We start from the raw sequence: 210504 nt of genomic DNA on the forward strand, positions 1-210504 counted from the left end.
CTCAGTTTAATCAGGTAAGAAGCTCAGCATTCATATAGATGTAAACATGATTTTGTGTTCCTTTAATTAACAGAATAAAAGTGGGCAAATCATGCCTGAAATATGTATCTAGATACCTATAAGAATACTGTGGATCCTGAAAGTAACAAAAGTATATTCTACATATAGCTGACTCACTAAATATTGTTCTTGATAGAATTATACAATTCTTGGTACAATTATACAATTCTTTTCATTTTCTCAGTTCTCAGGAAACACCTGCTCATATGTGAGAGACATTCAGAGCAAGTAAACATCCTGAAGTTCATTTTCAGAGAAGAAGATGGCATCTTCCTAGCAAAAAAAACATAAACTAATATGACGCTAGAACACGTGGGGAAAATATATGTAATTTATTTAGTTACACTTACCAAACCAGAGGGGCAATTCCTCATTCTGGCTCATATAAGATTTTGAAGGGAAAAAACAACAACAGAAAAAAATTGATAAACCAGTTCTTTGTCCACTTAAATTTTTAGATATTGCCTTTCTACAGGTATGAGCCCTGGAGGTGCAGTGGTTAAAGTGCAGTATTGCAGACAAATTCTGCCCACAGCCTGGAGTTCGAACCTGATAGGGTTCAAGGTTAACTCAAACTTCCATCCTTCCGAGGTTGGTAAAAAGAGCCGCCATATTGTTAGGGGCAATATCAAATAATGCTTCTACATTGAAAACCATGCAGAGAGTGTTGTAAAGTGCTGTGGGGCAGTATATAAGACTAAATGCTATTGCTATGTTCCCTCTAGTAAAAGACTATTGATTCTCATTACATTCCTCTCATCTATTTTAAAGTCAGCTACTGTGAAAAGGAGCCATGTTCTTTAAGACATGTTCTAGGTTGTCTTCAGATTAAATTGCAGTTAAGGAGAGGCCTTTATCCAAAATTTGTAATCACACATTACAGCACGCCATACATTAGCGCTGCAGGCTTTGCTTGTCAACCAACTATAGAGGAGTTTCTATATTATTCTGTAAGAGAAAACTCCTGACTGATGCTATTTAGAAATACAAAGAGATGCACTAAAATGATGGCTGGCTGGCTAGCTACCTTCCTAAGCCTATTACATTATAGGTAGTCCTGGACTTGCCATCACAATTAGAGCCAGAATTTCAGTTGCTAACAATGCGGTTGTTAAGCAAGTCATCACATGTCTGGACCCAAATTGATTACCCTTTTTACCATGGTCATTAGGTGAATCCCCATGGTTGTTAAGCAAATCGTATGGTAATTAAGCAAATCATATAGTTGTTAAGCAAATCTTTGCTTGTCAGATGCTGGATTGGAAGGTGACAAATCATGATCACATGACTGCAAAACCTTGCAACAATCATAAATGTGAGCTGGTTACCAAGCCTCCAAATTGCAATCACATGATTGTGGAGTGGTATGTCAGCCATAACTTTGAGGATGAGTTGTAAGTCACCTTTTCCAAAGCCACTATAACTTGGAACCAGTGGTGGGATTCAATTTTTTTTACTACCGGTTCTGTGGGCGTGGCTTGGTGGGCATGGCATGGCATGACTTGGTGGGTGTGACCTGGAGGGCAGGGGAAGGAACTGTAAAATCTCCTTTCCCACCCCACTCCAAGGGAAGGATACTGTAAAATCTCCATTCCCTCCCCAATCCAGGGGAAGGTTACTGCAAAATCCCCATGTCTTCCCGATCAGCTGGGACTCAGGAAGCAGAGAATAGATGAGGGCAGGGCCAGTCAGAGGTGGTATTTACTGGTTCTCTGAACTACTCAAAATTTCCACTACTGGTTCTCCAGAACTGGTCAGAACCTGCTGAATACCACCTCTGCTTGGAACCATCATTGGTCATAAGTCAAGGACTACCTGTGCATGAGCTTAGGGAGACAAACAAAAACAAATAAGGCAAAAAATTAGGAGCACCAGAATGCAAAAGCCTACTTTTTCTCTCTTGTTCTTGTCATAAGGAACAGTTTTCCAGCTACAACTTCATAACTGTTCATGGTTTAATCTCTGAGGCACATAGTACATAACATTTCACTATAATGTTTATATACAAGGAAAGTAAATAAAATAAATCAAAGCTGTATGGTCCCAGAGCAGTGTTTCTCAATCTCAGCAAATATGTGGACTTCAACTCCCAGAATTCCAGTTGGATAGGGAATTCTGGGAGTTGAAATCTACACATTTGAAAATTGCTGAAGTTGGGAAACACTGTCCCAGAAATTTGATCATATTGTCTGTGACCTAACTTAAAAGACAGGAATAATTAGAGTTCACACAGTCCACAGATAGGAACCCATATTTGTCATTCTGCAGCATACATATGGGAGTGAATGTTATTTAAAAGTATAGTGTGGTATTAATACTGAAGCGTGAAACTATATCTGGGCCCTGCCCAGGTAAAATTAAATTGCAGCAGTGTCCCACTGAAAAAAATGCAACAGGACTTAGTCACTCATGAGAATGAAGGATGTGTTAATGCAAAAACAGGTTACAGCAAAGTCTCCAGCTGTTTGGCCTTGCAACTAAGATGAAAAATGTGCATAAAAGGGAACTGAACTATGGCTCAGCTGACAATCTTATCCTACCTGTCAGACTCAGGTAGACTGGTTGTTTTTTTGTTGGTAATGATATTGCAACTTTGTAATGCTGTTGCTTTTACCCATTCACTGTTTTTAAAACATAAATCTTTATTTTCTTATTTTTGAAAGTTATTAACACAATTCAAAAGTCACATTTTCTGCATATTAAGAGCTTCACTTCTCATAATTATCAGATCCTTAAGACCTTACAAATAGTTTTTTAAAATGAGTTTTTATTCTGTTTTAGTACCAAACTAGTATACATTTGATGAGAGAAACTATGGAATCCTGCTATTAACTAGGAAAACCCTTAATCATCCTACACATAGCAAAATGCCTCTTTTGATTATAATCGACCGACTAAACTACAATATGTATTTTTCTCTCCTTCAGATCTGATGAGCAGCCTGGCATCTAACTCCAGATGTTGGCTTAGCACCCATCCAAAAAAACCCTAAAAGCCCTTTACCCTGTAAGTGAAGTCTAACTTTGTCAGTGTGAATATTTTATGTGATCATTTAGTGACCCAGGGGACAAAAACAGAAACTTTACTATGAGTTATTCTTACTCTAGTCTTTCTAATCTAATATATAAATCAAGAAATGTAGAAAATCATGAATAAATGTGGATTTTGGCAATCCCCCGTTTCTGAACTTTGGTTTCTAGTGTGCCTCAATTTGAATTTGTCATAGGTTCGCCATCATAGCCCCAGGAAGTAAAACATCTAGCAATATGCAAAAACCTACCAATTTCAAATAGATCTCAATTTTCAGAGTGTTAATTATTATAAAGTATGTCCCATTCATAATAGAGAAATGTATTAACTTAATGGCTATACAGAAAAGTTGGATATTATTTGATGAATATGGCCTTAGTCCCCTGGAATGAGACTAAATGTAGAAATGTTCAAGTTTTTTTGTTTTTTCTACCATTGAAAAATAACCAGTGCTGTCAATTCAAAATTATAATTCTAATCTCTTACTTCTACACCTAAACATGACATTTTTTAAAAAGTCAACTTTTCAGAAAGGGGAAAGATAGGTAATTAAAATAAGTTCCTGGCCAACAAAAAAAAAAAAACTATTAAGGGACCACTATTTTTGGTTTATGTTGTGTTAAACAGTAAAAAACTGCAAATCTTTCTCTTTTTTCTATTTAATTCTAATTTTCATTATCTAATTACTATTTTTCTTTATTTTCTTTACTTCTCCGAAATTTGTATTGTTTTTATCTTGTTGAAATTCTTTTAATAAAGAATCAAAACTTATAAGGTTAGACTCCCACTGGGGAACAGAAGGACGTGTCTTCAAGCTGAGCTCAATTGTTTGTGACTTATTGACATATGCTCAGCTGCAAATACTTAGTTGCAAGGTCCACCATCTTGTTCCTATCTGTCAGCCCAATTTCTCTCACAGGGTGTAGCGGCAGTTAAACTAAGCTCTAGGCTAGGAGGACAAAAAGAAAAAAAATCCCAGAAGAAAACAAACCACTTGTGTACTGCCATTAAAAAACAACATGGATATTTTCAAAAGTCATATGCTATAGTGGTGATTTGACCATGATTGTAATCTGTATCAAAGTTTATTTAAAAACATTATGATGGGCTTAAGTAATTTCTAACATTTTCTCAGGTAACAAAAAAACCTAAAATACCAAGCTTAGTGAGGTTATCAAAAGATTGTGAATTGCCCTATCTTCGTCCTCTATTTCTCCTGTAGCCTCATGCTGCTGCTTCAGCGACTGTAGGAAAGTAAAGGCCATTGTCACTGCTGGCATCTCTGCCACGAAGAGCTACTCTGTGCTCTAGTGACTGTAATTGCTCCAGCAAATATAATGTTGAGCTCCACTGATTTCAGCATTTCAGGTCAAACGCTATATTAAAAAAAAGAACTTTACTGCATGATAGTTATTTATAGATGTTCTCTTGATCTGATGTTTTTTTAAAAATGAAATTGCGTAAAAGAGTCTATAATATGAGAATAAATGTTGGCCTGATTCTGGATAGTATTGCTGCATCTGCAGAATAAAATGCTGTATTCTGATCTATGGGGGTGAAATGAATTCAGGAGAGGCAAAGCAACCTGAGGTTAGAGGATCACCCCCCAAAAAGAGCAGAACCCAGGCCCAAAGAAGCAGATGGTTGGAATCAATAATGGCAACACTCCACAAACCACAAACCCAAGATGTTTTCCAATTGCAACAGGGGTGATTTATTACATATAAAAGAAAGGAAGGTAACAGGGGTGAAATCCAGCAGGTTCTGACAGGTTCTGGAGAACTGGTAGCGGAAATTTTGAATAGTTCGGAGAACCGGCAAATACCACCTCTGGCTGGCCCCAGAGTGGGGTGGGAATGGAGATTTTACAATATCCTTCCCCCGGGGGGAGGGAATGGAGATTTTGCGGTATCCTTCCCCTGGAGTGGGGTGGAAATAGAGATTTTGCAATATCTTTCCCCTGCCGTGCCCACCAAGCCACGCCCACAGAACTGGTAGGGAAAAAATTTGGATTTCACCCCTGGAAGCAGGGGTGGGTTCTAAATTTTTTTACTACCGGTTCTGTGGGTGTGGCTTATTTTGTGGGTGTGGCTTGGAGGTCATGTGACTAGGTGAGCGTGGCTAGCTGGTCAGAGTCATTTCTGGAAGGTCATCGCAGTTACGACCAGTCCTCGCACTTACGACCCGACTCATTTGTTTGCTTTTAACACTGATCAGCTGTACGACGGCCCTTTGAAGCTCTGCGGCAAGAGTTTAAACAGTTTTTTTCCCTCTAGTCATCAGCTGGGACTCAGGAGGCAGCAATAGATTGGGGGTGGGACCAAATAAAAGATAAGAATAACGTGGGGGGGGGAGGGCAGGGGGGAGAACTGGTTCGGTGATGTCATATCGTCACCACTACTGGCTTGGCCGAACCGGACCGAACTGGGAGGAACCCACCACTGCCTGGAAGGTAATATATTTTGCATTCTAAAAGCCAGGGTTATAAGAGCATTAAGCGTATAAAAGAAAGTCAGGTATGGTAAAAGCAGAATGAGACCTCTGGGCCACCGAAGGAACTCTAAATTAAGTAGTGCCAATGAGTCCGGCATCTACATATGCCACCTCCAGTTAAACTGCTGAGAACATAGTGTCCCTGCAACACTCACTGTGAACATTTGTCCAGATGTCAAGAGTCCTCTGCATTAAAAATATTCCCAGTGCTCTGATCAGCACAAAGCAATGGGATCTGGGAATTGCCCCCTTCAAATTTCCACAGTGCCTCCAATACCATTCTGTTATAATAAAGGCAGCCCTCCTTCATTGCACATTATGTTTGTTTGTTATCTATGCTTTATGTCATTATGCTTTAATAGTTCTTGTAATAGATGAGTTATTAGAAGGTTGAATTGGATTAAATCAATTATTTATGTAGGATAATCACTAACATAAACTATTTAAATATCATAAACAGGCTGTTTGGATCATTAGAATACAGACAATACTATTAAATGAGAAGAAGAGAGTAGAATTAAATCAGAGGTGAATGGCCTGTAAATCCAAAGCACCGCCAAGCATTCCCTATCACAAGGGCTTCAAGTATTATTTAATGTTTTTTTCTGAGCTTTAAAAAAAACCCTCAGCAACAACAGTAATGTTTCCTTCCTAAATCTCTGAAAGAGGGAAATGTATTATGTCAGCTCCAGCTAGTAAAATCCTTCCCCGAAACCTAAGAGATATTGGATGAAATGCAGATCCTTCTATTGATAGATTTTGGCCCAATTACTGTGAACTTTTATACCATTATGGCAAGTAATTTTCCAAAGAGAAATCTTCTCTTTGGCCCACATATAAAATTTGTAAAATTCCATGATTCCTGGTACATTGTAGTCTTTTGAAACTTTTAATAGATTGATATTTAATAGATTAAAATAAAATAGAACAAAGGATAATTCTTAGAAATACTGTTTTTGCTGCCATTAGATAAGATTTGCTGTCAAGATTTGCTGGCCCGTATATGAGGAATCCACTCATGTTCAAAGTTGCTATTAAAAGAGATTTTGTTATGGCTTCTTCAAACCTGAAACAATGCTTGGACTCCAAATGTAAGATTCCATTAAGAGACTGAGCCCTGGCATGGTTTAACCATCCATTTTACAAACCATTCCACTTCTTCTCCACATTGTCCCCACTCACTGCAAATCGAACAGGTTATTGTGGCAGGCTCATGCGGAGGAGAATGTCAGAGGATTTTAAACTGATTTCCTCCCATTTATCCTCAGGCTGCATGGCATGGGCAGAACAGATGTCAAAACTCCCAAGAAAACCAATACCGAGAGGAAAGAAATCATACAGTTCTGAAGATGGAGTTTAAAAGAATTTCAAAATTCTAATTTTGAACAATCCTGAAAGCAGCAATTAGTCTTGCAAAATACAATCTTATAATGCTCTGTGCTTCTTTTGGTTCACTTAATTTAGATGATGTACATGCCTAATACCTAGGAGAGAGGGGGAGAGGGATTAGGATATCAAGTATATCCTTTTCAAACAATATATAAAGTTTTTCAGCAGAATTAAAAAGTACTAGTAGACCTGTAAAAAACTCATAAACTATGTTTCACATTAAGCTGTTTAATCAATATGTGGATTATTTAATAGAAACGAAGAATGCCTTACAGGTATTTCTCAGCGTATGACCACAATTGTCTGCCTGTCACACCCAATTTTATGACCTCTTTGTTGCAGTCGTTAAGTGAATCACACAGTGTTAAGCAAATCCAGCTTCCCCCTCTGACTTTGTTTTTCGGAAGCCAGTTAGGAAGGTTTCAGATGGTGATCATGTGAATCCAGGATGCTGTAACCATCATAAATACTTGCCAGTTTCCATGCCCCTGAATCTTGATCAGCAAGGATGCTACGATAGTTGTACAGACCAGTCGTAAATTACGTTTTTCAGTGCTGTTGTAACAGCTGCTAAACAAATAGTTATACATAAGTCAAGGAGTACCTGTATAAGCGGCAGCAACATACACTCTGGAAAATGACCAAATCATTTCATACAAAATCTATTTTAATCATAATGTTTCTGAACACTGAAGTTGCATCTCTTACTTCAGCCAGTCAAAGGAACTCTGTCGATAATGTATAAGGTTATCTTTGATTTGAAGGTCAAAAAGCCTCTGAAGCATTCCAGACAGGCTTATAAAGTATGCTGTATCAAAAATAGCATTTTCTTCTTTGGCACCATCATTTATTAATTTGGAGCGGGCAGGTGGGGGACAAATCTATGCTTTATATCCATCTTTGCCTGGTGCTCTTCAGAAGAACTGGATTAAGTCTGGAAGTTCTGAACCAACATATCTGCAGAATAATAATAATAATAATAATAATAATAATAATAATAATAATAATAATAATAATAATAATAATAATAATAATAATAATAATAATAGTAATAGTAATTTATTTCTATACCGCCCTTCTCCTGAAGGACTCAGGGCAGTGTACAGCCTATTAAAACACAAAAATATACGGATATCAATTAAAAAATAATTAAAATTATTAAATAATTTCGGCCTAAATTAAAACCCAAAAATTTAAAACACCCAGTTTAAAATCATTTACTTTGATAGCCCGGTCTGGTGGAACAGCAGGGTCTTAAGGGCACAGTGAAATACATGGAGGTTGGAGATCTTCCGCAATTCCGGGGGCAGTTCATTCCATAGGGCAGGAGCTCCCACAGAGAAGGCCCTCTCCCTGGGTGTCACCAGCTGACATACCTTGGCCGATGGCACCCTGAGGAGCCCCTCTCTGTGGGAGTGGACTGGCCGGTGGGAGGCTACTGGTGGCAGAAGTCAGTCTCGAAGGTACCCAGGTCCTACGCCATGGAGCGCTTTAAAGGTGGTAACCAACACCTTGAATCGCACCCGGAAGACCACTGGGAGCCAGTGCAGCTCGCACAGGAGAGGTGTCACGTGGGCACAGCGAGTCGCGCACATAACCACCCGCGCGGCCGCATTCTGGACCAGTTGGAGACTCTGAGTGCTCTTCAAGGGGAGCCCCATGTAGAGCGCATTACAATAGTCCAGCCGGGAGGTGACCAGGGCGTGAGTGACCATGCGCAAGGCGTCCCAGTCCAGAAAGGGCCGCAACTGGTGAATCAGGCGAACCTGATAAAAAGCCCCCCTGGCCACGGCCGTCATATGCTCTTCTAAAGACAGCCGTGCGTCCAGGAGGACACCCAGATTACGAGCCCTCTCTGTGGGGGCAGAAGGCAGTTTTATTTTCTTAAACATGTGAGTATTGGGATCATGGCAATTCCTACACCATCACCCCCAATTATTTGTTTCAGCCTATGTAACAGTTGGGGATTTATATATGGGGAGACTATTATATACAGTTAAATGAGCATATGACACTAAACTAGAGGGCTGTTGTAGGATAGCTTATTTATTTATTTTATTTATTTTATTTTTTAAATTTATATACCGCCCTTCTCCCTGAGGACTCAGGGCGGTGTACAGCCAGAATTAAAAAACATGGAATACAAATATTAAAAACAATTAAAATATATATAAATTTGGCCCAAAATTAAAAATACAAACCAATTAAAACATTTAAAATTACTGTAAATCAACAAATCCCTTTTACTTGTTAACAAATACAGAATAAGTTTGCTGGCATTCACAAAACAATTTTCTTCGAAATTTAAAAAAACGCAGAAGGAGTAAAGCAAGCTTACAGTACATGTGTCTCCTCAGGGGTAACTTTTATTGATTCCAGCAGACTTATAAATTAGAGAAGATAAAATTGTAGTGTTGTTACATATAAACAGGAGTAGTCTTTTAGTCTTCTTGTAAATCTAACAAAAAAATGGTATGCCTTTGAGTCAATTTTGACTCCTAGCAACTGCCTTCTCTGTCATTACCATTGCCTCCTTCCTAAGGGTGAGAGAGACTGGCTGGCTCAAGATCATCCAAGTGGCTTTATACCTAAGATGGGACTATATCTCACCCTCCCAGTTTCTGCTTTGGCACTTTAACCATTATACCTAACTGTATCTTTGTAAATGTTCTAAGATGACTTACATCTGTGTGTGCCTGTGCTTCAAATTTAAAAACATTGATTCTTAAGAGGACAATACTGTGCACATTATATAAGATAAGACTAGTTATGCAGGGAGTCCTCAACTTACAACAATTCATTTAGTGACCACACTGAAAAATGTGACTTATGACCGTTTTTCACAATTATGACCTTTGCAGCATCCCCATGGTCATGTGATCAAAATTCAGGTGCTTGGCAACTGGTTCATATTTATGACCGTTGCTGTGTCCCAAGGTCATGGGATCAAGTTTTGTGACCTTCTGACAAACAAAGTCAATGGGGAAGCCAGATTTACTTAACTTACTAATGACAGTGATTACTCACTTACCAACTCCAGCAGTGGTGAAATCCAAATTTTTTTACTACCGGTTCTGTGGGCGTGGCTTGGTGGGCATGGTGTGGTGTGGCTTGGTGGGCGTGGAAGAGGAAGGATACTGTAAAATCTCCATTCCCTCCCCACTCCTGGGGGAAGGATATTGTAAAATCTGCATTCCCACCCCACTCTGGGGCCAGCCAGAGGTGATATTTGCCAGTTCTCTGAACTGCTCAAAATTTCTGTTCTCTAGAAGCTGCCAGAACCTGCTGGATTTCACCCCTGAACTACAGGGATTCACTTAACAAATGCAGCAAGAAAGGTTGTAAAATGGGGCAAAACTCACTTAACAAATGTCTCACTTAATGACAGAAAGTTACATGGTGAAATGCTAAGAAAACATTTTTATGCCACCAAATATATCCTCTAATTAAAATGGGTCATCATAGCTTTCCAGGGCATGGTAAATGAAATGATACATTTTAATTACAGGCAATTGGAATTCAATCTAGGTACATGAATGAAATTGCTATATAACCAAAAATTCACTCTAATTAATTTGGTTGATTTTTAACATTTGGAGGATCCTGCCTTTATCAAACAGGTTTCATTACATGTAATAAGGAAACAAAATGATATGTAACTGTAACATGGAGGATAATGAACTTTGTTAAGGACATGTGTAGCAAGATTTTTTGAATTACCACAAGCTGAATAAGGGACAATTCTGTAATATGGTTTCTAATAAGGCAAATGCACTTTTAGACTGCATCAGTAGAAAATTCAAATCATACAAAGTAAGACCTCAACTATATTCCTAACTGGTCAGACACAATTTAGTTCTATCTAGATATTACTAGATGTTACAGAGAAACAAAAGGACAATGAGGATGATTGGGGGATTGGGAACGCAATGTTTGTGTTTCAGTGTTTATGTTCAAGGTTTATGTGAATTAGAAATTTTTGACCTTAAAAAATATTACTGAGACATTATGCCATTTTTCAAGTACTGAAGGAATGTCAGATAGAAGATTCCTATTTTTTTTTTAACTTCTCAGAGTGCAGAACCAGAAATAATTAATAGGAAGCCAGATTCCAGTTGGATGATATGAAAACCTGTATAACTCTATGTATACAGAGATTGGGCAACCATTCTCCACTGAGCAGGGTGTTGGACTCTGTGATCTTGTCCTGTGATTGACTTGCATTTTTCAATTAACACCTGAAAGAGAGGCTGTTTAGACAAGCTAACTCTTTCTGTTTATTCTTGTGTGCTGTGAGATAACAAACTTTCTGCTCTAACCTCAATTAGATATTATTTCCCCTTTTTGTTGTAGCAAGTGCCTTTTGCTTGCTAGATTCTTAATCCTGATTAAGATGTAAGCTTCCTTTACTGGTACCTAAACTTGAGCAACTCAAGAGTGGGGGTGGGGAAAGAGGGATTAAAACTCGCCCAGCGAAAACAACCCCAGTGCTCTAAATAATTAATGGGAACAAGTTAAATAAACGTGAAGCTGTTTGTCAATACTCATCCTGCAAATTCTAAAATAGGCAGCAACACAAAAATTTCTGAAAACAGGCCTGGACAGCCCCCTCCAACTCTTTTAATTCACTAATTCATATCCATATTCATTTAGAAGAATACCTTTATCCAGTGGTGAAATCCTCCGCGGTTTGCCACCGGTTCGCTGCCCGCACATGCACAGTGCATGCCAAATGCACAGTGTGTGCCAAATGCATGTTGTGTTCGCATGCACAGTGTGCACCAAATGCACGCTGCATATGCATGCATGCACAGTGCACACCAAATGCACACTTTGCGCGGGAAAAGGAGGCTTAAGATAAGTAGAACAGTGAGGGGGAGAACAACTGTGCCACGCGATTTAGATTTGCTAGAAAGCAGGATTTCCTGCTTTCTAGCGAATTTAAATCGCGCGGCACAGCTGATCGTCGGAAATACCGGTTTGGAAGAATCGGTAGCATTTTTTACTACTGGTTCACCCGAACCGGTAGCTCTGATTACTACCGGTTCTCCCAAACTGGTAGCTTTTATTACTACCAGTTCACCCGAACCGGTGCAAACCAGTAGCATTTTACCTCTGCCTTTATCCAGTGAACTAAGGGTTTACCCAAACAGTGCATCAACTTTTAAGGTTCCAATAAAGTTGCTCAGGACAAGGTGACAATAAACCCACCCAAGAGAAAAAAATTAAACAACAGTCATGGAATAATTTTAAGTAGGTGCAGTGAAGCATGAGTACCACAGAAATGTAAAAGCAATATGGGTCTTCAGAACAGATTATATAGTTGCAAAAAAAAATCCTTGCTTACAAAAATTCTTCCCAGCTACAAAACCAATTTCAACATCTTTCTCTCTAAAGATAACATTTATATCTCCTATGGGATGCCTTGCTATATAAGTGAACATATATCTGGGCTGAGTCACTACAATCTATCAAATCACCTGTGTAGCTTAGCTTCATCTAATTATGTTGTACGATACAGAAAATTGTCTATTCAAAGGGAAGTGGGGATTGGTCATGGCCTTTAGTATTATATATAAATATATTGACACAGAGAAGTTTGGCCTACTAGTTTGGCCTACTAGTTATTAAAACTGGGGGAAGGATGGGAGAATTTTCCTTATTCTAAAGGAAGCTTGGGGGCAGTACAAATATTACCTTTATTTAGTAAGAAGAAACTCAAGGGGAAATTTCTTTTTCTAATAAAGTTACATTGCTCAACAGTATAATAAACCATTAAGAACTTCAAGAGGAGGGAAGAAACAATGAGACTGGATAATATCTTGATCAGTTTATTACTAACAGAGACTCCAAGGACTCCCAATGTTACTGAATTATAACTTCCAATATAACTTATCTCTAAGATTGGCCACGCTAAGTGGATATGCCAGAGATTGCAATTCTAAAACACTGAGAGGGCCACAAGCTTTCTGTATCATATAAATAAATGCATTATTATAAAACAATAATATTAAATATTAATAACTGATATTTAATTTATCCTGGTTGGTTGCGCAGTCAAATCCAGTTAGACTGGATTTGGCATTTATTATCTATCTATCAAGTCTTTCCCAAGGACAAGGGATAGGGAGATAGTATTGTTTAATAATATTAAAGGTATCGTCGCAGGACATAAACAGTTCCAGGAAAAGCTGCCTTGTGCAAATCACTGATGGGTATCTTTGTCAATGGCAATGAGTGTTCAAGCAAGTGCTCCACACAACTTAGTATTTTGTGATTTTCTCTAGTTCTTTCTCTTCTCTTCTGCTGTCTCTAAGAACCACCATTTCTACTACCAATAGCCAGACTATTTTTGTCTTTATTATTGACAGTTTTTAAGTCTGAGTATTATGTGGCAGGTGCTTGTCTGTTTGAATTCTAAAGTCCCAGAGCAGCTTCTTCATTTTCTATCATTTTGTCCATGTTATGATCCCACCAGATTTTGCTTGCCGGCAAATGGTATTTCTTGCAGCTATTCCAATGCACCATTGTTGCAATTTTGTCATGCTATTGTTTGTAGTCAGTCTGTGTGGTTTTCTTGCAAGAGCTAAGTGCAAGAGTTCCAATGTTTGAAACCACCCACATTCTCCATGATGCCTAATGTATCTCAGCACTTTCAGTGATAAAGATAGGAAGGAGAATTATGAGTAAGGATTTCTGTATTTAATCTTGAGAGTTACAATTCCTGCTCTTCCTACTAACATGTGTCATTTAGTAAATCTCTGCATCAGTGGTGGGTTGCTCCCGGTTCTGTCCGGTTCTTTAGAACTGGTAGTAAAAGCGGTGGGAGGCTCTGCCCACCTGCCTGGGCGTCAGAATTGACTATCTGCGCATGCGCAGAAGCAAGCACATGCAAGCAAGCATATGCAAGCAAGCAAAGCAAGCGCGCATGCACGCTCCCATTGCAAACCAATAGTAAAGGTAAGTAGAACCCACCCCTGCTCTGCATCACACTGAAAGCTCCCAAACAGGAATTAAAGCATAGTTCTATCAATAGAGGAGAATATTTGTAGCTCAAGTTTGAAATGAGGGATTAGCACTCTCTTGAGTTTAGTTGTTTTCTTGCAGATGTTTCATTACCAAACTAGGTAACATCATCCGTGAAGTTAGTGTTGCTGCATTCTCCACTTTCACATAATTCAACCGTTTCCACAACTGGCAGGTAATTATAACAGTTGCAGCATCCCATGATCATGTGATTGCCATTCACACACTTCACAGCTTCTGATGATTTTATTTAGTTTGGTAGTGAAACATCTGCAAGAAAACAACTAAGGTCAGAGAACCCCAAGGGCCCCTCGTAACTCTCTGCTGCAGATATCTGAAAGACCACCAGATGGCAATAAACCTGCTCCTCTTTATTTGTTGCTATCAAGTAATCATTTGTATTTTTGCAACCCAGATATGATGTGACTATTCTCTCTCCCCTTGTTCTTTCATACTTAGGAAGGCGTCATGGTGGATTTGATGAGATCAGTCAGAAGCTGCCAACATCTTACTTGGACTAGCAGTAGAAGAAGTGGTGACAGCAGCAGTAGCATATAGTTTTACATGTATAAAGGCATAAAGGGTTAAATCCTGATTATTTTTTCCTTCCTTCCTCTACACTGGAAACCCACATTACCATCTTTTTCTGCATAACATTTTTATAATGTTCTCTGCCCCCAGCTTTCTCTCTTTCCACCCTGCTAACCTCAATCCTGACAGATGCATAGTCCTCTACAGCCAACAAATGCATATGAATATGATGAATCACAATTGCACCTCAGGATATGACCATAACCTCATATCAGCATAATCAAAAACCTCAACTTATCAATTTATCGACTAGTGCCAGGAAGAATGCCCCATACATAGCGTATGGTAGGTTTTACTGCACATTAGAATCTATTTACACCTTTATGTAATCAATCTATGGGTTTAAGGATGTAAGAAGAATGCAGGCATGGCCATTCAGTGTTATGTTGACCATTAACACGCAATAGAGAAATTGAGATAATTATTCTGCATAGTACAATAGGGTTGGTTATGACATGTGAATTTTATATACCTATTAATCAATCTTCATGACAGAGGATTAACCACTCAACTAACTTTGAATGACCAATAACTTTTTTTTTACATATCAACCACAGACTTTCACCCAGGAAATTAAATCCAATAAATAAATTAGGATGCACATTTTTTACAAAATGGTCCATTTTTCTCTCATGCCATTTACATGGTTAAAACTGTATCTGCATATATAGATCTTTCTTTTGGGTATTATTTCAGAAGAAGAAGAAGAAGAAGAAGAAGAAGAAGAAGAAGAAGAAGAAGAAGAAGAAGAAGAAGAAGAAGAAGAAGAAGAAGAAGAAGAAGAAGAAGAAGAAGAAGAAGAAGAAGAAGAAGAAGAAGAAGAAGAAGAAGAAGAAGAAGAAGAAGAAGAAGAAGAAGAAGAAGAAGAAGAAGAAAGAAAGAAAGAAAGAAAGAAAGAAAGAAATGTAAGAGACTGCTTTGGGCAATGCAATGCTATCTCCATTGGAAGCATTATTTCCCTACCTTCCCCCGCTTCCCATCTATTCTCCTTCCTTAGCAGCTGGCCCGAAGGAACTAAACTTAGCAAGGCTGAGGTGTAGGAAACTAGATAGCACATTCTAGCGCCTGAAAGGAAATGCAAGGCTCAATGTGTTTGAGGTTAAGATTAATACCCAACTTCCTCTAGAGCTATTTTAAACAGTGGTAAAGGATGGCTTGCTTTCTTATAACAAAATGACAGATGATCAAAAGGTTGACTATGATCTGTATGTTAGGCATCCGTGCTCCTATTGTAGCCCTTTAGCTGACAGGAGCATTTGAACTCGGTGACTTCTACTTCCGCTCTTCTTCGTTTCTGCAAAACATTCCAGGAACTGGTCATAGCAAAGCATCAGCAAGGAATGAGTAGATGATTTTGCACAGGAGGAGAGAGAGGGAGGGAGGGAGGGAGGGAGAAAGAGAGAGAGACAGACAGACAGACAGACAGACAGAGAGAAACAGCTGTCTTTGTTTTAGATGAAGTGTGACATTGTGAGAGGCTAGAAATGTGGCTGTTTCACTACCGACAATTATTGCAAGGATATATTCCTCAGCAACAACCCAGGAAGTTAAACAGTTTGAAACCTAACCTCCCACACTGAACAGCAGGAAGGATGTGTCCAAGGCAGGTCATTGCCTTCTCCTATCCTGGAGGAACTAATAAGTCTGTTGACACATTGATGTTAAGGCTGGGCTCTCTCATTCTGCTAGTGGGTCAAATCCAGGAGGCAAACCATGATATATGCTGGTAGCATTTTCTTTTAAAGTACGTAGCCAGTTTCTAGACCATGAGACATGGAAACCGGCATAGACCAAGAAGGAAGCAGGAAGCTTTTCCTATTATATTAGCAAAGTACATGTTTGTGAAGAAGGTGGGAGAGATAAGATAGCATGCCAATTAAATTATAGGCTGCATTTGCCTTGCTTGCACTTTCTTTCTGCATAATGTTTTCATTAAAAATCTGGACCTGTTGGTACTTTCAGTACAACATACTAACTTGATCAATGGGAAAACATGTGGATAAACGGATTGAAATTTACAATATGCTATCATCTCAAAGAGAACATTTACAAAATGATGAATAGATGGTGTTTATCCCCAGTCAAACTAGCTAAAATGTATAAAGACTCTCCAAATATTTTCTGGAAGTGTAAAACTTAACAGGACTTTTTACTATCTGTGGTGGACTTTCAAAAAAGCTAGGCAATATTGGGTTGAAATTTATAATTTAATTTTTAAAAAATGAAAATTAATATACAATTCAGACCAGAGATTTTTATGTTAGGGATATGGCTAGTGCTGGAAAAATCATATGGTATTTTATTTTTATATATGATAATAGTGCTGCTATTTCTGTATGTTCAACCCTGGATGGACTCTGTGATACCTACAATAAATCTAGTAAAGGGACAGAAATGACAACTGTAGCTAAATTAATAGGTTTTGTGAGAGAAAAGTCACTGAGGAAACTCATCTTTAATTGGAAAGCTTTTCTGGAGGGTTTTTTTTTCAGAAAATGGAAAAATATCAAATTATTACATATGGATATGATAATTATTAAAACTTATTAATGTGAGGACAAAATATTATAGTGTTAAACCAAAAGTTGAATTTAAATGCTTCTTATCTTTTTTGAAGAAGAAATCAGAAGTCATTCTGTCTGAGTGTGTGTGTGTGTGTGTGTGTGTGTGTGTGTGTGTGTGTGTGATATATATATTAATATATCTTTCTGCTCTTTTATTTCTTTTTCTATCTCTCCTCTTTATCTTTCTAGTTGTTAGTTTCTGTTAGTTTTTATTTGTATGTTCTGTAAATAACATTAATTTAAAAATGCTGGATCTGTTGGTGAAATTATCTGAAGTGAGAAAGTAAACAAAGCCAACTTCATTTTATATGTCTCAGGGACAGGGGTGGGTTCTAAAATTTTTTACTACCGGTTCGGTGGGTGTGGCTAGGTGGGGGGGCATGACTGATTGTGCGTAGCCAATGTGACATCACTCACGCACTCAGTCACATGACCCCCCCCAAGCCACGCCCACCAAAAAGGTGGCTAAAATTTTTGGGACTTTTTGAAACTTTTTTTTGACACTCCAGGTCGGGACACATGGGGTGGCGGTGTTCGTCTCAGCTTTCCCTCCGTTGCCCTTCCTGGCCGAAAAGCGCCCCTTCTCGCCTCTGACGGGCCTTCCTTGTGGTTGCAGCCGAAGCAACCCACTCCACCAGCTCAGGGCAGCGGACTCAGCTGTAGCCCAGACGAGCCAAGGAACTGCAGGGAGCCTCCCGCATATTGCACCCCCTCCCAGCCTTCCCCCCCCCCGCACCTCCACACCATTTTTGGGCACCCAGCTTACTGGGCTGCCCCCATCCCTGTCGCGGCTCCAATGGTGGTGGGCTCCAGGAGACGCTGGCGGCACAGAGGCGCAGGTGAAGGCTGGGAGGGGGATGCAACATGCGGAGGGCCAAGTCCGCTCCCTTCGCCTCCCCACACTTGTTTACCTGTTCCAGAGAGCTTGGGCTACGCCTCCCTCCGACCCAGCTGCCTTTCTTGCTGGTGACGCTCCTGAGCGAACTCTTCTGTCCTTGGCTGTTGTGAAGAAGTGGCAGCTCTGGGTGCGCCACGCCTGCTTTGTTCTCTTTGAGAGCCGCTTTGCACCTTGTTTGCAAAACAGCTCTCAAAGAGAAAGAAGCAGGCATAGCGCAACCAGAGCTGCCGCTTCTTCGCAACAGCCAAGGACTTCTTCTGCTTGGAGCTCCAAGCTGCAGGGAGGGGGGGTGGCTGCAACGCCGGCAGCTTCAGTGAGGTCCTTCCCTCAGTGGTTTGTTTTCTTTTACCTTGTCTAGGCGACTTTGTAATTAAAGACTGCTCTGCGTCTTTTGATTTTTCTCGGGCGCGGAGAAAAGTGAGCCTGTGCAAAGGGACTGAGCCTGCTGCTGAACTTGGAAGCCGAGAGGCTTCTTTTCCACCCAGCCACTGGCGCACCGCGCCGGAAAGACCTCCGGTCGCTGTTGCCATCTTCGCGCATGCGCAGCTTTCTTCTCACTGGCTGAAGGACTTTTCAGCACCCTGTGGCCAAGCGCCTGAGAGGCTTCTTTGCTCCGGTCAGCTTCAGGTGGCGAGCAAGCAGCGACTGGGGAACCAGTTCAGGGGCGTGGCCTGGCTGCCGTTACTACCGCCTTCGGAGAACTACTTCCTAAAGTTACTACCTATTCGGTAGAGTAGGGCCGAACCAGGAGCAACCCACCACTGCTCAGGGACTGTTTCAAAGCTGCTTCAAGACATTTTATTCCTTGAGACAAATTGCAGGTGGCTTCCTGCTCCAATTTTCCATGTACATGGATGATAGAGACAGGACTGAACCAGACTGGGAAATTCTGTGTTAAGGATTGAGATGTACCCTGCACTATGGTGATATCCTATATCAGTGGTGGCAAACCTATGGCATGAGTGCCAGAGGTAACATTCAGAGACCTCTCTATGGGCACATGCACCGTTGCCCCAGCCCAGCTCCATCGTGTTTCTCCCGCAGGTGGGAGAGAGAGAGGAAGGGAGGGAGGAAAAGAGAGAAAGGGGGGGAAAGAGAGGGGGGAGGGAAAGAGAGAGAGAGGGAGGGAGGGAGGAAAAGAGAGAAAGAGGGGGGAAAGAGAGGGGGAGGGAGAGAGAGAGGGAGGGAAAAAGAGGGGAGGGAAAGAGAAAGAGGGGGGAGGGAAAGAGAGAGGGAGGGAGGGAGGAAAAGAGAGAAAGAGGGGGAAAGAGGGGGAGGGAAAGAGAGAGGGAGGGAGGGAGGGAGGAAAAGAGAGAAAGAGGGGGAAACAGAGGGGGAGGGAGAGAGAGAGAGGGAGGGAAAAAGAGGGGAGGGAAAGAGAGGGGGAAGAGAGGGAGGGAGGGAAAGAGAAATGATATTGTTGCTAAACTTAATATTTCAAAAGCAGAAAAAAAATGAAAGGGCATAAAAGTGCACTTATCACGTTTCTCTTAGAACTCTGAACCCTGCATTGCTTATCATTATTTTAGGTAGTAAAACCTCATTATTCAGGTAAAATTGCCATGTTGGCACTTTGCAATAAATAAGTGGTTTTGGGGTTGCGGTTTGGGCACTCAGTCTCTAAAAGATTCGCCCTCACTGTCCTATATCATAAGAGAGTAGATTTAGTAAAGGGCCATGTGGCAGTTATGGTTCAGGAGTGCAACAGAGGCAGCCCTGCCTCTGAAGGTGGTTATATTCATCTTGCATGTTTTACACAGCAGCTTGGTTTATCAATTCTGCAGAGATATTATGTGGGAACAAGTGTCATATATAATGTAAGCAAATGCATATTTATCTACAACAGTGGCCCCCAAACTTTTGGGCACCAGGGACCGGTTTGCTGGAGAGAGGGTTTTCCACGGACCCAGGGGGGGGTTGGCATGGTTTCATGTGCTGCCTGTATCCTTGAATTGGGCCTTCACTTGTTTGTGAGGACCGGTGCCGATCCATGGACCGGGCATTAGGGACCTCATGATCTATGCCCTCCTTTTTCCTTTCAGTATGATGTAGTAGTTAAGATGCTGGAGTGGATAGAAGACCCAGGTTCAAATCTGCCCACTGCTATGGAGTGTCTATGGGTGACTTTGGACTTCTCACTCTCTCTCTCAGCCCACTCATCTCACAAGGTTGTTGGGATGGGTGGAGGGAATGTTATTTATATAGTGCCTTGAATTCCTATAGCAGGCTATAATGGTAATAAATAAAATTATTATTATCTACACTATGGGAAAGCACAGCTGCCAGTTCTTTAGCTGGTGTTGGCCTTCATACACACTGAGTTCTCCCCAAGGATGTCATAAAGTATCAGCATAGTATATGTGCAGATCCAAGCGGTAATTGTAATTGAGAGACACACATTTTTGTCAATGTGCAGATTTTTCTAAGTGCAATCCAAGATTTGTTGGTATGGCACCTTGTGTGCCGATTAATACTGGGTCAGCCAAGACCAGTTCATATCATAAATTATTATTTTATTCTAAAAATCTAACAAATAAATTAATCTCTTGAAAGTTTTCTTCCACCAGCTGAGCAGGGATGCAATCTTGATTTTTAAAAAAAACAACAGTAATCTTCCAGGATTGTGTACTTGTGATGTGTGAAAGAACGGAAGATTGCCAGTCTGAATTGATTTTGAGCTGCTTTTGCTCTTTTCAATCCTGCCTGATCCAAAAAGAAAACAATTGATTTTGCTGGGGAAACATCATCATTCTTGTACAATGTCTCCTGGTGAGAAAGATTCCCTGTTTGATCAGCAGAGCCAATTTCTACATACGGCTTTATCATTTCAGTGCAATTTTCTCAAAATATAATGACTGCCTATATAGACATAAGATCACACAAACCTCTTTTGCTTTTGCTTTCAGAAATCAAGTTATTTATGGTCTTTGATTTTTACAATGACTTCCTATGTTGCGAGTCAGGTAAAATATTAACCTAGCCTCCTAAAGAGCACGGTTGTCCAAGCTGAGCTTTAGAGCAAAAGTTCAGTCTCAGAAGAAGTCCAAAAAGGCCCTCTGAATACAGCAGTGCAGCCTTGCCCCATTTTGAGGTAAGTGAAATAATACACAGTACTGTCCAAAAAGCCTCTTTCTTCTCCCTCCCTCCCTCCCTAAAACCATTAAATTCAGAGTCTAAAATTACATACTGACTTACTGACATCAACAACCACAAACCTAAACTAAAGTTTTTCTCCAACATGAAACGGTATTTTTTTTTAAACTGAACAAACCTCTTCATCTTGATGTGCATCTTTCATGGCAGAGATGCTTCTTTGGGGAACTGTCTGTTCTCTTCCTTCTCTCTAACATCTGTCAGGTCTGGGCTGCAAAAATCCAGATGGCTATTAGATGGCAGCAAAGAATTAGGATTTCCTGTCTCTCTTGGCTGCCATCTGGATTTTAGCAGCGTCAGCCAAGTAACCTTAACTATACTACAGGAGCTCTAGAAGCCACAACTAATTTGCATCACTTAGGAGTAACACTTAGGATTCACAGATCTCCTGAATTAAAAGTAGAGGGCGATATATATCAATGGCTCACGTGGATGTATGGCCCTTCCTTTTACTGGATTCTTGTTCTGTCTAATGCATTATCTATCAAGAGAATTGCTTTTCAACTCCCCTAAGCTCCCAGTTAAATATGGTATCTGACAACAATACTCCAGAGTTTTAAGGCTGGAGTTTTTCTCTCAGATTTATGTGGCGATGCCAGAATCTTGAGTTTTTATATACATGCAGTGTATGCATTTTAACAACTGTGGATGTCAGTCTATATCTTAGGATGTCAGTCCTATAAGGTAGGCCAGACTAAGAAACCAGTGCCACAAGAGACTCTTGCAAGTCTGAATGTGCTTCCTGCCCCTCCCTTAGTGAGAAATAGGAAGAGGTCTGTCTGAGACATTTACTCAGACTAGTTTCTTGGAATGGGCTGCATTTGTGTGAGCCCTTCGAGGTAGTCCAGACAGGAAGCACAAACCACGGGTACTAATATTCCTTTATTGTAAATTTACAGTAACAGAATCTGAAATCTCTGGAAGTCTCTCCCTTTCTTTACTTTTCTTTCCCAGAGAATTAGGGAGAGTCCCTTATCAGATGCTTCTCATGTTGGTTGAGATACCTTTTGCATGACAGTTATTTAGTCTTTGGCTTTTTCTCCTGCCTCCCAAAGTCAATCCCACATACCATTATAACTTGTATGATTGTTTGCCTGGACTTTCAAGGCCATGATTTGCTATGCTCACATCATGTAATAGTTGAGATTATATAACTAGCTGATGGAGGGGTGGACAGATAAAGATGATTAGACATGCACTGATACACTTATACAGATACTTTTCTTCCCAGTCTTTAATATAGGAGTTCCCAAAATCTGAGACAATGGACATAACTTGCATTTGAAGAACTTGTTACAAACGCTGTCAAAAAATGGCTGTTACAATGAGGGCTTGTTCATTTAGCTGTAATGGTAGGCATGACCAGATTTTTAAAAAAGAATAGAAAAAGGAAAGCTTTCCCCCGCCCAATCGTGTCCGGCTCTAAGGGTTAAATGCTCATCTCCATTTCCTAGCTAAGGAAGCCAGCATGGTCTGATGATGCTTCTATAGTCATGTGGCCAGCATGTCTATACACCGAGATGCACAGAATGCAGTTATACCTACCCACCAAAGTGGGTATTTATCTACTTGCATTTCCATGCTTTCAAACTGCTAGGTTGTCAGGAATGGGGCAAGAATGGGAGCTCACCTCATCATGTGGTGCTTGGGTCTCAAAATGCCGACCTTCCAGTCAATAAGCCAGTGTCTTAACCACTAGGTCACTGCACCCCCTTTAAATTTATCTGAAGGCAAAATAATATGAATGTTCTCCAGGCACCATCCACCACCCTATCACTTTATTTTTCTCCTTCTTCTGGACCATAGGTACTGCTCAAAATAAATTTCTAGACTGGAGCTATCCATTATTTTTATATTTCCTGCTCTAGGAGGCATAATCATAAAATTACCATCACTACCATTATCTAGAAATGCCAATGGGACACATATATAGAAATAAGATTTTTTCTTTGTAATATGCCACTTTTTCATTTAATTTCTTTCAGTAACAACAAACACACACACACACAAATGCATATATACAAACAAAGGTCTATTTCACATTTCTTTAGATAATTCCTCTTTCTGGATTTAACTCCCTACTATACGCACACCTGTATATTTATCAATCAGTTTAGGAATTTCTTTTTTAAAAGCATTGTTTTTCTATTTTACAAATACAGGTGAAACTCAAAAAATTAGAATATCGTGCAAAAGTTCATTTATTTCAGTAATGCAACTTAAAAGGTGAAACTAATATATGAGATAGACTCATTACATGCAAAGCGAGATAGTTCAAACCTTGATTTGTCATAAGTTTGATGATTATGGCTTACAGCTCTGTGAGAGACTTGGGCAGTTTTAAAATTGGATAGATGATAGAAAGATAGAAGATAGATAGATAGATAGATAGATAGATAGATAGATAGATAGATAGATAGATAGGAGAGAGGGAGAGTGGGAGAGGGGCAGAGGGGAGAGAATGGGAGAGAGAGTGTGTGCGTCAAAGCTGTTTTCCAGAATATTCTACTGCATTTCCTGTCCTTTCTTCTCGGTGATCCTGTGTTAAGTCTTCATATCAAGAAGTAGCATGAGTTTAACTATTATCTGCTAAGAATAAACAGGAAGCAAAGATCTCTGGATGCCTATTATTCCTCTCTAGTTTCAAGATCAATCAATTACTGGTGGGGATGCTACTTCTTTCAAGAATGCACACACTCAAGAGGCCTATTGAAGGTGACAGTGGCATTCTGCAAAGGTCAGACATGAATTACAGATCACACTGATATTTCCTTTTGTAGAGCTCTTGACTGTCTGAAAGTACCTGCAGCAGTTTGAGAATTTACTCTCAGGAAAGCAACAGAAGATTCTCACCCCCGGTGACTCAGTCTTGAACCACTAAAGGTCAATCCTTTGCATACCCTAGTTGACAGCTAATTAATATCCACTACTTTTTGTTTACCATGGGGCTTCAAAGGGGCTCTGTTTTGAAACCTGATTACCAGAAGCTTAATTAAAATTAGGAATCTAGGAAAGGCCAAGTGCTGTGGCAGCCCATTTCCCTGCACCCCCAAAGAACAAACTCATATATTTATTAAATTGTTGAGTATTAACCATTAATCCATTTTTGAAATTGTTGCAGAACTTTTGTGTGGGCCGGGGAAGGATCACTCACAAACTATGTGGCATTTCTCATGTTATGGCTTGAGGTCTGACCTCTCTGCGCGCATTTACTGTCAATCTTTTAAAAATAAAAATGGAGGAGGTTTTGTCTTGTTTTGTCTCTGCTTCCATGAATTACAGATGTTTAGAGTTCTGAGGAACCTATGCAACAACTCAGAATGAAGCTGTTTGGTTTTTCAGAGTTGGTTTCAAATATACAGTCCTGGTTTTTCATTTTTCATCTCTGCACAAAGGAACTGTTGCCCAAATAAAAATGTAACATTTCCCGTAAGATTAACACAAACAGTTCATCTTACTGGAAGTGTTATATTTTAATCAGAGCATTAGTATACACGGATAAAAAAAATGAAGAGCCAAGCTTGTATATTTCATCGGACTGCTTACAAGCAATAGCATAAATAAAAATGGAATTCTATCCTTGCTATTGGACCAAAAATTGTGTGAGAGGAGAAGGGAAATTACTAAATAATTCAAATCCTGAAAATGCAGTGTTCCATTAATACTGTAAGTGGAAAACCCTAAACATTTTCAAAAGAAATGTTATGAGTAGAAAGACATCAAATTCATTTTTAATAGCCAGTATTTCAGTCAATTTATTGCCACCCGGAGATGTTTAGCCTAATGGCCAGGTGTGCTTTCTGCCTCAAAGGGTTTATAAATCAAACCGTCTCTTCTCAGTGCTTCCCATCTTTGGTCAGTTGTTCCCTTTCTTCTTTCTTTTATTTTTTTAAAAAAAGTTTATATTACATGTTTCAGACACAAATTACTTCCTCCCAAGATAAGGAACAATTCATGGGCAATAGAGCAAATAGCATGCACAAGTCTACATTTTGATATTCTGGTACTCAAAGTGTGAGGTTATTTTATTCACTTAATACTAAGGATTCTTTTTCAAAGAGGTATTGATGATCAAAAGATTATTGCTTAAATTAATATTGAAAGGTTCTGATGGCTAGTATCTACTATCTATAGACAGTTGACCTGCTTGGATGTGTGACATTGCAAAAGAAAAAATTGGAAGTCTTGAATTTAGTCAGCAAAGAAAGAAACCTAGCAAACTTCAGCTGGATGCATTAGGCTGCTGTTTAACTTTGACAGAACTGATGCTGCTTTAACATTAATGATTCACACCATTGATTATTCATGCTAATCTTCAGGCACTCCTAAAAGGAATGCACATAAAAGAAATGGGGACACATTTTCTGGTATTTCTGCCTCACTGCCATCACCACATTGATGGAAAAGTTTTACTGTGAGACTATAGTTATATTTTGGTGCAAGGTGGCCTGGTGGCACACTAGTTAAAGTGAAAAACTGTCTGTCCACAGTCTGGCATTTGATCATGACCAGCTCAAGGTTGACTCAGCTTTCCATCCTTCTGAGGTCTGTAAAATGAGGACCCAGATTGTTGGGGGCAATATGCAAATAATGTGTCTACCTTATAAATCACACAGAGAGTGCTGTCAAGTGCCATGGGGTGACATATAAGCCTAAATGCTATTCCTATTGCTACATTTTGTTGAACATGCATGACTACAGGTTTTGATAGGATTAGAAATTAGGAAGTTATCTTTCCAAAAGGCAATGGGACTTTCTCGGTTTTTTTCCTTGAAAATGTTTCCCTTCTTTTCTCATCCAAGAAGTTTCTTCAATTCTGACTGAATGGTGGGCAATGGAAGGATTTATGCTCTTAGCAATCATCTGGTCATTAGCACTCTGAGAGTTGCTTCCATTCTTCTATTCCCCACCATTCAATCAGAATTGAAGAAGATTCTTGGATGAGAAGTGAAACATTTTCAAGGAAAAAAACCCAAGAAATTCCAGTTGCCATTAGGAAACTTTGGGACAAACATAACCTGGATGATTGAGAATCTCCATAGACACATATGATTAGGAACCATTCACAATTATGTTTCCAGATCCCCAAAACCCTTTAAAGACATTCGCCCAATGTGGCTACACCCTCATGTCCTGTCAAGTACATCTGATCAGACCTCAGGTGAGAAGTTTTATGAGATATATCAAGTAGAACAAAACAAATGTTCTCTTAAAAATACATGCATTTTTATTTCAGTCAAGAAAGTCATTTGGCAGTTGGAAACCCCAACTGAGGTGTTTTATTGCACAATCACTTATGCTTACCCAGAAAATTCAGTTTGCAATTATATCTTCTATTTCCAATTACAATGTTCTTATATTTCCCAATCACTTTTCCAAAACCTTTTCCTGATCAAAGGAAGATGGAGATTGTTACACAGTGTCTTTTAATTTATAGACCTTGAAGTCATCTATTGCTAGTGCAACTTAAATCAAAGAGGTGGCCCACACACCTTGTTAGGAATACAACTGCCATCCCTTTTATCCACTCACTGAAATATGGTATAGCAATAACTTTCAGGATACAAACACACTGAAAGAGAAATTAAAATGATTGATGACATCCAATTCACATCTAAATTTATTCCAGCTCCTCAAGCCAATTGTTCTTCTTTTAAGAGGATGTTTAAAGCAAAAGCATCTGTCAAAATCTTCAAGGTGTTATTCTAATTTTATTGGAAAAATGCAGAGAAACAGATTTCTCATTAAGATTGCCATACTGTATCCCCTTTGACATCATTTATTTTATAGTTTATACCTATATAAACTGTTTTGTAGATTTGAGGCAAACTGAAAATGAATATTTTCTTAATTTAATGTAAGCTCGTGTTCTCATCGACTAGCATAAAAGAAATAAAAAAGACATATCCAGTTAATCTTACTGGAATATTTAGCAAAATGTTGAGCCGCCTGAATAATATTTGTTAATGAATTAGCGAGGTCATCTAAAATTGCTGAAATATCCATTTTAGCATATAAAAATAGTTTATAATCAAAGCCGAACAGTGTGATGCCAGTAACATCATTAGACTGCCTAATTAAAATAGCTAAGCATTCCAAGATTAATTCAAACACAGCAGAGAAAATAGATACCCCTGACAGGTACTGCAGTGTAACTCAAATGGCTCTGAAACAAATTGGTTTGTTATAACGTGCACAGAGGTTTGTTGGTAATAAATTTCCATCCATTTAATAAAATAGAATGGAAACCTATACTGCCTCATTGCTTCCTTAAGAAAATTAATTAAAGCTTTCTCAGCACTTAAAGATAACAGCAACATGGGGTCGATGCTATGTCAAGCTGTATCCAAAATATTATCAATAAATCTAAATTATCAGATCCTTTTCTGTCTATCTACTACCAAAACTCTCATTCATGTTGCTTTTAACTGGGCAAAACAGTGCACTATAGGGCAAAACTTGTTGAATCAATGTGCCTCAAATGGGCTAATTTACAGAATGCATCCAAAGTCCAGGACTCATGATTCCTGTGGAATTGAAACTGGGAAATTTTATAAAACATTTTATGACTTAAACATGATCATAAAACAGTTTATGACATAAAAATGTCATAAAACATTTCCTGGGCTGATGTTTGACCATACTATACAGTTTGACATGGTCTACTTCCAAGGCAGATACATCTCTGAATGCATCCCATCTTTTCCACTTTTGAAGAAATTGAGGAATCTGATAAGGAAATATTACGGAAATGATAACCCAGGGGGTCATAGGTTGTCTAGTTTCTAATAAATTCAGACTGAGAGCCTGATGAATTATATCTGAGAGATATGAATTATATCTTGTAGAGACCTACAAGATATAATTGGCAGATATAATATTTATTGGCAAATACCTAGCCAATAAACAAGTTGATAACTTTGTATCAACATTAAGAAATGAAATAGATCTTTAATTTATGCAAAATTTGATAATTTTATCCGGTTTTAAAATCAGTTATTACACGTAAGTCTCATAAAATGATTGGAGAAGTTTATTTGATTTAAAAGTTTTTATTATAATATATATGCCAAGAGCATGTGTTATCTCTCCCCTCCCTCCCTCAACTCAAGCTGGCAAAATACTTAATACCTGCCTCCTATTTATCCCACAACAACTCTGTGAGATGGGTTTTACTGAGAGAGCGTAACTGGCCCAAAGTCACCCAGCCGACTTTCATGCCTAAGCCAGGATGAGAACTCACAATATCTTGATCTTTAGGCCAGCATCTTCACCATTTCATCAGCTGGGCTCCTACTTATCCTAAGTATGGATAAGAATTAGGCATTTCTAAAAATATAGGAGCCAGTATGCCAGAAAGGATTTATACCACTTAACTGGCAAACCCTCCAGATGTGGGGCTTTCCCCTTTTTTTTATTAACAAAGTGGACATTAATATTCCTTAGAGTAACAAAGGTGTTTTCAAACCATCAATATTATCCCGTGATAATGACTGAATATTAATTTGACTTAAAGTGATTAATAGATTGTTCTTCAATCTTATCTTTCAATTTATATAATGACATAAAACTTGGGGGGGTGGGGGAAATCTGTTTAACAGATTCAGCACATAATGCGAAGATTTGGCTTTGTAATTGCTACAGATAATATTAAGTACCTAGGACTTTACAGTCCTAAAACCAGGGGTGAAATTCAGAAGGTTCTGACAGGTTCTGGAAAACCGGTAGCGGAAATTTTGAGTAGTTCGGAGAACCGGCAAATACCACCTCTGGCTGGCCCCAGAGTGGAGTGGGAATGGGGATTTTTCAGTATCCTTCCCCTGCCCTGCCCACCAAGCCACACCACGCCCACCAAGCCATGCCCACAGAACTGGTAGTAAAAAAATTTGAATTTCACCACTGCCTAAAACTAACGCTAAGAGAATTATTTTAAGAAATTGGGAAAGTACGATATTAACAACTGTTCATTTGGTGACCATTACAAGCACTGAACAAGAAGACGTAGGCCTGATCCTCCAAGTTGCAGCCATCACAGCATCCCTGCAGTCATACGATCATGATTCAGGACTCCAAAGTACAAAGGTCGCACTGTCTGCAGCCATGTCATTTGCTACCTTTACTGTGATCTTCACTGGCGACAAACATAGTGCAAATGGTGATCATATGACATTGACCTAACAATCAAGCAGGATTCACTTAACAAGTGAAACTGCTACCGATAGAACTACTATGGTAAATCGGTATGCTTATGCGATGTTGCACTTTATGTTGCTTAGTGCTGGAGTTCCAGATTCCAATTATCACCAACAACTGAGGGTTACCTGTATTAAGGATTTTATTCAAGAGATGCATAACTTATCTGTTTTTGAAATGGCAATTTTATCTGCTACTCAAAAAATGACTCAACGTGTTACTCCGGGGCATAGATTTAATAATATTTTGCAGTGTTGGAGAATCGTTAATTACTTTCCCATCCAAGGCAAATTTAAAAATTTGTTTGACATTTATTAATATGTAACATATATAAATTCCCTCTTTGCTATTGGTTTGATTTGGTATTTATGAGAGAGAGAGGAGGGGAGGGGGAGAGAGATAGAGAGCCTTTATTGTCATTTTTTACTGTGGGAACACTGGCACACATTAAAAATGAAATTGTTGCCTGCTCTCAAAAGTGTTCACATATATAATACACATATACACATGCTATATACATACATGCACATGTATGTATGTATTAGTTGTGGGTTGCCCCCAGTTCGCACTGGTTCTATAGAACCGATAGTAAAACCGGTGGGAGGCTCCACCCACCGACTCCGACATCATCAGAACGCTTCTGCGCAAAGCTCTCGCGCACAGCCGCATTGCGAACTGGTAGTAAAGGTAAGTAGAACCCACCCCTGGTATGTATGTGTTTATTATATATATCTTTTATATATATAATATACACATATACATTTTATATATCTTTTTTTTGTATTTTCTCCTTTTTGTATTTCTCTGTAAAATTTGCTAAGATAAAATACTTACCTATTTTTTAAAAAATGCCTTATTGGTGACATGTATGTGATAAATGCCAACATTACTTCCAATAACTAACCAACAGGGTCTATGACACAGCCTTTCCCAACTGGGAGCCTTCATAAACTGTATCATCATCTCTTCATTCTCATTCTGGAGGAGAGGGAATGGTAAATGGCAAATATTAACCGAGAAACAAATGTAATGGTGAAAGCGCCAGGCAGCCCTCTTACAGAATAACAGAGTTGGAAGGAACCTTGGAGGTCTTCTAGTCCAACTCCCTGTTCTGGCAGGAAACCCTATACTATTTAAGACAAATGGTTGTCCAATCTCTTCTTAAAAACTTCCAGTGTTGAAGCATTCACAACTTCTGGGGGCAAGTTGTTCCACTGAAATAGGAAGGATACTTGCATCCTGCAATTTCCTCTTAGTACGACTCTGGTTGTTGACACCACAATACAAAGATTTCTGTGGTGTTTTTTTTTTTTTACCTTCAAAGGTAAAAAAGGTCAAAGACAAGTTTTAGAATCCAGAAAATGAGCCAGCGGTATTACTGGATATTTCAAAAATGTCAAAATAAATTGAAATTACAGATGAGGAATTATGGATAAAAAAACATGACCACAATTCTTGTTGTGAGCACTATCTTTCTTTCCTAAACTTTGGTTCTCAGCCTACATATACTATGTGTAGCAAGAATATAATGTTGCTCATATGCTTTGTATAAATAACCCTCCTACAGGTCACATCTTGAACTCATCAATGCACAAGGGATACTAAAAACATAACCTATAATCACAACAGACTTTGTCCTTTGTCACTCCCTCCTCTCTTTTTTTTCCCCCCTCTGCAAGCTGCTGAACTTCAGAAGCCTACAGAAGTGCTCAGAATATGAGCACTCGTGTAATCAAGAATGCTTGCTGGTCCCCATGTGGAAGCAATTTGGCACAAGCAGCGCGTGGATGTTTTAAATTTGCTGTGTGGAGAGCAAGGAAGCTCATCAGTTGGCTAGGCAATTAGGGAAATATAATTATCCCCGTTTTTTCACAGCTAAATCTTAAGCAAGCCTAAGAAAGCAGTTGCAATTCCATTTGGTTTACAAGGGCAAATGATGGTTTATAGGGTCAGAGTTAATGCTTTCCTATTCTCTACTGTAGCATTCAGCACAGTGACTACTAGCATAAAGCTGAAAAAACAGGTTTAAATAACTTACATTAATGCAGTGTCTTCCCTCAATAACACAAAATGGATTTCAGAATTCAGATCCTTTGAGTATCACGTTTTCCAGACAATAAATTAATGATGTAATCTAATTGCTAATGTTGTATAAACTGTATTCAGATTCATATTGGATGTCTGAAGTTTTAGTGGCATTCTCACATCCATTCACTTCAGTTGGCTAGGAATGCTAGGATGACCAAACTGATCATTCAGGAATGATTTTTTGATGTCTTTGAAGCTAACCAATCAATGTCCTTATTACTCATCCACAGGTACATCCCAATTGGCTCTGATCATAGGCAGATCCTGACCAGTTGAAACCCCTTCTCTGCAAAGAGGGGGACGGCAGTGGTGAAATTCAGCCGGTTCTATCCGGCTCGGGCGAACCAGTAGCACCAGCGGCAGGAGGCTCCGTCCACCCACCCGGATGTCATCACGTCCCATTTTTGACCCTCTGTGCATGCACAAAAGGCTCTGCGCATGTGTGGAGGAAGCATGTGCGCTCACATTTGTGAACCGGTAGCAAAGGTAAGTGAATTTCACCCCTGGAGGGCAGGAAATCTAGAAGTTTGAATCCTCACTCTTTCTTGATAAATCCATTTGTTTACCGTAAGCACAACACAGGCCCTCAGGAAGCTAACTGGGAGATTAAACAAAGAAAAAATGGGCAGATGAAATATAATCAAGGGAACATCTGAATGAAAGCACTTCTGGAATATGAATCTCATTTCTCCAGGAAGAGTCCTAACATCTAAATAATGCTGTGGTGCCAGAAATACATTTCTGAAGAGGAAAATATTACCAGCAAAATATCCATTCTGGGCAATGATGGGATTCAGCCAGTAAATAAGTAAATGTGATATTCTGTTACTGAAATGAAATATGGAAGTCATCTAGAATATTGTAGATATGTGCACTCTGGTCAGATGGCAATTTGCCATGGAGGTCTGACTTGTAGCACCAGACACAGGATAATAGCTTTGGCTTTAATATCCTTGCTTAAACATCCATTGACACAGAGTTAGGTTTTCTCTCTTCTGCAACATGTTCCAAATATTACAAGATCTAACTTCTGCCCCCTGATTAACCTACTGTTGAGTTTTTCAGCAAACATTTCATCTCATTCCCAGCAATCTTTCTAACTTCAGATATTTTAGTTTGTCATTAGGAATTTACTATAAACTGTTGAGGCAAATCCTGTTTTATCTTGTTCCATTTCTTGACTATTGTATTGAATGACATTGTCAAGGGAACTTTAAGACAGGACAGATAAGGCTTCCTTTGATTTAAAAAAAAGCAAGTTTAATCTCAGATCAGTCAATCTAATGTAAGGCACTAGTTTAATTGAGGACAGGCAAAAAAGAACACATTCACTGCAAATCAAGATTTAATTGGTTCCTCTGATTTTTTTTTCTCCTGCTCATTTAATGAGTTAAAATAAGATAAAAACAAGTACAAGAAGAAATTAACTTCCTCCAGTCCTTCTGACCTAATCTAAATGAGGAAATAAGGAAATTGTAGCAATGTGTGGGTTTTACTGTCTGTATTCCAAGAATTACGTGCTTCTCAGCTTTGATTTGTTGGCATGGGAACGAAGGTACAGCCTGAACGATAATGGTATGTTACAGCTAGTCTGAATATTATTTTAATTTTGTAGAAATTCTGATCAGAATAATTAAATCCCTAGTATTTCAAATTCACTTTTGTAAATCCTATATATTGGATTTGGATTTAATGAAAATTAAAGGTGCTTTATTTCAATATAGTTGAATTTTAACTACATTATGATATGAATTTATATCAAGTTGTTGGTGAATAAGCCTTGACTTATAGAATTTTATTTGGATCAGACATTTTTTTCTTTCCATTCATTTGTGAATGAGTCATGGAGACTGCCTGGACAAGTCCCTGCATTTTTCTTGACAAGGTTTTTCAGAAGTGTTTTTCCATTGTTTCTTTCCTAAGGCTGAGAAAGAGTGACTGGCCCAAGGTTTGTGCTTAAGGTGGGACTTGAACTTTAAATTCCCCATTTCTTAGCCTGGTAGCTTAACCATTACACCAAGCTGGCTCTCAAAGTCAACATTAGGAAGAGTGTAATAAAGAAGACTTTTAATACAATATATTATCTAAAACTTATTTTCTCTGATAAAAGTAAAGGAAAAACCATATATGGATGAGATCATCCACAGTATAATATGCAACACAAAAGAGAATTGAGGGGATTTCTCTCTAGACTTTATGTGATGACAACACCTTTCATAGTTTCCATGTACTGCATAGATAATCCTCAATTTACAACAGTTCATTTAGTAATTCAAAATTACAACAGCACTGAAAAAAGTGATTTATGATCGTTTTCACACTTATGAGCATTGCAGCATCCCCATAGATACACAATCAAAATTTGGATGCTTGCCAACTGGTTCATATTTATGACGACTGTGGTGTCCAGCGGTCATGTGATCTGCTTTTGCAACCTTCTGATAAGCAAAGTCAATGGAGAAGCCAGATTCATTTAACAAATTTAACTTACTAATTTAACAACTTCAATGATTCACTTAACAACTGTGGCAAGAAAGGTTGTAAAATGGGGCAAAACTCACTTAACAAATGCCTAACTTAACATAAATTTTGGGCTCAATTGTGGTCATAAGTCAAGGACTACCTGTACTAACCACCTACTAATTTGTATGCTCACACAGAAATTTATCCACAATATAGGGAATCAGTAATTGCACCTGAAAATCAGATTTTCAGGGAATGATTTAATTTTCTTTCTCAAACTAGGGCTGTGCTTGAATTAGCAGTAATTCAAAAGCACTTTTGGCCATGCACAAACACTACAACAGTGTGCTATTAAGTAGCCCAACTTTTTTCAAGCTTTCTTCCGCTTGAGTATGAAAAAATTGCTGACACTGATATCTTAATGTTTGAAGGTTTTTTTAAGCAGCAGTAACATTTGTTCAAATACCCACAGAAATCTGAAAACAGCTTATTTACTGAATAGCAGAAAAATACTGTGCCTGTGTAAGGCCTGGAACACATTTTCCATAGAATTTTTAAAGAACGCACAACCCCATCCCAAACAGAAGTCAATAATACAAGGACTGAATGTATTCAGGAGAAATTTTCACTAGAATGTTTAACACTCTTTTCCTCTAAAGACTGAAAAAGCTTTCTAAGGAAATAGTCAAATAACCAAAAGTAGCTGGGTCCAACACTATTTGATTTGGGAACAGCAAATTTTGGGGAGATTTAAAAATGATTCATCCCAAGTGAATGAATAAGTTTCTCATACCCCTTTATTTGCTGTAAAAAAAAAACCAAGCCAATCTTCTCTATCTACAAGGATTCAGACATGGCAAATTGATTGATTTCTTAAGTATAGTCGCCTTTCAAATTTGATGCCTTTCATATCAAGGAGAGAACCAACCTAGAACTAAAGAGAAATTTCCTGACAGTTAGAATAATTAATCAGTCCAACCAGGGCCGGATTTAGATGAAAAGAGGCCCTAGGCTATTCCACTTATGAGGCCCTTTCACCTATAGTGAAAGTGTAATTTTAATTTTGCTAACAATTTGAATGTAGGCCCCTCTTGATCTTGAGGCCCTAGGCTGAAGCCTAGTTAGCCTATAGGAAAATCCGGCCCTGAGTCCAACGACTTGTCTCCAGAAGTTGAGGGTGCCCCAACCCTGGAGGTTTTTTAAGAAGTGATTGGTCAACATTTGTTTGAAATGATATAGGATTTCCTGCTTGAGTAGGATGTTGGATTAGAAGACCTCCAGGTTTCCTTCTAACTTTGTTATTCTGTTGTTATTATTCTGTTATATGTGCTATGGTTACAGCCCCATAATCCCCATCCAAGAAACTGCAATGATAGAAGTTGTAATCTATTATACATAGAGGAGAGAGCTCTTTATAGCTTTACATTTCTTCATGGGAAATATGTCAGTTGCATTTGGGTTATGTAATTTGTCTGCATTTGTTTAATTTTTTTTTCTTCAAATCTCCACATTGTTAACTTCTAAATTAGTTTTTAGCCATCTGTCTGCCTACTCACTAGTTCAAAATGGGGCCACCGTGGGTGTTTTGACAAATTCAACAGTCTGTTTTGTTATTATAATTCATAAGGATGATGATGTACCTGTGGGAAATGTCCATTTGGACACAAAACACAGTTTCTATCAAGATGGCTTATGACAACAATTGATGCTCATAAACAGAAAGCTGCCAAACCTTATCATGGGGGTAGGAGAGGAATGCTTAATGAAGTCTTACTCAGTGTTTAAACAAAATAAATAAATAACAGATTTTAATTTTTTAAAGACTTCCATCTTATCATGGTTTTTAATTGTCAGTTTGTAAATGGAAATACTAGACCAATTTGCTGGCATACTGCCAGTCAACTGAACAGATGAGTTTCACAGACAATAAATTCGTATATGTAAGACAAACTATCTGAACAATACAATGTGTGTTGATGGAATCATATAACTCACTAGTAATAAATTGGACAAAGGCAGGGGTGAAATGCTCCCAGTTCAGACCGGATCGCCCGATCCGGTAGCGATGGCGGAGGGCAGTTCGGAGAACCGGTAGCATAAATTCCTGCCCCCCCACCCCATGCCCAGCTAAGCTGTGCGATCATCAGAGATTTCTTTTTTTACTTTTAAAAGCATTTTTTCTTCGGCTGAAAAAATGCTTTTAAATTTTTTTTTTAAAAAGCCTCTGATGATCTCGCAGCTCAGTTGGGATCGTCAGAGCCTTTTAAAAGCATTTTTTAACAACCTCTTGGGACAAAGAGGTTGTAGAAAAAATGCTTTTAAAAGGCTCTGACAATCCCAGCTGAGTTGCCTGATCGTCAGAGGCTTTTTTTTTCTTTTAAAAGCAAAAAAAAATGCTTTTAAAAGAAAACAAAAGCCTCTGGTGATCAGGCAACTCAGCTGGGATTGTCAGAGCCTTTTAAAAGTAAAAAAAAAACAACAGTTGGCCATGCCCACCCAGTCATATTACCCCCACCACCACCAAGCCACACCCACAGAACCGGTAGTAACAAATTTTACATTTCACCACTAGATAAAGGGATAAATTTTTTAAAAGGTGTATTTGAGCAGAAGCTAGCCAAGATTAAACCTCAATCAGATTTCTCTTTATAGGATAAGCAATCACGTAGGACAGAGACTAGGCCCAAGTCAAGGCCCCAGTATAGACTGGTATATTTCTATATGAAGCTTATAGTACAGTCTCCTGTTCATACTGGTAGTAGCTGTCTCATAGAAATCATCACAGTCTTGTAGGTTAAAATTTCACAACAGATAATAAACTTATTCAGTCCAAAACAAAATACAACAAGTGGTTAGGGTTAAGCTTGTTGAAAGTCCAGTAATATATATGCAGACAAGCATTGGACAAGTTATTCTTAAATAAGACCCAATGACTCAAATATTCCTGCCATTTTATTTTCAACAATGTGCCATCTAGTAGATTGGGGGAGGGGGGGAGTGACCAACTTTTCTACCTTTAATTCAATAGTAATTTAAAAAATTAAGATCACAAGAATTCAGAAGATCTGTTGTAATTCTCTTAGAGGAAGTAGCAATAGCAATAGCAATAGCACTTAGACTTATATACCGCTTTACAATGCTTTACAGCCCTCTCTAAGCAGTTTACAGAGTCAGCATATTGTCCCCAACAATCTGGGGCCTCATTTTACCCACCTCGGAAGGATGGAAGGCCGAGTTAACCTTGAGTCTGGTGAGATTTGAACTGCCAAATTGCAGACAACTGGCAATTAGCAGAAGTAGCCTGCAGTACTGCACTCTAATCCCTGCACCACCACGGCTCAGAAGAGAAAGAGTTCTCTTTTGCACCTTCACAGCTGCATGCATAGTCAATTTTGCATGCAGTTTTCATCACTTTGCTTCATATACCAGAGAAAACTGGGATATAAAATAATGAGAATGAGTTATAAATAGGTACAAACATTTCTCTGTTAAAAAATGTGGCAAAAGAATCATCTGGAGAATGCAACCTACAGACTGTCTGTGTTATCCATTCTCATTATTCTGATTAATAGACCTCTGAAGTCTCAGAAAGAGTTCTCTTTCAATACTCTTCCCAGATCCTTTGGCTTGAATGTGAGACCTTCGAGCTGAAAAACAAGCACCCTATCAAAGATCTTTCTCCTTTGTTGATCAAAACTCTAAGATTGAAGGCTTTGTTGACCATAGTGCTAGCTACAATCCTGTTTTATATCAGTTTAAAAGTCCAATTTCTCAAAGAATTGTCTGAAGCTTAGTCACACAGATTCGTATCCATCTTCAGTTCAAAGGAGAGAAAACAATAAAGTCTAGTATTTAACAGACAGACACTTAACAGCTATGATGGTGTACTATACAGCTCCATGGTATGAGCTTCCTAAAGCTGTCAGATAATTGATGTAGCCAGGGATATGCAATTTAATGGTCTGCTTGATCTTTCTTTGTATTTCAAGTATGTAATACATTCACTACCACCACTGTCTCTCTATTGAACAATTAATCCTTGCAAATCACTCTCAAAAGATAAAACTTTGCACAGAAGCAAAACATTTATTAACCAAGACAAGGCTAATACCACAGATAGAAAATGTCAATTTTCATCAACTGTTTCCAAGATAATTCTAGGATTTACGGTGTGCAGTCTACTAAAAAATTAACAAGATGAGAGAAAGAGAGGGGAAATAAGAGAAGTTCCTTTCTACTGGTTTATTGGAAAATGAGAAAGGATGAGTGAAGTTGTTGTAATTTATTTCACTTATTGAAACTACTGGTCTTCCTTACAACTATGAGATGCATGCCCTCTAGATGTAATAAAGAGACAGATTAATGACTGTTCTCTTGCTCTTAACTCCAGTGAAGGAGGAAATTGGTACCATCAAATGTGGGATAGTTGAGCAAAAAAAGTAAAAAAGACAAATTAGTCTGAAGAGCTGTCAGTGCATTACATCCAAATGCATGAAATAGCCCACCACAGGTATTTTTAAAAGAGTAACTATGCAGAGCTTGAGGGAAACCAGGAGGCAGTGATGGACTCCATAGGAGGCAAGATACTGAAACTAAATCTAAAAAAGAGAGAAGATTGGAAAGGTGAACTGTTCTGGCTCTGGGAATATTTTCTATCAGAACTCTAACTGGGAGAAGCTCCTTGATTCCAGTTGGTCACAAGAGACCTTCTCATGGCAAGGAGGACCTGGATCCAGCTTTTGGAGATGTGTCAATGACAAATATCTTCAGAGTTGAATTGGCTAATCTTTGTGGCCCACACTGTAATAATACTGACATTGGATTGTACTGCAGTCCATTCTAGACAAGACTACGCTAGAAGATGGTCTGAAAGCTGTAATAGAGAAGGCATCTGCCTGATTGCCAAGTAGGGTTAGCTATTACTAAATGGGATCACTGGTCCTTAAATAACATACTGTCTGCCATTGAATTTTAGGGAAATTTAAGGCATCTGCATTGGTCTGTAAACTCCAAATAGGCTAGAACCCATTCTTAGTGGATAGATAGAAGTTAATGCCATTCTATCTACCCACTAAAATATCCACTGGAAAGGCCCTCCCTGTACTTGTCATTCAGTCAGTTTAGCTTACAGGGAGATGCAGCTATTTGGAACCAAAACAAAAAAAAAAGGTGCTTTCAGAGGATGTAGGATATGCTTACTATACATAAACACACAGAGCTTTCTCCTGGGTTTATAGTACCATCAGTAACATAAACAAAAAAGCATTCCTGTCAGGGGGTGGGCTTCAAAAATTTTAGCAAGGGGTTCTCTGCCCGGTTGCTGGATGGGTGTAGCCATGGTGGATGTGGCCTAGTCAGCCTCCTGCACCATGGGGGGGGGCTTTTTGCCCTCCCCGGGCTCTGGTGGCTTTCTTCACACCTCTGGGGGGGGTGAAAACAGCCTCCCGGGGCTCCGGAGGCCCTCTGGAGACTGGAAAAGGGCCAGTTTCCAGCCCTCCCAAACTTCCAGTAGGCCCGTTTTTTGCCCTCCCCGAGCTCCATGCGTGGCCTGCACTTACCTGCATCCAAAGCAGGTTGCATGGGGACTCCTGGGAGGAGCGGGGAGGGCAGGGCCAGCCAGGAGTGGGATTTGGGGGTTCTCCAAACTGAACAGAAACTTAGCTAGAGGTTCTCCCGTACCTCTTCGACCCCCCAGCAACCCACTCCTGAATCCTGTGCTTTAAAACCTATGCTGCCTTCCCTTACATAGAAGATTCCCTTGTATGAATCAGTAGATGAGAAGCTTTGGACCAGCTGAAAGGTTGCTAAGGCATATTTGAGCTACAAAGGCTGTTGCAATCTCCAGTCTCAGGGGTTTCTCTCCCTGTGCAATCCATTGCCTCATGCCACCCCTCTCCTAGGCAACTACCCTGGTCACTCTCAGCTTGACCAACACTTAGCAGTCTCTCTCTGCCATCATATCTCTTGGATGGATCACTGCTATTCTAGCTTCTTTGGTAGCTTAAACTCCATATTAACCTATATAATCTTGTGTTATGTTATTCGCTTGCTTATGCACCCTGTATTTCTCTTAAGTACCCTCTAATAGCCGTATCTTGTACTGATTTTGATGTACAGGCACTTGCTGTCCTAGATGTATGCTATATATCTCAATCATATCGCTATAATGAAGAGATGTATAACTCTTCAAAAGGGAGGATGAGTTGACATGTGCCAAGTAATGGCATCTTCTCAGAAATGTTCTTAGCAGGCATTTCCAGGTGTTACAGTGGATCACCTTGCCTCATTCATGAAAAACTAAGCTAAGTGAATTCAGGGTGAGATTGGAAAGTTCAACATAGATTCAGCTAGGAAGGTGCCTGTGTCCAGCTGGCACAAAAAGAGATCCATCTGCAGTCTTTTCTGGAGTTCCTGTCTACAGAAAACATGCATAAGAATATGTTGTCCTATAATTTATATTACTTATGATACACATCTGGAATGTTTGTTCTATGAATGAGTTTATTGTCTCAAATCCTAAAACAACCTACTTCTATCCAACTGGCCACAGGATACCAGAATAATTGCTTCACTTGTATTAGTCGTCTCTTCTTCAGTGAAACGAACCCCCACTCCTAGCCAGGGTTTAAAACACAGATTAGCAACCACACATTAAAACTACACAGGCGAACAAGCAACTGGGAGGGTGAGTGAAGCAAGAGACGAAAAGAGTCATTACTGAGTAGGGTGGTTTTATATAGTGTATATATAATTGAATTTTAAAAAATGTTAAGCACAGTGAATCAGAAGTCCAGGCAATTCAATTTAGTATAGGTTTATTGTATGCTAATGCTCTCTACAAGAATCTGAACTACTAACAGTCAAAGCAAATTGGCAGTAGATAAGAATCACCAGAATTCAATGTGGGGTGGACTTAGAACTCTTGTGGGCCCGAAGGGACTCGAGACTGATGATGTGTTTGACTCCTCCCTCAAGCTCAGCCTGGTCATCTCCTACAAATAAATAACTAAGAAAAGATTCAAGTGCCTTCTTCTACTGTTTCCACACACTTCCTGCATCCAAGGACAGGGGGTCTCAAATGCTACGAGATGGCAAGCACAACACTACATCTATGCCCCACGCCTTTGGTATGTGCAGGATTGCAAAGGAGCATTCAGTGATGATACTATCTATCTAAATGTTCCCTTTCATGTCTTAAGTCAATGCATTGGTTTTACTTTTCTTCTCATGGTGGCACAACATATTTTTTGTGAAAATTCCTTAGCATCTTTGGAAGTGTCCAGAAATCCAGAATTTCATCCAAGAAAATCCAACCAAGAGTGCCATAGAGGGGAAGGTGCTTGTATCTGTGGCTAGTTCTCAGTAAGCCTGTCTCCCTATGCCTAAATTTTGTCAAGATTCACAAAATCCTTATTTTTCTATTTTTTTGTATAATTTTGCATATCATTCTAGAATTATTTAGACTGAACATAAAGTATATAAAAAGAATAAAATAAATAGCCTATTATAAAAGTGATGAGACCAACAAAAATATGTTCCTCTCATGTTCAAGTCTAAACAAGGTTCAGATGCTATTCAGGGACTATTGGTGATTGGGAATTCTAGTTTGAAGCCCCAACAGTTTAGAAAACACCTAATTCAGCAAAGCTATTTTAGAGAGAAAGGCCTAACCTGAGCACAGTCATATGTAGCACTTGAAAATATTGGGTACTTTTGTTATCCAATTTTCATTGTCATGTGATAAAGGGTGAACATTATTAAATATGTGGATCAGGGATGGGGTCTACTTACCTTTACTACCGGTTCGCAATGAGAGCGCGCATACGCATGCACAGAAGTTTTGCGCATGCACAGATCATCAATTATAACATCTGGGCAGTTGGGCGGAGTGTCCCGCCGCTTTTACTACCGGTTCTAAAGAACCGGACAGAACCAGGAGCAACCCATCACTAATGTGGATAGTCTTCATATTGACTGAACTGGATGTTAATTTAATTTGAAATGAAAATCAGTTCGAATCAAATGTAACATGACATTTTTCAAAAAATAGATTTCTATCCTTCCTTTATTTTGGCAGGATACATAATCCTTCTACCTTGTATATTGATATTCTATACAAAACTTCATGGAAATTTTTCATTTAATTTGAAAGCTGTTGTGGAAACTGAACTGAAACTACTTGCAATTTAAAAAATTGCAAAAGCTATTTGCTTCCTCCTAGATAAGTTAGTAACAGATGTTATGGCCCATAGCCAGAAGGCTGAAACTCTACAGAACCATTTATTGTCTGTAACAGCTTGTCTCAGAATAGGGGGGGAAAAAGGCATTTTCCAAAGAGGTAGCAAAACTGCCTCCATCACTCTGAAAACTCTAAATCTGTTTTCCCTCAGAAGCAACTTTGAATCATTCCGGACCAGCACAGGGACAACACGACTGATAGGTGGAAAGTCAATCCATTACATCGCCTGCTTTTTTTCTAATAAAAGTAATCTAAGTTTGTCACAGAATTTTAAATGTATTTTTTCAGACAATCCAAATTCCATCTCCTATTTGCAAGGAGAATGACAAGGACAAGAGATCTCCCATAAGGCTATGGTGCACATTTTTCATTAGCTGCTTGATAGCAAAGTTATTTTTCATTTCTGGAACTTATGGTGGGGATAAGAATAGTTGGTTCCACGGCAATTTCTAGGACTTTGGGTGGGTGGGGCAGAGTCTTTATATCTACTGTTACCTCTCATGATTCAGGCCTTCAGCAGGAATCAAATCCGAGACTCCAAAGAAAGAGGACATAGGACAAAGCACAACCTCATCCAGCAAAAAATGAAATTAGTGTAATGTGTACTGCTGATCATGAAAGGCTCCGATTCCTGAAATGAAAAGTAGTGACTAGTGAAAGTAACTTTAAAGGTGAAATTGCCAGCTCTTATCCGTTTATGGAAGAGTTAGAATACCTGATAATGGAATATCAATGGATGCAAGTTGTTTTTTTTTAATTAGGTTTATGTTTCTTTCTTGCAGGTGAAACTAATTCAACAAAATATCTTTATCTGAATTTATTGGACATCTTAAAGGGTGGACTTTAAATTTTCTCTGTTGGCAGTGTAACCTATTTGAGGGTAAATATGATTTGGTGTTGTCTATTATTTGTTGTTTTTGGAACAATATAGTATTGTATACATTACTATACAGGTATATACAAGTATATAGATAAAGCCATTCATGTTAAAGATGTGAATACTATCTTGAATTATATTCCCAAATTGTAGAATTTGATTACTGTTTAGAAAATTCGGGCATGAGGAATAATGAAAAGAATTATACCGAGAGATTCGAAAAATACTAAAGGTAGCCCTTGACTTACGACTACAACAATTTCTAAGTGAAATGCTAAGTGAAACATTTCTTAAGTAAATGTTGCCCCATTTTATGACCTTCCTTCCCACAGTTGTCAATTGAATCACTGCAGTTGTTAGGTTAGTAACATGTTAAGTGAATTTGGCTTCCCCATTGATTTTGCTTGTCAGAAGGCTGCAAAAGGTGATCACATGACCCCAGGACACTGCAACCGTCATAACTATGAGTCAGTTGCCAAGTGTCTGAATTTTGATCACATGACTATGGGGATGCTGCAAAGGTCGTAAATGTGAAAAATGGTAATACGTCACTTTTTTCAGTGTTGTTGTAACTTTGAATAGTCACTAAATGAACTTTAAAAATGAACTATTTTTTAAAAATAGTATATAAATAAATTAGATATTCTGTTGGATGGGTGCATATTATCTTCTTTTAAATTGCTTTTTAAGTACTTTTGTTGTAAAATTGTTTTGCAATCTGTGCGAGGTGGCAATAAAATATTTCAAAAAGTAGACAGATGATTATCCCAAACTCAGTTTTGTTTTGTAGCTGGATTCCCAAACTAAACTCTTTCAAGTTCAGTCTCAAAAGCAAAGAGAGGGACAACAGCATGCAAAATCTCAGCTCAAAATTAGCAATAGATGCTACATTTCTGGTTCCTCATGCAAAATAGCATTGTATTGTAATGGAGCTTGTTTCACAACTATATGTCTGATTGCTTGAGAATCAAGATGTCAGTTTTACTCTGCATCAGTGATGAAAGGAAGTGATATTTTCAAAGCCTAATGAGCAAAGGTTCTCCGTGGAGAAAACCAAAGAGTAGAATTTGTCAATAGCTTTCTTAAGCCAAGTTGATTTAAAGTGTTCCCTAAGGACCAAAGGATCAACCATATAGGAAAAGATATTAATGTTAACCAAAAATGGATGTGCAAGAAGTAAAGCGCTATAAATGGACCTGATGTAAGTCCCTTCCTAACAATTTGTGGCACGCATTCCTCCTTTTTAAATTGTACTTTGGACACAGCATATTTCACAATGTAAACATTGATACAAAAAACAGAATGAAAATAATAAAAGTTCTGCAACAGAAGCTGTGTACACAAAGTAGCTCTACAGGGAAATCAGTAGCCATGTTCCCTCTGCGGAGAAACAATGCAGTATTTTACAATTACCATGTAAATTAACATTTGTGTGGCAAGTCACGACTCCTTGCTAAACGTTTGGCTACTTTCATGTCATGAATTAGCACTATTTTCGATTCATTAAGAGGGTATTAGATTGTGGAAGGCTAATTCTTTGAAACTCTACTTGTCCTTTGCATGGAATAGAGACAGAGGCTAAGGAACCAATCTAGAATCTTTCATCTCAACAATATTTAATTAGCATACCATATTTGGAGCTGCATATATTTGGATGAGCACTAAATAGTAGCAGAGAGACATTTAAATTGAATGCTTTGCTGTCACCTATCAAACATCCAGAGTTTTGCCCCACATTATGCCTATATTTTAATATGCCTATATTTTAACACAAGTCAGTCTTTGCAGTACCCCATCTCCCCCAAAATAAGACATCCCCTGATAATAAGCCCAATCAGACTTTTGAGTGCATGGCAATAAGGCCAAGCACTTATTTCAGGGTTCAGAAAAAATATAAGACAGGGTCTTATTTTTGGGGAAATACAGTAGCAATATAGAATTTTCCCAAAATAGTGATACACTACTTTTATTCTAAACTGTCCCAATTCTGGACTATCCTGATTCTGAACTAACACAATGTACTTATTGTTGGAGATTGGGAATATTGGGAATATAGATAGTGTGATGATTAAGGTGCTGGCCTAGAAACCAGGAGTTTGTGAGTCTGCCTTAGACAAGAAAGTTGACTAAGTGACCTTGGGCCAGACACTCACTCTCACTTAGCCCAACACACTACACAGGGTTGTTATTGTGGGAAAAATAGAAGGAGGAAGGAGCATTATATATGTTTATATTTATATATGTTATAAATAAAAATAAATATTTTAGGAGGTTGCTTGCTTGATTAATCCCCAGTGTATGTTTCTACCTTTCTCCTAAAACATGGGCTCTTCCTCAAGACTCCACCAATGAGTGATCAAAACTACACTTATCACATAAAACTACCTTCCCAAAAGATGAGGAAGATATTGCCCAGTAAACTTTACATATTATACACTGGCTTTCTAGCAGCTTAAGCAGGAAAAAAATATTATTTTCATGAATGAAAAAGATCAAATTAAAGATTATTTAAACCATAGACTGGGGATGAAATAAGCATATGGAAGTCCCAAAGGTGCTTTTTCAAGCCTTTCTGGTCAAGAAAGTCCAGTTGCCTCTTGAAAAAGCACCTTTGGGACAACCATGACCTGGATGACTGAGAATCTCCATTGACATTAAGCATAAGGAAGGAAAATTAACATTGGGGTTGCCAGGTGTCCTGATGCTGAAGTAAATTGCCAGAGAAAAAAAGATTCCAATGTCTTCTAAGTATGATGCAGGGGTGAAATCCAGCAGGTTCTGACATTCTGGAGAACTGGTAGCGGAAATTTTGAGCAGTTCGGAGAACCGGCAAATACCACCTCTGGCTGGCTCCAGAGTGGGGTGGGAATGGAGATTTTGCAATATCCTTCCCCCAGGAGTGGGGAGGGAATGGGGATTTTGCAGTATCCTTCCCCTGGAGTGGGATGGGAATGGAGATTTTGTAGTATCCTTCCCCTTCCATGCCCACCAAGCCACACCACGCCCACCAAGCCATGCCCACAGAACAGGTAGCAAAAATTTTGAATTTCACCACTGATATGATGGAATTTAAAACATGTGATGGTGACAGTGGAAATCTACATTACAGGGAGTCTTCCACTTACAACCACAATCGGGACCAGAATTTTGATTGCTAAAGCAAGGCGGTTGTTAAATGAGTCATGTCCAATCTTACAACCTTTTTTGCCATGGTTGTTAAGCGAATCACTGCTGTAATTAAGTCAATTGTATAGTTCCGGCTTCCACCATTAAATGGGCTTGTTAGAAGTCAAATGGGAAGGTCACAAATGATGATCACATGACTCCAGGATGCTGCAACACCATAAATACATGCCAGTTGCCAAGTGCCTGAATTTTGATCAGGCAATGTGAGGATGTAAATTAAAAAAACTTGACAGAGAAAAAAAAGAAACAGTAAATCTCTGTATCAGATTGAAAGTCACAAACAGGAGTGAAAACATTGTTCTATTGACAGAGGAGAATATTTGTAGCTCAGGGTTGAAATGAAGCATCCCTGGTATTCATTATGATGTTCTCTAGTTTGAATAATGAAACATCTGCAAGAAAATAACTAAGCTCAGAAAGCATCAAGGACCTCTTCATTTTAACCCTGAACTACAAATATTCTCCTTTATGAGTATATACTAACTAAAGGAAACAGCATCCTAGTAGCCAAGACCTAATATTTTATTTTGGGTTGGGAAACTAGCAACTATTCATGTTAACCAAAGAAAATGGGTCTTATTAATCGGTCTCAATTTTTTAAAAAATGTCTGATTTAACGCTGCTAATTTTCTTACTCTGTCTCTGACACACACACTCTCTCTCTCTCTCTCACGCACACACACACATACACACAAATACATACACACAACAAAAGAAAAACAACTCACAACGAAGTGTCACTTTGGATGGCAAGATGGACAGAACATAAATTTAATAAATAAATAAGCAAAAACTTACATAATTCTAAATATTTTTCTATTTGTCTTTGTCTCTCAGGAAAAAAAAATGAGGCAGCTCCAGTTTGCACAAGGCCTGGAAATTTTGAAGAATGCTCTTGCGTGGTCTTGCAGCCTCTGAAAAGAGTGGGAAAGCACGCCCGCTTCTCATATGGTTTTTGGAGGCGCCAAAGGCCACACACGAGCAGGCCCATTTTATGTGACTTCCAGAGGGTTCAGAGCAGAGGTGAAATCCAGCAGGTTCTGACAGGTTCGGGAGAACTGGTAGCAGAAATTTTGAGCAGTTCGGAGAACCATCAAATACCACCTCTGGCTGGCCCCAGAGTGGGGTGGAAATGGGGATTTTGCAGGGGATTTTCCCCTGCCATGCCCATCAAGCCACACCATGCCCACCAAGCCATGGCCACAGAACCAGTAGTAAAAATATTTGGATTTCACCACTGGTTCAGAGGCCACGTGAAAGTATAACACATTCTTGTGTGGCCTTTAGGTGTGTCCCCAAAAATGACATGGCATGTCGCTTGTGACACATGTGTCATAGTTTCACCATAATCAAATTAAGTGAACAGAATAGCATCATGTTAGGAAAAAGTAGCATAGGCAGAAAAATGTCTGGAATGATAAGGACATACTTGCAAGCCTGCTCAGTTGGTTCTTCCCACTTGTGGACTTGTCAACCTTTCCAATCTCCTCATTCAGTGGCTCTTCAAGAGGAGGTTTGTCCACCCTGTTTTTCAAACCACGTCCAATTTGGTAGGCCATTCCAGCCATTAACAGAAACCTTTTTGCTATTATTCTTGTGGGTAAAACTATCCCAGGAAACCATAATTAGTCATCAACAGTTTACAGCAGTTGCTTAGATAATATTAAATTTAATGTTGCTATTAAATTTCAGTGCATTGAACAGATTCTAAACCATCTGTTAAAAGTGTCCAATAGCTAACTTCAGGGTATTTTGCCAAGTTCAACTTTATTGATTTGCAGCATTGTTCCATTTGTGTGCATGTTGATTATTTTGTCATGGTGCTCTCAGCCCTTTGAGAAAGTGCTTTGAATTCATAAGCTAAGCATTTAGATTCTAATCAACTTTGATTAGCCTAAACCGCCAGGTCAATACAAAACTGTTTAAAAGCCCTTTAGGTAGTCTGAAAATTTATTTATGTTCATCTTCGCAAAAACTAACATGAAAGAAAGCAAGGATCTGAAATCAATGCTCAGTAGATATGCTTTGTGTAAAATGTGGGACTAGTAATAAATATTCCTGACTATAAGATACCACTGTATTAAGTTGGGTAAATGGCTTTTAGGAAGAAATTGGAAATATAAACTGGATTCATGCAAATATTAAAATGAATCTAATATTTTGGGGGGCTGGCTTTAATGTAAAACAGCCAAAACTTACTGTCCTTGGGATTTACAGTTAATGACTGATACACATCAGACTTTTTCAGTGGTTAAACCTGCAACCCACAGACCTCCTAAATACATTTCCACCTTGAGGTTTTTTTCTCCCAAACAAAACAGCAAAAACTCCTGATGTACAATTCCTTTCATGAAAGTTCCATATCTATAGACTGAATCTCATTCATTTTACTAGAAATAGCTTTGATTGATTACTGGGCCTGAGATCTCCCAGGATCCCTTCAAACAGCAGTAAATATAGGGCAAGGCATTTAATATAAGCTGCCCTTAAAATGGTCTCTATGTATACAGAGATCCAGGCAGGCAGCATTGTTACTTGTATTCAAAACTACTGAAGACTGAAAAGACCAAAACACAGCAATCAACACCCAGATAAGCAGAGATTAACACCAAAATTAATACTTGACCAACAATCAGGAACTACCAACTCAGACAAACTATCAAACAATAAACAACAGCCTAATTAATAAACCACCAAGAACACTCCCAACAACACTGACACTTATATATAAGCAGGCCACTTATATATAAACAGGGAGAAAACCCCACACCCTTATAGTACTGATGATGTAATATAGTTGGGTAATGAAACATCTGCAAGACTCAAACTTAGAGAGCCCCAAGGACCCCACAAATGAAAAGTATGCAAAATGCAATTCCATTTTCTTTTCAAAAAGCAAAAAATGAGTAAAACTCTTGTCAGCATTGACATAAGGGCTTTCAGGCTAAAATGGCGGATTCATGACTAATAAAAGTCCCATTTTTATACATTTTACAGACAGTGGAAGTCATTGCTATGAAGAGTGTCAATTTGGATGGCTTTAAGAGAGTTAACAGAACAGTGGAGGATAATATTATCAGTGGCTTCCCATCCTGATTTATATTACCCTCAATATCCTCCATGCCAGCATTGAGGAACAGGGAGCAAGGGTCATATGCATAGTTACTGTGGAATGCAGGACTAGATAGGTCTTTGTTTTGATCCATCCAGATTCTTCTATTCTGGGTAATTCCCCATGCATATTATCATCTGTGGTCAAAAGTACAAAGATTTAAATTATAATTTATCTGTAGTTAAAAAAAAAATATGCTGGCATTGACCATAGCACATGAAATTAAGGCTGTTCACAGGAGAATATGCCCTTTAAGCAATAGAGAGAGATCATGCCTGCTACCAGTTTACCTCTGATATGTACTGTGTGTACATATTTTCCTTGCTTGTGCATCTAGCAACGAAATGGAGTTCTAACAAAATATAGCAATAGCACTTAGACTTATATACCACTTCATAGTGCTTTTACAGCCCTTTCTAAGCTGTTTTACAGAGTCAGCATTTTGCCCCCAACAATCTGAGTCCTCATTTTACCCACCTTGGAAGGATGGAAGGCTGAGTCAGCCTTGAGCCTGGTGAGATTTGAACTGCCAAATTGCAGGCAGCCTGGCAGTCAGCAGAAGTAGCCTGCAGTACTGCACTCTAACCACTGCACCACCACGGCTCAAAGAGGCCTTTGCCATTTCCTCCTTCTTAGGGCTGAGAGAGAGCAATTGGGCCAAGATCACCCAGTTGTCTTCATGCCTAAGGCAGCACTAGAACTCAACAACCAGTAGGTAAAATTGGATATGACTCTGGTGAAATTCAAATTTTTTTACTACCGGTTCTGGCTTGGTGGGCGTGGTGTGGCTTGGTGGGCGTGGCTTGGTGGGTGTGGCAGGGGAAGGATATTGCAAAATCTCCATTCCCACCCACTCTGGGGCCAGCCAGAGGTGGTATTTGTCAGTTCTCTGAACTACTCAAAATTTCTGCTACCAGTTCTCCAGAACCTGACAGAACCTGCTGGATTTCACCCCTGATATGACTCACTTAACTGCCTTGCTTAGCAACAGAATTTCTGATTCCAATTATAGTCATAAATCCAGGACTACCTGTATTTAACTAAGGAATATATAGGAGTTCCTAATTCTCTCAGCAAGGTTTGGTGCTACTTAAAGAAAGGGAATATTTCTGTTCATACAGAGACATGACAGACATAACCTTGTGGGTCAAATGATCTGAATGCAGTGGGAAACAGTAATTCTACCCTGGCCATTTTTCTGAGTGAACTATCCCAGCTAATAACTATATTGTTATAATTGTGCCTTTTATTTAACTAAATTAGTGTACAATTCAATCAATTCTAGATACCAGACAGACTTCCTACAACAGTAATCAGCATGAAGGAAATGAGAAAAGATAGAGGTAACACGCAAACAGCTGACATTTCACTTATTTCCTCCATTACTTCATCGATGAAAATAGAATATGTTTAAATAAGTTTGTAACATGCCAATTCACAAATCAAGGATCTCTGCAGGAGACTTCCTCAGTCTTATACCTGACTTGAAGCAATACCCTCCGCAGATGATTGAGATGTGGCAAATGAACACACACCAGAAAAGCACCTATTGAAAATTGTTATTTGTAAATATTAAAACAAATCTTAAGCCACAAGCTTTAAAAACAGTGTGATTAACTGTGAACTCTTTACTGAGCATTGAGAAGAAAGGAATAAGAGCCTTGGTGGTGCAGCGGACTAAGTGCTGTTATGTAGCACTTAGCTACCAGCTGCCTGCAATTAGTGCAAGTTCAAATCTCACCAGGCTCAAGGTTGACTCAGCCTTCCATCCTTCCGAGGTAGGTAAATTGAGGACCCGGATTGTGAGGGCAATAAGCTGACTTTGTAGAAACACCACTTATGGGGGGCCAAAAGCCCTAATAAGCAGGTATATACAAAAGAATGAAGGCTATTGCTATAAGTGCATTGTAAGCCGCCCTGAGTCTTCGGAGAAGGGCGGCATATAAATTGAACTAATGAATGAATGAATGAATGAATGAATGAATGAATGAATGAATGAATGAATGAATGAGCCAATTTTACAGTTGGCATTCTGCTACAGAAAAGGTCCTGTCCTGTTTTCTTACTAACCTCTTTTGAAATAGCGTATTAAAGACCTCAAAATGAAGGTGCAAATTATAGGTTGTATCCAGAGAAATAAACTATTTTTCCCTGAAATCCTTGCAATTGCAGTGTCTTAAAATGATGGGTTTGTGCAGGCTTTGTTATAGATGTGGATTTTAAGGGGCAAAATGCTGTATAAGCATTGCCTATTCAAGCAGCGAATGAAGTTGTAGGCTAACACGGAACTATTAAACTATCCAACCACATTTAAACCTAGCATGTTATGTGAATCCAGCCCATGCAGTTAGTTTATTGTTCTACGTGTTGTCTGAACGCATTGAATAAACCATGATTACTCTTCCTGATGGCCAGTCCTCCTGATCTTCCCAGAGTCTTTTCACTGGCCTTCTCCCAACTTCCGTGTATTTTCTCCACTGCCCACTCCCAATCTTCCCAGCTTCTTTCCACCACCCACCCTATACCAGATCATCCAACAATTTCCTATCAACCTACACACAGGACCTTGTTCCCACAGCTGCTGCCAATATTCCTGCTGGTCTTTTCCTAAACTTCTTAGGATTTGCCTGCCTAGCAGCATCTTTGGGTTATTGACAATGAGCTTCCTGCCTGTCTGCCTTTCCCTCCCCTCATTTCCCTTCCCCTCCCCCTCCCCCCCCAAATGTTTTACAACAACTGTTTAAAAATTGCATGCTATTTTCAGTTTAATGCAGGGTGGCAAAATGTGAGGTGTAATTTTTTTTAAAAAAAAATCTCACCACTGATTGATATAAATTGGACCAAACTAATTTGTTAATTACTTTGGAGAGATCTGTCCCTGACAGACCCAGGAATCAAGCCACAACATCTATCCTCCACCTTTTAAAACCAAATTTTAGCCATTTAAATTTTAGCCATTTTAGCCATTAATGAATTTTTATCAACTGATTGTTGGAAGGGCTTGCCTCAAGAAGTTGTGGTGGTCCATCACTAGTGGCTTTTAAGAAGACATTGGACCAGCCATTTGTCCTCAACAGTCTAGATCACCTGCTTGAAGCAAAAGGTTGGACTAGAAGACTTCCAGGGTCTTTTTCAACTCTGTCATTCTGTTATTCTTTTCTTCAGTCTTGAGGATCAAAGACATCTATCCATATTTATATCACTAATCTGTCTGGCCAGAATATTGCTGACTCCTGTCTTGCTATACAGTACTTGACGATGTTTAAGCTAATTTTGCCATTGCCCAATTCTGGAGAACTCCTCAGAAATAGGGGTGAGAAGAGGGCTGGTTGGTTGATTACACTGATATTACACAAGAAAAGCTAGCCGGAAAAAGAAGAGTCAGCTATACAACTGACCTACCAAAACTGCCAACAAACTCCAAATATTTTGCTGCAGAACTCAAGTTGTATGTCAAGATTCTTTTCTTTTCTCTGATCTATTTCATAGATCTGATTTATTTAATATAGGAACTGCGGTTTAGACACAAATCAAGTTCTTCTTAGGATACATAGATTCTTTTGGGGATTCTGAGCTAGTTACTCTGACTCAGCCCAACTAGCCTTCCAGAGTCATCCTTCAGTGAAAAAAAATAAATCTGGAAAAGACCATTATATATATGCCATCTTTTGCTCATGAAAGAAAAGTTAGTATAAACCTAACAAATACTAGTAGCTTGCAGTTTATTTTCTAAATTAGCAGCAGGGAGTTATTATTTGAAAATACAGGACTGAATTTTTAAAACCAGAAGGTTGCTACTCCATGAGACTCTTTCCAATTTCGTTATATTTTTATTTTTTTTATTGATTAGCCCTTGGGCCATATCAAAGTGCAAAGTTGGAGAAACAAATTACTGAAATTTGATAAAAGCAATTTAAAGTGGAATTGGATAAAATACAATTTAAAATTGGAATATAATACAATTTAAAATGAAATGGGAATAAAATACAGTCTAAAATGAAATTGGAATAGAATACAATAATCTAAGATATAGATAAAATATGATAAAATTATATTTCGGTGTCACCCTTCAAACTACCCCAATCAGTCCCACATATGCAGATCTCAACTGAACCATTTTGCTTAAGTACTGTGCTTTGTTAAATGTTATTTTCAGATTCTGGCCACATATAAGGTACCGTATTTTTTGCACTATAAGATGCACAGGACCATAAGACGTACAGCGGTGACAGGCGGTGATGGTGGTGACAGGTTTGCCACCGCCACACCAACCCTCCCCCCCACTCCCCATGTTTTGATATGGGGATCCCAATGGGTCATTCGTTTGGTATATAGACCGAGGTATCTGTCTCTCACTCTCTTGTACAGGCAACAATCAAATAGGATGTGAGCCAGGTCTTCTACCTCTGCCGCTCTGCAAATGCAGAGATGTTCATTGTAGGGTATAGAATGGAATCTCCCATATCTGACCATTGTGTCGAGCTGTTCGAATCTCACTCGCATTTCTAGATAGAAATGTTTCTATCTCTCTTAGATGATTTGGCAGTTGTAACTTCAAATAGCTGTCTATTTAAAAAGTACATTTGTATTTGCTCAGCCATTTCAAGTTACCCACCTTACTAAGGATAGCTATATCATTTTGTGTGTCTATATCCTTAATTCTTTTGGCAGCTCTTTTTTAAAATCGTTCTCCTGTTACGCAAGAGTCAGGAAGGCCACAGCTTCTGACAAAATTTGTTAACTTGGTGATCCAGGAGATTTGTGATTGTGATTTTATTTGCTCTAGTAGACATAACTTGGAGAGTTTATCAGTCTCCATTTCATTCACTTTGTGCCAGTAGTTATATGCTCTAATTTTTGATAGTGCATGAATTGTGTGAATTCCCAATTCAGCTCTAACTGTTGCATCAGATGTTCTTAGATCTACACCCAAAATACATCTCAAATGCTGGGACTGTGTTTGTTCTAGGACTGTAGTTGAATATAGACCCCAAACTTCTGCTCCATACAAGAGCATAGGGGTAACCTTAGCTTTATATACTTTAATTAATGGAGCTAAGGACCCTGGGTAACTATGATTCTTTAGTTTAAGCAGTAAATTCAATTGAGCTTTTGCTCTAAGTGTACTCCATTGATGATGGAAAGCCCATCATCAACGGAAAAAGTTGGGAAAAGTTACACCTAAATATACAAAGGTGTTAGCCTGTTCAATTGGTTCACCATCTAATTGCCATCTATGTCTCTGATGGTGTTTTCCAAACACCATGGTTTTTTATTTAGATTTATTAATGGTTAGGGAGTTATCCTCGCAATAAGAGCTAAATCTTCTTAATAGCCTAAGTAATCCTACTGGTGAATACAATACTAAAATCATATCACCACAGAGCAAGCTGTTACAGTATGTATATAGAGTCATAGGCATGTGTACAATGGGATCCTTCATTAACCCTGGCAAGTCATTAATATATATACTAAATAATAATGGGACCAGGTTATATTAAACAAGTCTGACAATGAACAATAAAAAGTATCTGAAGTATATGTAGCTCTTATTTTTTTTAAAAAAATTACGTATTTAAAAAATTCCAGAAATGTAATTTCCTTGTTTTAAGTTATGTGTGAAGAAGGAAGGAGGGAGAGAGGGAGAAAGAGAGAGATGGAGGAGTTTAAGGATAATGATACAATCATCAAATTCTTCTTTTTAAAAACAACTAGCAGTCTAACTGCTATTTTAAAAGTAGGAAGCACAAAGCATGGAAAGGAATGGAGTAGAACATTAGAGACCAATCACGACTGGACCTGAAGGCTGAAAGTAGAGATGTAGTTTGAAAGCACAGCCAGTTCATGCAAACAATACTGCCCATCCACTTTCATTTTAAAAAACAATAACCTGTCACTATGGAAAACACTGGGAGATATATTAGATGCATCCATTCCAAAAGGATATAGTAACAAAACCCAATCTGGAGGTGGAAGATTTTAGATCTCAAGTTACTCTCCACACTCATTTGAAGGTTTATATGGACAATGGGTAAGTAGCTGTTAAACATTTGGCAGATGTAATAGGAACCCATCTCCGCCAACAGAAGAAGATATTAGGATTGTGGAACAGAAGAACGAACTCAACAATCCAAAAACAGGTTCTTGATGGATGCTTATCCTTAAAAAGTTAAAGCTTTCACCTGGCATATGAAACCTGCCCTGACACCAGCAAGAACTAATAGAAGCTCATGATGATGCATAGTTAATTTTCAATTTACATAGTAAGACACCCAATTCCTTGCTGCCTGGAAGGACTTTACAAAGCAGCTTTTTTAGCTTGCAAAATATAGGGACTGTGCTCTCTTTCACCAGCTTGATAAAAAAAAAATCTGCAACAAAGGAAGGATCAAGTTAGCCTAGATCTGGACGTTAGAAAAAAGCCAAACAAAATGCAAATCATCAATTGATTGATTGGTCAGCACTGGTAAAGAGATAGTTGGACAAGTTAATTGTTCTTCTCTAAGACAGTATGGGAAGCCCTCCTCCCCGCCCCCTGAAGAATTAAGTATTTTGGGAAATATTTAAAAAGTCAGAATATTATATTTTCCTAAAGGAGAAATGGAGAAACATGTTTTTAGAAGCAGGAAGCAGCCCCCAAGTCTTTCTTAATAGCCCACAGCAGATGCCAGCATTTAAGAGATAAAGAGCTTATTGAAAGAGGAAGACAAGTATCTAGATAGCTATATTCATAAGCAAAGCAAATACTGCAGGCAGAAATCCATTCAAGACCGGATTTTTTTTCAAAACTCCTTGGCAGAATGGTAGGATTAGAAAACAGCCCCTCACCCAAGGTCCAACACAGGATGAAAGCCATTAGCCACAACAGGAATTGTCCAACACCCCCTACATGACCCCATAGGAATCTGACAACAGCTAATAGAATATTAAAGGACATGTTTTTGAACAGGAACAGCAAGCTCAAATACAAAGCCCAAAGAAGATTTAAAAATCCACCCGCTCTCACCTCCATTTTGTCAGCTGCCCAGAATCACATGTGATTGGTGGTTCTGCTTCATCAATAAACCTCTCTTTCCAATCAGCCTCCATGTTGTTTCCAGCATCTTCCTCCCAGCTTGGAACTGAACCAGGTGGATTTTTCTTCCAACAACAGTTTGACATAGTTGTGTTTTAATAAGGAATTCACAGTGATAGTTCAAAAGAAAATCAAAGTCAAAATACAAAACATAGAGGCCCATTCATAGCTGAAACTAAGCACACACCCAGGCTATGCTCAGATCCAATGACTTCTGTTTCAAATAATTTGTAATCAGAGGAGTAATTGGCTCTACCTTTTAAGGATGACAAATAGAAATACATGTGCAAACATTTCAATTTCAGTGACTAAATATTATTGAAAGCCAGTATGAGACATAGTTGTGAAGCTGGATGTGAACATTACTGAGAAGTATGGATTCATTCTAGGCATCACACTAATATTTAAAAAAAAAACCAATATAAATAGCCCTTGGCTTCTGGAAGGAAGGAAGGAATATAAATATACAAAAAACCGTATATGCTTTAAAAATTATTTGGAAAAAAGGCTTGAGACTCACATAAACACAGAATTTCTTTGCTCTTATGGCTCCCAAAAGTAGACATAATTTTTAATGCTTCAAACTGTAACTGAAAGATATATCACACTTTTAAGGAATCCACTTATTAAAATTATTCTGACTCTTAAAGCAACGGCACCTTTTGTTTTCCCCAGAAAAAAGGTGCGTCTGAAGCACTTTTTCTTAATTATTTTCATTTCATGTCTCTCAACCGTGGCCATTTTAACATGGGGTGACTTCAACATATGACTAACATACTGCCATAGTGGCCTGCTTCATATCTAAATAGTAATTATTAATAAGTAAAAGTTATCTATAAACTCCAGTAGCTGTGTTTGCATAACATACTAAGCCAAACAAGCCTTGTTATCTGTTAAGGTGATCTATATAAACCCAATCACACAGTACTTGACATCAGGAGTAATAATATAAGCTACCTTGAAAAAGTGGTTCCCACTCTACTATTTTCCCAATAACAATTTAAATGGATTGTTTCTGATCAAGGTTCCAGACAGCCTACAACATTTCCATTTTCCTGTCCTTCCATTCTTTATTTCTTGGGAGAAAAGAAACTGCAAATCTATTAAGTATTTCCTCCCCACACCCACAAATTATTTTAGGCTTTCAGAAATATTGGGATGGTTTCAAACCTGCTACGACTTTTATGTGTGGGTGTGCTATTTTGGCTACCTAAAATTCCACCTGAATTTCAAAATAGAAGAAATGACACCGAAAGACTTTGAACAGATTAGGGTGGCCAAATGTGGCCCTTTTACAACCTGTGGACTTCAACTCCCAGAATTCAACTCCCAGAATTCCTGAGACAGCTATTTGCCCACCCCTGGTTAAGCAATTGAGATTCAATTTTTGGGACCAGTTAGAGAAATCATTATGGTAATAAATTTGTCACTTGCTAAGTGACATGTTGTTGCAGCTGCTATGTTCATGTGGTTGTCATATGTCAGGCCTATAACTTGGGTTGCCTTATGAGTCATGCAATGTCTAGATGGCTCATTGTCTTTAATTCAAATGCATTTGAAAACCACCAGTGAATCACTATAGTAAGAACCAAGACATGCACAGATGAGCTGAAATTCCTCAAATGCACTATGGTGAGAACTAACAGTATATGCTTTTCACATTGCCACAAAATTAGGGGACATAAATGCATACATTGGTCATAATTTTGCTTCCTCACTTCTGTCTTCTCAGAGAGAAAATCCTTACCAAAATCTTCTCATGGCTGAAATAACTTTCAATTTTCAATCTGCAGAGGGCTTTGGTGTTGCACAGTGAACTCAAACATACGACACTCCACTTGAACTCTGATTGTTTCATCACTTCCACGCTTCTGCCCCCATTTTTGATGTCCCTGTAGACAAGATGAGGAAAACAGATGAGAAACAAATGCTAATTAGGAGAAGCTCAGGGACACTAGAGCAGCACCTCTCAACTTCAACAAACTTTAAGATGTGTGGACTTCAACTCCCAGAATGCATGCTGACTGGAGAATTCTGGGAGTTGAAGTCTACGCATCTTAATGAACTTCTTGATCATTAAGATGCACTTCTGATGCACTTTTTGATGAACGTATCTTTTCTTTTATGTACATTGAGAGCGTATGCACCAAGACAAATTCCTTGTGTGTCCAATCACACTTGACCAATTAAAAATTCTATTCTATTCTATTCTATTCTATTCTATTCTATTCTAATATTGCTGAGGTTTGAGAAACACTGTATTAGAGAGCAAGGTTGTCAAACTGGCGGCCTGCAGGCCAGATGCGTCATGCACAGGCTATGCCCAGCCCAGCTCCGCAAATGGAAAAAGTGTCATGAAACATCACGTGACAGCAATGTGACGCCACAAGTTTGACACCCGTGTATTAGAAAAAGGGCCCAGCTAAAGTCCAGGTTTGTGTCACAGTGAGAACAATAAGGATGTTCTATAACTTGGGTCTAACTATGGTTCTTTCTGCTTCTTCTTTCTACTGTAGCTTGATCAAAAAATCACTTAATCAAAGGAGCAGCTGATTCTACTTCTTACCTTTCTTTTCCCTCAGGGTGACAGCATAAAGTCAGTGCAGTGGGAGAGACAAGCAAATGGTGCCAGAGATGTGCAATACGTTGAAGGAAGGGGCTCACTTAAGTGGTGTCAAACTAGCAGGCCGGATGTGTCATGCACAGGCCACGCCCACCTCAGCTCCGCAAAGGGGGAAAATGTCACGAAACGTCATATGACAGCAAGGTGTTGCCACGACTGTGACACCCATGCTCTATTGTATCAAAATATGAATTGGAATTAAGGAAAAAGCAACTTAAAGTACAGGTAGTCCTCAATTTATGACAACTGAGCCCAAAATTTATGTTGTGAAGTGAGACATTTGATAAGTGATTTTTGCCACATTTTATGACCTTCCTCGTCACAGTTGTTAAGTGAGTCACTGCAGTTGTTAAATTAGTGACATGGTTGTTAAGGGAATCTGACTTTCTCATTGACTTTGCTTGTTAGAAGGTCGCAAAAGGTGATCACATGACCCCAGGACACTGCAACGGTCATAAGTATGAGTCAGTTGCCAAGCGTCTGAATTTTGATCACATGACCATGGGAATGCCACAACGGTCATAAGTGGGGAAAATGGTCATAAGTCACTTTTTCCAGTACCGTTGTAACTTTTAATGGTCACTAAATGAATTGTTGTAAGTTGTGGACTACCTATTTGTAGAGAAGAGGAGAAAAGCACAGGTTGCATTTAAATTCAGAAGGATGTCATTTCATTGTTTCTGGCCTATCAGTGGCAGAAGAAGAATAAGAAGGTCTCTTAATAAATAACATTATTTTGCTCAGATGCTCCATTTGATTATACTTAGGAACAGGTCTGTTTATCTTGCAGCTGGTAGCCGGAGATTAAGAAAATCCTTGCTGTGTTCCAAGATCCTTTTCTTTTTTTGCATCCTAAATCTTCTTCTGTAAGTGTACCACGCCACCTACTGGACAGGCTTAATTTGACCAGGAAAAAAATAGAAAATGGCAAAGATCGGTCACAAAAATATGTCCAGGTTTTTGACTTTCCAAAATTCTTCCTCAGGCAAAGCAGTCAAGAGAAAAAGAGAGGTGGCCCTAACCACTATTGCAAGAACACAGATGAAGAGTATTGCTCCTCCATTTCTATAAAATTCTTAAATGAGATTTGTTTCTTCCCTAGCATGCAAATATACAATATTCCTTGATAGAAGGAAAAGCAGAAATACAAATAAATGAGAGAGTTTTATACTAATAATCTGAATAAAAATCAATTTAAAAAGCCTGGGACTTTTACTTAGTAGCAGGGATAATGAGCTTCAGGTAGTAGACAAACCTCAGCTCTAGCTGAGATGAATGAGTATTCTTCAAATCATATAAAAGCAAACTTAAGCATGTTTTTTCTGAGGGGGAAAAAACTTAAGTTCCTTAATTTAAAAAAGGGGGGATATACTGATAACAGCCCAGGGTAATAAAAGAGCATGCAATTGTAAGTGCAGAAATATTCCTCAGGTAAAAGAGGGTTGAAGTCTACAAATTATTCAGAAGTTTTAAAAAATGGGTGATATTTAAAACCCTCAATCTGTTTTAGGCCCTAAATGCCTGTTTGTAGGAGCACCTACTCATCCCTCACAGATTTACAGAGTCTTCTGCTGCTCTTGGTGCCTTCCTCCTCACCAGTTTCTTTCACCCTAACTAGTACTGTCTTCCCCTCACAGACAACAAATGATTTGGGTTTTTTTTATAGTTTTACATTAATTTAGAACTCTTCACCTTTAGGACTGATATGAGGCAAAAATCAATAAGATGAGAAGTTTGTTTTTGTCTACAGATGCATATTTGGGAGTAATGCTTTTAGTCAACCATTCATTAGATTCTAGAGGGTGTAAAAGCTTTGTTAAAAATATAAATAGTAAACTTGGGTACTTATGAGGAAACTAAAACCTTAGAATTTTTTTTTGTCCAAGTTGTTTTTCAAATTCAAATTAATGAAAGGAACAGGAACTTCCCAGAAATGTGCCTTTCTTAACTGGTACTATAGTATTAAACCCAACAGAACATTTATAGGAATATGACTTTTCAAAAGTTCAGTTACATAACTGTGGGAAAACTGAGAAGAAACATATATAGGTAACCTAAGCGTCCACCGATCAGGGCGACATTCATATGTGCTTATAAAAGTTGGATGGTAACTATGACACTGTTCTTTTGGCTGCCTGGGCAAACGTATTTGTGTTTTGCAATTTCACTGTATTCATTAAAGCTTGCATTATTCTTTGCCAGAAGCACAATGCAGTTAAACCCAGCAATGATGTTCAAGCAGAGTCAAATATAACTTGCACTTCTTCTTTCAAAGTCTCTTTCTCCGTGACCTCTTTTTGCTGAGCCAAACAATTGTCCTTGTGCAGATGCCGATTGTCTCCACTCCTGTTGTTTACAACCACTTGCCTTGCATGTTGATGTCTCTATAATTCTACCCTTGTAGCTGAAACCTGAAAGATGTATCCTTTCTCTTTCATGACTTATTCCATTTACCTCCATGAATTATTGCCTGCTGTCCCGAACACAGCAGGAAAACATAATAATGACAGATCTGTTGCTGGGTAGCTGCCTGACCTTATCACATCTTGTTTTTAAAATTAGGAAGGAAGTTTTCCATCCTGCTGTTTCTGCACTTGGCTACCTTGCTGTTTTTTGCTTCTAAGAATGACCCTCAAAGGCTGCTGTCTTTGGATTCAACAGCTGTTACCGCAGCCATGCCAGATTTTGGACAGAAGGCATTCAAGAGTTGGAACTCAAAAGCTACTCTTGTTGAGCTGCTGCTATAAAGGACCAGCAGGTGGCAGTACTGATATAGTAAGCCAAATAACACTCACTAGAAGAGTTGACATTTTCCATGCTGGGCACATAAAATAAAAACATTTACACGTCCAGGTTTCTTTTGAGATAATGCCAACTTGGAGGATGGTACTAGGATTCTGAGAATGAAAAATGTGCATTGAAACAAGTAAAGGATACAGTACAAATAGTTTTACCCCCAGCTATTGAAACCAATACAGGTAATCCTTGACTTACAACTGTTTGTTCAGCTATGATGCTGTTGAAAACAGTAACTTATAGTTTATAGTTTACTTTGTCATTGCACATGGTACAACGAAATTAAATGCTGTCTTCAGTGTACATTATAACTATAAAAATAAAAACATAAACATACATCCTTTACATTCTATATAATCGAAATTGAAAACCCGATATTGCACTATACCGTATAATTCAATATGGTTATTGCCCTGGGATAGAAGCTGTTTTTCAGCCTATTTGTCCTTGTTTTTATTATCCTGTACCATCTGCCAGATGGTAATAGTTCAAAAAAAGGGTGCCCAGGATAAGATGGATCTTACAACTGATAACTGATCCTTGCACTTACAACAGTTGTGACCTCCCTGTGGTCAAAATTTCAGGCCCTTAGTAACCAGTATGGATTTATGATGGTTTTCACATCCTGGGATCATCATTTGCAAACTTCCCAGCAGCTTCCAACAAGCAGTTAATTGGGGAAACCAGATTCACTTAATGACTTGAGTGTGCTGATTCACTTAACAATCATGGCAAAAAAAATAGATCATAAAATTGGGTGCAATTCACTTAATAACCATCTTGCTTAGCAATGGAAGTTCCAGTCCCAATTATGGTTGTTAGTTGAGGATTACTTGGCTTGCAAACAATTCATGCACTTCCCAGGGCTAGCTGCTTTCTTTCTAAGTTCTTATTTACAACTAAACTGGCTATGAACTGACACTGTGTTGATTACCAACACAGGTGATGCACAATGTAACTGCTAATTTTTGTTTTCTTCAAGATGTCTGTCCCTATTCCAGATGCGGTGGACTTCCATCCTCACAATTCCTTAGTTTCATGCACATTCATGCTTTTCCTGCATTCACTATACCATACCGATCACAGACCGCTGAATATATGACTAAGCCAAATTGAAAATGAATGCTTTTGAAGAAAAATGAGTATTTTGTCCATGATGGCCTATTTACATGTGAATTGCTTTCGATAATCAATTTGAGTAATGTGTTCATACAAACACTGATTGTACAATCCTAAGCATATATGTTCCTATATTATTTAATGACCTTAGCATGACCATTTTAGCTGCATGTGTAAATAGGTTTTCACTTTTAGAATCAACAGGTGAGTTCTAAAAATTTTCATGGATAGTAATAGCAATAGCACTTAGACTTATATACTGTTTCATAGTGCTTTATAGCCCTCTCTAAGCAGTTTACAGAATCAGCTATTGCCCCCAACAATCTGAATCCTCATTTTACTGACCTCCGAAGGATGGAAGGCTGAGTCAACCTTGAGCTGGTCAGAATCAAACTTTTGGCAGTCGGCAGAGTATCTTTTGACATACAGAAATATGGTAAAATGAGACTTGCTTCCTAAGTGATAAAATTATGTCATGTAAAGCTCTCCCTACAATAAATTAATGTTTTCTGTCACCTGCATAAGAAATTATGGTTACTACTGCATAAGTGGAAGGTAGGCTAACCTCTCACAACTTCTCTGGGGGGGGGGGGAGAGAAATTGGTACCAAATGTTGTTGAAAGAAATTGAAGTTGCCAAATGCAACTAAAAGCACAGGTCAGTAGATGTGGGTTCAGTGCCTGAATGAGAAACTAATATACTACCCAAAATATGTAGATATTGTTCCACCAGAAGCAATGTTAATAAAATAGTGAATGATCAACAGTTTACAAAAAGAACATACAACTGTGCTATAAAACCCATTTATTATAAACAGTTTTCAAAGTATCAGCATCTCTTTCACCAAGGAACAGATGAAACACACAATAATTACAACCTAACCATGTTCAGGGACAAGATAAAAGGAATCTTACTCAAGCTTACATCATCTCCCAAGAATTAACAAAATCACCCAAATTAATACTCTTAATACTTATACAAGAAAACAGAATTAATCTGGTTCATGTACTGCTTATATCATTTTTCAACTCTATTTTTCAAATACACATTTTTCTAAATAAACCATAAGAAAGCTACATAAAAAAATTGCAACAATAATGATGCTTTATATACTACATGTTTTGGAACAACTCTTTGGCTTTGATCAAGTGTGGTTTTCTATATGACAAGAGGCAGTGTGAAAAAGCCGTCATTCAAAAGTGTTGAACATGATGCACTATGCACCATTGCCATGCATTAATAGAGGATCGTGAGGTGGCCGTGCCTTATTTTAAAACCATGATAGTTTAAAAGGATTATTAAGGAGTATTTGCTGAACATTTGCTGAATGTTTGCAGTGCAAACAAGCATTATGATTTTACTGTTTTGTAAAGTGAATTGTTTGGACATTTTACATTAGATTCTCCCAAACAATTATGGCCACATACAGCCAAATCATCATCCATCTGTACCCCAATAGCTACCGCAGATCTGTTGACATGATCACATACCTTTTTATAATAGCAATACATGTGTCACAGCATAAAAGTTATATTGCCCAATACTCTCCCAAATGATCATTCTGCATATTTAAGAGTTCTATTCAAGATAGCTGGGTAATAGATTTCCAGGTAGTAACGTAAGAAACTCCAAAGAACAACAATCAATTTATTCAAGCTGTTCTATGAGCCATTCTTGAAGAAAATTTTAATCAGTTAAAACGAACAGCCAGGTTTCAAAGAAACAAGCAACGCCAAGAAAACAATCTGCTTTTATGATGCGGTTACACCTGTAATTAAAGTGAGCCTACTTTATTGCAATAAACAAACAATTATTTAACACACAAGCAATTCCTGCCTTTCATTTCAAAGATAATTGAAATATACTTGAGAGTGGATATTAGTAAAGGCTGGCCATGATTTTTCAATACAATTTTTGGTTGCGTATTCCTTGTGGTTTGATTTCCAGTTACTTACAATCATTTTACTAAATTTAATAACTTAAAGGCAAAATTCTTTATTACTATTTAGTTCATATAATTTCAGTTTATTATATTATATTTTATTATGTGGATATGATATAATTTGATATGGTTGTTTGATAAAACATTTCAGTATATTAATATCTATCTTGATTTGGGGAGCTAAGAAAATTTTTGAATCTTCCTAACTATCAATAAATAATCTCTATTGCGCTATTAAAGAAATACAGCTCTCCACAAGGAAAATCAGCTCTGACCTGCAAAAAACAAAACAAAAAAAAAAATACCCAAGAAAGCCATAAGACAAATTAATGGCTTCTGTTTAATTAAACAAATTATGCCATTCTCACTTCATTTCCAAATTGCATATATATAGCATATAAAACAAATGATCAGTTTAAAGCAAGACTTTTAAAATGTCCTCAGCTGATATGTGAAAGATGCAATAAGATTTTCCCAACAGACTCTTATCTTTATTAACCAATCACAAGAACAGCTTTAATTTGTTGTACCAACATATTACCTGGAAAGCAACCCACAGAGGCATTTAAGATTTGATGTGATTGTAATTGACATTTATGAATGCCTGGTGCAATCTGCCCAGAACATTTCCTGCCAAAGTCAGACAAATTAGTTAAGTCTCACAACACCAAGTGAAACTTCCAGCTGCTTCAAGCAGGACTTAGCCAAGTGTGCAAGAATGAACTTGCCATGATACAAAAACACCTGCCGTTCTTCTCAGTGTTGCAAATGTTAAGGTTAAAGGGGTATTTTTATTTTGTGGCCTGACAGTCAGATGTAAGGCTTAAAGCACACCGGCAATGACAAAAATCCACAACTCCTTGGAGCACCTGCAATCTCACACATCTATATTTTTTTTTGCAGACAAGGCAAACTTAGAGAAGATGGGTAATGGGATATCTAGTTCTTTCGTGGTCTGGATATGCTGACAGTGAGAAAGGAGAGTGAACAAGCAGAGAGCCTAAAAGGAATAGTTGGATCCAAAGCTCCAAAGTAGAGGAGAACTATGGAGGGAACATCTTCCATGAATTGAGAACTGCAAGAGAAGCAGCTAGGAGGAGAGGCTATCTGAAAAGGAATCAAATCAGAATTAGAAAAGAAAACCATGTAACAGGGAGACCTGGATTAAGTATCACTGCAGAGAAGAAAAATTAATTCAGGTGTCAGTGAGAGAAAGGGATTTAAGTTAGAAGGAAAATGTAAGAATATTCTTTTTCCTTCCTTTGGGTAGTAAAAGAAAACATAAGAATTTTCTCTCTTGGAAGAGAAAACAAGCCCAGCTAAGGAACTCATTAGCATTGAAAAGCATAGCATTTGATAAGCAACTGTGGAAGATGGGAGGATGCAAAAAGAAGAAATTTAAGAAATTTTTAAACTTTTTAACAAATTAGATAATTGTCTGAAGGATATGAATATTAAAAATATGCCTTGATTACTTCCATTCATATAAATTAAGAATAGGATGTTGAATAAGTACACAAACTGTATTATTATAATCTTTTGTAAATAGCAATAACTTTCACTTTGATTAATGTCAGTTCCACATGTGTCTAGATTGGTTCCTATCCTCATCAATTTTTAATGTTTGGAAAACCAGATCCCACCTAGGCATGTTCTATATAAATGACTAATAAATGTGCAAATACATTCATTTCATTTCAAGCGCTTTCTGTTAATTTGTTATAAGGGGAATTGAACAAATAAATGTATCAATGCGACATTTTATGACTTTCTGAATCAATTTTCTGAGGGGTTTTTTTTGTTGTTGTTCATAAAAGAAGCTTAACAAAAAAAGAATAAAATTATTACCATATTGCAAAAGATGCCTGTAAAATAATATTGGGTATTCAGAATGCTCATAAATTTCCCACTAGACAATCAAATGCAAATTGTCATAAGAGTGCTTGTATAGCTTTAACTCAATAATATATAAGTTGGGGAAATAATTATGACATCCTCAAACTTTTCCAACAAGCAGCTACACGAGCAATGAAATATTTGACAATTTTCTCATCATCTAGCTGTTTTCAGAAAATACATTCTTTTTTACTCCATCAAGACTTCATAAAGTTAAGACTTGCAGAATTTTTGCATAGAAGAACTGTAGCTAACTGTAAACATTAATTTAGCCTCCAAGAGGATTTCATCTGAGTTAATATTCCTTGAGAGTCTTCATGTATCTCTTTCTTTTATGCTATTTCCAAGTTTTCCTTCATCTTTTCATATACCACGTAACTGATGCTGACAGCAGGAAGGACCTTCATGAAGTTTGGGGCTATGCCTCTGTATAGTCCAAGGAGTCCTTCTTTGGCAATAATTTTTTGGAAAAGGCCAACCATGTTTAGCTGAGGGCCACTTTCTACCATTGCTACAGAAAATTAAAAAGGGAAAAAAAAGATATATTATTCAGCCATCTTAATAGAAGAAATCTGACATACATACTTAGTTGTGCTTCCCTTCCAGGAAATACATTATTTCCCCCTGTATTATGTCTACAAAACAGTAACTTTTGCATGCATACCCACAAACATATTTCTCCTGTATTTGTGTTCTAGTCAGCCCTATAATCTCCATGTAGGATCTTTTGTGTACATCATTTATAATCCCAAAGTTCCTGCAGAATGGCTGGGACTAGAATATTCAGACTCTTTTGTTTTGCATGAGGGAATGTGATGAAATGGATATCTTAAGCTTCTGTAACATTTAAAATGTTGTCCCTTTGCCTCCTCCAAAATAGAAAAGAATAGGTTCAAAAATGTCTTATCTCCTGTAATAGCCACATATTATTTGTTCCCTAAAAAAGTTACAAAGCAAAAGTGGGTCTTATGGGTTAAAAAAGGGTAGAACAAAGTCTTGTCCTAGAATAGTCTTCTATCCTAACCAGGCTTCTGCAAGTCAGCAAAATTTTTCATCATTACTGATACCAATTTGGCAAAGATCTAATTTTGACAGAAGTGGAAAACCTGTGTCTCTTCAACTCCATCACTTTAGATGAACTCTCCCATTATCAGATCTGTCTCCATGTAAATGTTTGTTGAAAGAAATCTATGTATTAGAGAGCATTATGAGTTAACGTGTGTTCTCCCAAAATGTCTATGGAGATTCTCAGTAATCCAGGTTATGATTGTTCCAAAGGTGTTTTTTTCAAAAGGCAACTAGACTTTCTTTGTTTTCCTTGAAGATGTTTCACTTCTTCTTCTTTTTTTTTTTTCCCCACTTCTGAGAACTGAAGAAGCTTCTTGGATGAGAAACGCCTTCAAGCGAAACAAAGGAAATCTCGTTGCCGTTTGAAAAGCACCTTTGGGATTCTCCCAAAATGTTATTTTTCTACAATGGCTACCTGTTCTCAGGGGTAGATCTTAGTCTACCACTGTTAATCCCAAGAGGTTCACTTCCTACAAAAGTTTGCCACCTCATTTTCACTGACGGGAATCAAGATATTGGGCAGACTTTAAAGGCTAATGCAATTTTAACAAAAAAGGTGATCACTGATGGCTAGATACGTAAATTCCAGAAGAAAAAAAGGGAAAGGTAGCCAAACTCTTAATGATCAATGGTAGCTTTAAATATTCATCTATCAAGTTATCTCTTCTACATAGGCAGAGTAACACTCACCTTGAGCTTGCATTCGAGTTCGGATAAGGGCAAGTGGATAACTGGCTAACTGGCCACAAGTACTGGATAAAGTACCACATCCAAGCAATACTAATATACCAGGGTTGGCAGAATCTGTGGCATATTTCTCTAACCACATCTTCTTCAATGCCTGTCAGGAACATATTGATCTTGTTAGTTCATATATCATTTTCAACTATTAAAGGATGAGGCGACATTTTTATGACCTTGTGAAAATGGGATAAGTGTTGGAGCCTTCGAAAACATGTTGAACAAACTAAAATACTGATCACATACTTTGAAAGTGATTTCTTCCACTTTTTTTTCCATTTGAGACAAATGCTTGTTTTCCCTTCATCTCTCAAGTACCCTTATAAACTTGGACACTGAGTGACATTCATCAGCTGGTTCACATATGTATTATGCTAACCACTTCTTCTGTATTATATTGCAACTCAAGGGCTGCCTAAGGAGGTTACGATGGAAATGAAATAGCAACTTCCAGCTGACAACTGTCTTTGTTATAGTTCATTATACTAATCCTCCATCTTTTTTTCCACAAACATAATCGGTATGAAAAGTGCTAGCTTCTAATTTCGAACTGCCATAGGAGCCTCATCCTCAGTTTTCAATTATCTGCCCAACAAGTCTTAGAAAAGTCACTGTGATGACTTGAAAAAAGACTGAAATTAGAGAAGTGTTTCAGACTCTTCAATACTGCAGAACCCATGACTATATCTTTAAAAATAACAGAAAAAAACATATTCAGTAATGCATTTTATTTCACCCTTAAACTGAATGTGTTATCTTTAGATACATTTTAATACATTTAAAATCATAATGGCACCTGAATGGAATTTATGAGTTTGCATATACAGGTAGTCCTTGTCTTACGACCTCAACTGAGCCCAACATTTCTGTTGCTAAATGAGATGTTTGTTAAGTGAGTTTTGCCCCATTTTATGACCTTTTGTGCCACAATTGTTAAGTGAATCACTGCAGTTCTTAAGTTAGTAAGATGGTTGCTAAGTGGCTTCCCTATTGATTTTGCTTGTCAGAAGGTCGCAAAAGGTGATCCCATGATCCTGGGAGACTGCGCCCATCATAAAAATGAGTCAATTGTCAAGCATCTGAATTTTGATCACATGACCATGGGGATGCTGCAATGGTTGTAAATATGAAAAATGGTCATAAGTCCCTTTTTTCAATGATGTTGTAACTTTGAATGGTCACTAAATGAACTATTGTAAGTCTAGGACTACCTATATGGTATATTTCATCAGTGTCTGGGATGAGGCTTATTAAAAGAAATCTCTACATCAGTTTAATATTCTCCCTACTTGTCCCAAAGGTGCTTTTTCAAAAGGCAACTGGACTTTGTTTTTCCTTGAAGACGTTTCACTTCTCATCCTGGAAGTTTCTTCACTTCTGAACTTCAGAACTGAAGAAGCTTCTTGGATGAGAAGCGAAACGTCTTCAAGGAAAAACAAAGTCCAGTTGCCTTTTGAAAAAGCATCTTTTGGGACAATCCTGCCCTGGATCACTCAGAATCTCCATAGACATTCTGTATTTGACCTTGTATTGTTTACTCACAACCAATTGCTCATGTAATACAGAAAACAACTGACTGACAATATGGCCACTATATCGTAATGTAGTTTATAAGGATAATTTGGGTCTGGGCTGCAGTGCAGAAACATTTAATTCTACAAGCAGAGTTCTGATCTTCTTCTCCCCATTGTCAGTGTCCCTCTGGTAAGGTGACATGTCTGTTGGAATTATAACTGAAGGACACCACCTCAGGTTGGCTTGAAGCAGGAGAACCTGGGGAAACTCAGGATTTCAGCTTTCACTTCCAGCCACCAGCTGTGAACACAACTCAACAACAATAGCAGGGCCAGGAAATCTTTGTTGAGGAACCAAACAGTCCAAAACGGTACCCTGAGATGGGCATGTCTAGTAACTGGTATTGTGAAAAGGCCACATGGCTGATCAGGTTGTCTGGAGAACTGAATGCAAGACTGAATTATTTTATAAAATCTCACAACTCATCTGCAAGTTGTTCATAGCATATAATGATGCTCAGTGAAAGATACTTAGAGAAACTGCATTCTTCAGTTATTTTGATACTGCGGGTTCCCAGCCATTGTAGACATTCTCTACTTTCAGTTTTGGAGTATGCCAAGTTGAGGAAGGTTAGTGGGCAGGGATGGGGAAGAAAGCCAGGCCCATATGCCTCGTAAGCCAAGGTCTTACTGAATACGTTCTTCTTTTCACTTCTGCTTTAAGTGGCTTGGATGGACAGGAGACTCTGTTTGGGAGAGATAAACAACTTTCCCTTGGCTACAGTGGGACTAGCTATGTTGTAATAAGGACTGGATTTATTTCTCCCCCTGGCTTCTGCCATACTCCAGGACTGACGACATGATGGGGAGATGACGGTCTTAGGAGAGAACAGAAAGTAATTTGAAAAAGTTCACTTCCAATGATTTACATTCATATTACTTACATATTTATTTTTCCCAAAGTGTTCTGAAGTGTTCAGGCACTTTAAATCAATATATTACAAAAACCTGCAAATAGGAATGGAAGGGATTTTAAGTGTGCCTCTTGACTAGCACTTCACTACAAGAACACTACCATAATTCCTATCAGCACACTCATCTGTCTTCCTCTTTCATAAACAAGTTTAACTCCTTCCAACACCTCCATGGCTGGGCCTAATTAAATGTCAGAAAGCTGTTGTTGTTTACAAAATCTATTTGCCCCAAAATGAAAGTGGGCTTTACATAATCATGACTACCCGTGAGTCCTCCTTCAAACTGTCATCTCTGAATAAAAGCCTTGGATATATAATCTATGCAAATGCCAAGTGTTGGCTGGTGTAAAAATTAAGTTTGTTAAGAAATTGAATTGCGTTACAAAGTTAAAGCACATGATAACTATCATTTGTAAAAAAAAAAAAACCTGTTCATATAGAATGGAAATGAACTAGGTTTAAGTGGAGCATTACAGAACCAGAAACATCACCTCAGCTAATTGCAAGGAACACAATAAATGGCTGACAGGTAGCATATGCTGCATAGTAGAGGTGGAAAATTATTTCAGCATGAAACATGCTTAACTACATGAAGATTAATAACCTGCAGTCATTAGCAGAAAAGACAAACTATAGCAGCTGTGAAGCTAGGTAAAAAGCATGAAATTCAAAAAGACAGCTGTGTTAACTGTTCAGATGTAATAATAAACCGTTAATCTGAGGTACGTTAAACATTCAACACTTTTCTGAATTTCTCTCTTCCATTCACACAAATATTTTTCTCTTATGCCCTGAATTCAGAAGGATTTATTTTAATTATAGTGCTTTGTTCTTTTATATCAAACAAGGATTTAAAAAATAATAATAAAACAATGGATTAGCAATAGAAACATCACTTAGACTTACAGTATATACTGCTTCACAGTGCTTTACAGCTCTCTCTTAAGTGGTTTACAGAGTCAGTATATTGACCCCAACAATCTGGGTCCTCATTTTACTGACCTCAGAAGGATGGAAGGCTGAATCAACCTTGAGTCAGTCAGGATCGAACTACTGACATTACTTTCCAAAGTCAATGCAGCTTTAGCCTTTTGGGAAATGGGGGAGGGGGAACCATTTCCAAAGGGGCTAAAGATGCGCTATCTTCAGAAAACGCAGCTTTAGCCATGTGTAAGAAACATGTGCCAGAGAAGCTGGATCTGAAAAGGAGACAGCAAAGGCAGCAAGGAGCTGGGTGCAAAAGATGAAAGTTTGGTGCAAGGAAGTAGGAGAGAAGTAGGCAGCTGAGTGTCAGGTAAAAACCAATCGAAGCAGCACAAGAACTCAGATTAAGAGGTTCCTTTATTGTTGATTCCACTGTACGCTAGAACAGCTGTCCCCAACCTTTGTGGCTTGGTGGCCCAGCTGGGAGGGGGAGGGAACTGGGTTGCATGAGCGGCGGGCTGGTGTGCATGCGTGCCCTTGCGTGAGTGATGGGCTGTTGCGAATGGCGGGCTGGCACATGTCTGCGAGTGCCTGCCAGCCCACCACTCGCACAAGTTGAGCTCCACATGCACACTCCGGCCAGCCACTCACGCAGCCCAATTCCAAACAGGCTACACCTCAATAGTGGGCCATGCCTGGGGGTTGAGGACCCCTGCATTAGAAGCTCGCCAAATTCCCTGCTTTCCCCCGGGAAAGTCAGATATCGACCTAAGTCAATTCCCTCATATGGGAATCTCAAGTACAGACTGGCATGTCTCTGAACTCCCCCACCAGCAGGGAGTTCTTCCTTTCAGCTGTTGATTCCACCACACTGGGTGAATGAATGCTTGCTAGTGCTTGTTGGAGAGCAAAGGAATACTTGCCCATTTGCTTACTGGGGTGGCCTGGGTAGTGGCATGGAGCTCAGGAGAAATGTCAGATTAACAACTGAATACTTGCTGATGCTTACTGAGGTTTCCCAGGTGGTCGCCAGCAACCACAATAACATGCAAGGCAGGGTGCAAGGTGTCCCAAAGGACAGAGCTGGGTAGGCAGGCAAGTGGGTGGAGGCAAATGGATGCAATTTCTTACTTACTGAGGCTGAGGGCTGGGAAGGATCAAATCCAGAATGGCTTGGCTTGGGATGAGTACTTGATTAACACATGATTCTCAGTTAACGTCTGCAATAGGAAGAGCTGGGATTGTCATCATACGTTGGTGCAGTCATGTAACATCTCACTTTACGACCGCACCAACTTATGATGAAAATGTCAGTCTCAATTGTGGCCATAAGTCAAAGACTATCTGTATTCCTATAAACCCAAAATTGAATCGTCTCATAGATGGTCATGTTTAACTGCAGCATACAAGGATTCATTTTGTGATTGGTCTGTTAAGTACTCATTAAGCTATTACAGAGTAAATTATGTAGGGAAGAAACCATGTTCCTATTATCATTCATCATCATTTCATTAATATATCTCCTTTCCTCCAATTTCCTCAGAGAGCAGTGCAAGTTATAATACAGCTTATTGATTTGGTTTAGTGTCCTAAGCTACATTTTGTTTTAGCCCAATGTGTAATGCAAGTTATTATGGTTTGATCAATAAATCATGGTTAAAAGTGGCTTAGCAGAATATGAGAATTTAAAAAGATAATTAGTGTCCACACTAATGAAACCTTAACATCTTAAAGGAGTAGCCATTCTAGCATAAAATGATTATTTATTTATTAAATTTATGTCGTCCACCTCACCGATGCAGCAACTCTGGGCAGCTTAGAATATAATAAAAAGTTGAAAAGTACTAACAAAAAAAACCCCAATTAAAATTAAATAGAGAAGTTAAACATTAAAAATTAAGATGATGAGTGGCTTGGGGGTGAGAATCTTCTCTAACCTGTCAGCCACCCCCAATATAGTGGGTGTCAGGTTCCGTAAAGACTGGAAAAATAAACCTCAGCACGCAAAAGCAGTAACCAAGTTTGTTTATCCTGATATCAGTACTAACTGACCACCTTAAAGTGTTACAGAAAGGAATCTTTGTTGGAGCTGACGCTCCGTGCTCCCCATCACCTTTTTAAGCAGCACACAGCTCCACCCCAGTGCAATCACTCAATTATCCCATTAACCCGTATCCTCCCTTTCCCTCCCCAATCCATCACAAGCCACTTCAGTTGTTCCGTGCTGCTCCGTCTTTCCTTAAAGTGATAAAGGTTGATGAGCTGCTTCAGTGCATGACTCTGATGTCATCTAGCATGCGGCTGGGTTGTCGAAGTGAGAGGCATGCCTCGGGGCTGACGACCCAGGAGAGCAGGCACACAGGAAGGGTTGTCGGTGAAAGTGTGCGGCAGCGGAATGGTGATCCCCACACGAATGGCGGCCCCAAGTACCGTCACAGGACTGGGGCTAACAGTGGGTCCCTGTCAGTGTCTCAGGCCAAGTGGCAGAGCCACATTTTCAGGCTATTCTGGAAAGCCAGGTGTGTGACAGTGGACCTCACCTTTGATGGAAGAATATTCCAGAAGGCGTGAGCAATAGCAGAAAAAGCTATTTTTCTGGACCTCACCAGTTGAAATTCTTTGCTTGATGGGGTCCAGAGTAGATACTTTCCAGTGGAACAAGTGGAGCAGATTAGTCCCATTGGAATGAGATGATTCCTCAGATACTCTGGACCCATGCCACAAAGGGCTTCAAAGATAATGGCCAAACACCTTGAATGAGACCCAGAAGCAAACTAACAGCCAGTGCAGTTTATGTAACAACTGTGTCACACATGCTCCAGAGGCTTCTTCTAAAATTGTGTTCTATACTAGTTTTAGTAATGGAAGGTAAGATTTGACTAAACTATCAAGATTTAACATCTTCGCAAATAAGTAAAAAAGCTTCAGAATTATCATATAAGCTTAGTTTTCCTAAATATATTACCTACCTTAATGTTTAAGGGAAAGTCATGAAAACTGATCTGTCCATATATATATTGGTATAATTTTGTGACCAGTGGCATCAAAAGAACAGAAATGTTGAGTCTCCGTTCCAAGTTGAATCAAATTCTTTATCCACAAAAAGCTTATTTTTTTTCATTGCATTATTATGGAATACACCAACTCACCTCATAAATAGCCAGATCGATGCCAGCATATGGAATTATTCCCAAAATATTAGGAATATAACCTTTGTAAAAGGCTTTCACCCCTTCCGTTTTTAAAATCTTCTTAGCACAGTCAAACATCCCAGAATATTGTCCTGTTTTACCCACTGCCAGTCTCGTTTTTAATACCTAAAAAATTAACATTGAGTAGAAGTCATTCAGAAAAGAATACCATTAAATATTATATCACAACTTACCGTATTTTTCGGAGTATAAGACTCACTGGAGTATAAGATGCACCTACCTTTTTTGGTAAGGAAAAGAAGAAAAAGAAATCTGCCTCTGCCTACCATCAATTTTGCCTCATTGCAGCAAACAGCTTTACTTTCATTTTCGTTTTCAACACAGCTTGACAAGGAAAAAAAATCTGTTCCAGCAATTTACCTCTTTGCAGCAAGCAGCAGAGCCCTGCGCAAAACAGCTGAGAGTCGGGAGGCCGATCCAATCAACTTGTGCTAATTAGGCTGTGCTGAAGCTGAAAGGAGCTGTTTTTTCTTGCTGTTTGCCTGCAAGGAGGTAACTGCTGTGAGGCAGAGGCCAAAGGGTGGGGGACAGTGGGTGGGCGGGGCTACATTCGGTATATAAGACGCACCTTAATTTTCATCCCCTTTTAGGAGGGAAAAAGGTGTGTCTTATACTCTGAAAAATACGGTAGTCTTTAACACAGACCCAGAGTATCAGTCACATTTACAGATGTGAGAGTTAACGTATGAAAAAAGGCATTTAAGAACAAATATATGGACCAAGCAATATTAAAGATATACAGATCAGTCTAAAGCTAGATTATTTCCTTTCATATCAGTTCATTCTGGCTGATATCCCCATAACTGTAATTTTTTAAATAAAAAATGTATATTAATCTGTAGAAATAGCTGGCGCATAGTTTTTGTGCACAATTTGGGAGATGCAAATTAGTTTAGATCTTTTAAATATGCAGGCCATGGTTCTTAGTGAAGATGAGTTTTTGTGGGCAACTCTAATTCAGGTGGAGTATCTTAATAATTCCATTGTGGCCTTAAATCATTGCACAACAGATAAAGACACCTGAGATTTTGATGTTTTAAATCAGGGGTTCCCAACTTGGAGTGCGAGACAATATTCCAGAGGGTGCAAAAACTTGGGTTTAGAAGTTTCAAAATTATAGTGTATATGCATAATTATATGCATAATTATATGCATATAATTATTTATTTTTGTAAGGGGTGCAAGACTATATCAGAAGCGTTCTAGGGGTGCGGGATATAGAAAAAGTTGAGAACCCCTGTTTTAAATGGAACTAGAAAAGAGATTTTAACTTGGTCCTCTGCACATGCACAATATGTGCTTGATTTATGATCTTCCCAAAGCAGCTTTAAAATGGAACTCTCCTTATCTTAAATGATTTTGGAGTAAATATAGTTTAATATCAGATTACCATATTGACAGACAGGGGAGGGAGGGACGGAGGGAGGGAGGGAGGAAGGATGGATGGATAAAATAGGGCATTATTTTAAAAAAATATTGTATTATCCAATACCTACCTCCATGGGATAAATAGAAGTCTGTGCAGTTGCTCCAGCCATAGAACCAGATATAAATCGTTCAATAGTTCCTATTTTTCCTTCTTCGTTAACAAACATTTTCTTATACTAAGTAGTAACAAAATACAAAAAAAAGCACATTAGTTCTAGACCCCCAAAACAGTTCAAGGCTACCTAATATAGTTACTCTATTCACACATCCAATATTGATATACTGTAAATGCTCATGGTGGGGTTAGGCTTTCATGGTCAAAACTGAATGAGCGTAATTCCCATTATGACTTTAACGATGGACCAAACAAAGGATATGTAGCAAAGTTTTCCCTCACCTGCTCCACCATTGCTGAACTCCTATCCCTTGGATATCATTCCCCTCTAGCTGTCAGAAACAAAGGTAACTTTTTGTAGCACTGAGATATAAATTTTATCACTCATATAATTTGTACAGAGTTGGCTGCTTTACTTTAGTTTTGTTTTTATTAAGTTTGCTTTTATTATTTGTTTATTGACTTCATGGTGTTTTTCTGTTTTATTATTAATTTGAGTATTTTCTAGTCATTGCCCATAATGATGTTCTAATTCCTAAGGGGCTGCCACAAGGAAGAGAGGGTCAATCTATTTTCCAAAGCAGGAGAAGAAGCAATGGATGGAAACTAATCAAGGAGAGAAGCAACCTAGAACTAAGGAGAAATTTCCTGACAGTTAGAACAATTAATCAGTGGAACAACTTGCCTCCAGAAGTTGTGAATGCTCCAACACTGGAAGTTTTTAAGAAGAGACTGGACAACCATTTTCTTGAAATGATATAAGGCAATGATGGCTAACGTTTTTGCCATCGCATGCCAAAAACGTGAGGAGCATGGGGGGGTTGCAAGCACGCGTGCCCACACCCATGATTCAATGTCCCCCCACCCCGCACCCCCACGCATGTGCACGCAATCTCCCCGCTCTACCCCTGCTTTTCGCACGTGATGGCAAAAAGGTTAACGGTGGGCCCGGTAGGTTCGTTTTTCGCCCTCCCCTGGCCCCAGAGGATTTCTTGGAGTCTGGGGAGGGTGAAAACAGCCTTCCCCATCCTCCGAAAGGCCCTCCGGAGGCCGGAAACGGCTCATCTCCTGACTTCTAGTGGGCCCAAAAGGGCCAAAAATCAGCTGGCCAGCACGCTGGAGCTGATCTAGGGCAACGCTCACGTGCCCAGATATGGCTCCGCGTGCCGCCTGTGGCACCCGTGCCATAGGTTCGCCATCATGGATATAGGGTTTCCTGCTTGGGCAGGTGGATTACACTAGAGAAGACCTCCAACTCTGTTATTCTATTGTTCTGTAGCCTACAACAACTGCTGCTGCTACTACTACTACTGCTTGAAGATGTCTTCACAAAGGGTGAAATAAAGACAGTTCTGTGTCTAAGGATAAGTTCTGAAAATATGGGTTCTCTACATATTTGCAGCCAAACGTAGCTGCAACTGGCACTGGTGCCTGCAGGATATACCGGGATAATTTTCTAGTTTAAGAAATTTCTCCTTTTCTATTTTAGAGTTGCTTTAGAAGGGGAAAATGGAAAAGCATAAATAAGATCGATATATCTGTAGCAAGGCTGATGCTTCAAAGTGCATCCGTTGAAGACTTGACGAGAATCATTTTGATGTATTGCAGTTCCCTCAGCCTGTATCAAATACAGAATTGCAAATGTCCAACTATAATGCGGTAAACTTTTTCCAAGGTGTTGTGATCCACCTAGTTCAGCAGCATATAACCATTTCAACTGTTACAAAGACTGAAATGCTTGTGCACTTTCTCTTCTTATGTAACTAAGGAGACATATGGGAGCCACAATATAACAAAACAACAACAAAAATAGGGAATTTCTGTAAGGAAAACATTTACCGTATTTTTCAGAGTATAAGACGCACTTTTTCCCTCTTTAAAAGTGGGTGAACATTTTGATGTGTCTTATAGACCGAATATGGGCCTGATTTTGACCTCCCCGAACCCTCCGTGCGTCACATTTTTGCCCTCCCTGGCCCTCAAAAGCACCCTGCAGTGCTCCGCATGTCCTGTTTTCACCAAAACCGGGGCCGTTTTTGGGCTCCCGAACCATGCCCGGCCCCCAGAAGCACTCTGCAGGTCAAAAATGGGCGCATTTTTGGTGAAAATGGACATGTCTTTGGAAAAAACAGGACATGTGGAGTACTGCAGAATGCTTCTGGGAGCCAGAGAGGGTGAAAAGGTGATGTGTGGAGGCCAAAAACTTTTTTTTTCTTGTTTTCCTCCTGTAAATCTAGGTGCGTCTTATAGTCCGAAAAATATGGTAAATACAATACTGATTTGTTTTCTGTATTTCCCTGAACAACTTCAAATCTCTGAAGTAATTGCTTGCTCTCTCTGTCAAGCTAATTTCCAGAGACACTATTTGTGTGTGTGCCTTTGAGTCAATGTTGATTCCTGGAGATTGCCTGGACAACTCTCTGCGGTTTTCTTGGCAAGGTTTTTCAGAAGTGGTTTTCCCTTGCCTGCTTCCTAGGGTGAGAGAGAGAGTGACTGTCCTAAGGTCACCAAGCTGGTGAGACTAGAACTTAGTCTTCTGGTTTCTAGCCTAATGGCTTAACCGCTAATATACACCAAACTGGGTCTCAGTTTTCTAAGACTACCAGAAGAATCAAATGACCTTATCTTATATGTACTGTATCCTCGATCATTTGAAGTAAACATGAGCTATAATTCAACTATAAATGAGCTTATCTCATCACACTTTCCAATTTTTTAACATCTTACCCGTTCATAGGCCCAGAACTTGATAGCTGTTTCAGGTGCGATTTTGACAACATTCACACCATTTCCCCTCCAAAGGGAACGGACCCCTCCTTCTTTCACCATTTGCTTCAAGCCGCCAGCTATGTTCATTTTCCCCTTTGAGCCATGAACCTACAAGGAAAAGAAAATATAATTAACTGTCATATATAGAAAACCTGGTGAGTCATAACTCTCTTTCATGCTTCAACAGAGGCATAAAGTAAGCAAAACCTTCAAGAAAGGAATTGGGGCCATTGCAGATTATGCAGTAGATAGGGCCTGTTCTCATGACATCTGATACACACAACTGAAGGTTCAGATACACAAAACCTGTTTGTCAAGGCTCCCCTCAGCTATTAAAAATGCAGAAATATGGTGTGATTCTCCTTCCTTTAGGTTAAATGAAAAAAAAGAGCAACAGCTGAGCTGACATCTAACCCTCTTATTTTTATTCAACTCTCTCTTCCAATAGTGATTTCAGGGGTGAAATGCTCCCAGTTTGGACCGGATCGCCCAATCCAGTAGCGATGGAGGCAGGTGGTTCGGAGAACCGGTAGCAAAAATCCCTGCCCCCACCCCCATTGCCCAGGTGAGCCGCGCAATCAAGAGGTTTTTTTCTTATTTTTAAAAGCATTTTTTCTACAACCTCTTTGGCCGAAAAATGCTTTTAAAAGTAAAAAAAAAAAGCCTCTGAGGATCGTGCGGCTCAGCTGGGATCGTCAGAGGCTTTTAAAAGCATTTTTTCTACAACCTCTTCAGCCAAAGAGGTTGTAGAAAAAATGCTTTTAAAAGTAAAGTAAAAAAAAAAAAGTTGGCCACGCCCACTCAGTCATATTACCCCCCTCCACCAAGCCACGCCCACAGAACCGGTAGTAACAAATTTTACATTTCACCACTGACCGATTTCCTTGCTGGGCTAAACTGACAATAAATATGGATAAATATGGCAGCTCCAAGTGCTTAAGCATGGAACTTCTGTATAGGTAGTCCTCGACTTACGACCACAATGGAGCCCAAACATTTCTGTTGCTAAATGAGACACAGTTAAGTGAATTTTGCCTCATTTTATGATCTTTGTTGCCACAGTTATTAAGTGAATCACTGAAGTTGTCAAGTTAGCAACTGAATGGTTGTTCAGTGACTCTGGCTTCCCCGTCGATTTTGCTTGTCAGAAGGTGGCAATAGGGGATCAAATGACCCCGGGACACAGCAACTGTCATAAATATAAATCAGTTGCCAAACGTCTGAATTTTGATCATGTAACCGTGGGGATGCTGCAGTGGTCGTAAGTATGAAAAACAGTCATAAGTCATTTTTTTCCGGTGCCACTGTAACATCGAACGGTCTCTAAATGAACTGTTGTAAGTGGAGGACTACTTCTATGACATAATTCTCTACAGCTTCTCTTTCAGACAACTATTCAGGCAGCCAAAATTCAATACCCAAAGTAGGCTTGGTTATTGGAGAGAAGTAAGCTGAGGACTGGGACCTCAGTTTTTCTATATGGCTCGAACTGCACTGCTTGATCTTATTTGGCTAAGAAACCTTTTTAATCTACCACTCTTTCTGCCATATGGCCATTTGTTGCTGAAAGAAAATCTTGATCTATTAAGAATGTCTAAGTGAACTATAGAATAATAACGAGGGTTTCTGACCAACAATAGTAGCCACAAAATAATTTTCCTTCTCCCCATCACCAGTCTTAAATATCATTGTTGAAATTAAGAAAGCTTGGGTGAGCAAATGGAATGGATTTTTGTACAATAATTCTAGGAGCTACATTCAGTCCTGACACTAAAAACAATGCCATTGGTTCTGATTCCCTAATTCTGAGTATGTCAGACAAATGTCAGGATTTTGATAATATGCAAAGTAGAGCAATTCTAAGTCTATCCATCTGTGCAGCAAACTATTTCTGATAAAATATGACAACCGACTCTTGTGCATTCTAATAAAGGAGAATATTTGTAGCTCAGGGTTGACACGAGGGGGCCTTGGTGCTCTCATAGCTTGCTTGTTTTCTCGCAGACGTTTCAGTAGAACTGATGATGTTACCTAGTTTGGGTAATGAACGTCTGTGAGAAAACAAGGAAGCTCAGAGAGCACCAAGCACCCTTCTTGTAAATGCTGCAAGCCCATTGCCTCCATCCAAACCTTTTAACATGTCCAAACAAGCTTGTTGGACCTTGTATGCTTTGCTGTAAGAGGCCCACCTGCATCATAACTTTGAGACGATCCAGAGGTGCGGTGCCTGTTCGAGACACAGCACCAGCAACTGCACCTGACAAAAGCTGTTTCCACCACTGACCGGTCTTCTTCTCTTCTTCAGTGAATTCATCAGGAATAGTTAAACTATCTCCAATATCTAATACCTGTTAAAATGCAAAAGAGAGAACAAGAAAGAGCAAGCAAGAGAATGAATGGCTTAAATTCAATCTGCCTTTATTTCAACAAAGAGATTGTGATAAAACACAATTATATTCAACTTAAAATTGAAAAGAAGCCTACACGATACATTCTAAAACCCATCATTTCAAAAACTATCGTATATACAAATAATTTAAATTTTTTGACTTGAATATGGCTGTAATAAAGACATCATCTAGAACAGACAGTGGCCCCAAACTTTTGGGCACCAGGGACCGGTACCATGGAGAAAGGTTTTTTCCGTGGACAGGAGGGGCGTGGTTTCGAGTGCTGCCTGCATCCCACGGATGGGGCTTTGCTTGTCTGCGTGGCCCATTTTCTGGCATGCTGCGGATCGTGCTAGTCCATGGACTGGGGGTAGGGTACCCCTGATCTAGAAAGCATTTTTCATCCCTGAGCAAGGCTGAAAATCTTACTGTATGATTACAAAGAATATCTTTGCACTGATATTTTAAAAAGGACTAAGATTAAGCTTTTTAAAGTATTATTAAGCCAATGATTTATTACTTCATCCTAACTTTTTTTTAAAAAAAAAAATTCCAGTCAATATTATGTATTTTTCATATAAAACTTCAAGTTACCAAAGCAAGAAGTACCATAAGGAATACTTACATGACTCTTTAATATATCTTTAAACAAAAAACCTTCAGGGTTAGAGAGCATTTTTTACTCAAAGTCAACACTGGCAAATTTGTATATTAAAATGTGAATCCACAATCTCTTATTTATTTATTTATTTATTTATTTATTTATTTAGAATTATATGACCACCTACCTTATTTATATACAATGATTCTGGGCAGCTCACAAAAATACAATAAAACAAAATAACCATAAAACTAACATCATACCAACTCCCAGTATCCCAAAACAAAATTTTCCAGCAAGTGATAGAAATAACCCACTGGACAGAATGGGAGATAGGCGGGCTAGAAAGAAATGTGAAGTTGAAAGCTGGATATAAACAGGGAGCAATATTTGCTGGGATTTTCTTAACTATTGTTACTGGTTTAGGACTAACCAAAAACCCCTTAATTAAGCAGACATTTGGCTTTAGCAGGCAGGCATTTTCCCATTAGTCCATTAAGGCAAGGGGTTTGCTTATTTATTTATTTATTTATTAAACTTATATGCAGCCTATCTCACTATCTGGGGTTGCTGCAAGAGTCTTTTTCATTATTTCTGAATGTCTACAGAGATTCTCAGTCATCCAGGTCATGGTTGTCCCAAAGGTGCTATTTCAAGAGGCAACTGGACTTTCTGGAAAGTCTGGACCAGAAAGCCAGTTAGTTGCCTCTTGAAAAAGCACCTTTGGGATTTTCATTATTTCATTCAGCAGGTCTGCACGAAAGGTAAACTGAAGCAATAATGATTGACATGTATCATTTAAAAATATAACATATTTTTCAGAGTATAAGACACACCGGACTATAAGATGCATCTACCTTTTTTGGTGAGGAAAACAAGAAAAAGAAATCTGCCTCTGCCTACCAGCAATTTTGCCTCATTGCAGCAAACAGCAAACAGCCTGCTTTACTTTCATTTTCAGCATAGCTTGATTAGCACACGAAAAAAAAATTCTGCTCCAGCAATTTACCTCCTTGCAAGCAAGCAGCAGAGGTCTGCGCAAAACAGCTGAGAGTCGGGAGGCCGATCCAATCAACTTGTGCTAATTAGGGTGTGCTGAAGCTGAAATGAGCTTGCTGCTTGCTACAAGGAGGTAACTGCTGCGAGGCAGAAGCCAAAGGGTGGGGGCCAGTGGGTGGGTGGGGCTACATTCGGTGTATAAGATGCATCTAAATTTTCACCCCCTTTTAGGGGGGGAAAGGTGCGTCTGATACTCAAAAAAATATGGATGTATATAAACTGTACTTAACTATTTGAACCATTTAATTTAAATACAGGCAGTCCTCAAATTACAGCGACAATTGGGACCAGAATTTCTGTCGCTAAATGAGGTAGATTGCATGGGTAGGGGAAACTTACCCCAATGACCTTCCCTCCCAGCTTTCCCACTGAGCTTCTGGGGAAGCTGGCAGAAAGGTGGCCAATGACAATCACATAATTGTGAGATGCTGCAACTGGTCATAAGAGTGAACCAGATGCCAAGCATGCAGATCACAATCACGTGACTATAGGGGTGCTGGGACAGCCAGAATTCTAAGGACTAGCCATAACCATGAGTGGTTCAGCACTGTCGTAACTTCGAACAGTTTGCTGAACAAATGGCTGCGTCTATCAATTTTAGTTGTCAATCCTCTCCCTGCTTCAGATTTCATCCACATTTTAGATGTCTTTCCCAGTCAAGGTGCAAATGGATGTCAAAGTAATCATTCTAACTCTAGAAAGAAAGGGAAAAAAATCAATAGCACTTTGTTCTGAATGAAATGAAGCTGAATAGAATTTTTTTTTTTAACTTGTGAATTTTACTCTGGAAATCAATTCTTACATTCAAGAATGGAGAGGTATATTTACTTTTCGGGAATCTCTTACAAATATTTATCATTCCTGCAGGCTGCAGAGCAGAAATAGGTTTAGTTCATAACATCTACTACAAAATCTGTTGTTTATGACTACACCTGCACCCTTGCATGGCTATCAGCTGTTCAGCTAAGCGCACAGCTGAAAAACTATCAAGAAGCAGAATGACTCCACTGTCTTATCTATTTTGTCTAACTTCAAATCATTCCATTATGCCGTCTGAACTGTTTATATTTAATTAGTGATTATAAACTTTTAAGCAGCATTTTCAATTTATCAGGACTTCAAGAATTGCAGTTTTTTTTTTTTCAAGCATGAGGTCTGCTAAAAGATAAAATGAAGGAGATCTACATACAATCTGCAAGAATAGTGTGTCTGTTAAAAGTTTTCTTTTTAAACTGGGGAGGGGATTCAAGTTATTATTCTGGTGACTACCCTTGAAAAGTCTCTGCAGTTTTCTTGGCAACTTTTTGTAAACTGTTTGCCATTACCATCTTCCTAGGTCTAAGAGAAAGTGATTGACCCAAATTTATCCAGCTGGCCGTGATTAAGACAGGCCTAGAACTCATGGTCTCCCAGGTTTTAGCCTGGGATCTTAAACCACTATTCCAAACTGGTTTTCCATTTAAATCAACATTTAAAGTGGGGTATTTTATTTTTAAAAAGAGGCAAAGAGCAAGGTTTTCCATCAATTTCGGAGCAACAGTTTGTTTAGCTAGCTAAAGATTGTCAAGAATTTCAGTTTTAATTTAAAAAAAAAACAGCTGCCAAGGATAATCATTGAATAAGCTAATGCACAAGATATTTAGATATAGTCCAGATCAGGACTGAGATAAAAATGGAAACTATACTCACTGTGGAATGTTTCCAATAACGGATGATTCCTTGAATGTCTGTAGCAGGATTAAAGAGAAAATGATCCCGCCATTCATTCCAGTCCACTGACATTGTCCCATCGGCGTCCATGCTAAAAATTCAATACGAAATAATTTCACAGCAGATTCTGCTAAGTTTTTTACTTAATCGTGTTCAAAGTACATTACACATGCATTCACATTCTAAATTCTTGTTCTATTTGCCAGTCTTTAATGTTAGGTTAATGTGCAAAATACTTCAATGTGATATTTTATTTGGCTTTCAAAGGTTCTACAGAGCAAATCATTATTATATTTTTTTTTTTAATCGTCCTTATTGCTCTAAGGCAGGGATGTCAAGCTCAGGGTCTGTGGGCCACATTCAGCCCGCAGGGTGCTTAGTTCTGTAGCCCGCAGGGATGCCCTGGAAACAGGGAAGGACCAGCCCGCGGTGCCTCTGCCAGTGAAAACGGAGCTTGGGAGGGCCGCATTCCATTTTTGGCCATGACAGCCTCCTGCCACTGCCAGCAAAAACAGCTCGGGGAGGGCACACACGCACCGTTTTTGATGGCAGACGGCTGCAGGAGGCTGTCATGGAGCCCGAAATGGAGCCCAGGAGCACGTTTTCACTAGCAGAGCACTCAAGCCACCAGATGCCCCGGACACGAGTGACAGCAAACTGGCCATGCTCAGCCAGGCCACGCCCACTCCGGCCCCCAAGGTCAAACACAACTCTGATGTGACCCTCAATGAAATCGAGTTTGACACCCCTGCTCTAAGGGAAGTTTCCTATAAACATGTAAAAGATTCCATAAGCAAGAGTTTCTTGCGGTGTACAAATATGAAGATTAACAATTTATTATAGGTAAAGAATGTTTCCAGAAGATGAGGGGAGAAAGATAGAAAAGAAACATTTCTATTTGCTTTTCATTAATCTGAAAACTTGTTTCTGGAGAAGTCTGAACAATGATATAATGTTCCTGTTCAGTCTAAATAAGACTCTGAAGAGGAGCATTTTTGTTGAACTGTATGCTAAAATCCTAATATCTTGTTATTGCCACATGTTAGCAAGTATTATCAACTATGAATGTTCCATAAACATTTAATAAGTGGGATGGGGAGGCTGAGTGAAGCATTAAAATCTTACTTAGTTTTGATTTATATAATGATTATTATGCAGTATGAAATAGTCATTGTTGCTTGTAACTCTGTTTTATATGTAATACCTTGTGTGAAAATAGCCAGATAGTGATTTATCTGGTTTATCATGATTCATATAAATCTTCTCCAAACCTAGCATATATAGGATGTTTAAGTCATCTTTGAATTCCACACCTGGAATTCATGGATCTATGATGGATACATCCATTCATTTTCTTGGAAACAGGCTAAAAAAGCCTCCCAATCAGACCAAGAGTTAATTTACAGAATTATCCGCAATCATGGAATAATTCTAGGGGTAAAATGCACTTACCTTTGCTACCGGATCGCAAATGTGCACCTCCTCCACGCAAGCGCAGAGCCTTGTGTGCATGCGCAGAGGATCAAAAACAGGACGTGATGACATCCAAGTGGGTGGGCGGAGCCTCCTGCCGCTGGCCCTACCGGTTCGCGCGAGCCGGATAGATCAGCTAAATTTCACCACTGGATAATTCTGTAAATATTACCTCTGACCCATCCTTCCTTTTACCTTAAGCTAAAGAAGAGGGTTGTGTCTCACAGTTCTAAAGAAGGAGGTTGTATCTCAGATATCAGAAACACTTCCAAAATTTTTTCAAACTTGTCAACAAGTTGTCTCAAGAAATCCTGGTCTATCCTTGGCTTCTTCCTCAAAGCAATGTCATTACTAATATAATAATTCAAAGCTAGCCTACTACAATGGAGTACTGTACTGAACACATCCAACGTGTGATTTTATTTTTCAAGAGACATGCCTTCTCATGAGTCACTCCAATAACCAGACATAATAATAGCTGCTGACCTTTGCAGAATCCTGCCTGCCTGCTTTTCAGAAACATCTATGCCCAATATCTTCAGGGACTGAACAATCTCTGAGGCTTCAATTACACCTTTAAAAAAAAAAGAAAAGAGTGAAAATAGCTATTCAACTTCCAGCATTTCAGGTCAACTGATCCAGATTTAAGAATTCTGAATACTGGTGTGTATTATATTCAGTCACAAATGAAGTATCTGAGGATAAGTTCTTTTCACTTATATAAGTACAATGCTCTTGTAATTGATATGCTGCACAGCATAAAAACTTCCTTAATCATTAGCACATATATGATACAGTTTTGACACAAACTGGTTATAATTCCCAGAGATATTTTTCTACTTATTTATTACTCTGTTTCCCTGAAAAAAAGACATCCCCTGATAATAAGACCAATTGGGCTTTTGAGCGCATGCGCTAAAATAAACTCCCCCCCCCGAAAATAAGCCCTCCCTGAAAATATTTAAACGCATGTGCAGCCGGTCCCCGCCATTTCCTCTAGCTAGGGTTAGGGAGAGAGCTTTAAATCAAGTAAGATGGCAAGAGGAGCCCCGTCTTGCTCCACGTGCCCCAAAATAATAAGACCTCCCCAAAAATAAGGCCAAGCATTTTGGGGTTATTATTTCGGGGTTCAGAAAAATATAAGACAGGGTCTTATTTTTGGGGAAACACGGGTATACTATTATCCATATATATCATTAATATTAAGGAATTAGGCACTCTCAGAGCAGTGTAAATGGCTCACTTCTTCAACGTGCATTTGTTTTGCCAGATATTTTAATAGCCGTGTAAGGTATGTTCCATTGAATGAAGTGATCATGAACCACTCACTAGATGACATTCATGGCTGAGCAGTAATTTAAATCCATATCTATGTTGGATGGGCTTTAAGTGTTTGTAATTCAACACATTTAGAGAGCATTAGATTGAAGAACTCAGATAAGATTCTACAACTTAATACATTATAAAAACATTTTCAAAAGAAATATATTCTGTATTTAAACCCTGAAGCATCACAAGTGCTTAAAACTGTTGGTCCCACAAACCATGTTATTGTGAAATTTAAGGCAAACCTGGCACAATGTATGGTTACATGTGGAACAGAAGGAAGATTTGAACAGCTTTTCAATTGGTGCTATTTATAACACGTCCCAAGCACAACAAATAATAGTGACTTTATTTCATTTATAAATGAAAAAAATTAATCTCCATTTTCTGGCCTTATTGTACTGCTTTTCCTCCAAGGATTTTAAATTTTAAATCAACACAGATGGCCCTCTCCCACCCCTATTTAGCCTTACAAATATACTCATGAATTCTTCTCATGTGAGGATTTCAGCCAGAATCTCTCCATTTCTAAGCTAATTTGAAATAAAAAACAACTAAAAAAGTAAGGAAAGGGGGAATCAGAATTTCTTTTCCCTGATGTTTATCAATTGAACAATACAAGTGATATGTGAGGGTGTGTGTTAAATCCCACTTTATAAACTCTGCCCCACTACATGCTGCTCAAATGCTAAAGAACAACTATAGCTTCCTTCACCAGCTGCTTCTAAACAATAGCACAGATGCTCTCATCAAAATAGAATAAATTTCTTCAGAAATATTCAGCACAGTATACAGCGTCCTACCCAATACTTAACAAATAGGGAGGACTTTCACAAAACCCTTCCTGGCTGTTAGTTCTGCTGTACAGTGAGCTGTGGTACCTTATTTTTTTTAGTATAAGATGCACCTTTTTCCCCCAAAACAGAGGGTGAAAATCTGGGTGTGTCTTATACTCCGAATGTAGCCCCGCCCAGCCTCTCAAAAGCCTCTGAAACGGAGCTTCAGAAAAAAAGCCTCAGAAACGAAGCTTCAGAAAAAAAAGCCTCCAAACAGAGCTTCAGAAAAAAAGCCTCAGAAACTAAGCTTCAGGAAAAAAAGCCTCCAAACAGACCTTCAGAAAAAAAGCCTCAGAAACAAAGCTTCAGAAAAGAAGCCTCCAAACAGAGGCAGAAAAAGAAAAGAAGGCAGAAAAAGCCTCTTTTTCGGAGGCTTTCAGAGGCAGAAAAAAAGTTTTTTCTGAAACAGAGTTTCAGAAGTTTCAGAGGCAGAAAAAAAAATCTGAAACAATGGTTTCAGAGGCTGAAAAAAAAGCAAGGCACAGAGCTCACAACCAATGAACCTGTTACTAAAATTCAGCTCTGGGAACAACTCATTGGGGGTATTCCGGGAGGCCGATCCACCCGCCAATCAGCTTTTTTCTTATTTTCCTCCCCAAAAACTAAGGTGTGTTTTATACTCAGGTGCATCTTATACTCCGAAAAATATAGTAAATCCTTGTTGTAGAAAATAGTTTTCAGTAATACTGGTCCTTCTTTCTACAACTTTCTACAACTGTAATGCTGCCAAGAATAATTCAGGACTATTGCTTGGGACAGAGTTCTTTTCAATTACAAATTCTGCTGCAACTTTAGGGTTAAGAATCTGGGTCCAATACATTAAAGCAAGCAAAGAAATCTGATGTTCTCCAGTTGATGCTGAACTTCCAGCATCCCTTATCATCCAGTAGCTACCCTGGGGCTACTGGAAGTTTAGCAATATCTGGTTCCTGTACTGCCATTAATCATTTTAGCACAGCAAACATAATATTGTAGGCTTTTTTATATACAATAGACCTCTATTGGTTTTGCATTACAAATCTAAGTCATTATTCCTTCAAAGCCTCATAGCTATAGCACTAACCTCATGATAGAAAACATCTTCAATTTTGAAGAGTTTGAGTGTTTTACTCTAAGCACTCATTTCTATATCAATAAATAATAACCTTAATTTGTATTATTTATTTTTCCTGGCACTTTAGAGGATTTAAAGACCTCTTTAGTGAGTTATATAACATTTTCCTTAATAAATGAGAAGATATTAATGAATACCTACATTTTTTGAAATTATTTAATATTGGACAAATACATTGTAAACTCATAGTGGCAATTCTTTATTATTTACTTGTATTTAAATTTGCACTCTTAATATGGACAACTAATGCAGCAAATTGTATCCTACCATCATTATTTTTGTCCAGACTTGTAAATGCAAGTTTCATTTTCTTCTCATGGTCTTTAAGATAACGTGTAAATTCTTCAAAGTCCAGTCTTCCATCCTGATTAGTGTCACCAGCCCTGAAAATTTTCTGTTAAGAAAAATATATAGAAGATACATTATTAACGTTGTGTACAATTTCAAGTGGGTTCTCACTTTAGAGTTATTTCTGTAGACTATCAGTAACTAAAAACATACAAAATATCCAGGAAAGGTGAAAGAATGAGAAACGAAACAAATATTTTAGCAAAACTATATTAGATGAAGACTACAATTTCTTATCATTGAAATGGTTAAAAGTTGTACGGTAGATTGTTTCCATTGCAGCCCACCAGGAATTAGATATAGATGTTAACGCTATAAAATATTCTGATTGCCAAATATTATCAAAGGATTTACTCTGATGTCACTTTTTTTCAGTAGATATGGTTTCAATGTAATTCCCATACACCAAGACATATGGGGATATTAAAACATAAATTGACATATTGAATTAGATCAAACATTTCTTTAGAATAGAACTGGAGACTTTATAGTCCTGCAAATGTTGTTCATGTGTGTCCCTTAAAATGTTGAGCTATTTAATGACAGAAATCAGACTCCAATAAAATCTGAAGAGCCATATTTCCTCTGCACTACATCCAGTTTTATTCTTTCCAACCGAGCAGGATGCTGAAAAGAAATTTATCTAAAGGGATTTAACACTGTCTGTCTGTTAGAAGGAGTTGGGCAGCTTCCCATAATGCTATCAACTCCTCCATTCTAAACCAATCTCCTAATCGCATGACCTAGAGTGGAGCGTATACAGCCCACCTGTGATTCTATTAGTCCTTCAAGGTAGTATAGGCAGGGAACCAAAACCATGAATACTAATATTACTTTTACTACAAAGTTACAGAAATACTGCAGAATCATGAATGTCTGAAAGCATGTTCTTTCCCTACCTTTACTTTCCAGAAAACTAGGGAGAGTCCCTTCTAATGCACCTTCTCTATGCTCATCCTTCTTGTGGACGCAGGTGTCTCTTCTCAAACCATTATCTAAGGTTCAACTCTTCTTCCTGTCTCCCAAGGTTATTCAGATAGCCCATTATATTTTCCAAATACATCGATGTACAAACATATTGAGATATAATATTTATTGAGGGGAAAGCATAAACACAGACACACATATGTACATAAACATATACAGAGAAGAATCCCATTACTTCATTTCACAGAAGAAAATGCACCTCCTAAGGTCACTGATGATAAAGAAAAGCAATCAATAACATTCTTTATGGTTTTTCTAACTTGTTATTTCCTAAAAATGGCCAGGTATATTCCTTTGGGAACACACAAGGAGAGTATGAGCACAATTAGATACAGATTAAATTAGATAATCTTTTTTACAGTGATGATCACTCAATTTCACAGGATTCCACTGTACAGTAAAGAAGTTGACCTTGATAGAGATATGTAAGCTCTGTTACTAAAGCAACGAGGGATGAAATACATCTTATGGACAGAAAATATGCAGAAGCAGTTCAGAAAGACACCTCCCTACTTCATAGGAGTATAAGAAGAAGAAAAAAGAAGGTACATCACAATCAGACTTGCAAGGTTCTGCTATTATAGTAATTCTCAGTAAAAGTGGTTTTATGGAATTGATTTCTTGATCTATCTGGTGAGGCTGATACTGCCTCTACTCAGATTTTGCTTTTTAAAGCCCTTCCATTACTTAGACTACATGAAGAACCATCTGCCTCTATTTATGTTTCACTATTCATGTTTCACCAGTGATCTTGGCTCAAGCGGAGGGCAGCCGTTTTATGACTGGGCAGCTGAGGGACACAATACGGGACCATGTAACAGAGATGAGTAGGACTTAGTGTTCTCAAGGTATTTAGAGAGCTTCTTATTTTTATACATCATGATATAACTTATCTTAAGATGCTTATCTTAAAGTTGCAAGAAACCATGCCATCATTTTTCAAGATTCATGATCCGAGGAGGATTGCCCACTCCTGATAAACAAGAAATGGGCTTCGTGTTCTTCAATGCTCCTCTCAAATTATTTCTTTTGGGAGGCTTGCAGAGTTGCTGTCATTTCAGCACCAGTAAGAGATGCTTTTATTGCTTCAAACCTAGTTTGGTTTTGCTTTTTCATGGTTTTGAAACATGCTTTTCATCTATTATTCAATCTTCCACAACCTAATGCCCTCCAAATTTTGGTGACTAACACTCCTAAAAGACTCAACCATTTGCCATGCTGGCTGAGAATTGGGACTTGGTCTAAATTTACTCGGAGATGAACAAGATGCATTTTTATGGGCTTTTGCTTTAATATTATCCATCAGTCAAGAAATTAATTTGAATGATGACATATATTTCCATAAAATAAATTAAATAGCTTCTCTGATTATCCTCTCATTCATTACTTAAGAGTTACACTCTCCTTGTATATATGTCTTCTATTTAACTATTTTGGCTAAGCCATTATTTTACATGCACTTAAATACATCAGGAACAACATCTTGGTGTAATATTTTCAAGATGTAGTCCTTCACAAGTATAATTCCAATAATATTTTGATGGATCTAGCTATGTTGAGGGATACAATATTTAACTGTGGTCTGTTATTTTTGCCCTGCAGCTTTCTATCTATCAGCAACACTGTCATTACATTTTTAGAGATGCGATAAGTAAGGAATTGTGTCTTCACATGCAAGACAAAAAAGCAGGCAAAAAGCAACACAAAGTTGAAGTGGCCTGTCTTAACAGCATCTGAACATTCTTCACCTCTGGCTATCTGGCACATTACCTCTCTTCAAAGCTTGCCAAACCAGCTTTGCCCAACCTGCTATTCTACAGATGAGGTGGAGAATATCTCCCCAATACCCAGCCAATATAGGTAGTCCTCCACATACAATCACAATTGAGCCCAAAATGTATGTTGCTAAATGAGAAATTTGTTCCATGAACTTTGCCACATTTTACAACCTTTCTTGCCACATCTGTTAAGTGAATCACTGCAGTTAAGTGAATCTTGCTTCCCCACTGACTTTACCTGTCAGAAGGTCACAAAAGGGGATTGCGTGACCCCAGGACAATGCAACCTTCATAAATATGAGTCACTTGCCAAGCATCTGAATTTTGATCATGTGTACCTTAAGGATGCTACAACGGTCGTAAATGTGAAAACGGTCATTAAATCCTTTTTTTCAGTGCTGTTGTAACTTTAAACAGTCACTAAATAAACTGTTCTAAGTCGAGGACTACCTGTTTCAGTTTATGATCCAATAGGTCCTGAGCCTGTCTGCAATATAAGCAGGCAATGGGAGCAGCTGGTACTTTAAAAAGGCAATGCCTACAAAACCTAATGAAAGTTCCAGCTTTTATTCTTAAAAGGGCAGGATAGATATTTATCAAAGTTTAGCCTTATGCAAAGCAGTATGTAAACGAACACCAACAAAAAACGCTTTTAAATTAAGTATCAAGGAATTCAAAATTTATCTGACAACAAGCTCAGATCCAAAAGATCTGAGACCTGTGAATATATTAGATTTATACAAAATGTCATAAATATTTTATTTATTTATTTATTTATTTAGGAATTTTATATTTCTGCCTATTCGCACATGGCAACTCAAGGCGGCTTACAACGACATAAAAACACAATATAAAAGAAATAAACTGAAAAATAATAAACTGAAAAATAATAAAATATAGTAGCATCTGTGTTTATTAATTAAAATGTTTCTGAACATTCGGCTTTGCTGCTACCAGGATGGTATTCTTAAATACAATTGAATTAAACTAAGTAATATATATAATAAAATATTAAGTATGCCAAGTGCAATGGCTTAAATAGCTCATCCATCATTACTGTAATGTTACTGTATCAGTAACATATAAAGGGTGTAACACATAAAACTAAACTTATTTAATATTATATAATGTAAACATCCTAAAATAGCATGCACTGAATTTCCGTCTTCAAAAATGTGACAGTTTACTTATGTCAAAGAATCAAACCCAGCTATTTTTTACTTACCTGATCAGTTCAAACAACAATGATAATTACCCTAATAAATGTTAATACTAATATTAATGGAATATGTGCCACTGATGTATTAGTTGCACTATATCTGGACTGCAAAAGTCTATCAAATCCTACATGGGAGCCAAATTTACAGTCTTCTGTATGTCTTTGCTCCCATCAAATAAATGTGCCAATTTCTGCTCCCGAAATAAGTATTCCATTCTATCCTATCTATTTTTCAAATAACTGTAATGAATGAAATACCAGAAGCAGTTTGAGATTGAAACAAACAAAACATTCATTAGTAAGTTACTGATTCAAATTCCATTATAATCAGTTGTGAATTCAAATTCTAGTTCAGCATGCTATCTAAATCACCACCACATTCATCTCGTTAACTGACCTGGAGGTCCTTTGCTATTCCTGATAGGGAAGCATTGCAAAATTCTGCTAGAAAATAATTCTTGCAACTTATCTATGTATGAACTGCAGAGATAGCTTGGTGAAGGATTGCAGAACACAACAGGTTTGGTTACATTACTACAGAAAGTTCAGAAAGATCAGATTGCTGTGGTTATCGAACATATTCTGGTTCATGCTAGTTCACATACCAACTCTACCAGAATATGTAAATAAGTATTCCATCATTTTATCATTGTCCTCTATCAGTGATGGCTAACCTTTTCCAGACCGAGTGCCCAGAGCAGCGCACGTTCACAGGAATGTGCATGCGTGCACCTGAACCCCCAAAATGCAATGTATGCATGGCCCCCATGTATGCGCCCTGCCCCTCCATGCATGCACACGTGCCCCCTGCATGCCCCCCCCACGCATGCGCGGCATAGACTCCAAGACCAGCTGGCCGGCGGGAGGCATGTGCGCATGTGCAGCAGAGCTGAACTGGGGCTACGGTTCACATGCCATCTCTGGCATGCCTGTCATAGGTTTGCCATCACCATCCTATATGGTTCTTTGAACTGCATTCTGTGGGTTTGATTAAACCATGCATATTGTATGAATCTGAGGCAGTTGTCATTTCCAGGTAGCACAAAAGCAGAAGATGGAACCACCCAGGTGATTTCAAATTCTGGTTCACGCTAAATGTACATAGTGATGGTTCATTTAGTCTATTTATATAGCAAGCTGCAACTCTGGGCAGCTACTGATGGATTAAAGTGAATGCCAAAACAATATACTGAACAATGTCATGACACAACTGAGGCCAACCCATAAACATTTCATATCAAGGCATTTCAGACTGACTCACACCCCAGCCCAGTGTCCTTGGGAAAAGTCCCTTCTTCAAAGCCAGTAGAATTAGGGCAATCCTAATCTCAGGGCATAAACTCTTCCATAGGACAGTAGCCGGGATAGAGAAGACATGCTTTCTAGGTCCCACCAAATGTCACTGTCATACAGATCCTTCTTGGATTTCTTGTTCTTTGATGACATGTTTAGCCTTAGAAAAACCACAGACAATATTTAAAGTGCCACATACAATGCTTTAAATCACATTAAGCAAATATTCTACTAACTTGTTCTTAATATCCAGGGACAACTGTATAAACAAACCATCAATGGTAAAAATAAACATATATTTGCTTCTTTGTTATATTTTTATTAGACATCACTTGGATTTATGCCTCAAGTGGCAAAATGCTCAGGTAGCACCATTACTGATTCTGTTATTTCTGTAAGTAGGCTACTAAAAATTATTAATTCATATTTTCTCCTGGAAACTTTCTAACACAAAATGTTCCTTTCTCATGTGTTTGTAATCTACTCAACCTATATACCACTTCATATATCTCATTGTTTTAGTGTACTTTAGATTAGACATGTAAGTATAAAGTACACATATCACAAAGAAGTTTCCAAACACATTCATCATGCCAATCTATTTATGAATCATCTTTCTTGATTCATTAAACTGTCTTTAGACTGAACTTTGTACTGAAGCTCATCATCGATTGAACAGATCTGTCGCTATGTAATGTGGTAAAACTCTTATAACAGGCATCTAGAAGACCTCATGAAACTGTTAAAGTTCACTTCATTCTTATGATTTCAGAAACAAGACCAAGAGCATTACGAAAGATGACAAGAACAGAAGAAAGAGGAAACAAGCAAAACTGATAAAATGTATTCTGCTCCAAAACAATAAACAATAAATCAACTCAAGAGCGTAATAAAATTGTACTGTATGTACATTTTTTCCTACAAGTTGCCAGGAGAAAAAGGGAAAGGAGATGGCTGGTGGAATATTTTTGACAGAGATTTATATTTCCTGCAATAGCTTAGGTTTAAAATATTATACCATGCTTCTTCGGTTTATAAAATAGCTTATAATGATAAAAATGTACAGGGAGCAATATAAATTGAAATATTTTAATTTTGTACTTTCTGCCCGAATCCATTTGGGATTATAAATAGATTATGATAGGCTGGTCTAATATAGGTATTCAATTTACAATCATTTATTTGGTAACTGTTCAAAGTAACAATGGCACTGAAAAATGTAATTTATGACCATTTCTTGCACTTACCACAGTTGCAATGTTCTCACAGAGTCAGAAAAGCAAAATTCGAGCACTTGGCAACCAGCATTTACTTATGACCGTTCCAGCATCCTGGTCAGCATTTGTGATCTTCCCAGGGGTTTACAACAAGCAAGCCAATGCAGAAAGTTGGAATCGCTTAATATGTGATTTGCTTAATAACCATGGCAAAAAGATATAAAACCAGGTGTGACTCACTTAACAACCGCATCCCTTAGCAACAGAACTCCTGGTTCCAATTGTGATCCTAAGTTGAGGACTACCTGTTCCCCAAGGGAACAGAAAATATATTGTAAGTGCTCTTTATATGTACTCCTCAGAACAAATTGAATTCTACTTACATATCGATGCTCCTCAGCTTCTACCCATTTGTTTAGTGACCATTCAAAGTTACAACAGCACTGATGTGTGACTTATGACCAGTTTTCACACTTACAACCATTGCAGCATCGCCGTGGTCATGCGATCAAAATTTGGGCACTTGGAAACTGGCATGTAATTATGACAGCTGCACTGTCCTGCAGTCATGTGATCACCATTTGTAACCTTCCCAGCCAACTTCCGACAAGCAAAGTCAATGGGGGAAGAGATTCACTGAACAACTGCAGTTCTTCACTTAACAATTTTGGCCAAAAAAAAGCTCATAAAATGAGGAAAAAGTCACTGAACAACTGCTTTGCTTAACAACAGAAATTTTGGGATCAAGTGTGGCCATAAGTTCAGAACTACCTATATACGCTTTTGGCACCAAATATGGGTGGATCTAGTTTTTTAAAAAACATGGTTCAAACCTGAAGTCCAACCGTCCATATCCAACCCATGCACTCTTTTATAGTTCAGGTTATGGAAACCCAAAAAACTGGGTTAATTGTATGAATTAGGGCCATGGGTGAAGGTACTATGCTAGGTTTAGTATAAGGAATCCAACTTGAGTAGATGTGATCTTGGAAATTCTGCTGTCGTCCTCTACAAAGATCTTATGTTGCCACCTCTATGTGGGGACCCTTTGCTATGTTCAGTTACAAGGTAAACCGGTTTCATGATCAAACCTGCTAAATTGCCCAGGTCTCAACATACAGCTGATCTTTCATCATAAATATTTTTATTTGACTAAAATATGTGTTATTTTTTTAAAAAAGAATCAGTCTCAAAGCAACTTCCTGGAAATCCTGTTCCTCATATTCCTATGCTCTTTGCACATTGTGATCAATCTAGCAGCCTTTTTTTTTTCATTTTGTCCTTCCTTTTTCTGAATAAATATCTTCTAACTGCATGTACCTCCTCTGTTGTTTCTAGTTTTCTCCTGGCATATTTCAAAGCATTTTCTTCCTCACAATTTTAAGTAATCAGAAATCTCTGATTTCTCTCCTTTCTATTCAGCAAACTGAACCCACATCAAAATGATTATGATTATGTCACAATGCAAACTTTGCCCTTACATGCTTGTGTCTTGACATCCAACAAAAGGGGAAGTTCCCTTTGTTTTAAGTGGATTTACAATTATGTAAACAATCATTTTTATGCAAGAATTCACTTTATGCGACAAAAATATTGTGTTATTTGGGCCACCATAGTCAATTTGCTTTAGAAATCTGAGAACCGGCCAAGACATCATCCCGCTAAAATTACTTGAACATTTTCACATCAAATATCATTTCTTCCTTCACTCAGACATTTACCATTGGGTCATGTAGCTGCTCTAGTTATATGTCCTGTCTCCATGCCAGAAATAGCTACTACTCTTACTAAGAGTTCAAAATCATCATCTTGTTCAAAACAAAAATATATAAAGTTGAATAAATTAGATTAAGCTATTGTAAAACCATCAGTCTTAGGACAAACTTTTAATGTCGGCAAATCTGTACAGCACAACACAGCAAAGAATAATAAAGTTCATGGTGCCACAACGTATTCTACCTCCTTCTCTGCCATGGTAACTGTGTATCTTAGAAATCCAGCTGTAGACAAGATTGAGAAAGACAGATAATGCTTTCACTGTACAGAGGACATGAAACAAGAAAAGAAAAACTGCTTGAGTAACATTTTGCTTAAGGCTCTACAAATGTACAGGTAGTCCTTGTATAGCCATTGTCTCATTTAGTGATCCTTTGCACATATGATGGTGATAAAAAAATAACCAATCCTCACATTTATAACATTTTCAGGTCTATAAAGCTGAAGTAAGATTGTAAACACAATTGCAGTTTCATGACCAAGCTGCCAGTGCAAATTGTGGTCACTAAGTGAGGATTACCTGTATGAGCCCGTTTGTCAATGTATTTGGGTTACATACCCTGCAACCCGTTTTCCACTAGTTCAGTGTCTTGCTTTATGCAAATTCACTTTATGTCATGTTTTCAGGGAATGTATTCTTAGCATGAAGTGAGGGAATTCCGTATGGAAGTCACAATTTTTGTGTCATGATGTACAAATCCATCCAATCTTCAGCTTATTCTTCTTTCTGGAATCCATCTATCATTGCTCAGCTATCACGTCTCTTTGGACAAAGTGATACTATTTCTTCCACGTTTGTGCAGATTGATACGTTTGGTACCAAACCCCAAAATGATAAATTGTATATAATGATAAATTGTCTATCATTTCTACCATAGCAGTTCCACAGTTGGCAACATAGCACTTAGTGCTTAGATGCTATGGCTAATCTTCAGTGTGTGGTTATTATATCTCATCTCTCATTTACTGTAAGGACACTGATCAAATAAAACTTTATTGAATTATAATCTATGAACAGATGGTACAGTTATGATAAGTTGCCTCCCTTTACAGCTATACTCCAAGAATAGATTGCATCGCCTATGGTAAATTGCTTCTTCTTAAAGAAACACATCTAGAAAACTCCTTCAAGAGCTATTCAGTTTGTCACAAATTCAGTATAATTGTTGAGGTTATCACACGAAGTCTACCATCAAATTTTTAAAATTTTTTAAAAAATTATAAATACTGGTTATTTTCTTTTTCTTGGCCATCTAAGCTTTCCTGTCATCCACCCACCCACTTTTCTTGCAGTTGTCTTATTTTTCCTGTTCCCTCTTTTTAAGAGTGAGGAACCATTCACATTTTACTTAACAAACCACAGGAACAAATCAGCTGTCCTCACAACCTGAATCAAATTCCCTGTGAATGGGAATTGCCTGTAACTTTTACAGCAAAGAGCCACCTGAGGGCATAAAATACTGTATAAGGAAATAAATCTAAAGGAAAAGCATGGCCACCCTCAATGAATAATACAACTCTTTTAAAATCTCCAGGTGGAATGAATGGGGACGAGTGGAAGGAAGGCTGGCCTCGTGCTCTTTTCTTATAGAAGCCAAAACTATTGTTTTTTTAAAAAAATCTTGTATTGAGATAAGTGAAGGTTTACAAACCAGCCTTCGGGTTTCCAAGACTCTCCTTAATGAGGGGTCCGAATTCGGAAATAAGAGTTACTCCCGTGCTTCTTTTCTCTCCTTCTCTTAAACAAGCCTTATGCCTTGCACCCACCTTCTCCGCGTCATCTCCCAGAGGGATGCCCAACTCCTTAAGGCCACTTTGTAGCTCAGCAATGTCCACTCGACCATCCTGGTTGCGATCTAGTTTCTTGAAGAGGTTTTCGTACCTCGACTTACTTTCGGGCGCTTCACAGGCGGCCTCCGGGAACACAAAACCTCCCAGAATACGGAGCATTGTGCAGTCTTAGGAAAGGGGGATCAATAAGCAGGAAGAGAGCCAAAATACGATCCACGCAAGGGCCGATCGTAAAAAAAAAAATCAATCTAAAGGCCCCGCGCTATAGCCAAGTTTTTTTTAAAAAAAAAAAAAAAAACACCGTTGGCTTTTTGCAGCTTTTGGGAGGAGCCATCCAACGTTTAACAAAGACGACGGGCGAGAGGCAACACCCCAAGAAGGAGCAGGAAGGGGAAGAGCTGGTTTCTCCTCACTGGATTCTCCGGGTTTGCTCACTCACGGCATAGGAGGGGCTTGGTTCCTTTGGCCTCCTCCCTACGTACATAAGGGAGCAGAGTTTGCAGGAAAGCAAATTGCGCAGTCGTGGGGTAGCCAACTTTAGCCAGGGAAGCCCGCTACAATCTTTTACTGTAGTATTTGCAACTGTAGACAAAAACAGGGCGCGCCACTTTGTGTGTCTCTCTCTCGAACCTGTGGCGCGATCGCGTAGAGGTAAATCCCAGGGGATCTCCGAGGCGAGATGCTTCAACGGTGGCATCTTAAAAGGGGCTCGCTATGGAGACGCGGGTCCAATTAGAGTCACGTGGAAACGATCGCTTTAAAACGAGCGCGGCTTCCAATTAGACAGAGCTTGCTTCGCCATAGTGCAAAAGGCTGAATCTTTTTTGACGTTTGGCTTCCGCTGAGTTTTGAGGTCTGGGATTTGGAACATTTGCGCGTTTTTTAGGATGTCTAAGATGACGTTGGCTGGATCGCTGTATAATGTATTTATGAGCCTTCCTCGTCCCCGCATTTGTTGGATTGCGACCGAGCTTGCTGATCGAGGATAACAGAAGCTGCCCAGGTATCCGCAGGGCAGGGTCAAACAAGGCAAGATAGTGACCGCGGCGGGCCGAACGAAGCTCCGCCTGTTGTTTGTCTCTTTTTTTGGCCATACCCTGCGGACACTATTGCGTAGCCCAGAACATCTGGAGATCCGAGATTAAGAAAGGCTGCGTGGCAGGCAGATATGTAACATGCTGAAACTAGTCCCGTTGAATTTTATTTGTTGTGAACGGCTGTTTTCAATAATAGAAGGACTAATCCTATTGGAATCTTTAACAGAAGAGGTTCTTTAACTATGATTAAAAGTGGCCTGATAGTAAAGTGACCGAAGGGTACAGAGAGAGTCCAAAAATGCACAAAGTTTTATCAATCCTTCCATAAATACCTTCACGTGTGTTACGCACATACAAGTATCATAGCTATCTCTTTACCTACATTTTGGGGGTAAAATGGTTACCAAACCATTTTTGGGTTTGGGTGGTAACCAAAAGGTTTTGGTTACCACCTTTAAAGCGCTCCTTGGCACAGGACCTAGTTATCTTCGAGACCGCCTGCTGCTACCAATGACCTCCCATCGACCTGTGCGCTCCCACAGAGAGGGCCTCCTCCGGGTGCCATCAGCCAAACAATGTAGGCTGGTGACCCCCAGGGGGAGGGCCTTCTCTGTGGGGGCACCTACCCTCTGGAATCAGCTGCCCCCAGAGATAAGGAGAATCCAAGACCTCGGTGCCTTCCGCCATGCCCTTAAAACTTTCTTTTTCCAGCAAGCCAGGCTGGCTTTAAAATTTTTTTTTTAAAAAAACTGTTTTTTAATTGGTTTGTCACTTTAAATTATGGGGCCAAATAGATATATATTCTTTTAATTGTTTTTAATGTTTGCATTTTATGTTTCTTATTTGTGGCTGTACACCGCCCTGAGTCCTTCGGGAGAAGGGCGGTATATAAATTCGAAATAAAAAAAAACTGCTTGAAAGGGGGATTGAGCAGAACACTCCTTATCACAGCTATCACCGCAAACCCAATGACAACTAAGGATCAAGGAGCATCTGCTCATTCAAGAGGAGTGAGACCCGATCCAGCACACCCTGAACTCCAGCTTTCTACATACCAACAGCACCTCTGCTTTGTATGGATTTAAGTTTAGCTTGTTTTCTTATAGCAGAACTAAAGCAATTCATAGCTCTAAACAAATTGCTAACTAAAGATTGTATTAATATCTATAAAATATTCATACTATACATGGTCATATAGAAAGGTAAGGAGACGCTGACACCCTGACGTCCCACAGGAAAATTAAACATAAATTAATATAAATGCTGGTTTCTTAAAAGTTCATCTCTTATTGCTCTTTCCTCTCTGAATCTATTAATAAGCTAGAGTTTCCTAGGAAACGATGATGCCTTTTATACTACGTTTCATTTTTATTGGCATATATTGGTCAACTCAAGGCAGGAAACATATCTAATACTTTTGCCTCTTATTTTCCCCACAACAACCCTGTGAGGGAGGGTTGGGCCAGGAATGTGATTACCTCAAACTCCCTTTATATTTATTTTTATCGTATGTATCGTATTTATACAACTTATTTTAATTTTATATTGATTTGTAGTAACAATTATATTGTTCAGTTTCTTTTCCTTTTTCCTATCCTTGGCTTTTTTTTTCTTTTCTAACTCTGTAATCTTTGGGTGAAAAACCAGCAAGCAGAAAAGCTCTATTTAAAAACCAGGAACCCCAGAGAAACCCCTGGATCTATTACTCCTATGGATCTGTTCGTTTTGTATCATGCCTTAACAGAGTGGTTTAAAGACTGTCAAGATTCAAGAGTGACCCTCAGCCACAAAAAAAAGTTGCCCAGCTCTGCTCTAAAGGAAAGCAGAGAAAATCAAAGAAGGGGATCCTCATTTGAGATGGAATGTTGGCTGACTGATAAAAGGAAGATGGAAACCAAAGGAGGAGGAATAGAATGAAAATTCCTTTGGGGTGGGGGGGGAGAGATGGTTATCTGGAACTCTGAAAAGAAATATCTGCACTGCAGATGATGGTTTGGTGGTTTTTTTGTTTGTTTGTTTGTTTGTTTTTTGGGGGGGGCAAGTTCTAGTTTTTGCAGGTTCAAGTTTGGTCAGGGAATTCTGGCTGGCAGAAGAACCTTTTATGCTGCGACTCCTGCTCCCTGGAATATCTTATCCCCTGAGGTGAGATTGGTTCCCAGTTCCCACACTTCGGACTTTCTGCAAAAGCCTAAAAGACCTGATTCTGCCGCTTGGTTTAGAATATTACACTGAAGGATCAATAGATGAAACCACCTCCCCCTCCATACATCCTACGCTCTCCCTTCTCATCTTTTAATCATAACCCGTATTTTATTGTATCTAAATATACTGTTTTTTCAAACTATAAGACACACCTAAATTTAGATGAGGAAAATAACAAAAAAAAAGTTTTTGGCCTCCCTTTTTTCAGGCCTTTTCCAGACTTTTTTCGGCCTGTTTCCGGGGCTTTTTTCAGCCTATTTTCAAGGCTTTTTTGGCTCATTTTCAAGGCTTTTAATGGCTCATTTTTGTGGCTTTTTTCAGCCCCTTTTTGAGGCTTTTTTTGCCCTGTTTCCGAGGCTTTTTGGGGCCATTTTTGAGGCTTTTTTAGCCTGTTTTGAGGCTTTTTTCAGCCCAATTTTCTGGATAAAACGGGCCGAAAAAAGCCTCAAAAATTGGCCCAAAAAGCCTCAAAAACAGGCCCCAAAAGCCCCCAAAATGGGCCAAAAAAGCCTCAAAAACAGGGCAAAAAAAAGCCTCAAAAATGGGCAAAAAAAAAAAAAAGGCCTGAAAAAGGGCAAAAAAAGGCCCAAAAAGTGCGGAGGCCAAAAAATGGCTGGTGGGTAGGCGGGGCTTTGGCAATATTCATTCTATAAGATGCACAGACATTTTCTCCTCCTTTTGGGAGACAAAAAAGTGTGTCTTATAGTCCGAAAAATATGGTATATGTATATTTTATGGTTGGTTGTTTTAATGTAAGCTGACCAGTGCCTCCTCATGACGAGATGGGCAGCAAATACATTTAATAAGTAAAAATAAATAAATAAAAGTTCTGTTCTAACCACACTGTTTTGGGGTTCCTAACTCTGTTGGACTGTATGCGTTGGGTATTTTAAAGTATTTTTAATAGTGAGATGATAAAAAAAAAGTGTTTCGAAGTTTGACTCCTTTTTCCTAGGGAAGTGTAATATCTGTTATAATTTCATGATTAAGTGAAGAGTTTGGTTGTAAAGAATTTAAATTTACAAGCCTCCAGGTAAACAAAAAAAATCCCAAAATTTATTTGCATTACAGGTAGAAACAGAACGTGACGTGCTGTGGGAGACTTTGCTCTTAGTGCCATCTTAGTTACTGTATCAACTGGAAGTGCAGTTTTTAAGGCAACATCAATAGCCAAAAGACCTGCAGCCAAGATAAAATTTATTTTCCAAAAGATATTTTCCATTGCTGACATCTATACCAAAAAAAAAATCTTTTAACAAAGTCTTCTCAAGAATGGTCTTTAATTAGAACAAACAGGATCATTACAAACAGCACTTTTATTTTTCAAAATGGCAGTGCCTTGCTTGGCTGCAGCTGCTTCGGCTCTGGAGAGTGTTGGGGTTTTGGAGATGAAAGTGCCATCCAGTTTGAGATATTGCAACCACAAAGCAGAATTGTAATACTAAACTGGTTTATGATCGCCAGTCCATACTGGATTTGGAATTATTTAGCAAGAGAGGAACCCTGGAGAGTCTGCATTGCTTTAGATGAATTGTTAAGTTTTGAGAAGAGGCTTCACAGTATTCAACACAGAACTAGTTTCTATAATAGTTTTATACTATATAGTATTAACCTTGTTAATTCTCAAGACTCTTTTTTCTGCTATGTAATTGTGTGTGTGTGTGTGTTGAGAGTGGGCATCAGAACTTCATTTTTTTAATGTGTGCCAGTTGGTTCACAGAAAAAAGTGACTATAAAGATAACCTTATCTTACTGCATGAAAGCAGCTTACTAACAATGAGATAAATTCCTATAGATCCAACATTCACACCATAGGTAACATGTTCTTTTCATAAAAGTACAGTACAGCTACATGTTGTTCCCGCACAAAACATATATTTTCAGGCAACACAACCAAGGTTGTAGATGACAGGCAATAAAAACAAGTTAAGAAGCATAATTAGTTATAAAACTGATGTTTCCTTTAACTTGTTAGATTTATGTCCTACCTTTCCACTCAGAGCTGAAAGGAATGTGCGTAGCATTCCTTCCTCTATTTTCCCCAGAACCACAATCCTATCAAGTAAAAAGGTAGTGAATGGCCCAAAATTACTCATTGCAGTTCTTTAATGATAGTGCTGGTCAGAGATGATAGGAACTCTATTCCAATACACTTGAAGGACAAAAAAACTAGGGAAGACCAAATTAGGATGTTTTAAGGGTTAGGGCTAGTCAGTTATCATATACGTGTTTTTTCTGCACTATTGATAAATATAGGAACAATATTGGTATATCATGCAATATGCATGATTTTCCTGAATTTCAATTTTGCACTAATGAGAAATGTCATTTGAATGTAGTAAACAGTTAACAAAGTGGCTTGCTACTTTGCTTACTGGCAACACATGATATACATTTTTATTTATTGGTTTGATTTTTATCCCACCTTTATTACTTTGTAAGTACAGATAGTCATCAACTTACAGCCATTTGTTTAGTGACCGTTTGAAGTTACAAATGGCACTGAAAAAGGTGACTTATGACTGTTCTTCACACTTGCGATCATTGTAACATCCTCATGAACTCATCAAAATTTAGATGCTTGGCAACTGGCATATATTAATGATGGTTGCAATGCCCCGGGATCACACAATCATCTTTTGCAACCTTCTGACAAGCAGAGTCAATGGGGAAGTCAGATTCATTTAAAAAAACATGTTACTAACCTAACTACAGTGCACATTTTTATATTCAGGTAGTCCTCCTCCACTCACTCATATGAGTAATGAAATGTCTGCAAGCAAACAAATTCAGAAAGAACCAAGGACTCCACAAATCAGATATTAATTACAAATTAAAAAATATTTAGAGCCCCAGGAATTCAAAGATTTGAGCAAATTCATGCATTTTATCTTTTTAATGCTATCAACTTCTGAATAAATACACCATGAATCCAGCAGAGGGAGTTAAAACATTGAGCTATAAAAAAAGCCTACTGTATAAGGAAACTTATCTGCTGCTGAATAAAATTATTCTAAATATTGTATTGGGTTATACTTAAAAAGTTGTATTTTAAAACATGCATGATCAATAATCTTTCTAACTTCCAATTATTTGATAACTGCATGACAATAATCCATTTAAGATGAAAAGGGAGCAAACGATACCTTTATAAATAAATTTATAATTTATTTAAAAATAAATGCATAATTACCGCTCTCCATTCTAAATTATACTGTTTTTGCTTTGGAATGTTAAGATATTTTCACTACTTTTTAAAAAGATGTTATATGGAGTTTGTGGAAAATAGCATTGAAGGTAAATTGATATACAGTAGTTGTTATCTATGATCCATTCTAGCCATCCAATATGCTGTCTACAATCTTTGTCTTTTGTTGCTGCTTTCTGAAAAAACAAACACACTTCTAAATAAAACACTGGCCTGCAGTAGAACTAAAGATGAAAGTTTAAGTGTTTGTTAAATTAAAAGAAATCCACAAAAGTAGCAGCAGGTAGTGAAACGTAGTTTGAAGGGTATTAAGAGAGATCTGGTAGGCATATATTGCAGATTCAACTAGCACTATAGGGTAGTTTTCGGCTTATGACTAATTGAGCCTGCCATTTTCAACAAAAACCAGTCAACTCTGTAAAATCACGGCCATAAGACCATGAGATGCTGCAAACAGAAATAAATGCAGGCCTGTTACTAAGGGGCAAAAATGTGATCACGTGATCATGGGAGGAGCTGGCTATCAGAACTGGGTTGTATGTAGCTTTTGGGGTCCATCGTAATTTTGAAAGGTTGCTAAGTGACTGGTCATAAATACTGTAAATACAGGTAATCCTCGGTTTATAACAGTTCACTTAGTGACTGTTCAAAGTTAAAAGGGCACTGAAAAAAGTTATTATAATTTTTCATACTTATGACCATTGTAGAATCGCCATGGTCAAATGTTTCACATTTGGATGCTTGGCAACTGACTCACATTTATGACAGTTGCAGAGTCCTGGGGTCATGTCCCCAGACAAACAAAGTCAATTTGACTTTTGTTTAAGCCAGATTCACTTAACTAATTAACTAATGTTACTAATTTAAGAACTGCAGTGATTCACTTAACAAATGTGGCAAAAAAAGTTATTAAATGGAGCAAAATTCATTTAAGTTTCTCACTTAGCAACCTAAATTTTGGGCTTAACTGTGGTCGTAAATCGAGGACTACCTGTACAGGTTTCATGCCTTTTTTTGCTTCTGTCTCTACTTCCTCTGTCCTATGCTGGAAAGGACAGACGAGAGGTAGCAAGGGAAACTTGACCAAGGTGTCAGCATTCTAAATTCTTCATCATCTGCCATTCAGTCATGTCCGACCCTCTCCATTTATTTATTTATTTATTAGTTCAATTTATATGCTGCCCTCCTCCGAAGACTCAGGGTGGCTTACAATGCACTTATAGCAATAGCCTTCATTCTTTTGTATATGCCTGCTTATTAGGGCTTTTGGCCCCCCATAAGCGGTGTTTCTACAAAGTCAGCTTATTGCCCCCACAATCCGGGTCCTCAATTTACCTATCTCGGAAGGATGGAAGGCTGAGTCAACCTTGAGCCTGGTGAGATTTGAACTCGCACTAATTGCAGGCAGCTGGCAGCTAAGTGCTACATAACAGCACTTAGTCCGTTGCACCACCAAGGCTCTTGCCCTCCATGCCCTCTGTCTCGCACTGCCCCCTTTAACCCTTAACCACAGACGTACTATTTTGGCTACGCTATTACAGACATGAGGTCATAATGACCTCAGTAGCAAAAAGACATTCAATGTTTTCATGGTTGGATCTAAAGCAGAAAACCAAAAAATGTATTGATCTCTATCAAATCCTTTATCCAAGGTCACTTTTTGTTTCTCCATCCTTGAACTTCAATCTTTCTTCTCTAATTTTTACATTGGTCCACTGAATGGTGGCACTAATAATTTCTTTAGAAAATAATAATTTCCAAATCTCTAGGGGAGTATGTGAATTTCCGAGATTTCTAGTCTAGTTGCACAACAATATTGTGAGTAGCAGTTCTGGATCTATTGCTTCTAAAAGGTGCAGAAGACCATTTGAATTTGTTCTTGCTATATAAATTATTGCACAATGTAGATTGTACCTGGTCATCAATTTCATCAGAAGCTTCATCATTGCTGATGTCAGAAACGGCGTCATAGTCAGGTTCCTCATCGTCCATTACAAAATTTTTGTTACAGTCCGATTCCACTTCATTCGGATCACTCTCTCTGCTTCTCCATACCATTTTAGAACAGTTTCTTCAAAGTTTCGATCACCAAATCGCACTCTTTTTGGCAGAACACTTGGCCCCGACATTATTTTAAAAAAAATTAACAAAGATCTGCAGTCAAAATGACCGAAATTCAAATTCAAATGCCGCTACAGAAAACACCAAATAACTGATGCAAGCACAATGCTGCATACACTCTTATTGGTGGGAAAACAAAAGCTATTCACAACCGGAATGGTCAATTTCTAAAAACAGGGGTGTTCCGAACATTTTGGAAAACTGTTGCAGTCACTATGACCGCAGGTCTGTGGTTATGGGTTAAATCTGCCATGGTCTTTCCAATGTCATCTTTTACAGCAACAGTCCCCAACCTTTCCAACTCGGTGGACCGAGGGAGACAGTAACGACGGTGGGGGGGAGAGAGTGCAGGTGGTTTTGTGCACTTGCCGCTTTCATAAATGCAGCTTTGCATGCAAGCACACTCTCTCCCACCACTTCCATGGTCTAGTTCTGAATAGGCTGTGGCCAGGCATTAGGCCACAGACCGGGGGTTGGGGACCTCTGCTTTAGTGTCCAGTCAATGGGTGTTCTGACCAGCAGTGAAATCCTCCTGGTTCTTTGTGCACGCGCTCCCGCCTGCTCCCATTCCCGAACCGGTAGCGAAGGTAAGTGGATTTCACCGCTGGTTCTGACCCAGACTTCACAAGCAATGAGAAATCACTTACTCACAAGTAAAACGACCTTCTTTAAAACAGGGCAGGAACAGTCTTTATTCACATTGGATAGACCAAACCAAAAATAATTAGTCACAAATGAAAGTCTTTTTCCCTTCTGAAACAGGGCACGAATAATCTCTGTTTACATGAGAACTCAAGATAAAAAGTCCTTCAATGATAAGCCAAGCAGAAACATTCCCTGTTCACACCGGCTGAGGCAAATTCACTACCTATTATTTCCCAACAGGGAGTCTCAGTTGGCACCTCAAATACAGAGCAATTTGTCCCAACAAACCTGGTTCTGGCAAAGGAATACATCTTGATGTACATTGGAAAATGAACGGTTGTCTGTGACAACAGGCCACTCCCAAACCCCTATTTATTTCCCAGTCAGGGAGGGGCTGGCTAGCATCTACACCTTCTTTTCCCTGAGAGCTGGCCTATTGCTTTTCTTTGCTCTCCTCTCCTTTCCTCTCTATGCACATGTGCTGGGTTGGGCCCCATCTGTTCCTCCCCTCATTCAGCTCAGAACCTGAAGACAACTGCCTCTCCATCTGGTGGCAGACAGAAGGCCCTGGCTCTGCATCTGCCTCTGATTTTGCTTCCTCATCGGAGCCTTCCAAAAGCTCTGAAGCTGGCCCAGGCTCCCCCTCCCTCTCCTCCTCCTCCTCATCTGACTCTGCTGCTAACTCTGCTGCCACAACACTGGGTACTAGAGCCCTTCTCCTTTTTCTGCTGATCATTCCCAGTTATGATTGACTTTTTGAGTGAGTCAGTTCGCATGACATGACCAAAGTATGACAGCCTCTATTTGGCAATCTTGGCTTCAAGTGATGTTTCTGGTGAGGTTCAGTCTAGGACTGGTGTTGGCAACTCGCAGCTCCAGATCCACATGCAGCTCTTTGGGCCCTCTGCTGTGGCTCCCTGTAAGGGCGACAGCGTGAGATGAAGCGGCCGGGGCGGATTCTCTGGCACCTCACTCTTGTGGAACTTCTTCCGGCCTGCCTCAGTCGCTGGGGAGATATGCAACTTGCTCTCCATCCCGAGACATTGGCCTGGCCCGGCCGCAACCGATACCGGCCTCGCTAACACAAGGGCTGGCGGGGTGGGAATGGGATCCAGGAGGATGGGACATCGGAAATGGGGACAGGCCAGCAGCGCCCAGCCACAGCTTTAAGAGGTTTAGGGCAGCGGGAAAAAGAAGCTGGCCCCACCAACCACGCATGCCCACTCTGGGGGTCAGGCTCGGAGAAAGCCGTCGCCAAAGATGCTCGCCCGTCAGCCGATCTCCCCCTCTCTATATATGTCTCTCTCTGTGTGTGTATCTCTCTCGTGCTCTGTCTCTGCATCCCTTCTCTCTCTCTCGGAAAGCCGTGGTTGGGCCAAACCAGCAAGCGTTCCTTGAGGCACTTCATTACTCCTTTTATTTCCTCTTTTGGAAATAAAAGAGGAAATCTTTTATTTCCTCTTTTATTTGGTTGCCTGGAGGAAAGCCTCCACCACGGCTGGCAATCGTTCCTCAGCCAGCCCAGATTTCCAAAAAGAAGAAATAAAAGGAGTAGCGAAGAGCCCCAAGGAGAGCTTGCTGGCTTGGCCCAGCCACAGCTTTCCGAGAGAAACAGACAGACAGACAGAGAGACACAGAGAGAGAGAGACACACAGAGAGAGAGAAAGAGAGAGATACAGAGAGGGGGGGTGAGAGAGGGAGGAGAGAGACATAGAGAGGGAGACACAGAGTGATGGGGGGAGAGAGGGGAAGATAGAGATATAGAAAGAGAGACAGAGTGAGAGAGACAGAGAGAGATGGAGAGAGAGGGAGCAAGATAGTGAGAGGGGGAGAGAAGGGAAGATAGGGAGAGGGACAGAGAGAGACACACACAGAGATACAGAGAGATACAGAAAGGGGGGAGATAGGGAGAGAGAGATAGAGAGGGCAAGAGAGGGAGAAGGAGAGAGAGGGAGAGAGATACAGAGAGGGGGGAAGAGGGGGCAGAGATATACAGAAAGAGAGAGGAGGGGGGAGGGGAAGAAACAGAATGATTTTGTGGCTGGGTAGGCGTGGCTAGGGGGGTCATGTGTCTGGATGGGAGTAAGTGATATCGAGTTGGCCATGTCCACCCAGGTTTTGTGGCTCCTGGTGTTTTTTTTTTCTTTCTGTGGGAAACGGGTCCATATTAGGGGTAGGTTCTACTTACCTTTACTACTGGTTCGCATTGTGCCCACGCACGCTTTTCTGCGCATGCACAGAATACCTATGATGACGTCCGAGTCAGTGGGCGAAGCCTCCCACCAGTTTTACTACTGGTTCTTGCAAACCGGGGGCAACCCACCACTGGTCCATATGGCTGTTTGAGTGTTTAAGGTTGCAGACCAGTGGTGGGTTGCTCCCGGTTCGCACCGGTTCGCAAGAACCGGTAGTAAAAATTTGTAGTAGTTCGAAGCTGGCCACACCCCCAAACCGGTCCCGGGCCCAGTCGCTGCTCGCTTACCCTGCCCACCTCATCAGAGGCTTTTTTTTTTACTTTTAAAAGCCTTTTTTCTACAACCTCTTCGGCCGAAAAAATGCTTTTAAAAGTTAAAAAAAAGCCACTAATGATCGCACGGCTCAGCTGGGATCGTCAGAGGCTTCTAAAAGCATTTTTTTCTGCAACCTCTTAAGGTTGTAGAAAAAATGCTTTTAAAAGTAAAAAAAAAAAAAGTTGGCCATGCCCACCAAGTCACATTACCCCCCCACACCAAGCCACGCCCACAAAATAAGCCACGCCCACAGAACCCATAGTAAAAAATTTTAGAACTCACCCCTGTTGCAGACCCCTGGGAACTACTTTGTTATTTTTGCAATCCAGAAATTCAGGGAAAGGTTATTTTTCCTTCTTTCAATCCTCCACTCTAGGTTAAAAATAAGCCTCAGACATGAAAGTAACGAAACTAATGGCATATCTGTTATAATGAGAAACACCTGTATGAATAAGAGGAGACAGTTAAGAAACTGAAGGAAGCTCTGTATAGAAATGTATATATAATTTTGCTAAGCTAAGCACCATAACAATAAGAGTATGTGAGAGTGTATGTCCAAACCTGTTCTGTTATAACTTCCTGAGTCAATTACTGGTAACAGGCATGAGGGAGAAGAAATATCCACTCAGAGGTATACAACCTGGCAACAGATAATTTTCTTATCTCTTTTAACATGAAGCGTTGCTAAAATAACCACTTGCTTGGAAATATGCACACCAGGAATTACTAAACTTGGCATTACTGTAATAAGCAGAGCTATTATGTGAGAGATCTAATTTCACATTCCTTCGTGTTTTTAGTTCAAACTTTTGCAATGTTCAGATCCATTCACTGCCAGTCATTCTCTCCCAGCAATCTACTTTGTTAAGGTTAGCCCAGATATTATGGCAGGGCGTGGGAATAAAAATACTGCCTTGAGTGTTTTAGAGAAAAAATGAAATATTCTAATTCTGTAAAGGTAATTGGTGGCCCATTTAACTGTGCAAAACACAACATTCTTCTACTTGTCTCCACTTAGATGCCTTAAAGTGAATAATGATACCTGTCCTAATTTTTGCTGAGTGTATTTTGCTTAAGGTATTAAACATCCGGCTATTTTAAGGCACTTCTCCTTGATTGAAAGTCCTTAAGGCATTAACAACTCAGAACTTCTGCCAAGGTCTTAAGAGCGGGGAAGTCATAAAACCGTGCTAAAAAACCTTTTTCAAATTGTGAATCATATACAGTAGCACAAACGCATCTCAGTTGCAAAGAGGATGATATATTGAGGACACATTATTTTACAGGGAGGTTAATTTTTTATACTCCTAATCAGCTTTGCTAAAAGGAGTTTTAATTAGCATTTTTAAGTGAATAGTCATTCTAAGTTGCACCATTGTCTCTGGACATGGAACCCGAAATTATTATTCTAGAATCTAGATGAACTGTGAATTTATATATATATAAACGAATGAATGAAAAAGCATCCATCCTAAACACGGAAGGAGTCAGTACAGGCAAGGGAATTTGTATCATTCCGGGAAGAAAGAGTGCAGGATTGCAGTCAAAGCGTGAGGTGCCCTTGTGGCTTGGTTGGGAGAGATGCCCAAAAATTGAAATCTTGTTTCTCTTAAATCGGTGAGGTCACCGTTCGGTCAGGAAATGAGTAAACATCATTGCAACACCTGGTTGCGGGCCTGTCCCCAAAAACCTCACCATTTCTTTTACGCCTAAACCCCCCGCCGCCTTACGGGGTCCTACTGCAGCTGGCGGGGAAGGGGGAGAGAGAGAGAGAAACGCTGCTAAGGATCAGCGCCCGGGGATTCTCTGGCTGGCGCGCGCCGGACCGACCGACCGACCGACCGACCGACCGCGTCACCTTCTCACCCCCGGGAACCTTCGGGAGCCGGCAGGGGCGCCCACCCCGAGAAAGTGGGGGGAAGAGAGGGAGAGCTCTCCTGTCACTCGGCGGGCTCCTCGTGACTCAACGCCGCAGGAGGGCAGGAAAGAAGCCGGTCTTGGGAGAGACCGTCCCTCCCCCCTCCAGAGAGCCCGTGCGGGGAGAGAGGAGGCGGGCTGGTTTGAACGTGGCCGGGCGGTTTGTGGCCGGCGTCTCCTTCGCTCGTTGGGGCGGGCGCACCAAGACGCATGTCGTAGCAGCGCCCGCGCCGCCTGCCTGGGTGAAGACAGCGCGCGGGCGGGCGTGTTTTTCTTCCCCTTCTCTCTCTCTCTCTCTTCGCCCACCCGCCTCCTGCTGCTTTTCCTCCCGCTCCTCCCCTGCGTTGCCTGGTCACAAGGGCCGAAGAAACGACGGCTGTGTAGTAATGGAGGAGGCGGCGGGGGGTTAAGCGGAGACAAGAAGACGCCCGGAGGGGCGCTCCCCTTCGCCCTTGGCGGCGAAGGCTGCTTTATCGCGGCGCCTCTTTTCTTGGCCCGCCCCTGAGTCGTATGGCTTTCATGATGATGAAGAAGAAGAAGTTCAAATTTCGCGTGGAGCTGGAACTGGACGAGCTCTCCTCGGTGCCCTTCGTCAACGGGATCCTCTTCTGCAAGGTGCGGCTGCTGGACGGCGGGAGCTTCAGCGGAGAGTCCTCCAGGTAGGAGAACCGCTCCGACTCCGTTAGCCTGGCCAGGAGCGGGGGAGGACGGGGACTGCTAAGAGTCTGGCGGAGCCTCAAGACACCTGTTAGGCTTTGCCAGCTACGAGGAATGCAAATTCGGGGTTGGCTGGGGACAAATAACAACATAGGCTATTGCTGCTTTTATCTCGCTCGCTGCTAAGTTGCAAAATCGATTCCCCCCCCCCAGACCTGTAGACCCGCGAACCTAGGGAAACAAACCCGCTATCTTAAGTCAAACCCTTCAAATCTTCATTTCCCGGATCTGTTTACAGCCCCAAGACTGAGTTCACGGGAAAGCATCATCTGTCAATAATTGAGTGGCTCTGACGCTGCACAGGGCATCTTTTCTCTCTCTCTCTCTCTCCACGTTTGGATAGAGAAATCGCCTTCCCCCAAAGGGTTAAACTTCACCGTGGGGATTCCTTAGAGGAGTGGTGGTGTGGTTTCTTGACAAATGAAGCTCTAGTTTAAGGAAGCCATGACCACACCTGTATTTCTTTAGCATAATTGCAAACAATTCCATAGTGTCTCCAAACAGCACAAACCTAAAAATAATTGTATTATCTCATTAACTCCAGAATAAGTCCTCTGGTAGATGTAAGACGTCATATGAAATACAGTAGAATTTCTCCTGCTGGAAAGAGTTAAAAAGTGAGGTTCATTACTCAAAGCTGATCTTTTTATCCATCTATTTCTTTATCAAATCAAAATAAGGGAAAGTCTTTTGCCTTGTTTTATGTAGACAAAAGCAGTTATCACGCCAAGAGGTCAACAAAATAGTTATTAATTGACTTCAATATACTATACAATACTATACAACTCGGATTCTGAAATCTCTCACTGAATATCGATGTAAGGTGTACATTATTATTTAGGTGGCATATAAATGATGGTTTGGAGTTTTGAAACTAATAATAACAGACTTCAGATTTCCAATATTTCTAATTTGATTTCTACAATTTCTAATACTAACACAAATATATCCAAAATAGGTGCCTGTAGATGATGGCCCATAAAATCACCAGGAGTTGAGCTCATCTTGAGTAGCCTTTCACTTTTAATTGAGTAATGGTTAGGGAACTCATAATATGCTTGGTTTAGGAGCTTGACTCCTAATCATTTCAGTAACTCCTTCATCTATTTGTATTGGCAGCAAAACAGAAGTGGTTTGACATTTCATTTTTCCTCAATATTTTTTTCAACTTCCCAAGTTAGCATTCTATTCAGCTATTTCCTGGAATCTCCATCCAATTTTGCTTAGTTTTTTGAATTTGACAAAGTGTTGCTAACTATGTGGGTACTGTAGTATGTGCTCACTGGCTTATGTTTGTAAAACAGAGGGTTCTATTTATTATATTTTATATGCATAAATACTTTCTGTTTCATTAGTATGGGCATGAGTGTAAATTACATGGCGTTTTCTTGTTGCAATATATGAAAATGCACACTTTGCTGAGCCAGAGTTACATTTTATTAGCCAATAGCTGTGATATATGTAATGCAGCACAGTAAGTCCAAACAGAAAGATTTAATTGTCCTTTGACATATATATATCAGAACTGTCATTTCTTTGCATTCATAAAGTGGAATGAAAAATGGAGTTAGTAGTATATTAGTTACTATATATAATCTCTCCCTTCCCCAGTTTTCCCCAATGAAGAAAAATAACAAAGAATAAAATACTAATGTTGCTGGCCAATGTTTCTGTGGTCTTACCTTCTTTGCCTTCTAAGTTCCTTAGGCTGACACAATAGCTATATTTTATACCAGTGGTTCCCAAGATTTACAGCTTGGGGGCCCAGCCAGGGAGAAGAGGGGAACCTGCCCACCGCTTGTGTAAGTTGAGCTGCATGCATGCACGCCACCCCGCCACTCACATAAGTCAAGCTGAGTGCCCGCTACCCAGCTGCTCGCACTTCCCAGTTCTGAACAGGCCATGACCTGGTAGTAGGCCATGACCCAAAGGTTGGGGACCGCTGTTTTACACAACCACACATCTACAGCTGTATCACAGGAACTGAAGAGATGAGACAAACCAAGCAATAGCACACATTGCTTGACATTCCTATATTTAAAAATGCAATTTCCCTGTTGGTGGATACAATGCCATTGAATTGACATTTATTGCAATGGTATCAACAATGGTATGAACATTATCCTGTGATCAACAAAGAGATAATCTTGCCTTGCAGTCAGGATTAGTTATTTCTGTTAGGGAGAGCATCACAGAAGAAGTTGAAAATTGTAACCTATGTCTGTAAAATATAGCATATGTCACATAACAGAATTTTCAATTACTATGTTTTTTTATTTTATTGTTGGGTAGAAATAAATAACCTAGATTCAACTCCTTACTTGGTTAAGCACCCGAGGAGGAAAGAACTAAATATTTGTATAGCATTTTGAACAGAAAACCAGTATTTTTGTAATTCTCTTTTAAAAGTCAATGTGCTGTGAGATCTTAGAGTGTAGTGTAACTTGGCCAGAGAGAATTCATATAGGAGGCAAAATTCATATTAGTATTCTTTTAGAAAATGTTATTAAATATCTTATTGGATTGCTTATTTATTGTTTCCAGGTGTGAATTAATAAATGCATATAGTAATTCTGTTCTCATGGAAGAACAACGCTGGCTTGGTTCTTGGTGGTATTTACTGCCTCTGGTCTTAAAGCAATATACCTTATTAGCTGCTAGATAGCAATCATTATCAGCCCTTCAAAGTAGACCAGACTATAAAACCAATGCCATCTAATTCATTGTAAAGCATTAGTAACAGAATCTTGCAGGTTTGAATGTACTTCCGCCCCTTTCCTTCCCTTCCCTTCATCTTCATGTGAACTAAAGATGGATTTGTCTGAAACAGTTACTTTTCATTCTTGGCCCATGTCCCTTTTTTCTGATCATCTCCTTGGTAATAGCTTTTCTCCTGTTCCTCAAGGCCATTCCTCTTCCTCTACAATACCTTGGTAGAAGAGGTATCTACATACAGTATACAAGCTTGAAATCTTCCTGAATGGAGTTGGTTGGCCACTAGGTGACATAAGATGATGGACTCTATGGGCTGTTGATCTGATCCAGTAAGACTGTTTCATATTGATATATTCTTGTATAATTCCAGTGCATAGGAAGGCTTTTATAAATTAAAGGTAAAATCTAACTCAATGGAAATTTAAACTGTTTCCAACTATAGAAAACGAACCAATCTAATATCTTACATTGATATATTTAAAAGTATATCCTAGTATTTAAGGGTTAACTTATGTTAACATGGCTTTTCTTTATGTAGCAACACTAATACCATTCCTTATAAATGTTTGTCCCAATATTTTTGTTTATTTTGTTTTACATTACATATTCCAGTGTCATTATTAATTTCGAATTGTGGATAGTATTTGGCTAAGATGCTCTGGTGGGCCTTCTCTGAATGGTTCTACATTTAATTCCTCACCTGTTAATTTTATTTGTTTATTTTGCTGGTCTCAGTCAAATTAGTTTCCAGAAAGGAAAGCAATTTTATATTCCCTTTCCCCTTTTTCACTACTTACGCAATTAGAGAATAAAAAAAAGAAATAATAGGTTCAGTAGGTTTTCATGTTTAATAGTAGGCCCCCAATTGGTTGAAGGTTTAGATTCAAATCTTGATCTAATACCAGCATTTTAATATTTATTGTTAATTTAATTTAAACCATTAACTATGATAACCATTTTAAATATTTCATGCTTTTAGTTCAGTCCTCACAATATCACAAATGTATTGCTTGTCTTTTAAAATGCCATGAAATATTGTTGTTTTACACACACTGATAAATAGGTTTCTGGAATAGAGACAATTTACTTTATCACTTTAAATATTGCTTTTTAAAATGTTCTGTTGTGATATTCCAGCCAAACTACTGATTTAAGTATATGTTTATCTCTTAATCAATATCAACTCATTCTGTGAGTGAGATGGGCAGTCTCCAAATATGATAAATCAATCGATCAATTGAAGTATTTCTCAGCTCTAACTACATCATGTCTCAGATTTTTATCTTGATGAATTATGTTAGCCTTGCATCAACAGCAGATTTGCAGTGTTACTGCAAGCTGGTCTTTTTGGAATAGAGTATATTTCAGTTATAAACAGATGCTGGACCCAGACTGCCAAAAATTCTCCAGAGCAAGGAGAAATCTTGATATCTCCCATACATATTCTGGATAGCTGGCTTTTTGTGTGTGAATAGATGGCAGAAGCCATTGAGGTCAGTTGCAAACAACTTGTATTCTACCAAACCCAGAGACATTAATATAGACTTTTATGGACTTAATGTTCAACCAAACTTTATCTTTTGAATCACTCTGGACTTTATTCCCCCCTTTTACTGCTTTCCATTAAGAAAAAAAAAATTATAACTTTAAATTTCTGTAAGATTTTTTTCAGACTACACAGCAAAAGGGTGATTACCATATTGATTTTAGAAAGTTTTAAATTGATTAAGGGCTTAAATGGACTTGATTTAAGACTTTGAAGCTGATTGAAAGGACACTTTCCTGTGGAAAAATCCTATTGTTTATCCTTTGAAACAGAAAAGATGACTTGGAAAGTTGGACACTAGAAGGCACCAGATGGCTACCTTAAAATAAACGTTTGATGAATGGGTGCTGGAAGTTTTGGAATTTAACTCCTTGTAAAATCAGAAGTATTCTTGAAGAGGAACAACCCCCATTGAATAAAGCTGAAATTGACTTACAAGTGGATATAAAAATCACTTTCACCTATGAGAAAGTGATGGAAATAATGGATTTACAAATTAAATTTTATGAAGATTTAAAAACTTAGAAAGATATACAAATAATAAATCCAAAGAGCAATGTGGATGATTTTATTATAATGCATTTGCTGGAGTTACCACACTGGAATTATAAAAGGGGCCAAACAAAGATAACAAGACCTTTAAGAGAAGAGACCAAGAAAATACAAGAAAGCAGCCATTTGAGGAACTTAAAGGTAGTTGGGGAAAAGAAAAAAGAATACAAAATCAGTTTATTTGATCAAGGTTAAAATAATGGGTTCTATTTCTTGTAATGTTTAATTGTGGGGTTTTTGTGGGGAGGACTGTGATTATTTGAAGAAAAGGGGAAAATGTTTATTGGGTATAGTAGGCAACATGTTTGTAATACTTAAATTATTTCTAGTAATAATTATTTGACTTTAGCTAATTAACAGGGAGAGATGAGGTTTTATAGATGGGCATATAGAGAATGGGGTAAGGGATTGAAGGAAACAGGGCGGTGCACAATAATCAGATAAAAAACAACATATAAAAACAAAATATAAAAATTAATATATATATATCATAAAACCATAGGAGAGGTTGGATAAAATTGGCCACCTCAACAATGGAGCCATCTGAGCAAATCTCTAGTTGCCTGGGAACCCCAGGACTTGACAATATAGCTTGGTCTTGAGGATTTTTTGAAATATCAAAAGAAATGAAACTGATCTGTTCTGGGGAGAAGAATATTCCATAAAGCAGGCGCCAAGACAAAAAAGGCATGCCTCCTCGGACCCACTAAATGAAGGTACCGACTAAATGAAGGTACCTACTAAAGGCATGCCTCCTGGGACCCACTAAAATAACACACCTAGTCTACCTGATCTAATTGGGCAGATAGATTCAAATGGGGATAGGCTGTCCCTCAGATGCCCCACTCCCATGCCATGAAGGAGTTTAAATGATAAGTTGAATTGGCCCAGGAAGCAAACTGGCAACCAATGAACCTCTCCGAGCAGAAATGTTACAATGGTTGTTCTAGGACAGTGATGGCTAACCTTTTTGCCATCGTGTGCCAGGAGATGGGGGCGGGGGAGGGTCGCGCGTGCACGTGCCCACGCGCATGCGTGCGCAACCCCCTCCCCCCGCCGCTCCTGGCACATGATGGCCTGGTAGGCCCGTTTTTCTTTCTTACCTGGTTCCAGATCCTCTCTGTGTATCTGGGAAGGGCGAAAACAGCCTTTCCCACTCCCTTGGAGGCCCTACGGAGGCTGAAAGGGCCCATTTCCCAACTCTCGGTGGGACAGGAAGTGATATTTTTTGCTGTCCCCAGCCTCCAGAACCTCTCTAGGAGTATTTAGGAGCCTCTCTAGGAATGTCTAGGAGCCTCTCTAGGAGTCTCTGGAGGCTGGGGACAGGAAAAAATGTCACTTCCTGTCCCACCGGGAGTCGGGAAATGGGCCCTTTCAGCCTCCGTAGGGCCTCCAAGGGAGTGGGAAAGGCTGTTTTCGCCCTTCCCAGATACACAGAGAGGATCTGGAGCCAGGTAAGAAAGAAAAACGGGCCTTCCCCACCCCCCACCCCCAGGCCCTCCAGAGGCAGGAAACAGCCTGTTTCCCTACTTCTGGTGGGCCCAGAAGGCCTGAAAATCAGCTGGCCAGTGCGCGCATGCGCCCCAGAGCTGCGCTGGCGTGCCCACTAATATGGCTCCATGTGCCACCTGTGGCACGTGTGCCATAGGTTCGCCATCACGGTTCTAGGATTACACATAACTGCCCATGCAGTGGTGAAATCCAAATTTTTTTACTACCAGTTCTGTAGGCGTGGCTTGGTGGGCGTGGCAGGGGAAGGATACTGTAAAATCTCCATTCCCACCCCACTCCAGGGGAAGGATACTACTAAATCTCCATTTCCACCCCATTCCAGGGGAAGGATACTGCAAAATCCCCATTCCACCCTCACTCATGGGAGAAGGATATTGCAAAATCTCCCTTCCCACACCACTCTGGGATCAGCCAGAAGTAGTATTTGCTGGTTCTCCGAAGTACTCAAAATTTCCGCTACCGGTTCTCCAAACTGCTCAAAATTTCCGCTACCAGTTCTCCAGAACCTGCTGGATTTCACCCCTGTGCCCATGCCACTGTATTCTTGTGCCAGCTAAAGCTTCTGAATACTCTTCCAAGGGCAGGCCCATTGCAGTAATCCAATCTGGAAGTGACCAGGACATGGGAGACTGTAAGTAGGACCTATTTTTGTATTTTATCAATACAAAATAATCTTTAATTAAAAATATTTTAAAAAAATAAACTTTCAGCCTTACAGGGACATAACCAATTGCTAGGGAACACAAGCTGGAGAGTATTATTGCAATCAAATGTAGTTCAAGTGCATTCCATAGGCATCCAGCTGGTCACTGAATGGACTGTTGACATAGAATGGGCTAAATGATTTTTGTTCTGATTCAGATAATTTCTTATGTTCTCAAACCCATTGCATTCATTTCTTTAAGGGAACATATATGATGTGTATTTCCTAAATACAGTAGGCTTCAACCTCCAAGTAAAATTTTCATGTATTTATTCACATCTTTTTATTAAATATCCCCAATCACAACAACCGAATCTGAAAAGTTAACGGGCAATATTTTTAAAAAGGCAAAAAAATAAAGGTAATAGAAACAGTATGCCAATCCTGCTCTATGAACTAACAGTAAAAAGGTGACTCATCTAATTACTTTAATGAGATACCAAACCAAACTGTAGAAAGTGATACTATTTGTAACATTAAATATGTAGTTTCAAGATAGTCAGCATAAATACTGAAAAAAATTAAATAGTGTAAGCACTTTCTAATACAGATTTCCCTTTGCCTTTGCCAAATGCCTACTGAAAATAAAAAAGAAAGGTTATTTCCAAGTAAAATACAATTCACTAATTAAATATAGTTGTCCACCAGAATCTTAATAAACCTCCCTTGCTCTAGACTACAAAAAAAATTGCTTGGGAAGTCACAAAATTACAGGTAGTTCGCCACTTAGCGACCATATAAAGTTACAAAGATGCTGAAAAAAATAACTTTATGACCAATTCTCATATTTAACTACTGTTGCAGCATCTCCAAGGTCACACAATAAGTATTTTTGCATTTTGCAACCAGCAGACCTTTGCAGTCGTACCAGCATCCCATGGTCACATGATCACCACTTGCATACTTCACAGCCAACTTCCAACAAGTAGAGTCAGTGGAGAAGGCAGCAAGTCACAATAATGTGATGGCTCAGTTAATGACTGCTTTGCTTAACAATGGAGTTGCCAGAACCAATTTTGGTTGATAAGTGAGGACTTACATGTATGTATCTAGTAGGTCTGTGCAGCATTTCAGATTCAAAGAGAAAAATGGATTTCAGATTGTAGGAAGTCATGCCTAGCACTTTTTTTTCTGGATTGGGGTGGGGTGGGTAGGTGTGCAGGCCATGTATGTGTGTTCTCCTTAAAGTTAAAAAGTTGCTGTTGGAAATAAGAAGCAAAAACACATTTTCAGTTTTGGGCGTCTTTGGAAATTCCAGTGTATTTTGATGATTCATTTTTCTTCCTCCAATAACTCATAGGAGGACAAAAAACCCTCAAATGAATTTGAAGAATGATCGTGAAAGTACAACATGAACATCATCATGTAAATTGGAATCTGTTTATCTGATGTGTGTGCTGATTTAAACATTGCATTTCTAGTACATAGGAAGTTGACTCACAGTGGAATGTTTTCATCAACATGCTCTTTAGTGCAGTTGCCACTGACACTGTCATTATAGTTCATTGCTAGGGTAACCAATCAATATGAATGTAAAAACAGATTTAGAGGACAGTTTTAGAATGTACCAAATGTAAAACAAGAACTTGTAAGATACTTTTCAATATGAATGAATGCTCAAAGAAGTGAAGTTTGTACTCAGAATATGTTTTCAATTAGCCTGAGAGTGGATTCTTTTCACTACATGTACTGAGTATTCTTTCAAAGTTTTTTGTTGCAGTCATTAAATCTTGTCTCTAAATGTTTTGGCTTTGAACATTATATTTTAATGGCCAGATACATATAAACTTTGGGGATATACTTGTGGGGAAAAAATTGATGCCTTAGTTCCGTGATGGCGAACCTATGGCACATGTGCCCAAAGTGGCACATGAAGCCATGTCACCTGACACACGCAGCCTTGCCTGTTTGTCTTCTGGAGTTCTGGCTCGCATGCACATATGACAATCAGCTATCCTTCATGTGTGTGGCAGTGCCAAAAACCAGTGTGCGCATGCATGCCGGCCAACTGATTGTTGGGTGTGCATGCATGGCAGAACCCGGAATTTCGGCTTTTCCAAAGCGTGATCCCTTCATCCATGCAGCAATGCTGAAAACCAGCCTGTGTTTGCTCACCGGCCAGCTAATTGTTGGGCACGCATGCGCACTAAAACCCGGAAGTTTGGCTTTTCTGGAGCGTGATCCCTTCGCACGTGCGGCAGTACCAAAAACCGTTGTGTGCATGCGAGGCTCAGCTGCAAGGACACAGGTGTGGCTGCGCGAAGAATGTATCAAACAGCTGGGCCGGAGCCTTGGTGCATGAAAATCACGGGGCGAGGCCAACACAGGGAAGGGGTGTGGCTTGCCTACTTAAAGGCATCTAACAAGCTTGCTAACAGACTTTACACCTCTGTTTTGCTGCTGAATGACATCATTGTCTGCCAGAGCCCGGCTGAATAAACCCAGTTTGCTTCCTCATGTGTGTGGCGTTTTCCTACTGATGTCAGTCTGGAGCTTGAACTTTTGAGACTCAAGGCCCGCGGGCTGGATCCACCCCATGGGGTGCTTAGATCTGGCCCACAGGGCGCCCTGGAAACAGCAAAGGACCAGCCTGTGGTGCCCCTGCCAGCAAAAAAGAAGCTTGTGAGGGCCACTTGTAGCCCTCCCTAGCTGCGTTTTCGCTGGCAGAAGATTGCAGGAGGCCATCCCAGCTGAAAACGGAACTCGATCGGGAGCCTGTTTTTGCTGGCAAAGCGCTCGGGCCACTACAGGCGCCCCTGGCATAAGTGTCATCAAACTGGCCATGCCAACCCTGGTCACATCCACCCAGCCCCCCCAAAGTCAAATACAACCCTGATGTGGCCCTCAATGAAATTGAGTTTGACACCCCTGTTTTAAACCTTCTGCATGCAGGTGTACAATACACTTTATTTAATTCATTCTGTGCATACCACAACCTGTTCCTCAAATTACTGATACTTAAAGTAAAGGTAATATTATACTTATTAATTGACTATTCTTCTAGCAGAATATGCAGATAAAAAAATTATAAGCTACTTAAAGCCATGAGAATAGGTGGCATACAGTGATGGGCTAATCAAAAGTAAAATCTTCACAATAGCCATTCTCATGACGGTGGGCACGGCAGTCATGCCTGGGGAGTGACACTGCCTTGCTCCAATGGGACCGAGTCTGCTGTAAAGTTCTTAAGTCCCGCCTCTTCCTATGTAGTCCAGTTTTTCGACTCGGTCTTCTCTGGGACAGTCGTGTCTGTAGTTACTCAGGTGTTTTTTAGAATATTTACTCTGCTTTTTTATTTTCTTTCTGGCTATTTCTGGTGGAATCTAGCTGGAGCGAGAAAGGCTTTTACCTGAAACCACTCTGAGCCGTTGGAGCGGCTTCGGTCTGCCGGCTGGCAGAACTGTTTGGATTTTCCGCCCACGAGTTTGCTCCGCGGCAATTGCTGAGCCCATAATTAATGTTTGGAGCCTTTTGGAGGTTTTTTGGAGCATTTGGTGATTTACGAAGGGCTGTATGCTGCCTTAAAAAACCTTGGTTCTACAGCTGATTGGCGCGAAGTATTTACCGCGCCTTTATTTGTCGCGTTAAGCCGGACGGCTAGCAATCTCAACTTTTTCCGAGAGGAGACCACAGCAAGTATTGGGGGGCTTTCTTCTCAACTTGGCTTCAGTGCCTTATTGATTTGGTGGCTGAAACAATCCTTTTGAGCTGTTTGGGGGGCTTATTTATATTTGTGCAAATACTTGAAATTTTGAACGAGCTAGATTTTCAAAATGGCCGATGCTATTGCCTCCAAGGCTTCTCGCAAGTCATCCAAAAGGAAGGAGCAGCATGGGCCTGACCCAGGGGAGGGTAGTTCTTCCCAACTTCCCCCTTCTTCTAAAGTAGCTCGCTCTTCTGTTTCTAAGGGATCTAAATCCTCTAAAGATGAGGAAAGATGACACAGCGCCATGGAAAGAGCTTTTAAAAAGGCTCAAGCTGATAAGAATAAAGCCCCAGGCCTACCCCAGGCTTCCCCCCTCTCTGTAGTGGCTCATCCCACTGGCGTTCAGGCTACTAGGCCCCAGCCATCTCATACTCCTTCTCTATCTCCAGATAGATCCTTGCATGGTGATGCAAATTTTTCCAGAGTTTTTCCAGAGTCCATAGCAGAGTGCAGCCTTAGTCAGGCTGAAACTCAGGATATTGCTCTGGCTGCTACAGCTCAGTCAGGTTCTGAAACTGGGGGGGTCGGGGGGGGGTGATCATTCTACTCCTGCCCAGGATATTCCAGGAATTTCTCCTGCTCTAGCCTCCATCATTTCTATGGCCATCCGCCAGGGTATTGCTGAAGGTCTTCATCAGCGGGCTCCTTCTGAGGCTTCAGAGGTGCAGAGTCATCATGGCCATTCTCATAGGCATCAAGAGTCCAGAGATACAGTAACTCATCAAGAAGCTTGTGACTCTCCTCACTCTGACAGTCAGGATTCACTATCTGAGGGTGAGATCATTCCAGATCAGGAACTTTCTGAGGATGAAGGCCTAGAGCCAGACCAACCTGCATTTGTGGGCCTATTCAAACCTCAGATGTTTAGATCCTTGTTGTTCAAACCTCAAACCACTACACGTATGGGTGTTCCCAGTTCTAGTTCTGGTTCGTCTTCCTTGACTTCTGATCCAACGACATCTGTTTTTCTGGAACCCACTGTCCATACTGAAGTTGTTCCTGCTCCCAAGCTGTTTTCAGACGTAGTTCAAAGACAATGGGCCTTCCCAAGTACAGGCCCTCTTCCTAATTCTTTTGACAAATGTTTCTATAACTTGGCAACTGACTTTTCCAATATATTGCAGGTTCCCTCTGTGGATTCTCTTATAGTAGCTTTGTCTTCACCGTCTCTGGTTTCAGGCCCAGCAGAAGAGGTCTTACGCCCGGAGGACAAAAGAGCAGAAAGAAACCTCATTAAAGGGCATCAGGCTTCTTCCTGGGCTGTGCAAGCTTCATCTGCTGCTTCTTTCTTCAACCGCGCTACCATCCTGTGGCTGAAGCAACTCCAGGAGAGAATTCCAGCGGCTGATCATAGATCTCACCAGGACGTAAACAAAATTTTGGCAGCTGTGGAATTCTCTGCAGATGCCACTCTTAACACAGCTCGATTTTCTGCTAAGGCTATTGGCTCTTCAGTGACGTCTTGGCGTCTCCTCTGGCTCAGAAATTGGCAGGCCGATCAAAGAGCTAAATGGCGTTTGGCTTCTTCCCCTTTCCAGGGTGACAAGTTGTTTGGGGCCCCTCTAGAACCCCTCCTAGTTGAGACTAAGGACCATCGCAAAATCTTACCATCTATCTCTAGAAGGTTGGAGATCCTTCCACAGAGTTCCTTTCGTTTGGGATCCTTTCGGGGCCACGACTCCAGTTTCTACCAGCAACGTTCCCATCGTTCCTTTCATCCACGAGGATCTCAACAGCAGGACTCTCAGATCAGACAGGGGTACAGGTTCTCCTCGAGGAGACCGTTCAGAGGCTCCAGGGGCCGGCCTTTTCGCCGAGCCCGTTAATTCTCCTCCTGATTCTAGGATTGGGGGCAGGTTATCTTTTTTTGCTGACATCTGGGATAACACCGTTTCAGACTCCTGGGTTAAAGATACTATTCGATTCGACCTAGCTCTTGAGTTCCTCTCCAACCCCCTCCCCCAATTGTTTTCTGCGCTGTCCTTTGTCCTTGGACAGAACCAAACGTGCTTGTGTAGATGCGGCCATTGACCACTTTTTACTAATCAAGGCCATCCAGCCTGTCCCTTCTCTCCAACGGGGTCAGGGATTCTATTCCCATTTATTCCTAGTGCAGAAAGCTTCGGGGGATTGGAGGGCTATTCTAGATCTAAAATCTTTGAACCGGTATATCATTTACCACCGGTTCAAAATGCAATCTCTCCACACTATCCTTTTAGCAATTAGAGAGCGAGATTTTATGTCCTCTATTGATTTAACGGAAGCTTATTTACATATCCCTATCCTCCCTGCCCATCGTAAATTCCTCAGGTTTTGTTACAACGGCAGACATTACCAGTACAAGGCCCTTCCAATTGGTTTATCTTCAGCACCTAGGGCGTTTACTAAAATTATGGCGGCCCTTCTTTCTCACATTTTCTCCATCCCTGTCAGGATCCTTTTTTACCTGGATGATATCCTCATCCTTTCCCAATCTGAGCTTCAGGCTCGTCGAGACGTTGCCACATCTCTTGATATTTTAAGGGCTCACAGGTTTTCCATTAACTGGAAGAAGAATCATTTGGCTCCTTCTACCCGTCTTCAGCACCTAGGGTTGGTAATTGATACGATGTCAGCTAAAGTTTTCCTATCCCAGGATCGACAAGATAGTTTCAGTGATATGGCCCTCCATTTTGTTCAATCCCGGTCAGCTTCCCTACGGGGCTTGTCTAGCCTGCTAGGCAAGATGGTGTCTTGTTACGGTATAGTACCCTGGTCTCGTCTTCATAGCAGGGAATTGCAGTGGCTTCTTCTGCCTTACCAGCGAAACATCAACCGTCTCTCAACCTTCCTCCTTCCTCTGCCCATGAACGTCGTCGAGTCTCTCAGATGGTGGACACCTGCGAATGTCTCCAAGGGCTGCTCGTTCCTGGAACTTCAAGGATTAGTCATCACGACGGATGCCAGCCTAGTAGGTGGGGGAGCTCATCTGGAGACGCACATGATTCAGGGCAGGTGGTCCCCCCCGGAATGCAACCTCAACATAAACCTCCTAGAACTCAGGGCGATCTTCCTCGCCCTTCAGGGATTCCAGGCCCAGGTCCAGGGCAGGGACATTCTAGTCCTCATGGACAACATCACTGCCAAAGCACACATAAACAGACTGGGGGGACCCGTTCCCGAGCTCTTCTACAGGAGTCTCTTCGTCTGGGGCTCTGGGCCGAGTTCCATCTGGTGTCTCTCAGGGCAGAACACATTTCGGGGGTGTCCAATGTTCAGGCGGACTCCCTCAGACGCAATCCAATTGACCAAGCAGAGTGGAGTCTACACCCTCGTCTATTCCAGGAGCTATCCAGATGGTTCGGCGACCCTTGGGTTGATCTGTTCGCCTCAGCGCTCAACCATCAACTGCCCCGTTTTTTTTCCTGTTTCTCCGCTCAGGGAGCGGAAGCAGTCGACGCGTTATGCAGCCCATGGCCACAGGGAGTTCTTCTCTAGGCCTTTCCTCCGTTTCCTCTTGTAGCCAAGGTGATCCGGAAACTCATCAGGGAGAGGCAGAGCTCGTACTGGTGGCGCCCCATTGGCCTCGGCATCCTTGGTTCGTGGACCTAGTGTCCCTGTCGGTAGCCCCTCCCTGGAGGATTCCCAACGGACAGGTGTCGCTGCTACAAGGACAGCTGATTCATCCAGATCCTCAATCCTTCCAGCTAGCCATCTGGAGATTGAGCGTGCCTCTTGACTGAGGCTCAGGTCCCACCAGAGGTCATCGCAACCATTCAAGCCTCTCGCCGCGGATCTACCACTCATATTTATGACGCCACATGGAATGCTTTCTCCAAATGGTGTAGACGGTGCAGTATCGTCCCCACCTCAGCATCGGTGGTTCAAATCCTTAGTTTCCTGCAGGACGGCTTTTCTTCAGGTCTCTCTCCGAATACTCTACGGCGTCAGGTATCCGCTATTTCATCTATTCTGTCTTACTCTTCAGCAATCCCTCTGCCTAAGGATCCTTTGATTCACAGTTTTTTACATGGAGCTGCAAACCTCCGGCCTCCAGTGATCCACAGGTTCCCTACGTGGGATCTTAACAAGGTATTGTCAACCCTCACCAGACATCCCTTTGAACCTCTTCGGGAGGTGGACCTCAAGTTTCTATCATTCAAGGTCTCTTTCCTGGTAGCCATAACCTCAGCCCGCTGGATTTCGGAATTGGTGGCACTGTCAATCCGTCAGGATCTGTGTATTTTTCACGCTGACAGGGTGGTCCTGCATCTGGATCTGGCGTTTATCCCCAAGATCAACTCAGTCTTCCACAGATCGCAGGAACTTGTTCTTCCCAATTTCTGCCCGTCGCCGCAGCACCGGCTAGAAAGGGCATGGCACACTCTAGACCAGTGGTTCTCAACCTGTGGGTCGGGACCCCTTTGGGGGTCGAATGACCCTTTCACAGGGGTCGCCTAAGACCATCGGAAAACACATATTTTCAATAGTTTCAGGAATAATTTTATGGTTGGGGGTCACCACAACATGAGGAACTGTATTAAAGGGTCACGGCATTAGGAAGGTTGAGAACGACTGCTCTAGACTTTCGCAGAGCCCTCAGGATCTACATTGCCCGCACGTCTTCTTTCCGTCGCACAGAAGCCTTATTTGTCGCCTTCCAGCCCTCGTCCATGGGCACCAAGCTGTCTTCTTTGGCAATTGGCCGGTGGATCAGAGCTACCATAGCTACGGCCTATTCAGTCCAGGCCTTACCGATTCCCCGGAATATTATGGCCCACTACACAAGGAGCGCGGCCACATCAGCAGCCTGGTCCACCAGGGCTCCCCTGGAGGAAGTCTGTAGGGCGGCCACCTGGTCCTCTTCTACTCCGTTCATCCGGCATTACCGGTTGGATGCCTACGCCTCAGCTGATAGGTATTTTGACGGAGGGTGTTGCAAGGAGTACATCTGGAGACTGCTTCCCCGATCCAGCCTGTTCCCACCCTATAGGACATTGGCTTTGGTATGTCCCAGGAATGACTGCCGTGCTCACCGTCATGAGAATGGGCGTTGGTCTTGCCTGATACGCCCTTTCTGTGATAGGTGGGCACGGCAGTCAGCCCCTCCCTGTTGGGCCGTTCCCGGGCATGGGGATGGGTGGCAGTTTCATGTATTTTCTATTTTTCCAGACACGACAGTCTGCTGATCTATCTCGTCTCAAAACTGGACTACACAGGAAGAGGCGGGACTTAAGAACTTTACAGCAGACTCGGTCCCATTGGAGCAAGGCAGTGTCACTCTCCAGGCATGACTGCCGTGCCCACCTATCACAGAAAGAGCGTATCAGGCAAGACCAACGCACATTCTGTGTGTGAGAGAGAAATCTATAAAAGCTGTATATAGTTTTGCACATGATTTGGAAGCGTATTTTTCTATCAGATGTTGTGGAATAAGAACACAGTCAAAAATAGAGCAGCCGCTTCTAAATCTAGCTTGTTCCTTGGTTAATGTGTTCTCTGTGTGAAAATGTACTTTCTTCTCCCCTAAAAAATAAATAAATAATAAAAATAAAACTATAGTTAATTTGTTGTTATTTTTTTGTTAAGTGGAATCAAGTTAGTTTTTCCACTGCACAGTTTCCTGATTTACCAAAGCATTATTTGTGCTCAGAAAGCTTTTTCCCTCGATCTCAGTATTGATTATCACATTTGTTACTGTAGAAACTGTGGTTTGCTATAACCTATATTTCAAGATCCACATTTTATCAGATTGTTAATAACTGGCTGCCAAAAAGCCAGGTATAGGGGTAGAGTACTGTTATTGTTGTTGTTGTTGCTATTTTAAAAATCTCAGTTGGCTTTCCACAGATGTTATTTTCTTCTGTCTTAGAAAAAGGTTTTGGTTCGTGGGTGGATGTATTTTCTACACAAATTAATGCACTTGAGTGGTCACTAGGAAATTCAAGATAGAATAAATTATTCATAATCTGGATATTCAGAACCTAATTAACAACTCTCTTCCATTACAGAAATGGAAAAGATGCTCTGAATGTTTTGTGCTTGAGTAAAATTCTGGGCAGCTTCTTAATATTGTAAATAATATTTCATATTCCATATCCATCAAATTTTAGACAAACTGGATAGAAGGGTGTGATAATATTGCTCAGAATAATGCTTGGTACTTTTAGTTATTTGAAATGAAGGTGCATTTATTTTCCAGTAGAATATTTTCTTACTTCTCATTTTAAAAACATTTGCATGTGAACTGAATGGTATAACTATTCATCACAGAGAAATACAGGTAGTCCTCAATTTACAACAGTTCATTTGGTGTCCATTCGAAGTTACAACTCACACTGAAAAAATGACTTATGACCATTTTTCATATTTATGACCATTGCTGCATCCCCATGGTCATGTGATCATTCTATAACAACTATGGCAAGAAAGATTGTAAAATGGGATAAAACTCACTTAAAGTGTCTCACTTGGCAAAATAAATTTTGGGCTCAATTGTGGCCATAAGTCAAGAACTACCCGTCATGAATAAAAACCAAATAGGGTGATCAATTTTGATCAGAAAAATGACATGGGGAGAAATTAAGCACTTCATTCCATCTCTCCAGTCAGATTTCTGGTCTTCAACATTTAGTAAAATATTTTTTAAAAAATATCAAGAGATTGTACACAGACATGTTAGGTTTTACTTTAAACCTAACTCTTTTACTTTAAAAGAATTTGATAAAGTCAAAGTTAATGCATTGGCAACTGTTTTTTGTGCAGAAGTAAATGCTAGAGGTATACAATCTCAACTTTCAATAGTATTGCTTGTTTTTATCTAATTACAGCTGTGTAGTTAGAGGTCAGCAATGTGTTTTGCTAGAATAAGGTAAGATTGATGAAAGAAATTATTTGTTCTGGCAATCCTTTTCTTTCAGCTAAGCCCTCCAATTTATTCTTTGTTTTTGCTTTTTAATATCAAAGCATCTTAGAGATTAGATATACCAAATGCAGTACTAGCAAGTGTATTAGTTTCTATTTAGATATAGTCCCAAAGTCATACCTCCTGAAAATCAGTCTCATAAATTATTATGTGCAAGGAAAGTAGGAAGTCCATGATTAATTTCCTTATGGTTAGTAAATTATCTTTCCATATGAAGGGAGAATCAACCTTACCTATTTACACATAGTTTTGCAAATACTGCAGGCATCGCCCTAATCTCTGGTTTAATAATAAAAATATTTAAAAAACAGTATTGGATACATTTTACTAGCAGTAAATAATCCCACATGGCTATTAAGGTTAAAATGAAGAATCTGATCATTGTAGGAGGGAATTGTCCTATGGTGTCTTAAATTTTAAAGGGCTTATTTTCTAAAAATAACAAATCTTCTGTTGTCAGTGTCTAATTATCTTGTAACTTTTTTCTATTTACAGGGAAGTGGTTCAAGCAAACTGTGTTCATTGGAAGAAGAGGTTTTCGTTTATATGTAAAATAAGTGCAAGTGCCACGACAGGGATTCTGGATCCCTGCATCTGCAGAGTCTCTGTACGAAAGGTATAAATGGGTGTCATACTTACATTTATATTGTAGTTGTGTCCCTGAAAATTACAGATACTTTTAGTATCTCTTCCCATTTAAGTTATAAGTTTATATATTTATTCATTTTGTTACTTCGAATTAGATTGTTTGAGCATATTCTGCTCTAGCTATTTCCTAATCCCTTACTGATGTACAAAAGGTATTTTACAAGTTGATAGCGAGGACAGTATTCATAACATAAGAATTTAAGACTGCTGTATCTTGAAATGCAAGATAAAAGGGGTCTTTTATCAGGTTCGCCTGATTCGCCATTGCAGCCCTTTCTGGACCGGGACGCCTTGTGCACGGTCACTCACGCCCTTGTCATCTCCCGGCTGGACTATTGTAATGCTCTCTACATGGGGCTCCCCTTGAAGAGCACTCGGAGGCTCCAACTGGTCCAGAATGCGGCCGCGCGGGTGGTTATGGGCGCAACTCGTTGTGCCCATGTGACACCCCTCCTGCGCGAGGTGCACTGGCTCCCAGTGGTCTTCCGGGTGTGATTCAAGGTGCTGGTTACCACCTTTAAAGTGCTCCATGGCATAGGACCTGGGTACCTTCGAGACCAACTTCTGCCACCAATAGCCTCCCACCGGCTAGTTCGCTCCACAGAGAGGGTCTCCTCAGGGTGCCATCGGCCAAGTTATGTCGGCTGGCGACACCCGGGGGAGGACCTTCTCTGTGGGAGCCCCAGCCCTGTGGAATGAACTGCCCCCAGAAATACGTAAGATCCCCGACCTCCGGGTATTTCACTGTGCACTGAAGACCCTGTTGTTCTGCCAGGCTGGGCTATCGACATGATAATTTTAAATTGGGGTATTTTAAATTTCTGGGGTTTTAAATGGAGCCAAATTTATTTAATAATTTTAAATTTTAAATTGATGTTTGTCTTGTGTTTTTAAATAGGCTGTACACCACCCTGAGTCCTTCAGGAGAAGGGCGGTATAGAAATAAAATTATTATTATTATTATTATTATTATTATTATTATTATTATTATTATTATTATTATTATTATTAAATGTTGGAGCTTTGAATGGATTGCAGCACATACTGTGTATAGTAATATAAACTATGCATGCTGGCTCAATATTCTTGAAATCCACAATATGTAGAAGGCCCTAAATTGAAGAAGGTTGGATTAAGACAGTGCCGTTAAATCTAGATTTGTGATTATACATACATACACCCATACATACACTTACATACTTATCCATATTATTTTCTTTATTATCTCAAAAGTGAAAAAGATTCTTTAAGATAGCAATAGCAATAATAATAGTACTTATATACTGCTTCATAATGCTTTACAGCACTCTTTAAACCAGATGTGTCAAACATGCGCCCCATGGGTCATATCCGGACTGCAATAGACCACAGAGTTGGCCTATGGAGCCGTCCCAGAGACTGCGAGGGACCGGCCCCTGCCACGCCTACCCAGTCAGTCACATCACCCAGGCCACATCCACCCCAAGCCCCCAAGGACAAACAAACTCCTGATGGAGCCCGCAACCACATTGAGTTTGACAACCCTGCTCTAAGTGGTTTACAGAGTCAGTTTATTGCCTTAATCTGGGTCCTCATTTTACCAACCTCGGAAGGATGGAAGGCTGAGTCAACCTCGACCTGGTCAGGATCAAACTCTTGCTGTGGGTAGAGTTAGCCTCCAATACTGCATTCTAACATTACAGATTCAATAGGTCCTTGAGATTCAGATTCAAAATAAATAAGGGAAAGGGAAAGCGCTGGTAGTCTGCTGTTTCTTTTCCTTATTTTTACTCTGCCTCATCCAGACCTAGAAGAATAAACATTATCGGCTCCCTTTGATAACAATCGCAACATCCAAATTTTACAGAGAATGCAGCCAATTGTATGAAGTTGCTTGCTATGTTTCCTTATAATGAATCCTTCCTTTGATCTGGTTTTTTGACTACAACTATTTATTTGTTGCAGGAATTAAAAGGAGGGAAGACTTACGCAAAGGTAAAAAGATAACACTTATAATACAATGCCTCTTTTTGTTTCCTTTTCATACCGTAATATTAGTTTAGAAATATAGTGCAGTATAGACTTCTTATTGTTATGAATGATATCAGGCATTATAAAACTTAGTTATGTAGCACAAAGATGATAAGGCATGCTACAAAGCCTAAATGTGTTTTATTTCTTTTTTGTTCTGTGATTACTAACTTTATTCTTTTGTCAATAGTTGGGTTTTGCAGATCTTAACCTGGCAGAGTTTGCCGGATCAGGAAATACCACTCGCCGCTGCTTACTGGAAGGTTATGATACCAAAAACACAAGGCAGGACAATTCAATTCTCAAAGTAATTGTGTGGGAATTTTTTGCTATTCCATTTTGGTTTTTTAGAAGTAGCTTTTTGCTAATTGCTAATAGGAAAACAAAGCACAGTAATCATCCATTATTTCATACTTCTCTTCCTCTTTTCCTTCCATCCCCATTCGTGATCACAGTACAGTAAATGGGACCTAAAGGAATTAGTTTGTTTTAATAAGATATCTGCTGAAAAATTGTAAATAAGCGAAAACCCATCAGAATTAAGTGCTTAAATCGTTAAGGGTATTTTAGGGACTGCATAAATAGCACCTTAGTTTACCCAAATACTTTTTTTTTGTTTGTTTTCTCATTAGTTACAGTATATCTGATGATATAATGAACACAGAAAAAGTAAAATACTTGAAGTTATGCAATTTACTTTTTTTCTCTGAGATGGTTTTGATGACACAATCTTTGTTAATGCATTTGGTTTTAAAATTGGTATTCAATTAGGCCTTTGTAATTGTTTTTCATAAGAGGTTTTAATCTATATGCTGTAACTATAATCCATTTTTTTGTAATAGCTCTGTTTGGTAGTTCACTTGATAGAATATAATTAATTTTTTTCTTGTCGTATTTTTGGAATTGCAGTTTGATTTCATTTTTTAAAATTTCATTCTTACTGATTTGTAGATCTTAATCAGCATGCAACTAATGTCTGGAGACCCTTGCTTTAAAACGTAAGTTTAAATTTATATACATATTTTTCTTAGCGTTTGTCCCACTTGGTTGTCTACTTGTATTGCACTGCTTTTCCTATAGTCCTTATAGCAAATCATTATCAAAGCATGATGAAATCTGGAGTTTTACTTTATAGCTGGCTGTTTGCTGAGCTGATGCTGATTAAGGTTGAAAGGCATTGATTGGCCCAGGATTACCCAGCTCCCTTCCATGCCTAAGGGAGGAGTAGAATCTGGTTCTTCCTGCTTCTAGGCCCCAAGCCAGCTCCTTGACCTTTACATCATGCTAGTTATCAATATTTATGAATGTCTGCATGCATGGGCATGTATATGTATCTTGCTGCCTATCTATAATGTTTAAGAATATAATATACTGGCCTTAGTGACCTAATTCCATATTCTATCCAACATGAGCGAAGGATTTGCTGTGCAGTTGTAGTGATCTTTATTTGTACTTGTCATTCTATTAAAACTGGATTCTGCTTAAAGCCAGGTTTCAGTCACCAAAGGCAACGAGATCATTTCCTTCCTTTTTTCATATTCTTCCTTATTTGTAGTCATTATGTATACTGCAGGGTATGTTAATTAAATGTATAAGCAAATAAAATGAAACGTTGTTGTTTGTTTCTGCACTATTATTTTTTGGAGTGCATCCTTAAGCACAGTATACAGGTAGTCCTTGAGTTATGAATGTAATGGAGCCTTCCAATTACATCTGTAACCCAAGGATTCATTAGAGTGAATCACATCAAATGAACGTGATCACTCCCTGCTTTTGCCCATGTATTCACTAATCGAATGTGCAGGTCGTTAAGTACACATGAGGTATCTCAGGGTGGGGAAGGCCATGTGGGGGGGTTGTCTAGTGATGGAACAGGCCACCTGCTTCAAACCACCCAAGCCCTCCCCTGACCCACTGAGATAATTCATGCGACCCCCATCATGCTGCACCAAGTCACCTTGTGAAGATCTAGCGAGCTGTCTCCTCTCCAGCCTCTCTGCCATGGTTTCTTTGCTGCTTGCAGTCTTGGCGCAAAAAGTGTTCGCAAACCAACAGGACTCTGGGGCAGCAAAATCGCATTGCTCCAAGGCTCCCATTGGCTTGCAAATGTTTTTCGCACTGTTCCAATCTTGGCGCAAAAACAGCTTCCCAGCCGATGGGAAGCATGAAGCAATGCAATTTTGCTGCCCCGAAGTCTCATCGGCTTGCTAATGCTGTTTGGCTGGATCTGGTGGAGGCCTCGGTTCACCAAGAATAGAGGCCTAAAGTACTGTAGTGTGGTACAGGCAAGATCTCGTACTAGTGATCTCATGTGATCTCACACTACTTTAGGCCTCTGTTCTCTACGAATGCACTGAAACAGGCAAAGGAACTGACAGCTCCCTAGATCGTCACAAGGTAAGTGAGTCTCCATAGGCACTGGGACTGTGGAGACCTGGCCGGGGGTGGAGGGGGAATAGAAAGGGCAAATGCACTTAATTCATAAGTGTGAACGACATTCGTAACTTCAGGATTGTGTCATAGTTACTTGGGGGGTTGTCGGAACTTCGAACAGTCACTAAGTGAACTGTCGTAATTTGAGGATTACCTGTACCTCTCAAGAGCACAGTACCACCTTGATCTGGGGAAAACAATATTCTTGACTTACTATTTGGGTCCTTTTATGTGATAGAACAAAAAGATATTTATGTTATCTCATTGGTTATTTTGATGAATTTCTCATCTACCCAGTGTATCAGATCTGTACGAGAAGATAATTTAGTGCTAGAATTGCAATTGTTTGTCTTAAATTATGTGAGTCAAGTCCAAAGGAAACGAGTCTCTCTGGCCCTTCAGTTCCTATCTTCTGTAGTGATAGTATGTGCTGCTGCTCAGTCTGTCTCAAAAACTATGACAATTGGTTTATGTTAGTCTGCATAAATTGCATGTGGGCATTAATAATATCAGCAATATTCTTGTCTGAAGTTATTGAGCAATGTTGAAGGACCCTTTCCTCTTAGTCACAACCTTGTCTTTATTTCCTAAAGTTATATATTTTAACTTTGTTAATAACATACTCAATTAGTAATACAGATGAATACCTTGCATTGACCTACTGTATGTTGGATATTAAAGATGTTCTTTTTCTTCTGTGGTTTGGCTTCTCATCCATAAGAGACCGTTTGTATATGTGCTACTCCAGAAAGCTATATACATGGATTGTACCAGAAAGAAAAAAAGTAGGATTGGGATGAATTTCTAGACTTTTGTGATGAGTCATGTACTGTAGCTCAGTGAGTGAGCTAATTGTGGCAGTGCAGCTGGAAGATTTTCTTTTCCATTAGCCATGTTATAATTTACTTATACTGTAGGTAGTGCAAAAAGAAATGTACAGTACTATAAAACAGTATACATTCTTAATTTGGAGTTAATTATTTTAAACTGCATAGATTTAAATAGCAGTGTAAAATTCAGATATGAGTACCTGAAGTAATCGATACAAGTTTGTTAGTCTTTATAATACCATAATAGCAGTTTTTCCTTCGTGCCCAGAGTAAACAACTATAGTAATTAGGCTTGTTTGGTTCTGTATTTACTCTGAGTCATCTGTAAATGTCATTTGTATTGAGTACTACTTGTATTTCCTACTGAAAATTTATTTTCAGGCTTTCTGATTATTTAGAAATAGTTTGATGTGTCATTCACATATAGTATAATGAACTGAACTGTTATTTTCCAGCAGGGTAGATCTTCATTTCTTCATAATGTTAAAAAATATCACTAATGTTTGCATTAGATACTCAATGTTACATTTTGGAATTTCATGTTTAATCTTATTAACATACGATAGTTCTGATTTTTTTCAGTGGAGCTGGATTTGGATGTAGCATGCAAGACGAGTTGCAGAGTAGAAATTAAAGCTTTACCTGGCAGTTGCATACCAGGAAGACTTGTATTTTTCAAGATGACGGTGTATCTTTGCTCCAAGATTATTATTTTTTAAAAAAAAAAAAACTTTGCCTGTCAAATAATGGTAGAAACATTGAGGAAGCTTGTTCCAGATGGTATTTCAACCAATTATAAAAGCCGGATGGACTAATATTGCCTTTCCCCTCTTAAGTGAAAAAAATAACCGAAATAAAGTAGAATTGGCTTGCAAAAATTGTGGATTAAGGATCCACATCAAGGATCTGAGAGAAAAAGGTGATATGCTAATTCATTGTTCACTGGAGTGGTTTAGTATGTTTTTGACAGCCCTTCCTGATACACCAGACAGGAAACACAACCAGATGAGCCAATTTTACTTTACTGTAAGGCTACAGTAATAGAATCTTGCATATCTGAAAGTACAAATTTCCTGTTGTCTATTTCTATAGCCTGACCAATTAGGGCAAGTTCTTCCTCTTTCTCTGACTATTAAGCATCTGTTCAATAGATGTTATTTTACTCCATGCAAGCACCTTATTCACATCCTTCATTATAGATATCTGATCTTTTTTGGGCACTAATTTCAATGCTGGCAGTCTTTGTCCTTCTGCTGGTAGTTCTACATCTGCCATAATTTTCTCTTTTAATTCTTCTGGTCAGGGAGGCAGTTCATAGGTTGCTTCAGTGCTGCCTGTACTGGTTCTGTTGTTATTACTTCTTCGTTATCTCTAGTTCACTCAGCTCACTTCTTTTCTATTCGCAATTGTTATTATTTGAGTTTCTTCTACTATTGGTTTTGGGCCTTTCATATTTACAATTTTTCCTAATTTTTCCAGTTCAGCTTCCCTGAATATTTTATTTCTGGTAATGAATCTCCTTAGATCTGCTAATTGTTGTTCAGTGGTATTTGAATCCAGATAAATTATTTCCCTATGTTGAAATTTTTGTTTTATAATATATATATATGTATATATTGTGCGTGTGGGTGTGGGTGTGTGTATCTATATGTGGTGGTTGTTCTTCCCACAGGAGCCCAACCAGAGCTCCTGAGTCTCTTGCCCACTTGTTGTCAGATGCTGACTTGTTTACAGAGAGATTGTTTTATAACTACGTGTGAGTATTCTATAGTTTAGATTCACAGTCTAAGACTGGTGGAAACTTAATAATTCAAAGCCTAACCATGGACCTAAGAATTATTCAGAATTAAAAGAATATAGACAGTTCCAAGTAGAGTGGGGTTTGTTTTTTGGGGGTGTGCGTGTGTAAAATTAGAGTGTTCAGATCTGATAAATTCAATATTTCCAGTTACCGAGGAAGTTCTTTAGGTATCGTTCCAGGGCTCAAATCATGACTGGTATAATAATGGATTTCTTTTCTCATAAGCATTCACCTTCGATCTTCAAGTCCCAATAGTTCATAATTTTTCGCAATTGTTTTTCCTCAGTCCTCAGTCCTAATTCAGTCCAGAATTATTATTTATAAATTATCCTTCTTTGCAGTAGTGTTAGAACGCATGCATGTTTCCCCTTCTAATGGCTGAACATGATGAGGCAACAACCAGCAGTTCTCAGACTACAAGGAACTATTATATAAACAACTCTCATCTCCCCAAGACCATTGATCAAATCACCAAATAACCATTAATTTTAAAAATAGGAGGGAAAAGCCAGTTTAACTCTGCAGCACAAATATATAAAAGCTCTATACATTCTTTGCTCCAGAATAGGCAATTGGCTGCTGTGTAAATTTTCATTGATGTTTGCATTGTATTATCTAGCTGACTTTTCTGTTGAGTCAAGCCAAGTCCCGAGTAAGTGATTAAATGTCTGGAGAGCTGAAAATTATTGATGAACTATAGCATAAAGCCTGTTGCCCTTAGGTATGCATACACACAAGTATATACACAACAATCTTCCATCTCAAACTTCTTTGATTGCAGACCTCCATCTACATCAATGTCTATACCAATTGCTGGAGAATCAGAATCCCTACATGAAGACAGAAAAGGTGCAGAGAACACTAAAGGGTCACATTTGACCGTATCAGGTAGGAAACTGTGGAAGGCGATCCGTCACAGGAAAATGAATATTTATTCAGTAAACTCAGTATAAGTCTTCTTAAGATAATTCATTCATAATTCATAATTCACTTCAGCATAGCTCTCTTTCAAATATTTCTCTATGACAAATCAACTAATCAGGTATATCTAAGAAACATGCCTGACATGTCTATATAAACGTACTGCCTTATAGGTATCTAGAATAAGCAACAATATCATATATAACATCATTGTGGAAATCACCCAGCGTTTATGTGCCATGGTGTATGATACAGTTTCCCATCCTTGTGACAGACACCTATGGTATTTCAATGTATATGATAACATAAAGGGGCATAGAATTTTAGGATTATCTGTTTTGTGAAAAATTACTGTCTAAAAAAAGCTAGGATGTTATTTTGAAGAACGCCTTCTTGCATTACAATTATTTACTTACAGACTGTTTTAAATATGGAGAAACGTTCTGATATGTAGTATCTTACATTTCAAATTTGTTTAAACTTCATTTAAACTTCAAGCAATTTTTGTTGCTGGAATGTGTAACTCATTTCTTAGTTACCAGCATTGATTCAGGTGTTGGGATGGCTTTTAAAAAGAATATTGAGATACATAGGTGATCAACATGATTTACAAATATCCATCCTTACTAGATTACAAATTACTTTTTAGTCCTCTGTAGTGATAACAGATGTGATGGAGTTATTTTTCAGTATAAATTTTTAAATTTTAAAGCTAAATGAAGACAAAATAGAGGATTTTTAATACAGGAATCAAGTTCCTTGTAGCAAGACAGATCATTATTAGAGAAGTAAACGAGTTAACAAAGTTACCTACAATTATTTCCTAATGTTATCTGCATGCTAATAATTCCTCATATATAGTGCAAAGGTATAATATTAGAGATCAATTCAGCAAACTACTGATTAATTTTAATCAAGTCTTTATTACAAGTAGCCCAGTTAACTGAGGAAATAATCCAGCAGTAGTGCTGTTCAGTCTGACTTTTTTTTCCCCAACAGATTTTACAAGCAAGAGCATCTCAGTCCCAGATGAATTTGGAGCATGTGGACATTCTAGGACTTCTAGTTATGCAAGCCAACAATCAAAAGTATCTGGTAAAACTATTATTCTTTGCGATATACTACCATTCAGAGAGTGACATGCAACAAGGAAGTACAGTGATGGAGAATGTACAAGCTAGCAGGAAAAAAAACATGTGAGCTATATGAGTGTTGTTCCCAAGTCATGGGTGTTAGATACCCATTGAGGCAAGGATAAACAACTCTACTTTTATTGTTTTACAGGAATCAGTAGTCATCGAGTTCACCATTTCTAGGCAAGCAGAAAGTATTGTTTAGCATTTGTACCTAATAAGCTTTCAGAATTTTGACTCTCTTTTCCTGCGCTGTCCACTTTAAAGAGACTTAAATTTCTTTTTACCTCTAATTCTCATAATGTCTGTTGGAGATAGGTGCTTCTTTACCTTCTTTGCATTCCTGCATTCAAGTAAGGCCAAATTAGATAGAGATTTTTCAGCCACTACTTTGGCCCTGACACTGAAGGGCTTACCAGATGTCCCTTGAACTAAAAGAGGCTGCTTATCAGTACCAGACTAGTTTAAAAAAAGAAAGAAAAAAAGACTTATTTTGTATTTTGCAAAGTTCTCTGACATGCATTAGCAAAATATGGTATGATGAAAGAGATGTAGTAAATCACTCTCAATTTTGTTGCTAGCTTTTTAATTTAATTTTTTTATGCCTTCCCTCCAAGTGGAGACTCCTGTTTGATTTAGTAGATCATTTTTAAAGAAATAAATTATCATTGGCCCCAGCATACCTAAACTTCCCAGTACCTTCCTTCCCCTTTTCATTACCAATATCAGGTTTGTTTGTTTTTTCATACTTTGAGTCTTATACTAATCCCTTCAGTTTTCTTGGCAAGGTTTTTCAGAAGTGATTTGCCATTACCTTCTTCCTAGAGCTGTGAGACAGTGACTGGCCCAATGTCACCCCACTAGTTTTGTGCCTTCATGCAGAACTAGAACTCAGGTCTTTAACAACTATACCAAACTGGCTCTCTTTAAATCTAGCAGCAGCTAAGTCTCTAGGAATCAAGTCTTGTATTTTATGAGTTTATTCTCCTATTCAGCAGGTAGCAGGTTTTGTAATTCTGTAGTAGAAAATGAATATGTAGAATTCATCTAGCTGCCTTTCTTTCTGAACTGACAAGGTAATTCCTAACATATGTTGGTGACCCAATTTTATTTGAGGAGTTTAGTGTTTACATTGAAGCCTCCAGGTAGGCACAAATCAAGATTTCATGGCCAACATGGCAATTATGAATCTGTGCACATGACGTGAATCTGTGAAGCTAGATTCATTTAGACTTGATATTTTTTTGCTAAATGATATGCTTGTGATGAAAACGATTCCTTTGTCATGGTAAACTTGCTGCTTAGTAATATTCATGCCCTAAATTCTCCTAGGTTAAGAAACTTTTGCAAATGGTCCGCCTTTGCAAAACTCATAATTCATATGGATTTATTATTCTTACGAGTCTAGATTTTTGTTTTGCATAGTTGGTGGTCTAGTTGAACCTTAATGGATGTTCAGAAGGTTTTAAATTGTTATTTTAGAATATAGTACAGGTAGTCCTCAACTTACGACTACAATGGTACCCAAAATTTCTGCTGCTAAGTGAGACATTTATTAAGTAAATTTTGCCCCACATTATGACTTTCTTGTCACAGTTGTTCAGTGAATCTGGCTTCCTTGTTGATTTTGCTTGTCAGAAGGTTACAAAAGGTGATCACATGACCTCAGGATACTGCAATCGTCATAAATATGAATCAGTTACTAAGCATCTGAATTTTGAGCACGTGACTGTGGGGAAGCTGCAATTGTAAGTGTGAAAAATGGTCATAAGTCACTTTTTTCAGTGTTGTAACTTTGAACGGTCACTAAATGAACTTTTGTAAGTCAAGGACTACCTGTAATGATTTAAGGTTCCATACCTTTGCTAAGTACAAGTACTTACTAGTTGCTGATAATCAAATAAATCACAAATAGCTATACATTAAAAATGGCATATTCTGGTTAAAAGAAGCTGGAAATTTTGACATGGCATCAGGTTAATGGCTCTGAATTAATAATTATATATTTTAGGATACAGTACTGCACATTCCAGATCATCCAGTTTCTCTGATCTCTGTCATAAAAGGAATACCTCTGTGGGAAGCACATCAACTGGTATAAGTAGTATTCTAGAGCCATGTGAAGAGGCTGAATCGAGAAGCACCGAGGATAATCTGAAAGCAACTATGAAAGATGCACTCTCAGAAAACTCAAACAGGTAAAATACTATGGAAGATTTAATAATATGGTAGTTATTGATCATTGTTCTGGAGCATAGCATTTCTAGATATTTCATATTTTTCATAGGCTACCAATAAAACAGGATTCTGTGGAATCACAGCTGAAGAGGGTTGATGCAACAAGAGTTGATGCAGATGACATTGTTGAAAAAATACTGCAGACTCAAGACTTCAGTTTGGACTCAAGTGCAGAAGGTTTGTAAAACAAGAATGAAAACTTGAGAATAAATTGTTGATGAATCATTCCAACTCTTAGGTTATACAGAGGAAAATCGCTAATGATGTTGTTGTCAAGGTTACAAGTAATGCATCCAAAGAAATTAGAACTCAGAGATAGGAAAGTCCCTCAAAGAATATGTTTATTGGACACATCAAATCAGCACGGCTAGGTGAAAACCAATTCTAAAGGTTTCCCATAGTTTCAGCATAATTAAAAGAGTGGAAGTTCCCCTTCCCATGAGTCACAGGTCACATTGTTCAATTAGAGCAGTTGACAGGCCCTTCGGTCATTCCTTTCCTCCCTCAACTGACACCTGTTGGCATGACCTTGGTTCATGACCATGAAAAAATCTTTATTATGTCTGCGAAGCATCCCAATACTTCCCCCCTCTTCCTCCCCCACCAAAGTGTGTGGCAACTAGGAAGCGGCAAAACAGCTCCAGCTAGGTTTGATTCAGAGTTGACAGTAGTAATTATTAAAGGTACTAAAAATAGCATCTACTGAAGAAATGTAGCAGCAGCCACAGAGAGGGACAAATTATGCAAAGAGCATTACACCAGTGAGACAAAGATATGTTCCACCCCTTTTGGATGTGGTCATGATATATGCATGCATACATTGGCCGACTTGCAGCACAATGCTGCTTTGATCGTTTTGATGAAAGCATTAAATCCTTTTGACAATCTGAGGAGAAACAACTGTTCAGATTAGAAATGTATTTATAGGATTAATACTCTTGACAACTGTATTTTTATTTTATTTATTAAATATCTATGTATAATTTGGTAACTCTAGAGAATCCACAATTCCAGTTTGTTTGAAACTTCTCCCATCATATCCCTTTCTGCTCCCAAAGATTCCTAGCCATACTTACGGCTGGAAGAAAGAACGGGAAACATTGTGTCATAGTTCTTCCACAAAACAGTTTGTCAAACATAGTAATACTGCATATTTTTTAATATCTATTTTTGCAGAAGAAGGACTAAGACTTTTTGTAGGTCCTGGAGGAAGCACTGCCTTTGGAAGTCATCACTTACCTAATAGGTATGTTGTTAATGTAATGCATCCTTTTATCTGTGACATAATCAGCAGTGGAAACCATATCCCAACACTTCAAACCAGTGTTTCTCAACTTTGACAACTTTATGAAGTATGGGCTTCTACTCCCAGAATTCCTCACTCAGATATACTGGCTGGGGAATTTTGGGAATTGAAATCCATACATCTTAAAGATGCCACGGTTGAGAAACATTGATTTAAATCATTACTGTAAAGCATCAAAAACGTTCATTTTATATAGCATGACAGAGTATAACACAGTCTTTCTTTTACACTCTAATATTGAAGATAGAGAAAAGGATAGGGGAACATGGAACAAACAGGAAAACAAGAACATTATATATAAAAAGGAAGAAGAAATTACACCAGTTGTCCAACTTGCAAATATAAAAGACAGACCTCCTTCATTCTTTGAATGCATTTATTTATGTTGCATTTTAAACATTGGTTAAACTTACTTGTAAATTGGTGGGGGGATAACAGAACCCCCTAATTCTTTAACATTTTGGCTTCTTCTGAAAAACAAGTGTTAACATAAAACCCTGCTCCCAAAACAATCTTGCTACTCTTTCTCAGCAGATATAAGGTTAAAAAGTTAACTCAATTGGCAGCGAAATGGAAATAATTTGTATTATTTCCATGCCACACACTGGCAAGCTAATTTAAGTTCCAATCTAGCCTACAAACCTGAGATTTCCTATCAGCCTCCTATATGAGCTTTGTTGCTTTCCCCTTTTTCTTGTTTCTAAGACTATGGCTTTCATTTTATGGTTAAATAAAAATAGTTCCAAAGAACCATTTGAGTCTAGATTCTAATTAATGTAACTTTGATGGATTTCATTTTTTTAAAGCACACCTAGAAAAAAAAAAGTTAAATATATAAGTAGTAATATTCTCAATTTTCATATGGATTTATGCCAAGTTCCACATGAGGAAGTGAAATTATTAGCCATTATTTGCTGGACAAAAAGGGTCCACAACAAAATGTGTCTTCAAATGTTTACCTAGCTATTGCATTCGTACTGCCCAGTGTGCCTCTCTGGTATGAAAAATCTTCTGAAAATGTTTCCATTCTATCAACTGAGCACAGAATGTGCTAACATTATGTCCTGGTACTTAGACATGATTTTTTAAAAATGAAAACTGCAAATGTCTCACAATATTAAATTTCTATTGTATGTGAAAGCATAAATTGCTCTACAGGTAGTCCCTGCTTACCAATGAGAACTCCTTTGCCGAAGCAATGCCTTTGTAAAGTGCACTATTACATGATCACACTGACTTATGATTATGGTTCCTGCAGTTGCAACTGTTAGGCGAATCTTAAGAGTCATAGCATCTGGCAATCATATGATTACCATTTGTGACCTGCCAGTTTTCCCACTGTCTTCGGTGAAGATTGCAAATGCTGATTGATACTATGAGATCACCGAATGCCTAAATTACAATCACATGACTACAGGCATTACAACTGCTACAACCATTAGGACCCATTTTCATTATCCCTTCTTCAGTGTGACTGTAACTTTTAAGGGTCACTGAATGAGTGTACATTAAGTGAGGACTACCTGTACAAGTTCAAGCTTTCCTTTTGTTTCTAATTTTTCCTCTAATTTTTCAGAGCCGGATCTGGAGCTTATGAACAAGTAGTTATAAAACGCTAGAAGAACTGGACTAAGTTGATGGATTTCCAGAATTTATTTCTCAATATTATGAAGGATGAGATCTTCTGAAAGTTGGCATACACTGTTATGCCTATTTAGATACTTTATATTGAAAACACCTTCTTCTGAAATCATTTATAAGGGCAATTTCCCATCTTTTAGCATGCTGCTAATTTGTTGGCAGATTTGTTGATGGAGTTGTTGCATTGTTCCATATGTAAATCAAATTGGGGTGGGGTTTGGGGGTTTTTTTTTGGAAAGCGGAAAACATTCTATATAATTGAACCTATATTGAAATCAGTTGTCTGTAAGACCTTCAGTAATGTTTTCTATAGGCAAATCAGAATAGGAAATGGAAAGTACTCATTCAAGGAAGTGTTTTGAGAAAGTAGTACTTTTATAAACGTGTGTAGTTTTAAAACATGACATGCATTTCAGTAATGTATTTTTGTTATCACTTGAAAATGAGTGGCTAGCCCTAAATAGGAATGATACGCATATTTTATTACTGTTGAACATACTCAGAGCCACACAGCTGCTGTACGTATTCTTAAAATATGAAAAAGTATGAGGTTGTATTGACTGACATTTAGTCTGTACCTAAATCATTATTATAGGATTGAATGAGAACTTTGAGCTCACAAGATGATTTGCAGAGAGAGCTTGGAAAATATCATTTGAGAGTGCCTTGTTTCTAAGGGAAAAGGAAATAACAAACTATTTTATGAAGCTTTAATAATAAATAGTAAACCGCTATAAAGATAAGCACTTTATAAAGGTTACTTCAGTCCATGTGAAATCCATTATTTTAGTTGAAGTTCCGACTTAGGCCTGACGTAAATTGAGCAAATGGCATAATAGCAATTTCCTTACTTTTTGTTGCATTATGTTTGCCGGTCATGGTCCATATATGAAGGAAATACTTGTCAGATGCAGCATCACCCGTGCAAACACTGACATGGATGAATGCTTTGCGTCTAGTGCTGTCCAGTATTAAATTGCATTTTTCCCATGTCTTCTTAAATAGAATTTATTTCAATTAGACATATACAGAAGAAATCTCCTGGCAGAACTGTGATGCATAAACATTTGTATAAACAAAACAATATAATTTGCCTATGCAACAATTTCAACAAAGCATTATCTGACAGCAGAAACATCACTTTTTTTTTGCTAATGATATGAAAACTACCAATAATCTTTAACTATATCAATAGTTGTTTAGTAGCTAGTCTCATATCTTTAAAAAATAGAAATTGATACACCTTTAAAAATAACTTTTAATAAGCTAATTATAGGTATCTTATTTAGTGTCTTATTTTTACTGTTTTCATGGTATCACTGATTCTTTTTGAAAAGAGTATGAGTTATTTTTAGTTAAATGAAGGATTTTTAATGTTTGAAATAGTTTTTTATAAATATCATAGCTTTTTTGCTGAAATCACATGTGTGAACTCTTAAAATAATATTTCTTTACTATGGTACCCAACAGTGTTCTATTATGTTTCAACTTGTTCTAACTTGACTAAGTGGTTTTTTTTAAAGCTGCTATTAAAATAATGGAAAGGGAACGCACATGGTTTATTTTGAAATACACTTTAATTTACTTTGAACTTTCTAGTAGTGTGGTTAAGTAAAACAAACCTAAGATAGTGCTTGAATTTATTGAGGAATGATCTTAGTCCTGGAAAATAACTGGTTAAAATAAATGACAGGGTCACTTACAGTACTCATAATGAGAAATTATCACACTCAACTAAATATTCCAGTGAATATAATTAGTACATCAAATGCAATATTAGTCCATTAGAAATATCCAATTTTGTTCCTTTTAGAACTAGTACAGAGAGAATTTCTCTCTTGGCATTCAACATATTGGTGGTAACTCTTCTTATTCCATATGCTCATTCTATGTATTAATTCTTCTGTGTAAAGTTTGAACAAATATCATGCACTTTTATTAATTGTATTATTTTAATGAAGTGATTCCAGTACTATCTGAGACATGGGAAATGATCTTCATATTTATATGGCATTAAACTTGTGTAAACTGTATACTGACATGCTAATGTTTTTTATTAAAACCAACATTTTTATCATAAAATACTTCATTGTAAAGTGAACTTACAAATTCAATAAAATTTGTCCTCAACTTTTACTGTTCTTTTTTAAAATAAAAAAATCACACAGAAATTTAAATATTTTTCCTGCATTACTTTTTCCCTCTACAATAAGAATTAATTCCAAAGAAAGCAGGTTATCTTTCCTGAAAATAACATGCAGAAAGTGAAAGGATTTTTAAATTATTTGCACCCCATTTTCAGTTTTTTTATTTTAAAGGCTACAAGCCGCAGCCACCACCCCTGTCCCTCTCACCCACTGAATAACTGGCTTACTTGAGCCAATAATTTTCCATAGAAGATAAAATTCTATTCAAGGTGTTCCATTCTCTTGTTGGAACTCTTAAATCCTTTTGTTAAATTCCTAGTGCTAAAGATAATATTGATCATATATTAATAATTCACTTATTTGCTAAGTGTAGTAAGAATTTGTATAAAATGGATTTTGAGTGCAATCAATGGTTTTATTTATTTTACTTTTTCCTATAAAATAGATAAGTTAAAGGTAAATTAGCTTATCTGGTCACATTGCCTTCTGTTTTCTTGTCTATATTAGTTTCTGTAATGTACTTGCTTAAATTAAAAACCAGAGTTGAAAATTCCTTAAAACAAAGAGCCTATGCATTTTTGCAGGAAGGGGGGGGGGAGAGAAAGAGTGACAAAGTATCAAGGCAACACAAAGCAAACTCCATGCCTTTTAGTACCTACATTGCAATGTTCCATGTACATAAAAAAGATGAAACTTGCATCACATCACATATTATCACTGACAAATCTTCAGATTCTGGACACACCTCTGAGACCCTCAGCTAATGAAATATCTCAGCCTCAACAATTAAGTATTTTACTAAAGAATTAGAGACAAGTTAAGTAGAGCTTGGCAATAAAAGATGCCAAGAAATGTATTTCTCTTAATATATTAACCTGGTTAACCAGCTTTTTTTTATTAAAAAAAAAAGTTTCATACTATGTGAAACCTATTCATTACTTTCTAGTGCAGGATACACAACTCACTTGTAAGGAATTTTGGAGGCAAAATAGCTCCTCCCAGTGCTTATATTGATCTCAGTCAATACATCTGTCTCATATCATCTGGCTGAGTTTTGTATTATAGATCCATTTCAGAGTGTAAGGTCCGAGGATGTAGTTATTTGTAGCTGTGCAGGGCCTCTTGATCATATTTATCATGGCTGATTTCACCAACTATGGAACATATTGTAAATTCAGTAAATATTTGCAGGGATTGATGCTGGATACTTTAATAATAGTACTTTGCATACTTGGGGAAAACCACCCTTTTTAATATTTAAAAAGATCATCCACTTCCTACAGGCTCTTTTTTAGGTAAGACTCACCTGAAGGTGGTTAAAGTGCTGTTAATGATCTGGATTCCTGGTCATTGGAGTGAGGAACCACTAATTGTCCTAACTGATGTTCTTTGTAAGAGGAGTCTGGGAAAGGCAGTCTTCTTGGTTCTCCTTGATCTGTCTGCCGCTTTTACTTTCCTGATTGCTTTTGGGTGGTATGCAGCACAGAATTAAGGATCCGATGGTACAGATTCCAGAGACTTGATGTTCTAATACTGTGTTGGCGAACCTATGGAAACGGTACCTGTGTTGGCGAACCTGCTGGAAGTGGTACACAGAACCATCCCGCAAAGAACATGCGGCCTCGCTGGCTCCTCTTCCGTGTTCCTGTGCACACACGCACCGGTCAGCTGGCCTCCGTGCCCACCGAAACCCAGGAGAGCAGCTTTCTGTTGCGCATGTATGTGCCAGCACCTGAACTTCCGGGTTTCCGTCGCTGTTTGTCGATCATGTGTCCGCGCCGGAAACTAAAAGTTGAGTGCCGGCACACGGATGCGTGACGGAACGCTGGTCTTTGGGGTTTTGGTGCTCCCACATGCGCAGCCAGCGAGGCCGCACGGTCCAGGCAGGATGGTTTTGCATTTCTGGCATGCAGGTTGGCACGCGGTGACAAAAAGTTAGCCATCACTGCTCTAATTTTATATAGAAAGGAACTTCATGTTTAGTGAATCTGGTTTTACTAGATTTATTTGCCACATTTATGTCATATGCCATTAGATTCTTGACACAGCTAATTATGAGTCACATTTTTTGCATGCTATTTTCATTTAATTTTTGCATTTTTATTCTATAATATTTTAAAATATTGTATGCTGCCCAAAATGACTTTCGTGTGAGATGGCCAGCTATATAAATATGATAAATAAATAAAATCCTATGTGTTTTACCTGTAAATATACTCACTAAATAAACTGTTATAGGAAATTTCCTTTGAAATTTCATGCTAGTCTCCAATCTTCTCAGGGATATGGGGGAGAGAGAAAGATTGGATAAAATTAGGATTATTATCTAATATAGTGTCACATCCTTAGCAATTTTAATATATACGGACTTCAAGTGCCAAAATACTGCAACCAGCATGGGGAATTCTAGAAGTCAAACTTGAAACAACCTAAAGTTGTGAAAGGTGAGAAACAGTGGCAGTATTTATGAAAGCATGCCAGTGCTACTTGTAATAGAACTGTTCACTGCCACATTGGAAAAATAGCATACACGTTCATGCGCTTCACTGTTGCTGGGAATCGAAGCAATATTTCAAAACTAATTATAGAAAAATCATATTTGTCAACAGAATGTACAGAGAACAGCCTTTATATTTCTAAATATGAAGAGATAGAATGAAGATATTTTATTATAATTGAGCGAAAATATTTGATATAAACCAGTTTAATGACACCAAAGTGAGGACTGCATCTTATCACTAACAATGTTTTAGATTTAGAACGTCCATCACAAAAAGAATTGTGGCAGGATCAGTTTCTGTCATTCCTGTAATGATAGAATTTGAAAGCACGATCGAAACTATCTGTATAGTTATTCCCAGCTGCAAATCAATCACTATGCATGCTTGTCATTTTCAGAAAAATGCAACATGTAATTGGCAAGTTATTATTTTGTAGCATAGAAACATTAAGACATTTGGAGAAAAAGTTCCAAAGCATAATACATGATTACAGGGGATTTATTAAGTACTTAATGTTTACCATACTTTAGTATTACTAGCAAATACTTCATTTTATCTAGTATATACTAATGATCTTTTGTACAGCAATCTCTATATTTTAGTACAAAACTTCTTAAATTTTACATTTTCCAGTATTAAAATTAGGAAAATAATTTTTTAAACTTTTGTTTTAATAACTTTTTTTTTTGCTTTGTGATTAGACTGACATCTTTTCACATGCATTCTTATTCAGAGTTATGTAGTAAAACACATGGACGAGTAAACTTCACTCTCGCTCTACTTCCAATTATTTGAAAAGTTGTATTGCTTACTTGGATTTGAATTTTTTAGTTTTTGTTACACTTTTAAGGGAGGATTTTCCCTCTCCCCCTTAAGTACTATATAGTATAACATTACCTTATCCACTTTGTGGGCAACGGCCTCTTGGGAATAAGCTACCTTCCTCAGGTGAAAAACAAAACCAAGTGCCACTCTTGGACACTAAGAAGTTACTCAACCATATACAATCCAATTTAATGTGAAAATGTCACATCTGATTATAGTATTTAAGTCCAATTTTAAACCAGCAATTACTAGTATTTCAATTACTAGACTATTCTGTTCATAACAGGAACAGTTCTTTTTAATTCTGATCACTATCCTGTTGTTCATCTTCATATTCCATCTCAATCATCACTGCAGAACCATCATGGCTTAGTGTGATTTTGCCAGTTATGAGCTTACTGAGTTTTTCAAAGGTACCACAAAGTTGATTCACTTTGGAAAAAGAAAAGATTTTTGCAAGAGGTACATAGATAACATTTCCCTTAGCCATCGGCTGCATAATTTTACTATCAGCTTCAGAGAAAGGAAAATCATCCAAATACATCTGGAAACTAGATTGCTGAAATTGGGATTCTGTTCCAATAAGAGTGTCACAGTGCTTTTTATCTTCAGATTTTTTATAGTCCAGTTGTTTCCTTGCAATTATCTCTGCTGCTCGAAAAACTTCATTGACCACTGCATTTTGCAAATACTTTTCATCTTTAAGACTTGGATATATGACTTTGAAAATCTTTCTCAAGAAAAAACAAAATTCAAGACATTTATATAGCACATCAATTGTTTAAAGTCTTTACATATTTAGCTTTTTAGCACTATAAACTATACTCAACTTTAAACTTTATGGCAAGTTTACAATAAATCAGAATCAAGTTATAAACAACTAATTCTTTACATTTTCTGTGTAGATGCTCTTCCCACCTTAGGTACACAATAGGTACAGCTCCTTCCTGAGAGTTCAAGGAGCATAAAGCAAAATCATGATAAGTTCTGCCCCCGATAGCCTCCCACTGGCCAGTATGCTCCCACAGAGAGGGGCTCCTCCGGGTGCCATCGGCCAAACAATGCCGACTGGCAGCCCCAGGGGGAGAGCTTTCTCTGTGGGAGCACCTGCCCTCTGGAACGAGCTCCCCCCGGAGATACAGATGATTCCAGACTTACATACTTTCTGTCGGGCCCTTAAAACCTTTTTATTTCATCAAGTCAGGCTGGCCTAATCTCTCCAATTGTGTATTTTAATTTGGATTATTAATGGGAGATTTTAACTGTCGGGCCAAATTGTTTAATTCATTTTTAAATTGTTTTTATATTTTGTATTTGATGTTTTTTACTTCTGGCTGTTCACCGCCCTGAGTCCTTTGGGAGAAGGGCGGTATATAAATTTAAACTTTAAATTAAATTAAAATAAAATAGCAGAAGCCTGGAAATATCATAAAATTTGAACATGAGAAATTTGAACAAGCATGAGGGCCCAGACAAATATGCTCAGAACAAGTAAAAAAAATCTAGCAATACATAAAGCAGTTTATCTTACCTGAAATTTTGCACAAATTACAAGAAAGTTATTACAATCCACTGTTTACATGCTGATAGAAAGTAAATCTCCTTAAACATGAACTTATTTTTAAGAAAGTATATATGTAGAACTATAAATATGCAAGATATAATTGTTTCATTGAGTAGATTTCTTCTCATTTTTTACATATTTTACCTACAATTTGGGTCTTGGGAGCCAGCTTGCTTTTATAATTATTGCAATGTCCTGCAGTCACGTGACTGTGATTTTTGACTTTCCGAGTCAGCTTCAGACATGCAAAATCAATGGGGGAAGCCAAATTCGCTTAACAACCACATGATTTACTGAACAACCATGGTGATTTGCTTAATGGCCTTGGCAAGAAATGGTTGTAAAATCAGGTGTATCATGTGATACCTCACTTAATGACTCTGCTAATTGATTTTCCAGTCCCAATTTTGGTCATAATTCAAGGACTATCTGTATTGGTAGTAATCTCATAACATCCAAATGTTTTGGTTTAAATTATCTAAGAATAACAGTAGTTCTTAAGCTCCAGTTGACATATCTGAAAGACTTTCCATACTCTTGCTTCCTTGCTTGACATATTCATTTTGAAGACAACCTGAAATCAACTGAACATTTTTCCAGTAGATATTTTAACGTTTACAGCTACCCTGACCTAAAGTGTGTTTGATATAAAGAGGCAGAAACCCAGTATGATATCTTTCCAAAATAGTTCCTTCAAATGAAAATTGTCTGATCTTACAGAAGAAAAAGATCTACCTACCGTTTTATAAACTCTTCTCTGATATTCTTCAAATCTCTCAGGCTCAACATTTCTTAGTTTTTTTCTTACAAACACTCCAATTTGTGTACAAAATCCAACATCCTTCCCATGAGGTGGTTCTCCTACTCCAGTAAACTCTACTGTGTAATCATAACGAGCAGCAACACTTACAGCCCTAAATTTATGAGAAAAGAAAAATTAAGAAGTCTGAAGGGGTTTATTCTAACAAACAAGCACGTCACACATTCCAATCTTCTATGTCTACTCTTACATGCTTACAATATGGAAATATCTTAACTGCAACAAGAGAGCAAAAAGCCCAATAGAAGAAATAATTGTATTCACTTAGTGTCACAACAATACATGGTCATGCTTATGAAAACAGGTCAAAGAAAGAAGGAAGAGTAAGGCTTTCTGGTGGGAAGGGCATTCTATTTCTCCTTTTCTGTTATCACTGCAATGGGAATGTACCTGATAGAGCAGTGATGTGGACAACAGTGACTACTGGAAATAAAGCTACCATTTTACCATGCTTTCTATATGCAAAACCAGTAATGAAAAAATTGTCTCCCCGGTTTTGCAGTGTCTCTTTTGGGGTTTGTTTTTTACAACATATTTGGAAGCAAATAGGGCTGAGGCTAACAACTCTTAATTCTGTAACCTCAAAAAGAGAAAGGCAGCAACTTCCATGAAGTGGCTGCCTCTTCTTCATACTATTAAACATGCAGCAAATGATTCAAACCACTCGCTAATAGGCTTTCACAGATAAAAGAGAATTTTGGTATGTTGAATCTATGATAAGCAAGAGTAATTCAAGACCCATCAGACAGTATTTCTGAATATCACTAGACAAACCCTTTTCAAGATAATTTATTTCTATGAGAAAGGTTAAGATGATAAATTTCACTTTAGTACATGTCTTTTAAAATCTGGGTTCCCACAAATATGTAGAATGGATGTGATTGACTTGTTATATCATTTTCCACTTACTTTCCAATCATTGAGGTTACTGTTAAATCAACTAAATATGATAACCCTAAATACAAAACATTATCACCTCTGTGGGTTTCTTTTTTTTTTTCTGTCATCATTTCAAAACTGGTGACAGTAAAATATGAGATTGGTTTGATTTTCATTTCCTGCTTCATTTCTAGTTCCAATTCAAAGTACTGGTGTTAACATACAAACTACATTATTCTATGGGACTAAATTATTTGAAGATTTTTATTCCCACACATGCCTACTCATACACTGTCATCTTTATCATAAGCTTCCTAACAGACAGGAAGCAGCAGGTGAAGCTAGGCAAAATCACATCAGATACCTGTACAATTAGCACAGAAGCCCCCCCAAGGCTGTGTGCTCTCTCCACTTCTCTCTATATACCAATGACTGCATCTCAAAAGATCCCTCTGTCAAAGTACTGAAGTTTGCAGATTATACAAGTGATTGGTCTCATTTGAAACAATGATGAATCTGCATACAGACGGGAGATTTTATAACTAGCCCTGTGGTGCAACCAGAACAATCTTGAACTAAATACACTCAAAATTGTAGAAAGATTTTAGCAGAAATTTGCCTGTACTAACACCTCTTACAATACTAGACAACACAGTATCAACAGTAGAGTCCTTCAAGTTTCTAGGTGTTCTGTCCCCGTCTCACACACGCACACAAACAGACAGCCGGGGGTTAAATAAACTGGCAGACAACCAATTCTTCCGATAAGACGCTTGGCAGCAACCCAGTAGCTGCTTGCCAAGAACTTTTACTCAATAAACAAAATACACACAGTCAAAGTTTGTCCAGTTCATAAAATAAATCCAAGGCTGATAATGTTGTTTCCAAAGATGCAATGTGACTCGATAGTAGTTTTGTCTGTCACAGAGTCTGAATGGCCACCTCACCCCCTTTTATACCCTGTGGGGTGTGGTCCAGTGACTCAGCCTAATCTCTGGCACGCCTTTTCTTCTGTTGCGCGCGCTTATCTCTGCGATGCTGCCAAGAATCCAGCCAAGACTCATTACCCTCATCACTGTCCACCTGTGGCTGCGTGGACGTGCTTGGCCCCGGCTCTATCTCTTGCCCTTCAGCAGACACCGAAGGCATTGCCAGAGAGGAGGGTCCTGGAGAGGGAGGCCTTGCCAACTCCTCTCCTTCACTCTCGGAGTCCTCTCCTGCCAATGACACAGGCTCAGGTAACGGAGCCACAACACTAGGTTCTATCATATCTTAAGACTTAAAATAGACACCTAACATCAGAAACAACATCAAAAAAGCACAACAAAGAATGTTCTTTCTGTGCCAACTCAGAAAGCTCAAACTGCCCAAAGAGCTGATGATTCAGTTCTACAGAGGAATTATTGAGTCTGTCATCTGCACCTCTATAACTATCTGGTTTGGCTCTGCAACCCAACAAGACAGACACAGACTTCAGAGGATAATTAGAATTGCAGAAAAAACAATTGCTACCAACCTGCCTTCCATTGAGGACCTTATACTGCACAAGTCAAAAAGAGGGCTGTGAAAGTATCTACAGACCCCTCACATCCTGCACATAAATTGTTTCAACTTCTACCCTCAAAACAACACTATTGGACTCTGCACACCAGAACAAGAAGACACAAGAACAGTTTTTTCCTGAATGCCATCACTCTGCTAAACAACTAATTCCCACAACACTGTCAAATTAACTACTAAGACTGTATTACTATTCTTCTTCTCATCCTTACTAGTACCTATCTCTTCCCACTTATGGCTATATCCATGTTGCTTGTATCTTTACAATTTATATAGTTTTTATTGTTTCCTAGTATGATTTGATTGTTTATTAGTATCCTATGATTATTAGTAAGTGTTGTACCTTATGATTCTTGACTAATATATTTTATTTTTTCTTTATGTACAGAGGACATATGCACCAAAGACAAATTCCTTGTGTGTCCAATCACACTTGGCCAATAAAGAATTCTATTCTATTTTATTCTAGGAAGGCATCACTTCCCAACTGTAGTGAAACACCACTAAGTATCTACTATTTCTCTCTCTAGCACTAGGCAATGACTTTCTATTTCTCCCAAGCCTTTTAATATAATAGTTCAATATTTAAAATTAATGTATTGCAAAACACTGTTTAATGATTTTGGTTGCTGTTAGACTTTCACGGTTTGTATTTTTAATAGTATTGTTTTAATGTCCGTTTTCATGTCTGATTTAAAGTAGTGCAAGCCTAGGAAAACCTAGTTAAGGGTAGCATATACATTTTTAAAATAGCATAAGAGCAAGGAAGAAAAGATAACCTCCATGCCTTCAGAATTATAATGGTTATTAAAAGCAATGGCTTATTTTATTGCATTTTAATTTTACATTAAAATATCCATATTTGTTTTTTATTCTTTCACCACATCTACAAGATTGAAGGAACTTACCAGTTCTGAAATTGTGTTCGATTCCATTCAAACTTATGATCTGGATGTCTAAATAATGATACAGTTGGAAGTAAATAATTGAATTCTGAGTTTGGTGTGCTAATTACAATCATGGCTGGAGACATGAAACCAAATACTACTTCTGGAAATTTCTCAAGCTCTTTTGCTTCTAGGTGTTCTATTCTGTAATACGAAATTGTAAAAAAGATCTTTTTACTTCTCAGATCAAGTGAATATATTTACTTTTAACAATATCCCAGGACTTCAATGCACTTGTTACAATGAAATGATGCAGAGAACAGAAGTGATCACCAATATTCAAATTTTGGACACAGATGGAAAATCAATGGCACAGGAGCGAAACCAGAGTAGGAGAGAGAGGATCACTGTTCTGTTTGTCCTGAATCACAAATTAACTTTAATATACTGCACTGCCAGTATAAAAATTGGGCTTTTATACTTCTTTACTTCCAGATCATATTTGCATTGTTCTATGGTCTAAGAAATTGGAAAACTAAGAGAAGACATCCCTTATTTATGAAACTTTGCTAAGAACAGGAAACAGAAATGTATAAATATCCTAGATAACCCATAATCCTTTGAGTCATTCTTTCAGAGATATTTCCTCACCAATTTCCTTAATGCCTTCAACAATAATAGAACTTCTAATGTTCTGCCTTCACTGGAAAAGGCAGGATACATTCAAAGACGTAGCTGAAAACAGCCCATATTGAATTGCATAGCACAGTCAAACATCAGCACAGGAAATGGTTTATGACATTTTGTATAAAATTTTTTATACAAATAATTTTTATAAAATTTCTTCCACAAGAGCCATGGATTCCGGGTTTTGGATGCATTCTGTAAGTTAGCCCATCAGAGGTACCTTGGATCAAAGGTTATAAGAACAAGAATTTGTGTAATATATATAGAGAGAGAAAATTGTGTTTTTAGTCACCTGAGTTTGCTTTTTAAACATTCATCAACTAATATAAAATATCAAAGGAATACCCACAGTTCAATGCAGGTTACCATATCAAAGCCCAGCATACAAGGATCTTTGTGAGCAACCGAACCCTGAAGAAGGGTGACTGTCAACTGTCTTTCACTTGGCTGAAGATAGTCACTAGGAAGGGGAGACAACATATACCTGGAAGCAAATAAATTACACAGAATGAAAGCATTGTTTTGTCTATACATGTTGTGGCCTGCCAGCGGCCTGCGCGGATTGTTCCTGATCCCGACGACGAGGAGGCTGAATAAATTTTTGTGGGCACTGAATAAATTTCATACAGCATTATTTTTTGGAACTACTGTCCACTTAATTATTTTCCTGAATGAAAATGATAATACGTTTTCCTTACACATTAAAAATTGCAACATAAGCAAAGTTCAAAAATGGCACTATCAGGAAAGCAAAAATGTTTATATATTACTTTTTGATTAATTGTGCTAGAGATCTTTATAGTAATGAAATGCATAGCAGATTGTATATGTGAGAAAGATCAGAAACAAACAACCACATTCTTTGTTCCCTCAACTCCAAAATGTTGTAATCAACTCTCAATTAGGCACTGACCTATCATATCAATATTTTTAAAGAATATTTCAGAAATGGAAAATAGAACTCTCTTAGGAGAGAGAGACATGGAAGGAAGGAAGGAGTGAGGGAGGGAGATAGGTAGGTAGGTAGGTAGGTCGGTAGGTTTGGGGCAAAAAACATAGTTTTCCCAAAATTAACTAAAACATTCAACTTACATGGTTTCTTTCATCACTTCTTCACTGATATCTAGCCCAACAAGTTCTTCAATACAATTGCAGAATTTCAGCATCCAGAGTAGTCTACAATCAGCACATCCCAAATCTGCTACCTGTTAATGTGAAATTGATACAATTCCTAATAACATACGTAAGACTTGTTTGATACTGTTTTCTTATGTAATGAAAATGAATGCTGATTTAATGCTAGGCTTGATTAGAGTTTATTATATGGTGATAGAGAACTATGATCTACAGCACTGGGAAAAAAAATTGCTGTAACATTCTTAAGGGGACAATATCCTCACTACTACTTGTATTTATACAGCAATCGAATGAAAAAATTATGATGCATATATTAGCAAAACACACCAAAAAAAATTGCACATGTATACGACTCCTAAAATGAATCTTACCTAAAACTAGATCAAATATCTCTAATTTGATAGGTTCACACATCCCACTAAGCAATTATTATTTTAATCCAACTAACGGAGTAAGCCATATTATGCCATGAACCATACAATAATGTGGTTTGTTTTTAATTTAGCAAGCTGTGCAACTGTAGCTTTTCTGTGAATTCTAAATCCATATTTTATGGCTTTGCAAGTTATATATGAATGGATTCAACTGTGGCGCATATATTTATTTATTTATTTATTTATTTATTTATTTTTGAATTTGTATACCACCCTTCTCCCTAAGGACTCAGGGCGGTGTACAGCCACATAAAACATAGACTACAAATATTAAAATACCATTAAAAGATATATATAAATTTGGCCCCATAATTAAAAACAGTAACAAACCAATTAAAACATTTAAAAAGTGTTAAGCCAGCCCGGCTTGCTGGAAAAAGAAAGTTTTAAGGATTTTTTTCTTTAACATCCAGAAGAGCCTTGGTACTACAGTGGTTTAAAGCACCCTGTTATTAACACAGCTGCCTGCAATTTACTGCTGGTTCGAATCTCTCCAAGGCTCAAGGTTGACTCAGCCTTCCATCCTTTCTAAGGTAGGTTAAATGAGGACCCAGTTTGTGGGGGCAATAAGCTGACTTTGTATAAATATACAAAAGTATGAAGGCTATTGCTTAACGCACTGTAAGCCGCCCTGAGTCTCCGGAGAAGGGCGGCATATAAATCAAATTAAAAAAAAAAAAAAAAAAAGTGCTTGGTGAATAGTGTATTATCTGGGTCAATATACTTTGCATACAATTCTGATAATAGTACCATTTAAAAATACATAATTGTAATTTTTCAATTTCTAACATGTGTATAGTAATTACAATATGTTTCAGTAAATATAATACTATTTTCCCAATTTCTACTTTCTACTTCTTTTTTCTAACACTTAATAAAATAGCCACCATGTTAAAAAAGGTTCTATATCTATCCATCATCTCTTGCTCTTTTTTGAATTTCAAGTCTTATTAACTTTTTGGTGACTCTTGCTTCTCCTCTGGTATTTTGTAACTCCTTTTATCATGTTTATTTGATCTAAATATTTACTCTGCCACAGCATCTCTCTTGCTGTTGAATCTCTAGAGCACCCATCCACAGTTCCCCCATCATTTTTAGGGGATCTTTCTCTTTATTCTCTTTTCTATTTTGAATTCTTAAAAAATATTCTATTTGTTCCATGTTAGAAATTACTGCTCTCTCTCCCATCTCTTCGTCTGCTTGTATAATTTTTGGAATCATCTCCTCTATTCCTTCCTCAGCTCTTTCTGGACTCTCCTCTATTTTCTGAATTTTTTGTTCATTTTTTTATTGTCATTTGCCAGGGTTTTCCTAATCTCCCAGTATCAATTCCATCATCTCCCTATGATTCCTTGTTATATCTTCCGTAATACTTTGAAACATTAATAATATTTTTTTATAAACTGCATTGTTTTCTCCCTCTGAGGCATTTTGTGCTGGCATACTGCACTATTCACTACTCAATATTCCACCAAAATTTCAATATCCCAATTGTCCAAAAACACCAGTATTAATAAAATTTACAGTCCTGGAACTGTTCCTTAAAATCCCCTAAATTTATAATCCTTAAAATTTTCCAATTTGCACCCTCTAAATTTTCCAAATTTTTAAATCTTATTCAATTTTTCTTTCTTCTTTCGCCTTGTAGAATCTTCTGTCAGACAAGTTTAATAATCCAGATTAGCCCATCAAATTTCCCCAGATGTCTTTAATCCACAGTCAAATATTCAATTTCAAGGATGTTTCTTGTTAATTGTCTTCAAACGGTTCACTAAACTGTGGCTTTTCAATTAACTATGATCAAGCCAACAACAGCTTACTTGTGACTTCAGATTATATCACTTATCCACTACCCTTTATTTTTCTGATCTGGGTCTACTGTTTTATTGAAATGCTTTTTCACAGCATCTACTTGAATAACAACCACAATATTTAAAATGTACGCCCCTCAGTGCTGTGGTTCCCAATCTGTGCACTGCAATACCTTGGAGAACCATAACAGGATATTTTACTAAACAAAACTTTCTAACTATTCTGGGGTACTTGCAGTGCAGAGTTTGGGAACTACTATAGCAGCGATGGCGAACCGAGTGCCCAAACCGGAATGTGTGTGTATGTGCGTGCATGCACACACACCGGAACACTGGAAACCTGAAGACCAGCTGGCCCACGCGTGCATGCCTGTTTTTTGGCTGGTTTTTTTGGACATTTTCAGGATGTTTTTGGGCCATTTTCAGGCCATTTTTCAGGCCAAAAACGGCCTGAAAACAGCCCGAAAAATGACCTGTTTTTTGGCCGTTTTTCGGGCCATTTTGGGGGCTGTTTTCTGGTGCTCCGGCGCCTGCGAAGACCAGCTGGCCGGCGCACTGGAAACCAGAAAAGCTGGCGATGATGGCTCTGTGTGCCACCTCTGGCACCCGTGCCATAGGTTCGCCATCACGGTACTAGAGGTTCCATAAAATAAGAAAGTTTAAGAATCTTTACCTTAGTGTAAAAAATACTAAACACAAAAAAAAATACAATTTATACTATTCATGACAAATACATAAATCCTCCCTATATTAGTTGTTTGGAGTCTTCCTACAGTATTATAATTCCTAATTCAATTTTTTAAATGCGTTTTCTCACAGCAAAGTAATAACTTTAAGGCAATAGAGTTCTAATACAGTCAGCCATACTAAAAAAAATTGTACTAGGAAACACATACTAACCTTTTTAGGTTTATGCTTATCCACCAACTGCTTAATAAAATGGTAACGTTGCTTATACAATGGTGGTGTAAATGTAATAATCCTCACAAGGTCATCTTTTTTCATTGTTCCATCCATATTCAAAACTAAGAACAAAAAATAGCATTATTTAAATGCTATACAGGTAGTCTTCGACTTGTAAGTTTTTTTAGTAAGTTAACAACAGCACTGAAAGTGACTTGACTGTTTTTAACACATACAACTATTGCAGTATTCCCATGGTCACGTGATCAAAATTCAGATGCTTGGCAATTGATTTATATTTATGACGGTTGCAGCAGTCCAGGGTATTGTGATAATCTTTTCTGACCTTCTGACAAGCAAAGACAATGCGGAAGCCAGATTCACTTAACAACCGTGTTACTAACTTAACGGCAGGAATTCACTTAACAATTGTGGCTAGAAAGATCATAAAATGGGGCAAAATTTACTTAACAAATGTCTTAACTTAGCAACAGAAATTTTGAGTTCAATTTTGGTCATAAGTCAAGGACTGCCTGTAGTCTCAGAAACTCTTGTGCAAATTGAGATCCGAGTATATTTCATGGCTCTATAAATTACATACATATATACAAATATTGGAATCTGCTTTCTTTTGATTGTCATTATGGTTATCAAAATTTCTTTCACATTCCTTTTTCCTATAGAATTAATCTGCAACTCTTGAAATAAATCAGGTTTGATCTTATTTATACATGTCATTAAGTAATTCAATTGATAATGAACTTCTTTGGAGTTTTTTGACAAGATGAGATCTTTGATTTTCATTTTCTCTTTTTAGTTAGGCCTTTTATTCTAACACAGAATACTTTTTAAAACAATTGTGAATCAAAATAAAGACAAAGCAAGTCTGGGTTTTCGACTTTTTTCCTTTTTTTAATTACTTTATTAATGATCTGGTATATGAACTAAGTGAACTGTATTTCTTTCCTTCCTCTATATGAGAAAAAAGATTTCACTTTAGCCTTATGCAGATGATATGGTTTTGTTTACTTAAGCTCAGATAGCAGATGATAAATCTAAAGTGACTGTGTTTAAAGATGAAATGCCACATAGTAATAGCCAAAATAAAATTGAACAAAATTCCTCATATCAGTATCTTGGAATTTTCGGTGGTTTAGGTTGATTGAATTCTAATGTGAAAGCACTAAACCTAAAGACTTTGGATTTTTGATCAGAGGCAGGAGTGGTGTCCCCTGCAACACAACCCACGATTTACATACAGCCTGTGTGGCTTCCACCCCCCACTCCCCAATGCATCCCTGCATTTCTTAACTGGAACACCTGCTTAATAACCTGCAGTTTGGCGTTAACGATTGGGAGTGTTATATTTTTAAATATATTTTTGTTATTTCATCATTCTCTGTAAGAAATTCGAGTCTAAAAAAGTGGTATGGTTAAAATAGATTTATCCTCATTCATCTCTGTAAACTAATCTCCAGACATATCTAATCTACTTGCCACCTGGGTCTCCTCTCTTTCCTACTTTAGATCCCCCCTTTTTTCCCCTCTATCAGAGAAATGAATTCATCCAAATTGTGTAGGCATTCCCCCTTTTTCACCCATTGGGATTTTATCTATAATCACAAGCAAGAAGTTAATGTGACTATCTTTTTCTAATCTGAACTCCTAAGTACAAAAACCATTTACATTTGAAGCCCAAGGAAACTGGGTCCATTTTATATCACTGTCTCCCAATGAACACCAGTCAACTGTGCGGTCAAGTGGAGCAATTTCGCCAAACTTGTCAATTATTTCTATGGATGGAAACTAATCAAGGAGAGAAGCAACCTAGAACTAAGGAGAAACTTCCTAACAGTGGGAACAATTAACCAATGGAACGGCTTCCGTCCAGAAGTTGTGGGCGCTCTAACATTGGAGGCTTTCAAGAAAAGACTGGACAACCACTTGTCTGAAATGGTCTTGTCTCCTGCTTGAGCAGGGGGCTGGACTAATGACCCCCAAGGTCCCTTCCAACTCTGTTATTTTATGTTCTATGAGATTTTAACACTAGTGGTAGGTGAAAAAGAAAAAGCGAATGCAAAAGTTGAAGAGATTTTAGTGCTTCAGTAACTTGTTGAATCACAAGTGACAAGGCACACCAGGAGCCTGATTCCAGATCTCTTTTATCATTCTAGTACCCAAAGGTACTTTTTCAAGAAGCAACTGGACTTTCTGTTTTTTCTTTGAACATGTGTTTCACTTCTTGGATGAGAAGCAAAAAGTCTTCAAAGAAAAACCAGAAAGTCCAGTTGCCTCTTGAAAAAGCACCTTTGGGACAACCATGACCTGGATAACTGAGACTCTCCATAGACTTTTACCATTCTAGTTTTCAAAACCTGTATGCCTTTTTTTTTTAAAGGATATTTTTATATCATTAAAAAAAGCCTATCAGTGAAGACCTTTTAAGCGTTTAAGACCTTACTAAAAACGCTCAAATAAATGCCCGAGTTTGCACACACACACACACACACACACCACCTAAGCCTTGCACTACAATTTTAACAGTTCACAATTACGGTGCTAGACGTGCTTGACGAGACCGAAGAACATTCAACAGTCCGAGCTGAGTTTACAACAGAGCCCTCGGCTACCATACGGTCAGCCTCATTGCAATTCCGCGTGTCCTGCAAGCACAGCCACAGGAGACGTAGCCGCCTTCTCAATTCTTCTTCTCAACGGCGTTCTATTACTACTACGTGAAACGCCAGGCGTTGCAATATGTGGGCGGTTGGGCCCTCCTCACCCTCGCCCAATCAAACAAGCGAAGCAGGCTTCGGCCTTGCGCGCTCTCCGAGCCCAACCGAAGGGAAGCCGCGCGCTCCTCCTCCCTCCTCCTCCTCTCCTCCGCGGGCTTTCCGAGCAGTCCTCGGAGCCGGCTCAACCACCTCCTCTTCTCAGCCGCCGGCCCCCCTCAAGCTGCGATTGGCCGTCCCAGTCCCGGAAGGAATTTTTTTTTTTGTTCATTTCCGCGGGAGCCGCCATCTTGTCGGCGGTTGGCGGAGTCGCTCTGCGTTCAAGCTGGAAGGCTTCAGCCCGCCTTACTCGCGCGGCCTAGTCGCCCGCTCCTTTGGCGCCAGCGACTTGTTTTTCGCTGGGGCCGCTATGGCCAATAACTGCCCTCTCGTGGGGCCCGGCAACTGCCACCCGCTGCCGCCTCACCAGTCGCCGCAGCAGCAGCAGCAACAACACCAGGGGATCCTGCAACAGCAGCAGAATCCGCAGGCCGGCGCCGTTTTGTCTCCCCCGTTAGCGCTCCAGAGCGCGGGCCCCAAACCGGCCGCCTCGGGCAAGCAAGGCAACGCTCTGCCTCTGTGGGGGAATGAAAAGACCATGAACCTAAACCCCATGATCCTCACCAACATCCTCTCGTCCCCTTACTTCAAGGTGCAGCTTTACGAGCTGAAGACCTACCACGAGGTGGTCGACGAGATCTTTTTCAAGGTGAGCGGGCGAGGCGGGATAGGAAATAATAGGCCACTTGGGGAACGGGGGCGAAGCTAGAGGGATCCTCGAAACGAGGCTCTCTTGAGGCCGAACATTGTGGCCTCCGGCCTTCGAGTTGGGTGGGCCTCCCTTCCCACTTCCTTCTGAAAGAAAGAGGCTAGAAAGGGGCTGCTCTTCCTCCCCTTCCTATTTCGAAATCAACGGAGGGGGCCTTACACCGGAATGTTTGTGCAAAAGGGGCAGCCAAAACCTACAAAAAGTAGATGTAAACCTCTCGACCTAATTCCTGACCCCAATTGTGTGTTGGTACTATTTGGGAGTGGGTGGGTCGGAAAAAGCACTGGTTTTGTGTTGAAGCCTATCCCTTTGGAAAAATTCTCAGTATGGAAAAGGAATGGAATGAAAGTAAGGTTAAATATAGTTTTCCGTTCCATGCTGCTTCCACACCTAAAGTGAGAGTGAATTTTACTTTGTTTTTTTCTCTCCCAGAAACACAGGGTAGCGTATATTAGAATCTAATTTTATAACAGTTGTGAGAAATAGTTGCCCTGAGGAGTATGACCCCATCGCGCTGCATGATGAGCTTAATGGATGAATGAGTTCCTGGTCTAAAATTCTATGTTTACCAGATGTCCCAATATATCATTGTGATTGAGTATTATTTATTCTTTCGTTTTTTGTAACTGCTTCTCTGGGGGGGAAAATACTAATGAACTTTGTGAGACTTGGTTTTATTTACATATGGGTAATACACTAGTAATTTTAGTATAGATACTACCATTCTATGTTATAATGGCTAGCTGGACACGGCATCTACTTGACTTTTTACTGGCCTTGAAAAGCAAAATACAGACATTAAAATTTAGATAAATAGTTACTAGGAAACATAAACAATACTAAGCTATAAAATTTGGATTATATCATGGAGATGCTGCAAATGTCGTAACTGAACAATGATCATAAGTCACTTTTTTCAGTACCACAACTTTCAATAGTTACTAAATGAACAGTTGTGAATCAAGAACGATCTGTAAAATGCTAAATTAAGTTTTCACCCTTGAGAAGGCATTCAAAGATCAATTTGCTAATTTTTTTTCTTGTAATCTAATCTGAAAAATTTGATCAGATTCAAAAAGTATTCTGAACTGTGAGTTAAATAAGGCTTTTCAGAGTCAGAACTGTGTTAGCATTACACAAGAGGAATTGCTTCTTAGTGTTTTCTATTAAATTTCAATTATTTTAAGTTGCAGGCAACATAAGGGATTGCAAGGTAATCTGTTGGAGATCTAGTTTTTATAGAATTATCCAAGCCTACACCATAAATCTGGATTTGTGGATGTGTTTGAGGCTCTATTGGTCAGAATCAGTCAAAACTCATTTGTCCTAATCTCACCAGAAATTCCGGGATGTGATAACTAAGGTTGGTAACTTAGATGACACCTCCTTTATCTTATTGACAAGCATTATGTGAAAGCCTTGATGGATCAAAGCCATTATGGGTGACAGACTGAGACCCACCTGGTAACAGTCATATGTTTTTGATTGCAACTTGGGGTGCTAAAGAGTATGAATGAATGAAATGAAAGAGAGAAACATAGTATTTGTCGGAAAGAAAGGGGAAAGGTTTATTAAGGTGGGCTTGTGGAGTGGAGTTGATGAATAAATGCATGCATGGAAGTGAAGATATAGTTTATGAAATTAAAGGGTAAGAGCTATTTCAGAAAGGATGAAGTTACATTCAGATTGTATGGGTGTATATAGAAGTACACATTATGTTTCATTGATAGTAGAAATGAAAGCACCAGGAATGAGTTTACAGAAAAAATATGTGACATTCTGAATGAATGCAAATCAGGAAAAAAATGTCATGAATATGTGAGAACAAAAATGAATACAAAACTCAGCCATTTGAAAGCCCCAATATTGTCATTAGTCTTTGGCAAGTATTTGTGTTGAAAAATGTTAATTATGTATGTATGTATGTATGTATGTATGTATATGTATATTGAATCTAAGTTTCTTTATACATATATCTTGCCCCGATTTTACCCTGAATTAAAGGATTACAGGGTCATAATGACTTTTTATGGTAATCCATATATAGATAATCCTTGATGTATACTCAAAATTGAGCCTAACAATTATGATCATGATTCTTGATAAGTAAAACAGGTCATTACATAACTGAGTTAATTTTATTTACCTTTTTTGCAATAGTTGTAAAGTGAACCCATTGTTCACTATAAGCAGTTTTTGCCAGAAACCAGTTTCTGGCAAAAATGTAAATCATAGTTTGTTGGAAGACTACCAATAAATCTAAAAACATGTATTATTTTACTGTTTATGATAAAAAGTTTGAGGGAATCGGTGAAGGGAAGAAGTGTGATGAAAGATTCTGATTGTGGGATATGCCATTTTTAGATAGTGTCGGGTTGTTTTTTGGGGGAAATGGACATAAAAAAGGCAAATGAAAAAAATAACTGGAGGAAAAAAAATACAAGTCCTTTATAACAAACTGTTAGAAAATAAATTAGTCAATCCCCCAGGATAAATGGAAAATCAGTGTAAGAAAACAGAATATGGAAGCAATTTTGAATACAATGAAAATACACTGCTCAAAAAAATAAAGGCAACACAAAAATACGACATCCTAGATCTGAATGAATGAAATATTCGTAGTAAATACTTTGTTCATTACATAGTTGAATGTGCTGACAACAAAATCACACAATTATCAATGGAAATCAAATTTATCAACCCATGGAGGTTTGGATTTGGAGTTACACTCAAAATTAAAGTGGAAAAAAACACTACAGGCTGATCCAACTTTGATGTAATGTCCTTAAAACAAGTCAAAATGAAGCTTAGTAGTGTGTGTGGCCTCCACGTGCCTGTATGACCTCCCTACAATGCCTGGGCATGCTCCTGATGAGGTGGCAGATGGTCTCCTGAGGGATCTACTCCCACACCTGGACTAAAGAATCCCCCAACTCCTGGACAGTCTGTGGTGCAACGTGGCGTTGGTGAATGGAGCGAGACATGATGTCCCAGATGTGCTCAATTGGATTCAGGTCTGGGGAACGGGCGGGCCAGTCCATAGCATCAATGCCTTCATCTTGCAAGAACTGCTGACACACTCCAGCCACATGAGGTCTAGCATTTGCGTGCATTAGGAGGAACCCAGGGCCAACCACACCAGCATATGATCTCACAAGGGGTCTGAGGATCTCATCTCGATATCTAATGGCAGTCAGGCTATCTCTGGCGAGCACATGGAGGGCTGTGCGGCCCCCCAAAGAAATGCCACTCCACACTGACCCACTGCCAAACCGGTCATGCTGGAGGATGTTGCAGGCAGCAGAACATTCTCCACGGCGTCTCCAGACCCTGTCACGTCTGTCACATGTGCTCACTGTGAACCTGTTTTCATCTGTGAAGAGCACAGGGTGCCAGTGGCGAAGTTGCCAATCTTGGTGTTCTCTGGCAAATGCCAAACATCCTGCACGGTGTTGGGCTGTAAGCACAACACCCACCTGTGGACGTCGGGTCCTCATACCATCCTCATGGAGTCTGTTTCTGACCGTTTGAGCAGCCACATGCACATTTGTGGCCCGCTGGAGGTCATTTTGCAAGGCTCTGGCAGTGCTCCTCCTGTCCCTACTTGCACAAAGGCGGAGGTAGTGGTCCTGATGCTGGGTTGTTGCCCTCCTACGGCCTCTTCCACGTCTCCTGATGTACTGGCCTGTCTCCTGGTAGCTCCTCCATGCTCTGGACACTACGCTGACTGTCACAGCAAACCTTGCCACAGCTCACATTGATGTACCATCCTGGATGAGCTGCACTATCTGAGCCACTTGTGTGGGTTGTAGACTCCGTCTCATGCTACCACTAGAGTGACAGCACCGTCAGCATTCAAAAGTGACCAAACCATCAGCCAGAAAGCATAGAAACTGAGAAGTGGTCTGTGGTCACCACTTGCAGAACCGTTCCTTTATTGGAGATGTCTTGCTAACTGCCTATGCTTTCCATCTGTTGTCTATTCCATTTGCACAACAGTATGTGAAATTGATTGTCAATCTGTTTCTACCTAAGTGGACAGTTTGATTTCACAGAAGTGTGATTGACTTGGAGTTACATTGTGTTGTTTAAGTGTTCCCTTTATTTTTTTTTTAGCAGTGTAATTGCATTGTACTGTGTCACAGAAGCATGTAGAGTTATTTTAATAGGAAAAAGGAGACTTGGTAGAAAGATGAAGTGAAAGATGCTATGGATACAGAAAAAAATCATACAAAAATGCTGCAAAATTGGGCTGAAGCAAAAGTGGAGTGCTGGGAGAAGAATTTATAGATTAGTATTGCAGTGATGATAATACATTGAAGAATAGAATTGAAACAAATACAATAAATTTTAATGTCTGAAGGAATGAAAAGGAGAATGCGAAATATTGAAAAATGGTAAGGCTGTAGTCTTAGATGACATAGTTGGAGAAATGGTAAAACACGGGTATAGTTTACTGATCATTTGTATGATTTCCTTAAAGTGTGCTTGAAGACTGTCTGACCTTGACAATTGGAAGAATTTATTGATTAAATTTATAGGCTACCCATCTCGCCTTCAAAAGAAGCCATGGGTGGAAGAATTTACCATACTGTATACAGTGGGAAGTATAACAAAAGTGAATGCAAAAACTACAGGGAATTTTTGTTATATATCATTGGGAAAGTGCCTGACAGAATTCTAATTGAAAGATTCTTTAAGGTGACAATAAGAAAAAATTCAGATGGATGCTGCTTTTCAACAGGTCATTGAGAAGTACATGAACTCAGCAGTGTACTATATAAGTGTTGATTTAGAAATGCATATGATAAATAAAATAAGCTTGAATTATGGAATGTTCTAGACAGTGATGGCTAACCTTTTTACCATCACGTGCCAGGAGGGGGGTGGTCAGGGGGTGGTCACGCATGTGCCCACACACCCCGCACTCCTGGCACACGATGGCCCGGTAAGCCCGTTTTTCTTTCTCACCTGGCTCCAGGGCCTCTCTAGGAGTCTGGGGAGGATGAAAATGGCCTTCCCCAGCACCCCACCCCCACCCCTGGAGGTCCTCCGGAGGCCGAAAACTGCCCATTTAACAACTTCCGGTGGGACTGGAAGATCTGTTTTTTGCTGTCCCCAGCCTCCAGGGCCTCTCTAGGAGTCTGGGGAGGGCGAAAACGGCCTTCCCCCACACCCCCAGAAGTCCTCCGGAGACCGAAAATGCCCCGTTTGACAAGTTCCGGTGGGACTGAAAGTTGTCAAATGGGGCGTTTTCTGCCTCCGGAGGACCTCTGGGGGATAGACAAGGCCATTTTCGTTCTTCCCAGACTCCTAGAGAGGCCCTGGAGCCAGGTGAGAAAGAAAAACGGGCCTCCCCCCCATCCCCCGGGCCCTCCGGAAGCAGGAAACAGCCTGTTTCCCTACTTTTGGTGGGCCCAGAAGACCTGAAAATCAGCATGCCGGCGCAGACATGCGTGCCAGAGCTGAACTCGCATGCCCACTAATATGGCTACGCGTGCCACAGGTTTGCCATCACGGTTCTAGACAAATACGGACTTAAGTGTTGGGTGTTGAATACAGTAAGTCTGGCATATGATGCATGGTTAAAAATAAATGGATTACATAGCAAATGTATTCATCAGAGGTATGTGATAACCTTTTGGTTGTTTAATGTGTTTATCATTAAATCTGAGAAATTCTTGTGGTGGCAGAGGGGTATTGGTTAGAAATGTGAATGCAACGGTAGTTTTATGTGCAGCTGATGTGTTGCTGGCTGAAAGTCTAATTTGCAGTATAGGTAGTCCTCAACTTACATCTGTAAAGGAGCCTGCCCAATATGGTTATAAAGCAGGTCACATTACCAGATCTGTTTTACCATTAGTTTGCTGTGATTGTTAAGCAAACCCATTGTTTGCTGTGGGGTATTTTTGTCCCAAACCAGAAGTAAATACCAGTACCAATTTTCAGCAAAAATGTAAATCAGAACCACCTGACCATTGGATACTTGCAAGTGGCCATAATTGCAGGCCTTTTGCCAAGCACACAAAAGGTAGTCACATGCAAGGAGGTGACTGTCAAAGCCAAATCATAAGTACCTTTGGGAATCTTTGTAGCTTCAGGCAGTCACTAAACGACCAGTCGGAAGTTGAGCACTAAGTATAAATGTGACAAGTATAGTATAAGGAAAATTGAATGAACAGCTTCCACCATTTATCAATAAATGAAGTAAAACTAGAATAAGAATTTATATATATTTGGTAAAATGTTTGCTAAAGATGCAGAAATGGATTGAGAAATTTTAAGATGTGCTATCTGCTTATAGAAAATAGCAAGTAGTACATGTTCTTTTGTGAGGAATGTGTATTTGTCAAAATCAGTGAAAGTGGTTATGTATAAGAGCTTTTTGAGAACTGGAGAATGATTTTGGTCATTATATTCAATGCCAAAACAAATACAAACATGACATTATTGGAGAATCAGCTCCTAGTTAATTAAATGTGGATATTAGGATAATATGGGAGGAGAACAAACATCACCATTATCAGACACAGTTGTGCTACTGATTTGTTTATTTTGGTTAATTTTTCTGCAATTAACTTTAAAATTTATTTCAACTATGGATATATAGTTTTCATTCAGTTTTAAGCTATGAACATTTCCTTATTTTTGCAATTTACAAATCAATTCTTGATTTAGAATGAATTATTCAAAAGAAATGGTTACATGTTTACATGTGTGCTCTAAATTTAGATATTTTAAAAATAATAAAAGCCACATATAAGTTGTGTGTGTGTGTTTGTGAAACTTATTTTATCACCTATTACATTCTGCACTCAATGGAGGAAATTAAGAATAGTTTTTTGGGAGTAAAAGAATGTGTGCTTTCATTTTCTTCTCATTCTTTGAACTATAGAAATATCTCTTTGCTTAGGTCTGCTGCTGTAAATCCTATCGTCTTTTTTCTTTTTCTTTGCACTTTTCAAAAGTGGCGTAATAGCATCTATATTTTATTTATTTATTTAATCCCACTTTTATTTTTATGAACAACTCAAGGCAGTGAACGTACCTAATACTACTTCTTCCTCGTGTTTTCTCCACAACAGTAATCCTGTGAAATGGGTTGGGCTGAGAGAGAGAGTGACTGGCTCAATGTCACTCAGCCAGCTTTCATGCCTTAGGCAGGACTAAAAGGCACAGTCTCCTGGTTTTTAGCATGGTGCTTTTACCAATAAGGCAAACTGGCACTGATGTATTCTGTTCTACACAGGGTGGATTTGATTTAAATCGAGTTGATTTAAATCACAATTTAAATCATGATTTAAATCACTAGTAAAAAGGCTTGATTTAAATCAACTCGATTTAAATCATAATTTTTAAAGAGCAACTGTCATCTCTGCTACTCCTTTGACCCACTGTTGACTCACAGATAGTCCCAGTGTTGTAGAATATACAGCCTCATGCTACATAACTGAGCTCCATTTCATGCTGAATAAACTAAATTATTTATGTATCTTAAATAAAAAACTATCTTACGATAGATTTTTACCCCAAAAGTTTTTTATTAAAATAAATTTGATAAAAATCAAAAAAATCGGATTTAAATAAAAAAAATCGGATTTTTTTTTATTTATTTATTTAAAAATCATTGATTTTTATCCATCCTGGTTCTACACACGAACTGCAGAATAGACTGATTAGGACTTACCATTCATTTCTATACACTACTGTTAACAAACACTTTAACAAAATATTAGCTTGAAGTTGCTATTGATATCTTTATTTGGTTTGTTTTTATTTTAAACAATGCCTAAACCTTTCTATAACATTTAAGAGTCTTCCAATTTCTGATCAGTATTTTGCAATTATGTTCACTTTACTTATGAAGACCTGATATGTTTGCTCAAACAAGGGATGCTGTAATAATTGATAATCATTATTGCATCATGTGGTAGTGAGTTGCATAAGATGTTATGATTTGGGTGATGTTCTTTTTCATCACTTTTTCATGGAATTCATAGTAATTGGGGCATGTCCAAATTTCTTATAGTTTGGAATATACAGAAACAATATGCTTAATGAAAAGATAAAATTATAATGACATTGTGTCAGACAGAAGAAAATCAAATATAAACATGAAGTTATGGTGGATTTAATTAATTTGTTACTTGTTTACAGGTTACCCATGTTGAGCCTTGGGAGAAGGGAAGCAGAAAAACTGCAGGTCAAACAGGGATGTGCGGAGGGGTAAGTAGAAGTACGTGATTTCTGCATTTTGGAGTTAATCTTTTCAAAACGACCGATAAAAAACTTTAGTTTGCAAGCTCTCACCCAGTTCATTAGTACAATTAGTCCTCGATTTATGACTGCAATTGAGCCCAACATTTCCATTATTAAACAAGGCTGTTATTAAGTGAGTTGTGCTTCATTTTATGATCTTTTGCCACAGTTAAGTGAATCCTGTAATTGTTGAACAAATCGGGCTTTCCCTGTTGACTTGCTATGTCAGAAGCTGACAGTTACAAATGGTGATCACATGACCTCAGGATAATGCAACTGCCATAAATACATGCCAAGTGCTCAAATTTTGATCACATGACCATGGGGATGCTGCAACGGTTGCAAATATGAAAAAAGGTCATAAGTCAACTTTTTAACTGCCGTTGTAGTTTTGAAGAGTCGCTGAATGAATGGTTGTAAATTGAGGATTACCTGTAGATCGGTCCATTAAAAGTTTTATTCATAACTCATGGAACATATTTTTATTTCAGGGTGAGATTTTCCTTATATTTATTGTTATGAAATCTGTTTGAATATTAGTAGCTCGGATTGGGAGTTAGGCTATTGGTTTGAGCTCCGAGCTTGGCAATTTGGTTGCAAACGTTTTGTCACCATTCGAAGAATCATCATCTGCGCTTTGAATTGTACTCGTCTGTCAGAACACAGGTCTTTAAATACCTTAGGTATTAATAGCTTGGGTTGGTCTAATTACCAACCCGAGCTACTAAAATTCAAACATATTTCATAACAGTAAATATGAGGAAAATCTCACTCTGAAATAAAAATATGTTCCATGAGTTATGAACAAAACATTTAATGGATCAAACTAGAGGTAATCCTTGACTTACAACCATTCATTTAGCAACCGTTCAAAGTTACAACATTTTGATACCTTAGGTCCGTGATGGCGATCCTATGGCACGCGTGTTGGAAGTGGTGAGCAGAGCTATCTCTACGGGCACACCAGCCATCGCCTGTTGCTCTTTCTGGCGCTCCCGCATGTGCACACCAGGGAGCTGCTCTTCCGGTTTGTGGTATTCCCCCCACGTGCACACTCTCTTTCAGCACTTGGTGCCGAAAAGGTTCGCCAACACTGCCTTAGGTATTTAAAGACCTGTGTTCTGAGAGATGAGCACAATTCAAAATGCACTGATAATGTCTCCTCAAATGGTGACTAAATGTTTGCAACCAAATTGCCAAACTCGGAGTTATAATGGAGATTAAGATGATTAAAAATAATCTTTCCTAATGATAAATGTAGTGCTAATTTTTATATTTTATACTTAATCAAATGCTAATTTTTATTAATTTCTAGGTTCTCAGTTTTTTAAAGAAGAAACATAAGCTTTATATAAATAATAAGTCAATAAGTTAAAATTTAAGTTTTAAAAACATTAATAAAATTTTACTTTGTGAAACGTTTTCATTTTAGAATATTACTTCCCAGTTTAGCAAACACTGCATACATAACATATTTATCCCTTATTCTAAGAGGAACAAACATGCAGACAAGTTATATGTACATGTTTTCTCTTCAAGCTTTTCAAATGTGTGAAGAAGAAAACAGGTTTCATGTGTTGACTTTTTTAATTTTATTTTATTGATTTATTTTTAATGTTAGCCACCCAGATTCACTCTGGCAAAATGGATGGACATGTAAATCTAAGTAAGGAAATAAAATATTTCTTCCCTAAGCTATGCAAGCAAGCCCCAGTTGAATGATTGGCAATAATGTCATTTCATTGAGAGAAGATGTAGCTTCTTGTACTACGTACACCTAAATCCGTTCTTCCTTCTCCTAAAAATTTGAGCACAGAAAATAATTTATTTAAAAAAAAACCTCACCTATATTGTTCCTCTGTTGAATCAATTATGGGTTTGTTTTTTTCTCTTCTCATTTTGAAAGGTGCGAGGAGTTGGAACTGGAGGTATAGTGTCTACAGCCTTTTGCCTCTTGTACAAGTTATTTACTTTGAAGCTTACCCGTAAGCAAGTGATGGGACTAATAACTCATATAGATTCCCCATACATTAGGGCCCTTGGATTCATGTATATTAGGTAAGTAGTTTTGTATTTAATTACAAACGTTTTATCCACAGGAAAAAAAATGTTAAATTTACACAATTACTTTGTATTTCAGGTACACACAGCCTCCAAAAGATTTATGGGACTGGTTTGAATCCTTTCTCGATGATGAGGAGGTATGTCAACAAGGGTAATACTTTGTTTTCTTTTTTCTTTTCTTTCTGATATTTTAAATATTTTATGAAATGCAAAAATAATCTTTAACTGCAAATCTTAGCAGTAAAAACTTTCATCCTTAATGATGTGCAAACTTGGATTCACTTTCTAACTTTATTAAAAGTTAATCATTTCTCAGAACTCAAGAGAAAGGTGTTTTATGTTAGGAAGCAATATGTTGATAGTTTTGAATTGCCACTTTTTTAAACAATAAACAATAAATGTTTTCACTTCTAGAATTGTCCACTAAACTTAAATTTTCAAAAAAACAAAACAAAAACCAAAACAAATTTCTATAGTAATTAGGAACTCCATATATATATATCTTGCTTCAATGTCAAATTCCTCTAGTCCCCATACATTAGTTTATCTGAATTCTTTTTTTACACACACACAGCACTGATCTGATGTGAATTCTTTAGGTTTTATCACAAACATGTTTGTTATAGTACCCATATACTATACAATATTATACAATAACAGTGGTTATTGAAATCAAGTGATGCAGTCTCTTAAAGTGAGATTTAGATGGATTTCTTTCATTCATTACACATGCACATACACAACACTGGCACATTTATTTATTTATTTATTTATTTATCATGTTCTCAGTTCTTATTCATAACTAATTCATGGCTCAGTTTTTCACCCAACTAACTAAAACTGAAGGAATATAGAGGAATCACTTTCATATGTTAACATATTTTCCAGTTTGCCAGTGTTGAAGATGTGAAAGCATCTATATCTATAAATATATATTTGCCTAAATATAATGTTTTTATGAATTCATTGATATTCTATTTATATTTTTCAGGAACTACATTTAAGCTAATGTATTGTTTTCTTCTTTAGAAAGAAAATCTTTGCAACGATTTTGTTTGGAAAAACTGTATTTCTGAACACTTAAATGTGTGTGAGTGCAAGCAGTTTTACATACAGATTTTCTGTTCCTGTTTTAGATAACAAATCTCACTTTCCTTGTGTGCTTGCACTATAGGTTTGGGCCTGACAATAGCTGACTAACATGTCCTGAGCTGTGAGAGGGCATAGCAAGAAGGCCTTCATGCGGTAATGACCCTTTTCCGAGACAATGGTCATCATGGATTATGCGTTTCCAATTATTTCTTACTTTATTTATTTGTTGCATAACTCTAAATTAGAAAACTCACTGCTTCAAGGCAGTTGGTTTGCTATTGCTTCCTATTTAGGTAGAGTCCATTTTATACTACAGACTTTTCTGATCATTTTTAGACAGGAATGGTCATCCTAAGTATGGATAAATGGTAGTTCTAATTTGTGGCAATAGTCCTCAAAATACCAGATAATGTAGAACAAATTACTGTTCCTTTATGGAATAACCATATGTGATAATAGAATACAACTCAGTTATGCTAATATTTCAACCTGATTTACTAAGAAATGGATCCTTTTCTGCCTGGCTGCAGGAATAGTCTATACCTGCATGCTTAGGTATTAAATCAAATTTCCAGCCAGTAAAATAGCAAAATGCAAAGATGCAAGAGATGAAGTTCATATAAGAGCTTAATTATCAGCAAAAACAGCTAAGCCATCGTATTTGAAATATGGCAATCAGTATAAGTAGCATTTGTTTCTAAATAAATTTTAGATAGCTTCTCACAATCAGAATGTGTTTTGTGTTTTGTGTTTCTCTTTTGAAGGACCTTGATGTGAAAGCAGGTGGCGGCTGCATGATGACCATTGGAGAAATGCTACGCTCTTTTCTTACTAAGCTTGAATGGTTTTCTACGTTATTTCCGAGAATTCCTGTACCGGTACAAAAGAACATTGATCAACAAATTAAAGCCAGACCTAGAAAAATCAAGAAGGATGGCAAAGAGGGAGTAGAAGAAACAGACAGGCATACAGAGCGTAGACGTTCAAGGTTATATTTTAACTTTATAAAATAAATTTTAATCATTCTCTTATAATTTGGCATAATCATTGCATTACTTTGCTATTGTAAATATTATTTATCTATTGCTATTACACAAATAATATATCATTTTGAACTAACAAACTGCTTCATGTTATTTTCTCAGCTCCTTTGTAAGAATGGTACATATTCCCATATGGTAGTTAAGTTGTGATAAATGGACTTCACTATTAGGTGTTCATGGTTGAAGTGAAATTTAATTTGAACACCTGCTCATGTAGAGGTAGTCCTCAGTGACCATTTGTTCAATGACCATTCAAAGCTAGGATATGCGGAATGAATGGTAGTTACAGCTGGTCCTTGAAGTTATGATTGTTCTTGTGCCCTGCAGTCATACGATCAACATTTGGATACTTGGCAACCTGCCATTTATAACTGCAGTGTGCACTTCAGTGCCCTCCCCCCTTAATTCTGCCCTTTTGTCTGCCCTGTATTCTACTGACACTGTACCCCTGCTCACCCAACCTGATCTTCACCATCTTCTTTCTTCCATTGCTGATGTGACATGCCCAGCTGAGGCAGTTGCTGACCCTCCATGCATCTATTATATGAGGTTAAATTTCCTGTATTTACTAGTAGCTTGGTGCCCTTTGCTCAGTCTTGATTAGTCTTGCAAGTTTACATAGGATTTATGTGACCCTGTTTGATCTCCAACCCATTTGTTTAGGGAAAGTTGGGTGAAGGGGGTTGGAAAATATCCTAGAAGAAATAGTTCATCTAGATCCTTGCCAATCTGGACCAAAAACTGCATTTATTTCTATTGTAAATTATTATAATGGGACCTGTATAATGGGAATCACAGTCCTTTGGATTTTATTAAACCTCTCCAGAGATGCAGAGTTTATCATACCTAGTGCTTAGAAGTTATCAGGGACTGAATAGGTCAAAAAGGTTCAAGTTGAATGTGTAATGATTCAGAAAGATTTTTAGTAGCTCTGACTTGGACTTTGAATGGAGTTTCACTGATGAAGGAGCATGTGTGAAGTGTAGATTCTCTTGAATCTGTGGCTCCTCCTAGAGGAATAAATAGATCCATTCTTTGAGTGCATTGGCTATATTTACTCATATCCTCATCACCCATATTAGACTATTGCAACATGCTCCATTTCAAATTGCTTATTATTCAGAAATTTCAACTAACAATGAATGTGAGAGCCCATATCCTGACAGATGAAATCCAGTTCAGCAGAGTAACACTTCTTTGATTACTATAGTGGTCACCTGTAGATTTCCTAATCCAGTTCAAAGTGCTAGTTGGTAGTTATCTCTAAATCTTTTCATAGCTTGGATCCTGGCTGTCTTTGGGACTGTGTGATCCAAATAGAATCTGTTCATCCCGCATGTTCAAGTCATGAAAGCCTGTGGTAGATACCCACTATTCATGAAGCTAAAGAGATGGGAACCAGAAAAGTTGCCTTTTGTGTGGCTGCCTGGTCTTATGGTTTGTCCATTTCAAGATAAACCCATCTTTGAGTTAACTCTGATGAAAGAAGTAAAAGCAATCGTTTTTCAACATTTTTTCCTGTTATAATTTATATGTTAGCTGCTATTACATCTCAGTTTATTCATTGATCTTTATTTCTAAAATAACAGTTTTGTGATTTTATGTTCTAGGTTCTTTTATTTATATAAGATGACCTGTGTCTTCTGATGGGGATGGCAATTAAATACTTATATAAAGTATTTAATGTAAATTAAACAGTCACCCAGTTTTGTTGAGGATTGGGCGATATACAAATACAATTAATTATGCTAAGTAGACACCAGAAGTTGATCAAATGATTGCACCCTGCCTCTGTGCATTTTCTTATACATTACATCAGGTATAATAAATTAATAATGCAAAAATTTGATTCTTAAAGTTGATAACCCAACAGATGAAAAAGTTCAGATGTTCTACAGTTAAATACTTGTGAAAAAACTCTGTTTCTAAAGCATTATGTCATTTTAATATAGGTCTCCGAGAAGATCCTTGAGTCCTAGGAGGTCACCTAGAAGATCAAGAAGCAGAAGTCATCATCGGGAAGGACGGGGTTCATCCAGTTTTGACAGAGAATTGGAAAGGGAAAGGGAGCGACAAAGATTAGAGCGTGAAGCTAAGGAGAGAGAGAGGGAAAGGCGACGGTCTCGAAGTTCTGATCGTGCATTGGAACGTAGGCGGAGTCGGGAAAGGCACAGAAGTCGAAGCCGCGATCGAAAAGGAGACAGGAGAGAGAGAGAGAAAGAAAATGAAAGAAATAAAAGGAAGGAGCGTGACCATGACAAAGAGAGAGGTGTTGAAAGAGAACGAGATCGCTCTAGAGAGAGAGAACATTCTCGAGAAAAATCGAAAGACAGAAAAGGTAAAAATGAAGGAGATGAAAGGAGGCACAAAGATGAAAAAGATGAAAGGAAGCATAAAGATGAAAAAAGAGATGCCAAAAAGGAGAGGAGGCATAGCCGAAGCCGAAGTAGGGATCGTAAGCATAGGAGCAGAAGTACAAGTAGAAATGCTAGCAAGCATAGTAGAAGCAGGAGTAAAGACAAGTCAAGTAAACATAAAAGTGGAAGTAAAGAGAAATCAAACAAGCAGAGCAGAAGCAGAAGCAGAGGAAGAACTGATAGCAGTGAAAAGTCTCGAAAACGAGACCGTAGTCCTAGTAAAGAAAGATCACAAAAACGTAGCAAAAGCAAAGAACGTTCCCACAGACATGACCACAGCGATAAGGACCACTCAGATAAACATGATCAGAGGAGCCAAAGTACAGAACAAGAAAATCAAGAAAAACCATCTAAAAACAAAGATGAGACTGTATAAATATTCAGAAATGGATCACATTGAATCCTATAAATGTTTTGAAATCTTGCTTATTTTTTCTTAAAATCGAGATTGTGCAGTAGTTGATGAGCACTCTTCTTCAACCTCCCTCTAGGCTGCAGATTGTCATTTCCTATTTTGAGTAGGGAAGTGCCTTTGTAATCCCATTAAAAGTGTTGGCTATTCCAGTCCATTTATTTAGTTAATTTCATGATGCAAATCTATTTGTGCATTTTTTTAAAAAAAAATGTTCAACTGTTTCTGAAATGTACAATCTGTACATATGTCCTGAAACTGTTGTAATTCCTTTGGCATGGTTGCCATGTTGGTTAAATTTGTATACGGCAATAAAACTGCCACTAATTCTACTTTGTTTTATAGATGTGGAATTATGGTTTCTATCTTTGCATTAGCATGGCTGTGCTTTGCATAATAGTATGGCAGAAGCTTTTAAGGATGGGTCTTGAACATGTATTATATCTAAAATATTTATGTGCATTCAGCATCCATGAAGGTTGCAGTTCTAGAACTGTTGTCTTGGGAACACATTTAAAACACATTTTAACTGTGAAACTCAAGAATGTGTTATAATTAGATTAGACTTTTCAAAGGAGGTAGCAATTTAAGGCAGGGATATAGATTTGGCTGAGTTTTATGTAGTAGTCAATGCTACCTCACAGGGACATTTAAGATTGATAATCCTATGTACCATATCTGCATATACTTTATGGCTAGTGTTTATTGTTCATGTAAAAATTCTTTCAATACAAATTACCTTATGTTTTTCATTTGTTATGTTATGCCCTTGCCCTGTTATTCATGAAACAACCTTAGGCTAACAAAGATGTATTGAGGGAGGCAGGATGGCAAAATAAGGTCAAATACCAGACTTTTAAGTTTCAGACTGTCAGATCTTTTTTTTATAAATGAGACATTTAAAATAAAACATTCTTCATAGTGTTCCTTTCGTAATGCATAATGTTTTTTTAATCAAAGATTTGTGATCATTGCTTGAGCTGAAGAACTTTTCTCTAACAACAGGAACTAAATTTTAAAACATTTTATTACCTGTGAGATAATGTCAAAATGCCGAACCGAAAGATAAATCATATCACAAAAGTTCATATCTGTTTGGTAGATTTGTTCTAGTGGCCTGTATAAGAAATATCTGGAATAAAGACTGGATTAATTTATTTGTGGTTATCACCAGTTCATTGTGAAAAACAAGTCAGCCTGGGCATGCATAAACAATAGAAATTGCAGTTCATTGTGTAAAGAGTAGACCTCTGGTCTATGAGCAAAACTACTGAACAAGCCAATTGGCTGAGTGGTTTTATAACAGAATGGAGAACTAGTTTGGTACCTTTATGATGCTTATTAGGTTATTAATAGTAATCTTTATATAGTGAAAATAGCCTGCATGTCATCCTCAAAGACATACAGGAAAAATATATTTTATAGTGTTAAATTCTCCATAATGGTTCACATTGGGGAAAGGATATAAATATGCAATAATAATTACATGGTGGAATTTTATAAGAATTCTAATAGCATCTTTTCTGACTAAAATATATGGTACACATCTGTTGAAACAAGTGATCCAAAAAAAGTACAGTGGAAGCTGGATATAGAATGAAAAGGCATAAAGAGCATTACATTCCAGTTCAAAGATAGTTTTAAATATTCTTACGGAATTGTTTCAGTTTTTTCACTCAGCACCTGATGCTGATCTGCACTTCTTCCTCTGTAAATCACTGAAAATTGTATTAAAATATACATTTAAATCCAATAATTAAGGTATTGAGTTTTTATATACTCTATCTCAATTTGACCCTTTATGAACAATGTTTATCTGGTGTTTTACTTTGTAATAGAAGTGCTAAGACCTTAATCTCTTTCAGGGCAATGGGTTTTTCCCTATTCAAGATAGGTAGGGATAATTTATATACTGTATAATGTTTATTTTTTGAAACAGTCCAAGTTCAATCTGCTTTTCTAATGCCCCAGGTAATATCCTAACACATTGTTTAAACTTGATTGCTTCTGAGTGCAAAACAATGTTTAGACAATGCAGTTGTTCTAGTAATGTTGGATAGATCTCTTATGAGTGCAGAAAGTTTCAGATTTAAAATACTTTGCTACTTCTGGTAAGGATTAGTCATAAAGAAAGAAGGTAATTCCGAAAATTCACTTGAAAATTTAGAACTGAAATTATCTTCAGGGCAAGCCAAAATGGTAGCTTCATGGACACACTCCTTTTTTTATGAATAACAATATGGAAATGGTTTGCTATAACCACCTTTCTGAAATGCTTTTTCAACAGCCCTAGTCTCTCCGCTGTGTATTAATTAGGCCTTAACTTTTTGCAATCAATCAAATACAAGCAACCTCTGGCTTTGGTAATGGTTTTTGCTTCCTTCGGGGTTAAGTAACATGACTTGAGGTTGGTTTAGGCAGAGTGCTTTCTTGTCACATTTAGTTCATTCCCTTCAGCTACGTTTAGCAGTTTCAAGTGTTAAGATTTTAGTAACTTAAAGTTTGTAGTATACTGCATACCAAATTTCATGTAGTTCTGAACATAGATCGATAGACATTCTTGATTATGTATTTCTATGTAGAAAATACCAATGTTAAAACAGAAATTGTATCAGAGAGGATGAGTTTCTGATACAAATATCTAAATATCCAGTTAGTTGAAGCTTAACTTAAGAACACTAACTTAACCAAAATGTTCATTAAGAATCCACTTACCCATTCCTACTGAGTTTCCAGAACATGTCACTAGAAGAAAAATATGCAAATATAAGTATTTAAGAGAGCAAAACTTATCAAAAAGGTTACATTGGCTTATTAAAAAAAAAAAAAAAGCTTAAAATTGCTGGATGAGTTTTATACAATGAAATCAATGTGTAACTTTATAAACTTGTAAATACATTCATATTTGAAACTAATCTAGGATAAAGCTGGGTAAGAGTTTAGTGGTTAAGATAGCAGCAGCCTAGAAAACAGGAGATAGTCCCGCCTTAGTCTCAAAGCCAGTTGGATGATGTTGGGCCAGTCACACCAACTTCCCCAGGAAGCAAGCAAACCTCATCGGAAAAACTTTGGCAAGAAAATTGTCCAGGCAGTCATCGGGAATTGATACTGACTTAAAATGTACATACATGCACTCAGAAACACTAGTAAATTTGAATCTTAGTTGAATAGAACATTAATTCTAAAATGCTAGTAGTTTTTCCAAAATTCTCATCAACAGTGTCACAAGCTTTCATGGACTAGATTAATGAGAAGCAAGTCTCTAGAATGAAAATGATGTGTTACAAAATAATTGCTTCTACACCATGTAGAGAGTTCTCATGCTGTTAGCAGGCATCACAAAGATGGGCTGACAATCTGGCAATGATAATAGTGTACATGCCAGTCATTGTGTAAATCGGGTGTCCAACCTTGGCAACTTTTTTAAGACTTGTGGACTTCAACTGCCAGAATGCCCCAGCCAGACATCATCTTAAACCAGATTAATAATTTCTATGTACCGTATTTTTCAGAGTATAAGACGCACTGGACTATAAGACGCACCTACCTTTTTTGGTGAGGAAAACAAGAAAAAGAAATCTGCCTCTGCCTCCCAGCAATTTTGCTTCGTTGCAGCAAACAGCCTGGTTTACTTTCATTTTTGTTTTCAGCATAGCTTGATTAGCAGGAGAAAAAAAAATCTGCTCCCAGCAATTTACCTCCTTGCAGCAAGCAGCAGAGGCCTCTGCAAAACAGCTGAGAGTCAGGAGGCTGATCCAGTCAATTTGTGCTAATTAGGCTGTGCTGAAGCTGAAATGAGCTGTTTCTTGCTGCTTATTGCAAGGAGGTAAATTGCTGTGAGGCAGAGGTCAAAGGGTGGGGACCAGTGGGTGGCCGGAGCTACATTCGGTGTATAAGATGCACCTAAATTTTCACCCCCTTTTAGGGGGGGGGGAAAGGTGTGTCCTATACTCCGAAAAATACAGTATTTTTATTTCTCTGCATATGCGGTCCCACCAAATTTTTTTACTATTGCAATCCCTTTTAGGGTTTTTACCTGAATACATTTTCTTAGGACAAAATGCAAGCTTTGCTCTATTATGATCAATTAGCGGTGACACTGCCACCATATAGACGTCCCCACAGGGTATCTCGGTGATGTCACAGTATGTCAGGGCTCCAGTGGATATACAGGTGAAATTTCTTTTTGAGCCATATAGATTTGTGCTGTAATTTATTGACTCTTTTGAACTGCGCCAATATACTCTTATGCTATTGTTGCCCAGTCTGTATAATTTAACCCCAGATGGACAGCAAGCACCTAAGAGAAAATAAAATAAATTGCAGCTTTAGTGACTTAAAGGCACTGTTGAATACCTACATTTCTTACCACTTATTGGCATTTAAAAGCATTCTATACAGATATCAGTGAAAACTTAAATGGTGTTCTGATACTGTTCTCGTTTCAGCAAAAGGAAGGAGGTAGGATTTTCATAATCTATATAATGTGTGTGTTTGGTTTTACAACTTTAGTATTTGTTTTGTGAACCCTGTTAGTTACCTATTGGTTCTTCAGTCAAGCAGGTCACTTTCAACCTCAGAAGGCTGGATTATACAGTATGTTGGAATTGATTAGTTTTATGACCATTAAATCATCATAAATAAATGTTATAAGTGTTAGCAACATGCAGCTAGTATAAAGTTTACACATGCCTTATTTGCAAGCCATAGAGGGGATGAGCTAACATTTTCAAAGGAGTTTAAAAGACTATTTTCCCCATTAATCCTGCCTGTCTCCCAAAATCCTAAAACTAAAGAAACAAGCCTGAAACCATTTCCTCCACCACAGCAGTAACACCCTCTTTGATCAAACTTTTTGCAGCCTCCAGAAAGCCAGTTTGGGGTAGCGGTTAAGGCACCAGGCTAGAAATTCTAGTCTCACTCTAGGTACAAATCCAGCTGAGTGACGTTGGGCTAATTATTCTCTCACAAATTACAAAGAAGGCAATGGTGAATCACTATCTTGCCAAGAAAAGTGCAGGGACCAGTCCAGGCAAGCACTAGGCTTACTTGACACATACACGAAGCCAGGACAGCAAACTGAAAAAGATTTCTTATTCCGCATAATCAGGCATCACATAGGCTGCAGATATAAAAATTGGATTAGTTACGTATGACATGCACCTATTTATTATGAGGGGACATAACAAGTAGAGTGTCATAACGAAAGAAAACTCATGAAGGCTTTCTTACTCTTATAGATACTCCTCTAACTTCAACCACTAACTCAGTGACCAAATTTATGATGGTACTTGCAACAAATCCTCAAAGTTGCAACCGTCACAGCATCCCCATGGTCACATGATCATGTTTCAGGCACTGGCTCCCAATTACAATAGCTGCAGCATCCTGCTGTCACGTGATCACCATTTGTAACTTTCCCTTCCAAGCAAAGTCGATGGAGAAACTGGCAAGGAAGGTCGTAAACTACTCTCATCATATTTTACTCCAAGGAGCCCCACTAGAAGATCTCAGGGATCTCATACTCCATAGCATCCCCATGGACACTCAAGTTCTGTAGCATGCCTGCCCTTAGAGCTCTTCCATCTGCACTCTGTAGTACCCACCTGCAGCCTCCACCTGCCAGCCTATCCTCCCTAATGCCCCCTCCACAGCCTTATCATCCCACTGATGGCCCCCCACTATCAGACCTGTGTTCTCTAGTGCTCATCCAGCATCTTACCTGTGGCTCTCATCGGCCCCCAGCACTCCCTACCACCCATCTGAGGCCCTCATCAGTTCAACTGTACTTCCAAGCATCTGCCATAGAATCTGCAGACCACCCTATGGCACTCATGCGCACACACAGCCATACTCCACAACATCTGTCCATGGCACTTTTGTACCCCCACATGGGGGTGCTTGGGACTCTTGCCTCTTCCAATTTAATGGCCCACCCAGTCCTGGGGTTACAATGGCAAGCAGAACTGCCAGGATTAGTGTCATGAAGTAATGTGATCATGTAACACTGCACATCATTAATATTGGAAATTCTGGTCCCAATTGCTGTTGTTACACGGAGATTATCTGCATTCTTGGATTTCCGTAAAAGTTACCAAAGACTTTGAATGGGACATAAGGGATTACATCGTGAGGGAATCTATGATGCTCCTATTCAGTTTGAACAATCCTCTCTATAACCACTTACACACGAAGTAGGACTGGCCTTGATGACAGCCTGGCTAGACACTGAAGATCATTCTCTTCTGAAGTATCAATGATTCTCTAGAACAGGGGTCTACAACCTTAAACACTCAAAAAGCCATTTGGATCCGTTTCCCACAGAAAAGAAAACACCGGGAGCCACAAAAGCCTTCCCGTGCCTGACTATTTCTTGAGCGGCCACAATACTAACATATGTAAACATTTTCTTTTGAAACTTTTCTTTCCTTGGATTTATCCATGGTTGGCCTACTGGGGGTTGAAAAGCTCAATAAATCGCGTGCCGGCGGGTGTCACACATTGGCGGTTGTGATGCATATTTTGAGTGACAGGGAGCCGCAGCAGAGGGGTGAAAGAGCCACATGGGGCTTCAGAGCCGCAGGTTGCTGACCCCTGCTCTAGAAAAACAGGAGCTGAGAGGAGAGGATCCAGAAAGGCCCTTTCTGTAAGTTCTTTTTCACTAACCGTTTTCAGATTTCAAGCCCATGAACATAAATTACTAATTGCATGCAAACATTCTTTTATATTCTCGTATTTCAACAACAGTTTTAATCAGCAATTTCACATACTTACTAGAAGAAAATCCGTTGTATATGCAATCAGAGATCAAACCCGTTTCACTAACTGCTTTGACAGTTACAGTGTAGTTAGTTCCACAAATAATGCACCCCAGGAGACAAGAGGTTTGGAGAGTATGACACCGGGCTTGTCTTTGGTCTGATTCCAAAATGGTTATGTATGTCTTTGCACCAGTCCCAGGAGACCAGCTGATATTGGTTACGGATTGTGTCACTTGAGTTACTAAAAGATCAGCTGGGCAGCAAGGATCTTGAAAAAAAAGAAGAAAATGTTTAGCATTTGATACTAGCCTTCTTTTAAATACTGTACAGACAGCCATGTTCTTAAGGGGTGACTAAAGTATTTTAGCAACTTTGGCAATAGATGCTATTTATGCTGATAAAATGTCAGTAACATGGATAACAGATCTATCACGTCTTGTGTAACATACATCTTCCTATAAATATTTCAATACTACTTGAGAAAAAAATGGCACTGGTAATCCTTGATTTACCACAGTTCATTTAGTGACCGTTCAATGTTACAACGGCCCTGAAAAAAGTGTCTTAGGACCATTTTTTACGCTTATGACTGTTGTAGCATCTCCAAAGTCATGTGATCAAAATTCAGATGCTTTGCAACTGACTCATAGTTATGACAGTTGTAGGGATCATCTTTTGTGACCATCTGACAAGCAAAATCAATGGGGAAGCCAGATTCACTTAACAATTGTGGCAAGAAAAGTTGCAAAATAGGGCAAAATTCCTTTAATGTCTCACTTAGCAACAGAAATTTTGGGCTAAATTGTGGTCATAAATTGAGGATTACTGTATTGTTGCTGGCGGCTTTATTTCAGAATTATACATCTACAGTATGTCAGGTGGATCTACATTCTCTGTTTAAGAACAAGTTTGTGTTCTTATAGTCCTTCTACAACCAGTTTGGTGCTGGACAACCACATTATATCTATGGTATGGGGGCCCTTTATAATTTTGGCCTACAAACCAGTTGTGGTGCTGTTTAAAGCAAGGGGGGGATGATGTTTGTAATAAGTGCATACTGCACACTGGTGACTTCAGTTGTATTATTGCAATACTTTCCTTCGTATAGTCAAGGCTATAGTTTTCCCAGTTGCAATGTATGGTTGTGAAAGTTGGACCATAAGAAAGGCTGAGCATCAAAGAATTGAGGCCTTTGAAATATGGTGCTGGAGAAGACTCCTGTGAGTCCCTTGGACTGCAAGGCAATCAAACCGGTCAGTCCTAGGGGAGATCAACCCTGACTGCTCTTTAGAAGACCAGATCCTGAAGATGAAACTCAAATACTTTGGCCACCTAATGAGAAGGAAGGACTCACTGGAGAAGAGCCTAATGCTGGGAAAGATTGAGGGCAAAGGAAGAATGGGACAACAGAGAACAAGGTGGCTGGATGGAGTCACTGAAGCAATAGGCTTGAGCTTAAATGGACTCCAGAGGATGGTAGAGGACAGGAAGGCCTGGAGAAACATTGTCCATGGGGTCGCGATGGGTCGGACACAAGTTCACAACTAATAACAACAAAAATACTTTCCTTACCTGTCTCTAATGGGACACTGTAACTAGGTAAACTGTATCCTGCTTCTGTACTTGCTACAGCATTGATAAAAAACAGGGACCCACACGGAAGGTTATGGATAGAGCATGAATTTCCAGAACTTGTGCAATACCACTTTCCTGCTTCTCCTTTTACTGTGACAGTATACATTGCTCCATCACTACGGGCATGCCAATACACACTAATTATAGAAAGAGTGTCCTTTGAGATGTTTAATATTTCTGGGCTACACGGAGCTGAAAGGTTATAGAAAGAGCAGAGAAAACACCACATTCTTATTTGTGACATATACTGTATTAAAAGAGCATTATAACATCAGCAATTTTACTGAAAGTCCAATAATACAACAGTGGAAACACACATACTGCAAAATGTCCTCTCTCTGCAACCATGTTCTTTCAAATTTTTATTTGAAATTTCAAAATAATAATTTTCAATATTTTCTTAAGAGATTGTATGGCATAAACTTCTCTAATATTTATTTATTGTATTTTATTAGATTCAACAAAAATAATTGTCAGTAGTTTACAACAAATCCCAAATGATCATTGGTGTCATGAACTGTGTATTATCAAAAGCTAAGCAGAATTTGGTCAAACTTGTGAAGGAGATCAAGGCTGTAGGCTAGACTGGCATGTTTTTAAAAAAAGACCAATGGCCAAATTCACTTCTATAGTGTCACCAAGAATATTATGTAGACATATCTATGGAGATTTTAAGAATCCAGCCTGACCTGAAGAATACTTTACTTAATGAAAATAATGTAATCAAGTGCTTAACTATATTGATACTATATTATTAGAGCCAAAATAAAACAAAGAAAAATTAGCCAACATTCCTTTGCTGTAATTGTGCTTAACAGACAATAATAAACAGTTACTATAGGGAAAAACAATACCCAAATTTTCAAAAGAAATGCAAAGCAGTTTTATTTTAGTTGTTCTCTTGGATATTCCCCCCTCTCAAAAGTACTTTGAAGTGTGATAAATGTACGTATAGTCATTTTCTTCTGCCACTTTCAACATGGACATCATAAGATAGCAAATATTAGTTTATTTTCAAGTCTCATTTCCTCTTATTATAATTGATGTCTTGCTCCAAAATAAAGGCTAGAGTCATACCTGTTGTCACTTGTTTAGGTTCACATGACATATTGCTGCCTCTGATTTCACTGAATGAATAAACTGTGATATTGTACTGAGTGTTGCATTCAAGGGCAGAGAAGGTACACGTTGTGGCAGTATCATGGCATAGTAACTCACTGGTCAGGGCAACAGCTTTGGTTTCATACATTTCAGCACCACGGACAGGAGACCAGATAATCTGAACTGTGTCACTAGACACAAAGACTGGGCTAAAATTACTAGGACAGCAAGGTGCTAAAAGGAAGAAAAAAAAAAGAAGGCAGGGTTGGGATTAAGACAATACTAAAAAATAATAAAGCAAATTATTGCAATGCAAACATCCCAAATAAGGATTTAGTCATGGGTTCTTATGTTGTAATATTATGATAGAAGAAATAATTGCTGAACAACTCTTGGGTACTTCAGCACCACTATTCCAAGTGGCAATGGTCCTACTGTTGGGTCATCAAGGATCTTCTAATATAAAAAGCCATCCAAACATAACCATAAGTAGGCATTTCAGTAGTCTGATTTCCTGAAGACATTTCAGGACCAGTCTACTTCTTGCTTTTAACCCAGGCCATATGATCAGTACTGTAATCAAGAGATTATTCCTCCAGAACTAAAAACCTCAACAAGAGGGAAAGAATAATTGCTCATCCTTGAATTAAAACCAGGTTGACACCAGCCTGTTTTTTTTTTTTAATTTGATTTATATGCCGCCCTTCTCCGAAGACTCAGGGCGGCTTACAATGTGCTCAGCACATTTCTTTCTCAGTTCTTTCATCTAAACAATTCATTCCTCAGGCAGAGATGGAATTGTTTCTGTACTGCTTAACACCATTACAGATGAAAACTTGTCACTGGCCATGACAGTCATGTAATTATTGCCCTTATCATTTATTAAAGCAATTGCTAACTTTGTGCAAATATACAGAAATAAACTGACCCTTACCTGTAGTATAGTTAAATATGTCACCTAAAGGGCTCTGACCGGCCTTGTTATAGGCAAAGACACTAATGAAATAGGTGAAGCCACAATCTGATTGGAAAAGGCATCGGGTACATGATGTGTTGCAGTGCACCTCCAAGCCATCATCACTTTTCACAAAAGCCACATAATAATCACCAAGCTCAACATCTGACCATGACACGGCCAAACTGCCTGGTTCTTTCTCCTCAATGGTTATACATTCCGGAGCACAAGGGACTGTAAAGATTTTAACAAAACTCTCTTTAACTTTTCTCATACGAAACAAAACTCAGGACAATAACAACTGCAGCAATTTTTACAATTACCAACAATGTGATGTTTGAAAAATGTTCATCTGTTGCATGTGATATGATGTAATTTTGTAGAACATCTGCTTTTATCGGTCCACCTGTACTAAAGATGCCAATCACTGTTGTAGCTCAGTCTAAAGCCAAAGAATATGACAAAAAAAATCAGTCCATGTTGCATAACTTACACAGCAAATATCAGAAATGGTCTTTAATCAATCAGAATAGAGCTGGAAGGGACCTTGGAGCAGGGGTGTTATTCAGCAGGTTGTGACAGGTTCTGGAGAACCGGTAGCAGAAATTTTGAGTAGTTCGGAGAATCTGCAAATACCACCTCTGGCTGGCCCCAGAGTGAGGTGGGAGTGGAGATTTTGCAATATCCTTCCCCCAGGAGTGGGGAGGGAATGGGGATTTTGCAGTATGCTTCCCCTGGAGTGGGTTGGGAATGGAGATTTTGCAGTATCCGTCCCCTGCCATGCCCACCAAGCCACACCACATCCACCAAGCCACACCACGCCCACCGAGCCACACCCACAGAACCAGTAGTAAAAAAATTTGAATTCCACCACTGCCTTGGAGGTCTTCTCTAAACTAACCCCATGTTCAAGCAGGGAACCCTATACAATTTGAGACAAGTGGCTGTCCAGTCTCTTCTTAAAAACCTCCAGTGGTGAAGCATGCACAATTTCTGAAGGCAAGCTGTTCCACTGGTTACTTGTTCTCATTGTTAGGAAGTTTCTCTTTAATTCTAGGTTGCTTCTCTCCTTTACGGAGCATAGTGCCTGCTATATCTAGCAGCAGTAACACCTCCACTCACAAGCACATGGACAAATACTAATCAGATCTATAAGTACATGTTATCAATATGTTTTTATACTATCAAGTAATTTTTGTTTTAAAATAATTTTATTAAGCAGATGTCAGTATTGCACTCTTGTAGATTTTGGAGGAAATTATTCTTGCATATGATCTAAAATGGAGATCTCCAACTTTGGCAACTTTAAAATTTGTGGACTTCAACTCCCAGAATTCCTCAGCCAGCCATGCTGACTGAGAAATTCTGGGAGTTGAAATAAAATCTTAAAAGTAGCCTAAGTTGGAGACCCCGGATCTAAAAGACTGTTTGTTGACATTAACATTACTAAACAAGAAACCGAGAGACTATGAATTCTTGTCCTGTTTTAGGCAGGAAGTCAGTTGGGTAACTATGTACCAGTTACATTCTCTAGTGTCTAAGAAGAAGGAGATGGCAAACTATTTCTGAAAATGCTACCAAGATTTGTCCAGGCAATTGCCAGTACTCAAGATTGATATACACACACACAAACACAAAATATCTAAAGAACTAGCTGAACTAAAAGGAGTGGAGGCAGCTCATAAAACAAGCCTTGCAATCTTATAAGAAAGACAGTTCAATATTTTGGATATTTTATTTCCATAAAAATAGTCCATGTGTCTTTCGGTTTTATATTCCTCTGTGTGCTATAATTTTTGGATTGTGCATGTTCACCTACCAGTTTTGAAAATCACAGCCTCTGAGGGGTTGCTAGAACCAGCTTCATTGCTTGCTACAACCACCAGGGAATACTCAGCCCCACACTCCAATGATGAGATAGTGCAGGAAATGGAAATAGAACTACAGTTTCGTTTGGAACTGTTGCTATAGGCTGCAATGCTGTAACTGGAAGCTCCTTCTGTCGGCATATAAGAAATCATTGCTCCCAAAGACTCACTGTCAAAGACCACTTGAACGTCTCCTGGTGCATGAGGCCCTGGAATACAGTTTTAACAACATCCCACTGTCATTTGAATGGAAACAAAACCAAAAAGAGCTTTTAATCAAAACTGTATGATCAAAACTGTATAATCTGCTTCAACCATCACACTAAAGTTATGGTACAGTATGTTCCCTTCTGGTTTAGTTTATAACGATTGTCAAATCTTGGTTTACGGTTTGGCTTACTGTGGGAAGCTTATTTAACTTAACATTGTTAAGCAAATTCTCACTCTATGTGAGGTATAAATCTATATGAATGCTTACCTTTGCTATATGAATAGCAAAGGTGTTTGCAATGAAGAAACCAAGGTAGCCAAAATGGCAACATCAGCTCCCTGATGTTTGGTGATAATTTTGCTTAAATTGCCCAATTTGAAGATCAGTTGTAAAAACTGTTTATATTTTCACTCTTTATCATCTACAACAGTCCATGGTATTAACACTTCAAAGAAAGCAGTAACATTGAAAATGCAATGGTTATTCAAGTATTGTTGCTACTAAATCCATGGGCAATAAACAAAAATCTTTTTCTTTAATCATTATGATATTTATTGAAATTCAATTGTTCCTTGCAAAAACATGCTGGCTTCTTACTTGTTCTTTGATTGTAGGTAAAATCATCTCCAGGTATCCCATTAATATCCCATGCATATACCTTGATGGTATAGAGAGTTCCTGGATCTAAACTGAAAAATGTCAAGGAGTTGTTGGTGGTATTTTCTTTTAACATGTTACCCAAACCATCTGATCTTATGATAGACACAGAGAATCCAACAGCCATATGTACAGCATTCCAGCTAACCACAATGTTGCTACAACTCGGAGAATTTGCTATCAGCATAGGGGCAGCGAGCACTGTAAATGTGAAAATACAGATTAGATTTAGTGAGTTCTGGTACATGGGTAAATGGAGGTGAAATCAGGCAACATATCAGTCTAAGTCAATAATGGTAGTGATGTTTCTTAGATAATGTTTGTATACTATTGGCATACATATCCTAACACAGCAATATGCAGTTGTCTACCGTAAAAATACATCTGTTATAAATATCTATAAAACTCATATTTCCTCCTACAATTCATGGACACAAGGGTTCAATATTTTTATGGATCCTAATTCTTTAGTAGACAATAATAGATGATGGGAAAGTGTCAAATTGGAAAACATTCTGTAAAGTGCTTAAGTCAACACTAAGTACAAATAAACTGGCAGCTAATACACCTGGCCCAAGCTAGTCTATAGTATTGTTTAACAGTACAATTTGCACCAAATGAAATTTCTAAATCTTTTCAAGAGAAGTCCTAGATGGTGTGCATTACTATATTCCATTACTGAAGGTCAGAACATTATGTAGTATAAATTTTCCAGTGTGAAATGAACACATCAGATAGTAAATATCCCTAGCCAGTTGATAGGTTACTTGTAGTAGATTTCTTAAATTAACCCCTTAATCGGAAAACTGCATTGATATTTTTATTGGCTATGCAGCACTTTGGATTCAAGACAAAAAGTACATATGCTACCTGACTGCAACTCTTTAAAGCAACTGTATCATTTCCTTTTACATGCCCACCCTCTGAAGTTATAGCACCAGTCCAGGAAACAATATATTTGTTCTGATGACTAGCATTAGAGAAACATTCCCATGCATTATGTAGAATTTACTGTGTCTGCCTCCATATCCAAACCTTTGCACAGTCCTACTTTTGGTTGCAGAAATCACTTTAATATTTAATAACTTGCATAGTGTCTGAATAAAATCAAAAAGTACCTGTCTTTGCTTTCTTCGAAGGAGAAGGCTGACTTCTTCCTCCTGTGTTTATAGATCGAATTGTGATTTTATATAGCGTAGCGGCCTTCAATCCTGTCACAGTCCCTGGTGAATTTGTGACTATTGTTTCAATGAACATCTCTCCGTCCTGTGCTGTCAGAAGATAATTGGATGCCCCAGTGACAGCTGCCCATTCCACTGTGATACTGGTACTCAACTTTGAATAGGCTTGGTCAATTATGGGAATCTCAGGAGCTTCAACAAAGGGAGGAGAACCTCAATCATTTCAAAATCAAGACACGTCATACTGAAAGTTGCTGAATGTGAATGTTTCTTTCAAAGATAGGAACTCTGAAAGCTTGGATGCCTTTACTCTGTTTATAATATGTGTTTTCTTATCAGTATCTGATTCCAGAAACATAATAGAAGACCACACTGGGGACAATACAGATAGTCCTCGACTTATGATCACAATTGAAACCAGAATTTCCATTGCTAAGCAAGGTGGTTGTTAAATGAATTGTGCCAGGTTTTACAGCCTTTTCTGTCATGGTTAAGCAAATCATGCCATTGTTACATCAACAGCATGGTCATTAAGTGAATCCAGCTTCCCCCATTGACTTTGCTTGTCAGAAGCAAACTGGGAAGTCACAATTGGTTATCACATGATCCTGGGACACTCCAACTTGCCTCCAGAAGTTGTAAGTGCTCCAACACTGGAAGTTTTTAAGAAGAGATTGGATAACCACTTGTCTGAAATGGTATAGGCCGTTACCTGCCTAAGCAGGGGGTTGGACTAGAAGACCTTCAAGGACCCTTCCAACTCTGTTATTCTATTCTATTCAACCATCCAAGCACCTAAATTTTGATCCTGTAACCATAGGGATGCTGTGAAGGTTGTAAGAGTGAGTATTGGTTGTAAGCTACTTTTTTCAGTGCCACTATAACCAGTTGCTAAATGGGGATTACCTGTATACAGTTGTAAGTCGAGGACTACCTGTACATGAAAACTTTTTCTGAATAGAGAAAAAATTATAGGCAGGGAAGAGAGAATTTAGGAAGGAAATGACAGGAAAAAAGAAAAAGAAACTGCATTCTCAGTCAGCAATTTCACAATAAATGGGGTTTCAGAAACCTTGGCAATTTTCCTGGAGCTGTTCTAATGCAAGAAAGGTGAATTCTTTTTGAACAATATTTCCCTTGTACTTCCCCTAAGCCAGTACATTCTTTCATTCAGTGCTTACTAACTAGCTACTCAGATACACACACACACAAATTTTTTTGCAAGGATGCTTATTTAACAAAAGTTTGCGCTAGTAAGAAATTATTCAGAAAAAAAGAAGTATAGTAGCGGAAATAGCATGTCTTTACTTTCTACTTCACTGCAAGTATTTTTCTTCAAAACCACATTTAAATTTTCTGTTCACAAAATAAAGACCTGTGGGAAAGTACAACTCAGAACACAGTGTTTCATTTTATTTCATTACAGAAATCCTCTATGGATTTAACTGTTTTATTGTACACTTCTCTAATTAAACACAGAGATGAATATATCTCAAAGAATACAGTGGATGCTTTGTCATCGGGATTCCAAATTGAAGCAGCTAATTGCTTGATGAATTGTAAGAAGTCCAGGAGAAAGGATTGGAAAGGATGAATCAAATACACTCCAATGACACACTTAACCCAAGGTTAACTAAACACAACTTTTACAGTTTATAGTAAATTGTAAGCTAACCACTCAGACCCTAATTGGCTAATTTTTCATTGGCCTAGTTTGTGATTCAGAATAAGAAAAACCTAGTTTGTGAAATGCAGTTGATAGGATTAGCTGATACAATTTTTCATTACCCCCCATTATAATGGAATGTGTGTATGACCTTGAAGGACGAAGGGAAGAAATGCTGCCTAGGAAACAATCAGACAAAAAAGACAGGGGCCTCATGAAGTACTGAAGCAGTTAGAGAAAGAAATTTAGGAAGGACCCAGCCTAATTGTTCAGATAGTGAGAAGTTTGTACCTTCAGACTTAAAAGATTCTGTTAATGTAGCCTTACAATAAAATAGTATTAGTTATCTAGTAATGTTTCCTGTGTGGTTTACCCAGAAAGGCTGACACCCATTAGCATTAAGAAGATAGATCTAAAAGGAAAATTTGTGGGAGGAATAGAAGTGTACAATTTGTGTACAATTTATACAATGAAGTTGTCCAGTTTATTTCCATTTGTTCATAGTGAAAGGAAGATGAATTCATAGTAGCACAGTAGAGCCCAATTCTTGGACCTCTGAAGGGAGGGCTAAGTCAAGATCAAAGAGAGTCCTTTAACTAGTTAAGACTGCTGATCCGTGCATATCACGATTGATCGCACAAACCTTTTTCAATGTGGCACTCTGCAGATATCCTGGGAAATAGGAATATAATTCCCACAATTCCCAGTCACCCAATTCTCATTTTTCAAACTATCTGGTACTAACCTGTTAACTGCTTTATGAGTGATTCAGCTAGTATAACCCCATTTTTATCAACGGCATCCACCATTACAGTGTAAACTATGTTGGGGGCCAGTGATGACAAAGTACCTACAAGTGTAACATCACTGAAATGGCCCATCAGAGTATGACCCAAAGTGTTGACAGGGGTTGCTGTGACTCTGTACAAAGAGGCACCTGGAAATTTAGGCCAACGAAGAGAAACAGTTCTTGATGTCACATCATAAACAGATACTGTGAAACCTGCAAAACAAATACAAAAGTCATGTTCAGTTTTCCCCACTTTCCTGGTTACAATTTAGAAAATATCCAAATGCAATGCAAGTCCTTCAATTATTAAGTTCTAAAAGCATTTGCAAAAATGTACATTTTTAATATCTTTTTTTTAATGGCATTTTTTTTTTTAAAAAAATTTTTTTACCTGTGCCAGCAGAAATAATCTGTAAAGAAAGATTTGGAAAATTAGTAACAGAAACAAGCACTGAGATATTTACCTTAAAAATAAAATATAATGGCAGAATAACTAGGAATTTTCACTGAAGTACTGGACATCTGAATGTTTTCAATAGGAGTTACTCCCTACTTATGAATTTTAAGTTTTCAATATTATGCACATAAGAGTCTATTAAAAGAGCCTTCATGTCTACGTATAAATCTCTATTTAAAATCTCTTTACATCTAAATAATAATAATAATAATAATAATAATAATAATAATAATACTGTTGACTAATTAAATAATATGATAATCACAAAGCTATGAAAGAAATGGGCTAGTATTCAAAAGTTCATATTACTAATGAATCTTCCCTTTCAAAATCTGTCTGTTATTCTAGAAGGGAAAGTTTCCAGTTGCTGACACACAGATATGTGAAACCCAAATACAATCCTACCATTTTTCGTAGAAGATCTGAATGCAAACCCCCAAATCTAGTAAGAGAATTCCAAATATTCATTCTATCCCATGTTCCTGTTATGGCCACAATTGTCATATGCATTATGGTGCTTTAAGGGATATAATTTGTTTTGTATGACTTGTTGTTGTCCACCAGCCATAACTGGATCCAAGCCAAAATGTTTATCTTGTTAAGATCTCTAGGCCACTCCGTTGATAAGTTAAACTTGCTCTTTAGACCAATTGACACTTGCAAACACAAAAATATATTACACAGTTGAGGCAGCCAGGCTTAATTCACGAAACCTCATTGCTAAATAGTTATGCATTGGATTGAATTGCTGATTTATTTCTGAATAGCTGTGTCAATAGATCACACCAAAATAATATACTAGGGAATAAATTGAACTGAGCTCAAGCTTTTAAATAAGCACAGAATACAGGAATCATAAAACTCATTTTTTACGAGCTCAAGCTTTTAAATAAGCACGGAATACAGGAATCATAAAACTCATTTTTGGGCTAACAACTATATTACAGCTCTAAAGAAATAATAAGATTAAAGTGAGTTTTTCATTTTTTAAAAAAAGGATGTCTTTTAAATTATAAATTGAGTTTAAAAAATTATAACAAAGGTACATTTTCATCCTGCACTCATAAAAATGAAACACCCAATGCTGCTACACAAATAAATAATTGAGCAATAAGATGAAAAAGTTAATGTATTGTAAAACATTTCTGCATTTGAGGTTGCATATAGTCTAAAGTCTAAATCAATTAAGACTAACTATTGATCTTAACTAAAATAGTTTTTAAAAACCAGCATCATTTCAGAATTTTAAAAGTTTCATAAATGAAAAGAAGATGTAGAAAATATTAAGACTGAAAGTGTTTTTTAAAAAACAGCAAGTAATTCCTGGAAGAGCTTAAGAAATAAACAAGACAAACTCACCATTTTAAAACTTATCAGAAACAATCCAGAAGAAAGGAACAGTTTACAGCCTCCACACATCGTACCTACTTTTCTCACCAACAGAATGAAATTACCACTTAGAAAAGAATTCACCTTCTAAGAAAGTTATCAGTTGGCTTCAGCATCCAGGTTTGTAGCTCCTCCTCCAGTTACAAGTAGCTTGTAAAAATTGTACAGAATAAATCTACATCTATTCAGGTAAAGATATTTCTTTTCTTTTTTCAACATTATGGGATGCATACATAATATCTAACATCTTACATAGTAACATATTGCTTTCTCAAAAGTTAGTTCTGACAATATATTGAAGACCAACATGAATAAAACAGATCTGTTCACAAGTTATTCTACTCATGTGAAATATACAATAGGGAACTATATACCTATTAAAGACGAATGCAAGATGTATTCCCCAAAAGAATTAAGCAAAAGAAGTGTGTGTGTGTGTGTGTGTGTGTGTGAATACATAAATAGTACTGTAGATACAAATGGTCCTTGAATTATGACCGTTTGTTCAGTGGATGTTTACGGTGGTGCTGAACCAGTGGTGGGTTGCTCCCGGTTCGGACTGGTTTGCAAGAACCAGTAGTAAAACCGGCAGGAGGCTCCACCCACTGACCTGGACATCATCATAGATGATCTACACATGCGCAGAAGAGCACACGCATGCGCAGAACAGCATGCGCAAAGCAAGTGTGTGCACGGGCGCGATGCAAACCAGTAGTAAAGGTAAGTAGAACCCACCCCTGTGCTGAACAAATGGGTAGCTACATCCAGTCCCTGATGTTATGGCCATTGCAGCATCTCGGAGGTCAAAATTTGAGTGTGTGGCACCTTTCCTGCACTTATGACTGCCTCAGAAGCCTTCCAAAACTTCATATGAAGGTCTCACGTGACTTGAACAAGAACACATAATTTGAACAAGGAGGTGGTGTGGCTTCAACAAGGAAGCCTGGTGTAACCATCAGCTGCCCCATAAAAGGCCAGATAGGAAGAAAACTGTGAAGGCAGCGGATAATTGGGGGGGGGGTAGTGGAGTGCAAGGCAGCTAAAAGGGAAAACGTGGAAGGGAGTTGGTGGGTATAGGGGCTGAAGAGGAGGAGGCAGCCTCTTACTAAAGTTTGGGGCTGGGAGGGATGAAACTGGGAATGTTTTGGTTTGGGTTTAGACTGGTGGGATTCAATTAATGATAGTAAGGGGACTGCCAGGATTGCTGTCGCTGAGCAATGCAATCAGATGGCATTGCCCTTTATGATCGCATTGCTTAGCAATGGAAATTTGAGTCTCAGTTGTTGTGGTAACTTGAGGACTGCTTCAGGGGTGGGTTCTACCTACCTTTACTACCGGTTTGCAACGGGGCCGCACGCGCGCATGCGCAGAAGCATTTTGATGACGTCAGGGTCAGTGGGTGAAGCCTCCCGCCGATTTCACTACTGGTTCTATAGAACCAGTGTGAACTGGGGGCAACCCATCACTGGACTGCTTGTAGTAACACTTGAGCATGGTCATTTAACTTTATAGTAAATTCCTAATCGTTCTCAGATGCAGCACACAAACTTCTGTCAAGAATCCCGGGTTTGGACACAATTTCTAGATTTCCAAAAAGAATACAGATTTCTACTATTTCTACTGGGGAAGAAGAGAGCTTTTTCCACTGTTTTGACACTAAAATTACATCTAGAACAGGGGTGGCATTCACTTACCTTTGCTACCAGTTCGCAAATGTGAGCGCATGTATGCACAGAGATTCAGAAAAGGGATGTGATGATGTCCGGGTGGGTGGGCAGAGCTTCCTGCAGCGTCCGCTACTGGCTCACCCAAACCGGATAGAACCGTCTGAATACCACCACTGATCTAGAAAGTAATGAGGAATTTTGTACTGGACTTTTCCTGCTTGTTCACCCTTTTTCCTTTTCCTTTTAGCCATAAAGTAAAAGGAGATGGTTCCCCAGCTCCTAAGGGTGTCAAACTCAATTTCATTGAGGGTCGCATCAGGGTTGTGTTTGACCTTGGGGGGCCAGGATAGGCATGGCTGGGGTGGACATGGCCAGCTCAATGTCACTGGTGTCGGGGGCACCTGTGGTGGCCAAGTGCAAAGGCAGGACTTCCCTCAGACCCTTCCTCCCTCTCATTATAATCTCCTTCCTTCCTTCCTTCCTTCCTTCCTTCCTTCCTTCCTTCCTTCCTTCTCTTCTTTTTCCTTCTGTCTTCCTTCTCCCTTTTTCTTCCTTCCCCTCTTTCCTTATTTTTCCTTCCTTGCTCTCTTCCCATTTTTCTTCTTCTTCTTTTTCTTTTTCTTTGTCTTTCCCTTTCTCCTTTCCTGTCCCTTTTTGGATGCTCAAATGCAAAAGGGGAAACATTTCTCCTTTTGTTTTGTTTTTAGTTTGTGTTGCTAGCCCTCTGCCAGCAAAGACGGAACCGGGGGAGAATGTGCAGCCCCCCCAGGCCCCATTTTCAGCCACGATAGTCTCCTACAGCCCTCTGCAAGCGATAACGGATCTCGGGAGGGCTGCATGTGGTGTCCCTGAGCCCTATTTTCAACCGTGATGGCCTCCTGCAGCCCTCTGTCAGCAAAAACAAAGCTGGGGGGGGGCAGCCCTCATGAGCTCTGTTTTCGCTGGCAGAGGCATTATGGGCCGGTCCTTTGCTGTTTCCAGGGTGGCCCCGCAGGCCAGGTCTAACCCCCCTGCAGGCTAGATTGGGCCTGCAGGCCTTGAGTTTGACACCCCTGCCCTAGACAATGTTATTTGAGCAGCTCTATAGAAACTACCTACCATAATCGTAAATATGGCAAGATTCATTTTCCTGCCCTCTGGGCTACTTCTGCTCTCAAGTCGTCCTTTACTGTTTTGGGGGTGGTGGTGTTTTGTTTGTCACATTACAGTAGAACCTTATTTTAACTCACTAATTGGAAGAAGGGGGCCCTATTATTAACTGGTATCATAGTTTATTTATATTTATTGAAACATTTCATAGAAATATGTAAGTGACTTTCGACCTTTTCAACAGAAAACTACAATCTTATTGTCTCTCCCACTTGAATATTTTGCAGATCCCTCAGTTGCCATTTTAGCCAGCACCTTTCTTAATCTTCAAATCCATAAATCATCCAGCTTTTTTTTTCTTTCAGCAAAAAGTCCATATAAGATTTCCAGTCATTTGAAAAAAGATGTTCTCTGACAAAACCAGGTCAGTTTTTGCTATTTCTACTAATTCTGATATTTTCACAATACATTCCTCCACTGTGGGAATATTATTCTTCCATTGTTGTGCATCAAATAAGCTTGCTGCAATTAGCATCTAACTAACATATCAAGCTACTATGAGTCTTTTTTAATCCACTGTCCATAAATCCCAATAAAAAGAATTCTGTTTTTAGCAATATTAATCTTTAAGACCCTTTGCACCATTCTATGCATTTGTAACCAAAAATTTTTTGGTTAACAAATATCTCTTCAGATGGAAAATTCTCAGTGTCGCATTGTTTCCATAATGACTTCATTATAAAACAAAATTAATTGGTGCAGAAAATCAGATCTGGTAATTTAAGGGTGCATTGTATTTTGCAAAGGGGTGGGTAGGCTGAGACAAATCAGCCTGAAGAAGACAGGCAGTACTGACAAAAAAAATTCCACCCATTCTGAAGCAGTGATATAACTGATGGATGATTTCCCAGGGAAGGCTGTAAAGCAATAAGGGAAATATCCCCTCGCCTCTAGAAAACGGTACATTCACAATTCACTATTTGGCTCAGAACAAAGACAGGATCATTATTGACAAGGGGACAATTATTGTTACTCTGGCCTTGTGGATAAAAAGCATTTTAATGAGGTCAGGAACGTCATATATGTAAATGCCATAATGAACCATAATGGTAGAATCAAGAATTCTTAATGCAAAAATTTAAATGGAATCCTCTCCTGGGCTATGCCCTTTAAGAAATCTTCAAGAGACCTGGGTATCCTCACATCAGAATTCTTCCCAATCCATGAGAAAATCTAGCATTGGGGAAGTAACAGGCTATATTACTAGGTGCCAAGATCTGCATGGAAAGTTGGGATAAGCCCAGTGGTGGGATTCAGCCGGTTTGGACCAGCTTGGGCAAACCAGTAGTTAAATTGCTGGGTGGCCCTGCCCCTCCTCTTCCAGGAGTCCCCATGTGCCCCATTTTGGCTCCCAGGTAAGTGCAGGGAGGCCTCCTAGGCCCAAAATGGGGCACAGGAGGAGCGGCGTGTCCCCACGTGGTCCGTTTTGCTCCCAGGAGGCTTCAGGGAGGCCTCCTAGCCCCAAAATGGGGTGCAGGGCTGAGGCGCACCCCCCCACGGCCCGTTTTCACTCCCAGGAGGCTACAAAAAGGCTTACTAGGCCCAAAACGGGGCACAGGGGGCAGCGCATCCCCTCTGACCCAGTTTTGCTCCCAGGGGAGTGCAGGAGGCTGAGTGCTGCTTGTCACACCCCCTGGCCACACCCACCATGGCCACACCCACCCAGCCAATTATTAGGGCAGAGAAACGGTTGTTAAATTATTTGAATCCCACCACCAGATAAGCCTAATCCTGGGCCACAAAGAAAGGAAAAATCGATCAATACTGCACATGCAGAAATTCACTTAGTTCTTAATACCGTATTTTCCGGTGTATAAGACGACTGGGCGTATAAGATGACCCCCAACTTTTCCTGTTAAAATATAGGGTTTGGGCTATACTCGCCATATAAGACTGCCCCTCTTCCAATGCACACCAAATAAAAATTAAAAAACATCAACTGGCTCACCTACAATGTAAAAGCAGCTGTGCTAGACCCAGAATGGCCCCTGTAACAAGCAGGAACCTCACACAGCCACAAAAAGCCCCCCCAAAAAACTTTCACACTCTAAACACACACAACACAACTCAACTGGCTCACCCACAATGTAAAAGCAGCTGTGCTAGACCCAAAATGGCCCCTGCAACAAGCAGGAACCTCACACAGCCACAAAAAGTCCAAAAAACCAACTTTCACACTTTACACACACAAAATTCCACATACAGCTTTGTGAGATTTTGTGTGTTTGTGTAGTTGGAGTGAAACACTACAGAAACACACTAAATCTCAGAAAGCTGCACAAATATTGTTTTATTTTATTTTATTTTTATTTTTATATGAAAGCTAAATTTAAAACTTCCTAAACTTTAAATGGCTAGGTCTAAAAAAGAACAACTAAAAAACCCCCAATTGACTATTTTTTTTAAAGCTCCCAAAGGGGAAAAAAACTTACCCAATAGAACAGGGGTCTCCAACCTTGGCAACTTTAAGACTTGTAGACTTCAACTCCCAGAATTCCTCAGCCAGCTTTGCTTTGATGGCTGAGGAATTCTGGGAGTTGAAGTCCACAACTAACTCCTTGCTTGATTGCAGGCAGGGAGTTGCTTGCAGGCAAGCAAAGCAAGGCAAGCGTTGGGACTAGCAGCTGAGGTAAGCAAGCTGGAGGGGGAAAACTTGTTCCCTTTTACATGGCTCTGGCCATCCCAGCTGAGTTGCAGGGAACTCAGCTGGGATGGGATCGACCATCAGAACTGGGACCGTCAGAGCCATGGTTCTGGCGATCCCAGCTGAGTTGCAGGGAACTCATCTGGGATCGTCAGAGCTGAGAACCTCAGAGTAAAAGGTAAAAAACTTTTTTCCTTTTACGTGGTTTCTGGCGATCCCAGCTGAGTTGCAGGGAACTCAGCTGGGATCGCCAGAGCTGGGATCACCAGAGCCATTTAAGGCTCGTCAGAGCCTTTCGGGCTGGTCTGCCTGGTTACAGGAGAACTACACCCGGCGTATAAGACGACCCCCGACTTTTGAGAAGATTTTCATGTGTTAAAAAGTCGTCTTATACGCCGGAAAATACGGTATATTACAATTGCTATTACAATAGGTTTCATCACACCCACAAGATACTTCATGTAAAAATCCAATGCAGCAGGAGACTTGGTAATAATGGTCTACTCAGTTGACTATACAATTTCTTTCTAATGTTTAAATGGCACTAGACAACCCATGTCCTCTTGGTCATTGTTTCAGAGATATTTCCTTACCTAAATAGAAAAACAGAATGACTACAGGTAGGCAAAAAAGCAGTCAGAATGGAAATGACTTCTGACTTCCTGTCAGCTTCCCCATTGAGTGTCCTTGTGGGAAGCTTCCAGGGAATATCAGAAGCCTCCCTTCCTTCCCAGCAGGCAGGTAAATGGCTGATGCAGAGTGGGGGAGGGAGCAAGTGTTTGCTAAACTGGCTGGGAAGCTGTCACAGAATATTGAAAATGAAGATCATGTTCTGAAGCAGTAGCAGCAGTTCAGTCATGCAAAGGCAACCACAACTTTTTCAAATTTCATTCCATTGGCATTTTGGACACATTCTGTAAGTTATCCCATTTGAGGTACCTAGGTTCAAAAATTGTTGCCCTATGCTGCATTGTTTCATCCAGTTAAAGACCACAACTCTTAAGTTTTAGTAGTATTTAAGATAGTAATAACATGTGGCATCAATCAATTTTTCGGCTGTGTTGTTTTTTTCCCTGCAACACATACATAGCAATGCTGAAATTTAGCCACATGTAATTGGCAAGATAACTCTTTAAAACTGTTTAAAATTTAGAAAGATCATTTTTTAAAAAATAAGATTATTACCTCCTTTAGCTTTTTTCATGGGAGGAAGCTGATTTAACACTCCTTAATAATAGTTATAGCAAATTCTTACAAGGTCTTGTCCCAATGGAAGCTAGTAGAGAAACAAGGCCCAATCAGGGAAAGCTTCTGAATTGCTTGATATTATTATGGAAAGGTTTTAATGATAGTCCTTGACTTACAACAATTAATGTAGTAACCATTCGAAGATACAATAGCACTGTAAAAAGTGACTTACGACCGTTTTTCACATTTACTATTGCAGCATCCCCATGGTCACCTGATCAAAATTCAGACACTTGGCAACTGACTCATAGTTATGACCGTTGTAGTGTTCCTGGATCATGTGGTCACCTTTTGTGACCATCTGCAAGCAAAGTCAATGGCTAAGCCAGGTGTTATTGCAGTGATTCACTTAACAAATGTGGCAAGAAAGGTCACAAAATGGAGCAAAACTCCCTTAAATGTCTTGCTTAGCAACAAAAACTTTGGGCTCAATTGTGCATGTAAGTTAAGGACTACCCGTACTGGAATCCTCATGAGCCAATGGTTTGCATTTCTAATGTTTGAAAAGAGCTGGTGATCTTGTATCAGTTCTTGACATTTCAGGAAAAAACTATCAAGTTTATCTATGTGTATACTTCATTTTAACACCCCCACTTTGGGGAGAAGTTATAATCATGTGATGAGGCCAACCTGATTAGTTAAACCCAGGGAAGGACTAAATCTTAGAAATATTGTACTGGGAAGGAGAAACATGTCATTGGCTATTCATCAGCCAATGAGTATACTCAGAATTCTGCATTTTCAGTGCCCTCATTATAACAATGCACTTCCTTAGCTATTCAGGTCAGCCGTCATTTCACTACATAATAATTACAAGGTACACCAAAGAGCTTAGGCGAGGAAAGGCTCTAGTGGAGCTGTATTCCTTACGCTTCTTCCACATCCCAGCAACAACAAAAGAATCCTGAAGCTTAAAATACACTGCTCAAAAAAATAAAGGGAACACAAGCATAAGACATCCGAGATCTGACTTTATTTATTTATTTTATTTATTTCCAAAAATTTATATGCCGCCCTTCTCCCTAAGAACTCAGGGCGGCAAACACAGGTTAAAACATACAATAATAAAAGGTAACGTAATTAAAACCCAGTTAAAACCGTGGTAGTACAGTTGTCTAAAGCACCCTATTATTAACACAGCTGCCTGCAATTACTGCAGGTTCGAATCTTACCAGGCTCAAGGTTGACTCAGCCTTCCATCCTTTCTAAGGTAGGTAAATTGAGGACCCAGTTTGTGGGGGCAATAAGCTGACTTTGTATAAAATATACAAAAGGATGAAGGCTATTGCTTAACGCATTGTAAGCCGCCCTGAGTCTCCGGAGAAGGGCGGCATATAAATCAAATTAAAAAACAAACAAACAAAAAAAAAACAACGACAATAAAATAATAAAACCCAAGGATCAGGGTCAACCCATTTGTTGAAACAGCCAAGTCTTTAAGTCCGGAAGGAGCGGAGATCAGGCGCCGTCCAAAGCTCGGTGGGTAACTCATTCCAGAGGACAGGAGCGCCTACAGAGAACGCTCTACCCCTGGACGTTGCCAGCCATCATTGTCTGGCCGACGGTACCGAGGAGGGCAGCCCTGTGTGAGCGGACAGGACGGTGGGAGGCAGGTAGGAGATGGTCCTGCAAATACCCTGGACCTAAGCCATGTAGGGCTTTAAAGGTAAGTACTAGCACCTTGAAGCGGATCCGGAGGACCACTGGTAGCCAGTGCAGCTCACGTAGGAGAGGTGTTACACGGGAGTAACGGGGAGCTCCCGTAACCACCCGCACGGCTGCATTCTGGACCAGCTGGAGCCTCCGTGTGCACCTCAAGGGCAGCCCCATGTAGAGGGAGTTGCAGTAATCCAAGCGAGAAGTAACCAGGGCATGAGTGACTGTGCGAAGGGCATCTTAGTCTAGGAAAGGGCGCAACTGGCGCACCAGGCGAATCTGGACGAAAGCCCCCCGAATGAATTAGCCTTATTAAATACTTTGTTCGTTACATACAGTAGTTTTGTGTTCCCTTTAGTTGTTTGAGCAGTGTATAAACTACTGTATGTAAAGAACAAAGTATTTAATAAGGCTATTTCATTCATTCAGATCTCGGATGTCTTCTGCTTGTGTTCCGTTTATTTTTTTGAGCAGTATATATTAGTGGGTAAAAGTCAGATCTATGCAAATCCCCAAGAACTGTAATGATTTTTAAAAATATGGCTTCCATTTAATATTATCAAACTGCACATCACAACCAACAATAAAATCATACAGATATGCAGTGTTTGTACTACCACTTTTATTATATTTTGTTTATATTTCATATTTCTAAACCCCGATCTTCCTCCAGGATCCTATTTCTCTATTAAAGAAGCAGATCACATCAGTCTGCAAAGAACTGAACCTAGACCACTAATGGAAGAAAAATCTAGTCCAGTTCCAAGCTGGGAGAAAGATGCTTAAAATAAAATGGCGGCAGGCTGCATGAAAAGGAGGTCTCTGTTTATTTGGTTTTCCAGCAGCATGTTTCTGGTGTGGCTGACCAATTGGTTGGGTGAGTGGGTAGATTTTTATAAGGTTCTGGGTTTCAGATGCTCCAGGGAGTTGTGCAACTTTGTGAGCCTTGTGTCTTTTGCTATTCTAATGGTGGTCAGTAAATACTATTATGTCCTAAAGGTCCTGTCTTGTCCTTAGAATGGGGTGGGGGAATGTAGATTTTTAGGAGTCTTTAT

The 210504-nt window shown here is 38.8% G+C and overlaps 5 protein-coding genes and 1 long non-coding RNA gene across 9 annotated transcripts; 3 read left to right on the forward strand and 3 right to left on the reverse strand.

The window, feature by feature from the left end:
• Nucleotides 1-63764: 63764 nt before the first annotated feature.
• SLC25A24 (solute carrier family 25 member 24) lies at nt 63765-101498 on the reverse strand. The gene is made up of 10 exons (XM_034437393.3): nt 100453-101498; nt 90335-90461; nt 87278-87365; nt 85298-85409; nt 81748-81906; nt 79517-79666; nt 76743-76850; nt 75184-75351; nt 68572-68722; nt 63765-67324 (listed from the first exon to the last, which is right to left on the reverse strand). The coding sequence occupies exons 1-10, from the start codon at nt 100633-100635 to the stop codon at nt 67146-67148; spliced, it is 1425 nt and encodes a 474-aa protein (XP_034293284.1). The 5' UTR covers nt 100636-101498; the 3' UTR covers nt 63765-67145.
• Nucleotides 101499-113974: 12476 nt separating this feature from the next.
• Nucleotides 113975-149609, forward strand: EEIG2 (EEIG family member 2). Of its 3 annotated transcripts, none has more exons than XM_034437401.3 (11): nt 113975-114775; nt 132967-133087; nt 135064-135093; nt 135320-135436; nt 136081-136127; nt 140975-141081; nt 142114-142209; nt 144259-144445; nt 144535-144662; nt 145662-145731; nt 147368-149609. In XM_034437401.3, exons 1-11 carry the CDS (start codon nt 114627-114629, stop codon nt 147408-147410), a joined length of 1095 nt encoding a protein of 364 aa, XP_034293292.1. In that variant the 5' UTR covers nt 113975-114626; the 3' UTR covers nt 147411-149609. The 3 variants fall into 3 exon arrangements, with proteins under 3 accessions (XP_034293292.1, XP_034293293.1, XP_034293294.1); XM_034437402.3 differs by having other exon boundaries at nt 114084-114775; nt 145665-145731; XM_034437403.3 differs by lacking the exon at nt 113975-114775 and adding an exon at nt 132377-132417.
• Nucleotides 117690-119915, forward strand: LOC148114664 (uncharacterized). Its single transcript, XR_015733162.1, has 2 exons — nt 117690-117877; nt 119367-119915. It is a non-coding gene; the product is annotated as an uncharacterized LOC148114664 (long non-coding RNA).
• A 2623-nt stretch (nt 149610-152232) lies between the features above and the next one.
• On the reverse strand, nt 152233-166545 carry HENMT1 (HEN methyltransferase 1). 2 transcript variants are annotated; one of them, XM_034437399.3, is made up of 7 exons: nt 166370-166545; nt 163585-163709; nt 160395-160507; nt 159652-159786; nt 158637-158819; nt 155209-155383; nt 152233-153635 (listed from the first exon to the last, which is right to left on the reverse strand). In XM_034437399.3, the coding sequence occupies exons 2-7, from the start codon at nt 163699-163701 to the stop codon at nt 153204-153206; spliced, it is 1155 nt and encodes a 384-aa protein (XP_034293290.2). In that variant the 5' UTR covers nt 163702-163709; nt 166370-166545; the 3' UTR covers nt 152233-153203. The 2 variants fall into 2 exon arrangements, with proteins under 2 accessions (XP_034293290.2, XP_034293289.2); XM_034437398.3 differs by having other exon boundaries at nt 166143-166534.
• A 32-nt stretch (nt 166546-166577) lies between these two features.
• On the forward strand, nt 166578-183571 carry PRPF38B (pre-mRNA processing factor 38B). Its single transcript, XM_034437396.3, has 6 exons — nt 166578-167067; nt 175285-175353; nt 177293-177444; nt 177527-177587; nt 179307-179530; nt 181538-183571. Exons 1-6 carry the CDS (start codon nt 166729-166731, stop codon nt 182376-182378), a joined length of 1686 nt encoding a protein of 561 aa, XP_034293287.1. The 5' UTR covers nt 166578-166728; the 3' UTR covers nt 182379-183571.
• Nucleotides 180267-201140, reverse strand: FNDC7 (fibronectin type III domain containing 7). Its single transcript, XM_034437394.2, has 13 exons — nt 201056-201140; nt 199631-199649; nt 199195-199452; nt 196721-196975; nt 195543-195803; nt 194686-194943; nt 192846-193100; nt 191888-192145; nt 190748-191002; nt 189189-189443; nt 186451-186714; nt 185130-185159; nt 180267-184132 (listed from the first exon to the last, which is right to left on the reverse strand). The coding sequence occupies exons 1-13, from the start codon at nt 201113-201115 to the stop codon at nt 184065-184067; spliced, it is 2496 nt and encodes an 831-aa protein (XP_034293285.1). The 5' UTR covers nt 201116-201140; the 3' UTR covers nt 180267-184064.
• Between the last annotated feature and the right edge of the window lie 9364 nt (nt 201141-210504).

This window comes from Pantherophis guttatus, chromosome 3, assembly GCF_059756535.1.
Source record: "Pantherophis guttatus breed Tessera chromosome 3, ASM5975653v1, whole genome shotgun sequence".
NCBI lineage: Eukaryota > Metazoa > Chordata > Lepidosauria > Squamata > Colubridae > Pantherophis > Pantherophis guttatus.

Coding starts and splice junctions, on each gene's coding strand:
- SLC25A24 (XM_034437393.3), bottom strand. CDS start 100,635: ATGCTCCGTATTCTGGGAGGTTTTGTGTTCCCGGAGGCCGCCTGTGAA. Junction 85,410..87,277: donor GCAGGCAGGATTCTGCAAAG/GTCAGCAGCTAT, acceptor TTGAATTTTTAG/CATGGACGCCGATGGGACAA. Junction 79,667..81,747: donor GTCTCAAAGTTATGATGCAG/GTGGGCCTCTTA, acceptor TTTTCCTTGTAG/GTTCATGGCTCAAAGGGGAA.
- EEIG2 (XM_034437401.3), top strand. CDS start 114,627: ATGGCTTTCATGATGATGAAGAAGAAGAAGTTCAAATTTCGCGTGGAG. Junction 133,088..135,063: donor GCAGAGTCTCTGTACGAAAG/GTATAAATGGGT, acceptor TATTTGTTGCAG/GAATTAAAAGGAGGGAAGAC. Junction 145,732..147,367: donor AGTCATCACTTACCTAATAG/GTATGTTGTTAA, acceptor CTAATTTTTCAG/AGCCGGATCTGGAGCTTATG.
- HENMT1 (XM_034437399.3), bottom strand. CDS start 163,701: ATGGATGGAACAATGAAAAAAGATGACCTTGTGAGGATTATTACATTT. Junction 158,820..159,651: donor ATGGTAACCTGCATTGAACT/GTGGGTATTCCT, acceptor TTCGTATTACAG/AATAGAACACCTAGAAGCAA. Junction 153,636..155,208: donor AGAGAAGAGTTTATAAAACG/GTAGGTAGATCT, acceptor TTCTTGAGAAAG/ATTTTCAAAGTCATATATCC.
- PRPF38B (XM_034437396.3), top strand. CDS start 166,729: ATGGCCAATAACTGCCCTCTCGTGGGGCCCGGCAACTGCCACCCGCTG. Junction 167,068..175,284: donor TCGACGAGATCTTTTTCAAG/GTGAGCGGGCGA, acceptor ACTTGTTTACAG/GTTACCCATGTTGAGCCTTG. Junction 177,445..177,526: donor CTTGGATTCATGTATATTAG/GTAAGTAGTTTT, acceptor TTTGTATTTCAG/GTACACACAGCCTCCAAAAG.
- FNDC7 (XM_034437394.2), bottom strand. CDS start 201,115: ATGTGTGGAGGCTGTAAACTGTTCCTTTCTTCTGGATTGTTTCTGATA. Junction 193,101..194,685: donor GGCTGTGATTTTCAAAACTG/GTAGGTGAACAT, acceptor AAATCTTTACAG/TCCCTTGTGCTCCGGAATGT. Junction 191,003..191,887: donor ACCTAAACAAGTGACAACAG/GTATGACTCTAG, acceptor ATAACCTTTCAG/CTCCGTGTAGCCCAGAAATA.